Source organism: Lutjanus erythropterus, chromosome 8 (genome assembly GCF_056507025.1).
Source record: "Lutjanus erythropterus isolate fLutEry1 chromosome 8, fLutEry1.hap2, whole genome shotgun sequence".
NCBI classification, from domain to species: domain Eukaryota; kingdom Metazoa; phylum Chordata; class Actinopteri; order Lutjaniformes; family Lutjanidae; genus Lutjanus; species Lutjanus erythropterus.
Window position 1 is genome coordinate 25,646,966 of NC_139324.1, and position 265,535 is coordinate 25,912,500.

At 38.1% G+C, this 265,535-nt stretch overlaps 4 protein-coding genes across 4 annotated transcripts; 2 read left to right on the forward strand and 2 right to left on the reverse strand.

Annotated features, from left to right (window-relative positions):
- The first annotated feature begins 206 nt into the window (after nucleotides 1–206).
- On the forward strand, nucleotides 207–4,740 carry slitrk5b (SLIT and NTRK-like family, member 5b). Its single transcript, XM_084725044.1, has 2 exons — nucleotides 207–1,079; nucleotides 1,536–4,740. The coding sequence occupies exon 2, from the start codon at nucleotides 1,595–1,597 to the stop codon at nucleotides 4,196–4,198; it is 2,604 nt and encodes an 867-aa protein (XP_084581170.1). The 5' UTR covers nucleotides 207–1,079; nucleotides 1,536–1,594; the 3' UTR covers nucleotides 4,199–4,740.
- A 28,075-nt stretch (nucleotides 4,741–32,815) lies between these two features.
- fastkd5 (FAST kinase domains 5) lies at nucleotides 32,816–35,504 on the reverse strand. The gene has a single exon (XM_084725045.1). It carries the CDS (start codon nucleotides 35,498–35,500, stop codon nucleotides 33,074–33,076), a length of 2,427 nt encoding a protein of 808 aa, XP_084581171.1. The 5' UTR covers nucleotides 35,501–35,504; the 3' UTR covers nucleotides 32,816–33,073.
- A 57,748-nt stretch (nucleotides 35,505–93,252) lies between these two features.
- Nucleotides 93,253–233,758, forward strand: LOC146322916 (glypican-6-like). The gene is made up of 9 exons (XM_084725047.1): nucleotides 93,253–93,834; nucleotides 132,136–132,294; nucleotides 150,238–150,629; nucleotides 161,739–161,904; nucleotides 191,444–191,574; nucleotides 193,342–193,485; nucleotides 229,715–229,851; nucleotides 231,544–231,719; nucleotides 232,944–233,758. Exons 1-9 carry the CDS (start codon nucleotides 93,684–93,686, stop codon nucleotides 233,147–233,149), a joined length of 1,662 nt encoding a protein of 553 aa, XP_084581173.1. The 5' UTR covers nucleotides 93,253–93,683; the 3' UTR covers nucleotides 233,150–233,758.
- Nucleotides 233,759–236,709: 2,951 nt separating this feature from the next.
- On the reverse strand, nucleotides 236,710–243,223 carry dct (dopachrome tautomerase). The gene is made up of 8 exons (XM_084725048.1): nucleotides 242,713–243,223; nucleotides 242,313–242,612; nucleotides 241,837–241,937; nucleotides 240,767–240,933; nucleotides 240,471–240,650; nucleotides 239,388–239,523; nucleotides 239,093–239,294; nucleotides 236,710–237,627 (listed from the first exon to the last, which is right to left on the reverse strand). Exons 1-8 carry the CDS (start codon nucleotides 242,999–243,001, stop codon nucleotides 237,452–237,454), a joined length of 1,551 nt encoding a protein of 516 aa, XP_084581174.1. The 5' UTR covers nucleotides 243,002–243,223; the 3' UTR covers nucleotides 236,710–237,451.
- Between the last annotated feature and the right edge of the window lie 22,312 nt (nucleotides 243,224–265,535).

Sequence of the window (265,535 nt, forward strand, 5' to 3'; positions counted from 1 at the left end):
GAGTGAGAAGTGTGAATAGCAAACTTAACAAAGTACATTTAAATTAAGATAATTACTGCTACTAATCTAATCCTGCACCCAGACATATCAAAGTAAGAAATAGATAAAATGAACAATAAACATTACACAATATAATATATAATAATAATATATAATAGTGTAGCACATAATAGTAATCAAGTGATGTTATTTAATATTGTGATACTTGAATTAGGTTAGTGACTACATTTTTAAGAGGTAATTAACACATTTTTAAAGTAAACCTCCCAACCTTGGTTACAACTAACCAGGTGTTACAACACACCCCGGTCTCCCCTACACGGCTCCCTATGCACTGTTACTTGAGATGTCCTAAAAATAGCAGCTGGGGTGTAAATAAACTGCACTGTCAGTGTGATGTTGGGAAGACGTGAATAATCACTCACTGTCACCTGTGTTTTAGGACATCTCTCTCACTCACCGGTTACCCAACGTTACAGGACGTACAAAAACAGTTGATGTAATTTGTCATCCTGGTGAAGATTTTTTTTTTTTTTTTCTCAGGGTGAATAACATGATAAGCGGTTTAACAACCCGCTTGAGCGCAGGAGCGCGCCTTGCCCGGTGAATTATTGATATTTTTTGGGACATCTTTTCTGTAGGTAGGTCAACATCTTTTGGGGGGGGGGGGGTGTATCTCGGTATGATGCTCCAGTGAGCTGATTCTTTGTGCATGAAATGACTTGACATCCTCCCGACCACCGAGTGTGCGTGCGTGCGTACGTGCGTGGATGCGTGTGCGTCGACAGAGAGAGCGAAAAAGCGGAGGGGGAGGAAGGGAGACAGAGAGAGAGAGAGAGAGAATAAGCAACTTTGTTACCAGGCATAGCTGTGTCTCCTCCGGCACAGCGTGGTAAAAGAGAAGCATTTGGCAGTTATGGTTGATCAGCATTTCTTTCATCCTCTCCGGTGCATTAGAGGCGACGAACGCGTTGAATAGATCCTGTTCCCTGTTTCCTTTTTGGCGGATTAAAAAAAAAAAAAAAAAAAAGATGCGATGAAATACCTAACGAGCCTACATCTTCATCAATGTGCGTGAGGTACGTATTTCTACCAGGAGTTAGACAGAAATTATGCAGACTGTCTTATGTGTGACAAGGCGTGCACTGTGATGCAGAAATTCCAGCTAACCCTCTGTCATTTACATAGCTTTAAATTAAAAAAACCTAGTCTGTAATTGCTTTTTTTTTTTTTTTCATGTCTTAACAAGCAAATGCGTTATGGCTTATTCCCCTCACAGTGGATTTAGACCATTGTTTTGTGCTTATGTCTTGCTTTGACCTTGCTTTTTTTTTTGTTATTTACATAGCTTGAAGGAGTTGCTTTCTACCCCGCTTTTGTTTGAGCCATTTTAAATCAGCAGCCACACAACCAGAAGTTACCTCTGGGTAACAGCAAATGAAGCTTTGACTCATGCAGGCGGCAGCTTGTTGTGTTGGAAGTTGCTTCCATTGCAAGTCTGTTTCATATCACCTTCCTGTGTCTTTTATTTCTAGATGACATTGAGGATATCTTAGCAGGACTGTGAGCATCAGCGTCCGTCATTTGCAGGAAAATGCATCTGTGGATTTCATATGTTTTGCTAAGTGCAACGTCCATGTGCACTGTTGAGATGTTTGGCGGTTATGGAGAAATATGTCAGAGACTGTGTGCCTGCGAGGAGAGAGAGGGGATACTTACAGTGAGCTGTGAAAACAGAGGAATTGTAAGTCTCTCAGACATAAACCCAGTGTACTTCTCCCAGTATCATCTGCTGCTTACAGGGAATCTTTTGAAAAAGCTATCTGCCAATGATTTTGTTGAGTACAAAGGACTTACAATCTTACATCTGGGAAATAACGATATATCTGAGGTTGAAGCTGGAGCTTTTAACGGACTTCAGGGATTAAAACGATTGCATCTCAACAATAACAAAATCGATGCCTTGAAGGAAGAGTTTTTCTTTGGCCTTGAAAGTCTGGAGTATCTACAGATTGATTATAATTATATCACTCACGTGGCGCCAAACGCCTTCAGCAGACTTCGACATCTGGAGGTCCTGATTCTAAATGACAACTTAATATCTACTTTGCCTGTGAACATTTTCCAGTTTGTGCCATTGACACATTTGGACCTACGGGGGAATCAGCTCAAAGTGCTCCCCTACTCAGGTCTGCTGGAGCACATGAACAGTGTTGTGGAGTTACAGCTGGAGGAGAACCCGTGGAACTGTTCCTGCGAGCTCATTGCTCTCAAAACCTGGCTGGAGAGCATATCGTACACAGCTCTAGTTGGCGATGTTGTTTGCGAGTTCCCTTTCCGGCTTCATGGGAGAGATCTTGACGAGGTTTCAAAACAAGAGTTGTGCCCGAGGAGAGCCATCGCTGAATATGAAATGCCACCCCTGCCACATTTGAGCACCGATGCATACTATAGGACAACACCAGCTCTAGTCACGGCCTCCTTCACCTCATCTGGGATTGCGCGGTCCTCATCAAGACCCACCAAGGGACCTCGCCAGTCAGGCAAATTAAAATCAAGACCCACTTCTCGCATACCATCCAACAAACCGCAGAATTATGGCCAGATCATTTCATATCAAACCAAATCCCCGGTGCCTTTAGATTGCCCAACTGCCTGTACGTGCAATCTTCAAATTTCAGACCTTGGCCTGAATGTGAACTGCCAGGAGCGAAAGATTGAGCATATCTCAGACTTAAATCCCAAACCTTACAATCCCAAAAAGATGTATCTAACAGGGAATTACATCCCTGTGGTGCGTCGATCAGATTTCATAGAGGCGACTGGATTAGATTTGCTTCATCTTGGTAACAATCGAATAGCTCGCATACATGACAGAGCTTTTGGCGATTTGACACATCTGAGAAGACTATACCTCAATGGGAATTTGATTGACCACCTCAAGGCTGATATGTTTTATGGATTGGAGACCCTGCAGTTCTTATATTTAGAATACAACGTCATTAAAGAGGTTGCATCCGACACCTTTCAGCATGTCCCCAAACTTCAGCTCCTTTTCCTCAATAATAACCTCTTAAAAACTTTGCCAGTGGGAACATTTGAGGGCCTGACATTAGCCAGACTGAATCTTCGCAACAACCATCTGCGATATCTGCCAGTCAGCGGCGTGCTGGATCAGCTTACAGCACTGGTGCAAGTCGATTTGTTCGAGAATCCCTGGGATTGCTCTTGTAGCATACTGGAGCTGAAGATGTGGCTGGAGCAGCTTAGCACTGGCACAGTTGTAAACAATGTCATCTGTGGCTCGCCTAAGAGGCTAGCTGGGGAAGATATGAGATACATTAAGACAACTAATTTCTGCCCTAATAACTCTGATATACTTGCCTCCATGATCCCTCCCTCGGAAGAATCTTTCCCTGGCAGCACTATCACCATAGAAACATCCTTGGACTCTGACACACAATACAGCACCATTCCTTTATCTGTGATGATTCTTGCCCTCCTCCTCATGTTCATTTTGTCAGTGTTTGTAGCTGCAGGATTGTTCGTGGCAATGAAAAAGAGACGTCAGAAGAGTCAAAATAAGCAGAATAACTCCATGAATGCTTGCATTAGCTCTCTCAACATGGAATACGGCCTTTACAAAAAGGGATCCATTCCCAAAGTCAGAACATCCGCTGGACATGTGTACGAGTACATCCCACCTCCCACTGAGTCCACATGCAGAACTACAGCCCACACCCCGACGGACAGTAAATCAGTGGATGGATTTAGAGACTTTGATGAGTTGAGCGGCGCTTTTCTGGGTAACTCGGATGAAGAGGCAGCCAGTAATGTAATAAGCTCGGAATACAGTGCCACTACTCCAGAGCCGCTTAACAAGCCCTCCACCCCTCACCAAGATGATCTGTGCTACTACAGAGATGTGCTGGAGCCTGACAAGCACACACGCTACAGCAATACGCTACCATGCAAGCATACAGCGCATTCATCGACTCAGTATACCTCAGACTTTGATGCAAGGCATCAATACGTGCACCCAGAGAGGATACAACAGACAATACTTTATTGCACAGCACCAAGTACTGTTTATGTGGAGCCCAACAGGAGCGAGTACTGGGAACTGAAAGCAAAGCTTCATATTGATCCAGATTACCTTGAGGTTCTTGAAAAACGAACAACATTTACACAGTTTTAAAGAGCCTTGGCCCCTGGACAGATGCATTGATGCAATGTATCCATTTTAATCAGGAATGAGACCATGTTTAACAAACAGGCTTCATTATTTTATCACCTTTATTAGAACAATGCATTGTGAGCTACAGTATGCATTTCTGGGAATCATGCTTTACAGGATTGGATAATAAAGGGGAACACAACTCATTTTAAATGATCACTTAACACTTCATCCCCGCGGTGTTTAACAGTTTGGTTTAAATTTGTAAATATGAACAAGCAACCAGAGATTCAGGGCTCTTATGACTAATCCCATCATAAAATACATCCTGGAGGTGTTTCATTGACAATAATGTGTCACTGAGCTTTTACTCTCAAATTAGCTGCATTTCGTGAGTGTTAATGAGCCGTGCAGATGATATGTTCTTATCCCAAAATATAACAGGTTTTTGTTACACTTATACGTATGGCTCCCGGTCCTGTCTTTTCAAATATAATCAAACTCATACATGAGGCTAAATCAGATTTATTCTGCAAGTAAATCTATCTGTAACCATGAATTTGACCTGTAGTCACCTGTGTAGGTGTTGACAGAAGTCACATTGCCTACACATCTGGTAGGAAATTGTGCTCCAGTGAAAAAATGGATTCAGACACATTTAGCGAGGTAGTTTCTCCTCCGGTGTGCACGGCTCTGGAATGATAATACTAAATGCATGAGATCATAAAACAAATTCCAATGTAATATCTCAAAGCACAGATTATGAGGCCAAATCTCTGCCCTGTTGTTTACCAGATTTGGGAGAGAATAATTAATGTATCCTAAAAATATACTGAACTGACCTACAGCAGTGCATATACTGCAGGATAATCTGTCAAAGTCGGTGGCGTTCCCTCAGAGCCTCTCCATCTCCAAACCAACTGCACTTGTGGATTTTGGACACATGTTGCACTTGTATTGAGTTAAATATTAATGTATTGTAAGTGTACTCAGAAGTGTTGTAACTAAAAGATTATAATTGCAACTGTAATAAAATGTATTGCAACTGAAAGAAAACAAGCTTTAACTGTCAAAAAATATGTACAAATGCATTTTCTGGCATTTTTACATAAACATACAGGTTGAACATGCGATTGTCGAGACTGTAATGAGTCTCTTTTTTATTTGTACCAGAACCAAAGCACTTCACACAAAAATCAGCTCATGATATATGCAAAGTTTGACACTCAGTGGGTTACATCAAAGCACATACCTGTGTTTTATTGTATCCTTACAATCTTTTTTCTTAATAATATGTCTAGATACACCTACAAAAATGTCTTCCAGTTGCAATACATTTGAGTAGATTTGCAATACGATATGAGTCTAATAGTTCTCCATATAATTCTGCGTGAAAATCTTGAAAATCTGTTGGCCTCGGCCCATATAAAACATATTTTAAATTACTATTTTTATACAAACAAATATTTCTTTTCATTCTTTTGTTCTTTTACAGAAAAAAATGCACTATTGACTTCTACAAGTCAACAATGATGTCACTTTCTGAAATGCACACTATGGTAACACGTGCATATAGCCATAGAATAGGTTTGATAACAACATACATAAAAGTATTCATGTTAAAAAAAAAATCTTGCACTATGCATAGATATAGAGTATACTTCTAGACAATCTGTACAAAACGCAGCTCATCCCCTCAGTCACCAACCAACACTCATAAACATAACATTTAATAATATTATCACATCGCATAAATGCTTGTTTGAAATTTAACAGACATGAATATTCAGAGGTACTTTTGTACCACATTTTGGATAATTCATCTTTTCTAAAACTTCATATATTTTTAATTATGTGTGTTTTTATGGGAATACTGAGTGGATTTGTGTGTATTGCATTACAAAAAGAGGAAACACTGTCTCATTATTTGACATTGTTTGTTCCATCTGTTTGGTGCAGGGTCGTATGAAATCTGGCAATTTGACTGCAATTAGCTGTTTCTATTGCCCGCCTCTGAAGGAGGGATTGATTGGAAGTGTAACCAATGTGTAAAGCTTTAGCCATGAGATTGAAAAGCACAACAGATGAATGCAGTATAGTTGAATGGTCGTCTTTATGCATAAAATGTCCCATGGTCCTAAGCACATCATCCAGTCTTAATGCAGTCTAACCAATTTCTGGGTCAATAGTGTAAGATTTTCCCTGAGAGTTTAATACACAGAGTAAATTCACATCATTTGCAGTATTATGCACTGAACCTGTCATCTTAGCTCAGCTAATTAGAGGACGTGGTGTATCTGGACCCTGTTTGCACGTCACCATGTATTACACTGCAGCATTAGTCATGCTGTTTATCAAGTATACATTCTTGGTTTGTTGCTTTTCACATGTTCAGAGTCATTTTGTGATTATTTTGTCAGTCGACCTGTGTCTGCTCTTTGGAAATTCAAATGAAATCCACACAGTGAAGCATGATGTAAACCTGCACAGGTTTGTACTTTGTTACATGTAGGATTTTTTTAAAAATCAATATATTGCTGTGAAGTTAGTGGTGAAAACACTGTAAACCTGCAAACATACACAGACAGATCCACACAAACTGTGTTTATTGTGAACAGTGGCCAGCATTCTGTTTGTTTTAGTTCTCAGAATGATAATTATTTTTTAAATGTGTGGTAAATTTTGTACAGCCAAATACAACAGATGAGGAATGGCACACCACAAGCAGGCAAACAGTTGAGTTTGCCAATGTATTTAAAGGATAAACTACACTTTTAACATTTTATTTGTCATTTTCTTTCAGTTTGTAAGAATCTTGCAAATGTATCCGTGTAATGGGACACAGCATTTACTGTATATAACAGAAATTTATAAGGTGTTTTTTTCTCTTTCAGCATTTTGTAAACTGACCAAATGCAGATCTTTGTCACATGTGAGACTACAAATACTGATAATCCAAAAAAGTGTTAAACTGAAATGTGACTGTCCTGTGTATATGTGCAAATGTTTAATTTGCAAAGAAGACAAAGAGGTCCAGTCAGTGTCTTATTCTTATTCCAATTCTTGCGTTTGCTTTTGTTTGTTTTGTTTCATTTTCATATTGAAACAGTGATTTTCTATATATGTCAACCTCTGATTTGTAAATAGAACACTTCATCAGCATTTCCATGCAATCTCGCATCGGCTCTGAAAAGCAAAAACCTGGTCTCTTACTGCAAAAACACAGTGCAACTAGGAATATGTGGGGTAAATATATCTACAATGTGCTGTTTCTTTAGTTGTTAGCTGATGAATAAAAGATATGCATTCATTTGGTATACCCTTGTTTCTGTGTTGCCTTCTCCCTCTAACGCATGGAGTGTGCAGTAAATGTCATAGTGCACGGAGAGGACAGATGTTGAAATGTTGCACAAAACCCCATTGGCATTTTTCAGAACATTACTAAAATTACAATATCCAATTCAAATGCTCATATCAAGTCATTTTCAAGGTTTCAATTAGGCAAATGGGAAATAAAGAAATGTGTTTCATAATCAACATGGAGATGGTATAGTGAGTTCTTTATGATGCCTTAGTTTTACTCAGTATCACCCAAAGACATTTTGACTAAGACCTTAAATGATCAATTCTCTCATGTATAAATGAAATGATTATCTGCTGCCCAGAGCGTTCAAACAGCTGCGCAAACAGCAGAGCAGGCCTCGGGCAGAATGACAAAGTATACCCAGGCTATACCAAATGTGACTCTCGCGTACACGTTTGAATTCAAAAATGTTTGATCTGGTGCCTCGTTTGCTGTGTCAACTGTGATGTGCACAAAGCTGGAATAAGTTTGACCTTACTGTAACTGCAATATGATCACATCTGCATGCACATACAGACATTCACAGACAACCTATATTGGTAGCAGACATAGCTTTCTGGAAGCCCAGTATCCATGGAAACATCCAATTACCTGACACAGAAAAACAATTCTAGAGCGAGCAGCACAATGCTGACAAAGAGAGTGAACTCATTTGCAACTTGGCTTTTTGACATTTATCTGATTATTGTATGTCACGCGTCTCTAAACTGTACACATTGTCTCTGAAAGACTAAAGACGACTTGCGGGGAAATGTATCTCGCCGCACTGCATTTAGCCGTGACTGACGAGCACATGATCTCTGTCTGAAGAGTGTAAATCTGAATAAGACAACTAACCGCTGTGGATCATCTTTGACTCATCTGTTTGTCAGATTGATGGTGTTATGTTGCTTAGCAGCTTGAAGACCCCAATTTTGCGAGGGAGCGGGAAATTAGGGCAGATCTACATTATGTAAGCTTGAAAAGATGTGTCAGGCAGTGTGAAGACAGCATATGACTGCGAGCATCCACCAAAGGGAAAACCTTTACTATCTGCTTACATCAGGCAAGCAAACACAGTAGAAATACCACTGACTCAAACCTCCTTGATATGTCTCTCTTTCTTTCAAAATGGAGATGAGAATAGAATCTCACATCTGGCGACATATGTACGGCTTCCAGTTGTTAGTCTCAGACTACGTTTCTGTCCCCGAAGCTCTTTCAGTCTTCTGTTTCCCTGTGCAGCAGTGCTCCGTTTCGCTCTTTCTCACTTTGTGTGTGTATGTGTGCTTGAATGTGTGTGTCTGGATGCATAAATTATTGACTCTGAGTGTATTCATGCTTGCCTCGAGGACTTCAGCCAAGCAGTGTAGCAAGACCTTTATCCTCTCTTTTCGTCTTTCAACATTTTTGTCTCAATAAACCTTCACAGCAGCGAAGTAAAGGGCTTCACTAATAATTTATGCTGTACATCGTGTACATAAACTGTCATTTATCTGTGTCCAGTGTGCTTTTATATGCTCCATGCAGTAGGCAATATGAGGAGGGATGTCATCCCCCTTGTAAGAAAAATAACCTAAATGAATCCCCCTTGTTAACTTGCCATCCCCCCTCTCCAACCCCTCGTAGCAGAGAGTGCAGGGGCAGAGGGTTTGTTTAGTTTGAGTGTGTTAGTTTAGTCTGCCTGAGTCATTGATCCTTTATCTGACTGTTTGTGAAAGTTAGAATCTCTAACCATGACCATGACTGAAATATCAATAATCTCATGTGCATTGTGAATTGATTAATCCATGGCGCTGAAGTACCACATGGATTTGTACTTGAAACTGACCCTTCGCTCATCCCCTCCCGTGAACAGCAACTGTCCGATCAGTTAAGCAGCCATATTAGCTTTGTATTTCTCTACATGTTGAAACTGCTGCATGGGGTTGAAACTGCTGCAGAACGTGAGGAATGGATTAAACTAAACTGTTAAATCTGTGCTTTGTTAAAGTCTTTATCTGTCCTAAAATAAGCTGCAGAGTTAGCATGTCTAGCTAACTAGCACTATCTTACTACCTGCAGTAATGTTACCTTGAGCCAAACAAATACCACTGCATTTGCCAAGTGTAGGGCTTATTCCCAGGGGCTGAATTTGGATTAGTTATGTGGGGATTTGAGGAGGAAGATGTGGACCAATGAGGATGCATCTCTCTGGCTCGCTCTCTTACGTCTAAGCTGGGCTAGTTTAGCTCCTATCCTGGCTCTCTTCCTGTAATGACCATCTCAAGGTCCACTGCACTTAATCTAATCCCTGTGCTTCCTTTTTTCCATGTTAATAAGTGTATTTCTGTTGTCTATTCTATACATATACGTTTTATTTCACCATTCGACCAGTGTCAGTGATGAGATGTAAGCTAGCTTTAGCCTCAGTCTTTTAGCATTAATATTAATATCACACATGCACCAAATAACTAACTTTGCATACGTAATACAGTCTCACAGGGTTATCATTTTAAAATGTGTCAGAAATATTAAAAAGCCGGCTGGAGACGGATTTCTCAGCTGATGCACAAGGAGTTCAAACATCAACGCTGACTCACGTTAGCTAGCTACACTGATGAAATCTGCTAGCGAGACTCATTATAGCTGACAGAATCCACCGTCATCAGCTAGAAATGAGAAGCTGCTTTTGTTTGCTCCTCTGAGGAATCAAATACCTATTGCTTCAAATATTACTCCCAATTTTGATGTTAAGTCTGTGAAAATGGAAAGCCTGCCAAGCGTAGCAACAGTAACTAAGAAAGGCAGGGCTTAGTGAAGGATCATTTGCAGATGGTATTAAAAACTACACAGAACCTAAAGAGTCGTTTATGAGTTGGTTCTCTATAGTGAACAAAACAAACCAGGTCCACCCCCCTGTTTAAAATTAACAAATCACATGTCATGGTAATGTCCATTGTTTAACTGGATTTGAAGAGAAATTACATGCTGCAGGGGTAGAGTGGTATTTACAAACCCAGAGAGGGGGATTTGGATTTGGGATGTGCTAAACTTTGCCAGTATATTTGCAACAACTGGAAACAGTATGTGTGAGACACACTAATATTTATGAGGGCTTATCCAGGCTTATGACTGCCAACCTGAGAAAAGTGACAAAATCCTTCTTCATCCCCCCATTTAGTACTCTACACTAAACATGAGAATGATATTTCACATCAAGAAAAAAGAAAAGCTTTGGCAAAAGGCGAAATAAAATGTTGTGTTGTGAATAAAGTGAATTGATGTTTATAAGAGGCTTTATAGCTCTTGAGTGCTCTGTATTACAATGTCAGACTGTTGGCTGTATGCATAATGTCATTCTCTGAGATTTCCTGCCAATATTCATACAAATTAATAGTATTCCCCAATTCAACATTAGGCACACTGAATAGTGCATTTTCCCTCCTTCACTCACTGGCATACTGTGCATCTCTTATGCTGCTCGGCTGATTCGCTCATCTCACATTAACCTCTGTCCATGCCTGATATCCACCCTCTTTTTATCAGCCCCCTTTTCCTCATGGCTCTTCAGCACATCAAGGGCATGTCCTTCTCTGTATCCTGGCCTGAAGTGTCACTATAACAGCCTAGCAGGCTTTGGCCTGTAATTTATAGTGACAACAAACATGCCTCGATGGACAGCATACCACATTTGTGAATATGTTGTAAAATATGTATTTACAGCCAAACACTAAGACAGTTTTTTTTTTTTTCAGTCTCATGGTGGATTTATTTATAAATGCGACACACCAGCGTGATCCACTATAGAGCTGTCTCCTCCTGATTTGAAAAAGATGTGACCTGAAAGGGCCCTGTTTGTGTTTCCTCATTCAGTTGAGAGATGGGAGAGACACAAATCTCACAATGAAAAAGCAGCCCTGTCTGAACAATAATGGTACACTCAAGATCACAGACAGTTAAAAAGGGTAGGATTTTCTCCAGAAGCACTGGCTACTGACCGTGATGACCAAGATTATATATTTAAATGTAAAGTCAAGGATTACTTTAATACATTTCCACAGTGCTTTAATTAAAAACATATTTTCAGGGTTACATTTTGTATTATTTTGGACAATCTTTTCTTAGTAGGGACATAATTTCACACAGTGAGGTGAATCTGACTTGGCTGTGAAGCTTTTGAATCAAGTGCTATGATGTGTGAGTGGACTATTACAGATTGCCCATGTACTGTGGCAGCCTGAATTTAAATGCAGCCTCTGCTGCACTGTTGCACATTTCCTTCCTCTCTTTCCTGACCATCTCCTAAAACCAAACTGACAGCTGGAGGAGGGCGGCTAACCACTCGCCTTTGTTCAAATGTTCAGTTCGTTCTGACACGTAGCACTTCAATCTGATCAAACCTCTCCGCAGAGGGAGAAGCTAACTATAATAATCATTCTGCTAACATATTTCCTACGCCCATACTTACCAAAAAAGTGACAGCACAAATTGTACTAAACGGCCTAATTGAGTTCATGTAACATTACATCAGTCCTGCGCTCCTTGGTCCTGGGCTAACGTCCAATTCACTGTGGTTTAAAGCTTATAGTGGGTGATTTTTATATCAGATTAATGCTCAGTGGTAGTAGTGGCAGCTAAGTATAGACAAAGGTGTAGTGTAAAAAGTGTCATACTACACTAAACACACTACCATGATTTATTTTATGATTGATGATTTCTGAACCATTTTCATGAGTTAAGATTGTTATTGGATTCCTAAATCAGTTTTTGCTGTCTTTTGTTGTTACTGAAGTTCCTGGGGACAAATCGGAAAAGAGTTATCTGCAGTGCTGTGCATTTATATGGAAATGCTAGCTGAAAATCATAACCCTCTAAAAGGAGTTGAAGCGCATTGCAGAAAATACCGTCTGGGACCAAGGCTTCTTATTTCACTATTGTACTCAGAGGAACAGTATATGTGGTTGATCAAAAGCTAAAAAGGTCTGTAGGTTTGGTACAGCTTTACTCTGAGAGACTGGATTCACTTTCATCTTGTCTGTTATGTAAATTTTCCCTTTTAATTTCAAGTCGACAACATTTATGTTTTCTTTCTAATATAACCACTAGACCACAAATCATATGTGGGCAATATGAGTGAAAATTCTTTTTTTCTTTTTGGAAATGCAATATTTTCACTCCAGCACAGTGTCAGATAAATGATGCAACACCTACTGAGCCGATAAGGGCTCTTGGTCAAGGACAATGCAGTACAATGCAGTAATAGACACCATGTTTCCATCCAAAGTACCCAGAACTTTTTGTCCCAGGAACTAGTTTTCAACAGTGGTAGAAAGAGTACTGAAAATCTGTCCTCAAATAGAAGTACTGTTACATCACTGAATTTTTACTCATTTACAAGCAAAACTACTGGTGTTGAAAAATACTTAAGTAAAAGTACAAAGTGTTCTTCTAAAAAACTACTCAGCAGATTATTGTCTTTTTAATCAAAGATGTTTAATGCAATGTAGGAGGCATTCAATCTAAAGGGGTTTCTGTTTCTCTAAATCTTCAGTCTAAATTACGTCCAACTCCTGTTCTGTTTTTGGTCAGTGGTCACAGTCATCTCTCCAAACCTGCTAATGGTGCAGGTTTTTTATGTCTATATATCACGGTTGTCATTGGCTCAGTTGTGATCAGATAGCCTTATTGGCTACAAAAATATTGATGAAGGTTTTGGATATTAATTCAAATTGAACTCAGGACTCAATTTTGATTTTAAAGTAAGTAAATTACATAGTGCCATGCATACTTCAGTAGAGTAAATTTATAGACTTGAAAAAAAAAACTCCCCCCAAAAATGACTTAATTACAGTAATTTGTGTAGTTGTAGTTAGTTATTTTCATCCCTGCTTTTCAAGGAACTAAAAGGTTCCTTCAACCCGTTGGTGTCTGTGTTTCCAACATGGTCTAAAGACCCGCAAAGAATAGGCAAATTAGTCTGCTGACATCTGAAAAAATGTCAGCTGTTCTTACGTGCTATTTTTGCACATTCACTTTATCATTGTGGGTTGATATTTGCAATGACTGTTGGATTTTGATCTCAGCATATATGTTGAATAAGGCCTGGACTTTGTTGTCAGTCCTGTCATTGCTTTCTTCTGTAACTCCATGTGATGTGTCACAGCACAATGAACAAACTAAAAAAAATACTTTGTGGCTTTAAAAATAGTGGCTAAAATAAAATGTTGAGCCATGCATCCACCCCACTTCCTACAGGCAGGGACCCTCTCCCTCTTTGTACTACATCTCACACAGCTGTAGCTGGTTTACAACTTGAAAGCCTGATGTGTCTCTTTCAGCCACTAACTGGTACTGTGCCCTTCTGTATGAGTCGCTGAGAGGCAGTGACAAAACGTTGGTGTCTGACGAGTTGAGAATGAGACCAGCTCTACATTGCAAGTGCCACCCCCCAAAGTTCTGGTACCTTTGGTAAATACTATTCCCTGAGGAGAGACTTTTTTGGCGGGTACAATAATGCCCTGGGACCTCATTCAGATCCTGGTCCCTACAGTGGAAATGCACTGAGTTCCTCCAAGGTTCCTTGTCCCTGGGGAAAGTTCCTGTGGTGGAAAGGTGGCCCTCATCCCCACACATGCTTTGGCATCTGGTTCAGCAGCTTCACAGCACAGGACCTGGTTTATAAAACTGGAGCATGAACCCTAACAAGTCTTACACATTGATCTCTTTAAACCGTCTCATAGAAATATGTAAATACCTTCCAGTTATTCTCCTGTTCTTGAATTTTCTTATCTCTATTTTCTCATTCCTGTCTTGCCTCCCTTTGCCCACAATAACTCACAACATGCAATAGTTTCTTAGTACCAAATATAGAGTAACTCGTCTATAATAGCGGCTCTGTAAATTTACTTTAAGTGTGAATGCAGTTTCATTTGTTTTCCTATTTATGTATAACAACATGATTCAGTGCATCTCAGAATACTCAGCCGGAGATATTTATGTACACAGCATTGTCTACAAACACTACAAGAAAGACTTTCCTCTCGGTTTAGTTGGTGGGAACTCAGACACTATTTTATTTCAACTTGAAGATAACATTTTTAAGCAGTGTATAGTTCAAGGCATAGCAAGACTCTCATGTCATACTCAACTCTCGTGACAGGCTGAGGTTGTGCTGTGGTTCCTAAAAGCACTTTTCCGTGTTTCTGTCTCTCTTCGCTGCGAGTATCCTTGTGGGATTTCCAACAAGCTACAATGGATCCAGACAGATGGCAAGGTGGGGGTGTTGGGTAAGCATCTTCTGAACCCCAGGGAACCCTGCCATATACAAGCTGTCAGACAAATGTCTTCACCCAGCTTCTTATTTGTTATAATATAATGAGATCCTGACTCTGATGTTCATTTTCCCAATTGTTCAGCCACCCAAAAGAACTGAGAATTCAGTGTTAATGCCAAACACTTGGTTCTTGTTAAGAAGTTTATGCATACACTCCCCTTATTAATTATATTGTTGTTATGCCAACAGCATCTTCATATCCTTTATGAATGCACCAGGGCAACAAGGCCATCAGGAATCTACATAAAGTGAAGTAGCAAATAGGTCATGAATATCATTAATATTCAAAAAGCTGCACTTCAAAGAGTGGTAACTCAATGCCTCAGCATTAACTGCATTTGACCATTCATATCTTTCCTCATTAACCACACTAGGAAGCATTATTTGCTGAGGGCTGTGTACTGCAGGCTGGTGGCGAATGCATCAAAACAGTTCTTTTAAGTTGCTCCTTGTGTTACAGTAAGTATCGTGCAGCTACAACAACTCCTAACAAGCCAAAAGACTGAGAAGACCCGCTGCCAGTATGTGTCAGCTCTGGTAATGCTGATGAAGCTCACAGCAATTTATGTAAGACACTACTTCAGTTGTTCACTGTTGACTGGATAATTGACAGGCTATTGTTGGTTGGCTGCCAAGATTTCCCAGATTTCCCAAAAGACGTGTCAAATTTATCCAGCCAACCACTAAAACACTTCACAATTTTTTTTGACAAGGATTGTTTCATTCTGCAAACAAAAAGTTATGCCTTTAGAATAATTGGAAACATGCCATAATAAATAAACAAAAGTAAACAAATAAAAAAGCAGCTTTTGTGCTCCAAGTGCACCACGTTCTTTTAAATTCCAAACCCTCTTACTGTGCCCAGCCTGAACCTTACCTTGTTTTATCTACCAACAGTCAGGTGATTATGAATCTACTCTACAGGACCTCTTGAAAATAAATTTACATTCAGCTGACCTGAACTGATCATTTGTTGAACTCTTAATAATAGTAAACTGAAAACATCTATCAGATAATCTGATGAATCTGTGAATAAGATGTAGTACCTGTCCTGTTAGTTATTGATACCCTGTTGAAATTTGACAGGGGACTTAAAGTAACTCTGATCTTTTTATACATGTTTTGTATTTATCCACACTGAAATGTTCCCAATTACATTCAAGGCCAAAACATAACACAGTATATCTAAATTACAGTGGATTCATAGTGAATGAAACTTCATAATTGCCTCTTTTCATGAACATGATTTCAGCCTGAGTCATGTCAGATAGATTTTCCCCAGCTATGCTGACTTTTTAACGATGAAGACAACGATTCCCACGATCCCATGCTACTTCACTACATCATCAAACTACGTCTTTTGTGATTGCTTTAACGTGAGAGAAACCCCTAACTGCATAACTTACATATTGTTCATTTACATTTAAGACAATTAATAAACCACCATTTCTAGCCATGCTCTGCTGGCTCTGCTGATGCAGATGCCATGTCTCTCTGTCTGTCCATCCGTCCGTCCGTCCGTCTGTCCGTCCGTTTGTCTGTCTGTCTCTCTGTCAATCCACCACTTTGGTCCAGACTGAAATATCTCAAAAACTAGCCACTGGATGGATCACACATGAAATTTAGAGCAGACAAATTAATGGCTTTGGTGATCCCCTGACTTTTGCTTTAGCATTACCAGCAGGTCAGACTTTTCACTTACATCTGCATCTAACTTGAATCCTAATGATTTTTTTGATCTCTTGACTTTTCCCAATGATGTCGGCTTTACGTTGACATTTGTGGTTCTGTTGTGTAAAAGTGCCTTTAGCCAGTCTGTCTGTCAGAGGGTTTACAGTTTCAAACTACGTCAGACAACTTTAATGTGCTCTCGGCATATGTTCTGCTGTGATGGTACAGCCTGTACTCTGTGATTTCCTCTCTCGGAGGAAAACAGTTTATCAATCTATATATCTAAGCACTTACAGATTATTTAGTAAACAATTTAAACATTGGACTCAGCACTAAACTCTCGTTTTGTTGATGCTGTCTACATGTCCTGCTTGTTTGCAGTTCTTGTCTGCAAATGTTGTGCAATATGTGCTTATGTCACCACTGTTTTGTATGTGCATATATGTATTACGTGCATTGTATGATGTCCTGCTTGTCCTGCATATATGTCACTACTGTTTTGTATGTGATTGTATTATGTGCATTGTATGATGTCCTGCTTGTCCTGCATATATGTCACTTCTGCTTCTACTGTTTTTTTTTTAGAATTGTGTCCTTTTCTGTCTTCACACCGCATGTCCTGTTTTGCTTTTGCTTTGCTGTATTTTAGGAAGCCTTTAACACCTTGGCAAGTGACTGCAGAAGAGAAATAGCTTTTTGGCTAATCCTGGATTTTTTTTTTTACCATGCATATTTATTAATTTGGATTGTCCCTCTCTAAATAAACTAAACTAATGAGATGTGTTGACAACCCTCCAATAGTTCATTTGTAATTAAAATTTGCACAGACATTCTTGTTTCTCTCAGGATGAATTGTAATCATCCATTAACTGCTAAATATCAGCATTTTTATCCATATTTCACTCGAACACCACTGTGCCTGAGTGCAGCCTCACAGAATTCCTACTACAACTGTAGACCCTTAGTCTTCTTCTATTATGCATTCCTCAAAAATATGAATGCTTAATGATGGCCTATTGTTACCCATGATCAAAAAGAAGTCTTGTCACTGTCATGCTCAAGCACCGCACTACAAAAGCTTTCAAATATATATTTCAATACCATATCTCAAAACTAATTAAAGGATGTGAAATGCTGGCATATATCTAAGCTCACACACAAACAAAACAAACAAGCAAACAAATGTCATATAGCTGAGGATAGCAGAAAAATGGTTGAGAACACATCCAAAGAGAACACTGCCAATCCCTGATGAGTCTTGAACGCAGCTGGATCTGCTGCTGCAGCATCAGCTACACAGGCCAGAAACACTCCATACAGATCACTAAACACAATGTTCAGCCTTGACTGCATGGAAAAGAAAAGAAAATCCCCATTACATGTCAGCAAGGTGAAACATTACGACCGCGATGGCCTTAACTGAAAGATCAAATAATGTGTTCTTTTAATGTTATGTTCATGAAACCCACAATAAGCCAGTGTCCTCACTGTGTGTGTGTGTGTAGCAAAGGGAAAAGGATTTTCTTGGAATGGCCGAGAGGCAGTCTGGTCGCAGGTCTGTGTTTTTGTTTATTGTCACACATGAATGTGAGCTTACCACCACAGGCGCTGACTTGCTGCTCTACAAGGACCCTTGAAAATACAGTACATTCTTGTGGCGACACGCTCAGGTGTAAACTAAGGGATCGCCCTTCTGGAAAGCATGAAAAAAGATATTTGCATCTGCTTTGTAACACCAGAGTCACCTGCTGCAGCTGAGCTCACTGAGCATGTGAAGACGCTCCTCAGAGCGTTTCGATTTGACACTAAACACATGTCCTCTGAAACTAATTAAAACGTAATAGATTTAAAGTGATGTTAGAATTAATACAAATTCTTTAACAATGTGTGATAACAAATCAATCTCCACAGTGGTTTACAATATGAAACTCATAAGAATGTAAGATGAATTATTCAAAGGCACTATTTTAGATTTCACAATGTCTCTTAATAATTCATCACATATCCTGCATATTTGAAAATACCTGAGCTTGTGTGGAGGTTTACATGCATATTTATAGTATCTTTTAATTCAAAAATCCAGAATGCAGCACAGCAATCCTGCAAAAAAAATTGAACATATTTTAAAAACTAGAAGATAGATTTCCTTTTACTTATCTGTCCTTTTAAATGCCATGCAATAAAATACTCCAGACCTTTCAAAGACAGCAATCGATTCCTAGAAGATGATAAACTCATACAAACAGATTACAACAGATTCCCTCCCCGTTAATCCGAGTGCTGATTGTCATCTTGATGGGTTCTTTTTCCCACGGGGAGAATTCTCCCACCGGTTCTAACACAGTTAAACTCCTCACCTAGCCACTGGCTAACAGATCAAAGCAACATCCACTCACAGGAAAACAGTCAAGCATGGAAAAAGGTTGGTTGCTATAGCAACTTATATCACTCCTTGTATGGTCTCACACCACAATTTCATTATTAGGACAGCAGCATATTAACCACATTAATCAACCCGAGCCCTTGTTCTTACAGCAACAACACCTGCTGTGATAATTGCAGATGGCAGCAGCAGGTTGTGTTTATGGACTCTTATTTACACATATAGACAGTGCAATGAACTGTGCAGTAGCTATGAAATTGCTTTGTTTACATTGTAGACCAAAATATCTTTTAATTTTCATTCTGTATATGTAGTATAGTAGGTCACACTTTATTTTACAGTACGCTAATAAGACATAACAAGCTGTGCTTTCTTTTAAAGATTATTTTTAGGCTTTTTGCCGTTATTTGACGGACACAGCTGAAGAGCAGACAGAAAAGGAGGCTGCACCGCAGGCTGGAACCGGACCAGCGTCCGCCGCAGAGGGCTGACGGCCCCAGTACACAGGGCGCACGCTCCACCAACTGAGCCACAGGGGCACCCCAGCAACAAGCTGTGCTTTGTATCAAATTAGACACAAGAAATAGTATGTTATAATTATGTTATAATCTTTCTTAGAGGACAATTAGGGTCACCTTACAGTAGAAATGAATTGTAGACACACCATTTTTGGCTGGTCCCGTACAATTGGCAGAGTAACCAAGACTGATGCTTGTTTCTTTGATCAAATCACATTATCTGCCTACAGTATTACAACAAGCCTCTACAGTCACCCATAGAGAAAATATTCTTCTGCCTCTATAATTTTGGCTGTTACTTGGTAGATCGGGTTCACATATTGCTTTTAAATGGGGAAGTAGCAGAGCTGTGATTTCATTTCAGTTTACAGAACAGTTTTGCTGTAATGTGTCCCTAATTACCCTGTAATAAAGTCTAATAAGGGTCTAATAGTGGGTAATCACTCAATTTAGTTTATAGTACAGTTCTGATGTAATGTGTCCCTAATTGCTTCTAAAAAAGACTAATAAGGGTCTAATAAAGTGTCTACTACTGTCAAATAAAGAACATTATGTCTAGTTTTTGTCCAGTTTGATTCAGAGTATGACTTGTTAAATTACATTATTATCTTATCGCTGTACTGTAAAATAAAGTGCAACCGGGTAGTATAGTATATATAGGTTCAGTTGAAAGAATCAATCTTGAGCATGAGATTTCTTTCATGCATGTCCTGTACATCGCATTTACTCTGCATATACAGTATGTCCTTCTGCCCCTCCCAGGAGACTGAATTTCTATGACACAGGAGGACGACAACATCAAATATTCACACTTGGTTTTACCACACTCGGAATAAGAGCGTCCTTGGAAGTCTGACATCTCCTGTATAATTAAGTTGTCCGGATTAAAGCAGGAATGCAGCCTAATCAGCAGCGGGATACGTTGATAAGCATTAAGCCACGAAGACAGAAATTATTAAAAACTCCTACTGATCAGAAGGTCCCATAATGCATCAATCCTCAAGAATGAGGTCAACCACTTTGGGTTTCCATACAGTCGAATCCATTAAATATGTGGTTTTGACAGCTGTAGAAACCTGCACTGGCTTATAGAACAGTCCTTACACAGTACAGCGAGGGAGTGAATAAAAACGTCCTTCACATTCACAGTGTCATTGATTATACAGTAGTTTGTTATTTCTGGAAACGTAAAAGAATATGTCTGTGTAATACAAGGCAGCTTTGAAACTGCTTGACATTTCTGTGTATCTTAAAATAGCTCCTATTTTTCAATTTCTCTTCTGAATGTGAAGCTTCCTTACGATGTTTTTTGTTGCCGTGCCCTGACATTTGTCCTTTCCCTTTCGGTAGACCTTGTTATTTACAGTCCTCTTCGGCCTTTTGATAACTGAGCACCCATTTTAAATGTCCCTTTCAGCCCGATAGCAGCACTCTGGCACCTACTGTAGCACAGAAAAAGCTACTTCTTGCACAGCACTTGTATCAAAACGGCCATTAGTCATTATTTGTCATAAGCTAGGTGTGACTCAGAGAGGCAGAACTCCTGTTTCATTTATCTGAGTCTGCTCTGTAATAAAACCACAGATGCTACAATTCATGTCATCAGGGTTAGGTAGTAATGGATTGCATATAATCAAGATTATCTAATCATATTATAGAAGTTAATAATGATAATCTGCCCAGATCAGACCTGAAAAAGGTCTAATTAGATTTTAGTTACATTGTCAAGGATTTCTCAATCACATTTTTGATTAAATCTTCAAAATATGGCGATTTTAAAATGACAAACAATGCTCTATTAAAGGTGCAATCTGTAATGTATTCACTGTAATAAATCATAAAATGACCATCATTTGTCATTACAGATCAAGGAAACATGTTAAGCTGAGATACTCACTTCTCTGACAGCAGTGCTACAGCCACAGTGATCTCCCTTGAAGTTTCTATTCTGGGCCGGTACAACTGTTTTAGCTAGCCTGTGTCACATTAATTTCAGTTCAAATTAATGTCGGATGTTCGCCGAATGAGTAAGTGTCTGTTTATGGGTCAGATAGAATCATTAATAAGCGATGAGTGGATGATTTTAGACTTTAGTTAGACTGAACAATATGTTAATGTAGCCCGGCAAGCAGTGTTTTCAGGATAACAGGCTTAACTTTAAATTGACAGACAACTGACAGTTACAAACAGCTGATCAGCTCACAGTGTAGGACATTTCCTCGCTTGTTATTTTCAATTTACGATGTTGCACACATCTTTCAATCCTGCAGTGTTGTTGGCGCCTGCCTGAGTTTCTTTGAGTCTGAGGAAGAGGTCGGGGTAAAACAATGCGCTTCAGACACAGATGGTATATTGAATAGGGTTTCAACCCATTTAATATACCATCTATGGTACCAACTCCCTATTTGGACTGCTGTACATGTATAACTGCTACATATTACTCTTTTAACTCATAAAAAGTGCATCTGACATAGAGGGTTTCCTTGACAAATACTACACAAAAAAGAGCCCTATGTAAAAATACTTTTTATTTGCACTGAAAACACTCTGAGATGTATAAACAGAGTTATTTTACAATTTAGTGTCAGGTACATTATTTCATTGTTTCATTTTGAAGTAATCCAAAAGTAATTCAAGAGCATTTAGTTTAGGTTTACATTTTTTAGTAATTAAAGGATTATGTTACAAAGACTGCCATGTAATTTGTATTCAGTGGCTGACTACATTTCAAATGAATCTGACCGAACCCTGCATGGCACTATTTCCAGCTTCTTCTCCCTCTTTCGCCACGATCATGAAATGGAAATGTTCGACAATAATGTGCAGCAGAGCACAATGTTTTGCAATGTCAAGGCAATGTGAATGTACTGTAAAATTCATCAAATATTCATAAATGAAGGTTGGAACATTGGAAAGATTTTAAATTTCTCAAGCTCTTTCATCAGCTGTCTTCTTCAGCCTGCCCCAGCGTCGTAAGGACAGAATTCACTTACAAACAGCCCTGGCTTGTAGTGCTATCGGACATGTGTGCGCTTGTGCGTTTGTTAGCGTGTGGCTTGTGTGTCTGTCTCTTATTTACTCCCCCCGCACATCTCAATACCTGATCTCTGAGTGTTCGAGATAATGTAATTAATCATTACGCAATCGTTAACACATCACTTTAAATCTGTCTACTAGGCTTACCAGGGTCTAATTACAGACTAAAATATGAACTCCCATTAAGCAGAAGATGGTTTCCGTGCACTTAAAAGCAATCGATGTGGACAGGTTTAATTCATGCTCAGGGGTCGGCTGTGCATCACTCTGTGCTACCCCATTAAAGAATAATGCACTTCCTAATTCAATGAGACACATTCTGATTATGTTGTTGCGGTATTTTGTAATTCTATCTCACATTAAATACAACTTCGAGACCAAACAGCTGCAGCTGATTACGCCGAACAGAGAAACTGGTTTTACATCAGAGGCATGTAGAATTTAACTTTCATGGTTGGATGTTTGCTCCAGTTCCTGATGTTGCAATTGCTGCATCACCCCTTTGTGGCAATTTCTACTTCTATTTAGGATAGCGCTAAAAATTACAGTCATACATAACATAAATGCACCATAGATTTGTCATACGGAGGATCCGCATGTCCTAAAGTATAATTTAAACTGCCAACGTTAAATATAGTCACATATTGATATTAACCTGGAGGCTAAATGTCTGTTTGTTTGATGAGCTTTTCGTGAGGAAGAAGGCAGGATAAGCATGACAAGAAGAGCCTTTCAGTGTTCCATTTTTTAATGTGGTTAGCCATTATAATTTGTATTTCAGTCACCAGTCGAGATTTATTATAACTAAACCAAGAAATTTCAGTCACACTTTATTTTATAGTACACTGATAAGACATAACAAGCCATACTTCATATCAAATTAGACAAAAATGAGAAAAAAATGTTCTTTAGTCGACAGTGATAGACCCTTTATTAGACTCTTATTATAATTTATTCGAGGGTAATTACGGACAACTGTACTGTACACTAAAGTGCATTATTTACCACTGTTAAACCCTCATCAAACCTTTATAGTTTACAGTACAGCTCTGTTGTTATGCATCCCTAATTACCCTGTAATAAAGTCAAATAAGGGTCTAACAGTGGGAAATCATTCACTTTAGTTTATAGTACAGTTCTGTAGTAATGTGTCTGTAATTATTCTGTAAGAAAGCCTAATAAAGATCTAGTTATGCTGTCTGATAAATAACATATTATATATAATATGATACAAAGTGCGGCTTGCTGTGTCTTATTAGTGTGCTGTAAGTGCAAGCAAAATTCCCACAGTTGAACCTTGAAGATATCTTGAACAAACTGTTTATTTGTTTTATAGCAATCTGTAGGAGTGGAAAATTAGTTGGAGAATATGTATTGCAGATGCACTTCAAACTCTTCTACATGTCAAAACTATGTGTGGCATTTTGAAATACCCGATTAAACTAAATCAAACATGGAGAGGAGACTAAAATAATATTGCAGTGCTATCACCTTTGGAATAGTTTAAAATTAAAATGCCCAGTAAGCTCAAGAGATACAACATGAAATGGGAAACGTACAGTGTGGTGGTTCATGCGCTTGCAGCTGTTTTACTCGACGAGAAATTATCTAAATTTAATCTTGTTAATATTTTTCATGTTTAGACATCTTCTTTCCTTCACATTATTTCACCAAGCTGAGTTTTCCCTGGCAGGACATGCAGCATTATCAATAAACTGTCAAACAGTGCACTGTTTAATTAGGTCCTCAAGGACCATCGTGCCCTTGCTATCTTTTAGGTGATGGCCCGATGCTTTTGAATATACTTACAAATTAATCTGAAACCCTGCAAGCACACTGTGTCCTTATATATGCGCTTTTGGTGCACTGAGCTTTTGCTAAATGTGCCTAAAATAAGGATGTCATTGATCCATGCCCAAATTGCACCTTCTGGTCTGTCCATTGCAGTGGTTTCTCATTTTCACTCATCCTGCAGAGTAAGCATCCTGAATCCTGATATGTGTCAGACTGAAGTTTCACTACAGTGACTCAGCTGTTGTTGGAAGTTTTTAAGTCCAAGTAATTGAAAGAGAAGGCATGATAATATCAACGTAAAGACTAAATCTAGCCATCGAGCCACCTGAAACCCTCAAAGTAAGCTTGCAAGATGTTGCCAGCATTCTTGTGTATCCTGTGTTTCCACTGTTTAATGACACATGAAAATACTTAATGGTGTTTTTGTGGTGGTTGTTGCGTAAATGTCCTTTTTTCCTTTTTTAATTTCAGCAGTTTAATTAATAACAAATCGAGGGTCAAACACAGCCATGTGTCTCCACTTATGTGACTTAATTGTTAATTAATTGATCTTGAAAAATTGTACTTTCAAACTCGATTTAATCAATTTCAATGTATGTGTTATTTTTATATTATTTTATTTTAACAATAGAAAAATCATGCAATGCAACTTCTATCATGACAAACCAACAAATACTTGGCTTGGAGCAGTGTGGTGTCTTTCAGCTCGTTATCTGTGGCTTTAACTCCCAGCTGTCACCGCTCTGTTCAGCTGTGTTTCCAGCAGCAGCAGGTATCTGTATGCTACCTACCCAGCACCAAACAGCAGACAGACACCGTTCGCAACAAGCTGGTGAACATGGTGACGCATCAAGCAGCTGACGAGCCAGATATTTCCCTCAGGGGTAGGGGGAGACCAAAACAGAGTGCAAATAGGGTGAGTGAACACTGGATTTACATTCAGCAGGCGCATGGCCAAAAACACAACTCCAAATGCTGATGCTCCTCTTTGTTTGCTGGATGAGTGAGGCAGTAGTTGTTTTCTAAGGCATTACAAGTTGTTGTTCGACCTTCAGTTGGCAAAAAAAAGAATGAATTTAGATTTAAAGACATTTTTTTAGGATTTGACTTGGTGACACCTGTGGTTAGTGGCAAGTGCCTTTTAATTAAACAGGGTTCAACCACTGACTGCAAATAAAGATGGACAATGTGTCTCAACTTCCTCCCTCTAAAAAAAAACATGAAGCCAAAATATTCTGTGCAGCAATGATCAGGGTTGGAACTGCAATATCGAGGTCCCAGCAACACTCCCGGCCGACTCATGAGCAAAGGTCAGCTCTCAGTTATGACATGAAACCCCCCCTTTTTTATAGCATCAAATAACTTATTAAAATCAAACTTATCTGAAAAAAAAAAAAACACTTGAACAAACAGCAGCATGATTAGAACTACCTAAAATGGCAGAAACCATCTTTGGGAAAAAAAATCATGGAGGTGGGATTTATGACCTATACTGCAGCCAGCCTCCAGGGGGTGATGAAGATGTTTTAGCTTCACTTTTGGGAAGCTGTCACATTCTTCATCTCCATATATGTCAATGGTGCAACAGCTCAGTTTGAAATGACACATGCATCAACCACCAGGGGCAGCAAACACACCTTGAGTGGCAAGAAATGCTACAGAAGTTGTGCATCTGTGTGTCACTGTTTTAATAAAGAACAGTTACCAGTGCTGCCTGACACTGACTTTTATCGTCGGCATCATGTCCAAAATGTATATCCAAGCCCCTTGTGCATGTGGAGCAAATTTGAATCCCAAGCTGGGGCAGACTCCAGCAATGACAATGAAACTACAACACAAAGGTAACTACCACACACAAATACACAAATTTGGTTTTGCTGAAACAATACCAGCCATAAATAGCACCAAAAATGTGATTTAATGTAATGACAAACATTAAAACTTTTAGACATGTCGTAGCACTGTCATGCAGTGAAGCAAAACTGACCTTGAAGCACCTTGAGATCTGCCGGCCAGAATTTACATGATCGTCAAGTCTTATAATGGCATGACCGCCCTGCAAATGCCGTGTAGAACTGTATTGCTGTGACTCTGCTGTACACTTCCACTCTGTTTAGTGTGCTTGCATCAATCCCGCTTTGAGCTGTAATGATCTGTGTCACCGAACGATGAGTGTAGAGGGACGGCCACGTGGTTATGCAACACGATGCTGCTTGCACAAGTGTCATCTTGAACTTATCTCACACAGGGACCGGGACATATAATGTTAATTAGCTCAACAGCACAGAACTGTTTTGAATCCGATACCTTCGTCTTTTACAAGCCTGCTAAAAATAGTCACTGCAGTAAGATTGAGGGGATTTTAATTACAACAGCATATGCTTTAATTGCTTGAATTTCGTCTCTGCAAATGTTTATTTCTGTTGAACTTCTGAACTGAGTTTCCAAGGCTCATTTTATCATTATTACTGTTGTTTGTGTTCAGCCTCCTCTCTTTAATGCACCTTCTGGTCATGATGGATCTTTTCATGGGCCAGCTGCTAATGTTTCTACAGATACCTTGAATTAACAAAATCCATCATGAGAAGCAAGATTGGTACACAAATGGAAATCTTTAGCATCCCACTGCTACACCATGTCAAAGGCTTTCAGAGGCTACCAGTTGTCCTGGTTACATGGTAATGATATTATTTCTCTGTCTATGAGAGACAATAGCTTGAGTAAAACTGCATGACAGTCTTCCCAACATGTTTTATTAAATTTTTTTTAAGGGGACAAAAATAAAACACTAATAAGCCAAATCCACTATGTTCTTGAGGTGAAAGGGTTTATCTCCTAATAAACGAGGAGCCGAGCGAGCAAATCTTGAACTTGGTTAAGTTAATAAAGGTCTATCAATAGCAGCGAAGACAAGAGCTGAATGCAAACACTCCCTATCAGTCGCGTCCCTGCAGCAGTTGGTTTAGCAGAGTGTGTGTGTTTGGAATCTTAAAGGCAAGGATCCAGACACATTATTGAATGCCACTGAAGGGGTCAGAAAGGAGGTGGCACTGAGAGGGAGTGATACACAAACATTTGGTGCACTGGCAGTAGTCTGTGCCACCGTCGTGCAAAACTGGGATCGTTTGTCGTCACACATTTGAACATATTAAATCAATCCGCACCTGTTTCTCTAACTTGTGAATGTTTCGAGTCAAGCATCCAAGTCTGCGAAGTGGATTTCTCTGCGACAAACAGAAGTAGAGGTCTTGCATCAATGCTTTAACGAAAATGTGACACTAGGATTTGTCTGTTTCATACAATGAGCTAAATAAAAGAATTATGGCAGGCAGACAGTAGTATCTCTATGTTGAGATAACTTAAATGTTGATGCAAGTTTAGCCTACATTCAGACTGTGCTGGATTAGCTTCCAGGCTGAGAAAAGCAAAAGAATTGAAATGCAAATAAGACGGGGATTACTGAGAGAGCATTCACTCTCACAGAGCCTCTTCCATTAATGGGTGAAATACTGGTCACATTTGGAAACAGTGTCTAAGCCTCATGATTATTCCCTATTTACTATTTGCTTTTGTTTATAGCAAAGTTAATAACTAAATGCATTTCTTGTCATCAGTGAGACATGAACAAACACGAGAACGTTTAGCACCTTGCCTGGTAGATTACCCAGAATACAACATAATGACGGCATAATTATCCAATCTAAGCCGATAATCATTCCCATTACTCCACACACACTGATAAAACTAGTGTGGTGTGGCAGGTGGTCTCTATTCCCTAAACATGTTAGCCCTTGTTAGCATCAACCTGAAAACATAATAGAGCTGACACTACATCAGTGGGAGAGGTGACGTTTTCTCCCTATGTGGATACGGGATTTATTTGGCTATCCAGCGAGTTGCATTTGAATCCAAAGAAAATGGTGCTAAATGAGAAACTGAATCATCTCAACTTCAAAAGCACGATTCCTGCACCCCCAGAAGTGTGAAATTTGTAGCTGCAGGGATGGCACTGACTTGAAAGTGCTCAAATGCGAATTCCCTTTTATAGTTTTTCAGATCTGTGAAGAATAGAAAAGGTATTTATTGACTCTGCTCTATCTTATTAAAATGTGCTTACTGCCCGAGAATGTGTTTCTGTCTCTTTTGTTGGCTCTGCAAATTCATTGTATTGTTGAAAACATTATGTAATACTGACACATTTCCTTTTAATATTATTCCAAGCTTGTTTAAACAGTTTTCCCGCTATTTATCTGAATGCAGGGATGCACACCTTGCATTTCTATTAATGTGAATTACATGAAAATGCTCTATGAAAATACAAAGGAGTCATAGGACTGTTTCATCATTCTCAGTCAGACATGATATGTTGTTTCCTGAGTAGAGAGTGCCCTCTGCTGGTCAGTTGTAAGCACAGCACAACATCCATTCTAGTCTCAATCATTGTGATCAAAGAGAAATGGCAGCAGAGCAACCAAAATGTCCCTTTTCCCAGCAGCTTCCAGCAGCGGGAACATCCAGTGCCACCATGCATGCTGACAGATGTAGCTTTGATTGAATTTGTCTTTTGAACACATTATTTCCTCTCCTCCATTTATGCCACTCGTCTCCCATCAGGAAGCAAGCAAAGGAGACAGACAAAAGAGATCCACTTTTTTTTCAGTTCTGATCCATTTCAGATACATGAATTTGGATCTCTGCTCATATTTAGACCCTGCTGTGGTTTTTCATTTGCTTGTTTGTTTCAAAACTAAATTATCTCCAAAGTAAGGACATGTTGAGTTACTACCTCACTCAGTTACACTACTAAACTACTAGATATCTTTAAAGAACAGTTTAATTAATGATTGATTCATTAATTAATGCTTAAATCCTTTCTGATGGCTGTATGAGCAAGATAGTAAAAGTTCTAGATGCAATGTTATGATGAAGTCGCATGTCCCAGTTGTGTGAATACTGCAGTTTATGCTTCGTAAGGGCAGCTGCAGTACATAAAAAGAAAAAGTGCATAATCTGGAACGCAGGGACAGTTGCTGGTTGATTGTGGACAGCAGTGAACCGTTTGTGTGGACATGAGACAAGACAACATGCATAATTCAGTTTTTTAACATGGACGGCAATGGGAAAATATGTTATTAAGACTTCTGATATGCTATGAATGACATTTTTATGAGACTAGAAGGGATAAAAAGTTTTCTGTTGCAATTTATGTGGCGTTATGTCATATAAAGGCTGTAGTTTGACCTAAATCTTCAGTCCACTAACCAATTTTAAAATCAGATATTCCAAATTCAAAGTCATTTTGTACCTCCCACTGTCCCGAGTCAACAAACAGACACTAAGTGCATGCGGCAGAGCTTTACGCTGCAGGATTTTCTTTTTAATTCTCTGAGTGGGGAAAATGAATGCTAGTTGTGTCTGGGCATTAATGGGCATGCCATTAAAAACAATTCTCCCTGCAGGATTTTCTTGCCTTTCCTTCAGGAGACCTTGAAGCTGTTTTTGTCTCTCCGGTGCCGGGACAACATGCGAGATTGAAGCACTATAACCCCAGTTTCTGGGTCACAAAGGAAATGAGGAGGTAGGGAGGGAAAGAAAGAAAGAAAGAAAAATATTTTAAGGGGAACACAGCACACCTGTAGTCTCTCCAGTGTGTCCTCTGAGGTCTCATCCCAGCTTGTTCTTCAAGGAGTAACAAGGATATCCTGTTTACGGATGTTCCCGGACCTGGATGTAACAGTCACCGTGACACAAGCGACGCTTTCTTGTAAGTGTTGTCCAAATTCAATTCACTGTTATGCATCTGAAGGCCTGTGAATAAAATGTACATTGACTAAATACCTTGTTTGTTTTGCTTTTCTGAAAAGACCAAAGTTGTGGTTTTTCACATTCTACCTGAGCCTGTTTCTTGATTATATTGCATATATTGTCCTATTTTTATATTTCTTCCTGTCTATATTGTTCCTATTTTTTATGTCCTCATAGTTAAATAATTCCTATTTTTTATATTTTCTTTTGTTTTATTTATTTATTTTATTTCTTTCTATTTTGCCATCCACTTAGCTGCCATAACACTGCTCATTAGGGAACAAATAAAGGATTATGTCATAAACATATTTACATTACTTGTATGATTTTTTTCAGCATATAACAGTTCAGATTTCTTTAAATATTCTCTTCATCCCAGGCAGCAACTGATTTCCATTCACATCAACACACCATGAAAATCAACTTCAAACACAAACTGACTTACAACATCTTGAAACACGCCTGAGCTGGGCAATTCATCACAGTGAATACTAGCATGTCTAGTTGAAATTTTTGTCAAAGTTACTTTAACCTTGTGGGGTAATGCGTTTGAAATGGCCGACTCCTTTGAAAAATCTATGGCTGATTCATGGTGGGTTTTGATGGGAGGCATCTCAGACCTTGGGCTGTCAAACTGAATTGCCTTCACAAGTTATGTTGTCAGAAACATAAAACCCCAAAAAACTTTTTGTGAATTTGACAGCTCTCCACAATAAAAATGTTTCTGTTCAGCAGCTCACTTTTGTTGCTCTACTGTTCTCGCGCTACTTCATGTTTATACAAGGTGCACAACAAAAACATGTCAAAGGAGAAAGTCTGACAAATTCTTTCTATGTCAAAAATACAGATAAAAGTCCAACCAGTAACATCTGTGAACATCCCTAATCCTGCTGCAGCGGTGGAATGAGAGACAGACAGATGACCTCGGCAGCAAAGTCATCTTATAACAGCTTGGAGGAGTCAAACATGGGAACATCAATTCCATCCCAGTGTGAAAGGATTAATTTCCCAGAGTCAGTGGGGCTGTGACCAGTCTGTCACCTGGTATGCTCTGACAGTTTCAGAGGTGGTGTTTACAGTTTTGCACGACCTGCTGTATAAATCTTGTTTTGCATTAAGGGAAAAAAGTGACAGTGGAATGTACTTAATGTCATACATGCTGTTACAAATTCTATTTTTGTCCATGGAGCCGTTCAGAAGGTGTTAACTCAACACTACAAGCATTTTGGGGGTTCTAGTTAGTGGTAGTATTGCATTATGTACTGATAAATCCTGTGTTTTTGTCCAGCCTGTGAATAATTTAACATCTTTAAAAGGAATGCCATACCAGTGAGGTGTTTGTCTGATTGTAAATTAATTACTACTGCTTTAAAAGTTTATCTAATTCAGGGTTTCCTGATACTTTTTAGGCAATATTTCTTGTCAGTTGTCAGTCCACTTTAAGTCTTCCAGGACTCCTCATTGATCGTCCATTTTGTGAATGTATTAAGTAAATATTTCCAACTGTCTTTCACTATAACATGATTTGCACTGTGTCCTCAATCCCTCCAGGAAGTTGCAATGTTGCTCCACGACTGTGCAGTTTTGTCCCATCACTGCAACTTTTCCATCAATCTGACCAACAAGTGTGCACTTTTACATTCTCTAATTTTGTGCTGTTTTTGAGGTTGAGCTCAAGGTTTTGCTTGCTCGTTGAAGACGCCCCATTGGCACTTCTCAATTTACAAATAAAGCATATTTGAGTTACTCGGAGCACTCGGGACAGAGTGCAGTTTTATTCTCCCTGGAACAAGTTGCCTTTGATTCTTAATGAATTATACAAAACAGAACAGAACAAAACAAAACAAAACAAAACAAAACAAAAATCACAACTTTTTGCCATGAAATCAGGCATTTTAGGCTGCAACAATAAAAAAAAAAAATAGATGGGAAATCCTGGAGGAATTGACAAGAGCCATTCTTTAAAGGGACAGCCCCCCCCCAAAAAAAAAAACAAAATATAAAAACTTACAAAGTGGTAGTCATATATATATATATATATATATATATATATATACATATATATATTACATGTCCATGTTTATGTCCAGTCATAGTTAATAAAAAGCTGAGTACCTCCAGCAAAAAAGGGGCCAATTTTGCTAAAGACATGAAAAGAATGTTGATAAAAAAAAACTGTCAAATAAAACTAAAGGCAAAAAAAGTGTATTGTGAAATGAACCTTATTCGCCACAACTGGGGAATTTAGCTCCCTATTTCCAACCAAGCCTGCAAGAATAAAGCAGATATTTGTCTGAGCTTTGTGATAAACAGTCTGCCTTAGATACAGATGCTTCACTGAAACTGTGACCATTCTCCGTGCTGTGAATTATTTTGGCTCCCCTATTGTAATAAATTGTGAGGATTTTAATCCTTTCTTTCTCAAATTACATAACCGATTCCACTGTTGTGGAGCGGCCACAATACAAAAAAAACCAAAAAACAAAAACACACACACATAGAAATCTGTTTCAACATTCACATCAGCTGAAAAGATCAAGTTCGACCCCTGACGTGCAAAGCGGGATGTAATATAATAACACTAGGAACAGGCACACTGACCTCAGAGAAGACCATCATGCATGAATGAATATGATTATGTATGATGAAAGCTATTGTTTCTCTTTAGACTTCTACAGATGCTGGAAGGCATAAACAAATACTTGCAGGAAGATTAAAATTTAGTAAATTCACTGGATGTTATGTTAACATACCACAACATTGATCAGGACAGTGAGGAACTGAATGTTTTTAATTGCATTATTTTCACAAAGATGTCTTAAAATGTTGCATATTTTGACAGAAGATCTTCAGAAATATATTTTGAAATAAACGTACAAAAAGTTAATGGTGGTAGGGGATAAACCAACATTTTTCCATCTCCTTAACAGTCCTTTTTGTGTGCTTTGCACATAAAGTACATATAACAAACTGATTGCCTAGAAGCCAAAGTGCCCACATTGTGGTAGTAATTTCTTTTGGCTGTTGGAGGTCACAGACTATTGTAAACTTTGCAGTGCAGGTATGCCTGCTTCTCAGCCCTGCTTTTCCTCAGCATGGGAAACCACTGCTGATGGCTGAGCTCTACAACCCTGTAACCAGCCAGTTTCAACTGCCTCCTCTTCAGTGCATGAAGACCCAACAACTGCTGTGACTGGTAGCAATAGTGGTTCCTGCTGGAGACCTGGATAGCAAGTTTAACCGTGGCTTTGGCGTCCTGGGGAGGGGAGCTTACATTACTGGGTTTGGTGAGAGCTTCCGTAATGTCACTGGTCAGGTGTACCCCTGTATCAAACAGTCTCACACCTTCATCAGGTTGTACTCTGCGAAGAGGAGCAGGTTTAACTGTAGGAGATGATGTTGAAGGTGCTGTGGTATTTTTGGTATTTGTTAGCTGAGCCAAAAGTTCCTCAGTTATTGTTACTCCTATATCCATTCTCCCCCAACTGTGATGAGAGGGAAATGCGGATGAACTGTTCTCTGGAGATAATGTGGTGGCGTCAGACGCTGGGCTCACAGGTATAGGCTGTCCAGCGGAGTCGAGATGTACTTCCAGGTCAATGGAACGAGTGTGGGGCAGAATCATCCTCTTACATACAAACTTCTCCCCTCCAAGGAGATCTTGCAGGGCGGCTTCCGCCTCCTGAACCTCTGGTTTCTGGCACACATCTGATTGAGCAAACTTCCACAGCATGTCTGTCACCTCCTCTCTCAGTTCACAGCTTATCCGTGGGCCAGTCCACTGAGGCAGCTCCAGAGCCACGGTTCTATCTAATGTGAACAAGTCTTTTTTCAGCTCCAGCTGTGTGGATTTCAGTGCTAAGTTGACAAATTCAGGACTCAAGGCTAACGCAATTAGATCCTCTGGGAACTGAGAAACAAAGGCCAGGCCTAGGAGACCAGTGAGCAGATGCTCTGGGTACCGCTGGAATTCAACTTTCCTCTGTCTCAGGGCCTCTGTCAGGCTTGGATACAAGCTTGGGCTCTGATCTGGGAGGAACCCTAATGTGCCAAAGGCCCACAGCAGCTTGCATGAGTCTTTACTCCTGCAGTGAGGCACCAGCGAGGGAACTCTATCAGCAACTGCCATTAGGATTTTATCATTACGGTAATGCAGTGCAGAACACGCCAGTGCTACATGCATTAGCCCCTTGACACCCATCCTGTGGGCGCGTCGAGGAACTTCCTGTGCCATGGCCTCCAGCCACGCCCTGTGATAAAGGTAGCTGAAACGCAGATATTTCAGCACATTCACAATGGCAAAGTCACTCATTTCGTCTACAAAAGAGTGCGCCTTATCAACAATATGAGTCACAGCACCCTCAGATATTGAAGTCTGGGATTTAAAGAGCCCCAAGCATACAGTACCAACCTCCTCAGGGTGTAGTTGGTGTAAATGAAGCATGAGAAGCTGCTCAACAGGATGGATCAAGTCTGCTGGACAATGCCTACCCTCTCCCATGATATACAACAGTTGCACCAGCTCAGGGACGCCCATCTGTCCAAGATACAGCTGGACTGACTCATAGAGGTGCCGTAAGAACTGGGGGACCTGCCTCCCAATACAGCGCCACAAGTCAGCGGCTAATAACAACTGGTGTAGACTCATCTGGTCGACCCGGCGGCTCAGTTCGGCCTCATACAGCCCGAGTACAGTGTGGGCTGAGGGCATGTCGAGCCACACGAAGGACTGCAGCACTTCCAGGAGCTGGAGTGGAGTAAAAAGGCGAAGGTGTTCCACAGAATAGCGGAGGAGCATGATGAAGCGTTTGTCGCTCCTCACTAGTGAGATCTTGTCAGGGTGCAAATGGCTGAGCTCCACGAGAAACTGAGACACATCAGATGGTTTCATGCTGCCCTTTAAAACAGTCACCTTTTGCAGCAGGAGCACGGCCTTGTCCCATTCGATCGGGTGAGGCCGCTGGGTGAGGTCGAGAGTCATGGAGGCGTACTCTGAGCGGCATTTGAGGAAGGCACGTGTATCTACTTTAACATCTGGTGGTATGGGTTTTCTGTTATATGCCGACACTGATGGCGTCTCCGGCTCAGGGCCTTTGTTGAAAGCTAAGTCAAGAAGTGTGTTTTTGGAGCTACACAGATGCCGCGAGCAGCTCACACTGTAGCGATTGCTCTGTTGCCAGAAGGAGGGTGCGAGTGTGGAGAGACACTCATCCTCATCATTATCTGTTTGGCTCCGGGAGTTTGCGGAGTTCCACATATGATGATATGAGCTTGGGTTGTAATACAGCCGGTACCTTCCATAGAGAGATGCTTCCTGGTGCTCTCCTCTCTTTCTGTCTTGATCATCAGTCTCGTCCACTCGAGTCATGGGCACATGCTGAGCCTGGGTAAAATCCCTTCTCAAGCCTGGGAGGTGACGTAGCCTGGGCACCCGTCGACACAGCACACAGGCAGCCATCAATCTGCCGGACTGAAAGGACAAAGGCATGGTTTTAAAAAAAGTGCTACGTCAACCAAACCTGCAACTCCTAATATGATGAGTGTCAAGATACCAGAATTTTAAACTTTGATACTAGAATAAAAGACGATACTTCATACCTCTTGCTATACCACGACAAAAAAAAGTTCTACGCACACAAAGGTTTTTTTTTCTATTTTTTTCAATTAAGAGTGTGAGAGCTTTTCTGTTTTAAAGCTTTGGTACTTTCGATACTATCAAATGTTAATGTTGTATTGTGCATGTGGTATCAAAAAGTATTGGAGTATCAATACTTTTGACAAGCTTACATGACAGTAATGTACTACAAAATGCTATGTATGTTTTTTGTCATTTTATCTGTGGATAAATTTCATATAAATATGGTCTGGGATGTCAGAATCCAAGAAAATGGTGCTTTTAAAATATAGAAATGGAGATACTAAACAAGCCCAGCTTTATCCATTTAATTAAGAATACATCTGTTTACATTTATGTACAGGAATATTCAAATCAAGGCACATGCAAATAACTCACAGCAGCATTCAGAGGTTGTATCTGACTTTTATTGCACATTGCTCTCTAAAATCTTTGTATGACAAAGAGGATAAGTGTCATAAATACCTATTTAAATATCTATTTAAAATGACAAACAATTAGTTTAGAGCAAAAACAATCAGTTGATAAAACAATGAGTTGTCAACAATTAAATGAACTGTCAACTATTTTGAAAACTAATTAATCATTGAGTCATTTTTTTTAAAGAAAAAAATATCCAAATTCTCTGATTTAACTTCTCAAATATAGTTTCTTCAGCCCTGTATGACTGAATATCTAAGGAATTTTGGAGAAAGCAAGAAATTGGAAGATGTTGTGTTAGGCTTCAGGAAAAAGTGATTAACATTTTTACTATCTTCCAGCATTTCATGGACCAAACAACTAACCAATTAATCAAGAACATGTTCGACAGATTAAGTGAAGATTAAATTAATCATTAGTTGCAGCCCTAAATCAGTTCACAACTGTTTTCTGTCTGAAAGCCAGAATCCATATACATTAGTTTTCTCTCATTTTCATTCTTTTCTCATTTTAATTTATTTATTCAATACATGGTCCACCAGACAGAAATATGTACAATGAGGTGCAATTACTGTCATTGCTAGACTATTTTAACCCTAATATACATATATAACATGCTCTTACATCTGGAGAACAAGATGTGTAGGCCAGGGCATCTCTGCAGCACTAGAGTATTTTCATTATAATGCTGTTTTGTCACACATTCTTTGTTTTCCAAAAAGTTTGCAGCTTCTTATTTTTTTTAATTTAATTTATTTTTGTTTTTGCATATTACACTCTGTGATATATATCAACCAGGTTAAACAGATAAGGGCACTAACAGTTATCATATTGACACTTCAATCAACAGCTACACCATGTCCTTAAACATATTACTTGCTATCTTGGACACTGCAAATATTCTTTATATTTAAAACTATGAAGTGTTGCACATTCTGGCACAAAACTGTACAGGTGTTTCCTTTAAATGATAGTCACATTTTACTGTCAGTTTTCTGTTCTCTATTTATGCTTAACTTACAGTGCTAGTTTTTCATCTTTCATTATAATTTTTTTGTATATTATACGTATGGTTGCACACCAAAACACCGCGACAAATCCTAATATGTGAAAACTAACTTGGCAATAAACCTGATACTGATTTTGACAGGTAGAGCTAACAGTCACATTTTAGGAGGGCAGTGTGGTTTCAGACAGCAGATGAAGGGAATCTGGGCTCACGTTGCTGGGTTTCCGACTATTCGGCACAATAAAACCTAAACCAAATCACATTACACACATCTGTATGTCATATTCAACTCACCTTTCACTCTGCAGCATCGACACAGGATTGTTATTAACGGCTGGGCACGTAGAAATCATGAAGCCTCATGAAGTTACGAGGAGAGGAAGCGTGAAGTCCGCTGCCATGCGACAATGACACCGGAAGTCAAGTATTTCAACCTTCAAAATAAAAACACAACGACGTTTTTAATTATAAAATATGACTATCTACGCACTAAAACAAGTTAAATCATTCTGCTGCGATGTACTGATTGTAAGATTGTATCCTAGTATTCAGTGACACCGACAGTTTCAATAACAAATGACTGCAAATTATCGTGTCGGATTTGTGGTATTACATTATTATGACAGGCCGGCGTGGCTTCCGTGGAGGGCAGCCATAACTGAACACAGTGTGACCTATGGCAGCTGGTTAGGTTCAAACATCAAAAGGACGAAACGCAATTTAAAAAAACACTACGATAATTATGCTCACTTAGTGTAGATTACATTAATGATCCACCATATTATTGTGGTTAAATCTGTTTTGTTTGTGTATTTATTTTTGTAGACAGGCTACAGTTCAAGTTGTCTTTTTTCTTTCATAGCCTAAAAAAAGCACATTTAGAGAAGATTCTTACATTAAATGTTTTAACAGATTAAAACTTACTTTAAAAATACTAACAAATGTGTACCTGTTAAAACTAAAACATTATAAATGTTACAGAACTTAAACATATGATAACTTTATCAATTATTTTGTGGGTATACAAAATTACCTTTTTAGAAAGGCCAGATTTGGGCACCAAGGGCCCAGACATTTACATTTCCTATATCTAACCTGTAAAGTTCAGAACTGACATGTGTAAAACAATGCACTTTTTTTCTCTGCATAATTAGTTTTAACAATTAGAAAAAAAAACATTATGTACAAAAGTACTGGAAAAAACAATACAGTTTTGTAATCCTAGATTAAAACAATGTTGCATTTAAATGTATTTATTTTTTCATTCAGTTTGATTATCCTAAATTACCTGCGCTTAAACAACCTGATGTAAAACCTTGTAAAATTGTCTTTTAAAAATTGTCTTAACAACACAAATAACCAGTGAATGGACTACTCAGCCTTCTTATAACATGATGATCTAATAAACAATGTAAACCCTCATGTTATACAGGGCAGGAGTCAGCTCATGGACCACCAATTGAATATTAGACTGGTACACAATGATAACACCAAACCAGTATTTTTTTTTTACATACTATTCAATTACCAGCATAATTATTTAATTATGCTTATACACATTCTGTTACTGAAAAGTTTTTTGCCAAAATAAGAAAAACCTTTAAGAGAAAAACAGTAGGCTGGACAGTTGTTATTTAAGTTATTTTGCTCATTCTATTTTGCCTGATTGTCATTTGTTCCTTATGTATTTTCTGAAGCTGAATAATGTTAGAACATATTAACTTTAGAACACTTCAGTTTAACTAATTCCTTGACTTACCGTAGCACATATTGATTTTGAACTCACGTTTCCTTGCAAACACTTACAATTTAATGGATCTTTTTTTTTTTTAGCAAGATTTTAGATTTTAGTGAAACAGTTTTATTCCTCCTGTACAAAAATGATTAAAATTTCATTGAGTTATAACTGAAAGTAAACAGTTAAGAGATGACATACACTGCGATTTATCATAGATTTTAACTTCATTCTGTTATCAGTGGGCCGACACTGGAGACTCACTACCAGCTCTAACTGGCTCAAAGCACAGGTTGAAATAATTTTACTGTTGAATGATGGCTGAATTCCATTTTAGGTGCTTCTGTTGCAAGGTCCTTGTATTGTGCATGCTGGCTCACTGTCCCGTGGCTTAAAGGGACACTTGAATAGAAACACCTGTGCTTTGACAAGTGAAAATGTCTGCTGTGAAAAAGGCCTGTTTCTGGTTATTTAAGTGGTTTGGCAACAAGTTTAAGATAGGAAAGTTGTGGTTTGTCATGTGCGATGAGAAAATAATTTATTAAATGTTTTTTGTACGCTGCATATATGTCAGGATCTATGCAGGACATTAATAGTTTAGTTTTGGTACTTAATGTGAATTAATTCTGAGCAAAGTACACAATATCAACACTGATATTTTTACCTCAAAATTTACAGAGTCATCAACCCCAGTTAAATCTGAAGCAACAAACCTCACCTCTGACATAAACAGAAACATCATGCCTTATCAATTTGGTAATATACATTAATCAGTAAGCATTAATGAGCAAATACATGTTTTTATCTTCTCTGCACTGTTTTAAACCTACGTTTGCATCTTTTTTACTCTTCTCTTTTATTCCAAGTTGGTCAGAAATATTTACTTTTCTAAGTTGAGCTATGGCTTAAGTTGTCATGAAATGTTTGTGGGAAATTCTTGCCAAACAATTGTCTTTGCACTCATAATATTTCAAATCTGATTGATTTAACTGATTTAATCTTAGTGCTAACTCAGTCATTTTTTTTTTTTTTTTTTTTGATCATATAAAATCATACAAAACATAGATTACACGGTCTGCATAACTGACGAATTTAAAAAGATGCAGTTGTGTGTTTTTCAATTGATTTAAATGTACATTTAACACTATAGGCCTTACATATTCATATGCCCAATTCCTGTGCTTACAAAAATACTGAGGTAAACAGACGTTCACGGGCATCAGAAAACATTAATTGTTGCATAATCCCTGCCTCTTCAATACACTAACATTTTACATGGTTTGTATCCTCGCCTAAGTGAAGTAAGGCGTGACTGTATGTCATACAAATTCATCTAAACTGAATTAGAAACGTCACCTCTTTGGAATAACATGCTTAATGTTCTAGCCATATCTATTTACCGTTTCTTCTAATTTTGCAGTCACTTTGTCATATTCAAAGAAAAGACAAAAAAATAATACTAAAATTATAATAGTTTCTTTTAAGTTGCAGTACTTTTTTTTTTTTTTTTACATCCTTGCATTTTCCATCTGTGTGAGCAGGGGGGCAACTTCACATTCTGTGCCTCCATTGTGTGACTTCACACATGACTGAATCTAGAGGTGAAAGGTGAACAGACTGACCCATGGTCATGAGCAAGACAATTCCCCCGCATTTCTGCTTAAAGAAGGAACACTCCTCATAGCCTTTCAGTGGGAGGAGCCTTGGCAACAGACACTTTAAACTATGCTGGTATTCATTTTTAGTCAAGTCTTTGCTGAGCAGTTCTAACTATATGCGTGTCAAGATCTTGACTCAAATTAAGTTTTATGCTGATGCAAACACAGCTGCGTATTTCCTCAGAAAGAAATGACCAGGACACAAAACATGTGGTCTTGAGTGGAAGAGTAATTTGTGGCTTTAATGTAACACAAAAGCTGGCCACAGTAAACCTGCATTGCCTTTGCAGTTGTGTTTGACTTCATGCTGTGGAATAGGTTTTGTTTTGAAATGATGATACAAATTACAAAAATGATCCAGAATCACATCATTATAATTAAGAAATATATATCAACAGGGGGTGTGGCTCACTTTACATGTGTGCATGTGTTTGCCATTAAAATATTACATAAATATATGTATTAATTTTTTGTTTTCTTAGGAAAGTTAATGTTCTGGACAAATGAAATCAGGAAACGTAACTTTTTTCATTAATTCTTCTTTTAAGGCATATCATTAAATTCTGATCTTCTTACATTACTGGCAGTGTTAAGACTTTTGGTTTGTACTTTTAGTTTGTTGTGTTGGTGTTAATGAGAAAAAAATCAGCATCAGGTTGCATGAGGTTGTTTTTAATTATATCTAAAATGAATTACTAATTTCAGTTCAGGCAAATTAGGCCACAAATTCAGTTTAATTTATAACACATCTGTGTAACTTTATAAAATTATGTGGGGTTTGATTAATTTAATGATCAAGTTTAGTTTGCTATTATAATACAAATACCTTAGATATTTTGCAGTTACACCCAAATTGTCATTACGGAAACACCGAAAAGATTAATACAATTAGAAAAATTGATAGAACACTCGGAACTCTGAGCTCTTTCTGTTTGAACCAAACTTCACTCTGTTCTGCTGCTTCAATAACTTGTCATGATAGTTTGCACAAATTTGGACTTCATGTTTATTTTTCACTTATTTAAATGTAATTATTTTGCACATTTTCATACAGCTACACTATTTCATTACATTTTTATTTAAAACAAAACAGAAACCATTCAACTTTGCCACATATCTAAAGTATAATATAAAATATTTCATGTATATCTGTACTTTACAGTATATTATTTATGTGTATATAGACCTATATACCTTCTGTAGGTGTTTATCTTATTATCTGTGTGGTATGCTAGGGAGTTTTTCTACCATTTGCACTGAGCTATTTTAATTTGTTCTTGTTGCATGTGTTATTTTACTATTTCTATTATATTTATCATTCTGTCTATCTAAACAGAGTTAAGTACCAGCAATGTACCATATTTTCTGTTAGAATAACAGGATACATTTATTTCTAGTATTTATCCATATTTATAGGACATTTCTTTTCTTGATATTATGCAGAAAAACAAACAAAATCAGGCTGTAAAATTTTATGTGTGTTGTCTTGTGCAACTTTTGTGTAGATGTTGGTTGCAACAGACAGTTAACATTAATGTCTAAAATTTTAATTTGTTCCTCTCTTAAAGCATATCTTTTAAAACTCTGACTCTCATAAATTACTGGCAATTTTGAGATGTTTAGTTTGTTATGTTAGTGTTAATATATAAATTCAGCTAGTTATAACCTAATATTTCTCACAATTTAAAAAGGAAAAAAAATCTAAATTTATTTATATCCTAATTGCTTTGATTATAGTGCAACTAATAAATTCAGTTCAGGCACATCAAGCCAACAATTCTGTTTGATTCATGAGGCATCTGTGCAACTCTCTCTTTATGAAACCACACCAGTTTTGATTAAGACCATATAAATAAAACAACATGACTGAAGTATTAATGTAAATCAGTGTGCAATATTCCACTCAGGAAAATATCAGTGTTTACCATTTGTGAAATATATTTTACCCAGGTGCATTATTATCAAACTGTGCAATATCTACACTTCAACTTTGTGTAATAGTGTTACTTCAAAGTGTGTTTCCTGTTTATATTGTTCTCATATTTGTATTATATCTTGTTAATATTTTATCCATATCCTATTTATAGCTTGTCTCTATCTTTTTATATTTCCTAATATTTGTATTGCTTATTATTAACTTTTTTTATTGATGCTTCTTTATAATTTTCAAGCCACTTTGCTGCTGTACTGCAAATTTCCCCATTGTAGGACAATAAAAGATATTTTATCTTATTAATTAAAGGATTAAATTTCGTTTGTCATTACAATAAAAAAAGATTTCAAATATTTTGCAGTTTGTACACCTAAAATTATACCTGCCATTACAGAGAAAAAAAAACTACTGGAAAGATTAGCAGGATATGGTAAACAGAATTTCGTTAGAATAACAGGGTATATTTAATTTATCCGTACTATTTTTTTCTTAACATTGTGCAGGAGAACATTAACAAGGTTATAAAACTTTATGCGCGCTCGACCTGTGCAGCTCTCATGTTGATGTTGCCTTTAATAACAATTATTTGTTTCCTATTTTTTATTATGGGGGGGGGTTGCTTTTTCCCAAATGAAGAATAAGTTCGTACTTTATATATTCACTACCTCTAACATGTTTACCAACAGTCCAAATCAAGTGTTGAAACTTGAGAGTGGCACTTGGAGAGGAAGTAGTTGATTTATGCTAATGAAGGAGTTGGGGTTTAGCTACGCTGGCTGGCTGGGAGCCGCCCTTCATTCACCACATGGTTAAACCTCGAGTCTACTCGCGCCACTTTCGCAATCTTACTACGATTCCCAAACTCCTCGCAAATCATAATAGTAGCACATGGTTGTGTTTTTTGGATTATACGTCCTAGCTCTTACTCATTTTGTCAAGTCTTTTTCTTTTTTCAGTTTTGCGGAGACCCCCAGAAACAGTGTGAGTAAACGGTAAGTCTGTACAAGTGAGTGAAGATGGTGGATTTTTTAGAAGCTAGTGTCTTATTACGCGCATGTTATATTGCCAAGAAACCTGTTGTTAGCCTTTTCGGGAGATGCGGTAAACGGCAGGAAAGTGAAACGCTCGCCGCCGTATGCGACACCGGAGCCCCACTTTCACGTTTACACCAGGGAAAAACGTTTTAATCGTCAGTTTCCGCATTTGAAAACAATGTTGTAAGAGGCGCATGGCAACCTCTCCTCCATGGTTGGAGAATGAGGGAGATTTGAAAAGCATGTGTTGCTGCTGCTGCACCTCAAGTCGCTACCTCGGGGAAGTCGTACTCACTCGCGAAAAATTACGCGTTACATACTTCGGTGGTAGCTGCGAGTTATCGACTCTCGTGCTCCCGTTGTGGGACACATGTTGACGGGTTTTTAAGTTTTCGGTCGATTTGCACTGTGGTGTGCACTTAAAAGTGCCTCCAGAACAAAGCAGCAGCACATGGGGCTGCAGCAGGCCCCGCGCCTTCGGTGCTGAGTTAGCTAAGCTAGCGGCTAACGCTAACAAACCGACGAGAAGACGCCGTTAAGTTATTGACATCGGCTTGACTGGCCGTATTATGCGTGCTTAAGTGGAAATATCAGTGTTCACAAGCACTAGGGAACACACGTTGATATTTAGTTTGCGTTAGCCTGCATGAGAAGGCTACGTTAAACCAGCTAAGTTGGCTAAGATAAGAGAATGCAATGCTCTCAAGTGGATTGTAACATTAACCCACAGACTTAGTTTGTCTTTAAACCTGTTCGCCCAGATGCCATGTTTTAATAAAAACCCATCAGCGATATCATAAATCTTTATCGGTTAACGATCTTTTTTTGAAAGCTAACCGCACTCGCTGGCTACACGCGTTAGCCTGTTTGGCTAGCACATGCTCGGATTGGACTGTTTTGATGGAGCCCTCGGGTGCTACTAGCTTGTTGTGTGCTTGCTTTCTCACTTAAGTTTTGCAGTAGCTCGCATCATACGCTTGGTGCGCCTAAAACGTAATGAGCGCACACTTCACATGCACCTGATTTTTCAGTGTGAAGTGCACACGCGCGTTTTGACGGCGCCGATTTAGTTGTAAATGCGCTGTTATCAGTCGTTGGAAGTAGATTTTTAAAACGCTCAAAATGCGGACTCCTGGGCGCCATGTTAGCGCATGGGGGAGGGGTGCAGCAATGTGAATGGAGCGCAAGTGGTGCTATCCTCTAGCATTCCTGGTTCACACTCAGGTTTCCCATTGAACTTTGTTATTGAAGACATTTCGACATGTAGTCTTCTCGCGTGCGCTTTTAAGGACGTGCAAGTGTTAAGCAACAATAGGTTTTCTGTTTGACCCACAGCTTCTCCAAAACACACAGTTAATAGGCAAATTGGCGGGTTGGAGGGATCCTCAATCATGGGGACAGTAGGGCGTTGTGCAGGGATGGATGTGCAAAATTGTCCAAGAATCAGTCTCACGACTCCTGACATGATAATAGAACATTTTTTATGCTGCCATCGGACCACTTTTAAGTGAAATGTCAACAGATGTGGCTGGGCATCTAACAACTTGGTAGTGCTCCAGATCTAGTGAAGAAATCTAACAAAACTGAAAACAAAATGGCATATGAGGATAGATTCAAGTTAGTTTTCAGCAAGAATGTTATATTTTCCATAAATGTGCATACTTTCTTTTAAAGATCTTGCAAACTAACAAATAAGACGGCACTGTAAACTGCTCACAATCAATCATTCAGTTCTGTTACAATTTTAAATTATTAATTGACCATTTAATCCATAGTCTACAAATTGCAGTCACTGCACCTCATTTGACATCTTTTTGTATACTGAAGCCAATTATTGAATAAGTGTACCTAAAATGAAGGGGGGAAGAGCAGAAAAGAATAAAGAAACAGAATGTTGTAATTTATTAGTTATTAGGGCTCCATGATGTGGTTAAAAAGTCATATTTTGATTATTTGGTTGAGATTGTGATATGCGATACGATCAGAGGGAATGATCAGTTTGTATTGCAATTTTTATTTTTACTGAAAAAAAAAAAACTCAAATTGTAGTTATTTGATGTTTGTTGGGGTTTGTACCAAACAAACATTTTGTTTCATCTGGAGAGCAGCATTTGTAGGCCAGGGCATCTGTGCAGCACACAGTACTATAATTATAATGCTGTTTTCTCACACAGTTTTCTTTTTCAAAAAATTGCAATTTAAATATTGCTCTTGGCCATGTTGCAATTTTGATAATATTGCAAGTATCTTTGCAGGCCTTGCAGACCTGATTTTTAGTGCTTTCAACTATTGGTTAAGGAAAATGCGGCTGTGATGGAGGTTACACACCAAGTTTAACATGACATGGTTTCATTCTGGTTGGAGAAAAGTCTCTGTTGACTTAACAAAGTCACACACTGCACTCATTGCAAAGTCACTGGCAATTTGAAAGAGTACTACAGTAATTTATCACTTTAAATAACATGATTAATAAACATTTTTTAAAATAAATTCATTACAACTACAAAAGTTAGGTTAATCGATTGTTAAATTAATCGCCAACTGTTTTGAACATCAACCGTTTTGAGTGTTTTTATAGAAAAGGTCAAATTCTCTTACACCAGCTTCTTAAACGTGAACATCTTGTTTCTTTCATTTATGACATTAAACTGAATATCTTTAAGTCCAAGAGACATTTGAGGCCATCATCTTGAGCTCTGAGAAACAATGAATAACATTGTTTCACCTTTTTCTGGTACTTTATGGACTAAACTAACCAGTTAATCAAAATATTTGACTGGTTAATCAACAATGAAAATAATTCTTAGTTTTAGCCCTATTAATATTTTATTTTATGAAAATGCCTAACATTCTCTTGCTCCAGTCTGTCTAATGTGAATTGTCATGTTTGTCCTTGTTTTATATAATTGTAAATTGAATGCATGCAAAATTTGTATTGTCAGTTCAAGAAAACAAACATGATGTCACTTGGCCTTTGCAAACCTATAACCAGCAGTTTTCACAATTTCTTGATTATTATTTTTTTTTTTTTTTTGACTATAGGATAAATCAATAATCAAAGAAATGTATTTTAGTAGATAATTGAAAGAATTGATTTCAGCCTTGAACTGAAGTTGCTGACACACCTTTGATGCCATGTCTCATTTATGCTTGCAGACCCCCGTGCACACCCCTGGAAAGCCCGTCATTATGGATCGAAGGGCATCCTAGTTCTTTCTGTGAATGAAAACTCCCCATGAACATGTTGAAGTCACTGTAGTGTCAAAGTGCTTACAGTGCAGGTAGTTTTATTAAATCTACTGCAGTGAAGGCACTTTCAGCACTATTCTGATCATGGAAACTAAATGATCCAGCTTATCCACAGACACAACTGGCTCATGCCAGGCCAGGATAGACTGAATCCTGAATGCTCATGTGAATACACATCTGGCAGGACCTCATCTCCATCCTGCTGTGAGGTTCGGGTCCCCCCCCCGCTGTCCCGAGTGAAGCAACTTTGTCTGAAGCAAGGCCCTTCTTATCAAACATGATGGATATTTGTGAGGCATCCTGTCACTGTTCAGGACATTTGATATATCAGCAGTGCATGAAATCTGTGTGGCTTCTGAGTAAAGTTGTCAAAAGTATCAAAGTAACAAAGCTTTTAAAAGAAAAGATCTAAGTGTTCATTCAGGACCTTAGATCAACTTGGTCTTTATTGTTATGTGTGAAATTTGGCCTGCTACACAGCAAAATAAGGCAGTGCTCGGTGACTTTTTGTACCAGCACTGTGTGTAAATTAAGTTTGAAAAAGAACATTCTCCTACTTTTTGTGCCGAGGACTTTTTTTCCCCTGTTTGCTGTGATATCAAGAGGTATAGTGTGTAATTTTATTGTATTGTTTTCTTTCTTTTAATTTAGTAATTAACACTACAAAATACAGAACAAATTGTAGTTGAACTTTGTATAGTTTTGTTTTTATGCAAATGTGATGTTATGACAAATCATTGTTAAAAGGGTGTTCAGCGTAAATTGCACGCTTTCCACTAGTGCTTATGCTAAGGTGCATCTAGTGCAGATAGTGAAGTAGACTAGCACCTACTGCCCTAAGTGCTCCTTCTGGCATAAGGGGCTGGGATTCTCATCTGCTCTGCTTTGTGTCTCTTGTGTCCACACGCGCACTTTTAATTGAGGCAGTTCTCTGTTAGTTTTGCATAGTTGCGCTGCAAGAAGAAATTAGTTGTGCAAATCTATGCAAAACTGACAGTGGTCTGTGTGTCCATCTGAATCCACTTTGTGACAATTGTCTGTTCCTCCATGATGGTCTATCGGCTCTGTTATTAAGGTAAAGAGAGGTTTCAGTAGTATTAAAGTGCTTATAGTGCAGGTAGTTTTATGAAATTCTACTGCAGTGTGAGCACTTAAAGTACTTCTAGACGCGTGTTTCTTCTTGGAAAACTGCAGAGGTGATGTGAGCACATGGGTCTCTGGTTAGTTTTGCTGGTTTGCTTTCAGCTTTTCACTGCACTGCTGTGCAAATCCATGCAAAACTGATCATAGAACTAAAATGAATCCATCAGAAACGATCCCTTTCTGTGCAGGTTGGGAGAGGTCGCAATGCTCTGTGTTTTTCTTGGTATTGCACTTGTCCCGGCCTGTTGAGGAAATGGGGAATTGTCCTGCACCAAGTTCTCCTGTGAAGTGGCCCTCGAATGCATCTGGAACAGGTTTGTGTTGGACACATGGATTATCGTCTTTATGGTGCCATCTTTGTCTTGTCTCACATGCTATTTTCTGACAGTTAAACTTCTGTATGTCAGATACTTGATTTGCTTCACAGTGAAAGGAACCTCTTGTATGTGGCAATTTGATACAATGGTCAAGTAAGGAAATACATTTTTTTTTCTCAAGTCTGTAAATACAGTGATGTTAATGTGTTGAATGTTCAGTTTTGAAAATAAAATGTTTCAATTAGCTAGGTAGTAGTTGCTTTTTGACCACATATGTAAAACATTAATCAGCTGATTTAAAGAACAAAAGAGCTTTATTGTATAAGAGTTTAAAAAATAGTTCCTATACCCTGTTTTGTTTTTTATTTTACCTTTATTCCTTGTTTTTACTGATGTGAAAAATACATTATTTCATGGTAAATAAAAAGTGTTAAGTTGTGAAGGTATGTGCAAAATCACAGATCTCATTTTAAAGTTAAGCAACATTCTTAGTGCAATTTACTTTAGGCTGACAAGATACTTGCAGAACATTAGAATCTAAGTTTCTAATTGCTTTTTAATGCAATGACACCTTAAATGTGCTTTAATGTCTCTCAAAACTTTGTCACAAAATAACTTTTTAAGCTTTTGTAGAGCGCATTGTTGGTTGAGCTATGATGATGGAACAGCTTGTGGTCTTATGTCATACTCTGATTTGCAGAAGTTAGGATAATTTTTACGTTGTCCTTGAAGGAAAACCCCTTTTTAAATCCAACAGTGATGCTTACAGAAGAATATTAGTCAAGTTCACAACAAACATTTCACTTAATGTCACCAATATTAAATGTTATTTGCTGTAAAATGTAGTAGTTAAAAAGTTATTTAGAATACATAAGAAAAGTGGCGTTAAACTTTCAGATGGTAACTTAATGACTACCACTTTGTTCAGGTCATTTAACTTGTGCACTCCAGCAGGTGTTTTACAAAATGTAAAAAAGGAAACTAGAGCCAATTATGATTTTGACATAGCTGTTGACTTGTGTTACTTGTGCTATACGGTTGTGGCAAGATTCAGTCATGTGTTTTGGTTTTTTAAAATTTGAATTGTTCCTTTAATTTGAATTTGCTGGTTGAGGGATGCAGTTCTTCCTTCCTCCAGCAGAGAGAGGTATCTGTATACTTAATGATGTGTGCTGCTGTCAGGATAAGTGGGTTGTATTGGTTTTTGCCAGAGATCCCTGGAGTTTGGCTCATCAATTAACAGGCTTTGGTTTATATTTTTCAAGCAGATCCTCTGTGTGGTAGGACAAGAAACTGTTACAGTCATACTCTTGATGACATGATAGGAGGTTCAAGATCATTTGATGACATTACAACTGAATGTAATGTTGAGCAACTACAAGATAGAGGTTGAATTCTCAAAACATTTCACAAGGAGGGATTCAGGAACTTTGACATTAGATAGATTATAAAAAAAAAAGAGAAGTGTCACAATTCTGTGAATTTATTAGAAGTACATGACTGCCAAAATTGAATAGCCTAAAAATGAACCGGGAAAGGGACGTGGATCAGGAGATTCCAGAAGAGAACTGGACCTTTGCATCATATTTTTACAAGCAGGAAACACAGAGACTACTCATTTTTATGCAATATCAAATAGATCCTGCTGGACTCCTTCCAAATTAAACTTATAAACAGTGATATATGTTGGAGACGCAGCAGAAGGGTGGGGACTCCGGTGCATGTGTTATATGACTGTAATAAAACAGTCGGTATGAGGGATGAATTGATTTCCCTCTTGAATAAATTGTTGGGAATCCACTTGATCAAAAAAATCCCACAGTATGTCTCTTGCGTCTGCGCCGAAACAATGTTAAAATGTAAGAATGCCAGGAATCATGGTGCTGTTTGTTTCTGATGACAGGGTGTCGGATAGCTCTGCGGGTTCCTTGCTCGACTGCTCAGTACTTACCTGAGCCAAGTTTGTGTTTGGACCTGGTATGTATTATTTCTGTTTATGCTATGTGGACTCAATATGGTGTTATATTTTTTTTTTTCTAGATTTGAATTTTATTGCTGGACTATACTTTTTGTTTTGTTTTTATTTTTCTTGAGAAAGACCGGACAATATCTGTTTGAAGATATGTAATTTGTGTTATATTTATTGTAAATATCTGACCAAAACTATGAATTAAAAGATGAATGAAATGTTATTACAAATTAACTGAAGCAGCATGCAGCTTTACACAAATTTCAATGACTTTTTGTTGTGTAAAAGATAATGGCAGCTTGGGTTTTGTGCTGTAGCAAGAATTTTATGAGTCATAAATTGGGGGAGTAAATAACTGATGCAATTGAATTGTATAAGTTATATAATAATTGTACAAATTCAAGATTTTTTTTTTGTTTATTCTAAATATTATAGCCTCTGTGTTTTGAATTGCCCCACTATACAAACTAGATGGATGTTTTCTGTTCCTTTTCCCTAAATTCCTTTGTCACAAGCAGATATTAACAAGATGAATGCTCCACCTATCCCATACACTACACACACACACACACACACACACACACACACACACACACACACACACACACACACACACATCCAACATCCAGCCAACCTCTGGCCAATGAGCAGAGTTTTCATTATACGGCATTGTATGGTAGGCTGGCAGAGAGAGCCACTCACTGGAGTGTTCACCTTTCATTATCATGTCCTCTTTACTTGACAGTCAAGATAAATGGGAAGCATCCAGAAAGGACATGAACTCAAAGATGCATTTCTGCTTGTCAGCCCATGCCGATTGCTCTAGCAACCTCTATTTACTTTGATGACTAGAAACTCTCATGCCTTTATTAGACATAGAATGCTGCATGATTGCGGGTTGTCAGGTAGACGCCACACAGTGTTTTCAAGTTTTTGTGCTGTATGTGGGCAAAATGTGTCAAAGATCAACTAATACAGCATTCATCCTGATTTTTAAATACATATTTAAATAAAATACTTAAAGGGAAGCACACGGTAGGGAACTTTAATCGAGTTTGGAAGTGCATATTACAAATCTAAACTAGTTTTTGAATGGAAATGTCTTCGTTCCAGACTGATATATCTTAAACTACTAAATCTGCTAAAAGCGATGCACCCTAATTCAAATACGTCCTGTGGAAAAGCACAAATAATGTGATGGAAACAGATATTTCCTCTATCCAAAGGTGCTTGTCATCGTTATTCAGAAAAGTCAGTTCTGTGATTACCTCAGAATAGTTTTTAAAAAAATGGTGCATACCTTTATCAATCACTGATTTAGAATATCAAAAAGGAAAAAAACATACTTGTATATATTTATGCTAGAATTTATTTCCACTGTAAAACAGAATCTTTTGATTTGTAAAACATTTTATCAGTATCCCCCAGTTAAAGGGGCCATGGTCATCAGGCTTCAGACAGTTCATGATATTTAGTTTGGCTAAAAATAAAAAGCGAGATAGACCAAAAGTACAATAGGAGGATGTGGAAATATATTTAATAATTAATTATATGTCATATTAAATTATTTGAATGCTTTTAAGGCACAGCAGTTGCACTGCCAATGAATTTTAGGTCAACATTTTTAAAAAGCCAGTTTTAAGGTGATTCCCATACAAAACCATGTACACCTGGGTTTTAAAAATGTGTCAGATTTGTTTTTATGATTCCCACAGGATGAATCCTAACGTTGATCTGCTGACTTTTTCTCTACATTTGTGTGATATTTGTGGGTTTGTGCAAACTGTCAGAAAGAAACTACTGGGTCAAGTGTCTTGAAATTTCGGATGCTGCATACTTCCTTTGTTCTCCAGACTTTCCGCCATCATCTAATCAATTCCAATTTGTCATATATTTTAGTTTTTGACCAAATACCTGTGAAATTAATTCCTTTGAGTCTGAGCTACACTTCAGGTTGAGTGCTAATTGGCAAATGTTAGCATACTAACATGCTAGTCTGCTGTAAATATTATACCAGCTTAAAGTTGGAATATTCATGATTGTTTGTAAATGCACCATTCAAAGTTTCCCTTCATCCCGGGTCCAATGAATGAGGAAGCCAGAGTGAATGAGGTCAGTCAGAGAAATAACATGTTATTTTCTCAGAGAAATTACATGTTATTTTCCAATTGTTTCACAGTGGTTCTCTTCTATCACAGAAATGAACATATCCACACCTTTGAACAACATTGGATTTTGTGTGAATACTGCTAAAGTGAATTTTTATTCTGCTCTGTATCCTTGGTCCTGATCTTGCAACCTGCGTGCATTAATTGGCGTGTCGAACACAGCAAAATATGAGAAAATAAGAAAAAACAGGCAGAGGGCGGGGTCTGTGCAGATACAGACAACACCACACACTTCTAGTCATAAATCATAAGTGATAATTTAGAGATATTATTTAATTTGATGAGTCTATGCATTTATTTTTTAAGAAAATCCTGAAATCCTGCACACATAGCCATGCCTTTAACATGAGTGTGTTATCATTGTGACGCTGATGTGCTTGGCAAAACACCACCGTGTGTGCTGATCAGGGACGCTCAACTCGCTTTGACATTAATAATATTTATCAGATTAAATGAAAATAAATTAAAAGTCCTGTAAATCATCTTCCTTTTAAATTCTTTGTTTTCAAATCAACTGACTTAATTAATTTAAGATGGCTAAATTAACTGCAAGGACTGATGGATAAATCAGATTTTTTTTTCTGCATTTGATGGCTGCAAATGCATTTTAGTTGTAAATCCTTAGGCTACATTTGAAAGAGTTTATACAACATGAAGCATAGCTGAAACCTCTGCCATCATGCATTCCCTCAAACGTTGGATTTATTAACATAAACCATAAACATAAACCAGGGACAGAATGAATTGCATGTTTAAGCTCTTTTTTTTAAGCCAAGGAACATTATTGAACATTCACTAAATGGTATAAACAAACGAAAAAAGAATCTCAGTATATTTTCATTGTGAATTAGAAAATGATTGAAGGCCTACCCGGCACTTTATGGGAGCCAGATTTGGCCCACGGGCCGCGAGTTGAGTATGACTGCTATAGACTGTCAGTCTTGTTATATCAAGAGCATTATTTTCCCCCCAAAAGGAAGCTGAAAAGTCACCTCACTAATTTCAATAAATGTACAGTAACCGGTGAAATAGTCTTGTCCTAGTAAAGAACGGTCTCACTTGATTGCCTTTGTCAGCCATATTAGAATAGAAATCATAAGTGATTACTCCTGGAGGGGCCGTGCTGAACAGATGAGTGAAGATGATGAAACATCTGATGGCACGCTCACGTTATTAAATATTTCAATATGTTGTTTGGGACATGTCATCGTATTACATTTGCTATGAGATGGTGATAAGAGAATATCTGTTCATGAGCTATTAGATGTAGCCATGGGAAATGAACGCCTGTCTCTTTGCAGATGCCAGTTGTCTCAAGTCATTCAAAGGCAGACTCTAATTAAGACACAATCCTCTCAGCAGCACAAAATTGCTCTTTGCTTGATGTGTTGGGCTTTCTGCCTTTCTGCTTGATTGTGTTGTTCATCTCGCAGACCTATTCCTCCCTGATCTGTATTCAGAGTTCAGCCCGTCTCTGTCTCTCTCTCTCTTCATCCATGGATAGAAATGATAGAAATTTTTACTAGCCCCTTAACCCGTGACTGGTATTTTTCAGCCCGGGCTTATGCAAAACTGACCTTTTATTGTGAGCAGTTATTGCCGTTACTCTGCCTGGATTAGAGGAGATGATATAGGACACGACGGCCAAATTAACAGGACTCTTCATTCTTTGCCTGGATGAGATGTGCTCGCCTTTCCTCTGAGTAACAATCAAAATCCAACAGGAAACGAGGAAATCAATGCGCTGTGATTCTTTGATGATGGGACTGATGGGAGCGTGTTTGTGTACGCTTAAATTTGTTGGATTGCTTGGTGCAATTATTTTCCTGACTTTGTCAAGGACCACAAAGAAAGAGGATGTGTGAGTTTGACTATGAGTCACTCTTCACAGAGTTTTGCACTTCGTAAGCAGTCTTTTGTCTACTACATCACATGATGCTGTTTAGGATGTACTTGTACTGCAGCAGCTGTCTCTTCTTCGGGGGTTCTGTCCAAATTGCAGTATGGAGGAACATAATATCTTTTTATGGATTTAGAGAAGCTGGATGGCAGTGAAATTGGGTACTGCCTCTTGGGTTTGGGTTATCAAAAGGCCACATGGAACAAACGGTGGAGAAACGTGTGTGTGTGTGTGTATTCCATCAGTCTGACCCGTTCTTCATGGAGGTTTGGCTCAGTAGTAGCTGAAGTAATGTTTTGATTGAGTCTCAATCAGCTTCTTACATTAGTGATGGCAGTCTACTTTTGAAGATTATAACAACTTGAAATTAAACCCCGTTCCCTTAACCTGCTAATCTTAATTTATTAAAAGGGCATCAATCAGATTTCTCTTAGTATCCTGCATCTGAACTCATGACATCCATTACTTTTCCAGATTTTTCACCCCTGCACTTGAGTCACAGTTTTCTCTTGGTGACTTAGAAAGAAGAAGTGTAGTGCAGGAAAATTCTATTTTGTGATCAGATAATAATATGAAAGATATAAAATGGTCCACCTGACTTGGTTAAATTGTGTTGTTATTTTGTTAAGTCACTGAACCAAACCAGTTATAATTAAGTCAGGCTAACTTTACCAATTCATTAATTATTTTAACTTACACATTAACTAAAATAAAACACTAAGATTATAATAAAAAAAAACTACTTTTCCTGAAACCACACTGTTAGGTTGTTAAGGAACAGTATTTTACTTTTAAAGTAAATAGGTCAGTCAGAAAATGGTCTGAAAAAACAGAAGTAGGTGTGGTTTACAGCAAAAGTCACATTAAGTCATTTTAAATGCTTTGTTTTCTATCCTAATATTGCAGCCTGATTGCATTCCCAACTGGTCACATCACACAATGATTTGTCACCGCCCCCTGAGGTGCCTGTTAATGGATTAAAGCAGGCCACCAGACTGTCAAGTGATCTCAATGTAAACTCAGCTGCAGCTGTATGAGACGCACCAGGCTTTCAATGTACAGCTGTGGTATAATGGGAAGGAAAATTCACATCTGGAGGAGGTGGTTCAAACAAACACACAACTTTCACCCAGGAGACATGAGTTCGTTTCCCACCAAAACATTATTAACGTACATAACGTTACGTGCGTTAAATGTGTTTCATCTTGTAAGTCAGTTCAATGATGTCACATAATGTACATAATGTAGTTATTGTTACTCCACACATGGTCTTATCTAATACCCAAGTAGTTTTTGTGCCTAAACCTACTAAAACTGTACACAACATTAACCACGTGTTAAAAAGGCTTTCTGGCCACATCAGATACAGCTGCTAAATGGTACCTTGTGCTATCAGACACTGAAGGACTGTGACAAATCGTTCAGAAGAGAACAGGCTGAATATTCATTGGCAATGTGAGTGTTGTGCCTAAAAAGCATCAAGATGATTTAATGGTGGCATATAATTAACCATGAAATTTCTGTCTCTCTTTTCATTTTTGGCAAAACTTTTATGAATGGTATGAAGTTCACCACTACCTCCCCTTTAACTAGGGGATATTGGAAAAAATCAGACAGGAATGTTTTATAAATGAAAAGATTCTGTTTTGCATTCGAAGAAAAAAAAAAAACTACAATATTCAAGGTGTTGCAGTTCTCCAAATCCAAGATTTGATTTGACTTTCGATTTGACACAATTTGATCAGTTTTTCTTTTTTGTTTGTTTGTTTGTTTTTTGCACTTACAGTTTATGATATTGTTAGACTATCAGATTCCTAACATTTAAATTTTTAAATAATTCTTTAAAAAGATTGTCTATATGGTATCAAGTGTGGTCTAACCACACTTGATACCATATAGACTATCTATTTAAAGAATTATTTAAGCTACACTGTGTCGTCTCTGAAGTATTTTTTTTTCTTCAGACACACGCCAGGAGCTGCAAGTAGGCGGCGGTTGAGAGAATAAAAATACTTGAAGAATCACTGATTTTTGATTTTGATTTTTATCATTGAAACTGGAAGCTCATTTGATTGACTTTTGATTAAATGCTGAAATTGTGACACCCTTTGTAAAGCTATACAAGTATACAAGATATCCTTCAGTTGAAGGAAATAATACTGGTGTGTTAAAACAGTTGATGTGACCTTTGCCAACTATGCTATGGAGCTGAGTTTTACCAAATAATGAAAAGCAACTTCAGCCTGAAGAAATGTCTGTTTTCATGGCATTATTTGTGTTTTCCCAATAATGGATTTGGATTCAGGTGCATCCCAGTAATCTATAGAGCTCTATACTATCAGTTTCATGGTTATCAGGGTGTGACTTTTAGACAAACCTGGTTAGCTCCTCTTAGTACTTGTAGCACTAATTGAATATTCAGTAGGGACCTTGTGTGTGTTGATGTTATGTCTCGGGGGATTGTTTAATTCTGCTAACAGACACAAAAAAGCCCGTGTCAGCTGTGCTGCTGAGGCTGCAGTTCACTGCTGGCATTCGCTCTGATGGGGGTCTGTTCCTTCAGCTGACCTCTGTGAGTTAACCGTGGCTCTATCTCCGGGATCATGCCCGACCGGAGGATGAACTCACAGTTTTACGTATGCATATGGCACATCGCAGCTGTCAATTTATGCTAATGCACTTCTGAATTAGCCATGAAAAACAATTAATTTTCTGAGCAGGATGATGAGGAGTTTTCACAAGGAGCTTAATCACAATCTTTTGTGCTCGAACACTTGCTGACTGTGTGGCTTGTGAAGCGAGACATGGACAGAATTCAAAGAATGTCCATTCAAGTATAGGAAACAATCTCTTGCCTGCTTAATATACCGTGCACACACTTGATCTGTTGTGATGTCAAGATGGACACCGGTGATTTTTTTTTAGTTGGTAATAATCACACCAGCAATTCTAAACTGCTAATTCTTGCAGCAAAACCGACTTACACATACTCCACAACAAAGGATCTCAAGTTTGAAAACGTTTGACGGCAAGACTACATATTACGCTGAGCTAACGTAATATCCATCCATCCATTGTCTGTAAATGCTTATCCTGAAGGGTCGCGGGGGAGCTGAAGCCTATCCCAGCTGACACTGGTGAGAGACCTAACCTATTATGCTTCATGTCATTGGACTCCTGGAGGAAGCCGGAGTACCTGGAGACACACTCTGACATGAGGAGAACATGCAAATTCTGCACAGAAGCGTCCTGTCCAGGCCACAAACTCCCCAGCCCCACAGCCAGCTGGGGGATTTGAACTCAAAACCTTCTTGCTGTCAGGCAACAGTGCTAACCACTGCAACAACATTGTCGAGTTGGTTTGTAATGGAGTACATGTAATCATATTCAGATTACAAAAAATAAGTAGCTATAATCAGTCCAGATTACTTTAAAAAAAATGTGAAATTAGATTACAGTTACATTGTCAAAGATTACTTGATTACATTTTCTCTTACAAATATATTGTTTGTTTATGGTAGCTTAACTTCTTTTGCTCATTTTTAACGATGATTTATGAATAATGTAGTTTTTATTAATTTTTATTTACGTTTGTCATGCTCCCCTGAGAGATATTCATCACTGTGTATAAAGGAAAAGTCTTATTTTGATAAGTCTGGCTAATTTAAGTGAGACATCCGTTTCTTGAGGCCTATAGGAATCCCTGCTCAGTAACCATAGTAACTGATAACTCTGAACTAGCTGTAGCTGTGTGTCAAAGAATATCCAACACGTGGAAACAGAACTGCAAAAGACAGGTCCATCAGGTGTCTTTTCATGTTCTTGTATTATTAATTAAATACAAAGCAAAGAAAAGCATGTCTTACAGCTTTTGTCTTCAAAAGCCAACAACAGCTTTTTATTTACAAGTTTAGCATTTATAGGTTTTGAAAGAAAAGAAAAAAAGAATAAGAAAAAAAGTGTGCCCAAATTGTTCTGATGTTATTAATTCGGTAACTCGTTTTATTCTAGCTTTTAAGAAAAGAAAAAGACGTCCAAACAATGATCCTCTGCTGCCAATTTAAACTTAATTTTTATTTTTTTTTCTGTGACAGAGAAAATATTTGAAAGAGTGGCTGATTGTGTAATTCTCAATCATTTTTGTGGCTATTTGCCTTTTTTTTTTTTGTTACTTCATACGAAGTGGAGGACCGAGAGGGAGAGGAAGAGGACAATATACAGGTCAGCCTCATGTTGGAATCAAACCCATGCCACTGCTGAGGGTTCAGTACGTGGGACATCAAGTGAACTGTTAGGGTGGGATGAGCCACATTAGAATCATATGGACTTTGCAGACATTTAGTTGATGTTAATTCTAACCAGGCTTTTTCACTTAAGCTCAGATTTCATTATCAGCCTTAATGGAATACCTTCCTGGCCTGTTAAGTCATTCTGTTCGATTTTTTCCCCTGCAGCAGGTACCTGAGAGGAGGAGCATCCACCATAGTTGGATGCACCTGAGCCCACCGCGCTCCAACTATAGAGCCCCGCCTCCTGGCTGAGAGCTCTCTCTTCCCTTCCACCTCTCTTGAGCATGGTTCTTTGTTTGTTTTGCTGCCACACATCTCCTCTTTACCTCGCTACGCTCCACACTCACGCATACACACTCACACCAACTGACACTGCTGATGCACACGCCTCATTGTTTCTTCAGTTTATTTTGTGTTCCATTGTGAGGTTGAGCCAGGTCCAGGATTGGACCAGGATCGTCCAGGATTGACTTTCATGACACACTGAAAATGAAAGATGAACATTTTTAGTATTCCTCTTACTGTTTTTGTATGGGTAATTTAATTTGAAAATGTTAATTCAAAATGTTTTGAGATGTGAAAAAAAGAATATTTTTGCGGAGCTTAATTTTATTTGTGCCTGCTTTTTGGGGTACAATGCGCAATAATTTCAGTGTTTGACTTTGAAGTAAGTAATCCAAAAGTATTAAAATAGTTTTTTTTGTAATCCAATGTATATGTAGTTATAGAAAATACCATGTTATTTGTATTCAGGAACTGACTACATAATCTGACCCAACCATGATATTTTAGCAGAAACCAGACAGATGTTGTGACATGATTCCACCATAATTATGTTTTATGCACATTGTTGCGTTACTCTGTTTATCTATGCTTACAAGATGCACATAAACCTTAGAAGTTTATAAACATGTCATTTAACCTATTGGCAAGAAATACTATCAAAATATAATCACTCTTACAACATTTATCATGAAGGTATGATTTGGGCAATATACAATGGTTGTAGGTTATATGTGGATCTTGATGAATAACTCTCAAAAAATGTCCTTGTAAAATATAGGCCAGTTTGGGGATGATTGTGGCAAACTGCAGTCTCAAGTAGGGCCCCAAAGGCGCTGTGTGCAAGAAAGAGCACTGCTGTGGTTATATACTGGGCTGCTAAATCACACAAAATGTCTTTAACCACACTATTTCACAGCTACCAATCTGTGTCCTATTTTTCACTCAACCCTGCTGTCACCTGTCTCTCATTTCCTCTCCTTGGGGAGTCAAAGTTCCCTTTGGCTTGAAAACCTCCCCAATCTTTTTTCATCTGCTCAACTAATTTCCAGTAGGCCAGGCACTAAGATGGTACTGGCAGAGATTTCAGCACTGCAGATGTTGATGCACAAACTGCTTGACAGTTTTCTGGCCCTGCAATCTGAGAGACAATTTCAGGGTTGTTACTGAGGGGACAGCGGTATCTAGTCTGTACAACTACAGCATTTTACTGTGTTTGTCATTGTGTACTTCCTAAGCAGCCTTTTCAAATGTTGTTCGGGATAGTAGTGTAGCACCTATTTCCTCTAGGGTTTTCTGTCCAAATAGCGGTGTGGAGAACCATAATGTCTTTTTATGGATTTAGAGGTGTGGATTGTCGAAAGGCCACACAGGGCAAATGGTGGTGAAACATCTGTGTGTATTCCATCATTATTATTACGGTGTAAACTATCCAAAATGCACCATCTGGGCTTTTGGTCCCATTCATAAACAGTGGCACTATCTTGTGCAGTTTCCACATTTTATTTTTCTGGAGTGCAATAATCTTTATCAGTCAAATATCTTGATTTCATGGGTGTTAACCTATCAGAACTAACTTACATATGACCACTGGGATTCTGCTAACATAAAGGCAGGAGAGTAGCTTTTCTAAATTACAGTGGGTGTATTAAAACCTTTTCAGCACAAACAACTGCCTCCTGCTGTCAGAAACAGTTGGATGAGAGCAGTGAGACTGAACCAAAACAGTAAAGTTGTGGGCTGTAAAACTGAGCAGCAGTGAGCTGAAAGACACTAAAATGCTCCGTAGAGCTGAGGGGAAACTGCAGAGCCAGGTGATAAATCTCTGTGCACAAAATCAAGCCATTTTTTAAAACCTAAAACATGATCTTTTCCTTTCTTTAAACAAATGAAGTTTTATAACTAGATTCAGGGACAAAGACCATGCTTCATACAAAAAGTGCTTAAGCACACCTCATCTGTTTCCTTTCTGTTTGACACTGTTTTACACCCCTCACTACGACCTCCAACCCTCCTGCTCTCTCTTTGTTTGAATACAGGAACTGCAGGGGACTCTTAACATCAGAGCTCATGAAGAGACGGCATCCTTACTCAGAGTCTGGACTCCTCTTCTTCCCACATGTGCCGCCATCTCACCATCCTCCCATATATCCATGACCTTCACCCTATATCCCACATCCCCTCTCCCCTCAACCCTTTATCTCTCGACCTTCATCCCCTTCCCTGTTTCTCCTCATCCCACATTCCTCCTTCTGGACCCCTTCTCCATCCTTCCTACATCATCTCTGACTTCACCGATGTTAAATTATTATAAATGCATATCTTTATTGTTAGTCCATTAATTTGATGCACAACATAGTTCTTTTTTTCTGTGTCCTTTAAAGTTTTAATTCATTATTCATTATTCCAGATATCCCTAAATTAACTTGTCCTTAATCCTTATTTTCATTTTTACTTTCTCACTAACAATAATTTCCAAGAAATAGGTTGAAACATATTAGAATCACATGGACTTGGCATTTAGTTTGTCTGTATTTCTTTGCCATGACATCTACCTTTATTAATTGCAGCACCTTTTTTGTTATGAACCCTTTATATTCTTCATATGGTTCAATCTTCAGGGGTTTTTTTTCACTGCTGAGAAGAAAAACATTCTCGTTTTCTCTTCCTTTTGTGACATAGTATCCTCTGCTCAACAATCAACTGTTCGGGGCTGCGTATGTTCTCCCTGCATACTCACAATGCAAGCTTGTTTAAGCCTGGCTTGGCGTTGACCAGTGTTAGTGGAATGGCTTAAGCCTTGAGTGGAAGTCAAAGTTGATTCAAGCTGGGCTTTTCAGGTAAGCACTCATTTTATTATCAGCCTTGATGCCCCTCAGGACATCAAATACCAATGTTTTGGGTTAGTAAAGCATCCCGAGCACCGCGAAATAATGAAAAAATAAAAAGGTACGGGTGGGTCTCTGTGAATACAGGTGCCACCACACACCTCTGATGGGTCGTGGGTGATGATTTAGAGAGATTATTTATGAGTCTTTGCATTGTTTTTGTGGGAAAACCCTGCATAGTTTGCTTTTAAGTAGTGCGATAAATTGATTTTTTTACCCAGGAACAAAGCAACAAAGAGTGGCACAGCTGGTGGGTCACAGGTCACAGCCTTTATTGTGAAATTCAGCTATACATCGTTACACAGTAAAATAGCTATGATTTATTCTCTTTAGTAGTGGTCAGCTCGCAATGTATAACTGCAAGAAAATAGTCTTCACACACAACATTTTTACAGTATTTTGCCACCAGATTGGGTTTTGTGTGGGAAATCTTGTGGATTACTGTATGACACAAAACAGGAAGCATGCAGGCTGCTTCCAGAACGAAAACAGTGGATGTTTTCAGAAGGTTTCTGGATGGCAGATGGTGGATCAAGTGACAGCCAATACAGAAATCCTTTTGATGTATTTCCTCCTTAGAAAATAGAAAGAATACTTTGAAGTGAAGGGTCCTAATTAAAACTAAAAGCAAACCAGTTTATAGTAAATGTGTTGATGATGTGGACGCTATTTCATATTTATTTACAGTTGAAACAACAGCTTCATTTACGTATGATGACTACAGTATACATACATTTTTTTTTTCCTTTTTCTGTTTACTGGGTGAGCTGAAAGCATATTCACACTTTTACAGGAATAGCACCCAGGCTGACACATCCTCATGCATAGTGTCTCATGTTTCCATCACCTTACTCTTCGTCCTCAGTAGCACCACTAGCCGGGGCCAACAGCAACACTGAAATGTTAGATAAATGACAGAACACTGTGTGCCACTGTGGCAGCGTGTCTGTAAGACATGAAGTACATTTTTAGAGAAATATGTATTTATTTTCCAACAGACAAAGGAGAGGGAAGATTGCAGCTGTGTCTTTTCAGCCCATTCTTATGTTTTATAATGGCAACATGAAACATTGGCTTAGCCTTATCTCACTTAAGGCATTTCACTGCAAGAGTTATGTTCAATCGAAGAGAGGCAAAGCTTTCCTTTTACTTCTGAGCATAACTCATTTCCCCTCAAAGAAAATCTTCTTTCCAAACACGTACTGCATGACGTCTGCTTGAAGAAAAACTCTTTTTTGAGTTAAATCTAAGTTGTACATTCATAGACGATTACCTACGAGAATGTCAAGCTGACAACAGATCAACTCCACTGATTTTATTGTTGCGGTGATAAATAAACTGAGGAGATGTTAGGTGCTTTTATTTTAGTCTCCCTGTCTGGCTCTCGATGCTGAGGACTGCCAGGCGAGGGTTTGGAGGAGAGTCGTGAAGCCAGTTCACCTGAGGTAACACACACTGATCTATTCAAGTGTGAGCTGGCCTGACCCTCACAACCAGACTGGTCTGACTAAATTTTTTTTTAGGTTGCATTGTAAATCTGGAATATCCCTGATAGGCTGCCATAGTGGGCACCGAAAGATTTTGTATCGTGCACCGTTACCGTTGTTTGTACTATTAAAGGGGTAGTTCAGATAACTTAAAGTGGGGCTTTATGAGATACTTAGTGTATTATTTACAATATAGATGGCAGCCAGCACACCTCCAGTTTGGAGGAGCAGAGAAGAGTAGAGGGTCTGGAGAGGGTCAGCAACAAAAGGTATTTTAGCCACTTAAAAAGGTCAACCTGAGTATCAGTTTGAGTGTATGCTATACTTGGAATATTTTCATTGCTTAACCATGACCACAGACAACCATTTCCAAGAGGAAACTGCCATTATATAAGCCAAAATTCACTCTCTTTGTTGCTTGCCTGCCTCAGCCCTGGTCTGTTCATTAGCTTGTGTTTTTGTGTGATGTCGGTCTTTGAAAAGGACAGTTCAGATTCGCCAAAGTCACTCAATAACACAAACAAACCAACAAATCAAGGCAGACCAGCAACTCCTGCGATCTGTGAGGTAAAATTACTGATTTCGCCCATGGAGTCTGGTTGGTTTGGAGAGAGCAATATTTGGTTTATATGATGGCAGCTTCCCACTGGAAAAGGCTGTCTGACAGCGAAGTAAACAGGTGCTAAATGTAGTGTACACTAAAAGTGATATTGATTTTTTAGGTGGATCTTTTTTATGTGTATGAAATAGGTTTAGTTGTTGGCCCTGAGAGTTCTTTGACACATGTGATCTCAGACCATCTGCGTAAGGATGTTGTCTCATCGCCTGACATTTTCCTTTGTCTTTCTGTGCACCATATGAAGTGTTTGATACAGAGGTCTCTGGGAAATAAAGCCTGTGGCAGGAGGGATTTATTCGACAGCTCAAATGACACATTGATTTTTTTTCGAGGAAACCAACTGAGATGAGAAAGACACAAGCCTCTTAGCAGTGTCTCATTAATTAATAAAGTGTCTCAAAGGGGAAAAGAAGTGGTCTTGTAACACTGCATCTTATGTACTGTTGCAGGCACTGTGGGCGAGAGGCAGAAAACCTCAGTGATTTATAAAACCACTGACCGGTTGTCGACTATAATTAAGCAATGTTTTGATAATGGCACGGTGTCCTGACCATTTTTTTAGTCTTAGATGTAGTGATCAGTATTAGTCAAATGTATTTTTCAACATGCATTCTTATATTGTCTGGGTCACACTTCATTTTACTGTACATTAATAAGTGATAACAAGCTGTACTTTGTATTAGATTAGCCACACTAGAAAAAATATGTTCTTTATTACTCAGTCAGCAAACACAGTTATTCCCTAATTAGACACCATGCACCTAACAGCTGTTTAGACTTTATTACAGGGTATTAGGGACACATTACAACAGAACTGCACTGTGAACGAAGGTGAAATCACATATCTGCTACTTGTAGACTGGGAGAACAATACACTTTAGTTTACAGTACAGTACTGTTGCAATGTGTCCCTAATTATCCTCTAATAAAGTCTAATAAAGGGTCTTATACTGTCTAATAAAGAACATTATTTTTGTCTGATATTATTTGTCTAATTTGATACACATTCAGCTTATTACATCTTTTAAATGCAAACTGGCTCACCCCATGTAGTAAAGATTTTACGGTATTTAACCTCTCAAAATAACTGAAAACCGTCACTGATGTAAATGCGTATCGCCTAAGACAGGTATGAAAATGTGCGATACTCCTCCTCACTCAAAGCGAAAAGATGCATTTACAGATCCACTGTGGCCAATGAATCATATAATTTGTCATCACAGTGATTCCCCTCTGAGCTACTATTAGATTACTATGTCTCCTAATTGCTCTGTGTGAATTAGCATAATATTTCAGCTCCATCCTCTGAAAGTTTACAAAGTAAAGCTGCAAGCAATTATCTGTCACCATCTTCAGTCTGGAGAATTGACGGTTTGACCCCACTTGTCTGAAAATCACACTTGACACGCGTACTCCTGCAGGCAATGTCAAATGAGACAGCTGGGGCCAACTCTGGATGACACACATCACTGCCTGCTGCTAAAGATGTACCATTTGTCAGAAATAAACTAATATTTCCTTTCAGCAACAGCTCTCTGTCCCTTTACATTTCATAATTGCTGCAAGGCAGTTCTGACTGCAAGCTGGATGGGAAAGATCTCTTGTGGTGCAAAATGCAACTGTAGCGCTGGCATGCCCTTTGTCCTAGATGTAAGAGCCAGTCTTTCTGCTAATGTGATCCAAAGAGTGTTCATAAAGTCTGCTCGAGATTCACTGTTCGACAGTTTTGACAGGAAACTTGGTGATGCTGCCAGACTGAGTTCTGAGAGGACTTTGACTTGCACACCAGAGAGACAGGCATCACAAAGCATTGGGCCAGACATTGTGAAGACTACAGTAAAGTTTATCATAACCTGCCGCACTGGCACGATCCTGCAGTCTTTTCGCAGCATGCAATACAATATAGTGCACTCTTTACACAATAGACTCCCCCCATATATGATACATCAGTGTGGAGATTTGAGGCGCTGTATGCATGATAATAGTTCACAGTAGGGTGCACAAAAATTTGAGTAGTTACCAGGGAACGAATGAGGAATGATTCTATTCACTTTTGTCCTCTGTAGTGAACGTCACACCGACACCTTTATTCAACATCATGCATGTAGTTTGTTTGAGTCATATTGTCCTCTAAAATGTGCATCTAGTGAGGTAACACACATGTGGATGTGGCCAACAGAGCACATGTTCTGTCATTTCAAAATGGCAGGAATTTCAACACATACATTTTTTGGCTGTCAGGGACTTAAATGATCATATTTACAAAGATATATTGATCTTGTCTTCATAAGAATGTTTTTTTTTTATTTATGAGAGTCTGCACTATCCTGTATTTCTTTAATCTGGCTACTACAAAAGCTGGATCCAGTACAGGTCAGACCACCAGGCTTCTGGGAGACCTACAAACAATCAGTCACAGTATGCACTTGATGGTGCAGGAGACAAGGATGCAGTGTGAAGATGTGTGTGAAGTTTTTGAAGTGCAGCATATGTCTCATGCTGTGGAAAAAAAGATATTTACTTATTAGTTAACAAAGCACCAAGTGAAGAACGAATGAAGGAAGATGAAATTGATGAATCTTCAACAGGTACTTCCCTTATAATTCCTGATGGAGTATGATATAATAGACAATACTGAGTTAGAGAAGATCCTTTGATAATGAATTATTAGGTAATGACCAGTTGATGAATATCTGTGAATTGATCGGATCACTTTCTTTATCAATGGTTCCTGATTAACCCCAAACCAGCCTCTGAATCGCACAAAACTAATAACACCTCATAATTTTTTATTATTTATTATTTATTCGTTTTGTGTCCCCTTCGGTAAAGTGATACAAAATACAGAGTAGTTATTAGATAGTTTCTCAGTACTTCATCAGTATCTTATAGTTACTTGTGTCTTTGCCAAATGCTGTAGTATAGTAATGGTTATTAGTTAATGGACAGGTAACCATTAAGTAATGATGCAGTACTCGCCAACTACTAATTATAATGCATGACTTTACTCAAAGGAGCAGAGAATAACTAATGGATTGGTGACTCAGTATTATTTACCATTTTACTTTGGGGGACACAAAAAGAGTAAGTGATGTTTAATGATTAGTAATTAATGAGTTATCACTGGTTTTATGCTGTTTGCAGACAGTTTCAGGGTTAATTGGGAACCATTCATAAAGAAAGTGGTCAGTGTGATCGATTCACAGATATTCATCAACTAATCACTTAACAGTTCATTTATATAGGAATTTGTGGTGCGTTCTCTGGTAACTCATGATTATCTATCATTCATTCCTCAGTTGTTCTCCGGTAACTGCACAAATTTTTGTGTGCCGTATTGTAAAGTCTTACCCCTGCATTTTATTGTAAAAGGCCTGGAGAAATCAAAGCAGAATTCTCACTATAGCGATGCGTGGGATTACATGAAAACAGGAGGCTTGAAGAGTTATTGATGAATTAGTGGGTGGATTGTATTCCAGGCATCTAGACCTGCATAAGTGCATCTTTGATGTTTTGTTCCAGGGTGACTGTGTTTTTCCTTAAAAAACAAAGAGATGTCATCACATTAAAGGAAATTTTCACCCTAAGTAATTGCTGCTTATCAAACAGGTGAGCATTTAATGTACATTTGCCTTTAAAAACTGTACACTTTAATGGAATCGACCTTAAGCGTACAGCAGTTCTTACAAAGCCTTTCTATTGTTCTGCGAATGAAGAGCCTCTGTGTTAACCTCCATCATCCCAGTACAAGTAATACAGGCTTTGAATTAATGAGCCGTAACCTTTGCGGCAGCGCCATCGTGGTAATGAAGCGTGGACCCAGCAAGTTCACATCATTTCACTGTAACTGAATGCAAGACCCAGAGAAACCAGGTATGTTGGTCAATAAAGACTGATGTGGATTTTAGTTTTAGGATGGGCAAATGTATTCGTGCAGTGCAGGATGTAACAAGATCCTTAATTACAATTGTTAAAATGCTAGGCACCTTAAACAGTGGTGAACAAAATTTTCCTTTATTCCGGTTTAGTGTGCATACCCTGTGATTATACTACAAATACTGCAAAAAAATTATAAATGATTTAATTAAATCAACAGTGAAACTCAGTTTTTTCCAGTTTCCCTATTACCCTGTGATAACATTACTTTACTCCATAATTACTAATAGATCCACAGTTATTACTTCTACTTAATTATTTGTCCTGCTATAGGTAAACCAAATCCTACACAGAGAGAAAACAAATTAGTATTAGTCTGAGCTATTATTAGCCAACATAAAAAGCGTAAATAATCTTACAAAAACTATAAAATCCGGTGTGGATCTTGTGGTTACCTCCAACACCAACACCCAAACAACACACAGAGCTAAGCAAAAGAAAGTAAATGTGCTATCAGTTACAACCATATGCAAGGATGAGGAGTTTTTCCACTCAGCGACATTTGCTATCAACATCCTACAATGATGCCATAAAAAAAAGGACATAAATTCGACTGGACAACACAGACAGACAAAAGCGAAAACATCACCAAAAAAAGTCTGCATTCATTTGTCCATTTTCTTATTAAATACAATAGAAGGATAAAACAAGAAAATTAAAGGTAGAGTCAGTAGGATTTGTCTGGGCTCTTATAGTCAAATATGTTTTGGGTTGATGAAACGTCCCAGGCACAGCAAAACAATGAGGAAATACAGGCAGGGGGCAGCATCTCTGCAGATACAACCAACACCACACACTTCTGGTGGGTTATAAGTGATGACTGAAAGGGATTATGTAATATGAGTCTATACATATTTTTTTTAGGAAAATGAAAATGAAAGATTATACCTTTAAAACTAAAATATTCAAAATAAAACAAATTAAAAGGCTACAGGCAAAGTTGTAGTGGAAATGTCCTATAATAAGAATGGAATCTACTCCAAGTTAGTTATTAACTGATTATGAAACCATCTCAATTTGATACCGACGCCTCTATATGACCTACATTAGCCAACAGACCGTCCGTGAGAAGATTTTCTATTTTTATGTAGTTATTCTGAATGCACGCCACCAGGTAGGATTCTCCTTGAAATCAGATAAAATGAGTCCATGTATAACATTTTCAGTGAGTAGAACATTTTAAATGAAGCAGGAGGAGATTTTTACTTAGATAATTTTACATTTGACATTGTATTGTATGGTTTTGGCGATGGAACCGCCACAGCTCCTTGTGGTAACTTGAGGTCATGGGAGGCAAACACAAAAAGAGCCGAAGATTTTTAACCTCATCGCATTAAAGTAAGACTAGTGGTTATTGATGCGAGACTGCCGACTGTCAAACAAATGTTCAGACAAACATGACACGCAAAAGCATTGCAATTAAAAAAAAAAAAAACATTCAAGATACCTGTCATAAGTTGTTTGTCATATCTGAATGGTTAGAATTGTTTATCACCTGACACAGTAGATCAAAAAAGAACAAACCAAGTCATTTATAAGACGTAAAATAAAATCCAAACATGAAGATATAACTTCTTAGTGGCCGATAGCTGCCTGCCAAACCCCAGTGACTACATGAGAATGTGTCTCTCAGCTCTATTATATTATCAGAGTGCTCGGAGGTGAGGACCCAGACCACGGAGAACAAAGGAGGACTGCTGAGGGCTGAGTTCAAGAGCTTTAACCGAATTTTGTGCCACTAAGTAACATATATCCTCCCGTCTATGCTATAATTTAGAGACAACTGTATTTTCTAACAGTCACTCGACCAAACCTGTATCACAGCCTCAAGTTAAGGATGTGATTACACCTGCCTCATAGCACAAAATGAATTTTATAGGTGCTAATATGTATGGCTTCAAACCTCACTGGCAGGGCATGATATTGTTAGAATTTTTCATTAAGACGTACATGGCTTCTTCATTAGATCTCTGCTCTGATTCATTGATTCTCTTCTTTAATTAGCTGGTTTACTGGCTGGCTTATTTATTTCTATTACAGGCCCCTGTAAACTGCCAGAAATCTGTCGATTGCTGATGCAATTTCTTGGCTACAGATAGAAGTCGATTAATGTAGCATTTACTTTTTAATTTCATTATCTTCTCGCCCTTCAGTTACATCATTTTCTGTCTTTGACTGCACTAGGATTGATTTCACCTACCGTATGGAACGATCCAAAGCTTTTCTCCTGCCAGTTATGTTCATTTACATCTCCTTTACAATACCAGTGCTTTCATATTAATATAAGATAAAGTCACCTTTGACTTTTTTTAAAAAAAAAATCTAACCACACCCATGATGCCTTTACCAGGTTTATCTATCTAATTTTCACCATATGTTAATTGTATTGTTTTTTCCATAACCAACACAACACCATAGCCAACCATAAGATAACAACTTTGCATTTAGCAGCGCAATCCCCTTTAAGGAGTTTATTCTTGCCATCTTCCAGTCATTGAATATATATATTGTGATAGACATTGTGCATAAATGTATCTTTAAAAACAATGGCTGTCAACAGCTTGCAGATATTTGATATGGTTATATTTTTTGTCATTATTCAAAATTAGATATATAATCATAGTGTCATTATTTGAAGATTGCACCCAGTAGAGTACAGATCTTTGTCAGGCAACACAAAAAGAATTACAAAAAGATGTAACCCCTTTGTTATCACCAACATTTAACCTGTAATTTTTTCTGATGACAGATTATCAGTGGTGGAGAAAGTACTGAAAATGTGTTCTCAAGTAAAGTACTGTTACATGGCTGAAATAATTCTCAATTACAAGTAAAAGTACTGGTGTTAGAAATGTACTTAAGTGAAAGTACAAAGTATTCATCTCAAAAACCACTCAGAGTATTAGTTACTTTTAACCACTGATGTCACAGTCACCTCTCCAAACCAGGGTTGCAAATTTTTTTCATCATTTTTTCCTTGTTTTAGACTAAGTGTAATTTTCTTTATTCAACAAGTGGCTCTGCCAGACAAAACAATGTCAAATGAGGTGCAGTTACTGCCATGACTATTAATCAAATATCCATGTCCATGCGTTTGTAGTTTGTTACTTCCACACCTGTAGATTCCAATTATATTTATTTTGTAATGTAACCAGTAACACTATTAACATAATTCTTGTTTTAGCCTTGCAGGTGAGAGGTCCTTGAGTATACAGTCATAAATGTGCACAAAAAAAGTTTAGGCTAAGGTCCAGTCACAGACAAATAACATGGAGACACCACGTTGACTGCTTCAGCTTGTTGTTGTGATACGTCAACCTCGCTTGCATATTGGTTTGGAGAAGACTGGCTGGTAAGCTATATTTTATCTGGATACAAGGCACTATGATGTTTATATTTCCTAAAGGGAAAATTCACCACTTTTCATATGGATGTCCAGTCGGTGTTGATGGTAAATGTCATCAAGTGAAGCAAAAAGATTCTCAGTGTGCAATATTGAGCAATAAAACAGTTCCTCTGCTCATGGAGCCACATGGTGCCTAAATGTACAAGGATGGACTGCAGGTGAGCTTCTGATACCCACGGCCAGGTGACGTGTTATCACCACCCAAGCTTATCGCTGTTACTTCATAGCATAGGTGACAAAACTACTCATTTAGCACGCCCCCTGGCTACCCAGAGGTGGAAACTAGAAATCCAAGCTGAAACAGCCTGTAGTTCTTCCTGTACCCAGTGACATCACTGGATTTTAGATTTTCCAGCAGAAGAACTTGGCTTTCTTGGCCAATATAGCACACACTGAGGAATTTATTGCTTCAACTGACTTACATCCACATGAAAAGTAGCAAATTTCCCATTTGTAATTGTAATGACTCATCTTATATTCAAGGATCTTTGATCTGCATAAATAGGAGAAAAAGTTTCTTTTTCTATTTTACTCCACATAGATTATGAACCATTGAAAATGAAAATGGTTTATTGAAATCAGTTGAAAAAGGTGAATGTCTATGTATATGTGTCTACACACACACACACACGCACGCACACACATAACTCATCACAAGCAGATCTCAAGCACTAAAGTATATCTAATACAAAATAGTGTGTGAAAGTTGAGAGAGCTATAACTAGTAATTGTAGTAGTAGTAGTAGTAGCAGTATGTGAATGAAGTGTGGGGGGAAGGAAAAGCTTCAGTGATATTCACTGTATAATATATCATCATGTAATATGCAGAGGGAACATGAAAGGTGTAATTTATCTTAATGTAAATGTCATGCTTTATAACATATTCAGCTCATTCACTACATACTGAAACTTAGCTGTAACAGGGTTTAGCCAAAGGAACATGTGTCATGATGACAGACATATTTTTGAGCTCAGTCTCACCTTTTACTCAAAAACTGAAATGAAGAAATCTGATTATAAACTTTTTCTTTTTTCTACAATCTTAAATAAGTTTGTGACTTTGAGATGAAACATCATCTAATTAAGAATTATGGACCATACATGAGCTCCTAACACCGAGGCTGATAGTGTTTCAAACTTGTCAAGTACATCAAGGATTCCTTAAGGTTTTCCCTCAACTTTCATTCATTCAAAGGGGTTTTCATTTTTGGTTGCAAGCAGTTTGATGTTTGAAATTGAATGTATTCTTGATGAGGGAAGCTGGGAATTGGCTGGCTGTCAGATCAGCACTATTATCTGCCTTTTAGGTTTGAAGCAAATTGGACTTGGGGTCCCCAAGGTGCCTGGACCCTTGCATACTGGCGGTGTTGAATTCTCAGAGCGTGTCACTTCCTTGATGGAAATTCACTTTAATCAGAAGAAGAGTCACAGCCCCTCTGGACTTGTTCACAGCTTTTTGATTTGTTTTCAGGGCATGTCAGATAGCACATTTTCACCTGAAAGTAAGAAATGTTCAAGTGTATCAATTAAAGATCCTATGACATTTTTGGCCAGTTATTAATCCAGATCATTCACACACACAGAGGCTGGTTATTATTTATCTATCTCTCCAAATAAAACACACACGCAACCACAACACATGACAGGCCCGAGAGTGAAGAAGAAATACTTTGATGTTGCAACATGTACCAAGATTATGACAGAAAAGTGAAACTGAAATAAAACTAGAAGAATGCACTCAGTAGAGTGCAGATCTCTGCCAGGCAACAGATGGTGAAGCACCTACTGCAATGCCACCACAACTGACTGATGCAACCAGCGAGAGAACATTAACATTACCTTTGTCCCGAGAAACAAGATGTCAGACTGAAGCAGTTGTTGATCACTTGCAGCCCCTAGTGGCCAGTCAGGAAGAGTAAGACGCCCGTTGTCAATGGTCCTATTAAACAAAACAGTCAAAAAGTAGAATTACTGCCTGCAGTTGTGTGTCTCCACCAACCAACCATGTCTTTCCAGACTCATACAATATACTGAATGTAACGAGGACTTTGAATGGATTTAATGTGGAAGTTATCGATATATTGATCTGTAACTTTGAATGAATTTAACAAAAAGTATTAAGTGTATTTTGTAAAATAGAAGTTTTCAGTATACATGTATGATTCCAGTCAATAATTTTCAGTGATTCAACATGCCATCTTGATTTAGAGACTATTTTTTTTACAGGGGAATAGAGAGGACAGTGATAGAGAGCTGAACATTATGATGTCATAGTAAAGTCAACCTTTTGTGTTATCACCTCATCATTTCATCCTGTTACATATTTCAGTCAAGAAAGATTGTTTTGAGTGAACAAAATCTATTTATTTGACACAATAGAGAGAGGAATGTGAAAAGTCTCCATCATAACATCATTATGTATAAGGGGGTAGAGAAGCCTTGATTAGTAAAGGAAACCCCCTGATGGAGTCTAGACACTGGTGGTGGTGGTGAAGAGATGGCTGAAGATCTGGATGAGATGAGGACTGAACCTCTGATGAGCTCAAGCTGGGCACTGGATTAGAAGAACTGGAGGAGAAGTTGGTTAGGGATAAGTGAGGCATAAAGATAGTCTTCCTGATTGAACTTATGCTGAGCTTCATTTGTGTGTTCGCTGAAATCAATCAGTTCATCCTTGAGTCCAAGTAGAAGCTTGAACCAAGTTTGAAGAAATTTCCTCCAAGTGTTCCTGAGATATTGCCTTCTGAAGCTCGGGACATACATGAGGCCACAGTGACCTTTACTTTTGACCTTTAAGCATCAAAATCGAATCAGTTCATTCTTTAATCCAAGGGGTTTTTGTGCAAATTTTGAAGAAATTCCCTCAAGGAGTCCTTGGGATATTGCATTCTCAAGAATGGGAATACTCAAAAATATAACGCTTGTGGCCACGGCTGTTAGCGGCATGGTTTTCCCAAGTTTTTCAAAAATTGTGAGGCATAGAAGTCCTTCGGCATACAGTTATGAATGTGCACAAGAAAAATTTAACAAATCAGTCTGGTAGTATTCAAGATTAGCTGCGGACAAGCTCCGGGTCAGGCTTCCCTCCAGGGAGGGTAGGTATGCATAGTCTGCATTTGCCGCAAAAACAAATGAGCACCATTCGTACAGCCAAAGAAACTTTTCTTGCTACATAAATTGGGAACACAAAACAAACTTGACTGTATCCAAAATGTGCATTGAAACAGATTTGTTTTGATTTTGTTTATCTTGAGAAGTATGCCAAAATAGTTTGTGCCTGCGGGGGAAGAGTAGCTTTACAAAATTCTCTCGCTGGTGCATCTGTGAAATACACAATCAAATTTTCTGTGGTGGCCTTTGTTGAGGCACAGAAAGGCAGACAATATTTTTTTCTGACAGTTCTCGCAAAGGAAATGGAAATGTCGTCTGAGACAATACGTTGAGAATATCCCTAGTGAGAAGGCTTTGAAAATGTAAACATATCTTTGGAACTGAATTTTAATACTGAAGCACAGACTGATTCAAGTGCCTCGCTTAAAGATGCTTTCTCTCTGGCCGCTTGAATTGCATTATGTTTAAAGACAAGCTTTAAAGGTCCAGTGTGTAAGATTTCTGACGATATGTTTTCATTAGTGTATAATCACCTGAAAATAAGAATTGTTGTGTTTTTGTTATCTTAACATTAATTTCAAGGCTGCAACTAATGATCATTTCATTTCATTGTTGATGATGATTAATTGACTAGCTGTTTGGTATATAAATTTTCAGAAAATGGTGTAAAATGTTGATCTGTGTATTCCAAAGCTCAAGGTGACATCCTCAAGTGTTTTATTTTTTCCACAACCTAAAGTTCTTTGTCAAAGAGGAATAAAGAAACCAGAAAATATTCACATCTGAGAAGCTGGAATCAGAGAATTTTTACTTTTTCTTCTTAAAATGTTAAATTGATTGATCGATTATCAAAACGGACATGTCTAAGTTAACTTGCTGATTGGCAATTAATTTAATAATTGATTAACAATCAATTAATCATTCTAGCTCTAGTTTATATCTACACCACTTCTACTGTTGGGGTGTTTTTGCTTTTAATGCATAATTTTTATGTGCAGCAATGTGATTTTTGTTTTTGGAATCTTCCTCTTGGACACTGACAACAAGAATGAACCCCAACCCCCCTTAACACACACAAACACATGTTCACACAGTGACATGCACGCATGCCTTTTCACTTCATCCGTACCTCCGATTACTCAGAAACATGCATGTGCACACATCAACGCGAATGAAGCACACGCTATCAGCAGGCTAACTCAGACATGTCCGTAACATCACAGTTTGGATCTCTGTGCTCTTTCTCTGTTGCCATCCATCTTGTCTTATCTGTGTTTATAAGCCATCAGGTGTGTTGTTGCTCACTGATTCCCACAGGTAATTTGACTTGCAATATATTTTCAGAACATCTTCCAGGCGCCCAGAATAGTCCAAATCATTATGGTTGCTGGCAGATACAGAGCTAGCGAAGGATTAAACCAGAGTAGAGCCAAGGAGTGTCAGGATTTGGTTTGTTTGTCCCAGCTGTGTTGTTTACAGCCCCCTGTGCTATAGTCTGCTCAGCCCGGCACAACAGACAGCAAAGAGGCGTTGTACTCCGGGAGCTTTGTCAAGCCTATCTCCCCTCACGCTTATTTGCAGGCTGTGCGTGTCCGCCATTGGAGAGTGATTGACCACTAGCCTTAGATTGAAATTGATTGCATAAGGGCTATAACAATGAAAGACTGTTGATGTTCCGCCAGTGGCAGTGGAAGAGTGTCAAAGGATGGGATACTGCTGTCACTAGAACAACTAGGTTCTATATTAGCGTAATGTCTAGTAGTCAGATCCCTAAGATCGGAGTAGGCCTTTGATCCCGGAGATACTGTGTTTCTAATTGGGTTGTATTGATCCACGCTGCTGCTGTTCATGACGGCACAGTCATGATGAATGTCAGTCTGCTGTGCTGAATGAAAAACTGAAGCAACCGGCCAAATGTTGCCTGGAGTTCAGCCGGGTTGTCTGGGTGATGTGTGGTGCCAAGTTCCAGACGTTTAGAAGAGAACGAAACTTTAAACTGCTTTAAAGTTTAGGATCGCTGTTGTTTTGAAGACTTTAGACCAGTTCAGTTCAAGTGTCAGTTTGTTACCCATCCTCGTTATTTAATTGATTATGATTTAATTTATTACAATTACAAGCTTTTTACCAGATGAAACAGCATGGATGTCAAGATATTATTGGTTGAAAGTGGTTGGTCATATTTTGTTTTACAGGAAGATAACATGATTGAATTTTGATATAAGAAAACAAAGAAATGGATTCTTTTTGCCGTAATTTGGTGCATAACATGACCATTTTTCAGCTTGTTTTGACTTTTTAAATTTTATTTTTTTAAATTAAATTCTGCATTTTTTAAATTGATTGTTTTGTTTTGTTTTTTGGGGGGAAAAGCCAGATTTGTATTGCATATAGAATAGCCAGATCTTATACTGACTGACTGTTATGGAAACTTAAATATTATATTTATATTTAATGTTGTATGGTAGCATTACCACCTCTGACATGATGGGACTTAAGCACAGAGTCAATCTGATGAAGCAACATTTGAAACTGTTGTTAATAATAAAATAGTCTTAGTATCCTGGCTGCTTTGATTTTTTTTGGTTCAGGCTACTGTGGTGGACCCTGCGCCAGCTGGCACCCAGGAGAGAAGCACACTGCTGTGCACTGGGTAGCTTCAGCTTTGGGGTTGTTTTTATATAACTTTAAAGTGTGGTGAAAGTGAAAGTTTTTCCTCTAACTGATGCACAGCATTTTGAAGCACTTATTGTGTAATATAAAGCAATTATGCTCAAATGAACAAGTGTGAAGAGGGGAAATAAAGCATAAACCCAATGTTGCCCTGAGGCCATTGTTTTTATGTTACATTCATTATTCTGACATTTATGTATAACTGTAGACTATGGAGTAACATAACCATCATGTTTAGACATCTTGTTTGTAGCATTCATGTTAGTTGCTCTGAGCAATTGACATTAACTAATCAATCAGCTCAAAGCATGTCTACAACCGTGCCTGACATTTAGAACAAGCACCGCAGCCGTACACAAATGTACGATATGTTTTAGATCATTTATGAAGGTTTCGTAGATCCATACCATCGACGTTGACGCAAGCTCCATCTAAGAGTATCTGCCACTGATTCATTATGCTGCATTAGATGCCCCAGCAGGAGTGAAGGGGCAGAGCTTGAAGGATTGCACAGCATATTAAATCTGTCTTGCTGAACATCAGTAGAATGAAGAAATCCCATGAAGATCCAAATGCAGATATAAAATAACAAGTCGGTTGGTTCAAAAAAGGAAAAAAAAAAAAAAAAAAAAGCGTGACTTTTAACTCACATGCAATCCTGGGAAATGGAAGATAGCATAAATTACCGGCAGTGATATGGCAGATAAAACAAGCAGGTTAATATAATGTCACTTATTGTATGAATGAATGATTTTATTGGTGGATTTTTGTAGCCTGCCATGTTTTTAAAACACCTGTTCATGTAACTCTGTAGTGTCTGGGTGATCTTGCATGATCTTGAGTCAGTATCATGCATGTGAACATAATTAGCAAGTAACTGCAGAGAATAAACTTAGGTCGCACATTATTCTAAGATGTAAAAATGTTTACTTTGTATTCAATTAAACAAAAACTAGAAATAATATTTTCTTTACATGACATTATTACTACTTGAGAAACACCTCAAGAGTCGTGCTTACTTCTTTGATCAAATCATATTATCTGCCTGTGATATTATGATAAGTCTGCACAGTCACCCACAGACAAAATATTCCCATAATTATATAATTTTGGCCTTTACTGGGTAGGTCTGGTTCAAATATTGTTTTTGAATGGGTATTTAGCAGATTTCACTTTAGTTAATAGCGTAGGTATGTTGCATTTTGTCCCTAATTACCCTCTAATAAAGTCTAATAAAGGTCTCACAAAGGGTCTAATACTGTCTAAAAGAGAGTATAGTTTCTAGTTTTTGTATAATTTGTTACTTCTCATTAGTGTCCTGTAAAATAAAGTGTGACCTAAACTTATTTACTCATCATTAAATTCAATTATGAACACATGCCTCAGCAATCAGTCTTCTAATATTTTCTAATTCTACAGGGACATAATGAAAAGTCCTTAATTATGGCCAGCTAAAGTGTTTGTACTTGAAACAAACCACGGTCTTTAAACACCACTGCCATAAAAGAGCCCAGACTAGACTGGGGCGGCCAAGGCCATCAGACTAAAGATAAATCATTGAAATGGTCAGGTCTAATGACAGCACACTTATCTTTATGTGCTAATCTACCCAGCTTTATTGCTTTGCCCGGGCTGTTTGCTAGTGTTTGCAGGTTCTGTCAGGTGGAATTCCTCTCCTCACGGTGGTCCACATTCAGATTAGACTGCAATCCAATGTTACGAGAATGCTAATTAATTCTCTAAGTGAGCTCGGCCGGGGGAGGAAGGAGTAGGAGCTTTGCTTTGTGCGAGATTGGAAAGGATAATTATTTAAACCCGTAATTTTTTTGTAATTCTGTTCATTCCAAATGTTTTTATTTTTGCTTTTGAAACTGCAGTATCAAGGTACAAGGCACAAAGAATATTGTAGTTCCTTCATGCTCCATATATTTATTCAGAGAACAGATTCTTAATAAATAAATAAGATAAAATAATACATACAGTTATCTATATGCATATATACCCGTGAATTCAATCAGCAACAAGATGTTGAAGATAATATGTTTGACATTGTCGCATAAAAAGTTCAGCATATGTGAAACGCTGTCCATCAACTTTGACTGTATTTTAGTGCGAACCATCATTGATTCTAACTCCTCCTCTCCTCGTCCTGCTAGGTCTTGCATTTTGCATCCCGTCAGCCTGGAGTACGACCTGTCCATCAAGTGCAACACTTCAGTCTGGGATGCTGTGGTGGAGCAGGTTTCTCTGTGCGGGAGCAACGGTCTCTGATTTCCCATTGCTTGGACAGCCTGTGTTCTGTTTCGTCAGTTTCTTTTTCCTGACTGGACATTAGCCAGGAGGGGTTAGCATGACCCTTATCCCCGCTCCCTTCCTCTTTTTTTGGGGTGGTCACACGGTGCACACAGCTGGTCTGGCCAGGCGAATGAACGCTTTATTGTTTGTCTCTTCAATGTAAATGTAACACTTTCTTTTCCTGTGCCTATGAGCGTACTACTGTTATAGGTGATACATGTTTCCGCAATAAAGCAGAAAAAATAACAGCTATCGGCCACAGCATCTGTGTGTGCATCTGTTGCCATGAAAAATCCAGTATATTTTGGTTTGGGTGGTACTTTATAGGGCTATGCTACCGTGAATTACAGCAGACGCAGGATTTATCATGGAGAAAACTTGTTTTGTTGTTTGTGGTATTTGCATACTGTAACTGTTGATCGTTCTTCATTATATAATGGATTCATTTCTCATAGACAGCCCAAGACATGCCCCAAAGACATGTTTGTTTCCAGTGCAATGAACAATTGCTGCAGTGATGAAGAATGAGTAATGTAAATATATTCAGAGTCTTCCTTTGCCTCAGGCTTATGGGGAATGTGTGGGACCTCTCTGGACTGGCCATACTTTACGGACGTTTCATTGGTCAGGAGAGGAGTGCTGATGCTGTCATAGATGCACAGTTTTATCACACGTGTGGATTTTCAAACTTCTACATGTACCTGTAAGGTCCAGGTACAAATGTGATACTTAATTTGTGTCATAATCATTTCCATGAAGTGGAAACACCTTACAAGTATCTATTCTTGAACTAGACTGTGCAAGATAATGAGTAATACTTGAGATAATGTATAATACAATGGAGCTATAAAAGAACACAAGCAAGATCTTCCGAGCCATAAAGGTAATAAAAGATTTATGAAACATGAATTAATCTACTTTACTATTGACCTCATTGAAATATCTTTCCAGGAATATTAGCTAAGGTTCACCAGACTACCTTTGTATTAGCCTGGAAAGAGCCCTTTATATCTACAGAGGACGCAGCTCCTCTTCCATGGAGGTCACAATGTTGAACCACTATATTTACAGACATATCAGACACTCTAGATACGGCCTTTTGCATTCTTCACAACTTTCACCGAAAGCCATTGGTTGTCCTACATGCTGGGAGGGGAAGAGTGAGACGAGGTGCAATCTGCAAGCTCACCACTACATGCCACTAAATCCTACACACTTTCAAAGACCAGAGAACGGTGGCTGCAAAACTTTTGCAAAACGCAAAAGGGTTTGCAAAGAGCCAGTGTTTGGTGTGTCCGTTCTGGGCTACTGTAGAAACATGCAGTAGAACATGTTAGACTTTGTGGAAGAGGACCTGTGCTCTCTGTAGATGTAAACAGTTCATTATAAAGTACCAAAAACATAATGAGTCTTATTTTCAGGTGATTATGTATTAATGGAAACACACTGACTGACTATTATATTCCATTTTTACCAATAGATCGTCCTAAATATCTTACACAGCGTGCCATGTTCTTACATAATTATGACAAGAGAGGTTCATATTGTTACAAAACCCAAACAATGGAGACTACACATGAACTGGTCTACTCTAGCCGTATCAGAAGTGTGTTTAAGGTTGTTTTTATGTTCTCAGTGATACATTTCATCCTTGTACAGCCATCCATCATGGAGAAACATGAAATTATCAAGGGCCATGTGATTTCAGGTTTCATCTGATTTATTTGTGTTTTCTTTTTTTCTTCCCAGTGTATAATTAAGGTCTGTAAATGATCTTCTTCCTTGTCCTAATCTGAACCTTTTGGAAATTACATCTGAAACATCACAATGTTAATGCATGACAATAGCAGATTATTAGAGTTGCTCAGGTCTGCACAGTAAAATATGCAATAAAGAAACCCACAGAGTATTTGTAGTTAGAAATGATTTAATTAGATTCGCTTGACTTGATTTCAGGTGACGGCAATTAGCTTTGTGTCTGTCGCTGAATGTGATTAGTTTATTCTAAACATAATTACAGTCTGTGTACAAGTAAGGTGTTTTAGTTTTCAGTTTTTAATGAGTCATGTTATCACTGCAGGAATGTAGGAACTGTTTGAACTGGTGTTCTCCTATAATAATATAATATTATATAATATAATACAATATAATATAATATAATATAATATAATATAATACAATATAATATAATATACACAATCAATCGTCCCAGTAGGATACCTTGTTATTACGTCTACCACTTAGAATTGAGAATTATGAGCTATAAAAAATAAAATAAGCTGGAGGACTTATAAATCAATAAATAAATCATGAGACATAAATACATTTAAAAATGAGCTGGAGGAGTTCTACATCAATGGGAATTTGTAAGAGGAAAGTGAAGCTAATTCTGCTTAGTGTCAGTTTCGTGGTTGTCATGTGTTATATACAGTTGAAGAGCTTCACAAGAGTTTAAACTGCCTCATTAACTTAAACTTTACACTTTACATTTTACTCTATTTGCACTTTCAAACAATTTTGAAAATGGTAATATCTGCATATCTGCACATAAATATGCAAAATCTGTAAGGGGCAAGATTTTCTACTCGGAGTTCAAGCAGCATTGACCAATTACATTGACCAGTCTTTGGCTGAGTGCAGGTTTAACAGTCCGTGTCGAGGGAACTCCCTAAAAACTTGGTATTTCACTCGTATAGGCGTGGCTTTGTAAGACAGAACAGTGCACGCTTCAGTTAGCGGGTGACATACCAAGTTTTTAAGGAGTCCCCGATATTGAGAGCAAAAGAGGCAGAACATATTGGCAAAAATTCAATCTCAAAACCCATTAGCTATTGTCTGATGATGATGACTGAGCTTTTTATTCACTTTTTTAAATTGTATTTGCATTCATATGAAGATATCAGTTTATAGATTGGCCTCCTTTATTCTTGCATCTCGAGTTGCTAATCAGATAGCCGTTATCGATTATCTGGATATCTGCTGGCTACACTGGAAGCTCCAGAACAGGTCAAAAGCAGAAACATGCACAAGGAAATTTTCCTCAGAAGATGTAGCCTTTTCAAGTTCAACTCAGCATGGTCTCAGTATTCCTCTAAAAAAATACAATTGCTATAATTATGTTATTGTGAGTAATAACAATGTTTAACACTTTACTGATGACATTTTCCCCTTTTGTAGTTTTTGCAGTAAATTGGGTGGGTGGGAACAAGAATAAAAGTGGAAGCATTTTCCACCTGAAATTGCAGCATTATTATTGTAGAGCGGTTTGTGAGCCTCAGTAACCATGAGGTTGATTTGAGCCTCTTGCTCCTATAAGGACACCGGGGTTGAAGTGGTCTCAGGTGGGGGTTGAGGCAAAAAGCAATTCAAGAAGTTATTCAATAAAACCAAGTGAATCTCTGGTGCCCACTCCTGGCAGTCAAGGCTTTGGTGACTATAACCCATTAGGATCAAGAAAAGTCTAATTATTTAGATTACTAATTTGGCATTGGCGAAGCGGTGTTTGTTTATTCTTATGTCAGTGGCGCATCTGCATCCCTGCTCTGCTCAAACACAGCAGCTTGTTTCACTGGGAGTGGAGTCCCTGTCCTCTGAGCATCTGTTCAGTGCAGCAGGAGATGTTATGTCTCCCCGCAGCTCCAGACGACTCATGCAAAAATCAGTTTTCACATCTCAGAGAAACCTGAATGGGGGATACAGGTGCCGGATACAGGCTATTTCTCCCAGGAAGCATTTCAATTTTTCAGTGCCAGAAAATACAGCTAAGAAATAGACATCAATAAGATTTTTTTTTTAACAGACAAACACAAAAACATTTTCATATGCACTTTCTGCAGTTTGTAAATGTTCAGTCCCCCAGTGAGAGGTGGGTGGGTTTGGCACGATGAGGAGTTCACTGCATTAAAATATTTGAAAGTAGCTGATTTATAAGTGATTGTTCAGAGACTCTCAGTTTGAAGAGGCTTGGTTTGTGGTGAGATTCTTTCACTTGAAGTGGTTCAGAGCAAGAATAAGAAATAGATTTTAGTTTTTAAAAAGTATTTTTGTTTAAAATGCAGAGCTTATTGTACTCCAGAGGGGGTATTTAGGAAGTTTCTGCAATTACAATAGAATAAACTAATAAAAAGTTTAGGTTGGAGATTATTAATGTATATAATTGTTTATGGATACAGTTGTTTATTGCATAGCTCCCTCTTCCCCGTGTTGCTTTTTATCTTTTATGCATACTCTCTATGGGTCTGGGAATCTAAAGTTCATCAATAATACAATACTTCCACAATATTTTGTCCACAAAACTGAGTGTATCGTGACACAGGAAACTCTGTGGTGTGTGATATATTGCAAGAGAATCATCTGTACAGTTCAACATCAACATCTGTGATACTATACTGCTGAAATGAAAAGCAAAAATGTCAAAACACAGGAACCACCATGCATTATAAAAAGTTTCTGAATGTGAATCAAATTTGCCTGGAGGAGATCATGTGATGGGTTGTGTGTATTCCTTTGTGCGTGCGGAGTCTTGGGCTGCTAATCTCTCAGACTACTGGACCCATCAGCAGGAGGTTTTTGTGCAAATTTATGGCTGCACGCTCAAGAACATCTCGAGGTTGTGGTGATTGACAGTGATTAACAATTTTTGAAAAAAAAAAGAAACTTGAAAAACCAACATTAATCCTGAATATAACGTATACCAACTGCTGACTCTGTCCTCACTCCTTTTAACCAGTTGGTACGGAGCGCAATGCATCAACAACTGCTAGTCTAAAAACAAGGTTTACCTTCTGGCACTATTAGGGAGTAAATAGAAATTTAATCAGTGCAATTAAAAAAATGTAATTTGTTAGTTACTAATCAAAATGTTGATGAATATAAAGGAGTTACCTCTGAATATCCTTTTTGGGTTGCCTGGTGGAGATCTGCACTCTGAATGCACTGTCCTAGTTTAACCTGTCATCGACCAGGTTTTCCTTTGAGACAAATTATCCTTTTTATTTATCTTTGAAAAATGAAAGAAACTATTTGCCTTTCATACAACTCCATTCTTCATGAAACATTTTTTAGAAAGTGGTATGTGTATGCCTGATACTGTGGCATACAGTACAGTACATACAGTCTAAAATAAGTCGATCCAAGGCCACTGTGCGACGTATAAACAGACAGTTTTGCTGACTTCAGAATGTTCGGACTTGTAGAAACAGGAGAAAGTAATGGTTCTTGGTATATACAAAGCTATACAAACCATCCTTACAGCAGTTTTAGTGAGGTCAGTCTAGATAACATATGAATTAAAGTGATTATTCAATGTGCAAAATAAAACTGGAGAACAAAGACTGAATGGTAGACAGGGCCACTGAGCTATTGAGCATTTAACAAACCATGTCACCGTACACAGATTTTTAGGTCCCACCCTGTCGCTCTAAGCTACGAGCAAACTTCACGTGCTTCCAGCTACACTGCAGAGCTGTACTGTGTCTTCCTCTGGAAACCCTCCCTGCACACACTTTATGCAAATGCTTCTATTATCTCAATATTTGCAAAGGCATCGCCAAAAGCATACAGCCTACTGCAGCAGCACCATGACATGAAGATTACATGAAACTGAATGCTGAGGGGAAATTATGACTTTGAAATGTATTGTGAAGAGGGAGTATTCAGCCATTAATCAGTCTACGAACTATAACATGAATCCAGCATGACTAATAAAACAGCTTAATTTTACTAATGCTTCACTCTGATGACTGTTGATAATCGTATTATATGAGCATGTAAAGAAAACTACTGGCCTTTGAGGTAAACAACTGACTGGAGGTCATATGCCTTATTCGACTTCAAGGCAACCGGTCAAGTTGTTGTTTACATCCGTGTCTGACTCATACATGTGGTGAAGATTTTGAAGGAATTGAATAAAGGTTATTACATGTATTATATATATATATGTATATATATATATATATATAGTGTAGTGGACTGATAGCGAGCTTCAAGTGGTCTTGCAAAACATAATGATGTCATAGTGTACTGAGGTACAAATGGATGGATGGACAACCTGAAAACATAACGCAGGTCCAGTGTATAAGATTTCACCATAAAAAAATCACCTTAAAATAAGAATTGTTGTGTTAGCCCATAATAGACAAATCAGACGGTGGCTCTACCTACAGCCTTTCGAGTTTCATGTCAACCACAGAATCTCTCTCAGCATGAAAGGGTAGAGTGGGATGAAGTGTTTGCAATCTGCCAGGTTGGTCCCTGGCATCCTACACACTGGTCCTTTAACATATATATGAATATATAATGAACTACAAGAAGCTTATTACATAGTTATGTGTCTAGCATAGTTTCAAGCACACACACAATCTTACCACGCCTAAAAGAAAGATACAAAAGTCTTATGGCAACAAAGAGAAAAAAGAGGTGGTTTGAGCCAGAATCAATCAATGCACATCAAAACAGCCAACCAACAGCATAATCCTATTGGACAATCACAATCCATTCTGTAACAAATGGATATCTATATGGGTGTGACTCTTTTGTCTGACTCATTTTTAAGTTTTTTTTTTTTTTTTTAATTATAATCATCTCTGCGATGGGGATCATACAATCGGCTCTGTGTGAGCATGTGCATGTGAGTGCACACATCACCTGCGCCTTGTCTGGAACTAATCTGAATTACTACTGGACCAATCAGCACCTCTGTGATTCATAATTTTAGAAAAACCTTGAAAAACCTTTTTAATGGTTCCCCACTGGCGACAGCTGTGAGCACAGACATTATGTTTTCAGGCCATCCCATACTTGTGAACACAATATCTCAAGAATGAGTTGAATTTCTTCAACCTTGGCACAAATGTCCGCTTGGACTCAAGGATGAACTATATCCTTATACTATATATTAGATATATAAATATCTAATAGGACAAAATGACAAGGTGATGACATCTTACATCCAAAAGGTGAAAAGTCAGCTTTGCTGTGACATCATGATGTTCAGCTCTCTATCAGTCCTCTGTACTCCTCTGTAAAAATAGTCTCTATGTTTCTCACTGGAAATTATTCACTGTATAAATCCCATTAGCTAAAAACTAGACTAATACGTTTTATTAAATCCCTTCAAATTTACAAGTTAATATAGTGGTTTGTTCCATATTAAATTCCTTCAGCCTTGACTACATACATTATATGAGTCTGGACGGGCATGGAAACTGTAACTTGACGAGGCAGTAATTCTATTTTTTTGACTGCTCTCTTTCATAAGTGTTGACAGCTGACTTCCCACTCTTCTCAACTGGCCGCTGAAGCCACAAGTGATCAGCAATGATTTTCTGAAATCTTGTTTCAGGACAACATACAGTATGTATTGGATTTATTGAAGCTGAGGTATCAGCTAATCCGGTGGAGAGCTGAATCATATCACGGGAGTGTGAACACTTCACATGTGGTGATGAAGCTGTCATCACAGGGAAAATCAGCAGTGCTTATTTGTTTACATGTTTAGAGCTGTTAACAGACAACTCATTTATTCATTTCAGTCATTTATTAGAATAGCTCAGCTTTTTATATCCACAGATAATGTTGAAAATAAACATTTTCACATGTGTCTTCATTGTTCAAGAGATTTGGAAACAACAGGACTGGAAGACAAGAGGTGGATTAAAAAGTAATATCAGACTGCAGAACAATACACAGTGTTTCACTTGAAAAAGGGTTATGCTGACTTTCTACGCGTATTGAGGATTTGGTAAAGACACAAATTGTTGGAGTCTCCATACACTGAGAGAGAGAGAGAGCTGCGTTGCAGATGACATTATCCTTCTGGTTTCATTTGATCATGGCATCAGCTCCAGGATCACCACACCTCCAGGTCTCATAATCTGGTTATTGCCACAAAGAAGCACAAATTTTCTCGTCCATATGAGGAGCGAGCAGCTGCCCCAAGTACAGACATTCAGTGGGTTTAGGAGTGAAATCAAAGCCCATTAGGATGCCAGTCAGGTTTAATTTTCAGTCATTTTCTTGTTTCTGTTGTCATGACTCTAAGGAGGGGCAGAAATCAGATCCTCTGGGTTTGACAGATTCTCAACATTCTTCTTACAAGTTTCCCATTTTCATCCAAAAGCATGAATCCCTCTGAGCTGAAAACACTTGTCTATTTATCCGCCCTTACCAAACAGTCAAAACTTGTTCTTCACTAAATGATCATGAGACATTTTGCTCTTCTTATCTTGCTAACTTCACACGCACAGTAACCCAGACAACTAATAAAATACAGTAATATAAGTTGCTTATGAAATCACTAACCTCAACATTTTTGTCATAACATTAATATCTGTGTATACATGTTTATTTATTTGACACCTGACATTACTTTTTTTAATGTGAGCCCTTATCAAACATCTTCAAGTGATTGCATTACGCTGCAGAAACCGGCTGTTTTTCACTGAATCCAGTATTTTTTTTTATCATAGCAATTTAAAAAATTAAATGTATCTCATTTCACTTCCAGGTGTTCTTATTTTAGCTGATTCATTTTTGACTGTTTTTATTTTTTATTGAGATTTTTATTTGTTCTTAAGGTTTTATTGTAGGTTTTGTTGCTTATACTTTTTATTGCCACATTTGTGTAAGATTCTTATTGGTGTTTCTTTGTTTCTAAGTTTATTTATTTATTTTCTACTCAGCCCAAAGCTAAATGAGTTCTCTAACTCAATGAATTTCCAAGTTAAAATAAAGGCTGAATGAACTGAATGAATGTGATATTGTGTGCTTCATTTCTGTTGTTGTTTTTTTTCTCATGAAGTGCACAAAGACTCTGCGTAATGATAAATAAATTGAAGTTGAAATCGAATAACAAACAGAATCACTAACTTAAGTCAATTCACAGGCCTATGAGATACTAATATACACATAATAATAAAACTGAACTCAATTATTGTGGTTTTTTGGTTTTTACAGGTTGAGATCAAAAGGGCAACTTCGACCACATTGTCTCCAGGGGAGATTTGCCTTGCAGCCAGGTGAAACACTGCACATACAGACCTGAATATAAAACAAGATACATAAAGCGTATCACAAAGTAAAACATATGCTCAAAGCGTCGACAAATGCTTGTGTATGTTAGTATAACATATACCCTGGTGTATGTCTTGTGATCATCATCCATCAATATTATACGGAAGACTGATCATTTGCTGACTCATCCTGAGCAAATAACAGTCACACTCGACTTCAGTGATGCATGCTGAATCATGTGGAGATCAAACTGCTTTATTTAATGTTTTTTATCCTTCTTATGGCCCCACAGGCTTTGGCTGATGACCAAAAGAAAAAGGTTGCAAACAAAGACAAGCAGCCAAACAAGGACTCTCCACAGGTGGTGGTCGCACCCTGACAAGTTTCAACAATCTCAGATGATCTCAAAGCTGCACAATTGTCTTTCAACATTAGCCGGGGCCAGACGTGGCGATTCAGGTACCCGGTAAGGATGTGGTGCTCTCCGAGGTGCTAATTAAACCTTTTTCTCTCCCAACAAGTCAAGCCAACAATACATGCAACATAGAAGTGGTATACACCATCTATACATCATCTGAAAGCTTTGGAAATGAAGATTAATTTGAGGCATAGCTCTGCACTGTTTGCCAAGTTTTTCTGGTCATAAATCTGTAGTACTGTGTTTTCTTTAGGCACCTCGTCAATGTTTGAACATTTGAACATTATGATGGGAGTATTTGACAGTCACTCTCATACTCTCATGTCTTATAAGTCATTGCAGCAGCTTGTGGGTTGACACTATTTATTACACAGATTTAATGCACAATTTAACCATTTTTGGCCAGTCAAGAATTAATAAAAAAATAGTCAAAAATCCCTTTAAAATACAAAATCAAGACACCAAGACCTTGAGGGACACCACTGATAAATCTGTGCGGTCATTTTATACAGTAAAGAAGTCAAGTTTCAAAAAATGGCCTCACTACAATGAAATGGCTACTAGGTGGACTTACATCATCACACATAATTATAGCTGGGCTCATTGAATTAGCTTTCAAATCATACCCAATTTATGCTATTTCTATACTATTTAGGGACCCCAGTATGCAGAATTTTTCAAATAGAATAGATGAGAATTGTGCATTTATATTGCATGTCAAAAACATGCATCAGCATTAGAATAAAGTGGGCACGTCTGTGAAGGGGAGACTCTTGGGTACCCATACAACTCTTTTTAATTCAGATACCTTGAGGTGAGAGGTTAAGAGACCCCTTTTGAAATTGTTTGTGAGTTTTATCCTCTGCAAAGCTTTGCCTGACTTTGGCGCATTATTTATGGTGCGTTCCAGTCGAACTGTGAAGATAGATTTACCGAGTTCCCAGGTGGAAATTTCACCTTGAACACCTTGAAATCGGATTTCCTACTTGGAAGGTCGGCGGAACCTCGGCAACTCTGACCTCAACATCCATGATAGCTGCTCCGCACATTACAGTAGCGAAAGCTGTTTATTAGCAATTCTGTCTTTTGTGTTTTCTATTCTTTCAACTTGTGTTGCTTGATCATCATAGCATGTCATGCGTAGGTCTTCTAGTTTCTAACCACACTAGTATCTTCACTCTAGGTTTTAAGCTGAGCCCACTACAGCCTCTGAAAGAGCGTAATGTCAGCTGAGGATGTCCCCGCAGAGTTGAAGAGGTTGTCACCTGTACAGGAAGTGACAGGTACTCTCTCAGGGATGTTTTAGGTGAAGCTGAACTGAAGTGAAGCTGTTTAACTGTTGGATTTGTATCAACCTTTGTATGTGGTTATATGAGTTATTTCTCTTTTTTAGTAGGTTTGCAGTAACTTCCTGGTGTGCCTTCACCTGATAATGTGTTCTTCATAGGTACTAAATGGAGATGGCACACCAAAGCGTGACAGTTTGGAGTATAATTCTATCCTGTTTGTTGCTTCCTGCACTGTCAAGTGATTGCCAAAGTTATAGTTTAGTCACCTTCGTGGCTTCAGTGTGTGCTGTTTTGCCAAGCAGTGTTTGTGGTTTTGCCAAGATAATAAAACTCCATTTTTAGTGCATTCTCAGCCTCCTGCCTTTTAACTGCACTTGAGTTTTTGACTGACTATTTTTTACACCTTCCTTTGGAGGAGTACTGGGTATGACCAGCTGGAAGGAGACCCCATGATAAACTCAGTGCACACAGGGGGGGAAACGTGTCTAGCTGGTCTGGGAGTGCCTGGGAATCCCAAAAGAGCTGGAGGAAAACATGTCTTGGCAACTCAATGTATCTGAAATGGAAAATTCAGTGTGTAAGAAATGGTGTGCACAGGCAGAACTGCACAGACACCTCCATACAGACGTCCATCTTGCAGGACTTTACAGTCTACTTAGGCAATTTGACAGCTATCTCAGCTGAGAATTTTCCATGAAATTAATTTTTCATTGTGTTAAAAATTTTCATTTGGATGAAATCGTCCCTTGAGTTTCAAAGTCGGATGCATTAATTAACTGGGACGTGTCCAGGTCAAAAAGCCTCACTATAAATGTAGACTGGAGAATTCATGAAGAGCGCTGTAGGTTGGCTCAGATGAATCACTGTCAGTATCTGATACAGTACATGAACAGTAGTATTCAACAGGTTTATTTTTATTATTCGCAATGATACCACGACTCCAATCATTTGACACGGAGACACACAGGAGTGTAAATATGGTTTAAGAATTATGACTCAACTAAAAGCAAAACCAAAACTAATCTCCATTTAGAAAATCCAAGTTTACTGATGTAAACCGAAATTAGTTTAATCAATATGGACATACTAGCTTACCCACATGAAAATGAATAAATAAACTTGAGTGCTGTCGGGACCTCGTGAGTAGAGAAACGGGGGGGAGCATCAACTTTCAGCTGGTCTGTATTCCTTAACAAAACTTTACATTGTTTGCCAGATAGATTAAAAATTCTAAATTTGGCAGATGAAAAGTTAACAGAACGTCTGACTGATGTACGTCACTTTGGATGAACGCATCTGCTGAATGAAACTGTAAACTGCAAATTGTAAATGGTTGAATGTCCCATTGTTTGCTAGTTAGTTTTGAGAAGAACTTGTCGACCTAATTAACGGGGCAGTAAATAATATGAGATTAAAAAACAAACAGCGTAAGGAAAAAATAGACTGAAAGGGAGGTTTAGATTTAATCTTTTTTATTTTAAGCTAATTTTTGAAGTTTGGTGCAAAATAATTTAATGTTAAACCATGAGTTAATCGGGTTTAGAAAGTTATCCTTGTTTGTCTACCACCATCTATGTGTTTTCTGATTCAAACCCTGTTTTTTGTTTAAAGGGGAAGGTCACCCCAAAATAATGGAATTAAATGGGACTTGACTTGTGGTGCACAAAGTGCAAATAAATAAAATAATAAAGCAGCGTCTCTTTACTTTTTATTTATTTATTAATTTGAAGTGAATGAATGACCCGTTTACTCAAGATAATCCACAGACCTTTTTGTGAGCAGTGAACTGTCTCTTTAACTGTTGAAGATTAATGTCCTACAAGGCCTCTGAATATATTTTTGGTTTTGGGTCGAGAGGAGATAAAACACTGCTCCCATGAAAGATAAAGAGAGATGAAGACACATTAAGTATTCTAAATTCTTGGACGAGAAAACTTTATCTCACAAAGGAGAACCTGTCCCGCCATTTCCCCCCTTAACCTGCACCTGTGGATTTGGATATTTGATCCAAACTATTCCAGCCCAGCGTCACCCTCTGAAACAAGCCTTTCAAAATGTGGTATCCCATACCAATAGGAATCCTGTGCACAGTGATGGCAGCCATGTTAATCCACTGTTGATCTACCCTTGGATCAAGCTGTTCCAAAATCAATAAAGCCATGAAAGCTCGCCTTCTGGTCTTCATCACATCCTTTACATCCTCTAGTTAATACAGTTTGATACCGAGCCACTGGTGTTTTGCTTTGGTGTCAGATGAATGTGGAAAAAAAAAACAGTCAGCATTTACATTTTCTGAATTAAGTGAAATCCCCATCACTGGAACATAACCACAGCACAGGCCAAATAAAGGATGGTTAAGTGTTTCAAATCATATTTAGAAACAGAAACGCAAAGCCAAATAGAGCACATTTTGCATTTTATAAATATTCAAATTATGATATAGGGAGACTGGAGACAGTTGCAACAATTTTTGCGTTTCTCTCTGATTCTCAGAGATTATTTGAACTAGGCCAAACAAATCTTTATATATTAAACTTGCATCCGTCTTCTAATATCATTTAAAGATGATTACATGTGACATTTCAGTCACAATATTTATCCGAATGGAAAAAGTCAGACATTGCAACTAACCCCAACAAGACTCAAACTCAGTAGGTTTCAATTAATTAATTCCTGGTTCTGAGAGGGTCTAACTGAACATGTGCAGTATGAGTGTATAAGTGCTGTCTTTCCTACGTGGACGACAGTGAATAGAGCACATGCACTTGTGGTTATTTAATAAGCACCAGTAAAGTAAATTTCCACAGCAGCTGCTAGCACCAAGCGACGCAAAATGGTTGGGTGTTACTCGGAGATCTCAATATTTTCTTCAGTGGTATACGGTCTAAAAAGTTTGAGAAGCAATGACGTAAAGTAATATTTACATGAAAACAATTTCATTTGAAATAATGTCATAATGTAATTTTATAACTAATTTCACATATCTGAACATTGAGACCACAATTCTGGGAGACGTGAACAAAAAAAATGTTTTTGATGTTATTAAATCACATTATTTAGTAATTATTTTTTGTTAAGATGTTTAAAAACACTACTTATATATTTGTTAAGCTTTAAAGTGCCTGTGGTTGAAGAAATGCTATTGTTTGAATCTAATTTAAGTAAAACTGTCGTTTTTGTCGCATAAAATATGACTTAAAAACGATGCAATCAGAACAGTGAATATAGATAACACATGATAAAAAACTCTGATATTTATTTTCACTTCTCTGTGTTGGTAGGTGCCGACCTGCAGCCACCACTGAAATGGAAGAGGCTGGATTCCACTCCGTATTTTGCGTCCCGCTTTGCCTAGCCAGTATATCTAATGTGAACACAGAGCGCTCCCCTCCGCACAGCATTTCCACTTCAGCACAGCGACCAGGGGCTTCATCTGCGGAGCCAAGTTGAGCGAACGCGCCGGGGGGAAGTGAACGCACCGCCTGGATTCATGTGGCACCTCCACGCTCGCAGTCCTCTTCTCTGCGGCGCCGGGGGGGACTTTTAACCATTCTCGGCTGCGATAGAAACCTCCGGGGAATGTGTTTGTGTTTGTAGACACTAAGAGTTGAGTTGCGACCATTAAACGCCCAGTCATTAAGTACCTGCGGATCTGCTGCAGGGGACTTTTTTTTTTTTTTTTTTTCTTTTTTTTTTTTTTTGTTAACCAGCAAAGCGGGATACTGCAGAGAAGAACCCTAAACAATAAGGACCTTCTCAGAAGTGAACAATGCTCAGACTAGAGACTATCATTTGCACTTTTTCTGTGCTGTCTGTTGCAGCCAGAGCAGATTTTAGGGCGCGGAATTGCAGCGAGGTGAGGGAGGCTTGTATCGGGAAAGGCTTCAGCTTCGCACATGTTCCTCTTCAGGAGATCCCAGGTAAGGTTGGACCACCTGTCAAACAGCGGGACAAACGGCCTCGCGCTCGTGACACATCTGCATTTAAGGCGAAAACTCCGTGCGCAAAAGTTAAAAATATCCCATCGCAACTCATTTAGGATGCAAAGTCAGGTGTTGAAACGCGCGTGGAGGGAGTCGGTGGTGACCACCTGTCACTCACTAAGTTGCCGCGGGTCCTCCTGGGCAAAGTTTGAGACCAACAGACACTCAGTCAATAATCAGAATAATCCTAACAGAGATGAGTGAACGAGCAGCTCCTACAGCTCAGTGAAGTGACAGGCCTGCTGTTATCAGGGGGAAAAAAACCCTCATATACAACGCCTGAACACACAAACCCCGTGGCTATCAGTTTATGTGAGCTGCTTTGCTGATCATATATATTCATGCTGCGATAACAATATCCTATCAGTCAGCATCAATACCCTGCTGCATGCGAAAAAAAAAGAGACCCTCAAGGCAGGCAGCTGTGGCAGAGATGTGTCTGCGTGTGTCCGGTAGAGGTCTCCGACTGTGCTAACCAAGCAGAGATAATGAACGGTCAACTCTGCAGATTAACTCCTGTCCTGCGAAAATGAAGTGATAAGGTGAAGTGGAAGTGCTGGTTCCTGCAGAGCTTCAGCATCAGCAGCAGTCCGTAACCACCAATCACTCGTTCTGCATAAACTCAGCAATTACCCAGCAATTATTTAAAAAAAAAAAAAAAAAAAAAGCCTTATTGAAGGAATGACACGTTTAGGCTTGTTTGCATTTTAGGTCAAACAGGGCTGCAAATGAAGAGTATTTTCAAGATCCATTCATGCAGTTTATTTTTACGATTAATGGGTTAGTGTATGAAAATGCTCATCGCAATTTAACAGGGGCACACAGTGACATTTTAAAATTGCTTCTTTTGTCTAACTAACAAATCAAAACCTGAAGACTTTCCATTTACTGTCACAAGTGACAGAAAAACAGCAAATCCTCAGATTTGGGAAGCTGTAACCACAAGTATTTGAACATTTTAGCAACTAACTGACTAATCCTTGCAGCTCTGCACTACATCATATGTGAAATGGCTCATAGGTTTAATAATGTGTTGTTGGACTTTCTCCTGGCCCTGCAGCGCTTATTTTAAATATCTTATCGAAGGAATGAAATGTTTAGGTTTGTTTGCATTTGGGGTCCTGTGACACTTAAGTGAGGCTGCATGAAATGGTTTCACGGTTGATTAATCTACTGACTACTTTCACAAGTGATTGATTAACAGTTTAGTGTATAAAATGCCAAGAAATTATACTCCCCACAACAAAATTCAAAGACTCGTCCTTTGCTATCATAAATGATGATGAAAAACAGCAAATCATGTAGGCAGCTGGAACCAGCAGATGTTGCACAGTTTTGCTCGAAAAATGACTGAAACGGTTCATCGATTATCAAAATAGTTGGCAACTGATTTTTGTGTCTTGATTTTTTCAATCAACTAATCTATTAATCAACTAATTGTCACAGCTCTGCACCGTATATATAATTGATCAGTAATGTCTTTAGTAATGTGTAGTTAGACAATCTGCTTCTCGAGAAACTGAGATAACCATTTTGCATCTGTTTTAGCAATTCACATAAATAACTCCTGCAAAGTCAAAGTGTGAAAACGCTGTTTTGCTTCTATGGCCAAGAGTTCAATTCTGTGATTTCACATCAATAAAATAATGATAATATTGTCATATAGTTCTCTAGTTGTTCTGTTGTTCTCTAGTTTTTGACCGATGTGGGTTTTTCAGGAGCTGACGCCAATATTTCAGGAGCACGGTGGTCGATGGTCGATATATAATGCCGATATCAAAACAAAGAAAAGTGATATACATGCTTATCTTAGGCGGCAACATGTTTTTTAGATGGACTAAAAATTAATTAATGAAATATAGAAGATAAGATAATTCTTTATTAATCCCACAACAGGGAAATTTTGCACCGTTACAGCAGCTAAAGGCGATAGCATAAAAACAGATGCATCAATCAAAAAGTAGGATATTAAGTAAACAGGAAGATATAATAAACAAATTAACTAGTAAGATATAAACATGAGAGAATAAAACAATAAGAACAATATGAACATAAAACAGAGCCAGCAGTTGAAATAACACGTTTACACATAGTTTTGAAATGTAATATTGCACAGTATGCACTAATATTTCCCTGGGTAGAATATTGATATTGTAGATTAGTTTACATTAATATATCAGCCAGTCTGACTGAAATATTAATGTAAGCCAATGTGCAATATCTATATGCCACTCATATAAATATCAGAGTATAGGTGTATATATCATATGTACATGTCTGCATCTGAAGCAGAGTAATTACTGAGGAATAATAGGTGTGTTTTTTTTCATATTACCCCAGCTGAGTTGTCTCTCCAGGTCATTGTTATGCTTCAGGGCCAATGATTGTCTCTATAAAGCAGGAAATCTGGCACAAGTAAAAGGCTGCATATTTGATAACAGGCACACCTGTTCAGAGATGGGTTGAATAACCAACTGATTAAATCCTTTGGATCCATGTCTCTGACATCACAGCTAATCTCCCAAATGAGTGAAAAATTCAATCTCTCTCATCTGCGAATGATGTCACCCTGAATAAATGTCTTTTGATCTGGTCTTTGAATGAGCCATAACCTTACATGTCTGCTGGAGAGACAAGGCATTATCAACAGCTCAGCAAATTCACACAGTGATGATGGGCATGCCCTTCAGGCTGCAAAGTATTGCCCCTCACTCATGCAAGCAACAGTCGAGCTCAGCCAGGACTAGAGTAAAAGTGGAAATACATTATTTTAAATCTCTGATAAAAAAAAAAGTATTCCCAAAAAACTGTTTCTCATATCAGAGGCAGAACTACATCTTTACTGTTTAAATTATGGACATTAATTTCAAGCTAATTCTAGACTAATTGAATATTTCCATTGAGCCTGTTGAAAACAGATGAGTTGCTTGGGTTTAGGATTTTTGTTTCTGGATAAATCTAGCAGCACCTGCTTTGAATTATTTTCAAATTATCAGTGAGTATGTGTTTTTTTTTTCCATTAATCCTGTTGAGTACCCACAGACTCCAGAGGTAAATCTCAGGTGCTTTATTCCATCCTTCCAGTTTTTATGACTTTGTCAATCAGTTTGTTCCAAATGATGTCATTTTACTGTTTTCTGTTTCTGTTTTAATCAGTGCTTTTTAAACATACCAGTGTTTTGGGTTCCAGTCAAAAGCACCCAGTTCTGCCTATGCAGTTGTAAAAGATGGAACAATTTAGTGATTGAGTTTATGTTTGACATAATTTAAAGTATCACACACACTATCAGGGGAGTACTGGCACTCATGAGCTCTGTCTGTTTTAATTTTACACAATAATGCAAATCAACTGTAACTCTCCTAAAATAATAATATTTTTTTTCTTCCAATGTCTATTTTTTCACCAAAAAGAAATAAGTCAACATTTTGCTATGATGGTTATTTCTTAAAATAGTTAATTCTTAGAGTCCCACGTCGGTAGTCCTTGTAGATTTAATAAAAAGTGCAGTTAGTACTTAAAGGGTACTTAAGTGCATAAGCCAGATTATTGTATAGAGAAAGGGTCTATGAAGGACAGTAAAAGAGATAATGATATGTTATTTATACTTTTTTGGGATTGGGGCATTTTACTAATAGATTACTATAGGATTGTGCAATATTGAGAAAATGAAAAATCACAATCTTTTTAACCAAATACCTCAATATCATTATGTATCAATATTGTAGGGATGACTATTGGTGCTTTCACAAAATATGAACAGATCTGTGATAAATAATCATCTTGTCATGTGGATATAATCAGGAATACAAGATAAATATCGGAGCAAATGATTGGTCTATATCAGTATTGGTGTATATTAGCCAATAAATATCAGCTATAATAATATCTGATTTGACAGATTGTCAGAAGCATTTAATTTGAATTCTTAGGAATTTGCATTTTTAAAATGCTCTATAAAAGACAAAGTATATTTGTGAAGTTTTTTGATAAAAAAAAAAACTAACTGAACATATGAAGAGTCATAACTGTTCTTTGTGTATTTTGTAATAGTGATGCCAGTTTTGGTTCAGTCGGGGCTATGAAATATTGAATAATCCATCTTTGCTCGCTGCATCTGAGTCTTTCTTGCCCTCAGCCACAGGTTATATGAATTTCTTCTTAAAGTACAAAAACTGTGAAATTATCAGTTATCTGTATCGGACATGAGAAGCAAGTAAATATTGTCATTGGCTGAAAAAACTCAAATCATGGATCCCTGCATATAAGGATTATGTGTGCAAAGGCAAACAATAGAACAGCTAGAACAGGCTAATAAGTTCAGAAAATGTTTGAAGAAGGGTTTTCAGCCAAAATATCAAATGGTGGTATAGTAATAAATGTTCATGGGAACGTGGTCTAGTGTGCCGACTCTATTTTTCATTTTTTTTTCACATGTACTTCTGTTCAGCACCTAATATTTATCACATTTGGGCATGTATGTCCAAACACTGCACATGTAAAATTGTGTGCAGCCTTTATATTCATTACTTTCATGTGTCAGGTTTGTAATTTTAGCTGCGTAGGAGGCGGCACTGAAGGGGTTAAGAGCGTCCATGTGGCAGATGTGGAGCATCTTCAGTGATGACATTACTTTGGAGATAATATTCCTCTACTTGTTGATTAGATGGTCCTTGTGGGACTCGGTGTAGAGCGGCTCTTAAAGCTTCCCCCTATAGCTTATTGTTACTGTCAGCCTCACAGCTGCCATCACACTCTATTAACTCAGACGATTTGGCAAAAAATGTCAACCTCCATGTTTCTGGTCCACCTATGCAAATGATGCTTCCACATACTGTACATTCATGTTAGATTACTGCTCTTTGCTGTTGGATTTCTTGAAATCTCATGTCATTATCTGAAATGTGCGGAGACTTCAACATAAAATTGTAGTGACAGACGGATGTGTGTGCTCTCTCGCTGCTTTTGATGTGAGATGCCATCAGAAACCATGTTAGACATGAAAATCAAACAGAAATCATCTTATACATACATGCCAAATTTTGTGACTTACATTATCTGTTTAAAGTTAATCCCATTAGAGGACTGTTAAATTCTTTATGTTAGTTATTTGCCTTTCATGTTATGATCATGCTATATGCTTTTTAGCCAATGTAAGGCACTCATTACAGCTATTACAAATATAAAAGAGAAAATATCAGCAGGGTTGCAGGAGTTTTGTGTTCCACACCACTTGGAGAGCTCAACTACAGCTACAGTATGTTTTTCATGAGAAGCTTAGTATCCCAGATTTTCGCTGTTGTGTTTGGTCAAACAGAAGGAACGAGGTCAGGTGGAATGACAGCAGTGGAGTCAGTGTTATTGACAGAAATGCTGTTATGATCCAGAGCCTAAAGGCTCAGTTGGTACTGTAATTCCACTAGACTTAGGCGATGCTTCTGCCTGCTGACCGGGCCAGGCTGGAGGCTGTCAACAGCTATGTGGTGAAGGCGTTTTTAAACCACGGGTGCATGAACCTGAGGATTGCTCTAAAAGTCTTCTGAGTGTTCAGGCATTTAAAAGTGCCTGGAGCATCTCCCTCTCCACAGAAGACTTTATTTATATCAATTTAATTCAACAAATTCATGAAACTTTGGCCTTTTAATTCCACTTCTTCATTGCTGTGGTTGAAGATCAGACCTGCACTCCTCAGTCTTGCCCCTGCTGTCTCAGTTTCCACTCGACGTCTGAGACAAGATGGCAAGATATGGAAAGTGAGTCATGCAGCAGACTGCTGCATTCAATGGAACTTCTTAGCATGTCATTTTGACGTCCAGCTCTGTTTACTCCCAGCCAGGAGATGGAGATGGGACAGAAATAACGGTGCTGATATTTTATGTGATACTTGGCTGCCTGCACAACGAGGCAAATGATCTCTGCTGAAGCGTGTAATGTGCACAGGTTCTCCACTGTCATGTAATAGGTTGGGGAGGATTAAAAAGGGCTAAATGGGAGTGCCTTCACAGGGAATGGCCAGGTGACTTTGTTAGGCCCTGCAGTATACGCCAGCAATGCTGTGATGTATTGTCAGATCATTGTGACCTTCCTGTCAGTCACACATGTAGAGGTGGGTCTGGCAGCGAAGTCCTAAGAGCTTTTAGGTGGCTTCATGGTGCCTTTTACATTTCACTTTGCAAACATTAAATATCCATGATAAATTTGCAGATTATTGGACTTTTGGGATTGGCATGTATTGTTTGAGTTCGTACATGGTAGCGCCAGTATTTGAGGCTGCATTCAGCTATATAATGTAATGTGAACGTGTCCTACTGAGAGGCACAGTGGGGGCACTATCAGGGGAGAAGAATACAAACAATCATCATTTTTTCCCGCGGCAGAGGGGATTTCTCAAACTCTTCCTCCATCTCTGTGTCATCAATCATGCTCATGAATGCCAAAATGGCCTCATGATGGGCTCTCTCTGCGGGAGTTCCCTTGGAGAGCTGCAGGAAACATTGTGTCCTGCAAGTGTTATAGGGTTTCAGCATTGCAAGTGGAACAACACAACACTCAAAGCATATCAAAAAAGCTTAAGGAGGGCTATTTTTTTTATTTTTTGTGCATCATTTTAAATATATGGACAAAAAAATGTGTTTGTATATAAGTAATGATAAGTTTATGTGAAGTTTATGTGGAATGCAGAGGAATACACATGGAAGTAAAGACTTACAACTAGTATTTTTGGAGTACTTGTACTTCTATGAGTATTTTTTCAAGTGTAATTTTACTCTTATTTAAGAATGCATTTTGCTATGTAGTCTACTTCACTACTTTTAAAAAAAGCTGTTTGAATTAAGGTTTGTGGCCAGTAAGGCTATCTGACTGGAGAAGGGCCAATGAAATCCATGACATACGGACAAAAAAATTTGCAGCACGATAAATATAAGGGTAGATAAATTATCAACTGATATTGGCCTCTCACATCTATATTGGTCTATATTGTTTTTGGCCTATAAACATCTGATTTGACAGATTGTGTCAAAGTATTTTATTTGAATTCTTCTGCAAAATGTTCTTGAAAAGCCAAAGTATGTGTGAATTTTTTTTGATGAATTTTACCAAAAGAAAGGACTGTTCTTTGTGTTGTAATAGTAATGTCAGTTAGATTTGGTTCGGACAGACCTGTAAAATATTAAATCATCCATCTTTGCTCTCTACATCTGAGCCTTTCTTACCCTCAGGTGTGCATAAACTTCAGGTTCAACTGAACTTCTTTTTAAAAATGCAAAACTCTGAAATTACCGGTTATCGGCGTCAGCCATTACGAGCAGTTATCACATCAGCTGAAAAAATCCATATTGTGCATCCCTAGATATAATGACTAAAAATACGGATGGAGAAAAACAACAAAAAGCTGCAGGAGGCACAGGTTTGGGAAATGAGCATGACCACTGACAAGAACAGTGCAGGAGTGGGGAGTAATTTAGATCGAAGATTTGGAAAAAAACACAGACTATCGACAGTTTGCATAATCTGTTATTTAAGTGCTTGAAGACTGAAACATCACTCAAGTGTATGGCCTTGAGCAGACAGAGCGCAATTTTTGCAGTGAGAGGTGTCTTTCCCAGTTTTTTTATATTATTGATGAGAAAATGTGATACAGACTTACAGTCCCCAGAGAGACACACAAAGAGAGAGAGAGAGTGCTCATATGGACTGACTGCTGTGTAATATTCTCAACATAATGAAACTATTCATAAACTCAGTCAACATTTGATCGTGTAGCCAGTTATATATGTGAACGTGTCACATTGAGAACAGTGGTTACATGATCTGAAATGAGCCGCAACTTGCAGTGACGTGCAGATGGGCTCTGACTTCATCCGAGTCTGCAAGTCTGCATAAATCACCCGCCCGCTAACCGCCCGAACGTATTAGTTTCTCCAATTTAGAGACCGACACCTGCTCCTCTACCAATCCCTGTAGACTATGTTACACTTTAAATAATGTCCAGCAGCGCAAGCTTTTCAGGTGATTTCCTTATTATGTGTTGTATTGATGTCTGAATGAATTCTGAATTTACTAATAATTACAGAAGATTCTCTCAGTTTCTTTTCCGTGCACCTGTAATGTCCCTGCAGCAAATGTTGTGAGGCATTTACGCAGCAAAACTCAAATCTGTGATAACTTGAACATGTTTGAACTCTCCAGAAGAAACAGAATCAGATGCTGCACTGCTGTGCGTAAAAGCGCACACACAGTGTCTCTTTCACTGGGAAGACGCAAACTATTTACCACCTGCAACCCCTGTGAATATGAATTTTTATTAACTGCAGCGCCCACAGTTTTAACTGCAGTCCACGCCTCACTAGTGAGTGTGCATGCATCATAGGTGTGCTCTGGTATTTAAACAAGTGACTAATACGCTGAATAGTTTGTTGAGAAGAATGCTTTGTACTTCAGTACATTTTTAACATCAATAGTTTTACTTGTAGCTGACTAATATTTCAGTACTGTTAATAGTATGTCTACTTTAGTACATTTTTTTCTCATTGAGTTTCTCACTGTGAGCTGTGGGATCTTTGATGAGCACAAACTTATCTGCCCAAGTTTTAACAGTTTACTTTACATATAAGATTTGAGTGTATGTGGTTTTGCCCTCACCTTTTTCAGTAGTTTTAAGTGAACAAAAGAATTAGTCATAGATATTAGATGAGAGAGAGTTATTGCTTATTAATACTTAAGGATCAATGGATGTGCTAGATTAAAAAACTGCAACAGCAAATGTTCTATTCATGGAAATTGCACAGTTTTTATGTATCTTGTATGTCTTGCAACTGTTTTACAAACCCGTCCTGCAGAGCGTCCTGTCCTGTGGCCTGACTTGTGTTGTTGGTAACCTGTGCAACCGAGACAGGTTTCAGTACACGATCAAAATGGCGAGCAGGGTCACTGGGTGCGATCAGACGTCAGCTGCTCAGTTATGTAAAGATCTCATTCTAAGTAAGGCTGAGTGCATCTTCAGTGAACCGACTCACCCTCTACACAACAGGTTCCAACCAAGACATCAGGGCAAAGCAAGGTTTCTGTAAAAGAAAATAGCAACAGCCGGGTTTAGCAAGGCTTTTGTTTCTGTGGCAATGAGAGGGACAATACAAAAACGTAGGATAATGGTTATTTTGGTCTGGATGATGTGCAGCCATAATCCTTGTATAGTGTAATATTAATTGATCATAATGTTGATGTAGAGTTTGTTAATCAGGAGGGTAGCCAAGGTTTTATCCTTAAGTATTAGAAGTGATGTTTGTTGTCAGCTAGTTAGTGAAAAGACTAGTCTGTCCACATGTCTCGATGTATTTGATAGGGATGGGTCATGTTTTTGAATATTTGAATAGTCATTAAATGATAAGAAATCAAATAGTTCATGTTGTTTTGTCTTTAACTCTATTTTCCCTGGTTTGTTTCACTTGACTTACACCATGTCAGCGCAGTACAAACTGTTACATCAGCCTCCAGCCTCAAAGGACAGAAGAGTTGAGTGGACAAAAAGTTTGTTTTTGATGCCAACGTGTCTGTGGATTTTACTCCGTCTGACTGCTTTCATAATAAGCACCTGCCAGTATCGGTTCATGCTCAGTGATGGATAAATACCAGCTGTTGTGACTCGACTTGTAACTGGAAAGCTGTAAGTTTATTGTGTTCGTGTTGTTTTAGTTTTTGCTCCCAGAGGTTTGGTCGCTGTCGTACTCAATCGTGTAGTACGGGGCGACAGTTAAGAGACACAGTGTGAATGTTAAGTCTCGTTTGAAGCAACTATGCAATGAGAGCAGGTGCTCAGATGCTGTAGCTGTTTTTTTTTTCATGTTGCTTTTTGTGGAAGTGTGAGCTTTGTTTATGTACGGAAGCAGGTATGGCCATTTTCTCCGGCTTGTGAGTAATACATGTCTTGCTGCTGTGTGTAAATGGGTCTTTCTGTGGTTGTGTGTGTGTGTGTGCCAGGGTGGGGTCGTGTCTATTACTCAAGAGGTATGTTATTGCAACCTCCTCCAGCATTACTGTTTGTTTTTTTCAGAAACTTTTGACTCCTCTTCTTCTGTTTCTTTGGCGTAACCTTTGACTTTGAATGATGCACACTAGTGGATGTATTGAATCTTAGCATCCATGCCAACTCATTGTAAATAAAGATGGGCAATGTGTCTTCATTTCCTCCCACTGTACAAAACTGAAGCCAATCTACAAGCACTGCCATCCCAGCTGACTCAATCGCCAGGAGGCTCAGCTGTCAATCATAGCAATGAACCCTTTTATAGCATCAAATAACTAATAAATACCAAACTGATCAGAAAAATTAACACTTGAACAAACATCAGCATGATAAGAACTAACTAAAATGACAGAATCCATCTTTGGGAAAGATTTTCTCGATGTGTACTGACCCATGTCCCATCTATTAACATTGGGAAGGCAGGATTTATGACCTATACTGCAGCCAGCCACCAGGGGGCGATGCTTTGGCTTCACTTCTGAGGAGCTCTCATGTCATTCATTTCTATTTATTTCAATGATACCAATGTAAAGGATGCATGGAAGTATGTGGGCAATGATGGTTACATCGATTGAAACATTAAGTATCTATTTTCATACTTAAAGGGAGCAAAAATTAACCTTTTTGGGGATTCAAGGAGGACTGCACAATGTACATTATTTTCTGCTTTTATTACTGTATGACCACTCACATATCCTTATTTGGGATAATAAAGTTTACTTAAACTTGAGCTAGGACAGGGCTCAGCTGGATAAAGGTGACGGCAGGTATTTCTAAACCCCAACCAGAGTTACTATTATTCCCATAATTCCATCACATCAAGGGTTCATTGCATTGGTAAAATATAGTCTCAGTAAAAAAGTCCAGAATGGAAATCTGCTTCAAAAACAATCCAAAGCACGCTGTAGGGTTGTGCAAAACTGAAATGCCTTCATTTTACAACATGTATTTGAAATGACGAACACGTTGCGGCCAACACAGGTCTTCATCAGGGTCATTGTCAGCAGTTGCTCACACGCATATGGTGTGCTGCGCTAATGAGTTGAGTGGGCGGATAGTTCTCTGTCAATGTGCAAGTCTATTGGTCAATAACAAGTAAGCGATACATCATCGAAATAAGGGAGGAAGAGAGGGGAGGGAAGTGAAGGGGAGGGAAGGACGTTGGAAGGAATTGAAGGAGAGAGAGAGAGGGGATGAGAACAGGAGAAAACCTAAATGACTAAAAAGAAGATAGACATAATCTGGCTATCAAGTCAAGGTTGACATAATCTTTTCTATACACAAAATAAATTCCTCATAACTGCAAAGCACCTTAGCCATCAACAGTTCCAATGAAATACTTTTTTTAATATTGCTCCTGAAATCATATTTCACAGAATCTCATCACTGTGGCAGTGGTATTTTGTTGTTTTTAAGTTTTATAATCCAAAAGGTCTTAAGCTGGAGTAGTCTTTTTAGGCAGTCGTCTCTTCTGATGTTCTTTTGAATAACTTCTAACACCATGACCTTCAGTGTGTTTGGGGTTTCCATGTCTTGCTGGCACATGTAATGTCACAGGATAATCAACATTCCTTGTGCGGATTTCTATGTTCTGCGACTCATTTTTTCGTCTCCTTTTCCTTCAGCCCACAAAGAAACAACCACAGGGGCACTCCAGTCTATAAACAACATATATGGTGTCGCAGTTGGCAAAGTGCCTCATTTTAGTTATCTGAATTGTTTTAGTTTTAGCCAACTAAATATCACAAGACTTTAGATTTAGTTGACTAAAAACTGTTGGGTTTAGTGAAGTGTTATTTTAAGGTTTCTGTAGAATTTCCACACTCATACTCCTGGAGAAAACATATATCGACCTTGTTATTGACATTTACATTAAGTAGACTACATTTCTTCAAGCGTGCATTTCGTGCACTTCTTTCTGTTAAATTTTTTTTTTCACACGCATTCGGGCAAATTGCTAATCAATGGTTATATTTTTCTGGTCAAATGTTAATATATGATGTATTATTGACCTGCCCTGCACAGTGCCTGTAGCAATCTATGAATAGTTCCAAAATTACAAACCATAACTATAATCCTAATAATATTACACCAGCAACTTAGTCACTGTCACTGTCGTAGACAACTGGACTCGGTAGAGTTCTAGAAGACGTTTTGCCTCTTATCGAACGGAGAAACCTCTTTGGATGAGAGGCGAAACGTCCTTTAGAACGTTACCAAGTCCGGTTGCCTGCGTCAAGTTTTCTACGAGTAGCTTAATATTATCTTGCTGGTGACAAGTTGAAAATTCAGTGAAAAAGTTGCATTTATCTCGGGGCTTTACAGAGTGTGTGGTGAGACCTGGCGGAGCGGAGGGACAGAGCTGCCACTCACCCGCAGATTGCTGCTGAGCTCCGGGAAGCTTTGGAGGAGAGAGCCGGGGGCAGAGCTGGAGCTCCTGGTGGAATAAATACCCAGAGTCATATTGGATTCTGCATCTGATCCAATGTTCTTTACTTTGTGAACACGCTGAGATGCACAAAGAGGAGAGGGGAAAGAAGACATACTGGTGGGAAATAACCAGAATCTCTTGAGTGCACAGTTCAGTCAGAGGCTGAACTCAACACAAATACACACACTGTTGCTGCACTGGAGAACGGATCTCCACCATACTTGGCCCAACATTTTTGTTGTGTTTTTATTTGATGACAAATATATTTCTGCATAATTTTTGTCATCATTAATTCATTTCACAGATTTATTTTTTTTCCAGCACTGTCAATCAAATCTGATCAAACCACACCCACACAGTTCTGATGAAGTTTTATCCTTATTATGTAGTCATGAACATTTGATGTTATTGAGAAATTTTAAGTTTTCAGGGGCTTTAATATTTACTTCTATAACTGTGAAGCTAATGTGCAGTTTTTATTGACCTCTTATTGAGAACATGTGGGAACATGTATTTAATAAACTGTTGGTAATGTTTTCTTAATTTCCTTCTCTGCATAATATTTGTTCTTTCATTATATGTTGGTTTTAATTCATCATCAGCCACTATTCACAGCATGTCTGTCACCGTCAGTTGAATTCAGGGCATTGAATTAGTTCAAATGCAGTACTGAAGTGGACCCACGCTCATGATCACCTTCATAAAGCCGTTAGTTTACCAACAGTCCAAAATCCAAGTTGTTTCATTCTGTCAGTCTGGAGGCTTCAGTCTTTGCAGCAACGCTCTGTTTCAGCTTCCAGAGATAAGATATCTTCAAATCTGAATTTTGATTTGTTTGGGTCTCTTTAGAAAACTCATGTCTTCGGGGTTACTGTTTTTTTTAAACACCAGAAGTTTCTGGTTTCTATTTCTAAACCCTAATCCCGTCTGTGACCCAAGCTTTCTGTTTACTCTGTTTGTGGCCTTCAGCAGGGTTTATGTCCAACTTTCTGCTGCTTATAACCCCGGCTGCAGAAATGATAATACAGCCTACACATATTTTTTTTAATCAGAAGGGAAGGGATTTTAGCTGCCAGTTATTAATGAAGCTGTTTCTTTTGCTAATTTTCAGTGCATATTTTGTGAAAAGGGAAAGGAGGGGAAATCAGATACTTTAAGTGCAACAAAGCTTTACAAACACAAAATGCTGGGTTACTGAAGCTTGACCAAATACTGTAAGCCTGACATGCTTTGTTGATAAGCAGCTGCTGTCATATAGGTTTGTGTAGCAACGATGCTGCCAACACAACCATGAAGAATTAATGTTTGTCAAACTCATTTGAGATAAATCGACTGTGAAAAACAAGGAAATGGATTGAAGTGATTCTCCTGAGACGGCGTGGCAATAGCTGTTTAATGGTTTAAGAATCATTTGAAATGTGAAAGAATGAGTGCTCCTGCCGTCAACAAGAGATTGAATAGATCTTATTTTGATCTATTAGTTCCTGTCAACAACTGTCCAATTAAATTCTAACCTGGAGACATTGAGTAAGAGTTCTTTCATTCCTCATTTAAGAGGCTGGCGTAAACATATTTTCACTAGTCACTGATCCTATTTTCTTTTTTCCTTTAAAAAAAAATAACTTTTGACCAGTATAGACATACATGCCTGATTTGCAGCAAAAATAGAACTCCTTTTGGTGGGTTACATCTTATTAAAGTCTCTTTAAACCAAATTTAATTGATGGAGTGGACATCATTCTGTGCACACACTGAGCTCAAAATGGACTTTTTCATTTCCTCAAATTGAATTGGAAGGTAGTTGAGAGGTGTTACATTTGGATAAATTATGAGATTGACTGTCATATTTTGTTCTCGCCTGCCACGAATCACAAGACTGGTGTTGTTGTTCAGACATTTTCGGCACATATCTCATACTTGCCTACCTTGTGTGATTCTATTTATTTTTTTATTTTTTTTAGAATTGTTTACACGGTTTCCAGCAGTTGACAAAATTTCACTCTTTTTTTTCCAAGCTATCCATGGATCATCGCTGACTTTCAGAAAACAATCCTCGGGATCAGCGTGCATTTCTTCCTCGACACAGGGTTCAAATTTTGGCTCGTGGCGGCGACGTATAGCTTGTGCTTTTCCCCGACACCTCATCTGCCTGTCAGAAATGTAGCCACCGTGAAACAAAGCCCCCCTCAAATGCATCGTTGCTGTCGTTGGATCTATCTTTAGCTCCGTGTCTGCCACTCCTGTCTTGTTGACAACGTCTGACTAGACATGATGTGCAACTGGAGAGGATGTTTGCCTTTACACTGCTCCTGAGGACGGTTCAGTCAGTGCGGTGTGTTTGAGCGGGCCGCCGCAGTGAGCTGCATGTTGTGCAGTTTAGTTGTGTCCTCTCGGTTAAGCAGTCTGCTGACCGGAGGACACTGTAACAAGGCATCAAGGCTAATAATGGCCTGTGTCTGTAAACTAAGCTGTAAATGCTGAGTGAAAGGTAATGATCGGTGCAGGTCTCAAGGCCCTGCAGGTCTCCAAACAGCCACCAGCTGCTACCTGTAGTGCCGTCCTCTGCCATGCTCCACTTAGCAGGCTGACGCAGAAGAGAGTGGCTCGCTTGCTCTCGTCTCATTCTCAGGGGCTTCTAGGCGTGCTGCCCATGTGGATTGAATATCCACACCACTCTCCTCATGCCTCTGCTTAGGCTTTTTTATTACATACTCCTCAATAAATATCAAAGCCACGGCATAGCGCTATATGCTGATTATGCGGTGCTTGTCATTCCTAAAGGTGCTGCACATGGTGTTAGGGGAATCCATACATTAATCTCAGCTGTAATGATATTGGTGCACCTTGCAGAATGGCACATGAATATTCCACAGCTATTACCCTCCAGGTCAAACATATTGTACTTTTTGCTTATATATTTGTCTTCTTGGCAAAGATTTATGCAAGGATGGGTCTAGTCTTTGCTCTTACATGTAGGGGATTGTCTCAGTGAACAATATAATGTAGAGCTGAAACAACCTCTTTTTATTATCAGTTCATCTGCTGAATATGTTCTCCATTAATCGTTTGGTCTGTAAAAGGCAGTAAAAAAATGTACTGAACAATTTCTTAGAGCCCAAGGAAAATATTCAAGTCTGTCACACATGAGCAACAGCCCAGAGCTGAAAATAGTCACTTTGCTATCATTTATGACAAAGAAAAGAAACAAACCCTCGCATTAAACAAGTCTGAGGCAAGAAATGTTTGACATGTCAGCTTATTGAGTGAAACTGACTGAAACAGTTAACTACTAAAATATGTACCCCTTAATTATTTGCATGTCAAGTAAACAATGAATCAGCAACACTTTACAGTAATCATCATTAATAAATGGCACATAGTTAATTATTAAACTGTAAACAATTAAATTCTAATAAATTTTGTTTACTAATTATGTTACAATTTATGTTTAATCATTTGTGTTATATACACAGGGTTGGGCAGGAATTGATTACATGTAATTGGGATTACGTAATCAGAAATACAAAATAAGTAACTATAATTACTAATTACAAAAAAATGCCACATAAATTGTGTTCAGTAACTGACTATATTTCAAAGTAACTGACCAAACCCAGAATATACAATGATACACATTATTTAAAACATTTTAAAAACTTCAACTATTAAGTATTTGTTAAATTATTACATAGAGAGATGGACCAGATATTTACACTTTGTTAATGGTCAATAATTAGTTTGTAAACAGTCTAAAAACATTATTTCAATGCTATTATAAACAACTGAAGATTATAATACATTACCTACTTACATATGTAACTTACGTATGTTACGTGAACTTATGAAAATAAAATACTTACTTTAACCCAAAGCAAACATGTTTTCTATAAACACTATCTGCATGGTTACAGAAAAGTTACACATGTTTTGAAGAACTTTGTAAATGATAAATAAATCTGCTGTAGTGTATCTGGATGGCCATTATAAAGTTGCAACTGATTTTTTTTTTAATTTGACAATTACTTACTAAAAATGGTTCATAAAGTGTATGTAAATATTGTTTCAATATTTGTTCACAGTAAAATAACTCTGTTTATTTCATTTAAGAAGTGACAATGCACATTAATTAACTTGATCACTCAAGTCCATCATGTAAAAGTGCCAGGTTTAATTACAGGCTAATTTTCATCTGCAGTCCCTGGCAGGTTGAAAAAACATTAGAAAATAACATGCACAAGCACAGAAGCACAAACAAAAGCATGTTGTTGGCATGTAAAAAACGTGGATAACCACATACAGAAAGCACAACATCACAGACAAAAGCATATAAGCAAAATTAATAAACAATGACATAACCATGATACCAACAACATTAAAGAAAATATGCTACAGAAAAGCACAAAAACACAAACTAAAGCACATAAATACAGATAGTTAGTGACACAACCATACAACCAAAAAACATTTGAGAAGACCTTTACTCCTATTAACTTAAGTTTAATTAACCATCAATTTGCCATTTATTAATGAAGTTTGTTATAAAGTATTACTGATTGATTTGATAATGTGTTCAGCTCCAGTGGAATCACTTATCTCCTCTGTGCTGACTTTCTGTCTTTGAATCCAAAGCAGGAGGTATCAGCTGCAGCTTCAGAGACAGTTTTATGTTCAAATGTCACAGTGAAGCCCGGTTTTGGGAACGATGAACTTGAAAACAAAAAATAAATTGTTTGGAAAACCTATTCCTCCACAACAATTTCTTCAAAGCCTCTTAAAAATGTTTCTTCTGCTGTGACAGAGGGCAGTTATGCATTTTTATTTCTCTCCTCAAAGAGATTGTTTTTATCGTACATTTAACAGTATTTCAATATGAAACACTATACCGTTGAGTCAACACTTGGCTGTTTTATCATGCACACAGCCTCGCACATGGCATGTTGCAGTAGCATATTTTGACATATTCAAAAAAAAAAAAAAAAAAAAAGAAATACTGACACATTTGCTAGGAGTATGAAACTGTTCCAACATCTTTATTCCTGTCCTTTTTCCCTTCACGCTGGCTCTCCCGAGGATGAAGAATACCATCATACCATTGTACTGTGCTGCTTTTATTGTAGACTGTTTTATGTCAGTGAGAATTCATTTCCTCTTGAACCTGTCCTCATTCACCCAAGGACATATACTCCTCTGTATCAGCATCCCCAGTTATTTAAAACGCGAGCATGCCTTTCATTATGACTTCTGACATGACCCAAAATGTGATAGGAATAATGTCATTCACTTTTGATAGATGCGAGTTCTAACTTGAGCGAGAAACTTGGCTATTCTGTACACAAAACCCTCCTGAGACATTATTAAAAGTGTGAAGGGAAGACTGTGTGGAATACACAGATTTATAGATCCATGCTGTTGTTCCTATGCATTGCATTTCATCCTCGTGTACTGCAGTTCCTGAGGATATGATGTAGGTTTCTTGTCAAAGTCTGATATCCAGTAGTCAGGGAACATGTTTGAGTGTGCTCTATAGAGTGAGATGTAAAACAGAAGCAGTGGATGTTTACTCCATTCAAACTGTGTACATTAAAGGAACAGTTCGCCCGAAAATCAAATATATATATTTTATTGTCTTACCTGTAGTGATATTTATCTATATAGATAGTTTGGATGTGATTTGCTGAGTTTTGGAGATATCAGCCGTAGAGCATGGACATTTCTAGGAATCTTATTGGCCACCCCAAGTGCCACCCCTTTATCCTCACGTATGATTGGTTGTCTGTCCAGTGAGAGTCAGGACTTAGTGTGATCAAACTGTTTGATCAGTATTTTTAAATGCACATTGTTTTCTTTTGTATGTAGCCTACTTTGATTTTTTGAATCTTTCTACCAGAAAGAAAGTAGTTCTGGTAGATTCTGCTGCAGAAAGAAAGTAGTTCCTATGTTAAACTGCTCACAACAAGGTCTGTGGATTATTATCTGGGTCATGAGACACTGGTATTGATTTCTTTTCTTCAAAGGTACTTTTTGGGCACTTTGAGCACCACAAGCTGAGTGCCATTTAGTCCCATTATATTGGAGAGAAGACAGACTTCTCTATGGTGGATATCTCCAAAACTCTGCAACTCAGACCAAAACAATCTCAATAGATGAACAGCACTACCAGCCAAGGGAAAAATGTGTATTTTTGATTTTAGGTGAACTGTCCCTTTAAGAGCCTTGGATGTCTGAGAGTATTATGACATTGAGTGAATATGATGAGTGCTGGATAGAACTGTGGTTTACAGCAACCTCTGGCTAACCTCTCGATTTAGTTTTAACAAGGAGGTGAGACAAGTGAGCGTTCAGGGTCACATATAATGAGATCCTTACGCTGTATCGTTTCAAGATGCGATGCTCATGAAGCCAGAAAATAACTTGCATATTAATTTATTCATACAGTATATCTACCCACTTATTTCCTTGCAGTCAGACGTATTCATTAATTCGTTTGCTTGTGCATTTGTTCATGATAAGCCTGTTGATGCTTACGTCTTGAGTTATTATTATTAATTTGCTTCCTCTCTGCTGCAGAGGCTTTTTAATGTGTACACAGATTTGTGTTTGTGTCCAGGTTATGGATTAAATTATGTGTTGTGGTTAAAATGACCTCAGTTGCACATAGGCCAGCCTAAATCTCTTGAGCTCAGATCTCAATTTATCATGGGAATCCACTGAGAATCTGTTGAGCATCAGCTATAAGCTCGAAAGAAGTTGCATAGAAGTGGTCTGTATAATAGCAGAAATGAGCAGCACTGTATGTTTGATTTGAAATGAGTGCAGTATTTTGGGTGAACCTCTGTCTGTTTGAAGGCCAACCCTGTTACCTATCTGGCTCGACAGGGACCTAGATTAGCCTTGGACAGACATGGAAAGCCTTGTTCTTGGGTAAGGCTGACATAAATAAACTTAAAGTGAGCCATTTGAGACCACAGTGACCAAAGCAAAATGTAATAAAATTGGAATCAGATTGCTTCATTCCACTTGTCTTCATGCAGGTTTGCTTGTTTTTGAGAATTTTTCTTCAAACAAGTGCTGAGATGATGTGGAAAAATCTCAAATCACCATGACGATTGATGACAGGCAGAAACGCACTGAGTTATATAAATCAACTAGACAAATTGGCAGACACTTAGACTATCTTAACTTAAATGAGAAATTTGTAATACAGTTACTGTAATAAATAATAAAATGATCACGATACATCATCATGAGATTAAGGAAACATGTTAAGTTGAAATGCTCGCTTCCACTGCGGCCCTTGTGTACCCCTTTAAAATTTCTATTCTGGGCCAGAATAACTATTCGTGTTTGCCTGTTTAGTTTTATACAGAGTTTAAATTAAGGCTGAATGCTCGCTTAATGAGCAACTGTTTGTTTATGAGTCGTAAGAAGTCATTAATAATCTTGTTGAAGCTGTAGATGTTTATAATAATTAAATTGAGGAATATGTTAATGGGGTCTGGCAGGCAGTGAAACAACGTCAACTTCGGGCTGTGCATTTTCTGAGCAGTGGGCGTGTTTTCAGGCTTAACAGGCTTAACTTTACATTGACAGACAGATGACAGTTATAAATAGTAGGGATGCACCGATACCACTTTTTTTCAGACCAAGTACAAGTACTTACATTTGGGTACTTGCTGATACTGAGTACCAATACAAGTACTTAATAATGCCATTAAAGTTCTTGCAATAACTTTTAAAACGTTTTATTTTCATTAGATGGCCACTTTATAAATGTAACAAATCATTGTTGCTGTTTCCTGCTACAAGTGCAACCATAGTTAACTATACACATTACGTTTTTAGGTTATTTGTAGTAAGTTACTTTATTGATTTTGTGTTCCTTATTAAGCTGTGCAGTTTACTGTGTATATTTCAGTATAATAATTTCACAACATTATTATTGACTTGCAGAATTAAGTTTACAGCATTTTAACTAGTATTTTAATTTAACATTAACATGTGTAGTATTTCAGTTTCTTCTTCATGTCCCTCTTGTCTAAGAGCTAATTAGTTCCTACCTGTCATTGTTTAGGGGGGACAGGTATGAGTGTGGGGCCATGTGCGCAACTGTTTTGTTTCCCCTGCTGTGAAGCTCAGAGGGTGAAGTTGCGTGTCCTGAGCTGTCAGGCCGTTTTGGTGAAGATTAAATACACAAAAAGAAGTTGTAGCAGTTTATTACGAAGAAAGGAGCGGTGGTGTTTTTTCTTCGTCTTCGGATTAATTTGCCGAGACATTCAACTAGTTTACACCCGCCAGGACTGACTGGACAGCGGCTGGCTGCGGTCGACAGGTGCGCTCTGCATTTATTTCACTTTTACACGGACTTACATGGATTTTTACGGACAGTTTCCAAAGTCTCTGCGGTCATTAGCGGATGATGAGACGTCTAAAAAAAGAGGGTAAGCATCAGCAGACGTCTTGAACTCTGCGTCATGGCGGTTCTTTAGATGTTTGTGTCGAGCGGCTACTTTTCGTGACGTGGCGTCGGGTATCGGAGTAGTTTTATGAGTACGAGTAAGTGAGGACAGTATCGGACCGATACCCGATGCTGTACAGTGTAGGACTCGTCCTTGCTTGTTAATGTCAGTTTACAATGTTGCATGCGTTGATCCTCTTCAACCATAGATCATTTTTGCACACACATTTGCTACATATTGCTCCTTCAATTTTCTGGAAAGTGTTTCCTGATGACTAAAATGAGGCTATGAGAGTTGACTAATTCAACCAAAAAAAATGACTAAAACGCATTTTCTCTTAATCTAAGAAGTAAGTATAGAACTCAGTCTTTAAAAAAAAACTGCCAGAATTCAGATGACTTTGCAGTTGCCTTTTGGGTGATGAAGTGATGTAGTGATGTGACGAGGAAGAAAAAGAAACTGTACTGACACCAAGAATGTTGATCTCATTAGGACTGAGTGTGGCTTCAAGTGTGCATCCATTAAAAGTTTGTCAGGGGAAGCATGGGACACAGCAGATGGCAGAGCACATATGCTGTGGGTCTCTTTGGCCAGGTACACTGATGAATACTTCTGAGAGTTGGCCTACCTTTGCCGGTGTGCACAAGAACTTGGGCACTTCATTCTCGAAGCTGATTCATAAGTTCAGTTTGCAAAAGACGTACAAGCTGTAATGTCTTCATATAGACTGAAAAAACTGTTGCGCTTGACAACTTGAGTATTTCGAAAGTCATTAGTTATATTTAATTTAAAGAGACATGAGTATTTGGCGATTTTATCCTCCCTACAGTTGCCCTCCCTTCTAAATTTCACACGTTTTAGTACCTTTGTAGGCTTCTGGAAGAGTGATCATAAGAACCAAACAGACATTCAGTGCTGTTGTAAATTTTTCTGTCTGTGGTATCAAAAAGGGTTGAAATGCTTGCATGCAAAATTGACTTTTGTAACTTTAAAGCTGACTCTCAAAGGGCTGGGATTAGGTGTAAAGCTGTGACATCTGAAGGAAAACAGCCAAATGTGACAGACAAAGAACTTGAAACAATCGTGTTAATTATGCAGTTTTAAAATGGTTAATTGGCTAAAACACTTGTTCTTGATTGGAAAAGGGGAGCAAAGAAACTTTTGCTGTTCGGCTATTAACATCCGGTTAGACTGCTTCTTCACAGTGAGACAGAACGTATATAAAGATGACTCAGGATCAATTGCAAAAATAGAGTGGTTTTGAAGTAGGTAGAGGTGTTTATTGCAGTTACTAGTGGCAACAGATGCATGAAGGACATCACAAACTAAATGAAACATACAAGCAACAGAGAGTATGTCTGAAACAGATACATAAATGTAGGATTATTATCACATAAACAAATAAACTAATTCATAAGTAGTTCATTAAAAAATCTCTGAAATCTGTGAAGTGGCAGGTATGAATTGTAAAATGTGAGCATATTTCAGCAGGTTTAATTTAAATACAGAGCCTTGCATAAGTTTTCACACCCCTACACACATTTGAAGCCAACAAAATAATGACAGTAGCTGGTTGGGTGCAGGTAACTGCTTTTAATGTTGCTTTTTGTGTTTACACTGCAGCGCTACATTAGCTCAGCTAGCAGTAGCTGTGTTGTTATGTGGAAGCCAGCCAGTTCTGTTCTGTAATCCTCGCTGGTACGTGCCTGTATGTTTTTGTGTTGCTATATGCAAATTTACTTCATTCAGACATGCCCTAAAAGTAATGATATAGCTGCTTGTGAAAAAGAAATGGTCAAATTGCTCAGCAATTCTGTATAACTTTAATCAGCACAGATTTGAGCTGGCACGTAGAGCATACTTGCCATTCTTGAGACTTCAGAAATAAGGAGGGTTTTGAAACCAAAGCTGTCATCCAGGTTTCATAGACTTTATTTCTTGCATTCTGGTGATTTTTAAGAGTGAAAACAACAAAATAATATGTACACATTTTTGGCAAAACCTTTCTGCAGATGACTTATAACAGTGGTGTGTAGACCTTATCTTGACATGCCCACCCTCAGAAGCTGAAAAAATCCTGGGACACTCGGGACAATTGGCATGTATGAGGCAGAGGTAGCTAGTTTATCTAGAGATAATGTGCAGATTGTTTTTTCACTCATTCACCAATCAACTGGTTGAAGAGTGGGTGGAAATTCAGTCAACGAAGATTTTCTTGGGTTGACTACAGATCTAATATTCATCAGAATAGTAAAGTCTACTAAAATCAATTTGATTTCTAGATTGTAACATCGACAGATGAGTCTAAGGGGTTGAGTACTTATGCAAGGCAGTGTATATTTTCAGTGCTTCATCAGCAGTGATAATAAGCTTGTTTCACCTACTCCCCATTTGATTACAGACATGGAAGTGACATGAAGTTGATGACAGCTTATATAAGTGTTAATAAAACCCTGAGCGCATGCATAAACCTTTCTCATTAAAACTAAACCTTAGATTTTTCCAAGTGTCTGTGCATGTTATTAGTGACATGAAATTAGTATGTATTAAAATTTCTGCCAATTTTGTTATTAATGTGTTAATGTGAGAAGGATCTGCTGCTCTTTATGCATGATAAACATGATAAGATGCTATGGCTTCACGTAAACTGAAGCAATGCATCCTCCTGTAAAATCTTAGACAAATAAAGGCCAGGTAATGGGTTAGAACAGTAAAGTTAGGCTGGAACAAGTCTCCTTGTTTCACCCTCACTGTCCTCTTAATTCTGAATGACTTACTAAAGGCCAGCTTTGATACAAGGCTGTCTATTAGAGGGAAATAATTCCCCCCGTAGCTGCTAAAGTGTGACTTGCTCAGGACCACCGACAGCTTCAGGTTGAACTCATGCTTGGTACCGTAGCAGCAAAAAAATAAAAACCCCATCTGCATAAGACTTGGCTCAGCGAGGAGCCAATTAACTAAAAAAGCTACCCAAAAGCTGTGTGAAGACATTTACCTGAAAAACACAACGTGTTTCCTCAAACAAACCCTTTGCAAGTCTAATGGGTCACAGTCACATCGTTTAGTTCCTCTGTTTGACAGATGGGACCTGGTGATAACAAAACTGATAAAAGTCCTACAGCTTTGGTAAACTTGATCATAGAACATATTTTTAAACCTATTCAGTTTTCCAAGTAATGTGTCATTACAAAAAATAACTTGCACTGCACGTGTCTCTACATGTCTATGTGAGAGACAGAAACAGAGAGAAGAGCATTACTTTAACAGCTTCGTTCAATGTTTCACCTCGGCCCAAAGCTGTGGGTATAACAGTAGATTAGGTGTTTATGTGTTGTTGTACAGTATACTTAGACAGTAGAAAATTCAGCACTGTATCTGTGCCAATTTACAGTTTTATTTGGAAAAACCTGCTGAGTTTCATAGAAATGCTAACAATGGAACTGTACTCAGCCAATAGTGCCTGGCATTGGACTTGAGTGCAACACCAGCTGCTCCCTCCAGCTACTCAAGGTGCAGACTTGTTTTTTCTCCCCTTTCTCAAACCCACCATCCAGCAACATATATATGTCCACTGGTAATTGTCAGGAGCATACTGAGTATACAAATCAATGGCAGAGAAGTGGGTTATGCTGCAGGGCTGTTTTTTTTTTTTGTTTTTTTTTGTTCTGGTTCTATACTTTGATTCTTGAGGGTGATGCCAATATGAATGCAGCAAGAAGCAAATTACAGAGTTTGTGTCCATATTGCAGGCCTTTTCAACAACTTCCATTGTCACTTTTTTGGCTGCACTGAGTCAACCTGTGCCGTGCTGATTTGCATTTCCCTTACCGCTTTTAACGCCCTGAGCAGCGCCGAGTCACACCTGAGTTGGACCATCTCTGAAGTAGGGCCAGAATGAGCCCGACCCGCCTCCAAGCACTTTGCGGTGACGTTTTGTTGACCGCTGCCAACCACTGATAACCCCTTTTTCTGTGTTGCAAGAGACTACTCATGTCTGCCAGCTTGTGTTTCTGGAGAGCAGAGAGAAAGGCTATTGTAAAAGTGTCAGTGTGTCGGCTTTTACTTTTGTAACTTCTAACTGAATCTTTGTGGTTTGAAGTTTAATTTCTCTTCTATCTCTTCTTCTTTAATTTTCTCTTCTATGTTGCTGTTTGTACTTATCTGTTTATTTTATGTTTGCTTTCAGCTGATAGGAGTCATGTTAAGATACTGCTGGTGAAAACCCAACATTTCCTGATTTTGCTGCTTCACAGTAAAAGCATTTTGATAACAAAATAACAGGGTTTTTTTTTATAGAAAAGAATTCAGGGGAACTAAGATGTTTATCGACGGTTTTATTGCTCAACCCTTCAGTTAAAGACACACTTTCAAGCTGGTTGCCCTGCTTTAATGGAGATGCAAATGACACACCTAGTCAAACCGGGGGTACTAGTGGCCCCTTTTGGATTTTTCTATGGCCCTCAAAAGGCTACCTGCAAATCAGACTGGCACAAGTGTGATATGATAAATAAAACAAATGTGCGTATCTCTGCTTTCAGACATCAAACGACAGACTGTGTGATCTGAACCTATATGGTGGTGGTTACATAAAGCACCTATGTACTGTGGTTGGCTGCAACAGGATTACACCTGCTCCCCACCTACCTCTTTGTTCAGCCAAGCCTTATGTTGCACTCAGTACACTCAAACTGTAGTGAAATGGCAGTGTAATTTCACTGTAATTTCCTTTTCAGCAAATATGGATATAGACCTGCTATAAGCACCTTATGTTTGCTTGGAAGCGTTGCTGAGGAGATTATAAACAGGCCTATACAGTTCTTCAGATAAATATAGTTTTACTACTGTATATTCATCATTTTTTGTACATTTGTGGATATGGATCTGTAAAATAAACAGCTCATGTTTCCTTGGTTTTTCAGGTTGAGCTTTTTGCACTTGTGTATTAAGGCTGTAACCAAGGTTTTCCTATAGTGATACCATTAAAGTGAAATGGAAGGGGTGCGTATGACTATTCTATTAATATTATATTGCAAGAATAATTTGTGTCCATTAATTGACAAAGTGTGGCCCACAAACCCCTAGTTGATTTTCCCTGTTGGCCCACTGGCTATTGAAGTTGAATAGCCATAATGTATTAGTTGAGAGGAGGTGAGGTATCAGTCAAAATCTAGGTGCCGGCTTATACTAGAAAAGAAGTGGTTTGTACAATGTGTTGTCTCATCATGTGGGAAATCAGTAATGTTTATACCTTATCAGGGGCAGGACAGGGTTGAATATAATCTGTGATATGCCTTATAAACACTGAATAGAAATTGCCTAAAATAGGCCTAAAGTATAGAGCAATCTGAACACCAGTTCATCATTTTAAGTCTTGTATAATATTCTTATAATGTTCTATAATATCTCTACCAGACTTAAACGTGGTACAGTTCATATTACTTTAAAATATTTAGAAGTAGTGATTTTGCTGGTCTATTTACATTTTGTATATCTCACAGCAAACCCAACATTATCTTATTATTGATTTATCATATCATATAATAATGTACAATCTTTTATAGGTACTTAACAGTGAGGTTGTAATATTTTTCTCATGTAATATCTGTGTAATGTCTACAGTCTCTTCAGATAACAGGTTTAGGTTCAGATTTATCTGCCTGTCATTGGTGCTGCAGCAGCAGCCAAAGCTGAACAGAGTTGGCAGAATATTCACTAAACACCTACATCAAGATCACTACACACAGCCTTGTGTAACTGGCCTTTACTAGTAGTTTACTACATGGAAAGCTGGAGGCTATGTAAGGCAATAATCCACACTGTAATATGTCAAATGGCAATAACATCAAAATGGTACTAAGGAGAGTGCAAACCGTGGGTCTGACTTCATCAATAAAGAAGATTTTACTATTCAAAACTAGCACCAAATTATACAGCACTCATTTTCATTTCAGTATTCAAGAAAATTAGCTGTTTCATCCCTCATTCTAAGATTAGAAGAGTTTACAGCCACAAATCCACCTCACTAAACTAGTTTTTCTATTACTGTCACTCTCACAGACACAGAGAAACACACATACAAGAATATTTATTTTTACTTACCTATCTCTGTGTGTTTCTCAAAGAAGTCTGTTTGTTCTACTTCAAGATGATGAATTATTCAGTAAACACCAAACAGGAAACTAAATACAAGTTAAAATCCACTTTTAGATGTTGAAAACACACAAGATTCACAGACGGAAGACAAAACAAGTGACGACAAAATAAACAACAAACATCACAAACGCAGTTTAGTTTCAAGTTGGACTCTAAAAGGAGTTATAGATTTTGTTGTACTTGCAAGGGTCTTGTTTATGCAGAAAGTGAAGTGAATTTTTTGACACGGCAAGATTGCATACAAAGTCAATGCAAAGACACGAATAGACACAAAACTCTAATTCCAAAAAAAAAAAAGTTGGGGCATTGTGTAAAATGCAAATAAAAACAGAACATAATGATTTCCACATTTAGCACTGTGATACATCACTTTTTCTTTTAACAACACTCAGAAAGTTTTTGGGAACTGAGGACAATTGTTGAAGTTTTGAAAATGAAATTCTTTCTTAGGTGCTCAGCAGTCTGGAGGTCTCTGTTGTCTTAGTACCCAACATTTGTCAGTGGGAGACATGTCTGGACTACAGGTAGACCTGAACTCTTTTACTATGAAGCCACGCTGTTGTAACACAAGCAGAATGTGTCTTGGCATTGTCCATCTGAAATAAACTGGGACATCTCTGAAAAAGCATCATCTGGATGGCAGCATGTGTTGCTCCAAAACCTGTATGTGGTTTTTAGCATTAATGGGCCCTTCACAGATGTGACAGTGCCGTGATGCCGTGGGCACTAACACACCACCATACTATCACAGATGCTGGCTTTTGACTTTAGTGCCGGTAACCATTTGGATGGTCCTTCTCCTCTTTAACCCGAAGGTCACAACGTCCATGATTTCCAAAAACAATCTGAAATGTGGACTTGTCAGGACACTTTTCCACTTTGCGTCAGTCCGTCTCAGATAAACTCAGGCTCTACAGAAGTTAGCCTGCATTTCTGGATGTTCTTGATCTTTTGCTTGAATGGTAGAGTCTCAACTTGCATTTGTCAATGCAATGACAAACTGACAAAAAGGGTCCTTTATACATTTATGTGGATTTTTAATGCAGTGCCACCAGAGGGGTCAAAGGTCACAGATCTTCAAATGTTGGTTTATGGCCTTATGTTACATTGCTCCTAAACTCTTGGACCCTTTAGCCCACACAGTTTTTCAGCATACCAAATGATACTGTCACCTGTTAGCAACGAACCAGTGTACCTGTGAAATGTTCTGAATGTGTTTTATGATCATTCCACAACTTTCCCAGGCTTTTGTTATCTCTGTACCATTTTTTTTATATTTACAAAAAAAGCTTATTTGTTTGGACATTATATACCTTGTCTTTGTACAACTGAATTGAATATGTTTGTATTAACAATGTAACGTAGTAACTTTAACAGGGCAAATGGGAGTTGACCAAAACTTTCAATCTGTTACTTTGCTGTAATGACAAACTCTAGCTAGCTACCTACAAATAACAGATTCAGCTGCTCAGTGTTTGTAATTTTGTTGAGAAAACTCATGTTATCAACGTTCCCCAGTAATGTTATGTCCTCATAACAATAAGCCGACAGCTCAGTAGCAAGGCCAACATAAAATGTTATGTTATAAGAGTGTTATATTGCAAGGCTGTCTGCTGTGACCATCACACAAATTCAGAATCGGTTTTGAATCCTTTGAAATCCTGCAACTGTATCCGTCTGTTGAATGACCGACCAAGGTTGTCTCATATTTTTCACCCGCGCTCTATCAGTGTCCCTCTTTCTCTCTGCCATAATCATAAAATACAATGTCAAAAATAAAATTCTCTGGAGAAAAATATCCTTCTGCTTCCTTTTAAGTGGCTAACATGCGACTCACTGTGAAACTTTGCGTGGGAAAATGTAAACACAGGATCTGCATGCTGTATAAATCGTTGCATCTGATTTGGAGTGGAATCTGACCCAATCCCACCCGGTGGTATCCATTAAGAATAACTGTATAGAAACAGACAATCTTCTCGCTGATGGTCTTGTTTCCCTTTGTAGGTCATACAGAGGCAGCATTAAATTGAGACCGTTACATAACCACTTAAAAATTCCTTGTAGTACGTCTAAGATGTACAGTTTCTCTTTGCTGTAAGAGCAGTCTGGTCCACCCTCCATCCTGTCTGTTGCTAATGTGTGTTTTGTGCTCCATAGATTATCTGTGAGGCCACTGTTCTGTTTTAACCTTGGCAGGGAAGGTCGTGGCTCTTTGCTGAGTGGTGAAGTCCCTTGAAAGCACCGTCCCATATGTTGATGTACGACAGGCTTATTTTTAAGTGATGTTTTTCTCTGTTGAGACTGCAGGAGCACACAGTAGGTTTGTTGTGTCGAGATGGATTTTTTTTTCTCCTCTTGACATATCTGATGAAAAGACTGCACTCAAAATGTGTAGCCCAAGAGACTTGCCGGCAGCCAGTTCCTTCTTTTTTATAACTTTATTTTTAAACGTTGATTTAAAATACTAATTTTACCTGCAGTCAGTGCATCTTGGATTAGTTGAGGAAGGGTGTAGACAGTGGGGCTGTGATTGTGGAATTGTGAGATTCATCTGCTTTATTCAACAAAACATCTGCAATGGGAGGTCCAGTGAATGCTCCGATGACATTTGCGCTGGAATCTTTCTCTTTTCAAAGATCAAAGCCTTTTTGTGGAGGTGCATATTCGAAATCTCTCTGTGGATGTAATGTGTGGGATATTCATTTGATTGATTGAGCCTGCAGTTCCTCATTGATCTGCATTTTGATTATTATCCTCAGTGAATGTATTTTAGAAAAATAAATAAAATATTAATGGCACATTTTTATAAACAAATTTTCATAGTGAAAATTATGAAATACTTTTAACCTTTAAATGGGGAAGTGCATATACATATGTTGGAAAACTGTACCTGCATCTCCTGAGGTACATCGCCCATTTAGGATATAAATATGTGCCAACTTTTTAACATTTTATAAACAATTAACTTCTTTCTTTAATGTTGTGCATACAGAGTTATTAAAAAGCAAAAAACTGGACAGTAGTAAATTCTACATTCTATTATTATGTTCTATATTTAGAAAGTTGTAAACAGCTGTAATCTTTGAGTAAAAACAGGCTATTAACATTTTAAAACAAAACATCTTATTCCTGTTTTTATACTAATATCTTCCCTGTGTTTACCCAAAATCCTATCAGAGCATTTGTGCACTGGCAAATTAATTAAAAATATACATTTAAGTGTAAGATAAAGAGTAATCAATATATCACACTTCATATTATTAATTATCTGTAGAGTATGGGCCTCAAATCATAAGTATATCTGAGTGATTATCCCTGCTTTATATCCTTAATTGGGCAAGATACAGATATTTAATGTCTGATTTCAAAACTGTGAAAATGTAATTCATTGCTCTTTTTAACAAGAATATGTCAAATCATCCTTTAAAAAATTCAAGAAAAATTCTAGAAAAAAATCCCCCCAAAATATAATAACTATGAAGATAGGAACACCAAGTTCATGGCCAGTGTCTTTGACCACATATGCTGCTTTCTTAGATTTTGACAAATTATCCGTATATTTTTTTTAAACGTTGTGATGAAGTGACATTTCCTGAGTACTCGACCCATCCCCCCTTTAGTGTCTCTCACCCCGCAGACTGTCAAATGACTGCATCCCTCAGAACACAGGAACCATTTAATAGTTAATTCCACATTTGAATTCCATACAAATCTTTTTTTTTTTTTTTGATGGAAAACAAACACCCATGGTGAAAATGATGAAACATTTTGAAAGTCAAATTTCGTTCCATATAGAGCATATATAAGAATGATTTACCACCCTCTGTTTGATGCTTTGCCTTGCATACCAACACACGTTCCCTACATGCAGTTTTTATACAGTTAATCTGTTTGTTGAATAGTTAATGAAGGACAAACAAAAATCACGTTGTCCTGTTTGTATTGACAGACAACAGTTACTACTGCAAGGATGCCCTGCTAATCAAAAAGAAACTGTGACATTATCATACCAAAATCCACTTACAATACTTGCATAATTAAAATATATTTTTCATGCAAAAATACAATAACATAGTATGAAGTAGATAAAGACAAGAACAGTAGCAGATGTACAGAGAAGCAACATACTGTTTAGGGAACATATTCAACCTTGCACTGAATGAGGTAGTATACATCTGAATCATGTATTGTACTTGTGCATATGGCAAATGGCATTGTAAACATGACAGTCACAGAACAAGAAAATCAGCTATGTGGAGTGACAAGTAACAATATTTTGTGCCAGTGCTGCAGGTGTTTCGACAGGATATATTATCTAGCATAACCTAGGATTCTGCTCCCTGATGTACTCGATCCTTTGGTGTAATATTGCAACAGATAGATGGATAGAGAAAATATACACAACAACAAACTATACTAAAATATAAAAATATACAACAGTAATATACAAGGACACACTTTACCAAATATAAAGATATAAGTATATGGTATAGCGTGTCCTTGTATATTACTCATGTAATGGTGAGATTGCTGGGCTTTTTAGTTATTGATGATTTTTTTTTTCCTTGTTGAGGATAATGCTGTTATCTTGAGAACAGAAGTTTATTCTTATCCTTTGGATCACTATTTGTGACAAATCTCAAGTCAAGATCTACTTTTCAGAGCTTTTAACCACACCCCGTGACTGTGAGATGCGGTTGAAAGGACCTTCAGTTGATATTAGTGTGTCACACAGTGTAGTCGCCATTCTGCATGTGTTTCTTGATCCGCATCATCATGTAGTGCTTCCACTGCTGCAGGCTCAGTCATACCCGAGAAATGTAATAATGAATGCCGGCCTTATTAAACGTATACATTTGTCTAAAGTACCCCTGACACTGTAATCATTTTAATCTTTTCTTCTGTTGGAGTAACTGGCAATTTCTTCAGCTATAGAGTGAACTGCTGCAGCAATTATTGACACACAGACAAGGCTGCAGCATTCATACACAGTCATTCTGGTCTATACTGTGTTACCAAAATAATTTAACAATCACTTAGGTGCATGTTTTTCATTTAGGAATTGAATTATTCCCTGACATGACAGCTGTTGTGACCTGTTCCTCTTTGGTATTTTTTATTCGAAAGGTTGCTGAGTACAGTGCTTATGGCATATTTCATAGAATCTGTGGGTTTTTAAAATGTTAACCTCGTGTTATCGGTGTAGACACTATGTGCTCATATCATTATTTTTCACTCAGTGTGGTGTTCACTAAGTGAGATCCATTTCTTGTTCTGCTGCTGTTCAATCTGTTGCTGCATGCAGTGAGGGTTTTACAGTTACCATCTGCTTACAGCTGCTCGCCTGATTGGAAGCTCATGCTCATTCTAGATGATGCACATTAGATCTGCATTGTTTGAGGGGAAACGGAAAACTGGTTTCATTGTGCTTTGCGTGTAGAAGAGAAATCAGTACGTGATGTGTGTGTACGGGCCCCACGAGAAAACTGGAAGTGTCATACATGTAAGTCATATCACAGCATATGCAGATGCAGGAGGCGAGCTGATTTCAGTTGTGAAGGGAACTTTGGGTCTGGTTGAAATAAGCCACAGCTGACTACAACACACATGCAGTTTGCTCATCACATGACATCCTCTTTATAAAAGGCTACTGTAAGTCTTACAGGTGGCCCATTTGTCATGAGACCAGTGGAAATCACGCCAGTTCCGTTCATAGCTGGATTGAATTCCAAGAGACTTACAACAGGACACAAATATCATGGTCATGTCTTTTTAAAATATCCACAGGGAACAAAGTCAACTTTTGTCTATGTATCCTATCGTTTAGCTGACAATTAACGTATGGTCCTGCACTTAAAGTTGACCATCAGACAAATTCTGTGGCCTAGTTCCCAGTGAGCATTTTTCAGCTGAAAAGATGTGATGAAATTTAGCTGTCGATACCAAAACTAGTGAATTTCCAAGATTCCAAATACCTACTGTGATACCACAGAAAAAACGGGAATAAAATACAGTCATTGTTGCTTTTCTTGGCCACCTGAAATTAAAAACTCTTCTGAGGTTCTAGGACAAGGAATGAGAGGGAGATTTACTGAGTTTCCCACAAATGACTGTCAGGGGAGCATGTTGTCATGACTGGAAAGTAATGCAAAAATGATTTCTGCTCATACGTGATCTCTATTGCTTTTTTCTCTTGTTCTCTCCCTCTTCAACCTTTTACATTTTAATAGTTATTTTTAACAGAATATGAATGCAATATTAGGTCTATACTGTATATTTAGCCTGGCGTTTGGCTGCACAGTTTCAAGATGTAACCTATTTTGTTGTGGTTGAGCATTGATCAGCTGAGCTGACACAGCGCACTGGATGTACTGTTGTGTGCACTGCTGCAGCCAGTGTGTGTGTGTGTGTTTGACTGAGGGGGAGACAAAGAAGTTGAGAGAAATGGGGAATGAGGACTATGGGACGCAGTCTTTCTGGAAGTCAGTATTACTTATTCCGACTGCTGCTTTGTCATTTGACCTGCCTGTTGTAACCCCTGGTATTTTCTGGTATTTTCCAGAAAGTCGGTCTGAACTCGCCCACCCCGTGGGTTAACTGGGTCGATCCGCACATCACTGCTTTTTCTTTTGGATAGGTCAAAGCGGAGCTGCTGCTGCAGCTGGACATGTAACTATCTTGCATGTGTGGTTGTTCTCCTTCCTCTGGTATTTAACAGCAGACCACAGCACTTGTAAGCGTTTATGCTGCCCCCGTCATGTTCAGAAGAGTCACATCTCCTGTACCTCCGGTGCTCTGAAAAAACTGCCATGTTTTCAAAATTTTGGCATCGGCTTGGCAGCCGAGCGTTAGTTCTCGTGACATCCCTAGTAATCAGTGAAAAGATGTTCAGAAGTGGTTGAAAGGTGAAAGTTTTTTCACTGAATATTTAAAGATGGTGATTGAACGTTCACATGTGGACCATATTTCACCAGGATTCGCAGGAGTTACATTTTCCATCCTCTATAACGTGTAATTAAAAGTCTGCTGTCACGTCACTAAGAAACTACACCAACATTTATCAGTTGGAAACCAGAAAAAGAAAAGAATTGCCACTTACAGATCTCAAACCCCACTTGTTTTAATGAAACACCTGTGTTCACACCTGTGTTTGTCACCACATCTTCCTGTGGAATTTAGTGTCTTTGTTGCTGTTTATACTATGTTGTGGTGCACGTTTCCCGGAGCAGTCAAAGGTCTCCATGTCCTTGAAGCTTCTTGTTGGCAGCACACACCCTATATAGTCCTGTGTGACGTTTATATGAAAGGTTCATTAATAGGATTCAGCACAACACTTACCTGAGCGGGGTTATTCTTGGAGGTGACCACTATGTGAAGCTACCAGCACAACAAATCATCAGCTGTGGGCCTTGACTTTGTTGGGTGTTCCAGCCTTTTATCACTGCACACCCTCAGTCAAGGCAGGCTCGACCAAGGCTGATCAGACCTGGGTGTGTGTCTCGTGGTTGGTGTCCAGATGGTCACTTAGTAGCCCAGCCGGTATCTCTTCGATGTCGTGGTGAAGCATATTGCAGTGGAACAAATACCAAATAACAGGAACAAAGGTGTTTTATTCACAAACTTAAGGAGCAATTTGCAACTGAATACAATACTGATTACAATTTACATAGTACAATTTAAAAGTGCTTACTGTGACCTAACAGCTTGTTCTTTTTATGCAGGCTGTAAAATAATACTGTGCATCAGGACAAAAAATCACATCCAGGCATTTTCTGTTTGTGATTAACAGTAAATTCATAGAAATTACATTTTCATGTAGACTACATTTCACATACCAGTGAAATATGACTTTGGATAGATGCCTTCACACTAATCAGTATTGTCTCTTTTTCAACCTACAACTGAACAAATGACCAAACTGACTGAACAAATTTGTGTTTTGTGACATGGTGATGTTGTAACTGCATTTTAGCTGATTGAAAAGAGGGCAAAAGGAGTTCTTAGGCCAGAGATATATTTTCTTTTTAACCTTGGGACTGCATTCACAGAGCGTTCATTTCTGAAGAGGTACACAACCATCAGACGCAGGATGCGAGGCAGCCCTGATGCATATACAAACACGTAGTTAAATTACATATATCTCTGGCCTTAGACATTCAGACTGAATATCAACCAGTTTTCAACTTTATCAGAAATTTCTGTTAAAACTATTCATAAAAAAACTAAGAAAGTTCTACATCTAATTCAGAAAATAGAAAAACACAAGAAGAACACAAACCTACTTTTAAATTAATTTGATTCTCAAACTTACCAAGCTATAATGGCCTATAAACAAGATAATTAATAGAGACACCAAATGCTTCGTTCATCTGGTGGTTTAAAAATGGCTCAGCTTTTGTTCTGAAAGGGTCTAACAGGATGCCCCTTGACATCTAGGTCGAATTGGACAGATGATGTTCTGCTCTCAGTTTGAGTTTGCGTCGAGTAGACTCAGACTGCCAAGAGTGTGAGCAGCTTTGATTGTTACAGTCGTGAAAATCCCTGATGCTGGTGCAAACGCTGTTACTCCTGCATGCTCAGATCAACTGTTCGACTTTATTCTGATGATTCTGTCCTTCGTCATGCATGAATCTAATTCTGCTCTTACAGATCTGTGCCTCTCAAAGGTCGACTTGCAAATTTGTTCCATGCTTTCTTCAGATCTGTTGTTGTCAATAGACTTCCATAGCTGTTAGACTGTGAAATAAATGCAGAGACTGATTCTGCTTTATCTATGGATCTTTTAAAATGGCTGCTTGGGAGAACAGAATGATGTAGCTCATTAACTTTTGATTCACTTCAGTATTTCCCCAATGTCATCAATTATGTAATGTGCAAGAGAATATTTTCAAGGAATGTATTCTCTGTTCTCCCCACTGATTTAATTTTGATAACCCCTTGTCAATGATACTTCTTATTATCAGATAAGGCAAATGAGAAAAGAGAGCTATTGTTCTTCCTCTACACATAATCATGTTAAAGATCCTACAAGGTACAGGCTATTGGTTAACTATGTCCATTTCTGTAAAGAGACATTTACAGCGAAAATAAATATCTCATTTCCCTGACAAGGCTTTCGTGTTAAAAGTCAGTTGGTTTTTGAGCCACAGAGAAAGCAAGGCTCACGTAGAATAGCACTGGCATATATATGCCTCCTCGTTTGTTCTGTATATTTTGATGTTTAAAAGTGTTGAAATGTTTGAATGAGTTAGTCAAGCAAATTGAAATCTTCTACACGGGAACCTTTGACATCTCAAATCAAAGTCACAGTTTTGTTTGCTGCTGTGTTTCATTGCCTGCTCTTTTATGGTGCAAGGACTCAAAGGCAGGTTATTTAAGAAGTTAAATTATGTTTCAGGTAACAAAGCCAACTACAATTACCACCTCGCAGATGTATCTCCGTGCCAACCACTCAAGTAGTGCACCCATGTCTGTGCAGTGTGTATGATGTATGTTGTGAAGACTTTGAATGAATTGAGTTAAAGATGTTTTTGGTGAAATGGAAGGCGTTACTATCCTGTAGTAGTAGTGTACGAATACTAGTGTTTGTGAGGTCACAGTGATCTTGACCTTTGACCTTTGACCACCAAAATCAAATCAGTTAATCTTTAAGTCCAAATGGATTTTTGTACCAAATTTGGAGAGATTTCGTCAAGGTGTTCTTGAGATATTGTGCTCACAAGAACGGGAGAGACAGACAGGCAGATGAAATAATGGATGGATGGACAACCCAAAAACATAATGCCTCTTTTGTCTCAGCTGTTGCTTTCATGGAGGCATAAAAACACAAGAGCAAGTTTATGATCTAAACTGGTTTAAACCAGTGTTGCCAACTATCATCTGTGGAATGCAGCTAAAACCTGCCCAGAAAGACAATAGATGTCACTAGATTATGTCAAGATTTATTAATTATTGTACGGCACAGGGTTGTACCATGAAATGCAAGCTGTAGTACGTATATTCTAAACACACAACAAAAAAACAGTCATTTACTAATTTGCATATTAATTGTTATCCCGTAACTATGTTCAGAAAACAATATAAAGTTAAATTTAACTAACTGTCACTATCTCTGTGATCATTAAGATTAAAAACTCGGCTGGGTAAAGACTTTTTCAAACAAATCAAACTCAGCTGACCTTAAGATTAATTAACCAGGCAGCTGCAGTGGGTTGAATCTGCATTTGACAGCTGATGATTATCAGCCAGAAATCTGAAATCCACTGTCTGCAATCAAGACAAGGTGATAAATATTCTCAGGTTATCAATGTAAACTGCTTACAGTGCCATGTGAGAATGGAAAGCTTGACAATCAGCAGCAGCAGTAGCTCAGAGGGGTTGAGGCTTGAAACGGTCAGTTTGAACGTACTGCTGCTAATTTAAACCTGATGCTGAGATCAAGCAACTGCACACTTTTCTCGTAACATAGAAGGTACTAAGGGGGAACATAGAAGTTAAATACTGTTATCAGCTCAAATTAATATGCGCTCAGGATGAGACCTGTTGCTGTAAAAGTTGTTTTTAAATCATTGTGTTAATTTTGGGCACTCAGCATGCTGGAGCGAGAGCTGTGACAGTCACCACTTTTTATATAGAAATCACGATTTTATATCAATGCCAAAAGGTAAATTTAACTCACAGTAGGGACTGTGGTGTGGAAAGACATGATTTCCTGAATGTTTCAGATAATTTTGGAAATGTTTTGGAGTTGTTGTTTCTGCCTTACGTGGGTGTGTGTGTGACCAGTGGTCCTGGAGCTTATCTGCATCTTACATACTACTACTAATTATTATCATTATCATTATCATTATTATTACTGGATTCATCAGACAAATTTTTTCGTGCATAAAGTTGATTGATGACCAGCTGGACTAAAGACTGATGAAATTAAATTTCGGTGGTCAAAAGGTCATTTCGGCCCTCTGTCCATACTATTCTTTGGAATGCAAAAATCTCAGTAACGCCTTGTGGGAATTTCTTCAAACTTCTTCAAACACAAAGATCCACTTGAACTTGAGGATGAACTGTTTAGATTTTGGTGGTTAAAGGTCAAAGGTCACTGTGACTTCATGTGTAGTCAGGTCCCATTTGGTATGGATATAAAAACACTGTTTTTTTTTTTTTGTCTGTTTTGCAGGTGAACATCTTCGTGTATGTCCTCAGGGAAACACATGTTGCACCCAGGAAATGGAAGACAAATTCGGCCAACAGAGTAAACAAGACTTTGAGAATCTCGTTGATGAAATGAGTCACGAATTGAGAAGCACCTTTGTTTCCAGACATAAAAGATTTGACGGTAAGACTTTACGCTGATGAATTTTCCCATTTTGTCTTGTTGTTTTTTTTCCCCACAGTTTTAATGGTCAGTCACTGTAGAACAAAGTCCTGCACAAAGGAGAATCAAAGGATTGAGACTATGAGTTAATTTGAAAAGGTTCACTGTTTGTGGTCCTGTAGCTGTCCTCCCTCAAGAGGAGCCGAAATGTGAAAATCTCATTAATATGCCTTGGAGTGGAGAACCCTCTTGTTGGATTAGACAAACATGGCTTCTTGCACAGCAGATTGACAGCTTGAACAGCAGTACAGAGCCAAATTCTGCATTATTAAGGTTGTTTGGTGGTCTTGTGCTGCGTGTGTGATCTTGACTTAGCCCCATGGTGACTTGTCTTGACCACCGCACATCCACTGAGTTACAGCTATGTTTGGGAATGCACTCATTACTGAAGCAAGCCTCACTCTACCACCCCACTTCTCCCTCTTGGTATCTTTCTCCATGGAGTCAGCTCCTTCTAGTTACACTTTAATGAGAAATAATAATCCCTCCAGCTCCCGACATTACACTGTGTGGGAAGTCAGCAGCTTATCACTGTGGACAGTGTTGAAGGTGGTGGAGGTGAAAGTTGCCGAGCGTTGCCACCTGTCAGAATTGTCAAACAATTTATTAGTGAAGTAGGAGCGCAGCATTAAATCTTTCAATTAGGCCCAGTTCATCGCTCAGAAACATTTTAAAGATTACTGCGTTTGAATTCTCTCTCCGGCTGAATGGGAGGAAGGGTTGGCTCACCCCCCCTAATAACAAACACACGTTTTTCCTCCGGCTTGTACTGATATTTATCCATTTAGTTTGTTTTGGTGAGAGTTGCAAAGTTTTGGAGATATTATCCATGAAGATGTCTGCCTTCTCTCGAATGTAATGGGACAAAATGGCTCTCGGCTTGTGGTGCTCAAAGTGCCAAAAAATAAATTTGAAAAACTCAACAGCAATATCTCTCTCCAGAAATCATGACCTACTTTCTTTCTACGGTAGAATTTTTTTTTCTACCAGAAAGAAAGTACTTACTACATGAGACTGCTCACAACAAGGTCTGTGGATTATCTTGAGTAACGAGTTTCATCTTGTCCCATTATAATTGAGAGAAGGCAGACAACTCCATGGCTGATATCTCCAAAACTGTATGGATAAATAGCTCTACGGGCTGCAGGAAAATATGTGCTTTTCATTCTGAAGTAAACTTTCTTCTTAAGGTAACTGCCCTAATGATTCCCTTTTTAAAATAAAAATATTGGATTGTAAAATTCTCATCACAGAGACTGATGAGACACATAATATAAAAAAGATGCTACCTAATACTATTATTAGTACAGTGGAGACCACTCATAAAAATCATGTCTGCCTGGGTAATATCGATCATTATAAGAAGATTATTTAAACCTATTTTTTTTCTTTCTTTATGTATCATCCAGGTTATCCTCTAATTGACATTTGCATGTTTATTACATGATGAAATTAACAGCTTTGCCATTTACTGAATTTTATTAACAGTTTCAAAATACAATACAGCTGTTTTAAAAGCTTTTCAAATTACTGAACAAGTTAAATTACTGCACTGTGTATAATTCAAATACACTTAAATACAGTGCAGTACTCATCTCACCAAGGTGATCACGCATTATTATTGTCATTAGGGCTGCAACTAAGGATTATTTTCATTGTTTATTAATCTGTTGTTTATTTTCCCGATTAATTGATTAGTTGGTCCATAAAATGTCAGAAAATGATGAAAAATGCTGATCAGTGAAGTAGGCTTTGGTGGCTTTATACCCTCCTGACATTTTACTGAGGTGCACGGTATCATGACGCTATTTGTGTAAAACTTGTGTAAAAGTTCAACTAAACTGTACTCCACTGTGCTTAACACTCCCACAATATAAGCGGAGCTGATCGTCCTAGCGGCACCGTTCACACATCTGGAAAACAACGCGTCCACATGCAGGAGCTCCACCCTGGTCCTGAGAAGATGCAGCTTTATTTCACTGACAACTTCAAATCTAAATTGTCAATTTACAGCGCGGTCTCTGTACATGTTCTGCCACAATAACAACCTCACTGCTTACGTCTCTTACACCCGTCTAACACGCTCACAACAAAACACTACTCAGTCAGTAGTGTTTGTTATCTCACCTTTATAATCTTTTTAGTTAATTTGTCCTGTAACTTTATCACCAAGACAACATGTTTCTTCTTCCTGTGAAAGCTATGTTTGTCTCCTTGGCTGTGCTGCTGCTCAGAGACGGACCCCTGGCGTAAGCTGCACACTATAATATAGCATCTGCCCATCAGTTTAATCGAAAGAGGAGCATCTGTATTCATGACGATATTGAAAATCACACTGTCAGGATTTATTTTCACTGGAATCAGACATGTCAACATAATGTTTTATCAAAAAAACATTTTATCAAAAAAAATATACTGAATAACTTTAATTAAATTCCTTCATATTACCATAGTCTGGACACACATGGAGGCAAACAACAACTTAACTGGTTGGCAGACTCATACTACCTAAAGCACTCTCCAGAATAGTGGATACAAAGTGCTTTTCAGGAAGAAAGAAAAGGGAAAAATATAAACCACAAGTTATACAAACTAAAAAAAAATCACAAAGAAACAAGGGAGTTAAAAGTTTAAGGATGCTTTTTAAAAGTAATCTGAGACTTTTGCCGGAGGCTTTTCTACAGTCAAGGAGCAGCAACAGAAAAAGCTGACTGACCTGAATAAAAGGATATTTTTTGCCCAACACGTTGCTTTTTACAAGTCCTGTACCATTGTCGTTGATAGAAGTTTACATTTGATGATAAAATTAAGCTCATTATTCTGCCCTATATTAATCACATTCAGTATGATCAATGCATCTTTCTTTGAGAAAGTCTGCATATGGTCACATACAGAAACTGTACTCTACTTTCATTTAGGTTCACATGCTCATAAATGACATAAGATGCTTATTCAGCTCGTAACACTGAATACTAACTGTGATTTATAACTGTACCTCTGCTAGGCTTGGGTGATTGGACAAATATATCAGCAATTATCCGTAGCTGGTTGTGTGTCGACAGCCTGTACTGCCAGAATATCTTCGCATCTAACTCAGCAAATTGAGGATTCATTTCCACCAAACAGGGCAGCAACTAATGATTATTTTCATTGTTGATTAATCTGTAGATCGTTCTCTCGATTAATCAGTTAAATTAGTCCTGCACCGGAACAAACTGATTCATTATCAGTTTATCTGCTGTTCATTTTCTTGATTAATCAATTAGCTGTTCGGTTCAGAAAATGTCAGAAACCAGAAAGAAACCATAAAATATTCACATTTTTAAGAAGCTAGAATTAGACTTTTTTTGGACATTTTTTTTCTTAAAATGACTCAAACCAATTAATCGAGTATCAAAATAGTTATGGATTAATTTAATAATCTATTAAAAATAAATTATTTGTTTAATCATTGCAGCTCTACTGTTTTATGATGAGTTAACAAGGAAATTAAACTGTGTGTGTTTGTTTTATAAATGAAAGAAACTTGGATTCAGAAGGTGTGGGGTTGTATTTTTTCCATTTAACAAGGAAAAAAGGGTTTATTTTATTTATTTAAAGAGACAAACATAGCAAACCTGTGCAAATATATCTGCAATGACTGGTTGCTGGGCTGACAGAGGCTGGTTTGAAAACTTAAACATATCGCCCGACCCTAACCTCTGCTCACGTTTTTATGCCCTTTATTTTTTCAAATCTATTTTCTTGCTTGTCATCTGTAGAATTTAATGACTCAAATGGAGGACACTAGTTGCTGTGAATCTTGGACTACCTCTGAATTCAAAATTAATCGACAGAGCTGGAGCTGCTGAACTTAAGGAACACACCATCACATATATATATAATACAGAACTGAGCTGAATGTGTCAGCTTCTCTTTGTGCAGCCTTACATCTTTTCACCATTTAGGTCTTTTTGTGTAATCTGTTAACCTGCTGTCAATTCACATAAACGACGTAAGATAAATTATGTCAGCATGAATATAACTTCTTATTTTCTCTCAGGATTGAACAGCAGCACTCCCAAAGATTCAGTGAATCCAAAAGTAAGTAGGAGGTCGAGGCATCTATTTTCATATTGGGCTTTCTAAATATATCCAATGTCAACAACTGAATAATGTTTGAGTGATTAATAGCGCAATTTGATACTCACCAGTCAATGTCCTGTCTTTCCAGGCTCATTCTTTTCAAACAGTTCAACATATAATATGAAACGAATACTATTTAGTTACAGCATGCAACTCTCAGATGATTGCACGCTGCCCAGAAACCCAATGTCACAATGCCTGGGTGATGTCTGTCTGTTTTTTCCAGGAATATACACTTCTTTGGCTCACATGTGATTCCTGGAAGCGTGCATAAATAAATAAGTGTTATTTTGATCAGCCGCTGTCAGGATAGTGAATGTCAGGAGGAGGACTCCAGCGAGAGAGGAAATGGGGTTTGTCCAGCAGCACTTAGATGCATGACTCCAGGCACCCCCCCTCCTCCTCTTGGGGTTTGCTGCCACTCCCGATAATTTCATCAGTGTCAAGGCAGATGCCATGTGCAGGTTTCAGCTCTGTAGCCCTCTGCTGTCTGGAGACGCTGTGTCTGCTGAGGGTCTCGACTGACCACCCGCTCGGGGAAATCTGAAATATTGATTGCTAGATTTGAATTTCCCCCTTATCTTTATGTGTCATTAATTGAATCTGAGTGGTTAAAGTTTTGTGGTTATTAAATAGGATATATCAAATGAGATTTAACTGCAAGGAAAAGTTAGAAAAAATGCATTTTTTCTAAGTTTCTGCTCTGATCGCTCTCCTTCTCTTGCACACAGCACACACTTACCCCCTGCCCTATTCTTTAAAGGAGCTAAGCTACACTTACAATAGTATGCCAAGTCCAAAACGTAATTATTTCAAAAATGGTGGTATGGTTCCAGCCCTATTTCTTACATAACGAAAATCAGGACTGCACACTTTGGTAAGAAAGCCATATTGTATTTATTTTGACTGAAAATTGTGATTGCGGTATGCAGTATGATTAGTAGAAATGATCGGTTTTCTTTCATTTGGAGAACAGGATTTTTAGGCCAGGTCATCTATGCAGCACTACAGTACCTCATTATGATGCTGTTTTCTCATACATTTTTCCTTTTTCAAAAAATTGCAATGTGCATCTGGTTTTCCGATTTGGCCATATTGTGATTTTATTGTGATTAATTGTCACAACGAAAGCCCTAACGAAAACACAACAGTTCTTATTTACAGGTGATTATTCACTAAAGCTGTGGTTTCCAAATTTTTTTTTGGCAGGTCCCCGTTCAGAAGATGAAAAAAAAGTTCATTATATTAAATTTCTGCCATATACAGTGGCCCTGGATATTTTCTCTGGACAAAGCAGTTTTTCCACAGAATATCTGTATTGGCATTGATACTCAGTCTGAGCACATAGTTAGAGATCCAAACAATACAGAGCTGTTAGCTCATTTAGATGCTCTTTACCATCTATTTCACACCTTGACTATCAAGTCCCACCTACAGACTCTGTGTATGTTTATCTTTTCTTCTCTTTATGCAGAGTTTGTGATGAGTGTTACTGTAGCTGACAGTAGCTGGCCAGCCCACGCATACCTGACACCGTAGCCTGTGTCACAGTAAGAGGGCACAGTCTCGACTATGCCAAGACCATCCGAGCAGAAATACAGAAATATCCACAGCAACCTGTGTTACACAGTACAGTTGTGTGAATCAAGGAGATAAACAGCATCGTCTGATAATTCAATGCCAAACATAAAGCCAAAGTTACCACCATTTCTTAATAAAATGGTGTCTGAATATTCTCTTTTCTTCATAATACAGAGACCTCAGAAAAAAAAAAAACAGCACCAAGAAATTAAACAAACGGCTGGCACAGAGAATTCTTTTCCACTTGCTCATTAAGGACTAAGTCAGGGGTCTTAATTGCTAATCAATTGTTGGCCCTCCTCTGCCATGAACACCATGCTGCATAGCCAGACAGAATATTAATGTGGTTCAACCTCCACAATTGATCTTTTGGAATTACTGATTTGCACGCTGTTATCACTGGTCAAAAAATCTAGCAGTCTATTAGAACGTTTAGCATCTGGCACAAATTGCATCAGTTGTGTTGTTGCATGCTTAAAATCACAGGGTGCAAATAGATATGAGTGCAATCCTTAGTATTACCTAGTACACAGTATTATATATATATAATATATAAAACACAATGGATGTGATTTGTTACTGGTTGTTGATAACGTGTGTATCAGGGCTGTCATGATATCAGATTGTCACTACACCTTTTCTATAGAAAGTTTTGGGCAGGTGGAGAGCAAATTACACTTAATGGATAGGTAAAAAGCAATGAGATGAACCGATAAACAAAAGAAACAGAAAGGTTTTAAGACCATACGGCATGTAACTGCATGCATCGACAGATTATTTATATGACGTGTATTATTAGCACAGGGCTGCCAACTTTTCCAAAAACCTTGGAGTGAGATTTGGTGGAGCCAATCAAAAGCGTGAGTCTCTCGGCCAGTGCGTGAGAGTTGGCAGCTTGGGCACCTCTCTTGCCGCTCAGTCCACGCTGATTCAGTGAACTGGTCGTGAACCGTCTCGGTATTACGGGCGCGAGGCCATGGCGGACATGACGGCGTGAGCCAAAGACAGTTTAGTGCAGGGGTGTCAAACTCATTTTGGTTCAGCGGCCACATACAATTTGATCTCAAGTGGGCCAGACCAGTAAAATTAAAGCATAATCTATCGATTATCCTGGTGATTAATCAAGTAATCAGACAAGAAATATTTCATGTTCTGCATTTTTTTTCTATTACATTAGTTTTGCTTTATTTAAGAACAATGGTAATACACAAAAGAGAAGATAAGACAGGTCTATTAAAACTATAAATTGCTAAAGTAAAAATACTCAGTAAAGTAACTTAACTTTTACTGTAGATTTAAAGTAAAGGTAGTAATGTCTGCAGAAACCACAAACAGAAGATGGAACTAACTCTTTTAACTGAAACAGTCACCAGAATGTTTTGTTAACATGTTAAAATCACAATATTTTTCTTCTGGAGGAGGACAGACGCTCCCAGACCCCCAGAGGACAGAGGACTGGTTTACCAACATGCCACCTTTTTCTTGTCTTATGAGTTTACAGGTCTGTATTTAGTAATCAAAAAATACCAATAAGAATACCATTAAAGTACAACAAAAGCAAAAGGTTGATTTTTCAAAAATGGAAACAATAACATGCAAGTTTTTAAATTGCAACTAGGTATTTTTACAGTGTGGTATTAGTGCTTTTACTTAAGTAAAGAATCTGATTATATGCGCACCTTTTTCAGTCATGTCTAAAATGTGACTCTTTATTTGCACAACTCTCGCTAAAATCTCCACTAAAATAATCAAACTGGTGCGATATTTTGCGGGTCTAGGTACGGGTGGGTAAAAGTATCGAAAAATCGATGCATCGAAATTATCCGCCCCCTAATTCAATATCGATTAAGCAAACCCTCTGAATCGATTCACCTCCTGGCCATTGGGGGCGCTGTGCGCAACATCTTCGTGTGATTCGCGTTTTAAGGACGGAGGCTGCACGCGACCAAACAACAACAATATGTCTGCAAACTACCGCCAACCTCTGTCCGCGCACAGAAGATAACAGAGTCCGTGGCCGTCTTCATTTGCAAGGACCTTCGACCGTACAGTGTCGTGGAAAATGAAGGTTTTAAGAAGATGGTACACACACTTGAACCACGATACGCTATACCAACACGAAAACACATGACAGAGGTCGCCATCCCGAAGCTGTACACAGAGGTGAAGACAGAGGTTTATATGCACAAGTGAGCTATAATGGTGCTGCTAATGTTTTATTTTCAGATGTTTTATTGCCCAAAGATGTGAAGTAACGTACCACATGTGTTATGGGCATGAAAATAAATATTTAAAAATTGCCAACAGGTACTCTTAATTATTTGTGTATTTCTACTTCTTACTGAATCGATATTGAAGAATTTAAATCAATATCGAATCGAATCGAAATCGAATCGAAACCTAAAGAATCGAAATCGAATCGAATCGTGAGGTTCTTAACAATACCCAGCCCTAGGTCTAGGGTTCCCTTCTAGACACGACCCTCTCTGTCTTTGTCAAACTTTGCGCCATATACTTTGCGCGAGCTCAACCCCCTCACGGTCTCTGCAAGCGTAACTAATCGATCACGAGTGGCTTCTCTCAGGCTAGATGACAGATAAACTCAGCTCTCAGGTATATTCATAACCGTTTTTAACCTTAAACATGTAAAAAGGCTCTTGATGTGCATTTCAGTGTGAGAATCGGAGGTGTGGCGTGAGAGCGTGTGAAGCCAACCTCACGGCCAATGCGTGAGAGTTGGCACCTCTGATTAACATGATATAAGTATTTAATTTTCAAGATCATGATCGCAGTTATAGTAGGAATAGGAATTTTTGCAACTTGTCTGTACCAAAGTCTGTGTGTGTTCCAAACAAGCATGTTCCCGTACATGTGGAGAATATTGCTGGGGCATCTCAATGCTTCATTTATAATGATATTTTTTGATATATTTTTTGCAGCTCCTGCAATCTGATTGTTGCACTTGGCCATATCGTTCTTTTAATATTTTGATTAACTGTTCAGGAAAGGAAAGTGGCAAGTTTTTGTATCTTTATATAAAAGCATAAGAAGTTAAAAAGACATTCTGTCCTCCATCTAGAGCTGCAGCTAACAATTATTTTCATTGTCGATTAATGGATTGATTTTTTTCTTGATTAATCATTTAATAGCTGTTTGTTTTAAAATGTCAGAAAGTGGTGAAAATTATTCATCAGTGTTTCTGAAAGTCCACGCTGGTGTCCTGAAATATCTTGTTTTGCTCACAACCCAGAGATATTCTGTTTTCTGTCAGAGAGGACTGAAGAAACCAAAACATATTCACATTTAAGAAGCTTTTTTAAAAAAAATAAAAAATACTCAAACCAATTAATCAATTATCAGGATAGTTAATTTAGTAATTGATTAATCAATTAGTCATTGCAGCTATACCTCCATCCCTTTGAGCCAAGTACTTAACCCAGGATTACTCCTCGAAAGCTGCCAACCATAGAAGGCCGTACTGCGCTGGCCAGCTACCAGGTGTGGATGTGTGGGAATAGATGAATGTGAAGCTGGACGGTGCTGAAAAGGGCATGCTTCCTCAGCAAAACCCTTCTTCTGTTAGGAAGTCTTACTGGACAATCCAGTTGGAGCCTGGACAAGTAGGTAGGATTCACGTACCACAGCATCTCTGCACACAACAGGGTTTTAATGTGGAAACGCCTGTGACTGCAGCGATTTCTGATGGCTGTTTTTGGAAATACATCAGATTTTTTTTTTTCAAATTATATCTTTTTTTTTTTCTTTTTTTTTTTACAGGACTGAGGTATGATATAGGACACATTTCCTATTAACATTTATGAACCAGCACTTGGAAAAAAACAGGAATACTTTTGATAAAGAGTAGGATTTAGTAACTTTCAAATAGAAGGAAATGGAGTCTCATTAGATTAGATTGGATTGTGATTCAGTCTGGCTCTGTGGGATGTCTTTTTCTTCACTCGCCAGCATACCATTTACTTTTATATTTTCTTTTATATTACTTTTAACTGCCATTGTGTGACACACAATAGGCACGCCACGGAAATGGATACAAGAAAATGGAGGCATAAAATGTTCATGTTGTACAATAGCGTAGCACTCAGAGGAGCCCTCTGTAGACGGCCCGTCCTGCCAGACCAGTGAGTGACCCCGCTTATGATTGACATGTGGAATTAGAAGTGGTCTTTTTCGGCGGCAAAATTGCTCATTTCATGGGCAGGCTTGAAAGCTCATGGGGTTTGCATAGCAAGCCGTGTGCGTTACATTATGAAGTTTCAGTAATCACTCAGTGAGAGATGGGTTCCCACTGTGATTGGCTTGAGTCCTGTTGGAGAAGAATGAGTGGCTCTTCTGGAAATAACAGGCTGTTTACTCTGCCGCACGACGGTCAGACAAGTCATTTTATTTAGCAGTTTATTCAAGGAAGCTTCACTGAGAAATTGCAGATAACTGGAATCTGTTTTACACAGACAACATCTGACAAATCTTCTTGTGTTGAATTCATTAACTTTGTGTGAGTGCATTTGATTCTTCTGGCGTTTTTTATGGGCCTGTGGCCTTGGAAAAAAAAAATGCTGCACTCAAAATGAAATATTGTAAAAGACATTACTTAAAATGGTTGAACATTTTTAAATATGCAGCATTTTAGTTCCTCAAGGAACTGCTGACTTAATATACGCAGAAATTAATGCAAATTTTTGGTTTCTTGCATTTTTCAGCAACTCTACAATATTTCTCCAAAAAGGGTTCAAATTAGATTAATGCTTACTAACGCAGAAAATAATCCAAATCAGAGCAAACAAGCTCAGGTACAAGCTCAGGGTCAAACATTTTTTTTTCCTGGACCTCAACAAATCAGTCATTAAGTAGAGATGAAAAGGTATGAAAATTTCATATAATGATTAACAACTGAAAATATCACAGCTCTCAGTGCTGTTGTGCTGAAAATGGTCAAAAAATGCTGGTATACACCTCTCGATGTATTGAAATGGCATCATGACCTTTGTGATGTCAGTGCTTTCATTGCTGCAAAACGAACCCATGTTGCAGCGGCTCCTGTGTCTGGAAGACTGTTAATAACTTTGGTTGATGATGGACAGAAGTTACTGTGAGTTTTTTATAGCGTGGTAATCAAACACGGTTTTAAAGGTAATATAATAATAAACATTTGAATAATGATAATGATAATGAAAATAGCAAATAAATAATAAGAAAAAACTCCCTAGTCCCCAGTCCACCAAATGATCCTTCCTCCTCTCCATCAAAGTTGTATGAATTGCATCAACATTTTTGGTTTTACTGAAGACCCAGCTTTGATAAATGAAGATGAGCAAATGATCTATGTTTCCCAAGTATGTGCAGTAATTACATGACCTCATTGTATTGATTCTTAAATTGAATTCTGCATTCAGAAAGCATCTTTCCAATTTTAATCAGTTGCCCAAGATATAATTCTGCAAGTTAACTATGCTGTTATATGATCATTTTGTCAAATTTTAAGTGTATTAAGCCGTAGCCTATGATGTGAAGATCCATTTTAGGTGTTGATTGCAACCTGACTTGTGCTCTTGATTACTTTGTTTGGCTGCAAATATATATAGCTATAGATTAGTGCTGGCACAGATGTCGAATGTGCTGCACTTTCCTGACCATACTGGGGTTTTTTCATCATAGATTGTACTTAAATATATTACTTCAATTGAGAACACTGAAGTGTGGTGAAAAAAAACAACCCTTTCATCCCCCCTAAGTTATTGCTGGTCACAGTTCAAGGGGGCTTTGCAGTCATTAATTCTGCAGACCACTTTGCACAATGTTCCTCACAGTAGCTGTCATCCCATCCACAGCTACCCCTGTTGGTTGTGTGCTTACAACAAAATCAAGCTGACTCCAGAATCTCTGTTGTGTCCAAAAAAAAACCTGTGGTCTGCTTGTAAATGAAAAGCACACAACTTTGTCTCTTTCCATCATCAAGCTCATAGATTTAAAACAGGAATGCTCTGTTTCAAAATTGCCAAAATAGAGACTACTGACATCCCTGACATCTCTGAGCAACCGCCAGGAGGTTTCTGTGAGTGCAAGCATCTGTGGAAACACAGGCTTTCTCTTTATGACAAAGGGAATGGCTCTGTGTAACCTCTGCACAGCTCTGTGCGCACAGTGAGGAACTGGAGCCAAACTGAGCTTTATCAGCGAAATGTAATGAACTCTCTGCAAGTTGGGAGTATTAGAATAAACCCCTGTCCAGCATTTCAGCATCATTATCCTCCATTTGCAGCTCTTGCAGCCAGTCACTTGCACAGACCTCTTAATTACTAAGATGTTAAGGATTAATGTAAGCTTTCCTGATCATTTTTAGAGTCTGACATTTCACTAAATTTGCTATTGTAAAATATGATCCCTCTCATGAGTTTTCACTAATTAGATTAAGTTGTCTTTCTTAACTGAAAATTGTAGCCACTGAATTATGCCGAGGTCATCCGTTAATTATTCATCGTAATCACTCCAAACCAGAGCTTTGAATTATATCAAATATACAGTCCACATTAACAGTAAATTTAGCCTTAATTACGTTGGTTATATTCAATTAATAATTCAGCTGACGCACTGGGCTGAGAGCTTGACCACATTAAGATGTTTTGTTTTTTTTTTCTTGAATGCATATTTTTAAATGAAATTAGTTTTGAAGCTGTCATTAATCAGGGTGCATATCGCTCAGCACCACTGACTATTACAAATGAGATGCTGAAACACAAATCATGCTTTGAGTTTTGCATATTTTAATAGTGACTTAGTGTAGTCTTTCATTCACTGTTAGAACACTGAAAAATACCCCTACTTACCATACGAGTCCTACAGAGTGCATATGCTGCTAAAGAAGTCTATGTATATGTCTGAAAGTAAAGCTAATATTATCGAATTCTCAGAGGACGTCTTACAGTTTAACACTCACTGGTACCTGATAAGACGTGCTAATGAACAATAATTAATTGTGATAAGAACAGAGGAAGCAAGACTTTAACAAGCATGTAGCATGTGATAAATCAGAAGCAGTTTTGGACTGAGTAGAGTTATGCAGGATTAGAACTGAGCATTTCTTCTGTGGCAAATGTGACCTTTACCCTCCAAGCTAACATCAAGTGAGTTATAATAGCTGCTTGTTGCAGCTAAAAATACATTTGTCTCAATCCGGTATTAACATGAAATAAGATCCAGTGTGTTCTCCTGCTTTGCAGATGAGGCTTACATTTTTCTTTTTTTTTTTTTAATTTCCTGCTGGTGTAGCACAGGTGCAGCTCTTGATACAACTAATCAGATGTGTTTCTGTGGTAGCATCGAGAGTCATGCCATTTCGTTTCTCTGCTCTTGTAATATGTAATCTCACCTGCATTGCTGAGCCCTAATGACCACTTCAGATCCATTATAGTAATGTCAGCGCCGTTCTGATGGGTGACTGTAATGTGTGTGGCTCAGAGGGATTGATCTCATGTGCCCTAGCTACCGGTGGGGGGCTCATGGTCTTCGCTAAGGGCTATTGGAGGAAACTGGACATTGCTTGATGTTCTTGTTTCATCACTGAGAGACTGAGAACTGACTAACTGGATGTTCAAGGTATTTTTATTTTTATTTATTCATTCCCTCAACCATTATTTCATCTTGAGAAATCACTGAGGAAGCGCCCTCATTTATAATTATGTCAAGAGCACAGTTCGAACAGAAACATTCAACAAGAAAACAAAACAATAACATAATAAACAATTAATGCAATTAATAGAAGTTTGTAATCCCAGTGTGTATATATGACTCACTGACTCGTCATGTGATTAATGACTGATTGCATGACATTGAGGTTGGTTTAGGCAAAAAGGAAAAACCAAAAAGAAGACTTACAGTAGCAGTAGGCAGGTGGATGCTCTTTCTAATATGAGGAGTTCCAGGTATTTAACCTCCTGTGGGGCCATTAACACCTTGAGTCATGCGGATTGTTAAAGTCACCTGATTAAAGGTGTGGATCTGTGTTTAACTGCCTCTTTCAAACCAACTGTTACCTGATAGCTGAGTATTCGAAACATTTCATGGTTTCAGCTTCTAAAATGTAAGAAGTGCTGCTTTTCTTTGTCTTAAATTATGGTAAACTGAATCATTGTGAGTTTTAGACTGCTGGTCGGACAAAACGTGACATTTAAAGATGAGCTCAAGATAATTATGACTATAATAAGAATAAATCAGTTAATCAAGAAAATAATCAGCCTATCAATCCATAATGAAAATAATCATTTGTTGTCGTTCAGAATTATTCAAAATGAGCTTCACCTCATACCACTACAACAGTAAAATCCTGCTTTTACATTAATGCATGAGTATCTAGAAGGGCATTCAGTGAGACCTCCACCACGATATGCAAATCTGCAATCGCACCACTATTTATGTCTGAATATATTTCCAAAATTCGAATTAGGTCAAAATATGGTTGTATAGCCAAAGTCTCATCATCTCATCTGTGCATTTATTTTGTACTTTTTATTTTGGAAATACTTCACATACTTAAAAGCATAATATGCAACATTTTTGTAAAAAAATAAGAAAACAAAACAGTATATAGACTCAGAAACATAATCCCTTTCAGTTATCACTAATGAGCCACTATAGTGTGTAGTTGTGGCTATATCTGCAGAGATCCTGCCCTCTGCCTGTGTTTCTCATTATTCTGCTGCACTCAGGACACTTTAACAACCCAAAATTCATTGTTTAACATCCTGAGAATGAGACACAATAATAAACTATCTTTCTGGTGCATTTCTGTACAGCTCAGACAAATCTTAACTATTCTACCTTTAACTTACTTTTATGAAAACACTTTATTATCATGTATATATGTGCAAGTAACAATTTCTTACACAAAATAACATCAAATCCTGGTACAAATGAGTCACACGTAACTACATTCAGAAAGTTGAGCGAGAATTACACAATAACTGATGGTTTGTTAAGGATGTATTGCAACAAAACAGTGAACATGACCTGCGTTACAAGCTGAATGCAGGTATAGAGAAAGCGCACAACTGTTGTAACAGCATGTGTCATGAATGTAACAGCACTAAAATGGTGGATCCTGCAACATATTTTAAGATGAAACACCGGTGGCTCACATGAAGACAATCTGCATGCATGTTTAATCTACAACAAAGTCAGAATATATTATTTTTAAAGCTTTAGTATTATAAGAAATGGTTATAAATTGTGCACATGTCATGATAGGACTATTGAGGTTTATTGCTGAAAATCAGTAAAGATAATTTCGACATTGCTTATTCCTTACATATCTACTGCGCTTGTTTCTACAGTAGAGTGATGTTTGAGGAGGCTGTTCTATGTTTACCTGTAGCTGGTGAACATTTATATGTTTATGTCAGATATCCAAACAGAAGGAAAGTGAATGTTGAACCTGTTTGAACTGTTTGAGGTCAAGAAACATGGCCCCAAAGAAGTGATAATCTGTCTGATGGATGTGTGAATAGGCAACTGTTCTCACTAACATATTCACCATGTCAACGTGAAGAGGTGATAATATGTTAATAATATTGTGTGTAAAGCTCTTTCCATTGCCTCCACGTGGCAAAAAATCAATTAATGCTGCTTAAAAGCTTTGTATTGCACATATTATCCTTTAAAAAACAACAACTGAGGAATATAAAAGACTTAATGTAATCTCCACTACCCTGATGGGACTGGAGTCTCCCCTGACTGGTCTTGAACTATTTCACTTTGCAGTTAAATGTGCAGAGTTTTGAAACCTATTTAAATTTTAATCTCAGCCCTTGAAAGTCAGGACTATCATTATGGATAGCAGATGGTCAGAAATATTATCATCTGTCTCATCCCGATTTCTGGTGAGTCATAGAGGTCATGAGGCAGACAACAAGTTGTGCCTAGAAAGAAGTTTGCAGAATGGCTACAAACCACATACAAACTGTGTTGAGGAGTCATACTGAAGGAAAATGTATTGCTCTTCACCAGACAGCCTTATGCTTCCTGCATAAGAAATACTCCTGAGCAAATCTGAGTATAGGAAATCATTCAGCTATAAATAATTTATCTCAAGGGATACTGTAAAAATATTATTTAACTTTTTTTAAGTCATAGAAGTTAGTGTCTGAGCTTTTGTAATGATTCAGAACAAATGAACTTTTCTAGCCAAATAAACTGCATATTAATAAGATAAGATAAGATAAGATAAGATAAGATAAGATAAGATAAGATAAGATAAGATTTATGAATCCTAAAGAAAAATGTTGTGCCAGGGTCACTCCAAAGTAACAGTAACAGAATAAAACCAATGAAGAGTTAAATATAAAGTGAACTATAATATAAAAATATAAACACAAAAAACAGTGCCTATTAGAATAATAAAAGTAACATAAGTTAAGTAAAGAAGTAAGCTAAAACAAACTAAAATAGAAGTTTGGTATTGGCAATACCATTGAAAGTAATAGAGGCAGTGATATTAAAAAGTAATAAAAAGTAATATTGCCTATTATTAGACCTAATATTACACATGATAATAATAATGGATACTAATACTGCACATAATTGTGAACGTAATGTTGCACGAAATTAAACATTGTATTGTATACGATACATGATAATAAAAAGTAATATTGCATGTGATAATGAACATAATATATGATATTATAGGTGATATTGTACATGAAAAGTTGTAATGAAAGATAATATAGAGATACTGATATTTATATTGAGAAGTAATGAAAAAAGTAATACAGCAATAATACAGCATTCAGTAATACTGCATGGATTATTGTGTCCAAGCCTTCAGTTTTCCTTCCTGCAGAATGGTGAGGAGTTATACAATTTGGTGGCTACAGGTAGAAAAGACCGGCCCTGTTGCTCAGTTGGTAGCCCCATGTATGGAGGCTGTTAGTTCTCTGCAGCGAGCTCTGGTTGGACTCTTGCTTGTAGCCCTTTGCTGCATGTCATCCCCTCTCTCTTCATCCCCTTTCCTGTGTGCTCTTCAGCTGTCCTGTCTAATAAAGGGGAAAAAAGCCCAAAAACATAACTTAAAAAAAAAGAAGAAAAGACGGTTGAAGGTGCTCTGATGTGACTCCAGTGTGGCATACAGTGGATGAGAGGTGTTGTCCATATTCATTCAGTTGTACTTAAGAAAACATGTTCAATAAGCATAAGATCTTAAGTTGAACCAACAACTCTTCAGTCGTACTATTGAACATTACAAAAAAAAAAGATTTGCTTTTACTTTTTCTCAGTTTGAAAAGCCAGTTCTTCATTTCACACAAAGAACTCACAGCTGGAGCCGCTCCTGTCCAACACTGACGCAAAGACAACATTTGGAACTTCTCACAGTGAATTATTACATTTAAAGTGTAAGGGGGGTAGTGACTGAATTCAGTACCTTCATCATGGTTGAACTTATCTTAAACTGTATTTGAAACATGATTTTCATCATATATGTTTTCTTCAAAGTATAAAAAAGAAAGCCCTCAGGATAGTTTTATCTCTTAGACAATGCATGCTGGGAAGTCTGTAATATGCTGATCATGTTTGTTAGAAACTTAATTAAATTGATGAGTTGATGGAAGTTCTGTAAAGTGTCTTGTAAATAAATACTATAAACTTCAATTAACTTGAATAAAGAAAACATGTATATTTATGTTACGTTAATGAAAAAAGAGTAGTTGATTGCACTTTCTCTATGATGTCTTTTTTTACGGTCTACAGGAATGTATTTTGGGTTTACAGCTGAGATATGGGCAATACAGACTTCGTACACTGCAAACACAGAGCTTATTGCTTTCCAGAAATATATAAGGAAAGGCTCCCATTGCAATGTCAAACATGGTTTAGTGGAGATAAAAAACCAACAAAGCTGTGAAGTCTCTTCAAAATGAAATCAACATCAGAAGCCGTAAGTCGACATAGCAATCAAGCAGACTTCCTTTTTAAGCAGCGCTCTATCTTGCAATCAGACACGTTTAATGTAATTTTGCTGCATTTCTATTTTAATCTCAAATTTAGGCAGGGTTCCCAGTGCGTCTTATCAAGGCACATCTATGTATGTCATGTACAGTATAATCTACACCAACACAGTCACACATGAAAGAAGATCAGACTGATAAGTAAAGCTTTTTTTTTTTTTCTTTTTCTCTTTTCTTCTTAACCTAGAATTCTTCCTGGAGCTGCTGGAGAACACAGAGAGGTCCCTGAATGAGATGTTTGTGAGGACTTACGGCAAGCCTTACATGCAGAACTCGGAGGTCTTTGAGAACCTGTTTGCCGAGCTGAAGCGCTATTACACAGGAGGAAACGTTAACCTGGAGGAAATGCTTAATGACTTTTGGTCGCGGCTGCTGGAGCGCATGTTCACGCTGCTCAACTCCCAGTACGTCATCACCGAGGACTATCTGGAGTGTATCAGTAAGTACACCGACCAGCTCAAGCCCTTTGGAGACGTGCCCAGGAAGCTCAAGGCTCAGGTTACCCGAGCATTCATCGCCGCACGCACATTCGTCCAAGGGCTCTCTGTTGGCCGGGAGGTGGCACAGAGAGTGTCGAAGGTAAAAATGCTCACCACTTTAGTAAGAGTTTATCTGGGTTTTAAAACCTAAAACAAAACCATATTTTATTTAATTTCACTTGGAAAATATTCTGCATTTGACCTCAGCTGATATCAACACTTGCTGTGTATCCCACACAAATTTTTAACAAGCCCAAGGTCTTATTTGGTGTTTCTGCAGCAAGCACACATTTCCCCCCGGTTTTTCACTGCAAACAAGTTCCTCCCAGATACTTTTCTGACTAATGTGCTCTCTCTTGGTGCATGTCTTAAAGAAGTTTGAGGCTCAAGGCAGCGCCTTCAGGTGCTGTCTAGAAAAAAAAAACAGCATTGAAGGGTGTGTGGATTACTCAGGAGAAATGCCCAGACAATGAAAAAGGAGAGAAAAGAAATTCCTGCTATCACTGTTTTATTGCTCTATTGCCTAATATTTGTTCACCCACCATACAAGAGCCATTAATCATGCTGTAGCCTTAGTATTCTGTTTGATGCGATGTAATCTTAATGCAGCTTCTGTAGTATACCATACTGCCCTGGGAGTGTGTGTAGTTCTGATCCTGTACAAAGTAAGATTAAAGGAAAAGCACGAGGGCTAAGGCTTGGGTTTAGTCACACTCGACAACAACAGGCCTCTTTCTACACGCCTCCTTATGGGATGAGAGAAGCGCTGATAAACAGTACGCCGCAAATCCCCAGCCACCCTGCTTTCCTTTCACTACTGTATTGATATCAGATAGATTGGATTATCAACACCGTTATAAATATTTATAGATCTGCTGTACAGTGTATAAACAGAAGGCAATAAAAATATAGTAACCCTCAATCATCAGAGGCAGAGAGGGTGAAGACACTGCTGTTGTGTAGTCCCACCATGTACATCAGGCCTATTCAACCGCTGTTTTGAAAGACCAGATTTGGAGAAAAGTTAAGTGCCAAGGGGCCGAATGTTAACATTTCCTGTATCTAATGATGCACCTTTTTATTTTTTCCTCCAAAATTGGGAAAGAAACCTTGGGCCTCATGCAAGAAACCATTTACAAGCAAACAATTTTTTTTTTTTTAGCACCCATTGATTTCTGGGATTCACCAATGTTTTCTTATTTTAGCTCTTTTCTGGCTATTTTACGGGTGATCAACACCAGTCTTACAAAAGAACAACTTGTTTTCACAGTCCACTAATTGTTAGTCCAGGAAACACAAGTTTAAATATATTTAATTATTTCTAATTGTTATTTATAATAATAGTATTATTCATAAATAATTATTTGTTATAATTCTGTGTAAAAAAATGTTAAATAATATTAAAAACAACAAGTCTTCCCACATCTATTAAATCTATCAAATTTGCTGCTTTTAGTTATTTTACATCAAATTATGTACAATACCTTAGAGGTTTTTGACTGTTGGACATAATCTAATAAAGTCAAAAATATTACATTTAATTCTGTTTGTTAAATGTTTTAAATAAAAGTGTACACATAAATCCAAAATATTTCTTTTAGCTCCAAACAGTTGGTAAAAAATAAAGTATTTTTTTCTTTTCCTTTACCACCAACCATTTGTCAAAAAAAAAGCCAATACAAAAATGATTTAATTGTAAATCTTTTTTTATCTTTCATTCTCTTACTTTACTTTGCAGCTCTCTGCTGACACAACATCACAGTATGAGGTTTTCATCACTGCTGAACTTCTTTTTTTCAGCCTTTTGTCACGTCATTTCTCCAGTTCTTGGGCAGGAATGTTTGCACAGGACACAACACCTGCCCTTATTGAGCATTTAGGGTTAGGAGCAAATCTGGGGCGGTTAAGAATATTTGGTGCATCTGGAGCTGACTTTTCTTACAGTTTCTTTTAAGAGAAACTTAAGAGAAAATATCAGAGACAATTTAAGAGGATGTTGCTGAATGAAGCTTATTATGTATAAAAGGACATAAAGAAACGATGTACCTTTGTAGTCCTTGAAGTAGTTTGTTGTTTTATGTTGCATTAACATATTTTTTCATTCAGTTTAATTTCATCTGCTCAAACAGTAGTGCCTCTGTTTGTCCCTGTGCTTTACAGACGTAGACAATAAGGGCTAATTAGCCTATGAATAAAATGATGATCTTCTAATAAAAAAGATGTAAACACCCTTAAACTTGAATATTAGCGGGTTATTTAAATAAAACCACAGTAATATATTTTTTGTCCATATTTATAAATGATCAAATGGCCAGATTGAGGTTGTTAAAGGGCCGGTTTCAGCCCACGGGCCGTCAGTTGAACAGGCCTTATGTACGCCATGAACTCAGTGAACTTTAACCACGTTCCCTTCTCTGTGTGTGTGTCAGTCCCTCCCTCACCAGTAGTAACGGTGGGGCTCAGTCAGAAGCAGCCGCAGAGGATGTGTTGTTAGTATGCATTTACTGAGTTACACTTACAAGCTGGCATGTCCCAGCTTCACCTCTTGACATTTCAGTGAGACCTGAGATCCAGGTCATGTGTCTGGGACCGCAGCCCTTTGATCCTCAGGGTATAAACTCATCACGAGGGATTGGGTGTAAGCATAATGGAATAAGACACCCTGCTAGAGGTGACTGTTGCACGGCGCCTCGAAGATGTGACACCCATGTTTATTGCTGTTGGGATATATATTGAATTAAAGTAGATGATGTAGTGCTTTATTTCTTTTCACTGCTTAAGAGACACAGAAGAAAACCCTGCGGAGCTTTGAGGGAGCAGAAACTCATGACTAGAATCTACATCTGACAAACAAAGCTCATATTTATCCCAGATCATTACCCAAACAGAACAGCTGCTTCTGTTTATTTGAAGTGATTAAAATCTTATAATTATGTGGATATTCATACAAAGAATATTTTAATTTTTGAGAGAGGAACAAGAACATATTTTTGCTATCTAAACGCACTCCCTGTAGTAACATGGCAAAGGGTTTGACAGACGCCAGGACTCAATAATAATAAGGATTGCCCACTTGCCCAGGGAAAGTAAAATGCCACATCAGAAAGTAAATCTAGCAAATCGCTCACCTGTTCAGTCAAGTGATCAAAAATAATTAAACTATGCAAGTATTTTGATAATTGATTAATCATTAAAGTAGTTTTTAATGCAAAAAATGAAGAAAATGCTGTTTTCAGTCACTCAAATATGGAATTTTTCTGTTTTTCTTGGTTTATTATCCTATTAAACTGAATATCTTTGGTTTGTTGACTGACAAAATGAGACAGTTAAAGACATCACCTTGGATTTTGAGAAACTGGGACAGGACGTTTTTCACATTTTATGGACATTGCAGCCCTAGATTAAACATGACAGCTAACTTTAGTCTTTGTTGCTATTTGATAAGTAGTAATAAATAAAACAGATTGTACATTGGCAAGTAAAAATTGACTTTGGGCAAGTGCACTTCTGACCCACTCACCCGACTGGGCAAAGGTGAAAAAAAAGCATTAATGCTGAACTCTGGATGCAAACAATATTGCAACATTACACCGTAAAAATAAATTTTACAATGATTCAAACAAATAAACTTTTCTACTCAAATACACCTAATAATTCAGCTGTACTTAAGAAAACATGTTCAGTAAGCTCAAGATACAGTATTACGATGTACCAACTACTCTTCAGTCACACTGGCAGATCCTGCACACAAATTTGATTTTCTTTGACATTTTCTCGGTTTGAAAAGTCATTTCTTCATTTCACACAAAGAACTTCCAGCTGCAGCTGCTCCTGTTGAGCCACTTTGTTCCAGCATTGGCACAAAGACAACATATGAAACTGCTCCCAGTGAATTTATTTTATTTTAAGATTTCAATACTATCACGGCTTGCAGTGTTTCCATTATAATACTACTACTACTACTACAATAATAATAATGATAATAATAATAATAATAATAATACTAATAATAATAATAATAATAATAATATTGTCAAATCAACAAAATATCAGAGTTCCCTGTTGTAGCTTTAAGTTTTATCTTGAATGAATACAACGTGTATATTTCCTTTAGGTTAATGGGAAAACAGTTTATTCCACTGTATGTTTTTTTTTTTTTTTACAGTGTGTGCTGTTTTTGCATCATCTCTGTAAAATGAAAATGTTACAGTATTGCACAGAATGTTGCCAGTGTATATTCCTAAGTGAACCATTGCTGCAGGAGGAACCATTCATTCAGTCGCTTAATTGGATTTCTATTTTCATACATACAAAATATTCAAAATTATGAATTTGCATTTACTGTCATTAATGTTAGTTATAATTATTTGGGTGATTTTCACCGCTCGAAGACTGAAAAAAAACAGTATGCACATCCAAAAACGATAAGTACTGCGTGTTAGACAGAAGAGCACATACAAAAATACAAAAATAGGTCCGCACACCAGAAACTGCTCCTTTAGGACATTTAATAGAATCACCACATGTGACGTTTCGGACACCAGCCGTTCATCAGACATGGATAAGAGAAGGAGACACACCTCCATATATACAACCAATGGTGGTCACCCCACAGATCATGTGATCATACATGCAGATACACAAAGTACAACACACTACAGAAACAATACAAAATTGCACAATTACAAATGAATGTGCAAAATTAATTTGCACACAAAAAAGTGCATTTACAAGCAAATTGTATTTACAAAAAATATTTACAAAAAAAGGCCAGCAGTGCCTGGGGTATCATCTCATATCACTACTTTCTGTAGTATCAGAGGCGCCTCTGTTTTAAGAACATTTTTCCAAAATGTTTCACCTTGAATTTGCATGTCATTATCATTTATATTTCTAATTATGCAATTTTGTATTGTTTCTGTAGTGTGATGTACTTTGTATTTTTCTATTTTTGATTTTCACAGCTCAACATGTGAGGGAAGGTGGCACATATCTGTATTTGTATGAAGTTATTAAAGTGTGGATGGGTGAAAGAATTTCATTTAGAAAATATAATTGATATTATCACACATTTAAAAATGCAACATCACTAATTAATGAGATTCATGACAAAAGAAAAGTTTACAAAGTTGGAAATTACAAATTAGATTCTCTTTATTATGTTTCCATAAGAATAATTCTTTAATTGCTTCTACTTCAACACTCCTTAATTAACATTAATTGTGTTAACAATGATTTTTTCACCTCATGACCTCTAAATCTGTTGATATTAAATTCCTGTCTATTTTGAGTGTGGTGTGACAGATGTTGGCAGGAACACTTTAAGAATATTCAGTGGTAAGTCAGTATGTGAGAAATCCCGGCGGTATTCTGCAAGGTGGCGTTCGAGAGTTGTGTGTATTCGAGTCTTTCTTTGAGGCTGTGGCTCTGAAGGTACCTTCACTCCTCTGTCCCTGATATCAACACTGAGCTGAGATAGAGGTAGAGGCTTCAGACCAATCTAACATTAACACATAACACCAAGATCAGATCATTGCTCTAATTTGTAGACCTAGCGGCCATCCATTTCTTTGCCTGCTCCAGGACTGACTGCTGGAGTTCACTTTATTCCAGTCTTACAAGACAGAATACCCACAGACTACAGCTAAAGAGCAGACAGGAAGCGGGGTGAAGAGAGTCACGGTGACATGCAGCAGGGCCTCAGGCAGGAGTTGAACCAGCGGCTGCTTCAGAGGACCAACAGCCTCCATACATGGGGTGGACGCTCTACCAACTGAGCTGAGGGCTGCCCCTTATTGCTTGTTTTTAAAAAGGTTTTCTTGGTCAGGCTCCTGCTCTGTGATCAGCTAACTAGACCTTTTTGCATGGCTCTTTCAGCCTTTCAGTGGGTCCAAAATCTCTGTTTGTCTCAAAGAGTGGCTGGGACTGTGTTGTCCATGCCCCTCAGACACGTAAAATCATTGTCTAGGCCTAAATCTTAAAACTTACATTGTTGTTTAGGGAATTTCAATTGCCATCACTTTCTTTCTTCCTGTCTTTCTTTCTTTCTTTCTTTCTTTCTTTTCTGTCTGCACCACAATGCTTCATTTATAATGATACGTTGAGACAGATTTTACTTGAACAAAAAATTACTGCACCTTTGATTTGGATATTGCCCAACTTATGATTTTGATAATACTTTTATTAATTGCACATCCCTATTTTTTTTAGCCATTTTTGCAGTATTATTCTTGTTTTACTGCAAGTCTGTTTTGAAAAGTACTGAAGTATAAATAATCAATAACTTATTATAGTCAGATGCCACTCAGAGTGAAACTTTAAGCAAAGAGTAAATTTCATCTCACGTTATTTAGACTACGGTGACCAGATGTCTTGAAAATTTCAGGACAGTTCCAAATTACAAGCAGTTGTCCCAGATCATGAATCCTGTCCAATTAATCCTGAAAATTAACTGTTATAGAAATAGATAATATGGAAAATATATGAATCCCTGAAAATATTCTGATCAAATCACTTATGTAGGCTATAAATCCTGCTCTTAGTTATTAAAAATGTTCTGTTTTTTTTGGCCTTAGTACATGGTGCAGATGCTTTACCAGGTGAGCTTGCAGGGCGCCCCAAATAGTCCTGGCTTCTGATTTTGTGGCAGGTTACATACATTATTTCCAATAAGCTAATCACATTTCGTTAAGCCACAGCATACTGTGTATTTTGCTGTAGCTAAATTATATGAAGCTTATCTCAGCAGCAGAGAAGACAAGAATGTCAGTGGTCGAGCCAAACACCAAAGTCCCATATAATAACCACAGGACATTAATAACATTTTATATGACCGCTTATTTCTAAGCTCTGATTTATAAGTGGGGTGACCATTAACTCATTCTATGGTTGCTCAGCAACAACAGAACATTAGAAAGAATGGCAGCCTTCTTTTTGTGGATGATTGGGTTCATATGGTTTTCACTTATGACTCAAAAGATTGCATTCCTCACCTTGCTGAGATAATTCAGTTACTTTCAGTTTTCATTTTATACACTGGACTCACGGAATACTTTCGTGTGGTTTGAAGCATCTTAAGCCTAATATGAGTAAAGCAGCCCATTTGTGTGAGTTTTGCGTATTCACGTAAGGCATCGGGCAATAAAAAAATGACAGGAATTTCTCCTCTTAAGGGTCTTAACGTGACATTCATTTAACAGAAGCTTTTGTCCCAAGAAACGTAACAATAAGTGCATTCATCCTTTATAGAATGAGAGCTAGATGTCATCAAAAATTGTCCCTGCATTCCTTCTAAAAACAACTAAGAGTGTCCTCAGTGTCTGTGGTTCATTTTTGTTAAATGAGACATGAGTAAGTGCTTGTATGACGTGTCTGCTTGGCCTGGAAGTGTTCGTTTTCAGCCTGTAATAACATGCTTGTTGGTGCTTCATGGAAAGGCGGAATAAAATATCCATTAGCTGCGACCCAGGAGCTTTCACTTCAAACATCTTGACGGGGCTCCGGAGTGCAAGCGTTTGAGTGTTGAGGATAAGAATTTTGAGTGCAGCGCGCTCTTTAGAAATCATGTGTTAAAATCTGTGAAATTACTTGGTCACGCAGTCAGGTTTGTATCTGCTGTCTGAAATGTCACTGCACTAGCATACACATGGCAAAACAGACGATCACTGATAAGATGCTGCACTTTGGTTTGTACACAGTCTACATATGTTGATGTAATACAGCAAAGAACAGCTGATTCAGCAAACAGTTTCCTGTAGTTTGTGCCCTCACTATCACAATACCGCCTAAATGAGACACATTAAAGCATTTCTTTCCCTGCAAAGACAAGATAGTTAATGTTCAGACTTTATTGTTTTTTGTAAATATATACTTAGACTGAATTTGATGCCTGTAACATGTTCCAAAAATGTTGGGACAGGGGCATGTTTATTACTGTGATACATCACCTTTTCTTTTCACAACACTCGGTAAACGTTTGGGAACCAAGGACACTAATTATTAAAGTTTTGAAAGACAAATTATTCCCTATTCTTGTCTAATATATGACTACAGCACTCCAGGGTCTCCATTGTTGTATTTTGTGCTTCATAATGCACCACACATCTGGGCTGCTTGCAGGCCAGTCTAGTACCCAGATGTTTTGTACTACGATGCCACGCTGGTGTAACACACGCAGATTGTGTCTTGGTTTTGTCTTGCTGAAATAAGCAGGGACGTCTCTAAAAAAAGATGTGTAGATGACAGCATTTGTTGCTCCAAAACCTGCACATTTCTTTCTGCATTAATGGGGCCTTCACAAATTCTAATAATCTTTATTGTCCACAATTAGCTTTTGGCTCCACATGTTGGTTTTAAAAAACTTCACATTAAATTACAATACACACAATAATAACAGAACATGCACAGTGCAGACAACATCCTGGGGGCAGTTTTATGAATTCTTTAGAAGGGGGATTAACAGGATCAGACACAATTTGCTGGGCTTTTTGTTTCATCTGCGATTTACATACATATTCCAATTGTTTCTGCTTTTTGCCAATAATTTTACTGGCCATGATTCTGGATGATCTGTTTTTGTTCTTAGCCCCCAGGTGCCACACACACATGATAAAAGTGAGACTTCTGTTCACAGTCTTCAAAATGTTATTGCTTACATCGTATGACTTCAGTTTTCTGGTTAGATACAAGCGTTTAAAATGTATTCAGTGTTTTCTATAAAATTTAAAGTGCAATCAGAAAAGGTTCCTTAATACTTCAGTCCACTGCCTCAACAGGCTGGTCATTAATCACAACAGGTGGAAAATAGTGACAGGCATTGTGCTGAGTTGCAATAACCAGCTCCTCAGTCTTACTTTCATTAATATAGAGTGCACTGTCTTCACACCATTTATTAAGCTCACCAGTATGATGAAAATATGTAGACTGATTAATTGTGTCCCCTGTCTGCATAAGACCAACTAACCACTACTATGTCATCTGCATATCTATACAATTGGGATGTTGAATTCATAATTTACATTTCTTTAATGTATAAGGGAAACAAAATTGTGCCGTTGGCCACTGGCACTAACACACCTCCATACCATCACAGACGCTGGCTATTGAAGTCAGGGCTGGTAACAATCTGGATGAGCCTTTTCCTCTTTAGCCCTGACGACATATATTTCTATTATTCCTGAAAAAACAGTCTGAATTGTGGACTCGTCAGTCCGCAGCACACTTTTCTACTTTTGCGTCACGCCATCTCAGATGAGCCTTGGCCTCAGAGAATATGGCAGCGTTTCTGGATGTTGTTGATATATGGCTTTTGTATTGCATGGTAGGGTCTTTTTGTAGATCCAGCAACAAACTGAGTTGTTTTGATCATTCCACAACTTCCTCAGTCTTTTGTTGCCCGTGCCCCACCATTTTGGACCCTGTTGCAGGCATCAACTTCAGAATGAGTATATATTTACAACAAAATACTATACACATATACATACTATACTATACTCAATTGAATTTATGGATCCAAAAGAATTTGCGAGTCATTGCATTCTGTTTTTATTCACATTTTACATAGCATCCCAACTTTTTTAGAATTGGAGCTATACAATAAAGAGATAGGACAACATACATCACTCTCTATCTGTAGACACTCATCCATTGAAGAAAAGAGCCTGAATGAGCCAGATGCTTAATTTGGATCTGCTTCTTGGTACCATTAGGTCAATGTCCCACCGTGCTTCATTAGGCTGTGGATTCTAATTTGTCTTCTGCTTAAATGGACTTAAGTATCTCGAGATCTGCATGTCTTTCTCATTTTTATCAACCGGTCTGAAATGATCATTTGTCTTGGAAAACCTTTCTAAAGCAAGGTGTGGTATGGGGAGCTCATTTTTGGATTTAAATAGCAACATTCTGCAACTGCAAAAGGAATTTTAACTCTCAGTTAGCGCTAAAATTAATTGTTGAACCGACTCATTATTCATTGTTTTCCAGCCTCTACAAATATGCAATGAATTTAATTGTGGCTAATATATTCAGTTAAATTTCACCCACTAAAAATAATCCAGTGGTTCTGACCAAAACCGCTCAAATGTGAACAGAGAATCAAGACGTCTGTGATAGATCACATGTCCAGAGATAGAGTTTTGTTTCAGTATTCCTAAATCGATTTTTATGCGTGAGAGATTGCTGATTTATACACCTATAAGTGCCATTAAATTATTAACAGAATCCTGCTATAGAGGTGCTTTGAATATCTGTGGTAGATGTTTTTGGCAGAAAACAAATACAACAAAAAGAATTTCAGAGTTTTGAGATCTCAGTTGTCAGCAACTTGACACCAAAAGGTAGAATGAAGAGGAAGTGAACAGAGCTCTGTGTTTCTCGCTCATTTTATTACTTATCTACTTCATTATACATTCATCCAGTTACTACAACACACTGATTTATTCCTGTGTGCTGTTGTGCCAATTGCTTTTATGTGCTGTAGGATTTCTTACAAGTCAAAGCAATAGCTGGTGCTAAACATGATATCAATTTTCATTGCTGTGAAGTGACATGTGAAAACACACTTCAGAAATATTTTGATATGTAGTAAAATATCTGCTTATCTTTTGTGTGTTATTTTTTAATTGGGTCTTTGAATCTCCTGCTGCGTCCGTAACTTAATGACTGATTAAACTTTACCGCACTCTTCAAACTCCGCTTGTCACACAACAACATCATATCCTTTTTTTCTATGTGAAGTTGCGGAAATTAAAAACGGGGAAAGATGAATAACAGAAAAACAAGATGCTCGACAGTTCTGGCTGATGAGTGAGCAAATAAGTATTTTCCTTTATTTAACATTTGACATTTAAATGCAGGTCAGTTTGCCTGACAAAGATCACACACGCTGTGACTGACAGTTCTTACAGATGTTCAAAAGTGTTGGGTCAGCAGAACATCTCTCTGGTCCCGTCTGTTGTGCTGCAGCTTTTTTTTTTTCAAAACAATAAACTGATGATAGTTTTTTGATAAAGCTTCTTTCAGTATTTTATGAGCAAATCAGAATCCTCAATTGGCAGTGCATTCAGACAAATTACATTCAAATAGGTGAAAACAACAAACAAACAAAACATTTAAATCCTCTTAGAATTAATGCAGTCAATAAATGACAGAATGTGATTTAAATTTTTTGTCCAGGTGTTAATGACTGCTGTCCCTCTCTGTGCTCTTGCAGGTCAGCAGCACTCCATCATGTATCCGAGCACTGACCAAGATGCTGTACTGCCCCTTTTGTCAGGGCATGCCAGCAGTTAAATCGTGTAAGAACTACTGCCTGAATGTCATGAAAGGCTGTCTGGCCAATCAAGCTGATCTGGATCCCGAGTGGAACCTGTACATCGGTAAGTCTTTTCATGCGTTTCTCCTTCTCCTGGGTGCTGCTGCTCTGTTGTTTCCCACTGTACTAATTAAAAGCTTCTTCTGAAAACTTACACCTGGGTGTGATGCTCTACAGTATGGCTAAATGGGTCTAATTAATGTGGTGGATATGGGGAAAAACAGCCAAGAAAGCATTTTACATCATATTAGCTCTCACGTAATGAGACATTAATGGTTTCAGTTTTCAGGTTTATCATTGTATATCAGCTGCTAAGGCAATATCACACTCAAGGTTGTGCTGTTGTACTGAATATCATTTGATCGTAGATACTCACAACTGATATTTAATACAACTGCACAACATCAATTGTGATGTTGCTTTCATACAACAGTTCTGCAAGCACACTTTGTTAGTTCCAGTAATAAGCCAGAGGTTATGATTTGTTTGTTTGTTTGATAATTTATTTGGCTCCGCCAACGCAAACAGTTCCCGCAACTGGACTGTAACAACTTCAGCCAACTCGATGGTGAAGACAGTAACTCTCTGCTCAGTATGTTTTACCTCAGAATGCCGCTCTGCGTCTTGGACAGCAGTGGCTTTAGTCTGAGCTAACGGTGCAGCAGAGAGTCTGCTCTCCACTGCTGGAGACATAACAACACTAACAGCACACAGCGGAGCACTCCGCCTCCCCCTCGTTTTGTTATTCTCATAAGGACAGGAGTCTGTAAGATGTTTTCAAATTGATTAATTTGTTAATTAATGCAGTTGACTGTTTAAAATAAAAGGCTGCAGTCCCATGCTGTGTGTTATATGTATTCTGTTGTATGGCAATAGAAATGAAGCAGGGGGCAAAAAATTGCATCCCTGTTTTTATTGATTTAATCAAGAATCAAACTGGACAGAAATCTCTTCAAGATGCAGACGATGCATCAATAATCGTTTTATCATCACATCACCCTCTGAATCAGACGTGAATCGAATCGTAAGGTTCCCACCGCTGATGTAGTGAGTGTCATTGATAAGTTGCTCGGTGTGCAGCGCAGCCAGCCTGTGAATGTAACAGTAATGAAATGTAACGTTAATGTAGTGTAGGTTAGTAGAACACCTGTACACATCTGGATGAAACTAACTGTTGCATAACACTATCTGTTGCTTTTTTGTACAAGCCAGTTCTTCTATTAACAAGTAATGAAAAACAAGTAAAGAGTAATCAAAAGTAGTATGTTGAATAAGCTTTTAAACTGCTTGTTGTGGTCCAGCAAACGGCTGTATAACAATCAGCAGTTTGAAGCATAACCTCAGTGCCGCAGACTGGAGTGTTGATTGGGTCAGATCGACAATAGCTGCAAGCAAACCTTTTACATTCCAGGGAGAAACTGAATTCAATTTATTATCTCAAATATCGCTTAGTGTAGCTGTATACCCTTTTTCTGTCGTGCTCATGAAAGAGTAAACACCTTAGTATTGAAACATAAATGCTTTCGGCACTTTCAGGCTGATGTTTTATGGAGGCAAAGAAAGGCTGTAAAACTTTGAATGGTATATAATCTGAAAACCAAATGGTGAAACGTAACCAGTCCTGAATACTGAATGCTGGATTTAAATACCACTGAATTTATAGCAGTGAAGGTTTTTTGCTTTTAAGCCATCAAATTGAATTTATGTCGATCGAGTTTCTCTCTGAAATTTCCAGCATTTTACATTTCATAATTAGGTATTGAGTTGCTGATAGGATTCCAATGATTATGACCTTTCTTTGCTTCCTCCATGTTGAGTTTCTCTCAGCCAAAGAAAGCTGTGTTTATGCAACTCTATAGGGAGGCATTTTACATTTTACAGCTTAAAATTAACTGATATAATAAATAAAATGTAAAGAAAAAGGTTAAGGCTCAGGTCCAAATGATTACCCTGTACGTCTGCAGGATTACTGAAATAGGTGTGTTATGTTGTCAAGTTTGTCTCTCTATTTTAAGAGGTTACCGCTGGCGCTGTGTTGTTATCATGTTTTGACAACATCAGTTCCATTGACACACATTGGGCCCTCGGATAAGAGGACGCTTTATTTGTCATTCTTTTATCTCCCTTTTCCTGCATAAAAAAAAAGATTTTATTCATGGGTTTCTGCTCTCCTGCTGGGCTAAATGGGGACTTGTAATAGGGCAGAGGTGCACTGCGGGGAGTGTCAAGTTTTGTGAAGAGAAGTTCAATGGGAACTTGTTCAGCTCAGAGACAAGAAGTACAAACATGAATGTAATATTTATATATTTCTTTAATATTTCATAGAATGCCTTACACAGACAGCTCCTGCTGTCATTTAGATAGGCTCATCCTGTAGGATTGAACAAAGGCGGTGACAGTGAAAACGTGACGAGGCTGCTGTGAGAAAAAGACGAATCAGCTCTGGTTGTTTCTTGCTCGCAGCAGATAAAACATTGAAATCCCATTTTCTCAAAATTCAAATAGCATGTTTATAAAGAAAATATAATGCAGCTGTTTTTAATGACATTTTTTGGCAGAATTATCCAAATACTTACAGGTTCTGAACCTTTGTCCATGCATTAATTGTTTTGTTACTTCATGATCTGCCAAATATATGACCAAAAAAAGAAGCATTTTTGCACATTTATGTTAAGTCCCTGTCTTTTCTTTTATTAAAGTTATATTATGTAACACTTCTGCACTAAAAATGCCAGATATAAGTCATGTATTTTGTTAAGTTGTAACAATGTAACAATTTTCAAATGCAGAGCGAGAGCTGTTCCTAACTAGTTGCTAGTTGCTATACCTTCGAGGGAAACACGGGATATGTCGGAAATGTCATAGAGCAAGGAAGGAAGTCTGCAAATGTGACTAAACATAACATGAATAAAACTCAAATATGGGCATGATTTCTGCTGAGTCATGTCAGATAGCTTTCATCAGCTTTGATGGTTGTTTAAAGTGAAGGAAACAACTTCCATGTTGAACAAAGGTTGGGAACCTCTGAGTTGGACGTACAGGTGGAGCTTGGAGCTGGACAATGAACCTGCCAGAACACAGCATGAGACAATCTTCAGCCGAGTGAGCTACTAACAGTTGGCTAACTTAACATGTCCTAAATTTAGAGATATTTTAATTTTGAAACACAGAAAAAATACACCTAATAGCAAGACAGTAGCAACTTGTAATGTGTCGGTGTGGGTATTGGTATCAGGTATTGGAATTGAATTTGAACTGGAAAGAGGTGGATCAGTGCATCTACTAATATAACATGGTTGAATCTAGTTTATTATTTCCTCTCATCTCCTACTTTCTGCAATAACACTACACATTATCTCCAAAACCCGTCTCAAACTGCTGCTGCCCTCCCCTCTCCCTCTTTCCAGGCCACTACACAGTGTCAAAAATTTAATATAATCCGGCCCACCAAATTATTTATTTATTATTTATTCTAGTTGTTTCATACCAATTTAAACTTCTATGTCCAGCAAAGAAAGGCTTGTTCAACAATATTTCTCAATCAGCAAACACAGCGGCAGAGCGGATTAGCAAGTGACATTAATGGTGAGTTACATTTTTTGCTAAGTGGGATAAAAATGTGTTAGTAATGGAAACAAAGTAAATTTCAGACATATACGCTTTTTTTTTTTGCAGTACTTGAATGTTGAAGTGGCCCCCTATGAGATGAGAATACCATCAGTGGCCCCAAGCCAGCTTTAGTTTGAGACCGCTGTCTTAAGTCATGCTTGATCAAATCCCCCTGTCCATATACTCTTTCACTCTGAAATATGCAACATAACAGAAGATTTAAATCACTGAGATTTAAAGTAATAGTTGACCATTCTGGAGGAGAAAGACTTCCAGCGACAGAGCTTTCAGCTTGTCAAGTGTGTGTGAGCAAACAATTGCCTACTCATCTATTACTCATCCAGCAGAATCAGGGTACCTAGCACATGCACCTTCAGTATTCACTCCCCTTTTAAATCGATTTTCCTGAGAAAACTTTGGTTTTTGTTTTTGGCTTGCTTGAGTTTCAGTACTCCTCACCAGCCTCACGTTATCTTTGGCACCCGGCCATTTTTTACACTGGGTACGTAGTGTACAACCGGCTTGTGTAGGCTCGTGACCTTGGAGCGGCTGCACAAAGTTTTGTGCCAGTCTTTGTGAGAGCCACTGAGACTATACGGACCAGCGAACCAAAACAATGAGCAGCTCAAAGAGGGTGAAAGCTGCAAAGAGCTTCGGGGTGGAGGGTTGATTCTCAGTGGGATCAGCAGCACCAACATTTTCACAACACGTGGTCATTTGATTTAGTGTTAATATCAAGAATATTGCTAAATGGAGCTTCAAAAATAGATTTGATACACATTTGTACATGTGGACTTTGAGGAAAACAGTGAGGAATAGTGGTGCATAACAGAAAATAAAGCAAATCCTTTATTTTCTCAGTGGATATCAATGTCAGTATCAATATCACTATAAGTGTTCTTGTTTAAATCTTAATATTTTGTTGGTAATCAGTGATGTCAGGGGTAGTTTTGCTTGGAAACACCCGGTTTTAACAGATAATGCCGATGATATAACACACCATAGGTCATCCATGGAAAGCATACAAAATTTGTGGGTGTTTGCTGTGGATTCATGCGTTTGCTGAAGTCGATGTAGAAGCAGATCTGTTTCATGAATGATCCATGGTGGCCTGAATGTCTCTCTGTGTTCGACAAGCTCGGGGCAGAGCAGCTGCAGCCTGGAGGGAGAAAGAACAAGACTGACAGACGCCGGCATGTGTAATGTTGGGGAACTTTCCCCTAAAAGCAGGAACGTAGCAGAGTGCAAACACACATTAAAGAGGTTTGCCAACCCCTAAAAACCTAAAAAAGCACAGATTTGCGCACAATCTCTTGGACTTTTTCTTTTGTAATCTCTGGGGTCTGTCATTTTGGCAGCATTTCCCAAACTTAACATCATGACCTAAAAGGAGTCACAGATCTGTTATTATTGGGTCACCATTTGTCAAAGAAAAGTCTTCCTCCTTGTCTTTCTTTTGCTAGTTATCATCTGCTTACTTGCTCAACCTGGTATGGATCTGTATATTTGATTAAGAATAAGCTTTTTATGTTCTTCCAGATGCAACCCTCCCTATTTATCTGGACTAGGGGTCAACAGTTTGTCTATCCCCAGTGACTGGAGAAACCAGGGTACAGTGTCTTGCCCAGGGATACTAGGACATGTGGCCAGGGGGAGGTTGGGATTGAACCACCAATCCTGCGATCTGCAGACTGGCAGGGCAGAATCAGAGACAGAAAATAGCTTTCAGTTCCTTTAATGACAGTCAGCACAGGGGACGACGTGTATTTTGAAATATGAAACCGCAAACTTAACACACTGTTCAGTCCAGGCACGATGGGAAATGTGAGCCATCGCTACAATATTTTAGTATGAAGCCGTTTTGATCCACTCCCACTCCTATTTTTTTTTTCCCCAGGATTGCGAAGTCACGACCCACCCTACTCTGACTCTGACTAGCTAGTACTTATTCCCATCGTTGGCTTTGGTTAGTTAGGTTAAGGCATGAGGGGTGTGTTTGGGTGTGGACATGAGGGTAAGAATATCAGGTAAACCTGTTTGAGGCAGAGTAAGGCAGGTCATGCCTCCCATTAACTCTGGTCAAGTTACTGCATTATGCTGTTAATACAAATTCAAGACTTCCTGTATCCATTTCAAATTAAATGTCCTTCATTACAGTAAGCAGATCTGATTAATGAAATAAATACATTTCATTTTAAAGTCATAGTTTGTTGTGATCTTCATCAGTTTATAAATGTAGACATAATGGCGGTTCATGATGTATTTTTATAAGTTTAGATCCTGGAGAGAAAACAATTTCCTCTTTTGGGTCTCAGGTTGAAAATGTTTAAGAATCCCTCCATTAGGTCTGTCCCAGGAGATTTTTTTCAGTCAAATCAGATTTAGCCATTCAATACAAATCTTCACTGATTTTTTTTTCTTTTTTTTCAGTTCAGTGCATCACACTAAATTTCTCTTATTTCATTCTCCCAGTCTATATGAATATGTTTTACCAGTGAGTCTTGTGTTTTAATGGCTTTCATAAAACATCAGATTTTCACACGGTCATAGAAAGTTAAACGATGTGTTCTCCTGTAGTTCAGTTCTAAAATCGGCGCACAGTGGCACGTCTCTCCCCAGGCGGCGACAGCACAGACTGCCACTGTCCGGTGTCACCTCCCCTGTGCGCTCCGCACTCCTTCACGCCATGAATTAAGGATTCGTTTCGACCAAAAAAGAGTTGGCTGACAGCGAGTCACACTTCTCCGCTTGCATCACGTTTAGTGTTGTGGTTTGTGGTGATTTAGAGACTCAGTTTGTAAAATGCTGATGTATTGCTCTGTGTACATGGACACAGCTAAAAAACAAGAGCTGAAACTTGTTTACCAGCCATTCGTTTCACCTTCTCTTGGTTAACCATGAGCACATGTTGTCACAAGAATTTTTTAGTAAGTGTGGCAGCTAACATAAAAATACAGTTAATACAGTCAATACAGTTAATAATTTATGCTTCAGCTGATTTCCTCACTGAAACGCTCTCCATGTGCATTGTTGCGAGTTTCAGTCTGTTTTATCCTGTAACTATAATACACACTGACTGACAGGGAAAAAAAACAAATGCTCGACTGGAAGAATCTCAGTTGACTGAGAGGAATCTGACTAATGACTTGGATCTTCAGCTATCAGGGGACGGCCCTGCTCTGCATTCTCAAGTGCGTACGGAGCAAAGCGCCACGCACAAGTGGAAATGTAGACAATCTGAACGCGGCAAAAGCATTGACTCGTGCAGATTCCACGGGACACAGAACAGATAGTTCAGAGGAACATCTGATAATGTTTTTGAACGTTGTTTTCTGTTCTCAGTTTTCTAAAACTGTGAGATATTCTTGCGGTTTAAACAAAGTCGACAAACACTGAGAGAGATTAAACAGCTTTATGCAACTTTGTGTACTATAGTTTACTGCATATCCAAGTGATCATTATGAAAATTAACTACAACCATGATTACAGATTTCATTTGCTCACTCCCACACATCTGACATGATGTTTTTCTATAATTTTGATTAAAAATGCATTTGATATAATTTCTAGGACTGCTGTATTTATTAGGTTTACTGAGGCTTGTGGGGAGCAGAGTATAGAGACACAGTGCACACATACATGATTCATTCAGTGTAGGTTAGTTGGATTACACTTTTTGGGATCTTAGTTACGCCTCTTAATGACACTGTAACATGATTCATTAAAGACGTCTCTGTTGATCAAGTCTTTAAAAGAACCACAGGCTGCCGTATCAGATCTTTCCTGCCACCAGTGGGAATGCTGAAAATTTGTCTCGTGTCGACCTACATCATTTAACATTTGTTGTCTGTTTAAAATTCAAAAATATTGAGTCAGAAATTGATGAAACAGCATATAAGAGTGACTAAATACATGAGTTGGCCCACAGTAAGGACTCTAATGAAAAACCAACAGGATGAGTTATTTGAATTTGACAAAAAGATTCTCGATGTGTGTTCAGTTTGTGCACGCCTTAAGATTTTATTTGTTTAATTAATTTTTATTTCATTGTATTTCTTAATATATAAAGCACTGTATATTTTATGGTACATAATACCAACAAAAGTCAACCTCTTTTCATTTAGCTCACTCTGCATATAGCAGAGCAGTGTAGGTAGAGCATCTTAGAGGCTTGTGATGTGTTACTTTAAACAACAACACACAACCTTTCTTTCATTACAGCATTTGGTAGAAGTCAGGGAAAATAACCCTTCCTAAGCCCCGCCCCTTTTGGCTTTATGCTCCAAAGACGGTTGAGCGAGCTTCGTACCTCGGTCCAGTTTGTCCCCCTGTTTCCTGTACTTAGATATGCTGTGTGCTAGGCTCGTCTATGCCGAAATGAAAACCAGATTTTTGAAGATGGTTAACAGATGTTTCTGCACGACCTGTAAAAGTGACATATATTCACATCTCGAGGTACCTGATGTCAGCAAAATGCTAGCTAACTAGCTGTCTAATCTACATCAATCAATAGCAAAATAATTACCTAGGATTTCACCAACATTAGTTAACTTAAGATGTAACCCTATATTAAGGCTGGGTGATATGGCTTCTAAATAATACCTCTATATCCTACAATATACAATATGTGTTTTGATTTTGATTCCTTAGTCAGTCAGTGTGCATTACAGTTACAGGATAAAGCAGGTAGAAGCTCACAGGGAGAACATTTCAGTGAGAAATTCAAGAAAATCATAAATACATTTTTATATTAGCTGGTGCACTTATTAAAAAATACCAAGACCATGCACTGTGAGCTGACTGATGAGAGAAGGCGTAAGGAGTGGTTGGCAAACAAGTTTCAGCTCATGTTTTTTGTCTGCATCATTGCACACAGAGCAATGCAACAGCATGACAGGCTGTAAACTTTACAAACCGAGTCTCAAAATCACCACAAGCGGAGACCAAATTCACTCCAGGCTCCTTTTGTATCACTGTCAGCTTCATTCAAACTTCACAAAAACTAAATAAAACTCCCCAAAAACATCTTGGTTCAACTTTCCAATATCTCAAGAATCACTGACTCTGGTTTGGACCAAATAAATCCTTAATTCACGGTGTAAAGGAGAGCTCAACACACAGCTGGACAGGTGAACCAGGTGAGAGACTGCATGTCTGCTGATTTAATAACTGAACTACAGGAGGACACACACTTAATTTCTCTAACTGTGTGAAAATATTGATGTTTCACATCACAACTCGCAAAGAATTGAAAACCAAGTCTATCAAGTAAAACATACTCATGTCGGCTCATACAGGAATTGGGGAATACAGGATTTAGGCGCTGGATAAAAAAGGATGAATCGCTGAATATTTGAATAGGATGGCTAAATCTGATTCAACTGTGCAAAATCTTAGTCGGGAACAGCCCTAATCTTGACAAACACATTTCCTCTAAAATAGCATACTGTGAATTCTCAAATAGTGATGGTCTTATAAAATATGATTGCCATAGATTTATCCACCCAGGAGAAAATAGGTCCGGGTACCGGGGAGGATTAATGCACAGGCTGGCCTAGCCTGCAGCCGATTGGCCCCACATGTGCAAGGGCCCTGGATTGGCCAGACTATTTTGAATTATTTAAGTTTGGAAAAGAAAAAAAAATACATGACCCCTATTGACTCCTAAAAACATTTCAAAAATTAAGCAGCTGACTCAGCTGTTGGCCACATCACAAGGCCTGGTTTACAAGGTCAATTTGACTTTCAAATAGGAAGCTAAATGTTGTTACCAGCTTAGAGATGCACCGTGAAGGCCTTTTTTTTTTCTGTAACATCGCTGTGTATAGGCTGTCTCAGTGAGTGTGTGTAGGCCAGTGCACCCTGAATGTCTGAGTGAGAATAACCTGGGGGCAGATGACCACTTTATCACACCTTATCATATCACAATATTTTTGACCAAATACCTCTATCAATATCACAGCAATATTGTAGGTGCTTTTACAAAATATTAACTCAATGAGAATTTTGATAAGTAATCAGTAATGTGATAATAAATGTGGAAATAATAATTGAACAGGTAGAAAAGTCTGGTGAGTTCAGAAAATTAGATCTCTTTACTGTAATACAGCCTTTGAAACCAGGAAATGACACCGCTTATGCCAAACAACATCCACCATCTAGGACTCTATTCAGTCTCATATCACAATATCCATGTAATAGTGATGTATTTCCCAGACCTACCCTGTATGTTGCTTTTACAAGAAAAGGAGAAAGCTGACCAAAGAAAAACAGGCAGGGTCGAGGAAGAATTTTGACATTTTACTGACCTGACAAATTTAACAATTGAATGAAAACAACAATATAGGCATTAATCGATGATTAGAAGCATCATTAATCGCTCCATGTTTAGATTTTAAAAATGAATGAAAGAGTCTGATGCTGAATAAAAATGTAAAACAATCCATTGCAGGTCTGTTATTGCTGTTGCTCCTGCAGCAATTAAGTCCAGTAATGTACAAAATTGGTTGCTTAGAAACAACTCTGACAGTTTACCCCCAACAAAATAAGCATGACACTTGAAATGCTATAATAGCATTAATGAAAGCTCCATTAGGATAAACAGTATATTCATTGTAAATGTCAGTCTGTTTTTAAGTTTGTTTGCCTGTATTATAATGTTAATCTGCATCCGTCTCTATACAAACCACTTGTTCAGGGTCGTGCGGTTTGCCAGAGGGACACCCTTCAGTGAGACGACTTATAAACAGACGCATTCACACCTACAGACATTTAAGAGTCAGTGTTTCACCTTAGCTGCTTGTCTTTGGACTGCGAGAGAAAACCCACGCAGAAACGGGGAGATCACACAAACTCTCTCTACCTCTCAACTAATGCATTGCAATATGTATTATTACACTAGTGTAGGTAAGATTGCACAGACCGACCAAGTGTACTCAACTTAGAAATGTCTACATTTACTCCACTAACAAAGAATAAAATTCAGAAAAGGCTCCACTCGAATCTGGCAGCTTTGCATTTTCTGCCATTAATCCTGCAGCAGGGTTCATTCTGTCTTCATCAGGACTCTTGTCAGTGCGATTATTGTCCATCCGTGTAGATTAAATGCCAGTTCTATATCTTTTGGCTCTGACATTTCATGCTCATTATGTGATGAAAGATTTTCAATTAGCTTAAGGTCTAACCACAAAGACGGTATTGACTTGGCTCGGGGTGTTAAATTGTCAGGAAGGTTCTTTCATGTTCAGCACACGGGCAAGTTGTTATAATGTGTCACAGAGGAGGAAAGAAACTAAGTACAAATACTTTGTTTCTGTACTAAGTGGAGTTTTCAGGTACCTGTACTTTACTTAGGTATTTATTCTTCTGGGAACTTTTTACTTTTACTTCCTGCACTTAAACATAAATAAGTGTACATCTTGATTTGATCTTAATTTATACTTTGAGTACATTTCAGTCTGTACTTTTAAACTTTTATTTGAGTAAAGAAGTTGAATAAGTGCTTCTACTTTTACGATCAGTACGTCTGTTTGAGTAAAGAAAGTGTGTACTTTGACCACCTCTGATGTGTAATGTGATATAGATGAGTACTGTGCTGATATGAATCATGCTGCGCTCATGCTGGCTGTCAGCAGTCAGTGATTATTACTCAGACATGACAGGTAGTCGTTTTTGCAACTTAAACTGAGTTTTACACTATCAGCTGGCTGAAAAAGAATAAGGAGCTTTGGCTCGAGGGGCTCAGAGAGAAATTGTGAGAAACACCTGAGAGTACAGACCTAAAGCTGAGATATTCGTCCTGATTCGTGCTGCATCCATTCAGACCGGCATCATATACCTGCTCCACTGACCAGAGAAAACGAGATATTGGCGAGGTGAAAACTAATCCAACCAAAGAGTGAGAAATCCTTAAAACCTAGAGGCTGTGCGCCTGATAGCAACGATTTCCCCCTACAACACCTTCTCACTGAGCGACTCTGCTTGCAGGAAATAACACCCTCTGATTGAATAAATTCAACTCGTGACAGAGCTTGAACAAAAGAAAGTGCCACATTACATTAATCAAGGCCTCACCTTCAGTTATCCACGATGTGGGTGTGAGGCTGAAAGGGGCTCTTGTGGCATCACCACAGGCAACGTGAAATGTTCCAAAATGCCTCTGAATCCTTACACCCGAATTCTGCTGCTGCACTTTCACAGTGGAGGAACAATAACTGGCTAAAATTTCCAATTTCGGGGAAAATGGAATGGAATGGAATTCTAGTGATTATTCCAACGATTAATCAAGTAAACGGATAAGAAATGCTTTTTCTTTATTAAGGAGCAATATAAATAAATAAACAAGAGACACACACTAAACATACCATAGATATTTATGACTGATTTTTTTTTTTTTTTAAGATAAAGCCATTACATTTATATTATGTGTTATTCTTCATTTATCTGACATAGATTAACAGGTGCTGCACCGTATTTGGTGTCCAGTCACATTAAGACCAGAACATATCTTATATCTTGTCATCAGTGCAATTAGTCTTGTGTGTTGATCAGAGTTGAGATAAAAGGTACAAATTGGGCCGTGGCCTTCTTAAGTTTGAGAGTGGCTGTAATAGATTAAGATACACCGTACAGTACAACTCTGTGGTCTCTGTCTGTTTCCCGCCCACAGCACCGTCTGATTGGTTATGCTTCATGACTGACAGCCAATCAGCACTAAAGGCTGTGTTTCAGGGAGAGATACAGAGCTGCACCAGTGAGCAAGCCAAAGTTACAATAAACATCCCAATCTTATGATCTATTCCTCTGATGACAAGCATGCCAAGTTTCCAAGTTAGACCGCTGAAAACGCCCGAAGTCTCAGCCTGTGGGATTTCACTCAGTGGAGGTAAAAGCGAGGGTTTTTAAATCACTTCAGAGTGAAACAGTCCATTTCTGTCTGCTCTTTTCACTGCAATTTCACTGCAACAGTTAGGGAATTTTTACTTTAAAGAGTAATAGTGGCAGTAACTGTGACTGTGGCGTTCAATTGCACCATCACTACGCTATTTCTAGTTGTATGGATTAAACAAAGCCTCAGTGCAACTTGAGTAATTGTTTCAGCCCAGTATGGATGTGACATACAGGATACATATGCAGAATATCCCTTTAGTAACATCTCTGTACTCAAATCCGAATATGTTGTTCAGGAGAGCACAAATAACGCATTGGAAACAGATATTTCTTCAACTCGAAGTTGCTCATTGATTGATTGATTGCTCATTTTATTGAGGAAAAAATTTCCAAAATGTAACATTAAGAGTCTTACTTTTCACTTTTATCTTACTACATTTGTACACAAGTACATCATTTTAATATTATTATAATATATTGAACTGATACAGATCCAAATAATGATGTCTGTGCACGTTTACAAAAATCACTCATCTCCACTTAGATCAAATGTCCCCCGTGCATATGTTTGTTTTGGTCTCCCACTGAGCAAGAGATTAATTAGACAAGCAAATAAAATACAACCAAGAAATTTAATTTAAAACATGAGGTGACTGCAGACTCTTAAAGGCCAATGTCAATTACGCCGTTTCATATTGTCATTTCAGATTCATTTGAAGGTGCTGTTCCTGGAACTAATATAGCTTTAGCTCCAGAGGCATCATCTCATTATTTATATCGATATGAAACCCTTTCCCTCAGTAGTGTTACTGGCTATTTGCTTAATTTGCAGCAGCTAAAATGGCAGCTATAGTCTTGGGAAACATAGGCTAAGCAGAGCTAGAATGTCAGTGTGTAATCTGCATTTTACTTCCTTAATGTTACACTGAATAAATCACATCTGAATAAATCATACAGTAGATTAAATGGGCTCTGCTGAGTAGCCATCTCTAATCCATTTGTTCCCATTGGAGGACAAATCCTTGCTGACCTCTCCCCATTCTGCTCCTAGAGACAAGACTTGTTCATGGCATTAATTATGGAAACAGATGGTAATTATAGTATGTTTTTTAGCAGTATTTTAATACATTCTTGTAATAAATGCATTGCAAATATCAGAATTTGATTTAGAAGTGAATATGCAATAAATGCTACTTTGTTTATCGTTATTATAAACATGCGTTTTAAAAGCAGGCCATGTGCAATTTGATGAGATTAAGAGTGGGATTAGATTTTAATTACATGAATTAGTTGAAGCATGGAGCGACTGATGAGCAGCTGTCAGTCTGTTTACCACACCTGAGAACTCTGCAGCGAACGTAATCAGGACCCACACGCCAAGTCCTCAGGGATGTATGGAGCATTATGCTTTCTGCATAAATCACTGCATATCTGTTTTAAGATGATCACTGTGACAGTGTTTACTTGTCTCTGTGGTGTTTAAGAACTCGTCCGGTTGGGTTTTCTATTTGTTGCAGAACGTTCTGAGGCAGGCTGTTTTTAACCATTTTTGATGTTATTTATCAGGCTGTCTGCATGAACGTCTCCTTCCTCTCAGGTCGTTTGAATATCAGTCGCCTGCTGTGGTGATGAATATTGTCCACTGCAGTTTGCACCTCGCACATCATTATCTTTTTTTTTCTACCTTGACAGGTACACTCTTACAAATAAAGAAGCTAACAGGAACCATAAAGGGGTCTTCAGCTCGTCTGCATAGGAGAACCTTTTTGGTTCCTGGCAGAACCTTTTATAAAGATTTAGAGTTCTTCCCCTGAACCCAACATAAAAGGATATTCCTTTTATCTGTGAAAGGTTTTAAGAGAAACCTTCATAAAAGGTTCTGCCAGGAACCAGAAAGGGTTCTGCCTGAACCGCTTATGAGAGGTGCTACAGAGAATCCTTCCATGGTGTAATGGTTCCACCCAGAACCTTCCATGGGAGTTCCATCCAGAACCCTTCCATCTTCTAAGGGGGCTCTACGGAGAGACTTTTTATATTTCAATGATTTTATCTAGAACCCACCAAACAGTTTCTACTGACAACCTTTTAATATTCCAAGGGTTTTATCTAGAACACACTCAGGGGGGTTATACCTAGAACAATCTATGAAAGGTTCCACCCAGAACCCCCTATAGTGTAATGGTTCCACCCAGAACCTTCTCTGGGGGCTTCATCCAGAACCCTTCTACCTTTTAAGGGTGTTAAGGAGCCACCAAGAGGGTTATACTGAGAACATTTTTATTCTTATTCTAAGGGTTTTATCTAGAACACATTCAGGGGGTTCTCCTTTTTTCAATTTGTTTTTTTCCAGAGCACACTCACAGGGTTCTATAGAGAACCTTTTATATATTATATATATGTAAATAAATAATGTAACTAGAACCGGTAAGGGTTCTTCAGCTTGTCCATATCGGAGAACCTCTTTGGTTCGTTCCTGGCGAACCCTTTTGTAAAGGTTCCACTTGGAACACTATCAGAGAGTTCTATTTACAACCCAACATTAAGTGTTAAACTTAGAACCTTATAAGGGTGCAAACAAGAAAACCTTTTTGTAGTCCAAGTATTTTTTCTAGATCCAACCAAGAGGGTTCTACCAAAGACCTTTATATTCAAAGGGTTTTATCTATAACACACTCAAGGGTTCTACCAAGAACCTTTTTGTATTCCAAAGGTTTTATCTAGAGCACGCTCACAGTGTTCCACAGATAACCTTTTACATTATTGTACAAAGAGCGAAACAACTCTTTGATTGTTGTAGTTCTTGGGAGGGTTCTCTGGATGAAAAGGGTTCCTAATGGAGCTTTCAGTCTTACAGAGAACCCTTGACAAACCCTTGTTTCAGAAAAAGGGTTCTTAAGAAGCATATGTTTCCGCATAGAACCTCAGCCCTTCAGGAAGAACATTTTTGGAACCCTTATTTCTGAAAGTGTAATCAACACCTGTGCCGGAGCTCTTTCTCCCTGCACCTCCACAGTATTTGCAGTGAGACTGGTGCTTGGCTAAAAGTCATTCATAAGTGAAGTAGTCGACTCCGCCACAGCTTTATTTGCAATCTTGTTGCTTCGGTGTTTACAGGCTGTTGCTGTTCTCTCCGGGGAGACATGTCACCACATTGGAAGTGAACTGCATCGATTCTATCTGCTCATTTCTTTTTAATTAGGTGATTTGTTTCACTTGGTAACTGGAGCCAGCCACAACCTCACTGTTTATGAAAATTCAAGCCAGCAACATATCCTTTCCTTTGTGAAAAATTCCTCATGAATAAAATATTGAGCGGAAAAAAAAAAAAACCTTCTCTAACACATTGTGTGAGTGGACGGCCCATGGCTGAAGTCAGACCACACAAGCACACCAAAATACTATCTGCTCAAGCTGAAGGGTTTTAAATTTTGTGCGTTTGCCAGCGTGAATTTAAACGCTGGTATATCTCACATCTTTACACTTTAACATAATTAAGCCGAGCCGATAGTCGTTTCACACCTACACAGGGGCGCGGGTTAAACGTGCGTTGGCAGCCAACCTGAACGGGTCAGAGCGAATCATCCAAACTGGCTTAGTAACCCGCCTCCCCTTCCTCCCGACCAGGCCTGAATGTGGCTCAGCAGTACTCAGCTTTATTGACCAGGTGTTTCTATTAAGCACAATTTAATTCGGTGTTATAAATGATAAAATACATTCAACTAACTCTCCAACTGATCTGACAAAGGAAGAGAGAGACAGAGGGCACATGAGTGGGCGATCGGTGAAAGAGCTAAAGCACATTTCTATTTAGTACTTATGTAATGTAATAGCATATGGAACTACAGTTGCTGACTTGAGCGCCTGTGAACGGTGACAGCCACCAATTTTTCTGCAAGAGCAATCTCTTGTGAAATAATCAGCAGTGGAGGAAGTATTAGTCCTTTACATTTTATACAGTACAAATACCACACTGCAAAAGATGCTCCCTTACAATCCTGTATTGAAAATGTTACTTCAGTAACCATACCATCATTGGTGATTAATCACCTGAAAATAAGAATTATTGTGTTTTTTTTTTTTTTTACCTTAGCGTTCTCAGGCTGCAGGGGCCACAGGTCCTCTTCCATGGAGGTTTGCCATGTTGTACTGCCATGTTTCTACAGCAGCCCAGAATTAACAAACCTGGCTCTAGATACAGTCTTTTGCATTTTTCACAAGTTTTGTGCAAGTTCTCTTACACATTTGGAAGGGGAGCCTGAGGCGAGGTGTTTGCAGTCTTTAAGTTCATCACTACATGCCACTAAATATTACACACTGGTCTTTAGTATAAGTATAAAAAGTACTCAATCCAAAAAAGTCTCCCCTTTGAGGATTTAGCTATTATATATTACATCATTAATTATTATTACTCATGCATTAAGAAACACTTTGTTGATAAAGTTGCACTTCAATTTTGAAATAAACTAAAAAGACCAACCTATAATCTCTAGTTGAGATGATTTATTTTTCTTCTTTAAATAAACTTAAATCTTTAAGTTTTAAAAAACCTCCCATAAATTTGTAAAAATTGGTCACAGTGCACTGTGAACCTTATTTGTCAGTATTTGGTTACTTTAATGTCTTAATTAAAAGTATTAAATATTAACTATTATTCACGTTCACTTCAATGAGTTCACGCAACTATTTTTTGAAATACAATTGTTGGAGGTTTATAAAACTCAAACACTGAATTTTGTCGGAGAACCCTGGTGGCTCAGATCTGAGGCTTTGAGTCTTCAGCAGCAGCCGTGAATTCAGCTCCTGTCTTCAGCACTTTGCCTCTCACTCTCTCGCCTCCTTTCCTCACTTTAGCTGATTAATGTCATAAAAGCGCAAAAAAAAAAAAAAAAAAAAAAAGTGAAAAAAGCTTCAAGTTTATCTAAAGAAGAAAAGTAAATTATCTCAACAAAAGATTAGTAGTTGGCAAAATATTTTCAAAACTTAAAAGTTTGAGGTAAAAACTCAAATATCTATTTCTGTATGTTGCCTTGAAATTTTGAATTTTCTCAGCTTTATCGCTTTTACAGTGCAAAGGACTGCAGCCTATGATTATTTTTATTAAGGACTGCACTGATGATACTTTCACTGATAGACTGGCTGTTCAGTTTGTAAGAATTTAGCAAAAAAAAGCTTGTTTTGTCCAACAATAGTACATCATTGTGAAAGGTAGTTACCAGGTACCTTTCAATCAACTCAATCAATTAATTTATAAATATTTTCAGCACTAAATGTATAAACTGTTGGTTGGTTTAATTTGTAACAAAGCATCATATTCTATTGGAAAATTATTAATTTTATGAGGTACCTAGTTACACCAGTTGTCACTGGAGTCAAGTTAAAATGACAATGTTTAAAAGTATCATTTAAAAGTGTCATGAAAAGAAAATACTCAAGTAAAGTACAAGTACATCAAGTCAAACTTAACTACGGCAGCCTATTGAGTAAATGTACACTGCTGGAAATAAAGAGTTATATTGAAAACATTGTTAATTACTTTTTTCTTATTAGACAAAGACAACAGAGAGGATGGTGATGATAGCAGCTGAGTATCATGAAGTTCAAAAATATGGCCTTTACGGTTGAGTGTGTGAAATTTACAGGGATTTATTGGCAGAATATGGCAGAAACGGAATGTAATATTTTTAATTATTTATATGCTTTCATTAGTGTATAATCACCTGAAAATAAGGATCCTGCTTTTGTTACCTTAGAATGAGCCATTTTTATATCTACAGAGGGCAGAGGGATTTTTTTCCCCAGCAGTGCTGAATGATGTCATGGTTTGTTATGAATTGCTTAGACTTGATAACTTGAAATAACTATTGACTAGCACACAGTCGCTGATTTGTCTGATTTTCTACAGTTTTCTTGATGAGTTTCTGTGCTCTCTGCATTCTGTATCAGTGATTTATTAGATGACCTTCAAGAAAAAGGCAGACAGAAAGCCGGGTTGCATTTGAAGTGTGCCTAATAACACATCTGATTGTGCAATCAGAGCTACAGTGGATTTGAAATCAGGGAGCTTGAACTCGTGCAAGCGGTATAAAATGCAGCCACAGGTCTTTATATTTAGTTGGCATTTCATCTCCTAAAACTTGTAGCACCCACAGCTAAAGGAATGGAGTTTAATTGAAAATATAGAGTGCTTCTAAGTATACATCATTGTCTACAGCGTGTATGGGGTCTAATCTGTGAAGTTATGGCAAAAGAAAATTGGTGTCCATTTATGTTTTTTCCTTCCTGTGTGAGGTCTGATTTTCCATCCAGAGGATAGAGGCTTTTGAACAGCGGTGGTTTAGAACAGTGGTGCCTAAAAGCCATTTTCCCCACATCTTTGGAGTTAAATGGATTTATAATGGTTGTTTGCACTGTCTAATCCTTGTGGCTTGTTTCACCACCCATGGACAGAAATACAAAGCTGCTCTAATAAAATAACAAAGAATCCCCCTCTACAAACTAGAAAAAATGCATAGTATCAAACAAAAAATCTTGTTAAAAAAAAGATGTGTCCTTGAATCTTACAAAAACAAATTTGAAGCATCAGAATTTCAAGATAAAGGTTCGGTACATAATTTTGCTTCCTTTAATAAAAAACTTGTTGCACCAGGAGGGTGTGATGCACTTATCAGTAAACCTTAAACCATTAAATTATACAGAAGCTGTGTTCTCCTGATACGCCTTTAAATATGGCTTCAAAAGTAAGTGCAATTTTTCTTAACCCTCGTCCTGCCGACATAAATAACAGGCTCCTTTGGGAATCAAGAATAACCTAATGTAAAAAAAACAGCCATAGCAAAATATAATCTCTTCTGAAAACATGATTAGTTATGTGATTAATGTCATCTGAAAGAAAAAGATTATTATTATATGAGGAATGTTACAATCAATTTGAATATTGTGGAAAGCAAAAATAGACAGAGCACGGAGCAAGGAAATCTGAGTCTCCGCATTTAATCCATTCCAGTATTAGGAGCAGTGGGCAGCCGCTGTGCAGCACCAAGGGACCGACTCAAGATCTAAGACAGCACCCTGGCCATGAGTTCTGACAGGAGAACATGGCAAACATGAACTCGATCAATAAACTGTTCTATCTGTTAATTAAAATATAGGTGGAATTGGGTGCTTTCGACTGTGGCTGGTGGAGTTGGTCCCCAAGCACTGCTCAGCAGCTGCCCATTGCTTCTCATACAGATAACCCATCTGTATGAGAAGCAATGCAGAGACTCTTACTGTATAATTGTATCTGTGACAATGAAGTTGATTTTTACCTTTACCTTTAAAACAAATATGCTACCAATTCATTAATAAAAATGTGATTGACAAAGTCATCAAAATTTGGAATGATAGAATGAGGCACCTGTGACAAAACATACACCTCTGTGGTCTGTGGTAGGGTTTGTTACAGGGTTTAATCCCAGGAAAGAGAAATCTAATCAAGACCATTTGCCGTTTCCTGTGAAATACAATGACGGGAAATGGGAAACAAATGTTTTATCTATTTATCTTTTTAAACACAGACCATATTAAAATATATTCAGAAAAATGTAGGCCAACAGTTTACTGTCATAAAACATGCAGCAGATATGTGTGTGTGCATATTGTGCACCAATAAAACACGATACAGCCTATTAATTAACACAAAGCGCTATGATTAAAAAGCACATGCATGCTTTGAGTCCGACCTTGTGGGATTGCGCCTCTATTGTTGGTAGTACGGTAACACCTTTTGGCCTGTCAGATTCATTCTGTTGTGGGCTGACCTCTTGTGATTGCACCAGTACCGCAGTTAATACAGTTGGCTCAGTGAATTTGTCTGTTGCAATACAATACTTAGTTTAGGATAGCTTAGAAAACACCAAATGACTTGGTTTCACAAATTTAGTTAGTTTACATAATGAAGATTTGTTAAAATATCACTTTCATGAGGTTGTTATTGTCAGAAGACAAATCACAGACAATAAACTTGGCATTTAATAATTCTGACAGTCGCAGCAGCAGATATTCAATCTGGATGCAAAGCTTATTTTAATTCTAATGTTGATGGACAGAAATTGTGTTCTTTGATCCTAGTGAATATCAGATGAGCGTTGTTTTGATAATATTTCCCAAAATATCTGATTATTCCTTTAAGTTTACAAGCTAATATGAGTCTTCAGCACACTGAGTTAGTCAAGTAAAGCGTGGATGCAGCAACTATCAGACCATATTCCTCCACTACATTTCAGAAAGAAAACACAACAAGAGACTTTTGCACTATAAAACCAAAACTTTCGAAGCTACTCACTTGGTGTGGTCTGTAACTGTTGAATTATTAAGTCGACTTTAAATTAGATTTCTAACTTTATTATCATCCTGCTTATTTCGATATTTTATTTATGTATTCAAACTGCTTGTGTTGTTTTCTCCTGCCAGTTTGGCCCGATTGTTTGAATAAACCAAATAGATGTTCAGGATATAAAACTGTAAACTTGAAAATTGAGTGTTGAGGAAATTGCATTATATTATATACCTTCCACACCCGGGAGTTATATCTGGCAGAGCGCAGACCCAGCCTGTGTCACCCTTTTTACGTCATCTGTCTACAGAAGTCAAACAAATATTGTAGAACATATTGCGCTCCTCCAGCAGGCAGCACCGAGTGAACACTGTGCTCTCGCTCTGTTTTTACCTGCAAAGACATCTGTAGCAGCAACATTAATTTCAATTTTGTTGTATAGTTCTTTGCTTTCCTAATCAGTCACAGATACATGAAGATGTGGTTGAGTGGATCTAATTACAGATTCACTTCCCACCTGTGCAATTACAAATCTGCAGAAAGAGAGAAATTCTGTGAAAAGAGTTAGTCTCTCTGGAGTCCTTATGAGCAGCGAGGCCTAGCGTTGACTTTGCTCGGAGCTGCTCCGTTGTCTTTGCTGTCCAGATCGCATTTGAGTTGCGTGGCTGTGATGTGCGCCGCAACATGTTGCTTTTACAAAGTGCAAACAAGGATGTTCACTGGGGGGAAGGACTTCTTTAACACATCTGTGGGCAAAATAGCTGAAACACATTGAGCATCCATGACATCTCCAACCCCATTAGTAATGCAGTCTGCTTTTGATCGCCACACTATTGGACACTGTTATCACTCCAGTGCAAATCAGTGCCGCAATGATGGGAATGATAATTTGTGTGTCATGTTTAATTTAAACATTGTTGTGCTTCATGGTACCTCACAAAAGGGGCTCCACAAAATTCTGGGTTTTAATAATTTTAGCTGTCAGTAGTAATCAGTATAGATTTAATTTTCATTAAATCCTCCTCGAGGGCACCGCTCTTCAAAATACGAGAAATGATAGCCAATTAATAAAATATCAGTCTCAAGATATACTAAACTATCAATTTGGTACTCTGATCAATAATTATGTTAATAACTATAACTGCATTACCATATTAACAGCTAGTAAAGACTGAAGGATATGGACGTCTACATTAATCAGACCCGTAGGTTCATTCACAAAAGCATTTATTTACATAATTAGCAAAACAAAACAAAACCCACAATCAAAATAACTAAAAATACCTATGTGAGAATGATTGGAGGTGTGTGTGTGTGAGGGGGTGAGAGAGAGAGAGAGAGAGAGAGAGAGAAAGAGCATAGAGGTGTTAAAGCAAAGATGGCTGACTCAGTGACCATGCAGTGAGACCTGGTAATTTGAACAAAAGGGGAATGGCCGTGCGAGGGCTGTGTGGTCTGTTCATGTAAGATAACGGTGCCAAGTAAGCAGGGAGGATGCTTAGTTGCATGCAAGACCCCTGTGTCTGTGTGTAACGTAACTAACCTCACTCAGCTAAAGTACATTTAGAGAGTTAAGCTATGTACACTGTTACTATGTTGGGTCCAGTACGCTACCAGTCCTTGTGGAAAGAGTGGTTGCTTTGGGATGCTCGTGAGCTGGTGATCCATTTTGCAAAGGGGGAGCCAGGCTGGATAACCCAGTGTTGAAAGGAGGTCTGTCTTTACTGTGTGTAGTCCAGTTGCAGGTTTCTCGGCGTTGTAGAGTTAGCAGCCCTGGTGCTAACTTGGTTGCTCCTGTAAGGCTTTGGAGCTAGCTTAGCTTTGTTAAGGCAGTCTCTTGCAGCACTGCCTTGAAAAATAACATTTGGCGTGGCTGCTTCAGACAGGGACCGATGAGGAGACCTCAGGGAGAAGAAGGGTCTGTGCCTTGCCTTGTTGGCAGGCAGATGAGAAGAGAGCAAGCAATGGGGGTAGCTGGTCTTTGATCTGGCTGAAGATTGTGAGTCACCCCCTCCCTCAACCAATGGGAGCTGATTGTTGGGTCCAGAGGATTGTGGGAAACTGACTTCAGTGGCTCCTGTGTTAAGTTTTAACACAAAATGAACAAACTCATCTGCGGAAGTCTCAGTGGTCCCAACAACAAGACCAACTACCATGCTAACATGCTTGTGGTTACAATGCTAACATGCTGATGTTTAGCAGGTAATGTTCGCCATCATAGTTTAGCCTCTTAGCATGCTAGGTTTTAGCTGAGCAGGCATGGTGCCAGGAGTTCAGTATTGATGTGGGCCAAAGTAATTTTTGCTTGGCCTTTTAATTACAGTTCACAGCACTATTTGCCTTTCTTTCACGGTTTCCAACTGGTAGTCTCGTTAAACCAGAAATGACTGATATCACACTGTGGACGGTGACAATGTTTTCAAAACATTTTCAGTTACAAGATAGCATGTTATTTACTCCCAACAGTTTGTATTTATTACAAGCAGCACATGCAGGGATCTTGCTCAGAGGGAGTCAAAAGAAGTGTGCAGCCTATAGTTGCTCCCTGCCTGCAACTCCTCATCTCACAGCTTACTGTGGCTGCTCCCTCTCATTCTGTTACTCCCTTTCAAAATGATCCTCTGTCCAAAAATGCCAATAATCACAGTCTTTTTTTGTAAAGGCATTTTTGCTGAATGATTGGGGTAAAGCTGGGCTTACTGACAAAGATATTTTGGCAGTTAAATAATTTTAATGTGAAAATGCAGCAGTAGGAGTTGTTTAGTTTGCATTTTCAGTAACTTACTAGAGATTTTTTTTAAAGGTTTTTGCCACATACGCCCAGTTTGTAATGCTGCAAATATAAAAAGAGCATTTAAATGCATTAGCTTTCATTCTCTAGGCTCCTATAGGCAACACTTCTTCAAGATTCCCATCATTATCCAACATGCAGATTCTTGTAGATGTTATTGTTGTCATATAGTACAGTAGAGTGGGACGTCTTTAATGCTGATCTTTTAGTTCAATATTCATGGGCATGTTTGAGGCAAGGCGATTTCCCCAGCCATGCAGACAGTCTCTGTCAGGCAGAGGCTGACTCTCCTTGTTCAAGCTGGCAGTAGTTGCTGTCCATAGACGAGTGCAGATCTATATCATATTGTCTCCCAGACTTTAAGCCTCACATCTTATAGAAATACTCTTGTGTCTTTCTCCTTGTGTAGTGCCTTTGTATAGTCCTGACATCCTCTTTGTAAAACTCGTATCAGCAGAGGATACTGTTAAGATATGGTATTTTGACTTCCTCTTTCTCTTCTTTGGAGGTAGCCAAAGAAGATGAGCATTACCACCAGCTTGTCTGTGGTAGCTATGGGAAAATTCATTTTCTATATTTTTATAAGAACAAATTTTTTGAAAGAACAACTTGTCATTTTGAAAAAGCTTTTAAGGTTGTGTAGACAAAAATCTATTCTTCTCTCCTGATAGAGTGAGTGTGCCGTCTCTGTTTTATTGGTGTTAATACTTTAAAAGTAAAAGCTTTTTTAAAAATAATAAATGGAAATGTGTCTTTCTGCATACGTGTACAAATGTGTATGTGCGCATACTGTATGTGTATGTTCAAGGACCTTTTTGATCAGGACAAAGTATGACCAAGGTACACATGCATTTTTTTTTCTTTTCCATTTTTATACTGTTTCATACAGCACCATTTGTTGGTTGACTGAACCACAGATGAGCTATGCTTTACAGAATCCAAATTACACTTGGGCCATTTTTCATTCTGTGGAGCTCTTCACAGGCAAAGAGCCATAGATGGGCCTGTTCACTTTCCTTATTTGTCCTTGTCTGCTGGAGGTTGCCGCCGGCTGACATAGCCTGAATTTAAGTGGACATCAATCTCGATAAAGAGGCAGAGCCCAGGGTAATATTACCTCCTCAGATTTTTTTTAGCTGTTTAGCGAGACAGCACAAATAAGCATGTTTCACGTTGCAAACTGAAACATTAACCTGTGATATGAAACCAAATATTTGGATCTCGTTCGTTTCGTGGCATGGTGTGTTTTAGTTTTACATGTCTATATCCAGTGAGGCACAGTCTCAGTTGTTGATTTTAAAACTTGTCGGCTCAGAAGAGGACAAGATGCCTCTATTTGCATGGCTGTGTCGTGATGATAAAAAGGTTTCCTCCGGCTGGCCGGTGGCCTATCTCAATGCTGCAAAAGTGATGCAGGGAAAATTTGGCTCAGAGTGGCAGTCATGTCACAGCGGACTGGACTTCATGCACTCCTCATAAATGAGAGTCATTAATTCTCCATGTAGGTAGAATTTTTCCACACGCAGCGCAGGAGCCCTGCTTCCTCTGGGGAAAAAGCTGTACCCTGGCCTGACTCAACCCTATCAACACCACTTCCCGTCCTCTGTCTGTCTGCGCTCCCTCAGCTCTTTATGAAGACAAAGATCCCAGTTCCCCCTCTTTGTCAAGCCCATCTGATAAGTTGCAGATAAGTCACCACTGTTGGGAAAGATTGCCATCGTCTCTGATGCTAGAGGCACTCTTCTTTTCTGTTATTATGAAATATGAGTTGTTCCCAGTTGGTTCCCTTGACCTAAATATTCAGTAGTTGCACCTTTTTTTAAGGCTTACATTTGAATTTGAATTTTTTTTTTTTACGTGTGTGTGTTTGTCATACAGTAAGGAAACATACCTGAGGCAATTGAATGAATTTACATCATAAACAGATGAAACAAAATGCTGTATTGCAAAGCCACATTCAAATTATTTTCAATAAAAACAGTTAGAGAAATTGCAATTTATTGTCAATAAACACACTGTAACAACAGATCAGCATCAAAGCTAATAGACAAGAAGCATCTAATCTTTTTTGTTTATGCAGGTGTCATATACACTTGGACCATATGGTTGCACAGTGGTGCGATTGAAGTGTTACTCTTGAAAACCATTTGGCACTGATACAGTCTGTAGGCTATATTAAAATCTCAGCGAGCATCACACAGGCTATTTGCAATCCACAGTGTAAACAAACAGAAGAGCTCTTCAAAGGCTCAGACTTCAACATAATTGGAAAGGAAATGGAGCCAGCGCTGAGCTAATGTTTCTCGGCTCTTTTCCTCTGCCATTAGTGATCTCAGGTCCCAAAAGAATGAAGCACTGGACAGGCCTGCTATCAATGAAACTGAGTGTAATTTTGATTTAGTTTTTCTTTTCACATACAGTATTTCTCCTCTATTTTCCATTTAAGTCTTTGGCTACCTTTTACATAGAGTTTTAGTTTTTCTTATTTTTCATACATATATTGTTTTTACACAGTTTCAGTCACGGCTATTTGTTCTGTACTCAGGAATATTATCTGTGCCCTCTCTGATTTGAAATAAATTACCACTCTCATGTGATGGGTGGGGTAGTGGGAGCAGCAAGCCAAGATAAATATATAAAGTATTATTCGACTAAAAGAGGGCACTCAGTGGAGTGCACATCCCTGCCAGGCAACAGATAGTGAAGCACCTACTGCAATGCCACCACAGCTGTCAGATTTGTGAAGTTTGTAAATCAATATTAACATGACCTGGACATTGCTGGTGGTTTGGTTATTTGTTTAGTTATTCGTCTCTTTTGTTTATTCTAGGTTTAGCTTTTGTTTTAGGTAGTTTAGGGGGAGACACTGGGACTGATGCCCCACTGTGTGGTTGGCCCAGTGTCTTCCCTCCTTTTGTTCCTTTTGGCCAGGGTTTCCAGCCCCCTTTTGTTTCTCCTTGGTTATGTTTGTGTTTTGTTCACTGCTTTGGGTTTACAATAAAGCTTGTGGGTTAAACCGTCACCTTTTTGGTGTGGCATCCTCATTTATATTTTGCAGCCTCCTGCCCCCTAGCGAGCCATGATTTTCTTTTTATATGGAGGCCGTAACATCCACCACAATCTAATCAGTTCATCTTTGAGTCCAAATGGGTATTTGAACAAAGTTTGAAGAAATTCCTTCTTGAGATATTGCATTCACAAGAATGGGATCGCCTAAAATCACAATGCCTCTGTCACTGGTGTGGAGGAATTAAAAGAAAAAGGTTTTTCAAGGCTTTTTGAGGTTTTTCAAAAATTGAGAATCACAGAGATCCTTCTGCATACAGTCATGAAGGCACACAAAAAAGTAGACTGATTGATCCAGTAGTTTTTGAGAGTAGCTGTTGATCACTCAGGCACACTCTCACTCACACACAGAAACAATTGCACGATCCCCTGGTGAGGATTATAAAAAAAAAACAACGTGACGCTTACTGCATTTTAAATAAAGCGTTAAAGCAGTAACAAGCAGTAAGAAGCCATTGTTTCTATAGCCTCCAAATGACAGGATGACCTTGTTTCACAAGGAGGTAATTGAAGAGTCATTATGACAGCCTGCTGGTGAGGTCCTGTCCTGGGAGGTCTGTGGACAGAGAAACCTCTTCTGACAGACTGTCTAAGTACTGTCTCCAGTTCTGGGACTTGCTCAGTTATGAGTTAGTGGTTTGGTGATGTCCAACTCCCTGTGGCATGCCATTCAGACACAGAACTGCCATTACGGAGACACATTAGGGCTGAGAGCACTTAAGCGATGTTTCATGGCAATATCAATTACCTCACTTAGCCTCTAAAGGGCAACAGCTGTTGCCTAACTCGTCTGAGGCACAGTGAAATCTGCACCACCACAGTTAAATGTTTTGAATGCACCATCTTTATATAAAACGATCAGAGGTGTTAATTGAAAGTGATGAAAAGAGATGGACTCTAGAGGTGATAATGGTAAGTGTCATGTTCAACAAGGCCTTCTGGCTTGTGTCTGCACAAGGATATTAATGAGCCACTGACCTTATAGTATTCATTTCCTGCAGTGGATGTAAATAAATGCTTGGCTTTCAAAAGTTCTATTAAATCAATGACTCATCAGCGCTTTTTGTTGCATGCAGCATAACCAAATTTTGTTGACTTGATTGAGTTGATCTACATAAAAATTGAATTTGCCCCAAGAAGTATTGATGCCTCATAAGTATGTGTTGGTGGACTGTGATGAAGAGGCGGAGGTAATTGACAATACTGTGTGGTAATCAGAAGACAAGACGGACTAGTTTGCTGTTTAAAGCGAGGACTTTTGGTGAAACATTGCATAAGAAGCTAACAATTCATTATTGGTTTGTTTTATTGCAGGGGTTTTCAAAGTCTGAGTTGTGAACTGCATCCTCAGCCAAAGCTTGGAAAACAGCGTCCCTCCTTTAGTTAACTAGCTTGGTTTTATTCAATTCCTGGAAGTTTGTTATATCATGATAATGATGACATAATTTCGGACCACTCCAAATATATAAAAAAGGTCTGTTCAAAGGCATTTCCCACTCTTGAAAAGTGGGGAAAAAATGATAAAATGCTTTATCTCTGAACTGTCTCTTTAACCAAATCACACAGTTTTAGACTATTCTATGTGATCTCCTTTTGATAACTAATGTAATATTTTTTCCCTTTCATTCACTGAGACTCCCCTGAAACTGTTTGCAGCCCCCCTGTGGAGGCCCGACTCCCACTTCGAAGACCTCTGTTTTAATGTATTGATTACTGAGTCTTTTAAATTTCTGAAAACTGTGGAAAAAGCACAATTTCTCAGAGGCCAAAGTGACGTCTTCAAGTTGCTTGTTTTATCCTGCCAACAGTCAAAAGTATTCAGTTTACAGTGTTACAAAACAGAAACGAACAGCAAATCCTCAGTTTTGAGAACCTGGAACTAATTGGTATTTTTGTATGGAAATGACTGCAGGGCTGCACAATATAGAATAGAATAGAATAGAATAGAATAGAATAGAATAGAATAGAATAGAAATCACAATAGCACAATATGAAATTTCTAATGAGGGAAAAATGTGACAACACAGCATTGTAGTTGCTGTAGAGTTGCAGAGATGCCCTGACATACAAATCTTGTTCTCCAGATGTAAGAAAAAGTGTTTGTTTGGTACAAACCACAATAAATTTCACGTCACTCTGATTTTAATAGTTTTTTTTCAGTGAAAATGAATTCCCACTTATTGTAATCAGAATATCTGTCAAAATAATCTCAATATGATTTGATTTTTTTTTTTTACCATATTGTGCAGGTTTAAAAATTACTTAAACATTAACAAAATAGTTGGTGATTAAACTGTTTTTGGACAAGTAAGCATTGATGAAATTCTTTTTTATTCTCTTCTTCTTTCTGTGTGAACTGACAGAGCCTGACACACAGCAACTTAAGCAAACAGAAGCAACTTAAGAAAACAGAAACAAATCAGGAAAACATATTCACCAGCTTGACAACTTATGCATTATTGCATTTTTGAAAGCGCCTCAAATAAAGAAAACACAAGTAAATACAGAAAAGCCGCGTCAACAAAATGAAAGCAATTATGTATAACACTAGCAAATACAAACAAATTCAATCAAATATAGAAACGTTGCAAACGTGCACAACTGAACTGAGCTATAACACAATAGAAATGTATCAGTGGACATGAGTGGAACTTTTATTTCCTGTTTTCTGTGATTGTTTTGTGTATTTGAACAAGTGATCAAACGTGAATTCGTTTTCTTCAGTTGTCGTGTACTGGTTCTGTTACTATGGATTCTGTCACATCAGACATCACACGCATGTGAGCACAACCACGTAGCACATAATACTGACACTGATATTGAAAATATGGATGGTAACGGTTAAAAGTGTATTTTTCAACTAATTGTGGGTAGTTTTGCACCTCTGCTTGTTCTCGTTCCAACACCCCACCTTTTTTCCCTCTGTTATGACAGATGCCATGCTGCTGGTGGCACAGAGGCTGGAGGGACCTTTCAACATTGAATCTGTCATGGAGCCTATTGATGTGAAGATTTCAGAGGCCATCATGAATATGCAAGATAACAGCGCCCAGGTCTCCTACAGGGTATGTCCATTAGGTTTAGACCTAGAGAACAAAACTAACACCCCAGACAGGTTGTCTGACATGTTATTTTTACCAACTTTGGATGAACTGAAGGGAAAATTAACCACCTTTTACACAGCCTGTTTGAGGCGGGAACCCTGCATCGTTATTCCACCTCGCTGTTCTGTACAATCAGACAGAATCAGGCGTTGCAAAACACTACACTGTATCAACCTATGATCTTTCATTTAAATAATTTACTCTTTGGTAGTGAAGGCCACAAGGGATGTGGGGAAAAAATGGCAGAAAAGTTGAATCAGAGTCAACTTTTGAAGAAAGGCTTTTGAAGAAGGGGTGTCACGATTCTCCAGATCCACGGTTCGATATGACTTTTGATTTTAATTTCACAATTCAATTCAATTTTTTGATTTAAACGTTTTTTGTTTTATTTTGCATGGTTTTGCTTTTTTCAAGAGTGATATAACGGTTGCTAAGCTACACTGAGTCGTCTTGAAGGGTTATTTTCTTCAGATATGCGCCAGATGCAGTAGGCAGGGGTGGAGAGAACAAACACATACTGTGAGAATAACTATTCTTGCCTTTCGATTCTATTCTTGAACTCGAAAGCTATTTAACAAAGTGATTTAGTATTAAAATTGTGACACCCTTGTTCCCAGTTGTGCCGTCACGTTGCTTTTTCAAGTACCCATCTTTGATGTTTGGGTCCGGCTGAGTTTATGTTGCAAAATAGCGACAGCGAGAAGCTTCATTTGGTTTGTGTTAATTTTTTAAGAGACAGAGAGCATCTTGGGTCATGCAAGGTAAAGACTGGAGGAGGAGAGGGAGCACTGGTAGTGAGGAAGCCAGTGAATCAGAGAAATAAAAGGCTGTTTACTGATTGTTTCGCAGCGGTTATGGTCTAAGTACAAATAAACACCCCCTTACACAACCCCCAATGTGTAGCTAATGACTGCAACGCCTGATTTTTTTTCTGAATGTGGCCTAAAAGGTACAAATATGCAATGGGGGCATTGTTGTTCTGCCTTTAAGCTGGAACTGGAGGTAGTAAGAAGGGTAAATTAATGCCTGTCGTGCTACATCATGCCTTTTTTGCTTCCAGAATATGCATGCTATCCAAAAATTGCACACTGGGACAGCGAAAGCAAAGCTGGCGTAATGACGAGCCCTCTTTGTCTATATGAAGAGGGTCTAAGAGGGAACATTACTTTAAGTCATACTGGGCTTTGTCTAAGGTGTGTAGTGGAACACATTCTAATTATGTCCAAGTTTAGGTCTTGTATTTGAATTATATGTTTGAATTTGGTCAGATAATCTTAGTTCAACTAACAGTAGTTAATGTGTTTCCTGTGTTTTACTGCATTTTTCTTTTTCCACAAAATTGTAGTCAGAAAGAAAAAAAAATGTAGGTGGTTGTGAAGAATTTTTTCAGCCTACACAGATTCGGATGCCAGTTCTCATTCAAAGCTAAATGCTCTGTTGGCTTTCCCATGCAACAGATGCAGTTTTGTTTATGGTTTAAGTATATGTGGTATTTTCCCAAAAGCCCGTAAAAACGTAACTCTATCATCTTAAATAGCATTGGTCACAGCTCCTAGTTGAATCACCTATCAACGTGGTTACTTCAACTTGACACAGAGCACTGTCACGCTGGTAATGTGGGGGGAATGCCTCACAAGACCTTAACAAAACAGCATGTTTTGCCTATTTTCTGCATCCAAAGTAATTTAAACCCCTGACAATTGGGTGCCCATGTTTTTGTAATTGCAGGTTTTTCAAGGCTGTGGCCAGCCAAAACCCGCAGGAATGACTAGGTCTACCCGCGGTGTTTCGGATGTGTTCAACGCTCGCTTCAGGCCATACAGCCCAGAGGAGCGGCCTACCACTGCAGCTGGCACCAGCCTAGACAGACTGGTAAGGAGACAGAGCCAATGTTGCTGTTTTCAGGCGAGACACTGCTTCAGTGTAAACATCATTTGTCTTTCTGACTTGACACTGTTGATTAAAGCTGGTGATTTGCCATCGTAAGCCCCTGGAGCCGGAAATTAATTCTTTGTACTTGTCCTCCATTCAGGCCCCTCTATCGATTTGTGTTTGTTAACGAATCAACAGCTTTACCCCAAGAGGGCAGTGGGAAGGTGTGGTGCACTGCGTTCGGTGCCCTTCTCATCTCTGTGTGCTTGGCAAACAGAAAAGAGAGGGATGAAAGAATTGATGGATAGATTTTGTGAGGCTGACCATATCAATTGTTTGCTGTAAAGCGCACCTTTATTTTCCATCAGATTAGCTGCATGTTTGTTGGATTGGATCTTGATACATGGATTTCCATCTCAAACAACCTTGAAACCCAAAATGCTGCATCAGGGTAAAGGTTAACACGGAGCTGACAGACCAATTCAGCTGAGAGACAGTTCTCATCATGGATTACCTTTGCAGCCACTGTGCCCTTCCTCTCTCCCCTGTAGCCTTTTTCAAAGGAAATCTTTTCAAATTGTGTCTCAGATATGTTGGTGTTTAGAGCAGGGGTGGATCTAGAGAAACACATGCATAAGGGGGCAAGAGGGGTGTCAAAAATATACATAAATATAATGACAAGCCATCACATATATTATTATATATTTGGAAAAGCCCCCAAATTAAAATATTTTAATTCAGAAACATTACGTTATTGTAGCACATGCGTAAAGCATTGATTAGAAATATCGAAAGCGGGCACTGAAAAGCAATAAATTGTTTTATTTTCGAATCTTACAACAGTTTTCCAAATGCACGTCTTTATAAATAAGCCCATCATTTGCCTAAAAAGAAGCCAAACAGAGCATTAGATTATATGTGTCAGAGCACCATCTGGACTTAAGGAAATTTGTGGCTAGATTTACATCCAGCCACAAATTTCCACATATTTATACAGCACCAGCTAAAAGTTTGGACAGATTATTTTTCTTTATTTTTATTATTTTTCTGCTTTGCTGATTATTACTGGAGACATCAGATGTATCGGCAAAAAATGTGAAAGCAAGGCAAGGTCTGTTATATATTTAGATTCTTAAAAGCAAAAAGACTCCTGTACACTGTCCTCTGCACTGGCAATCCAATAATTAAAAATGTTGCAGAAGACAGTGTGTGAGTCTTTTTGCTTGTTATTGTTGACCCAGTGTCTTCTGTGGACCTACAGGTATGCAAAGGTTTTTTGCTCTTTGATATTTTAGATTCTTAAAAGTAGCCACCATTTGCTTTAATAAAAGCTTCGTACACTGTTGTAATAATCTAAACCACTTTTCATAAAAAATTAGGAAAAAACAAAAGTATCCAAAACTGGGGTAGCAGCTGGGGTGGCAGGGTGTCTTTTAGGGGTTGTAACTGCCACCCAACCCCAAAACCTCTAGATCCGCCCCTGATTTAGAGCTGTTTTTGTTAGAAGCAAAAGAAAAACTTTTTCTTTGCATTACTGACCTTTGAAAATGTACCAAATTTATTAAATGACGTTCATAAAACAGCAGCCTCACCCACAATGTTTAAAAAAAAAAAATGCTCAATCAAATGTCTCAGTGCCTTGTGTCAGGTTAATAATAGGTTATTTACTTAATGAAGACATAATTTGAATAGGAGCAGTTTCTTGCCATCTGGCTTTCAGAATCTCACAACAATAAATGACTTATTTGTTTTATTCAGTACTAATTATGGGTTTTGCACAATCTAATTAATTCTGCACACATTTTTGATGTTTTATATACAGCAGTTGCCTTTTTAGCTCTCTGTGTCCATCAACCATTTCTTCCACCTACACTGAATTAATTAAGACTTTCTGTTTCCCTGCCTTTATGCTGCAAACCAGAGGATTGTTTGGAATGCGATGCAACACAGTGTAAGGTTCAAGTTTTTATACTCATTTCAGTTGTTTTTTGCTGGGTTTATTGTCTGTAAGTGTTTAATGCATTGTGACTGGAAGCAGAAATTATGTTTTAATAATATGTGGCTGGGCGATGTGGAGGACTGTGTTCCCAGCATTGGAGATTTACAGTAAACAAGCATTATGACCTGTAAATCCCAGTGGTATTCAGCACTTGGTGCGCTAAATGTCAGTCATAATCTCATTTTCATCTCACATGGGAGTCAGTGTCACCTAGCCTCATTAATTTGCAATGAGGGAGCATTTTTCTTTAATTTATTTGGTTTTCTAATGGAGGAACTCTTAACACCTTGATAATGGCCATTGTGGTGTATTATAGCGTAAAAGTTTCAGCTGTTAAACACAATAATTTACAGTGGAGCGTCTTAACACCACAGGGATTGTTGAACACATGCCATGGCGGTCCTCAGCTTGTGAGGATTCCTCTCTGGAGATTCAGCACGAACGTACGTCATATCTATTCTAGACACATCGCGGTCCAAGACCCTCATTGCCTTAGCTAATAGAGTCAACTCCTCAAGGAAGCCAACCAATCAGCAGGTGACCTGCTCCGTCAGAGCTGGCAGAGGGGAGAGCTGTGAAGAGTTGGTGGGGGAGTGTTACAGCCAGCATCTGCTCCAACGGTACAGTGAAGTGGGGGCTCCAGACTGCTCATGAATAACTGGGCAATTAGCCTGCTTGGAGAATGTCATAAGATGGAGCTCAGTGACAGGAGCTTATTTTTGACATATAATAACTAGACCAATGTACCTGAGCAGAAAACTCCATTATCAATATCTGTGCGCTCCAGGAGTCGATGGTGATTCAGCATGTGTTCACCAAAATGCCGCGTGTCAAGCGGCTTTTTACAGCCCACATTTACGTTTATTGTTAGGCAGAGACCTTTAGTAGGCGTAGTAATTATGACGGAAGAAGAATAAAGAGCAAGAAAGTCCTCTTATGGAAGATGTGGGGTGGACGGGCAGCTCAGACAAAGCCTGGGGTTCGGGTCCTGCGTGAAATGTCAACATGGAGTTATTTAAAGTTTTCAGTTATTTAAGTATCATTGTGAATGTGACTTGCAGCACATCACTTCTGTCACGTGACATGTGAGACATACTTATTTTAACCACAACCACAATCTTTTACCAAAGCTGTGACCATCTTATAATGTTTTAATCACATCTGTAATGCTGTGTGACTTGTGTAACGTAATTAAGGACTTATACTGTCATGTAGGTGTAAGGATGTTTTGGGTGATCATAAGGCCCTTCTGCACTGGACAAAAGAAAATCCTAATACCCACTGGCTACATCTGGCTTTTGTCTGCAGTTGGAAAGGGTAAAATCAGTTATTATCAGTTATCATTTGTTATTTTGTTAAAGCGATATTAAACCAAAAAAAATAAAAAATACAAATATTTTCCAGAAACCCTCAAAGACACTGCATTTGGCATAAAAAATATGCTCATATAATAATATTACAAACCCAAGTCCATCAGGCACAGATGAGCATATTGACCCGCTCAGTTTCACATTAAGGCCAAAATGCACGAAACACTTCAATAGAAAAGTCGATTGAAGCATCTATGGCGCACTGCAGTCTTCAGACTTAAAATTCAAACTCTACAGAACCAGCAGTAACTTAGGAAAAGATTACTGTTATTATTAAACATAAACATAATTAAATAATAACAATAACAATAATTATTGTTAATAAAGTTTATTTTTTTAAATAAAATATTGTCCTCTGAGGAGAAAAATCCTCACCTTGATTCAGCTCAGTCTATATAATGATGATATTTATGTTTTTGTATTAAGGCAGCAGGATCATTTACATCAGTGTCACTCTGACAGTTTACATCACTGAGGATGTTTTAGACCACAGCAGACTGCAAACAGACACGCACCAAGAAGATGAGGAGGAGAGACAGAGTCTGGACTCCTCATCATGACTTACAATAATGCAGCGCAGTGACAAATGTTTCGTGGAGGAGACGTTCCTCCGTCAGCCTTTACAGAGACAGTCTAATCTCCACTGTTTAAACCACAGAAGTGTATGGCAACATTATGATTCATGATGATAAAAAGTTTTTTATATCAAGTTGACACATCTGTCCATATTCACACGCCCTCTCTCTCTCTCTGCTGTGAGTCAGCCTTAATTTTTTACTTTTACCTGGTTTCTTTCAATCATCACTCTCTCCTCTCCCTCCTCATATACTTCTGTTTATTTGCGTTGACTCAGTTGCCTAGACAGACAAGCCTGTTTACATTGTCGTTTGACAGAAGCTTGCGTCTTTGCGACTGGGAGCTGTTTTATTTCCAGCTGCTGATTCAAACTACAAGTCAGGCCAATATAACAAAAGGAGAGAAACTAAACTTTAAATCACAGAAAGTGTCAGCCGCCTATGTCACTGGGTTTACCTGCGTTTAAAAAAAAAACTGCATTTTTTTAATACAAAATGGAAACATGTTGCTGCTGCACCTGCATCTGAGAGACGGTGGCTAACTGATGCTGGACAGTATTTACCGAGAGTTTTGAAAACACAGTAATCAAACAGGGCTTAAATGATAATTAAAATTTGAAGCCATAATACTAATTGGCAGGAATTGTACCAGGGGTTATCGTGACACAAGTAATTGTTTCATCTCTATTAGCCGCTGCATTCAGTGATACAGGATGTGGCAGTGAGTCAACACAGCTGAATGTTGAAGCCACTGTGGAAAGAATACTGAGGCTGTAAAGTCAGTGATAACACCTCTCAACTTATCCCTCTTCTGGAGGTATGAGGTTTGACAACAAAGTCAGTAAGTTTGTACAAGGTGTGCATAAGACCTCTGATAATGAACTGTGAAAGGAAGTGCTAAATAAAAACAACAAAAGCAAAACAAAACAAAAAAACTTGCAGCATCTGTATTATCTTAGCACAACACAGGGTTGTACAATTAAATTAGAATTGTAGTTCCTTTATGCTGCACATAAAATACAACATACAGATGATTAATTAAATTCAGAATGGAAAAGGATTAAATATATATTAAAAAAAAATTAAATACATACATACATCTTTACACCCAGGAAATAATTCTTTAGTACATTTTTTAATTTGTGTCAGGTTGAATGTAAACAGCAGCAACAAGATGGTGATGAACTGAGTTTGTGTACAAAGCATCATCTATGTTAACACAAAGTCATCCTCCCGTCATCCTGCTGGAGTCTTGCATGTTGCGTCCTGTCAGCTTGAACAGTCCGACCGAGACGTGCAACAGCTTGATCTGTGATGCTGTGGAGCAAGTCTCTCTGTGTCTGTTGTTTCCTGTTGTTTGGGCAGCTGGAGTTCCTTTTTGTCAGATTATTTTCCTGACTGAACAGTCAAAATTCCCAGCTGTGGCATTGCTCTTATAGCCGCTCACCTTTTCTACTCCTGGGGTGTGTCCACAACGGTGCATCCAGCTGATCTGGCTGCACATTCAAAAGATGTTGACTGCATTGATTGAGATCTCAGGGTAGAGTCGGGCGACATGTTAAAATTTTCCAAATGATCCATCTGCGATTTGGTGATGTCATCCTCCCCCCTCCTCCCATCCTCTCCAGACTCACCTGGGAGATGTGTGCAAGTGGCGAATTCACTATGTTACATATGCTGCATATGTTCACTATGTCCAATAGACAAAATAAACTCACAAAGTGTCTAGAAATGACATGTTCTCATACTTATTTTCCATTTTAAACAGAGTAATACAACTGTACACTTTCTGCATTCAAGTTTCTCTCTTGCCGAACCAGAACAACCTTAATTGGCTCGTTAACGCCTCGGAAAACACACTTAATTCAGATTCAAACATAAAACTCACCAAAACCATCTTTGTTAGTCCTTCCACTCTTCCAACAATCACCGACTCTGGTTTGGTCAAAATAAATCCTTGATTCACTGCATGAAAAGAGCACAAAGAGTCTGACTCTGCAGGCTGTTTTCCTTTCACTCCTCGAACAGCTCAGCGCACTCAGGGTCGGCTGAGTGGGCGTGTACTGCGCCGCTGGATGAGAGCGCGGTGCAGAGCAGCGGCTGTCACGCTGCAGACTTACACATTAGCAAAATAAAATGACAAATATCGCCCCAAAAATTGGCCAAAAAAAGTAATCGGTGATAGATTCAGCCCGTCATCGATAGACGATATGTTTGTCCAATCGTCCAACCCTGTCTCAGGGTCTGCTCTTTAGTCCAGACCCCACGCTTCCATTTCCAGCGCCTACAAGTGTGTTTCTGTCATAGGGGACGAGTGTTTCAGCAATAAATCTATTCAGTTTAATATAATAATAAATGAAGAAAAGAAGGAAATCTCCGTATTTGAGTGTTTCAAAAGAGCATTTTCTGCCATTTTTGCATGAAGAATTACTTAAATGATTAATCAGTCAAAATAGTTTAATAATTTAATTACTTTTCACCACTTTCCCAGTTGGGCAAGCGAGTTGCCAGATTTTACATGCCTGGCATGGCATTTACTTGACCCAGGCAAGTGGGCAAGCCTCATTGTTGAGCCTTTAAGAAGCAGCGAAGATGAACCTCACTGGGCTGTAGGCCTGCTTGATGAAATAATTAGCTCAGGGGCATTTGGGTGGTTGAGTGGTCAAGACACAACTGCAACGTTCTGGGTTCTTGATTCAAGTCGTGAACCTTTGTTGCTTGTTATCTCGTCCTCTCTGTCCCTGAGTTCTCTGCCTTTCTCTATTGTCTCATAATGTCAAATAAAAGAAAAAAATCCTTTAGAACGTCTTTTTGTCACACGACAATAAGTCCCATTAATAACGCCACACTAAAAGCATACACTGTATGAATTTTAAGTCTTTAACAGCTGCTGACTCCTGTGCACATTGTTTGATACAACTTAAAGGCTTAATTGAAAGAATCAGGCTGCAGTTTTGCCAGTCAGAGCAGGTTAAAGTACTTTAGGAGTACTGTAACAGTAGCACTCAGTTGCTTAATCTCATGAATAAAAACTAACTACACAACAGTTTTGATTACAGTAAATGAAACAGCCACAGTGGGAGAGTATTAGTCAGCATTGAGAATCGTTTTCAAGATGGTAAAAGTTAAATTCAGTAAAACATAACCTTCATGAGAGAGAGAGAGAGTGATGAGTCATTTTTAATGGTGACAGTGGTTTGTACAGCTAACATTTAATTACGTTGAGGTATGTTGAGGTCATATGTTTTAGATACCACACACGTCTGCTGTGAACTCACTCCTGCAGCTGTCAAACATCTAACAGTATAACACTGGTTGGTAACGTATACCAGACAAGCAAAGGCCTGACAGAAGGAGTAAAAAAACTGTTCTGTGGCTTATAGCCGTACTCAACTTGCTTTGCCCAGGTGCCACCTGTGCAAAGTGACAGGATGCCATGAGCCACTTAACAAACAAACATTATTTATAACTTTAAAAGGCCCATAACTCATCTTTCTTTCAAGTTCTTTATTTTTAATTTTCCTGCCTTATTAGCTTATTATCTAAATTGCATGGTGTAAGGATTGACAGATAAATCAGATATTTTACTGCATTTAATAACTGCAACTGCATTTTAACTGCAACATTTGGTAACATTTGAAAGAGTTCATACAACATTAATCATAGCTGCAGCTTCTTCCACCATGAAATCTCAGTGGAATGATTCAGAAACATAAACCATAAACATAAACTGCTCCTACCAGGGACAGAATGAATAGCTTTTTTACTATGAAATATGCATTTATGTGAGCAGAATATCCTCATTTCTGCAAAAGTTTTTCTCCTTTTCAGCTACAAATTGTCTTCCCCTGAGTAACTCACTGTCTGATCCTACTGCACTTTGCACTGCATGAAAGGCCGTGACGCAAAGATCAGCCTTCTCTGTTACTAACATCCCATTATGCAAAACTGGCATATCTACCCCTACTTCCTGTGGAAAACAGCATGAATCGGTTTATTTTCATTGTGAATTAGAAAACGGTCAGAGGGCCACCCAGCACCGTATCAGGGGCCAGATTTTGAAAGTTGAGTGTCACTAACTCACAACTTTGATGTATTTCTATTGAGGTTCTGCAGTTGACATCATAGCCTTGAACAGCCAGTGTACAGACAGTAATAAAAGATGTTATTCTCAGTCTTGCAGCACACAGCTGCATCTGCACTGAATGCTGAGGTAACCAGTTCACATGAGACAATCTTACCAAAGGACATTTTGAAAATGAAAAAAATCATTTGAAAATGATGGCCCTCTCGATTCCAAAAGTTAAACTAAATATAAAAGCTGCAAACTTTCTTTCTTTGAAGGGACAGAACACCCCAATATCAACTATACATTTTTTCCTCTTACTTGCATAGCTATTCATCTGTTGAGTTTTGAGATATCGGCCGTAGAGATGTCTGCCTTCTCTTGAATATAATGGGACTAACTAGCACTCTTGTAGTGATCAAAGAGTCAAAATGAAAACAGGTGTGCCTTGAAATTCTAGTTGATTTTAGTAGTGGAAACCACTGACTTAAGCCATGCTATGGTCAAATGAAGCCTGGACCAGGATGTGATCTTCACAGAGCTAAAGAGAAAGCACAATGGTGTGGGCTAACAAATATATATTGTTATTTATGATTTACGTCTTATTTCCTCTGCAGTGTCTAGCATCTGATTGCTAGATGCAAATATTGAGGCTGCATAAAAATACATAGTATTTGTTTGGTACATAATAAACTGAATAGCGGCAGCAGGAATCGTATGTATTTCCTCTCACCACTGTATCTCTGTGGCTCCTCAGAGCTAAAGCTGGACAGGTGGTCAGTGGGTGGCTTTTATGAAAAAGCAATTTATTAGCTGTTGTCTGTATATGAGCTCAGTTCCTGCTTCTTCCCTTCAATATGGCAGCACAGCAGGACCCCGATAGGTTGTTAGTAAGCTTCTCAAAAGGGTATCACAGATACTTCACGAATATTTTGTTAGATTTGTGAAGACAGAGGTGTCACTGTGCAACTGTTGCAGTTCTTTTCATACCTAGCCTTCAACAAAATACAGAAGTTCACATGCAGCAGCTCGTTGGGGGCCTGATACACCTGAGAAATATCACAAAATACTGTAAAGAATAGAGCAACTCAAACCTCAAGCTTCTGTCATTGCGCGTCTTAATTGAAACCGTTGTTTAGCTTTTCTTGCCTCTGTGCCGTACACGAGGAGTAGATGTAAAGGTGTTAGTCTCGTCTAGCAGCCGCCTCACGCTGTCATCGCTGTGGCAGCACTTATGTGTTTATTTTGCAGCGGAGACATGACTGGGTTCCCTGTGAGAGTGCATCTTTGTTGTCCCACACACTGTCCTCCTTTACGTTCTGGCACGGGATAATTACCCACGACAATGACACTGCTCAGCCTTGTGAAAGATGACAGTAGTTTAAAGTGTCCTTTGATAAGACCTTCTTGTCTGGATTCATCGCTAGGTTTGCGAGTCAAAGAATGTGCGAGGGATGGCGTGGAGTGCCGGCGTTCATTTCTTCTGTTGCCTACAGAGGAGCCTGGAGGAGCGGGCCCACCTCCAGCTCAATGAGCCATGACTGTTTAATTGCCTGACATTCTGTCAGAGCACACACCCTCAAAGCTCGGAGAGAAATGGAGATTTGAAAGTCCAAAGAGGGGATAAAGGCACAACAGACTGTCAGGCTCAGAGCCGCATTATAGATAAGAGGTGGAGCTTTTAATTTGACATTTGTAACAAGTTTGGTGCAGTTCAATTTGGTGTTGCTTTATTGGTCCTTTTTGTCTCCCTTGTGTAATACAAGGTTCACATATTATCAGTATGGCTTTGTAAACACTAAGAGCAAGACTAGACTGTAGAAAGCAATTTTTTTTTTTACCAAAAATGAATCTTTTCATCCACATCTTAGGCACAATTTGTTTTCCAGCACACTAATAAAACGTAACTAGCTGTACTTTGTATTAAATTAGACAAAACCAAGAAATAATGGTCTGTATTAGACCCTTTTTAGAGTATATTAGAAGGTAATAAGGGACACATTACAACAGAACTGTACTGTACTTGAGACAGGTCTGATAAAATCTCAGAGAACCTTGGACTTAAGTCGGAGAATCTGGTTAAAATATTGTTTTCAAAAGGACAAGTAGCAGATATGTAATTTCACTTTAGTTTGCTGTACAGTTCTGTGATAATGTGTCTTCAGTTACCCTCTAACAAAGTCTTATAAGGGTCTAATACTGTCTAATTATGAACATATTATTTCTTGTTTTTGTTTAATTTGATACAGAGTGCAGCTTGTTATGTCTTATTAGTGTATACTGTAAAATAAAGTGCAACTCATAAATGTATATCCATAAATAGTACTGGACCTTTTTTATATGCACCCTTCAGAGGATATGTACCCTTCAGTCAGACGTGTTATATATTTTTGTTTATTTATGACTGCTCTCTTCCATGAAATCGAAGTGATGGCCAGCTCCATTCGTTAATGTTTCTGTCTAAGTCTTGTTGAGCTGGTTGATTTTTATGTATTGTTATTTATGTATGCTGCAGAAAAATCACTGGTTTCAATTCACATTAACCAGGGTGTTTTGTGTAACAAGTACTTGCTGCTAATAATAGAAGAGACAAAACAGGATAGAATACACAAGATTCTGATCATTGATTAAGTTCCTTTTTTCCATTACAAATGTTTTTCATAAAATCAGATTTTCAACAAAATGGTTTCATTTTCTTAAATCCAATTTTCACCTGCTCTTCTTATTATTCATATTTAATATTTTTGTTTTTCTTTGCACCCAAATACGATAGAAGCCTAATGACTGTGACTGCACATTAAATGGGAAAGCTATAATTGTAAACAAATTGTAGCTCCCCTTTCATCTGTTCAGACATAATTTACTCCTGCTGTTCTCCTTTCTCCGTCTCTTTGCCTGTCTCATCCTGTCAGACATTTTTTTTTGTACTGCTGGATAAAGTAAACATTTTTCAAAAACCCAAGTCAACAATCAACAGTGGCTATCCAGAATGCATTCAGGAATACACCCCAAGGTTAGTCTAAACTCGCCACAGCAATTCCCAACTCCTTCACCAAACAGAAAGAAAACTCTGTACAAAATATTTTAGAAAATACTCTCCATGGAAACCACTAGACACTCAGAGTGGTTTCCAACCTGAGGTCACAGAATAAATATGAGGGGTCGCATGAGGATCAGCAAGATAAACAGAACATTCTGAGTTTATTTTTCCAAGCTTTTGTTTGAACTTAGTTTTTTTTTTCCTGGGAAATACTGAATTTAACTTCTGATAGTCAACTGATAATTATTCATATATAAACATTAGTCCTAGTCACTTACTCAGTCACATTTTAGTCTTTGTATTTGTTTTGCATTAGTCAAGACTTAGTGAAGCTCAGTTTTAATTTTAGTCAGAACCGTAGTCATAGTTTTAGTTTTAGCCTGTAGTTTTAGTCATGTTTTAGTCGTAATCTTTTGCAGTCAATTTAAATTGTTCACTTTATGCAAAACTGTTCATTCTTTATCCTTAAATAAAGTTCTTTCATAAACTGGATTGTGTGGATCTTAAATCTGCAAATTACCTGTCATTGTTACACGTATCCCCAGCTGGTGTTACAACTCACCTCACTGTCCTGTGTTAGTTTGACCCGTTCATCCACCGCACCTCATCCAGACATGGACTTTTTCACTCTTTATATAAAGCCACTTGATTTTGACTGCACATAAAAATCTAATGATGGAGAGGCGCCTCCAGAAGTGATGCTTCAGGGGCAACGGTGCAGATCTCATTGCAACTTAAGGGAGGCAGTGTTGAAGTTTCACCCTGGATTTGTCTGCTCAGAGTGAGGGTCGGGGCACAAAGTGGAGTGCTTATTACTACAAGCTGAGAGAAGTAGAAACCGGGTCAGTTTTAGTTCCGCTTCTTATGTTAGTTTATGCTATTTACAAGGTTTGTTATTGGGAGATAGGTCAACTCAGTTTATGTGAATTATTCACATTAATATACCCTCTGCTCCTGGCTTCAAGTAGACGCACTGTTAAACCAAACTCCATTCTAAAATCAGGTGTTTTATGGTAGGGCCATATTTTTTCACAGGAAAACTTACACCATCACAAAGACTCACGTCAATCTGCAGGCAAAATCGCCACACATGTCATTTACTCAGTGACATCATTAACTGACCTGTGATGAAGTGTTTGCTGCAGACATACACGTACTGACCGGTCCGGCACTACAGCGTTATTTTCAGCCCACGGCAGGAAAATGACATACGAGGTTCGTACCACTGAGCCAGAGAGGTCACAATGACGTGTACAAAACCTTGAAAAAGTGTTGTGAATTGTTTCAAAAGTGAGGTCGAAGTGAAGCCAAGTTTATGAGTTTTGGAAGTTGGCCCTTCCCGTCCCTCCCGAGATCTGCACCAAAGTTCAAGGGTGTCTACAGCATCATAGTTTAAAGCATAGAGGCCCTGCTGCTGTTTTTGACACACTGGGAGTGAAAATGGACTGCTTATACACACTCCTTAAACTTAGATTTAAGGTGAGCCCAGAGAAACTTCCCCTCTTTTGCTGATGACTGTAAAAACTAGTGTCAAACTCTGCACATACATCACTGTGTAAAGTGAAGGTCAAACATCCAACTGAGCAAAACATTTCTGGAGTGGAGTGGGACTTTACAGAAAATAACCAAAAGCCACCACTGTTATTGTGACATTAGACTGGGACCAGTTTGTTGAGCGTGACATCCTCGGGTCTGCTGTACGCCTTATCGTGCCAATGTGCATTCCAGTAGTTAAAAGACAATCATTCTTGTCCTCTTGGCTAGCTCTCTCAGTAAGAAAAGGTGGCAGCATGGTGAATCAATGCTCAGAATTGCTGCCTCTCAGCAAGAAAGTTTTGCACTCGAATCTCGGTTTGCTTTTTTCTCTCAAGGTAAAACCATGCCATGCAGGTCAATAAGCTGCTGTTAGTTGTGACTGCGTGATTGTCTGTCTGTGTTTGTTAAGCAGTGTGAAAGACCAGTGATCTGCCCAGGGTTTTTTCTTCCCCTTGCTTTTAGCCAATACATGGGCTTCAGCCATCCATGACTCTGATTGGGAGTAAGTGTGTGCAGAGTGTGACTGTGAATGAATAAGAAGTGCAAAAGGGTAGTTTTTCAGCTACCTCTGAACAGTCTATCAAGCTGCATACTGAATGTTTTTTTAAGTACACTCTGGAAACTATAATATCACTTTTATTCTCTGCTCACTTTCATGTTCAGATGAATTATCCATTTATACAGTAGGTACATGGATAGCTTCTATAACATTATGTGAAACTGAATATTCATGCTCACAATCTTTTTTTTTTTGTCCCGGTCTCTCTCATTCTCTGCCATGTTCGGTAGGAAACACTGAGTAAAACATCCGCATGTGGTTTGTGAAGTCAGTTGTCAGGAAAAAAGCACAACCACTCCTTTCCCAAAATCTTGACCCAGGCATTATATTTGTGCAGTCCAGGAACATGTCAAGCCACTGAAACATTCTTGTTTTGGATACAGCTTAATGGAAGTAAAGTGGGCCTGTCCACAGCTCCATTCTCCGAGTTGTTGTATCTACAGACTCCTGCCCGAGCCGTGCAATTATCTAGATTCCACAGATTCTAACATAACTCTCGAAGACCACACAAAAATAAATAGTCTAGAAGTGCATATGTGGCATCATAGTTTGGGGCATTGTTTGACTGTAAATTAAGCAATTCTCTCTGTAAGGAGTGGCACTCAAGTGTAAATATTTGTTCTATAACAGTAAACTGACAAATGCCAAATATACCTTAAAATCAAACCAGCACTGGACATGGGAGTTTGTTTTTGTGTGTAACCCAAATAGTTTAGATGATTTATTACAATATTTTTCTTGCACATTATTGTGGAAAACAAGCATGAATCAAAAAGGTTCATTAGTGACTGTATGAAGGGGGTTGTGTAGGGTGTATGGTTTCTGTATCCTGGCAGATGCAGTCATTTGGCAGGCTGTGGGGGGCATTAAGCGCTTTAACTGTACATCATGACAAACACACACACAAATACTTGTGTCATTGGACTTTATAGCAACATTAAAAAAAATATACACATCATTTGTATCAAAAATCCAGAAGGCAGCACACATGGACAAAGAACCTGGCCAAGTATTCTTTATATGTTTTTGCTGAAAGATAATGAATTACATTTTCACAACTATGATAACCAGACATTATCCTGGACATAGATCGTCCAAAACAGGGATGTCCACTCATGGATATACTTATGTTTTGGGGTCTGTTCTCTAGAGATAATCAGTCATGTTAAGGTGTGATTTTTTTATAACTCTTGATTTTATACTTAAATGTGTAATATTGATTAATTCACTGGTGTATACATTTTTATTTTTTTTTGCATTGTCACTGGTCAAAATGCTCGCAACTTTTTATTGTCAGTGTAGGGGTAAGATGGAATAAGATGTTTTACTCATTAGTGTAGCTTATTATTTATTCCAATATTAGATTTGTTTCTAGTGTTTTTTAAAAAAGGGAAAATGTTAAAGTATACCCAAAGTAAGTGTACATTGAAAGATAAAGGTCATATTAAAATATATAAATATACTTTTTTGTTATTTTTAGCCTAGATACATAAGAAAATGGCAATGTTTCAGGACACTTCCTGCAATGGGTTTTGTGTGAATGGGATCAGGGCTTGATGTTAAGGGACGTCTGTACCTCAAATTTTCTACCTCGAGACCAGGTAACATTTCAGGGAAAATGCCTATATGGCTGCGCTGGGATTGAAAGGGGTAACATAGCAGGGACAAGCACTTGAATGGTTACATTCATCTGACAGTGGAGAATAAGGCGAGACAGAAAGAGACCAGAGGAATACATGCATTATGTACAGGCAGAATTTTATCTGTCTGTCATTGCAGAAAGTACAGAGCAGAATAAAAAACCTTATTTTTCATATGTAATGGTGCAATATAATATAACCTGACCCATCTGTCAAAGAGCAGCTTCATTGGTCATACACGAAGGCATCATATTCCAGGACTTGGCACTTTTTAATAAAATTAAAATTTAGCCATGCCTCCCCTCTCCTGTCAGTAAGCCAGCACCCCCACTTTTAACTATAACATATCACCCAAGATTATTGTCATCTGACAGACTTTTAATTGCCCCGTCTTTTCCAGCACTGCCGTGACATGTGTGAAAAGGCAAGACTGACATGAATTACAACTACTCAAATTACTGTAAATAAGTCATTTTGGGGCGGGCGCTTGTACTTAAATGAGTTTTTTTTTTTCAACTCTGTACTTGCAGTCTTGCTTACGTATGCATTACACTATATAATATTAGTTATTTTTAAAAATCGGAATTAGTTGCTCAGTAGTCCTACATAGAGATGTACAGGACCACTTTTTTTCAGTTCCAGTTCAACTGATATCTGAATTTGGATATCTCCTGATACCAATACTGTAGTAGTAGTAGTCATAGTAGTAGATTACATGAGGCTGAAACAGAACTTCAGCCTAGAAAGCTTGTTCAGTTTGTGTAATGTAACTACCATGATGGCGTCCTTCAGCCATTGTGAGCCGCTGTGGCATTCTGACTGATAGAGAGACACCCCTCATTTGCATTTCTATTTCCAATCATGCATTTCTACAAATTTAAGTTGGCTATTTTATGTTTCAAAAAGCAGACATTATTGTTTGTGTTTGTAATAAGTTTGTTATGTGTTTGAAATGTATTTGTTCAGAACGTGGTGGTTTATGGTGGCTTATGTTGGTATTTGTCATTTCACCCAAATGTCTCGTTTCACTGTAATTTGTAATGTTATTCCCTCATATTACCCATACACATGCTTATGTTACATGCAGAGTAGAGGTGGACAGTGCTACTCTCCTTAATATTAGGGGTACTGATAATTTTTCATTTTAATTTTATTTTGATCGAAAAACATGTTAAAACTATGGTGGTTTGTTTGTTTGTTTGTTTGAGGAATCTGTACCAAATGAAGATGTTCTTTTTTAAGTCTGTAGAATCTGATCTGTAGGACAGGATATTTCTGCCTCATGACATTCATCAATAATTTTTGACTCATATTTTGCCTTTAACAAATATTGCACCTACTGCGATTTGAAAAGTGCAGAAAGCCCTCTTACAGTTTGGATAACATTTCAATTAATTGTGCACCCCTACGCTACACAGCTCCGGAGTGGCACTACTTAGTGTAATGTTTACACATAGAGAACACGTGGCAAACAGGTACATGTGGCGTTGTGGAATTTAGAACCAGATTGCGGACCAGTTTTGCAAGTCGGGTACCTGATATTAATATTGGAACGAAGCCGTCCCATCCCCAGTCCTGCAACATGAATCAATATCCAAAAGTTTCATCTGCACTTTTGGTGCCAAAAAAGCTATAGGATCACAAATGACATATAGACACGAATATTTCAGTAATATAACAGAACTTCTTCTCAGTGCATTTTCCACCACTGGTGAATAATGAAAATCAGTATTGCCTAAAAAGTTGTCCCAATAATTCATTGGGAACTGTGTCTGAAAAGGCTTTAGTGGTGTGTGTGATGCAGTTTAAACATAACATATAACACATAACATAAAGGCCTGAACAAAGCAGACGTCATATCCAGGCACTATTTCCTTTGTCAAACAGCTTTGTTAGCCGTTGATGATCTAAGAGAGACAATAACTTCCATTTCTTATCATGACGCCCGCTCTGATTGCAAACATGAATAGCTGTGGCCTTACATGACATGCAGATATTGTATATTTCACAATGGGCAGACTATATACATCTGTTTGTTTGTCCCCACACAGCTGTGATAGCACTGTACAGTCTGTTCTTCTTTTTTTTTTTTTTTCAGGCGTTAACAACAGTGCCTCTAAAGAGCCAACGTGCAGAGGCATTATCTACTTATACCTACTGACTCAGTGTCCATCACCCACAGCTCTTTAAACATTAGGTCAACTGCTCATTGCCAGTTGGAGAAACAGGGGAGTTTGGGTGGAGCTGATGTGGGATAGATTTAAATGCCAGGAAATGAGATCCCAGGGATTTCCCAGGATTGGGAAATTAGGATTTCTGGCATTTAGTGTATCGTTAACTTCATAGTTATTTCAGTATTTTAACACTATGACAGAATCAAGTCAGGATATAATAGTACTTGATGTTCTGTTATTCCCAGTTTAAAAATAAAATATATTTGGGAATATGTTTATTGTAAGAATAGACTCTCTTTGACATGAAAAATACAACAGATCTCTTGATGTTCTGCTTAAAATTAATTGCTGTTCTGCTAACACATTAATTAATAAATATAGAAGAAAATCATCAGAAAATTAGAATAAACATCATTATATTATTCATTTTCTGCTGATCTGTGGTTTACACCAAATCTCAATCTGTGGCAAGAAGCCTAAGAAAAAGAGTGATATATCCCCAGGAAATAATACATTTAAAATTATATTTTAAAGATTAATGGCTGAAAGTGACTGACATATCTATGAACATGCAGCAAGCACTTCTTATGCCATGTACTTGCTGTTAAACCACACATTTGTGTTTGCATCTATATCTGAGGATGCGGACAGCCATCACTCCCAATGGATGCAGGATAGGAATTAAAAAAGTATTTATTTATTATTATTAATTAAAAGGAAGTATAAGTCCAGCTTGAAATGTGCAGTAAGTGATTCAGGAGAAAGATAATTGATTGTTGAGTCCCATTCCTAGTTTGTCAAATAGTTAGGTTTTTATTGGCTTATTATTTCCTGCCAACACATCCTCATATGTACAAGGCAGAATAGGTCGATTGCCAATGACTAACAAATCAACAGAAATTTCCAGTGCATGCAGTGTCAGTCTTACTGGACTTTGCATGCATGAGTCATGTAAAATATATCATCATATACACACATTGTTTATGTTGTAAAACGGTTGCAGTTTCATTAGGTTTAGCCATAAAAACTACTTTGGTAATTTTAGAAAAAAGATGCATAGTTAAATGCTCTAGTTTCTTTTTTGTCTGTTTTTATGATTGCAGGTCTGCACAGGGTCTTTTATTTTGAAAATTGAACAGATTTCTATGCTGTTTCTGTGTCTTACTTCCTGCTCGGTCGCACCCCTCAAAAATAGACTCAGCGTGTGTTTAAAGTGGAGCAGAGATGTTTCTGTGACGTGCTACAGCGCTGCTGGTGGAACCATAAGCACTGTTTAAATTTGCAGCGATCAGCTCCAGCAGACTTGGCGCAGCTGTAATGCAATGCAGCCGTGCTTGGCGAAATCAAGCGGTATTGGACGGACTTACTGTCAGACTTTCTATACCCACTAGAGGTCACCGCCTAACAAGTCGGAATAAGTTGCTTGTACATTCAGTCTAGACACTTGTTTTTCTGGTGAGAAGAAGCAGGAGCAGAAGTCTAGTTTTCTTTCAGATCACTTGAATTACATATTTATTATGGAACTTTTGACCAATAACATAAAAAAACAGCCTAAATGTCAATAGTTTTTTAACGTAATTATTTTAAAATTAACAGCACATTAGGCTAAGTGAAACTACTTGTTGAGCTTAGCCTCAGAGATGTTCAGCCCCCCAGGCAGCCAGAGCATGTGTCGAGGACACTACAGGAAACTTAAAGCACCTCTGCCACAGCTTCAGCTTTGAGTCATGGTGCTTATCATAAACCTGTCTGAAAATTGCAAAAGTAAACAGATCTTTAATTGGACAGATTGGATTTGGGGCAGAGGAGTTTGGACTATATTCTGTGAATACTAATTATGCACACAAGACACAGTGGTAATGTGTAGTAGACCTTTAGGTTCCCACTCAGAGGAGCATCCTGCATTATTTATATCTATTAACGATCTGAATTCAGATTGCTGTTTGGTCTGTATGTGTCAGCCTGTGCTTGCCAGTAAAAATATCCTTACTATCGTGTAAATCAGTCAAACGTGCAATATTCTTGTCCTTAATTCATAATTATACCAATCATTGCAATGCAACACTGCTGTGAACTTTACACCATTCATCGTGTAACAGTGTTATTCTGCCACTTTGTACTTTCGGTTCACTTTATCAGCTACATATGAGACAAAAATGGCAAAAAAGACTGTCTGTAATTCATTTCAGTTGGCAGAAAAATGACAAAAAAGCATTTTCTTTGGCCGACACTGATGAAAAATACATTGCCAGTGATCGTCTTACCTGCGTATGACTCCAATGATGTCATACGTGTCACATGTCATTACCAGTTTAGGTTTTAAGTCAAAATACTGATCGTCCAGTTCAGTCAAGGGTTGACAGTGATTAATGATTAAATTAATATGCATCACAGCCCCTTTTGAATTTGAGGCCCAATATTTTCTGATCAGGCATTCAACATGGAGTCTATTAATTAGGGTGGAAATGAGACATTTTTAGAATATGTCACTGTTATCATTATCATTTTCTTGCTGCCATCGTTTAACATTCATTGATTTCAGTGCCTGAGGTGCACAGGTATGTGCTGTAGAGGAAATACTGAAGATGCACAGGAGATGCATGTGCATGTGGAGAACTGCTGGCTATTAATGGCTCTCAATAACAGCACCATTGCATGTTTATTTCAAAATAAATTACTCATGAGCACATGTCAGTTTGATCCCCAAAAGATGCATTTCCTACCCTGTTAACTCAGTCAGCACCACTGTTGGCACCTGTAACCCCCAAACCCCTGCAGTGGAGCTGTCCAGTGGCCAACAGATCAGATTGTAATTGTACTGGACAGCTTCCAGTTGTCAGCATATGTAACAGTGGAGCACGGCATTCCATGAAAAGAGCATCCTCCTCACTGAACCTACATAAAAAGGTCAGTTTGTGTGGGTGTGTAACCATGCAGATGAGTCTCTTTTCATGCTCACTACAAGGCGTATTGTTGTACTGTCAAGACTGCACACTTTTTGTTGTGAATGGGCCAGTGGGATCTGTACCATATTAAAACCCATTTACACTGAGCAGCAACCACAGTAACCACCGATCACCACATCCACCAAAGCAGATGAATTGTGGCTGTGAGGTGGTTCTTTGATTCATGAGTGAAGAGCCTCACCTTCTGAGAGAGAGAAAGGAGCTGTGCATGTAGATGAATGAGAAGCAGAGCCTTCCCTCATTACACTCCCATCAATTTATGTCAGGTTGAAGGGCATAATTAAATAAATGTGTCTGACGAGCATGCAAGGCGACACATCCCATAGCGACACACCTCACTCAGGCTTTCAGAGGACTGGGGTTACAACCACACAGTACAGCAAAGCGTCCTGACCTTGGTTTTGTCATGAGATAAAGACATCACAACATGGTGTATTGAGCCAAAAGGTGCAACAACAATAGAATACTTATCAGCCACTGTTGACTATTGTCATTCACAAGGTAACACGAATAATGTCAGGGAGTCATGCAGAATTAGACCACTGTGGCCCGCGATTAAAACAATACAACCTTCTCAAATGTATCAAAAATGATAAAAGATGAGTTATAGAAGAAAGAAAATATCACCAGTTAGATTTAGTCTCTGAGACAAATCCAGATATATTTCTAGCTCGTGCATACTTGGTCATGTGGTATAAAACCAAGGATAACAAAAGTCGGAGGTGGAACAAAAGTAAACTCCACAAAGGAGACCTGGGGTCTGTATCACAAAGCGAGTTCTTGGTCCCGTATTTATCAAAGTTATGTAAAGTACTTTTAAGAAAGAGAGCCAGCTTTGAAAAAAAAAGTCCTCCTGCAAAAGTGAAGAAAAAGACAGATTTGTCAAGCAAGTCAGTCCTACTTACAGCAAAGTGTAGCAGCAACTCACAATAATATGATTTATTATATAAATGGATAGTCAATAGCATTTATCATTAATCATGACTGTTTATTCTTTCAAAAACTCCTTTTCTTAGTGGTCTGCAAATTGTTATTTATGTGTATTTAAAGCAGAAATGTATATTTGCTGTGCTAAATCCTAAAATGGCCATAATATGTCATCAGAGATTAAGGAAACATGCTATTTTGAAATACCGGCTCCTCATACATCAATGATACAGCAAGCATGTTCTCCCTTTGAAATTTCTATTCAGGGCCAGAACAACTGTTATTATTTGTCCGTTTCACATTAATTAGAGTTTAAATAATTGCTGAATGTTCACCAAATGTCTGTATACGAGTTGTAATAAATCATTAATAATCTTTTACAAGGAGCAGATGTTTTAAATAGTTAAAGCGACCAAAATGTTAATGGAGTCTGGCAGGCAGTAAGACAGGCAGTCGCTGAAATGCAAGTGTGTGTATGATCAGAGCAGTGGGCTTTTGTTTTCGGGTTAGTGTGCCTTAGCTTCAACTCCAATCATAGACTGTGTATTAAAAAGGGCTTCATGCTATTTTATATACGAATCTCATACCAACAATAAAAATAGGGATGAAATTACAAGACACAGGCCAAAACGGAAACAAAAGGAAAAGCTGGACACCTGCCTCTGTCACTGTTCCACAGTTTTATAAATCTGTGTTTCAAACTCCAGTGCAGTGAAAAGGTGGACTCTGCATTGACCACATCTCTCATCCTGGTGGGAATAAAAGAAATTCAGAGCATTTAACTATAAATGGCATTCATTTATAGTCAGACATAATAAACTATGATCCTGCTAGAAGCCTCGTTAGTGGACAAATGGTTGTGCAGTAATATATAACAGAATGGAAACATTGATAGTGTCATATGTGAAATTTTTTTCATCAACATATGAATAGACATCTATTGAGTCTGTGTAATACTTATGCTGCTTCTAATATACCATTTATACTTCATTTCCACCTGATATTAAAATGTGATGTGTATCTGGATATTGTACCCAGAAAAGAAAAACAGCTTATTATAAATGTGTGCAGAAGGCATTGCATGGAAGGTTAGCGGATCTGCCAAGCCACGTCCGGAAGTGTATCTGAGCCAGATTCGAACCCACAGTTTGGGACAAATTCGTAAAAGAAATATCCTCTAACAAGTTAAAAGGTCATCTAACGCTGCCTCCTCTTGTAATCTCAAGTAAGCTGGTGAAAAGCCACAGATGACTCACCCTCCAGATTGGAGTAGGGCTTAAGACGGATACAATCACCTTTATGATTGGAGTTATGAAGGCACATATATTTGTGTCTTATGTGACCAACCTACAGGTCTTATGTGACTGCTTGTTGCTAACAGCTGAGTTTCCATTTGACAAACCTTGAAAAGAATGCAGATGGAGTCGCCCTTTAAAATTGCGTCCGGATTTTATTCGGACAGATATGAGACATTTGAAATGTGTAAATGTGCTCTAAGTCTCTGGAGTTGGAGATCAATGGTTCTCAACCTTTCCCAACCCCCCCAGAATAATCAGGTCAGTGTTCGTGACCCCCACCCCTCCAGTCTGCCCAAGACTGTTCAAGTATTACTGTATGGCATATAAAAGATACCAAACATTCTCAATAAAATCTGTCCTGAAGCATATTTCATCACTTGTGCAGGCTCTGTAATGTAGAAACTATTACCAGTACAAAATGCAGCCATCATGTTTGCTGGGTGAGTTTAGTTGTTTTAGCGTGCTCTTTTATGTTCCAAAATGCAGCTGTTTTGTTAGTGTTTGTTTCTATTCAGAACATGGCAGTTCATGTAGGTAATTGTCATTTTTGTTCTGGTTTATAGTTTTAACCATCAGTGAGGTGGCTGTTACATTTCTCGAGCCCAGCTGCATAATTTTGCGTTGATATGTTGAATGTTTTTAAGGGGTGACGATGCGTCCTGGCTCTCATTCTGTGCTGTTTGCCACAATATGTTGTTTTATTTTACTCAGCACTATCATCTGGTGACCCCTGGAATTATCTTGCACCTCTCATGGAGGTCACTACCTCTAGCTTTAAGCTGAAGGTGCTATTGTGCCAAGAACATAATTTTTCAAAAGAAAAGGTGATTTTATTAAAAATCACTCCATACATCGTCCCTTCTTTCTTATGCCGGGTCCATAAAGGCTCTGCCACTTTTCATATCTGTCAATACATTAATGAGACACATTGGCCCCATTGCACTCTGGGCTGCCTGCCTCTCTGGGGAACAAGAGCAGCAGGGAGAGAGCAGGCCTGCCGACGATTGCTCTGTTCTCCACTGTGCATAGCTTCCCTTTAATCATCTCCCTTTTTCAAACTTCTCCTGTCATGGCCTCGGGCAAATCGCACGCACAAACTCACTACTGTTTCATCAATATTCTGTCATATTTTCTCACTGTGGGATCATTGTGTAATAAATTTTGCTCACCATGATACACCATATTGGCTAACTGGGTGGATGCCATGGGACCGAGCAAATGGTTGGAGGCGATACTGTGTAAAATGGGCCAATGAACATGTCCTTTTGCACACTGACAGTATGTAAATACAACATGAGCTACAACAACATACAGCGATTTCTCATTTATGACTAATGGGGCATCATTTCAACCACTGGAGTACCACAAATGTCCCTAAAATCACAAAGGATGGTGGCATTACTTTTTAAAATTTAAGATATCATTAGATTTTTATGAAAAGGAATATATTTTAGGGCAATTATTATTCAACAGAGTGATCAAACTAGTCTAAAGAAACCAAAGTGGTCGCAGATTTGTAATAACGTGTCTCATGTCACAACACAGCTTCTGCTATTTTTGGAACCAGCTTTTTTTTTTTTTTTCTTTTTAGTGTTTTTTTTTTTCAAGGTACACAGAGATTCACCGTCACATTAAATTAAAGGCATGATGAATTATTTCTCCTACAACAGTTACTGAAGTTAAAAAATAAAGTTACACCTCCGGGGTGTCACAGAACTGAGCGATTCAAGTCAGTACTCACCTTTTTCATATTGTAGTATGGAATCAAAACTAAATTTGAGAACATAGTCAGACACTATGGGAGAAAATCCAATATAATGTCCTGGCATCAACACACCATACAGAATTTCTTAGGTAGTTTTTAAATCTTAAATACATAAATAGGCAACATTTTTCTTTAAAAAACAAGGTATAGATTCATATAAACATAATCCCATTCAGTAGTCACTAACAGTGTATGGTTATGTCTGTATCTGCAGAGATCCTGCCCTCTGACTGTATTTCCTTATTTTCTCTTTATTTTGCTCTATCTATCAACCCAAGATGATGTTTTTTGACATCCTTGGAAAAAGACTCAACAATCAACTATCTTTCTGGCACCTTTACAAACGGCTCTGACAATTCCTACTGATTTCTACTTTACAGATATGTGATAAATATTCACTACTTTTGTCTATTGCCTCAGTGATATCTGTATCCTTTCCTCAGTTTTTGTCAGATATACCATTAAGATGGATCTCACGACATTTCCGCTACAGCAAAATCAAAACAAATGCAAAATAATAGCAGGTTTTGAATAACAATAGAGTTTCACTGTATGTCAAGTATCCATTCCCTGGAAGCAGCATAATAACAACCTCACAGTGCTGTCGGTGACAGCGCTGTCACCAGGAGATTTAAGAAAGATATCCGCGCTGCCCCTGCCACTGCTTCGTTGAGATGTCCATATTAAATCATGTTGTATTTTTTCGCCGTGGCAGATTTATGCTCGGACATAATCAGTTGTAATCAAGGGAAACGGGGAGGGCGGCTCCAGCTGAGGGTTGAAAAAGTGTGATGGCCCGCAGAATGATGCTAAAAATGGGTTTATCATGGACACATGGCGTGTAGCCCGGCAGCGGAGGACAGAAACCGCTGCTGCACTGTCATATCAAAGCACATTTTAGTTTGCGAGTGGTTGTGCTGCTTTCTAACCATGGTTTGCTCTGGTTTACCATTCCCATCTGTGTGTGTATACTGCAAGATAAACAGCTGGGCGATGTCATTCTAGTCTCATCTGCTGTGAAGTCACAGAGGGGAAACATATTGGCGTTGGCCCTCGTTGATGGATATTGATTGGATGAAAACAGCCTACATCTATATGCACTCAGGTAGTTACCTGCTTGAAGCAACACCGCCAGTCACCTTTTGAGGTAAATGTTTCCAGACAAGGACAAAGGGGAGACAACTGCTACTCAAAACATTATCACAGAGGTCGTTTACTTGGTATGCATCGAGACAGACAATATTATTTCTACTCTGCTGACTTTTTAATGCGCTAAAAATGCTTTGGAGCCAGATGGCAAGTCTTGGTTGAGAGAATCTGTTGTTTATGGGTAGACCTGAACCAATGAGGAGGACTTTATGACGTGCTAGACAGCAGATTAAATAGCCGTGTCCGGGGACACACACCCACGGGGCCTCAGCACCCTGATACTCGACACTGTAGCATTTGATCTCTTGGCTACATTAACACATAGTGCCAGACTTAGAGAGCAGCGTGTATTAATTTTTAGGATTTGGCTCTGTCAACAATATGACTTTGATGAAGAATGTGATGAAGAGGCAGAGTTATTCTTACTGCGGCCTTCGTCCTTGTGAGAAACTATTCGGCCTGTCCTCAAAAGTGGTCACTGGTCAGGGAGAGACTCAAGGCACGGCCAAGGTCTCGGTATGAGCCGAACCGACTCCCTGACCTCTGTAATTGAGATGCAGGAAGAAAACTGCATTCGTATCAAATGAAAAACTATTTTAACGCAGACAGGAGGAGCAGTTGCCAGGGAAAATAAGTTGATCGAGGAGTTGTCTGCCCCTTGTGGTTTAGTGGTGAGACCTGCTGCCGAGTCTATGATTAGATTGAACATGCACTAATTTAGCTCAGACTTGCAGCAGAGGGATATGCTCTGTGTCAAGCTGCGATGACATCCCCAGATAGTTGCATGAAGGAGGAAAATTGTTAATTTAACACGATAGAGGTGTTGTAACTAGCACAAGGCAGAATGTTTGATAAGCTGTTTTTTTGTTAGTAAGAGAAGGGGAGATTTAGCAGCTGACAGAACAGCCAGAGGAGACACTGAACACTGTAGGTCAGCGCTGTGAGTATGATTTGTTTGGAGAGTAAAAGTTAGAGCCTGACCACATATTTCTGTTGTTTTTTTTTTTATTATTTTATTGAAAGGCAGATAGCACGTCCGGGCATTGTCCCACAGCCAGATAAGAGCTTAGGCCCCTGACATTGTGCTGTTGCCAGGAGTGTGACTGCGGCTTCAAAGCCAGTGACACGTCAGCTTTTGATCGGAGGATAGGCAAGGGCATCTGAAAACCACTGGTCAAAGTACAGTTCACTCGCATTTCTGTGCTGAGCGGAAAGGTGGCACGCAGCTGCCAACCCGTTAAAGGGATGGCTCAGATATTTATAAGAAGCAGCAGGAGTACCAATGCAAGAAACTAAGCAACATACTGCAGTGGACAGGGTCAGCAACAAAACTTATTTTCGCCAACAAAAAAATCCATTTAAGTGTACACGATATTTAGATTTTCACCACTTTACCTTGCTGTCAGACGGCCTTTTTTGAATAGGAATCTGCCATTAATATTGCTCAAAGCAACCAGGCTTCTTTGGCAAAAAACGTAATTTTACCTGGCAGAACATGAAAGTTGCTTTTTCTACTGCTGCATCTGCATGTTTGTGTTATTGCATGATTCTGGTGAAACTAAACTGACACTGGAAAATACTGAAGTCACACAGTAACACAAACTACCTGATTGAGGCAGCAGCAGACCAGCAACTCCCATGATCTGTGAGGTAAATTTAGTGTTTTTTGCCAAAAGGAGTTTTACTTACTTTTCAAAGACTTTTTAGTGGCTGTGTGAGACGCTGCCAGAAAGCTGTTTTACTCTGTGAAACAGTCGCAATTTTGCTTGGGTTAAGGACAAAACTACTTGAGTAAGTTTAGGATAAGACCATGTTTGGCATGATGATATTTATTTATTTATTTGAAAAGGGACAATATACATTAATCAACATTCAAGTGAATGTAAATGCACCAGAGTACCTTTGACAGGAGTTGTTAGGAACCCTATAATGATAAAAATAATATAATACATGCAGTGTTTACAATAGTTTAAAATGTGTTTTACAGAGCAGCTAAACTTTTTTTGAGCATTCAAGACATACTACATTGTGGTCCGACAAAACAAAGTAGTTAAACAATATGATAGATAAAATACATTACCGGATGATTCAGCTACTGTACAAGTGTTGATATCGTTGGTTTTCACTAAACTACTTTTTATAGTTATACTTAATAAATGATATGATGGGGACTTTCCAATTGATTGTGGTACTGATTTCCGTTGATGTCATGCTCTGAAGGAAAAGATGGCTTTGCTAAATGCAGTTTTCCTCGGCAGGATTGTGCAACTGCCCAAATCTGCACCTCTAGTTTTAAGTACGTTGCGTTACCTTACATACGTTCCTGAAGCGACTCGCAACACGAAAGGGTTAGTCACATGATGTACATAATGTTATGTACCTTAAAACTTTTAATAACCTTTTGGTTTTCACGTGGGACACAAACCCCAGTCTCCAGGGTGAAAGTCTGTGTTTGTTTGAGGCGTCCATCCACACCACTTCCTCCAGACATGGACTTCACCCTCTTTGTGCTATGCCAAAACACCAGTGCATCTCATACAGCCGTCATTGTGTTTACATTGAGGTCATTTGAAAAAATCCGGCGCCCGTATGGTGCACATCTGTACGAGTCGTCGAGGGGCAGTGACAAAATGTCAGTGTGAATCGGGAAGAAGAGCGAGTCGAACCCTGTCTGCAGTACTAGATAGCTTAGCTTCCTCCACTGGTGCTCCTGCTTCTTACTGACTGCCATCTACTGTAGGTAATACACACCTACTATAGATAAGTACCTCTTACAACCCTACTTCAAAAAAAACGAACCAACAAAAACAATCCCTTTAATGTGCATACAGGAAAAACTCATGACCTGCTTGTGTGCACACTTGGCTGCATGCACACAAAAACAAGACTGATGAAATACTTGGAGTATCTGTAAACACACAGACTTTAAGCCTGCTAACACCATTATCTCATTGGCTCATACTGTTGGGTTTGGAAATAATTATTATCTGCCAACATTTCCTCATGTTTGTCCATTCAAGCTAGCCAATTACTTTTTACAGCGAGTAAACATTGTACTGTATATCTAGTATGTTTGGTTTGATTTTATTTGTGGTGAGGGAAAAAAGGCCACTTGAAAGGTGAGGTTATGTTTGGATCATGGCACACTAAGCCTTGTGAGCTGGAATATATTACAGGCTACTTCTCAGTGCTGTTTACTGCTGAATTAATCTTCTTTAATGTGGTTTAAATTCCTGTTTTCCTGTTCCTGAAGAGACAGAAATAGCAGGAACAGAGAGAGAGGAAAATTATTAATGATTGATTTGATTACATTCGTGATTGAATTCAAATTTGTTAAAAGATAAATCATATAGTAACTACAGAAATATTAAGAGTAATTGCACTCATGCTTTGCAGCTCATTTCCATTATGGTGCTCGAGATGTTTCAAATGAAGACGAAGAGAGGAGAAAAGGTGGAAGAGGGCAGATGCTATACAGTCGAGAGATGACTGAGCATACAGTGTTATATCACAGTTGAGAGAGAAACCAGGGGCTTTATTCACAAAGCTCCTTATAGAACAGGAGTCTGGTTTATGACCAGGGGTAAGCTAGCCATGAAACCTTCACTTTTACTTAGGACTGTGGTAACAGAGAAAAAGACCAAAGAGAGAAGAGACCAAAATCATAGCGAGGGGGGGAAAGAGGGAGAAACACAATGGAGTAATATATGGTTCACGACAGGAAGCAGGGAGAGAGAGGGCGAAGGAGAAAAAGGAAAGGAGAGAGCGGGCAGAACTACACCTTACCGCAGCACTTCATCCTCAAGGTTTAAATTGATGCTTAATCATGAATAATTTCTCTTCTTGATTTAGCTAAACACAAGCACTTTTAAAGGATAAGTCTGGAGATGTTTTGTAGGTTTGGCATCATTATCAGATCCCATGAAAAGATAAAACCAACAGTGAATCTATGCTTTGATTGGCTGTGTAGCCACAGCCTCTTGTACAGCGTTAGGGCCAATATATTGATTTTATATCAATATTGTGACATGAGACTCGTCGTTGAATATTGCCATATTGTGATATGGCATAAATGTTTTTCCTGGTTTTGAAGGCCGCCTTACGGTAAAGTGATGTAATTTTCTGTTGTAGTTGTTCTGTTATTTGCCTTTAGTTAGTTATACCTACATTACTGATGATTATTTAGCAAAAATCTCATTGTGTTACTATCTCAATATTGTCACAATATTGATGAATATCAAAGTATTAAGTCAAAAATATTGTGACTAAGGTTGCAACTAACAGTTATTGTCATTGTCGATAATTTTCTCGATTAATTGAGTAATTGTTTGGGCCATAAAGTGTCACAGAAAATGGTGAAAAATGTTCACTGTTTCTCAAAGTTAATGTCTTCAAACACACACAAAGATATTAAGTTTACTGTCATAGATGATGAAAAAAAAACAGAAATATTAACATTTGAAAAGCTGAAATCAGAGAATTTTGTTTTGTCTCTTAAAAAAATACTAAAATCGATCAATCCGTTACCAAAACAGTTGGTGATTAATTTACTTGTTGATATCCAATAGCTTAACTGATTAGTCATTGCAGCTCTAATTGTACTATTTCATTTTGTCTCTATTGCCCAGCTCTATTGTATACTCTTGAGAAAATTGACAGTAATGCATCATATTCTATAAGATCATCACATTTGCACTATTAGAGAATTTGCAGTATGTTGTTTTGGACAAAAATTGTATATCGAGATACATGTTGTATATCATGGTATAACCTAACAATGTAGAGATATTATTCATAAGACATATCGCCCAAACAAAATCAGTGGAATAGTGGTGCCTGTAGAAGTGGGTACACTCTTATTATAATTTATGCCCCTGTTTTTTGTGACATGTGATAAGTCACTTCTGTTTGAATTCAGGGAGTAATGTGGATCATTATGAAATTAAAATTAGCCACAAGAGAGGTGCAGATTTTCTAATCAATACTGGCCACACACTACAGGGCAAAACAACAACATAATCATGCATTTTGAGTGAACTATTCCTTAGTCCATCCACATATGAAAATTGGACTGTTCTCTCACATTGCAAGTAGTCAATGGGCCAGAAGTGTCACTTGGAACAGCTGTTTTGCTGCAGAGAGTGTAGGCAGGAGTGTGCCACCATTATAAAATTAACATTATTTGCCCAGGGCGAGTTTGCAGAGATTACTGGTCCCACACAGCCTAAAGATGAGGCAAACACGGTGCTTCAGTCAGTGATTAGTTTATTAATCAGGCAATATTTTTTTTTCTCCTAGGATGGCAAAGTGAGGGCATGAATAGTAACAGTATATATTATGGTAAATTTGTTTATATAAATGCTTCTGAAGGGGAAAGCACTCTGAACTGTGTCACTATCATATATTTCACATTTACTGACACATTTTAAGAATATTTAATGTACAAAATTGGAATAATACAAAAACATACAAAACCTAGTCCGTGTAACGGAAGATGCGCCGGTGTTTTTACCAACTCCTCCTCCTCTTCATTGTGTGCAACGTAGCAAACTGTACAGCATGTTAGCTTGACTATGCAGCACTTTGTTTCAAAACAAAGAAAGATGGGCTCTCACGTTTAGCAGACAATTAGCTGATGGAGGCTGATGAGGATGAATGCTGGGCTGAAGTTGGGGACTTTTTTTGTTTTGTTTTCTTGGTCAAGCAAAGGGAGGGCTCTATCAGTCAGCATGATGTGGTCAAAATTCATACCGCAGGGCCCTGTGATGCCTCTGATTGGCTCACTCTCATATCATTATCCTAACACTAATGTATCACCACTCCTCATGCCCAAACCTAACCAACCCAACAACAAAGGCAACAAGTACTAGTATGGCAGGTCATGCCTTCATCATCCTAGCAAAAAAAAAACTTTGGTTTGCAACACATTACTGATTCAGAGGAGATTTATAAGATAAAAAAAAACAATACTTTACAATAACCATGACCACTGTGCCATCCTGCTGCCATAAATACTCAGTAGGGCACCAAATGTGTGTTTGTCCGTTGCAGAAAATAGTCCCTGTTTGAGTAACATTTGCCAAAGACTCCAGTGACCAGCTGTGTTAGAAAATTAACAATGAATGTATATATGACTAACCCATTTTTAAAAATGTAGGTCTTCAGTGAGAACCAATGGGCTTCGGACTGAGTCCCACAGATGGTATTGAAACAGAGACTAAAGCACTGTTGGCTTTGGTCTTTCAGTGGGATTTGAGAAATGAAATAAAACCAGACTCATCCTTTGAATTTTCTTTTTTTCCACACCTTTTGTGCAATGTGTGAGACAAATATCGAAATTGTCCAGCTGAACCATGGAAACCTCTAACACCTCCAAACCTGAAACAACTTTAGACTTGCTAATATTTGCCATGTTTATTTTAATCCCTAATGTGAGTATCTGGCACTGCTACTGTAAATTGCAGGCAACTCGATTTTCTGTTTTATAACAAATAAAAATTAAATAAGAACATTAATACTAAAATGGTGAACTTTTGAATATCCTACTACAGTACCTGGATGACTGAGAACCTTCATAGTCCTTAATGTGAATCAGAATATTCTATTACTGTCCTTTCTTGAAACATCTCTTGACATGCATTTTCACAAAATTGGTGGGAACATTATATATCATGCCTTTAAGACACATAGAATATAGATGATGTGATGCATAAAACAGAACGAGAGCAAGGCCATGTATCCCTGTAGGATGAGTCCTCCTCCTGAAGACCTTGGAAAAGTAGAAAATATATTCAATTCTTCTGTTCTTTCTTTTGGTGCAGTATGAGATAGAAACTGATGTATTTAACTGTGACTATACAAAAAAAAAATTAGAAAGCAGTAAGAATATAACTACATTTTTAAAAAGAGAAAAAAAGATGAAAAGAAAGAAGAAATAAAGAAATCAGGATACATAACAGAAAAAACAGCCAAATCACAACTTCTCTCTCTCTCTCTCTCTCTCTCAGAGTGTAAAGGGAACTGATAATGAGTCAAGAATGTAAATCTATCTTATAGGGTTAGGAGACAAAGGATGTTGGGAAAGGATGGACCTGAAGTGCTTATTGGGAGGGTCAGGATGTGATTGTGTTATCAGAAGTTGTTGTACCAAAGGAAGAACAGCTATGTGTTCAAGGACAGGTAACCAGTTAGTGCCTGTATATGTATATTTTTTTTATGCAGCACTTTACTTTAAGACTCCATATTTAGCACTCATGAGAATTAAATGAATATTTAATTTATTATATTATAATATATATCATATATATCACATGTTCAAACCCAGAGAAATCTGTATTTTATTTAAGGAATCACAGTGGTTGATTTGCAAATGTGACTAAATGTAATAAGAATAAAACTTGAGTACATTACCTCGTCCGTGATTAGGATTCCTGCCTTAGTCACATCAGGTAGATTTTCAGCGCCTACGGTGGTTTTTTAGCCATGAAGACAACAACTCCCATGATGCTACACTACTTTACAACATCATCAGTCCATATTTTGTCGTCATTTTGATGCAAGACACCCTTAGCAGCAGAAATTACATACTGCACCTTTAAGTGTTACCCTTTTTTCAAGTTTGCAACAATACATTTGTTTATTATTATAACTTAAAGGCATACTATGCAGGATTTTCCTGGCAAAAAACAATCCATACATCCTCATATAAAAATAATCAGTCTCAATTATCACCCACAACACATCATAACTGTCTGGCGACACCTGCATCTGCATCTCCCACTCTCCACATGTTCTTATTTCTCATTATTTTGCTGTGATCAGGACACCTTACCAACCAAAAACCTTGCCATCTGACATCCTTTGAATGAGACTCAGCAATCAACCATCTAACAAACAACAACTGACAAATCCTACCAATTCTACCTTCAAAAAATGTAAACTTTTTATCAGCTCGGTTTATCTGAAAAATTCTAAACGACCAAATTCGCAGATATTCGACTTTTACTGGACCACGATGAGCACATTCATATGTAAGTGTTTGTGGCAATAAATTGAAGACAATATTCTGAGTCAGTATATGTGCATTTAATACATGTAGAAGTCGTGCTTGTCATCTCCCATCACTTCTAATATGTTGAGACGAATGTGTTTGTTTATGTTTAATGTTTTGCTGAAGATCCTGAAGTCATGTGAAGGGAAACAGATCTAAGATAAATGATCATGGTTTGGCATCCAGTGAGTAAACGCTTCTATCGACTGCCTTGTCAGCCCTTATTACAGAAGCGTAGGTATCACACACTTAGAACACTGTAAATGTCACCAGGAATTGAAACAGCAGAGAATCATGATAACGGTCTTTAATAATATTTTAGTATGTCACTGTGTCAAACAAATACAATTTAATATCCTAATGGGAGGCGAGGGGGAGGTGTTCTGCCTGTGATCTTCATTGTGATTTTTAATGAGAATATCAACCCTGTCAGTCATAGTGTAGGCAGCAGATTATAATGAGGATCTCCACACACACACACACACTTCTTTTCTCCATCCTCACAAACCATCACCATACCGGGCTGATAACATGGACATGTTTTCCTGTTTATACTGTCTTGATTTTGTGCACTTTTTAGTCTGTCTACTCACTTGCATCTGTTTCCATGGCAAATATAGCCTCTGCCGGGAACATGGAGCGAAAGGAACATCATTAGTAAACATAATTGGTATTTTCTTACTTTCATTTCCTCTCTGTAGGCTATTTTCTCTCTGGTAGCTTTCATCTCCACGTTTCTCAAAGACATAGTGCCATCTAGTGTGCATTGCAGCTGGTTGCATGCCAGGGCAGCTTGTTGCAGTCGTGTTATTTATTCATGGGCAATGCGCAATGAAGTGAGTGGCAGACTTTTCCCAGAGGCATATTTATTATTGTGAAAAACTGCTTAACCTTTCCTCCTCTTTTAAAACTTTTCTCCCTTAAGCATCAGGCATTTGAGGTATTTTTTACTTTTATTTAGTTCGCAGCGGATCTTTTAGTTATCTGTCTCAATAGGGAGTTTATATAACTGCTAAGACTGTGTGTTTGTTGAAACAGGAAACATTTCACGTTGATTCACTCTGCATAATTGATAAAAGCTTAATGTGTCTATACTGCATATTAGTGACTATTATAAAATAAACATTAACAGGTTGTCAGTCCTCTCAGCTGAAGTTGGAAGAAATGAAATGTTGTGAATCTAATTTTAAGCTACGTGAAACATGGCAGTTCGGTGTGTAGAGCTGAAGGTAATTAAATATTTGCATTGCTAAAACAGTAGAATGTCATTTCCAGTCTAATTCACACTTTTTACCAGCCTGGATTTGTGAGCTGAATCTGAGAAAAACTGAGAATCTCTCAGTTGTTAAAGTAAACTTAATATGTGAGGTTTTAGTCAAACATTGCCAGTCAATCTCTTGCATTGAGTGCAGCCTTGACCCTCTGGGCAGTATCACAGCTGCTGAAGTGCTTTGGCATCAGTGTGACAGGATTAACACATCAAAAGCAGAGTCGGGGCCTACAGCAGCGTCACACAGTCAGTACAGCACCTTTCATGTTCTGCTCAGGTTCCCCACAATTTCACGTAAGCCAACAGCAAGTCAGACGGAAAAAGATAATGGGGCCAACCTGCTGCTATCAGGCTTTCCCTCAGCTTCAGTGAAATATGTCAAATTCTGTGTTTGATGAAAGATTGGAGTTCAACAGGCTCAAGTCAGGAAACGATATCTGGCTGTGTCACATGGCCAGGATGCAAAGGAGCATTTAAGTCTGACATTCAAGCTGAAATTATTGCTGCAAGCCTCCATGGTCTTACTTTCCATGATGCAAACATTCGATAGTCAACATGGAAGGAAAATTAAACCCAAATCTTTTTGGGGGGAAGTTAAGATGTCTTAGGGTTAAATCCCAAGATTTATAATCCCTGTGATAAAATGTGGTAATAAGTGAAGGCAGGGCAGATTTATAATGAGTTTACAGATGAGATGTATCATGACTAACAGTGTTTTAAAAAAAAGACTAAAGCACAGTTTGGACATCTCGACACACCATTTTTCATTTATATCAAAAACTTCAAGGATATCTTTCAGTGTCTTTTCTCTCAGATGCTTCTTCACAAATATATGGTAATTAGTAATATTTTTGTGAGGCATCAAGGGCTGCAGCATAAATAAAACATTGGGAGGGCTGTCGTTGACAACACTCGGTGGTCTCTTTTGTGCTTGTGAGAAATAATGTCCCATTAAATAAACTGTAACTAAACTGGTTACAAATGTGCATCTAATTAATGTTTACCCCCCAAAATCATTTTCATTTTTAGTGGCCATATTTCCTGTGCTATGTTCTGTGTATAATTTGCAAAACAAATAATCATTCTTAAATCTCATAAACCAGTTTGATTGATATTCTCCAGAATTCTCCAGAATTCTCTGAGATATCTTATCAAAACTACACGAATTTGATTAATATTCCTTGGAGTGCACAAAAACATGATTTAGGAAAATATTTAAAACAGAGATATCTAGATTTTCAAATGAGCTCCTCGTGTACATTGGCACCTTGGTAGAGTGCAAGATTAGTAACAGACAAGTGGAGGTATTTTGTGTAGTAATAGTGACAAAATGTTAAAAAATATACACATTAGTAGTTTGAATTAAACCAAAGCTCCCTGCGCTGTCCTGGAAAAACATTAGGCCAAACTCCCTGTAAGAAATCTGACATATTAACAATTCCTTGCATGTCTGCAAAAACACATAACTCTAGAAACACAAAATAAAGGGCCTCATATGTTGTCAGTCTTCCTGCCAGTTTGGCATTAATGTAATCCATAAAGATAAACTGTATTTTTGTGCAACCTTTCATTTTGTCACCTCACTATTTTGATCCATACTGGTTCAAATATTTAAAAACAGCAAAGTTGTATGATCTCAAGTACAAATTTGTGCCCCCAAGTCTCATCGTGGGGGTGCTGCTGCTCCACTTGCTCCATTGCTCAGGCGTCTATATATGTCCATGTATATATTTATCATCACTTTCAGTTGTAGGTCTGCGACTGCTATATTGGACCACAGGCTTGATTTGTTTATATATATTTTTTTTTTTGCCTCCCCTCTAACAACCCCTGTCTTTGCTTAAGGTGGTTGACATAAAAGAGAAACTGAAGCTGTCGAAGAAATTTTGGTCCAACCTACCCGAGGCGATGTGCGTGGAGGACAGAGTGACCGCTGGAAATGCCAGTGATGACGACTGCTGGAATGGACACACTAAGGGCAGGTAAGTGCACCAGTGCCCTGGGCTAATGCAAGCTAACACAGACGGTTACTAAGAAGTCCAAAGTCTGCTCAACTTGACTAATCAGTCTAATCCTAGAATTAAGGGCCAGATTATTTGCTTTTGCTGACCTAAACTCAGATGTATAAGAGTTTGGCATATACTTTGACTGTTAATAGTTAACTAGGAGTTGATCATTCTGTTGTAGATTTGTAGCTTTGATTCTTTTTATATTTTTGCCAGCATTATTTTATGGAATTGTATTTCCATTTGCCTGTAAAATGTAAAACCAGCATGTTGTGTTCCCCTTAATCTGATTTCATTTTCAGGGAAAATATTTGCTTGAGCACTCAAAATGCTCACAGCCATGGCTGAAGTCACAGTTAATTGATTTGTGCTGTTTTTATTCATAATTTTATTCACAACAACTGCATGATGAAAAGATGCTCAGCATTCATGTTTTAAATTCTTTAAATACCACTTAGACTGGGTCGCACCAACAAAGATGAATTTAATCTAAGATTGTTTCAAATCAGAATTAAACAAAGCTGCATTTGAAATGAGAAAATCCATATTATCATAAAATAAGCATAGCTCTGTTCAGGTTTATTGATTAACAACAGAAATTAAAGTTTAATCAAAATAGAGATGCTTGCTTACCCAAATTAAATAAAGAGATTAAAAGAATAGATTTGAATATTGTTTAAATTAGGGGGGAAACTTTTAAAATTTCACGGCTTTGTATTCCTTAACAAAATATTACATTGTTTGCTAGCTAGCTAAAATGTTAACAAAATGCTACATAGTTTGCTAGCAAGCTAAAATGTTAACAAAATGTTACATTGTTTGCTGGCTAGCTAAAAAGTTAATAAAACATTAGTGTTAGCTAGCTAGCTAGAAGATTAAGAAAACATTACATGTTTGTTAGCTAGCTAAAAAAAAAATTAAAAAATGGAAGCCTACATTATTGCTAACTAGCTAAAAAGGCAACAAAATGTTACGGTGTTTACTAGCTAGCTATAAAGTTACAAACCACCCACCATCTGGAAATATCCAATGACATACATGCTTGGAAGCGGAGGGAGAGACAAAGTGCCATTAAATCCTGCACACTGACCGTTTAATTTTATACAAGTTTGGTGCAACACAATTTATTTAAACCAGGATTTAATAAGGTTTAGAAATCCTAATCTTTGATTGTGCATCCCAGCCTTAAAGGTGATCATTTTTTCCTGGATGTGGAAGTCGCTACCCGTTTTTTGTAACCAAAAACACCAGTCAAATGTTACCTCCTCTGACTCACTGAGATTTCTGAGGTGTGACCTGGACTTATGGGAAACAAACCCTGTTGTGTGAGACTGTTTGTGGAAAGCCCTCACATGATGGTCTGCTGCTTAATTATGAAGCAGGAATGCAGGCAGCTGACATTTTTTCCCTGGAGAAATATCTCACAAGTATGTCAGAACCCTACACAACATGAGGAGGTCAAATGCTGATTTTGTCAACACTGTTGTAACCTGTAAGAGCTAATCTCAAGTGTCTTTTTTATTATGAGAGATTCTGAGGCTATAATAAATTTGTCTAGTGTCACAGATGTTCTTTTTCATTGACTAATGAGCACTTGTCTTTTAAACAATCACCCTGTCAAAAATAATACATCAAGTTTATTTTATGTGTTGTATTTTTAACTGAAAGGTACTTCCCTGAAGTTCAAAAGGACGGACTGACCAACCAGATGAATAACCCTGAGGTGGGTGTGGACATCACCCGCCCAGACACCTTCATCCGCCAGCAGATCATGGCTCTGAGGGTGATGACCAACAAGTTGAAAAATGCCTACAACGGCAATGATATCTACTTTCAAGACTCAAGTAAGCAATTTGATGCTTTTCCTATGCACATGTGCCAATATGTGACTTAGGGCAGGAAATGTATTTTTAGTCTTGCCCAAGCTGCCCTGGTTGATCAAGTTCATGCTCCTCCTTGTCACTCATCTTGATAGGCTGTCTTGAAATACTGCCTAACCTTGAGGCAGAGGTAATTAACATCAGTGACACCACAAGAGGCACTGATGGAGCAAATGCAGCAGAATGCAATAAAAACAATGCCAACAGTTCCTGTCTTTATTAAAGGGATAGTTCATCCAAAAATGATTCTGTCAATTTAGCATTTTAGTCCACAAAACAGTGCTGGGGTTTCACAGGAAATCAGTGTTGCAGAATCTCCAAAACAGTGTAAGTGAATGGTAACCATTTTTCAAAATTTTGACATATGGTATTATCACCTCGGAAGTTGATATAGTGAACTTGTTAGCAAACAGAGGCTTATTTACTGACCCAGCGGATACAAAGCATTATTAGCTCTGTTCTGGGTCTCCTCCAACTCTTGAGAAAAATATCTGCCCGGTCAAACAGTGCCACGCTGATTTGCATTTCCATCACCGGTTTTAACAGGCAAAGTCGTGCCAAGTCACCCTCTAGGTGGACCTTCTCTGGAGTAGAGTCAAAGCAAGCCTAACCTGCCTCCAAGCGGGTTGCAGTGATGTCTTGCCAACTGTGGCCAACTCATGACAACCCCCCTTTTTCTCCCTCAAAAAAGTGTTTATTGTGACTCCACTCATGTCTATCAACTCGTGTCTCTGGAGAGCAGAGAGAAAGCCGTTGTGTTCAGCTCCTATTACTTTTGCAGCCTCTAACTGAATCTCTGTGGTTTAAAGTTAAGTTTCTCTCCTACGTCACTGTTTGTACTTTCAAGTACCTGCTTTATTTTCATGTTTGCTTTCAGCCGTATCAGTCATTTTAAGTTCCTTCCAATGAAAACCTCATATATCTCTGATCTTGCTGCTTCGTAATAAAACTTTAAGATAACAAAATAACTTTTATTGTAAAGAATTTGTAGGAAATTAAGTATGTGATGACATGAATACACTTGATCCACTATTAATAGGTAATTAAAGCAGCTGTAACTTAATGTGAAAATGTTGCATAGCGTTGCTTTAAAGCAGCAGTTCAGGGTTTACTTGGTTTACTTGTTGCCTAATGTTACATTTTGAGCGATGTACTCACTCTGGCTTGTGTTTTGTTATGGTGCTGCAGGCGATGAAGGCAGCGGCTCAGGCAGTGGCAGCGGCTGCACAGAGGTCTGCCCCACAGACATGGACGGTGCTGCCACTGAAGCCCCTGTGGTGGAAGCCGACCGGAGTGGGCCTGTGGATGACTCTGCCCCGCTCCATGCGCCTTCTGTAGCCCTGCCAACCATGCTGGCCCTCTCAGCCCTGGCACTCCACCGACAATGGAGATAATGCTGGAGGAACTGGCTAAACATGGACAGCAGGGTTTTTTTTTTTTCTTTTTTTTTTGTTTTTTTTTGCAGTTTTTGTATTCAGGCAGATTGGAGCTACAGTCAAGCAGACAGTATTCAGGCTGCCAGCCTCGAGGCTAGAGGAGTCTGCTCTGAAAAAGAGAGCAGTCATGCATCGTGATTTCCCACTTTCCCAAAGATCGTGCAGTGCCATCCTTTGACTTGATATTCTGTGGCATCACTTCACCACCTAACACTGATGCCGACCCAACAAACTCTGCTTCAGAGATTTCTTGCACATATGGCAGGTATTAATGTAGGTCTCCATGTGGAAAAATATAACACGCACTTTGATTGTTTTGATTTTTTAAATGCAAAAATTGTTTGTGTGTTGAAAAAATGTTGAGAATGTGGTTATTTGAAGAGGCACAACAAGTTTAATATGTTTAACATTATATTTTGAAAGAAATACAAAGGATAATGATGAAATTCAGGAACATGTGGTTTCCACCTAAAATTTTAATTGAATCCTTGTTCCATTGTCATTTACTACAGCGTATTGCTGCTGTGCCAGAAAAAGATAAATGGATCATCATCACTTTATAACGTGAAAGGGATATGTTCACATTATAATGACATACAGATTTATCATGTTATAACAATGCAAGTTTATCTTGTTTTTGTAATGGCATGTTATAACAGTATATGTTATGTAAGGGATAATATGCAGTCGGGAGGTCATTATGGCAAAATAAACCCTGAAGGAATTTATTTCAAAATAATGACCCCACTTATTACATGGTTACTTACAAAAAAAACCACAAAATATTAACTTTTAAATGATTTTATGGATTTAAAATTGATTGTATTTCTCCTCCAGAGTCTATAGTCAGAACTGTGTCCATAGCAACAGTGTTTTCTTCATAACAACTGTCTGTTATGCATAGCAACAGTCTCCTGTAAAGAAATAACAGACCTTAGCATGCTGTAATTGGCCAGTCAGAATCAGTATAACAAAACCATGTAATGACATGTTATAACATGAAATGTTTTATTTTATAATAATAAGTTATCATATTATAACATGGGATGCTTGATGTTCTGACCAGATAAATAGTATAGTGTTATAACAAGAAAAGTTTTTTGTCGTAACAATAAGATATCATGTTAGAACATGATACTTATATTATATTATATTATATTATATTATATTATATTATATTATATTATATTATATTATATAGAACATTGTTGTAACATGACAATATCTTGTTATAACATGAAAACCATCTTGTTATAACAAACTTTTAATTTTATAACATGATACTGATCCATTTTTCTGGCGTGGCAGCAGTGTGCTTCGATAGTCATTAAATCATGTGCCAGTTATTCAGTTCAATTTGATTTGAAGCAGTCAAATATTCATCGAAGGTGTCATAAATGTATACATCTTTTGAAATCAGATACAGCCCCTGAATCATGTTGCTTCATCTAATGTTTCATTTCAACCATGAAGAGTATATAAGTGTATCATGGGTCAGTCCTGGATCTGCTCTGCTCTTAGCTATCCACTGAAACTGTTCAACAGCCGCCTTGTGCTAAATCTCACATTTTGTTAAAAGGGATAAGGTTGGCATTTTTTTATATACTCATTTGCCTTGCAACAAATTTATTATCTGCAAAATAATCTCGTATCATGCTGGTTTCTCAGGCTTGGCTTCATGAGTGGACAGCCTGGACAGAATTCATATGGAGCATTTATTGACACACAGATAAAGTGCCACAAATATACAGTAATGCCATCATGGTGATGCTGGTTTTATATTGCTGTGAGGTGCACGTCCTAGTGAGTAATCAATTCATTCATGTCAGACAGGGCTAAACAAATTCACACTTTATTTTAGAGTACACAACTGTTTAGAGGGTAATGAGGGACACATTACAACAGAACTGCACTGTAAACCAAAGTCAAATCACATATTTGCTATTTCACCATCTGAAAAAAATATGTGAACCAGATCTATCGATTGTAGAGGTAGCTGAATATTCTCAGTTTATTCGTGACTAACTTGTAGCCTAATACAGCAGGAAAATAATGTCATTTGATCAAAGTAGTAAGCATCAGTCTTAGCTACTCTACCAGTTTTGTGACACCTGCCAAAGACAGTGTGTCTCAAATAGCAAAAATATGATGTACACTTTAGTTTACAGTGCAGTTCTGCTGTAATGTGTCTCTAATTACCCTCTAATGAAGTCTAATAAGGGTCCAACAGTGGGAAATGAGCAACAGTTTAGTTTACAGTTCTGCTGTAATGTGTCCACAATTACAATTATAAGTCTAATAAAGGGTCTAATACTGTCTAATAAAGAACATATTATTTCTAATTTTGTTTAATTTAATACAAAATACTGCTTGTTACATCTTGTTAGTGTACTGCAAAATAAAGTTACCACAAATTCTAATCCTCACTAATATGTAATGATTGACTGATAATATATTTCAGTTCTTTTTACTAGAAGGGGTTTTGATCTAACTACTGTATAGCATGCAAAGGCATGCACAGCTAACAGAGACACACAAAAGACCTATCTCTAAAATTTATATATTTTTTTAAACATTTTAAACTCTTCTGACATTATAAAGGCTTATAAAGGAGGTCCTACACATTAGTTGAGAATTATGACCTTTAAATGGACGTGCACATCACAGTGAGAAAGGCGCACTTGTTCAATACAGAATCACCATAAATCATCAGGTCTTGTGCTGCTGTAATCTTTATATTAATTCACAGTACTCTGGGCCTATAAAGTTTTCTTCCGCATCGTCAGACCATAAATATTAAACATTTTTAGAAGTTCCAGGAATTCTGTGTTTGCAAACAGGAGCAACAGGAACAAAAAAAAAGTGTGTCTGTGCCACTTTTGCGTATGTGATTGCATAGCCAAAGCTTATCCTGTAACTGCTTTCACAGTCTGGATAAAATAGTCGTTAAAATGTGCATTGTAGTGTTTGAAAAGCCGCAAAACGGAAATACTGACAGTTAAAAAGTCGAGTTAGATGTTCCTATTTCTGAAATTTTTATTACCGCAGTTATGTAAAAGGTGAAGGATTTATTAAGAGAAGAAGTAGCAAACAGCACACGGCGGTTACTGGAAATGCAAAGAAAGGGTCCCTAAATTTATCTGTAAAGCTTGAATGGTTATGTCTGCAGCACAGACAGGCTTGAAGCCGACCACAGTCACCTGTGAAATGAGAATCTGTGGAGACTGGACAGGGCTGAATGCTCCGGTGAAGCTCCTCAGTAGAGCGTACTTACAGAGAATGTGAGAGGCCTGGCAGTGCTGAGGGGGGCGGACAAAACCAGCCTGTATGTACGTCCACTGTTCTCTGAGAGCCCGTCAGCTCCATAACCACCAGGCCAGCTAAGCTTACATATCCAAGGAATTAACCAGTGTTAGCAGTATATCAATGAATATTTGTTGAGCTTTTCATTATTGCATTTAAGTCAGCGTTTGCATCCACATTGCAAGAAGAAAAACATCAAGAAAATATGTCAGATGTGTCATTTAAAAAGGATTCTTTATTAAGAATAGTGATCTTACAGGATGCCCTTTTTATGTTTTGTATCATTGAACTTTTAATGGTAATATTTTTGCAATAAAATATTGAAAATGGATGTCTGGTCAGACAAATTATCTGACAAATAGAATTAGCAGGAAACACTATAAGTCAACATTTTTTTACAATCAATGCATTGCTGTATGACGTCGGATCCTAATGAGGTAACGTTTGTTTGGAGTTTGAATCCAATTTCAAACTGAGATGGGTGTAGAACAAGTGTGAGCGAAAATGCCTTATTGTTTTTCAGTGCAATTAAGATGATTGCATTTGTGTTTTGTTACTGTTCTTGAGAATAAATATTTATTAAAAACATTCCAATAGATTTGTATTTGTGCTGGCCTTGTAAGGAAATTGTAGAAGATACATAATCATGAAAGACGGTGATGGGAATGTGTTGTCACTTTTTTAAGCTCACTAAAAGTTAAAGTATACATTAATTTTGATTGGTCTCACTTGAAACTCATATTGAGTTATGATTAATAGTTTTCAGTGGATACTACATGATTCACATCGCTGTTCTTTTATGAAATTAGATTTAATATCTATGAAGTAAAAGTGTGGCTGGTTTGCAGGGGTAATATTTTCCTCTTGCTTCACAGTAGGGCCCACAGAACACTGAAGATTGGCATGCTCCATCTCTCTTAGGTATGTATAAGTGTGTTTCCGAACAACAGGTGAACTCTATGCTTCCTCTGTGTACTTCCTATTTGTGAAGTCTGCTTTTATCAGAGGTTCAAAGCCTCTGTTTCTCCGTTGACGCAGGTAGAGCACAAAGATAAGAAGAAGCACCAGGAGACCGATGAAGACTCCCCCCAGAGTGGATCCCAGCACAAACACAGCCGTCCCTCCATCTGTGTCTGTAGAGATGAAGCACAGGTGAAGATAGTCATAAAGCTTTTAGCAGCAGGAAAAAATATATGTAAATTTAATTCATTATGTTAAAACAAGATCTGCCCCATGAGACTTTAATTAAACGTACTAAATACCATGTACTGTAGTCCCCAGTGAGAGACAAATCATTTGTGTTCCCATTTTAATTGTGTCACAAATTACACACATAGTGTTTGTCCATTTAAAGTCAAGAAAGTCATAGTCAAACTTTTAGTTTTTCTTTCGTCTCACACAATATACGTCATCAACACCAGCATGTCTGTCCCATGTAACATTATCTCACCTGCTGTGTTTTTACCCAGCGACTCCTGGTCCGTTTATCAGACCCGCTGCTTGTGTGACTATGTCCCAGTATGAAAACACAGCAATCATAGCTTCAGCGACTACCGTTAGCTTCTGGAGGGAGAAAGTCACCTTCATGACTTCTGGGTGCGTAGTCATTCCAATTACAGTACATATCTTCACAGTCTTATACTTAATTTTACAACAAACTTTGGCTTTTTTGTCTTGTAAAATTACCTTTTAAATTGACAAGGATCATATGTGTAATTTGTGGCACAATTCACACAGGATCAAAAAATTATCTGCCTCTCGCCATTGACTACAGGTCATTTTTTCCTAAGTTACATCCCATTGTGGTCCAGTGGAAGGGGTGTGACTTTGCCTCTCTATTACTAGCTAGTACTTCTGACTGACTTTCTTACTGTCGTTTCCAACTAAAACTCCTCACCGACTGCAACACTGAACTTCACAGCAATAGAGGAGGGAAACCAAGATTTTTGTCACCACCCCTTGGCATCTCATACAGGCACACGAGGTACCCTTTAGCACCTGTATGAGGCGCTGTTAGAAGAGCTGTTGTGAAGCTCAGAGTGGTGGCTTTGTCTGACTAACTTAGCCTGACTTGGCTAAGTCCAGGCTTACCCAGAAATTACTAACTAGATGGAGATGAGCTCCCCGAATGAAGCAGTTACCTTGGAGCTAGCCTTCTGTGATGGTATCCACCTGTCAATCAAAGTAGGCACGCCCATAATTTTACATAGCTTTAGGGCTTAATATAATTTAAACGGGTGAGTTATATGAAAATTCGTCATGAATGGGGGAGATTAGCCATAGAGACCAAAACCATTTTTGTACCAGACAGTAAACATGTTTATCTCTGCTAATAAGTTGGGCGTTTTAATATTGGGTGTCTCTGTTTTTGGAGCCAACCTCAAGAGGCCATTCAAGGAACTGCCGTCTTTGGCACTCGCTCATTAGCTCTACTTCTCAGCCGCAGAGGTTGCCGCTTGCTGTAGCTTCATATGTACTTGACAGATTCAACAATGGAATCAATCTTCTCATCTAACTCTCAGCAAGAAAGCGAATAAATGTATTTCCCAAAATGTCCAACTATCCCTTTGAACTCATTCTTTTTTAAGACTTGCTCACCATCCAGGGCAACGGCATAGGAATATCCCAGCTGCTCAGATGGAATATATATATCCTCATTAGTGATTGGAGGGAAGAAGGGAACCATGTTGTAGTCTCTGTTGTGACCAATGGGGGCCATCTCGTCTGGGAAGGTGGCGTTGGATGGGACAAACCGTCTCATCCACTCATCAAAAATGGCATCAGTGAAAGCGTGGAGCACCTGTAAGATAAACAACCAGAGGCACCATGGTTACTTCAGTGACACTAATTCCACCGTGTTGTTTCAGAGTAAACCATGAAATCAGGCTCTGACCAGAAAGATGGGGTCGTTGGCTGCAGAGTGGGACAAAGCACTGGTTCCATTGAGCATGGAGTGGACGAGGTTGTGAAGGTTATTGACCGACTCATCCAGTTCTCCGTCTGGTTTGTCGTAGCCTTCAAGAGCATTTCTGTTAATTACAAAGCACAGTGACTCTGTTAAACAGTAGTTTTCCAAAGCCTCTTAAATCAAAAGTTTAAAAAGCATGGTCCATTTTCTAATTAATCTAATCAACATCAGTTAGCTAGGTAGTTAGCTAGTGTTTTGCTCTGTAGCAAAACTCTGGCTAACTAGCTGCACAATCTACAACAATTAGCTAGCTAGCTACTTATGTCTGATAGTCCATGTTAGTAAAACATTGGCCAACAAGCTAGCTAATCAATATCAATAGTTAGCAAGCAAGTTAGTTAGCTAATTAGCTAGCATTTTGCTAACATTAACTAACTGATAATGTGAATATGTATCACTTTTACAGCTCCCCCAGCAACATCTTTTGATCAAATCAAAATGTGGTTTTCTTTTCAACACAGACAAGCGTAGCACATAGCATATCGAAGTACAGGAAACAATATTTTTTTCCCAGCATGTCAAAGGCATGACCCACCCTGCTCTGCCTCTGATTGGCTTACCCTGACATTCTTATCCTAACTCTACTCAATGTCACTCTTCATGCCTAAAGGCCCGTTCACACGCGCAAATTCACATCCTTTTGTGACAAGTTCAACTTTGGTGAACTTTGAGAGAGTGGAGTCGGCCTCAACGAAGAGCAAGGATGTTTGTGTGTTGTTTGCCTCAGCAGGAGATGGCCACCCCACTGCATTAGCATATGTGTGACCACAGCCTTAATTTACCCAACACACACCAACTAAGTCAATGAGTACTATCCAATCAGAAGCAAAGAACAAATCTTTGCTATCCTGGAGATAAAAAAAAAAAAAAAAAGCACACAGGAAATAGGAAAGGCAAAAGTTGACCAAGGTCCCAAAAGGAGCAGAACTTAGGAAGGATCCATTTCTGTGTGTGAAATAGCAGGTGTACATTTAAAATTATTATTGATGCTAAACAGTAGAATTGTACCTAAAACTAAAGGAGGAGTTGGTGAAGTATGGAGGGCTGTCAAAATCTCTGATTCCAAGGCAGCTTCTGACGTCATTCATGGTGGGCAGAGTCATGCTATTTCCCCCGATCATCCCTCTCTGAATGGAGCCCTCATTGGTGCCATTACAAAGGGTCACCAGGCGATTGTAGTCATCCAAACTGGAGGAGAAAACAATTCAAATATTAAAAGGTTTCACTGATTTCTAGTAATCTAGTAATATTAATTTGCCCCACATCATGAGTTTTTTTCCCTCCCATCAATATTTTGTGCTGACCTGTTGCACACCACCCCCCATCTGGAAAATCTGGACTGGTTGCTGATGAGTGACGGGTTGTCTGGGTTTCGGCCTCCCAGCAGACGGTCGGTACACACATCACACTCACTTTGACCCGTGGCAAAGTTCCAGTAAGGGATCGCAAAGTTCTCATTGCCAGTCAGTCTCTGCAGGAAACAAAACAATTGTGTTAATATTAGTTTACATCAGTATAAAAGTGTAAAAATGTAATGTGTATTTTTTCATCATAAACATGGTATTTTGGTGGCTCATAGTTGTGTCCTGATTGTTACACTGTAACTGTGACTTCGCTAGTTTGGATACAGTCTAGGAACTGTGTATTTGAAAACCTTATTTCTCAATTTTTGGTCTTTCATTTTATAAATCAATGCTATTGGTCAACCTTTATGTCTGTCTGTGACTTTTAGAAATGTTTAATTGATGAAACATTAAAAGAGAGCTTGTGAGTAACTGTTGGCAAAACAAAACATCCTGAATGAAGTTAGGCTTCAGGGCAGAAATGAGAACAGCTTTCTGGCAGAAACCTTTCTGTCTTAATTATTTTAAACATTTGTGACAGCTAATACATCCTCTAAATTGCTTTACTAAACTTTCCCTTAAAAATTCTAAATATCCGATTTTTGTTTGTGGAAAGACAGCATATGACATTAAAAACCTTCATATGTGGAGCAAAAAACAACGTATTTTCGGTAGGTAGCCCTTAGAGCAGAGAGGTTCACTTCAGCACTTCAGTGCAAGTCTCTGATATGTACTTGCCCATTTAAAAATGTTTGTAACGTGAAGGAAAATAACAATTTGTAGAAGGTGTTTATGTAGGTGAGGTGAGGAAAAAAAACTCCCAAGATATCAGGAGACATCAGACACTGATGTACCAATAATTAGTATGAACCAAGTTAGGATTTTAAATTAGTTTCAAAGCAACTATTGAAAGGGTGATCACAAATGCAAAATATTCATTTTCACAGTGACAGCTGTTTAGTTTTCAAATAACATATCCAGTCATGCCAAAATTAATTAATTTAACAATATGTTCTCCGAAGATTACACACCTGTAGCTCTCGTTCCAAGCTGAGGAGGTGATACCTGTGCCAGGTGATGAATGCTGGTCCTTTGTGTGAGAAATCAATGGCTTTGAATGGACGACCAGGACCTACAGGGAAAAGAAGTGTCCAATGAGCTCATCTGGTCACAAGATCAGAAGCCTTAAATGACTTGTAGACAAGGACTAAATCTCTAGTTTGTGGTTTCTAAATTTTGAATGCTAATGTTGATCTAGACTGTATTAAGTATAATCAGATTTTTTTTAAAAGTGGAGTTTGATTTTTCTTTTAGTTAAAATTATACCTCAAAGGTATGTGGTCAAAAATGGCTCATGCCTGGAACAAGCTTAAAAAGGTCATTAAACATATAATTCTGTCATTATATTGTGAATATTTTTTAAATCTTATTTCTATTTCTTAGTCCACCACATGAACTAACCAGCTCCAACAGTTTTATGTCAAGAACTGTGAGCATGTTCATTTACCAAGAAGGGTGTCTCGGACAGAGTAGTAATGTTGCCAGACAAAGAAGTCATAGATGGAGATGTTGGCGACCTGAGGCTCAGTTCCGTTTGGTCCCAGGAGTCCCAGCCAGTGCTGGGTGGCAATGACATAGTCTGGGTGGGTGGTGGTCTTAGCCAGCTCCAGAGCATCGAGGAACTCCTGGAGCTCTTCGGGGGTAAGGGAATGGATGTTCTTACGCACCACAGGGGCTTTCCTCTGGTCACAGTTTGGTCCGGTCCAGCCAAATTTACACTGACCGCAGTCATGACCCGCAAAGTTACCTGCAACACAGACAACAAACTAAACCTGTCAAAGGACGTTGATGATTTTCCAGGCTCAAAATGCTCAACGAAACAGCATCTCAATAAACCGGTGACTCACCAGTACATCTGCAGGTCTGGTTGAAGAATTTGGTAGGCCACCTCTCTCTGTCGTCAACATTTCTCAGCCTGTACGGTCCTCCCCAGGGTTTGGTGTCGACTCGAACGGTCGAGCAGCTTCCTCTCCCTGACAGAGAGCCGCACATGTTGGCAGGATCTGAGCCCAGAGAGGGGCAACACTGCTTGGACAGAATCCCCTCCACTGTGCAGCACACTCGGGGAAACTGAGCATCTGCAGGCTCAGCCCAGAGGAGCAAACAAAGAAGGCCGAGACCCAGCGCCTTCATCATATTTCACCTGTTTGTTTCCTCCAGTCGGTGGTGACAAATCAACTTTCTGCAGTAAAATTGTCAATTAGTTCCCCCAGAAGAGTGTAGAATCTCAGTCTGCTACGGTCCCCAGTTGTGTATCTTCAAATTAGATTCAGTGATAGTTTTAACATCTGTGGAAACAACACTTAAAGCAAAATCATGTTGTGTTCCAGTTGGTTTCATGCACATTAAGAAAGCCTCTAATTTCTGTTCTTGCTTTTGTAGAGCAGGGAAGGATTAAGCCACTGGTCTTGTGATGATCACCTGACAGCAGTGAGCTGGACTAAGATCTGGATGAATACCAAGAAACTGCCCAAGGGGGCTATTAAATGTTGTATAGCCACTTTGTACCAAAACAGTCGTGTCTGATTTAATCAGAAAAAAAGATAACAAAACAGGCAAATACATCAGATTTGCCTCAGACAGAGTTTATTGTGTGCAGCCACCTGTACAGATATTTGGTCAAATGCAAAATTAATTATGCAGTAAAGAGTGAATAAATACCATCTACAGGATCATTCTGATAAGAAATTAGAAATAGAAACATTGTCTCGAAACAAATTAATTTTTTGAGTCACTCTCAGCTATAAAAGTAAAAAACTGAAGAAAAAAAAAACAGCTTTCAAGCCGAGGCCAGACAGGATCTGTTGTGTAAATCTTAATGGGAGACTAATCATTTTAATCCAGCCAGAAGATACAGTTTTCAGAAGCATTTTGGAGCTTATTATTCTAGCGGGTCTTTTCTCAGTGCTTTTTTTTCCCCCCCATTGATCAAACTTTTCACCCCAGGTCTCAGCTGACACCGTTTGCTGTGCATGTGAGCTGAGGAAAGAGAAACTGTAGGGAACTGTAGGACTCCACACTCCAGTGTAAAAAAATGTCATGTGTCTGTCTTATCCATACTGGTATACACAGTGGTCAAAGTAATTAAGTGCAAGAGTATTTCCATTTAATGTGACATTATTTCTACTCTACTACATTTGAGAGTTTATGTCCTTATTCCAGTACATTTACCTGACAGCTGTACTTTCAATGCTGAAAAAAGGCTGCATCTAGTTGAGGTTTCTTGCTGCACTTCAAATGTTTATGTATTATTTCCACCAAAGAGACATTTCCTCTCTAAACTTGTCAAATTGTTTCATTTACATAATTGTTCAAGGATCAAAGAGGTAAAACAGTAGCAATATTTATACAAAAAATTAAAAAAAATACACATTTTTGTGGCAAAACATTTTTCATACATTACTCATAATCATCTGACAACCCCCTAAATTTATCTTGTGACCTTTTAGAGGGGCCCCGGCCCCTAGGTTAGGAACCACCGACCTAAAGTATCTGACTGTAATAGCACAATGCTGTTTACACTTTGATGCATTAATATTAACTAATAATGTCAGATATTACCGTTCATTGCAGAACAAGTAGTTTTACTTTTGATGATTTAAGTATATTTAGCTGATAATACTTACTGTACTTTTACTTAATAAGTATTTTGAATGCAGAACTTTTACTTGCTTTTGATTATTTTCACAGCTACTACAAGAAATCCCCTGTGGACAAAAGCAGTAGTCTTTCCACCATCATAACCACAAAATATAACATCAAAAATAAAGTTATCTAAAGAAATGATAGAAATGATCTCCTAATGCTTCTTTTTAACTGGCTAATGTAACTTTGCCTGGAAAAATGTAAACATAGGCTCCTCCGGTCTGCATGCCAACCCAGTGTCAGGCATCAAGAATATAGAAAATGCCTTTTTGCTAATTGTCTTGTAGATCATATAGAAACATCAACATCGTAAACTGACACTGTTTCATTAGTTAAAAACTCTTTGTAGTATGTTTGAGTACTTCTTCCATTGAGTATGTCAGTGAAATTCACAAAAGTAAACAATACACAACCACATTAAAAGACCAGTCTGTAATATTTTTGGCAGTATATGTCAGAAATCTAATCTAATATTCATAAGTATATTTTAATGAATGTATAATCACCTGAAGTCACCTTATAGTTACCTTGAAATTAGCCGTTTATATTCACGGGGTGGATATAAACGGCTACAGAGGGTGCGGGTTCTCTTCAATGAAGTCTGCAATGTTGAACCGCCATGTTTGTACAGTAGCCCAGAATGGACAAACCAAACACTGGCTCTCAATATAGCGTGAGTTACGTGACCACTGTGGGTTCTCCTACGCATTTTGAAGCAGAGAGTGAGATGAGGTGTTTGCAGTCTGAAAACTTACCCCCATGCCACTAAAAACTACACACTGGTCCTTTAATCGAGTCTCTAAAAACTAAGTTTTAAAACACTATTGGAAAATTGTTGCTTATTGTGATATGGAATAGCTTTTTGTTCCAAAGAACTGCAGTGCAGAGTTTAATTAAAAGGAAAATGTATTACAGTGTCTGTATAATTGAACTTTGACAGTTCAACAACAGTTCAAGCAGACAGTGTTCATTGTGCCTTTAGAGATGGTTCGCAGTAATGTGAAGATTATGCAATTTGTGCTCTAAAAGGAATAAAACAGACGTTAACACCATTGTCCTTGAAGAACAAGGAGCTCAAAGTTCAATTTCATTCAAAGAGTCGGAACCACAAAAACTTCCTGCAGTCCTCGTGTCCTCCTCCTCCTCCTCCTCCTCCTCCTCCTCCTCCTCCTCCTCCTCCTCCTCCTCCTCCTCCTCCTCCTCCTCCCCTTCCTCCTCTTCCTCTGTCAATGACTGATAGAAAACTAACTACGTCAAAGGGATCTTTAAATAATGGAGTGGATGATGCTGTGGATACGTGACTGGATTTCATGTGACTCATTCAACACTCACACGGTTGAAACTGAGCACGTAGGACACACAAGGTTTTTTATGGATTGTCTTTGTTGTATCTGACGTGTCTGTCAGTAGTTTGTATTGTCTTTGTATATGTTTTTGTTTTCATGTAGTTTGCCCCCATCCAAATAAATGTTCTTTTTGAATAAAGTATTTTTATTTATTTATTTTTTTTACAATCACTAGTATCCTTTTGTCCAATCTGTAGCACAATTACAAAACTCTCAACACAGTTAGCACAACATACCACTTACTCAATTCATGTTGTATATGCACATTGTAAAAAAAAGTTAAAAAAAAAAAAAAAAAACCTCACAGCTACCTTTACTAGATTTTTGACCTCTGAAACTCAAACTCAAAGATTAAACTTTATTTAAAGACAAAAACAAATTATCTCAAAAGTAGTTCCAACATGAAACTGCTCATAACAAGGTCAGTGGTCACGACATCTGGAAAGATACATTGCTGTTGAGTTTTTCAATTATTTATTTGGTTCTTTGAGGTCCACAAGCTGAGGGCCATCTAGTTCCATCATACTGATGAGAAGGCACACATCTCTATGGCCAATATTTTCAAAACTCTGCTGCTCGCACCAAAACCAAAAGTGTCAAGATGAATAAATAACACAGCATGTAAAAGGAAATATATATACACTTGATTTTGGGGTGAGCTGACCCTTTAAATATAGTATAAAGTCTCTACTTCTGCAACAATAGCAGCTCAAGAGCTACACCGAAAACGATTTTACAAAGCGTTCAGAACCTTGTGTAATAATAAGTATTAAACTTCGCCCCATTCTTGCTTGTGAACGACTGAGCCTCTCAAGGATGCTCCTTTCATACCCATTCATTATACTATCACCTGTTACCAGTTAACCTGTTTACCTGTGAAATCTTCCAGAGGTGTTTTTGAGCCTTCCACAACTTTCCTAGTCTTTTATTGCACCCTTCAGAGGAAGCGTATATTTACAAAAATCGGTGAAGTTGATGAGGTGAAACGTTGCAGTAAAAACCCGAACCTGGCTTGAATTGTAGCCAGGGTGAGGAGTAAATTGATAAAAAAAAAACACAATCTAACTTCTTTCTCATTTCTTTCTTTTAAAACTTGAGCCATAAAGGTCAAAACCAACACTACCCAGAAGTCTGCACTTCCGTGAGGTTGTACTTGTGACTAGAAACAAGACGATCACCTGCTCCGTGTTTTTCGTCAGGAGTCATTGCAGACGTTGGCGTGGGATGATCTTATCATATGGACATCATTGGTTTCTCGCTGGCCTCTATAAATAAATATGACTTAGCTAGAGTTTCCTTTAAGCAGCCTTTGTTCGGGAGCAGGAGCTCCACTCCCGTCAAAGAAGCTTTATAATGAGAGAAAACTCCTGATGCTAAAATGTGTGTCTTTGAACCACACTCCTGATGCATTCCAGTGGTCTGGCATGTGACTGCTGACAGTATAAGCACAAGTAGTATTTGGAGTTAAGGGGAGTCTTTTATTCTGCCACACCACAGAGAAAGTTACAGAGTTTTGACCAACATTTTTGACTTATTGCTGTTGTTATGAAGGCAATAAATTGATGGGATGTGTGCATATTGTATCTGAAAAAAGATGAAAATGCCGTCTTACATCCTATATATCATATTACTGTTTCAAAGTGTACTAAAGTTCTCAATGTCAATACTGATTCTATTTCACATATCTGACATATGATTGCACTATTATAATTTATAACTCAGCTTTGTTGAATACTTGATTCTAATTGGTCAATTATAGCAGTCTAGGATCTGTTATTTCTGAATAATGGATTGCTGCAACAAATAACAAACTGTTGCTTTGAGTAAAAGCCCATTTTATACAAACACAATCCCAATCATAGACTCAGAGTGGAAGCAATAAAATCCCCTATTGGGGCTTTATTTCCCATTAATGACTCACTTCATGTACATTATCCCTAACATAAATTCCTGGGGTCTGAATCTAAATTAAGCAACATGTAAATATCACATTAATCTTCTTACTTCTTACAAGCCGTACTTTGTATCAAACAATAGAAATAATATGATCTTTATCAGGCGGCATTAGGCCCTTTTTTGGACTCTTATTAGACTTTATTAGAGGGTAATTAGGGACACATTACAACAGAGCTGTACTGTAAATTTAAGTGTATTGTTTCCCATACACCTTACCCTCCAATAAAGTCTAACAAGGGTCCAATAAAGGGTCTAATACTCTCTAATAAAGACGCATTATTTCTAGTTTCTGTCTAATTTGATACAAAGAGCAGTTTGATTTGTCTTATTAGTCTACTGTAAAATATGGTGCAACCACTTTTTGGGCGGTCATTATTGTACTGAAGAATAATAGTCCAAATAGTCTAAAATATATTTAAAGTGTTAAAGTATCATATGAACATTAGAGTCTGTACATAGAACAGACATGGACGTAGCCCCATGAGAAAACTCATGTGTGACCACTGAGACTTTTACACAACAGGTCCTGTGAGGTTCACTGCACTCAACAGGATTAGTGAGCAGAATTCTTGGAGGGAATCAGCTGGAATGTCTCTATAGAAATTATTTCACATTTATTACAGCAAACAAGTCTGTGAGCGTGTAAGTGAGAGGAAAACGAACGATCGGGCCCCGGCTGTATGTGATTCTAATGAATTTACCGATCACTTTATTGTTGTTTATCACAGTCATGGCTCGTCATGTGAGGGAAAATTTGATGTTTTGCATCCAAAACAGCAGAATCCGTTTCAATGTAGCATACAAACTTAAATTAAAGTTAAGATAAAATCAAAATGTTGTCAGATGAAAAAGGTTTTGCGAACTAATTTAGGGAAGTGAAAATGTTATCCAAGCCAGATCATATCCTGCTGTGCTGTACCAGACTGTGAAGTGTTTTCGTGTCATTAGATTAATCTGCGTTGTACCCGAATAAAATCCAGCTGTTCTATCTGTCTTTTTTGATATTTTTTTTTCTCCTGTTTATGTTAGGGATGTAGGTAAGATGCCTGCCTTTTCTTTTGCTTTCTTTTGTGTATTAGATAAGTTTGTTGGTAAAATTATGAAGATTGTTTTTTGCTGTTGTTTGTTTGTTCTGGCCGTCCTGTCCTTAAGGCCAGTTCTGCTCTGATTAATTAAAAACTTAGTTGTGCTTAGACTGCTTCTCAGGGCATAAATCTAGAAAAGATTGGGTCAGATTATTTTGACATGTAGTCAGTTATTGAATAAAAAATGATCACAACTTTTGTAATGTTGCAAAAAACTTTTGTAACTTTTGTAATTTTGTCATGCAATAAAAGCTGTTGTCATCCAAACCCCATAAATTAGATGAACTTTTGAAAGTTAATAGAGCATCGCTTATCATGAAAAACAAGTGTCAGAATTTTAATTGCTATATTTTAAAGATATAATAAGTATTGCCAGATGATTTATCTATAATCTAATTACACATTTTCAAATGTAATCTGGGCTGATGGGCTCTTGCAAGGTTTTCATATTGTTACACTCTGTGTTCAAAGAAGAGTTCATGTTTATTTTAAAGGGGTATCATTTGCTATTTATGCCCTCGAAAAGGCAAACACATCTCCATCATGGATTCTCTTTTTTGGGGGGCATTAAAATAGCCAACAGCAAGGCAGGTTTATTTATATGCTACATTTCAGACACAAAGGCAATTGTGCTTTACAGAAGCGTAAACATAGAAGAAAAAAGAGATTCATAAAAGAAAAAGTAGAGGACTAAAACAAAGATCAATCAAGAACAAAAAACAATAGAAACGCAGTTCACTGACTAATAACAAAATGGGATGCTTATTCTGTATAAATTATTAAAATAAACTGTTCTAAAAATTCTTGAATTACAGGAGAAATCTGAGACTTATTTATAGTAAAACATCATAAAATAACAATGATATATCATCAGAGAATAAGGAAACATGCGAGATTGATCTACTCGCTGTGTATTAGTGTTCCTGCAACCTGCCTGAGCTTCCTTGAGTCTGGGGGAGGAGGGGCAGGGAAACAACTCAAGTCGACCATAAATCGTATATTCAACAGGATTTCAATCTATTTAATATAACGTCTATGGCTCCAATTCCTTATTTGGATTGCAGTGCTCTATGTTGCTCGTTTAAATAAATCATTTCCTATTTTCTATCATATTTAGTCATGATGTTTTCTGATTAATACATGTGTTGATGTTGTCAAGTGTCAAATCTGCATTTGATCATGGTGTGTGTGTGTGTGTGTGTGTGTGTCACTCATTAATAGCCTGCACCGGGGCCGATCATAACTTACCCCACTGCTGCATCTGCTGTGACACTGGTCATCTCTGGGATGTGCTGCTCAGGTTTAAATATACATTGGCATGAATGAGCACCTTCAGCACAAACTGCACAGTTGGATAAACAAAAAGGCCAGAAGTCATTGAATTTAACATTTATTCCTTGAATTTGACTAATGCTTAAAGGTATAATATGCAGCATTTTCCTAAAAAAAATGTATCGACTCACATGAAACATTATCCCTTTCAGTCGTCACTTATGAGCCACTGGAAGTTTGTGATGGTGTCTGTGTCTGCAGAGACCCTGCCCTCTGCCTGCACTTCCTTATTTTCTCATTATTTTGCTGTGCTCGGGGTGTTTTACCAATCCAGAATGGTATTTGGTGTTTGACGTCCTGGAAATGGGACTCAAAAAAAAAAAAAAAAAAAAAAATTCTGGTGTATTTACGAACAGCTCAGACAAATCCTACAAATCCTAACAAAGAGATCTTTGCAGCTAAAGTTATTTGTCATTCATGCCCATGCAGAATTTTAAGTAAAGATGCTTTAATAATTGTAATTAATATACTAACACACATCGAATTAGTATTTAAAGATATGCAACCTGAAATTGTTTTTTAATTGCTTGTTTATTTTCATATTGTTTTCTTTTTTACTCTTTTTATCCAGTTATTTTAACTGATACGTCTGCAGTTTATCCAAAATGGCAAGAATTCCAGTAACTCTGAATTGAACCAGTTATCTGACCTTTAATGAAACTGCTGTATGTGTCGTACTGCTGAAAAAAAACAAAAAACGTTTTCTTAAATATCACTGTAATATTAAATTCTCTGAACATTTTTTTTTTCTTTTAGATATTTTGTTTCCATGTCAGCCTCCTGCTGGAAACGTCCTCTACTCAAAAACTGACTTCTTGAAATTGTGTAAATAGACTGAATCCATTATTCCCACTGAAACACAGGATGGTGCCAGAGAGCCGTGGAGAAACAAGCTACCATACGTATAATGAAGGGGATGCAAGACACAACCGTGTGAGTGAAAAATATTTTTAATAAAAGGATGGTGGCTCTGTAGAAATGTGGCACCATATTTTTAAGATTATCTAAGGATAGTTTGAGGTGAGATCAGGGAAAGATATTTAAACAGAAAACAAAGGAACAGAAAGGACTTTTAATTTCATATCGCTCAATAAACTCTTGTCCTTCTTAGGTTCAACACGAGGATGTGTGTAATAGTCCATAATGCATCTTTGGAGCAGGACAAATGAAACCATTCTGTTAATGGTCTTTCAAACAGAATGAATCACAGCCGGAGGTGATTATTCATTTGTACTCTATCTACATGTTACCATGTGGATGGAGAAATGCATCCATTTTCTTGACAGCTTTGTGAATATTGCACTTAACACCTAACCTGCTCTGCATATGTTTTATAGGAATATGTGTTGGCTGAATAATAGAAGGCCTTTTAAAATCTGAATTGAGGCCACTTCAGCTACATTTATAGCGAGCAGAGCTCAGTGTTCTACAAATGGGTGAAAAGCAAGTGATTCAAATGTTTTTGCTTGTTTTTCATTTCATTAATGATGTGTGTAATGTGAGGAGCCACTCAACAGCCCCTGCTATCCTTTTGGGTGTCTTCTTCATATTCATATGAGTTTCCTTTGAATGAGCTCAGTACAAATATTAAGTATTTTTAATCTTGTAAATATGCACATGAACTTAGGTTTTTAAAAATGAAGGTGGACACGGGTCATTTGAATGTTGTTGTGGTTCACTCATTTTTAGCATGAAAATTCATATAGACTACACAAAATAAATCATTAGAAAAAAAGAATACAAAAATTATGCATATTAAATTCCAAAATAAAAGTTGTTGGAAATCTAAGTTTAAAATCACAGCACAAAGCATGTGATCACCTGCAAATTACATAAAGGACTAACTAATTAATTAAGACATGGGACATGGGAGAGTGGATATGGGTCATGTAAATGTTGCTGTAGTTCACTCATTTCTGCATGAAAGCTCACATATGCAAAATTAAATTATTATAAAGGACAAAACAAAAAAGACACATTTTAATTTTCAAAATAAAAGCAGTCTTAAGTTAATTATAAGATTGAAAACGAAGCAAAAGGCATGTGATCATCTGTTAATTACATACTGTCTCATACTATTAACTAATTAATTAACAAAATATGTCTAACTAATCAAGGTTTTTCCAATATTGAGATAAGTTGCATTGAGTTTATATTGAATTTATTTGACTATAAACGCAGCTCACCTCACTATATATGTATGCATACGTGTGTGTGTGTGTGTGTGTGTGTGTGTGTGTGTGTGTGTGTGTGTGTGTGTGTTATATCGGTCTACACAGGTATCAGCACGTATGTTATAAGGCTGTAGAATTTAATAGGGACAGTATGGACATCTCACTACCAATATGCAGCAACTATTGAAATTTCTCTATTAGTAACTTTGATCAAAAATTGGAATATAACCACTGTTGTCCTTCAGTGTATTGTAAATGTATTTGCAACACAAACAGTTAATAGAGGTCTGACATGTTAGTAGTGAGATTCAGTATTGTGACAGATGTCAGTCTGATGGTGTACTTAGATTTGTTTAGATGTTCTATAATTAAATACAAAAAGTTAAACTGGAATTTTGTTAGGTTACAGAACAAAATTGTACATTTTTTTTGTCTCAGGAACATATTGTAAAAAAAATGACTATACATATATTTTGCTCTATTTGTGTTTTTCTATTCATAGTTATTCAAAGTTATTAAAAATTCTGGTGAATGTTTGCTGTTTCAGTGCCCTGATATCATTTTAGATGATAAAATTTATTGTTAAACTGTAAAATATCTTGCACCTTACATAAAATCTTTGTCACAACCACTTCTGAGAGATCATTGCACAAAATGTGTTTATGTATATATTCTATATTCTGTATATTATATCCTGTATATATAATATCGGCTGATATATTGGTGTCTGAATTTTTTTACTCGGTATTATCAGTATCGGCCTCCATCCCAAAAATCCAGTATCTGTTGGGCTCCAATTAAAATTCCATAAAACATCAATATAAAGCACAAGAACACATATATACAGGAAAAACAACCCCCAAAAGCAGTTATCAATCTTTTCTGCTGCTAAAAAACTTGTCCAAATCCACATCCCTCTCCACAACTGAAAATTATTATATTCTATTTGAAAACATCACTACTTTGTTTAATTAATTTACCTTTTTTTTCTTACATTTGCGGCACACTTCCTCTGATTAATAATATTCCACTTTAAACACTTTAAATCCCCTGCAGAAGCCTCATATCAGTTATTTTTTTCATTTTAATCTGATATTATGTGGCTATTTCTAATTGCATTTAAGAATGACCTTCTGTCCTTCTCTTGCGTGTAAAAAACACTAATGTCAAAAAGCAGGTCTTAAAAATAAAATAAAATAAAGGTGCTATGCAAATATTAAGAGTAGTTGTGGTAGCTGTATGGCTCCTTTATATTCACTTTGACAGTTTATTCTAGTGTGTCACCATTCAGACAGGAGAGGGAGATGCAGTATCTGCAGACAATAGCAGGGGGGCAGTGTTGCCGTTCTTGGTGGCCCAGGTTCACTGGAATGACTGGCCCCTAACAGTTTGCATTTCCTTCAGGATGCTCCAAGAAATATGCCATGAAATAGTCTAGGATTGGACATCTTTGTACTTTAACTGTCACCATTTCAAATCTCAACCATGCCAAGCAGTGACTGACAGCATATACAGTGGACTGGGTGGTATGCAGTCGTATGAAATGACTACCCTGCATAGAGTTTTAATCCTCTTTAAGACTCCTATCCATCTCCAAATTAATATCTAGGGGCCACATATCCGTCTGCACTAGTTTGTACTCTGTATAACCCACTTCTCTTGCAAACGGATCAAATTATTCACTGGAAAATAAGATTAATAGTTATGCTGCAAAACATGCTTGAGGTCAATTATTTGGGAGATGCCGATGATATACTCATTACACTATAATGCCGATTCAAGGACAAGCTGCATGAAGAGCCGCGTCGTAGATTAATCACCATTAAAGGTCAACATGCGTTCAAATTGATGAAGATGCTATCCATTTTCATCAGTATGAAGTGCACAGTATATGGGAAACCTATAATGCTCATTACAAGCATTTTAAATGAGTCTGTCCTAATTACTAATCAGTCTCTTGTACCATTAGAGATGGAAATTAGAAATACAAAACAGACCCCTGGGCATCATTCACTCAGAATATATTAGAGTTTCCTTTTATACTAGTGTTGGCATTTTGAAAATGAAAACCCTGGAAAACTTTATCAAATATTATAATATTTCAAGAGTCTCACTTTTTTTATTGCTTATAGCTAAAATCTCTGCAATGTGTGACAGTAAAGAACTCTTATTTGTGAATTAAACAGAGTAGTGTGATGTATTTTTGTTCAACTGGCTTCTAAAAAACAAAACTATAGCCTACTGTTTATTTTGCTATGCCCCAATCAGAATATTGGCTAGACCCTTCAGTGATTCTTTCTTCAGTGATTCCCGCCCACCTCTCTGGCAGCTTACCGATTTACATTTGAGCATAATGCAAGCATTAGAGGAGGCACAAGGCAGCCCTGATAAGTTACAAAGTGCTCCAGGGGTAAACCTCGTAAGAGAGGGTTTGGAGTTATTTACAGCGTTCAAATCCTTCAAAAATTCATGTCTGGAGGATGAGATTGGTTTTGCAGTTGATGCTTTGCACACAAAGCAAACACAATGCATATGGAGGGTGTTTAGCTGTAAATGACCAGATGACATTAATTCTAATTGACTGATCTCATCCCATGCTTAGGACCAGTGTGTGTGATACTACTCAGGACACAAGGGTCCTGTCAAGGCACAATGTTGCACACAAAAGCAACAAAACAGGAACACTAAGATTGGCTTAAGAAATACAGAACACAGAGGGACTAAAAATGATTTTTAAATGCAATTTAATTTTCAATGAAGCAATACTTAAGTTGTGTGGCATTTTCTATTCAAAGATATGTTTTGATTGTGCAGTTCTCATAATAAGAGTGCTCAAAAATTGCAAAGCCATTACAAAGGAGGTTAAAGGCAATGGAATTCCTTCTTATCAGAAATGCTCTCTGTACAGTTGTTCCATTTGAAATGCATTTAATTGCAAATAGAAAAGAAGAGAGAGGAAGCCAACAATGCAAGGGTCTGAAGCATTTTTCTCGTCTGCTTTGAGTGAGCGTATTCAAATCTAAGCGGGCAGACAATGAAGGAAAGGAATCGTGCTCTGAATAGCCTCTCTCTCCCTCTCCTTTTCATTCCCAGGCCAATTCACAGCCTTCCTCTTCTCTGCTGTTAGGGGCGGGCTCTCCACTCGCAGCTCAAACTTCCTCGCCACTGTAGAACAACACATCCACCTGATAGCACAGCAGCAGCAGCACGCATGTAGCCACTATTCATCATGTCACTGAGAGAGGCCTGCCTGTGTGGGATCCTCTGTGAAGATCGCCTATGACAATCTTCATGACACACTTGGAGTCCATGTTGTGCTTTCTTTCACAGAGCTGTTCACCCACTTGTTTGACAAGGATGCTGCTCCTCGCTTGTGTCAGGCTCTGCCAGGCCCTTCCTCTAAAGCCATAGCCAAGCCTTGACCCGGGGATCCCTCTCCCCGCTCGCTCCACCGAGGGGAGGAGTATCTGGGGATCATGGGGCACAAAGTGCTTGAAGCCTGTGCCTTTGTTGGGGCAAGCTGGGAGAGAACACCCCCAGCAGATATGCTGACAGTCTCACGGGAGCAAGAGAAGAAGTTGAAGCAAGAAAGTGCACCCTTCAAACTTTCCAGTGCAGTGCTAGGAATTCTATTTTTTCTCAACAAAGATTTATACATATTTATACAAGCCCAAATACTGATAGGAAGGTGCTAGAAAAAAAAATCTTGGAATTGCAGAGGTAAACTATATGTAAATGCCATAAAGTAATAGACTTGTAGTGCAAATCACACCATTTTATCTTTAATTTTGCTTTCGTACCCTCCCCACTCCCCCCCCATCCTCTTTCCTCTGGCTTAAAGGTGCATCAGAGATATGCATTTAAGCATATTCAGAACACGGGGCGTGAAATTAAATGTGTGGCAGAGTGAGAAAAATATACAGACGCTGGAGATGCCTTAAAAATAGTCATTTATGCAGATGGAGAGGAGTGAAATCATTTGCAATGGGATGACCCTCTCTCCAAGCATTTCTCCCCTCACTGTTCTTCCCTAATCTTGCACTGTATCTTCATTTTTCATTGAACTCGCCAGTTTGCTGCTAAGCAGCCTTGTAGATAAGGCAAAGTGCTAAAAGGAGACGACAGAAGGAGCTCAGTGGGCCCGTTTCTATTGCACTTTCACCCAAGGCAATGGGCAGAATTTAACGGATTCCTTCCAACATATGTTTTTGCCAGATAAGTAAACAGTGTGTGTCGGAAATGAAAAAAAAGCATTTGCAATTTAATGACATTACAGCTCCCAGCTTAGCCCGCCGTGCTGCGAGGCGAGGAGCAGAGAAAGGGGAGAGCGGAAGAATGGAACCGGGTGTCATCAATGTTTTTTTTTTCTTTTCCCTTGCAAGAAGCAGCCCTGAATTCTTCTTATTCTTTTCAAACCCCTTCCCTTCTCCATCCCTTCCTGCTATTTTGTTCTCTTGCCCATAGTTTCCTCGCCTTTGTCGGAATGAAATTATCTATTATTTTATTCAGAAAACTTGCCATCCCCTGCCATTCTACCCTCTCCAGCATCTGATTCTCTCAGATTTTCTGAGCTAAAAACACATCTACCCTGGCCATGGGTGCTGTCTCTCCCTCTCTGTCTCCCTCACCCCACCCCCGCGTACCCTCCTTTGTCTGGCTTCATCAAAGTGCAATAGATGCTTGGCACAATAAAGAGGAGCAAGCCTCCATGTTGTCATAACGTTCAGACCTAATGTGAGGACCAGCAGTAGGTGATGAGCTGGAGAGAGTCTATATTTCAGCGGCAGCGAACGATCCATCCATTCTATGTGAAACTCAGTGATTTTCCTCTTTTCTCCCTGCCGGCTGTCAGGCAGCTGCCTTATTATAGAAGGCTAATTGTGCAGGAAAGCAGATTATGAGAGTGGTAGGATGTACTCCTTGACCATGTGCTAATGTGATGACAAGTTTGGGGACCCTCTAAGCAAAAGGCGTCGCACGCCAGGGCACTTTTGGCACTGGCTATAATCTGCCTTTGGTATTAACTCAGCAAACCGGCTTGTTTGAGTATGGATCAATCGCTCGCTCATTATTTTTACAAGAAAGCTTTATATTCAAGGCGCTTTCCTGGTGTTGATCTCTCATTAACCATGCTATGTAAATGCACTGGCAATCCCTCTGTAAGGGATACGTCACCCCAGGGCCCGGGCTTGCAGAAGCATGTTAAGGAGAAGAAGGGGCAGGAAATTTGGGTCAGTTGCCTTCGCCAAAACTTGAATTTCAGGTTTTGCTTAAAGCCCCCCTGCTCAGCTTTTCTCTTTTAATGTGTTTTTGTTTGGTGATGTTATGTTTTAAATGTCAGCCCTGGAGCTGTCCAGCAATTTAGGGAGGCACAAAAAGCCCTGTCTCAGTATCGCTCGCAAGTGTTCATGTTACCTCTGTAATCGCTGCTGGCTGCAACATTACACACACTCCATTCACTCATGGTCTTTTATCACCTCTGAGTGTATTGACTGTACAGGTAAAAGGTTAGATAGGGTCAGAGCAAGGTGATAATATTACAGGACAAACAGAAACGCCTGATTCGCCATGTTATTAGCCGCCTGCTACTAAACTAACTTATTTATCTGAGCAGAAAGGACCTGACATGTGACACTGGGTCTTGAATCTGCATGAGATGAATTGGCTGTCAGGATGCATTGTGCATCAAATTAAGGGGGAAATATTTCAACTTGTTTACTCATTTCTTACAAACATCCAACAATTCATGGTGCTCAGACATCTGTTTGCCTGACAAGAGATCATGATGCACGTGGTATGAGAAATAGAGGATTCTGCCATATTTGGCTTCACTGTGCGCTGGCATGGTGAATGACGCAACAGGAAAACGAACCTGACAGCAGCAGGCAACGGCTCTGCATTTCTTTTGCGCCCTACATACATAAATCTCTTATTATTGCTCTGTGTTAGCTATATATATTTTTACACCTGTCTGCACTAATATCAAAGTGTAGAGGTTTGTTTTTAGACATTCAAGTTCATTTGTGTCTCCTGTGAGAGTTTGTATGGGTGCCATCTCTTTGAGGTAGAAAAAAAAATACCTCCATTCCCCGGTTTCATTCCATTTTGAAAAGGACTGTCAAAGGGCACTGTTCCACTTGACCCATTTTATTTTTCATACAAACAATTTCAGCAGGCTTGAATTAAAACGCTGAAAGTTCCAGACTTCGCCATGGATCGGTTCAATGTAATATACTTCTGTGCTTTATACATGCCATACTTTTAATTGCTATTGGTAACTTATACAGCAATTCACTTTACAGCAGAAGAGGCTGAATAAAACCCTGTATCCTACATGTGGGATAATAAAGAAAAACATTTAGAGAGGAGGACCTCTCAGTGGCTCAAAAGAGGGAGACAGAAATCTCTTTCTGTCTGGAGGTACTTCAGCAGCTCCTAGCCTTGTAACATTTTTGTTAGCAGCACATTGAGAGTGAAGGCCAGACTTCTGATTGCTTTCCCTGTTTCACATCCTTTTATAGATCCCCTTTCTTCCCACACACAGGCAAACAAAGCAAGTGTAAATACAATGTTTAAAAGCCATTACCTTCAATGCAACCCTTTTTGTAGTAACAAAGCACGTGGAAAATTTCCACAACACAATGCGACTAGACACAGCATGATGATGTGGCTGGAGAGTACAGGGCTGTCAGAGGGACCCCTGCATGTGATGTCTGGTAGGACCATTCATAATAGATTTGTTCTGAGGACCTTCGCATTACTTCCCAATTAAGGTATGAAGTCATGCTCCTTCATCAGTATAACTAATGGCACGTTTCAGGAAGCAGCCACGTTTTGAGATTAAAGACGTGTTTTGCAAGTGTTGGATTTTCTGCTGAATACGATAAGGTGCCCGTATGAATTATTGCTTTGCTGTCATCAAGGTACATACACCTGCATTCTTTATATCACCATTGCCAAGGCATCTATATGGTTGTTCCAGTGCATTACACCATAACTGTGTAGGGAAACAAGTCTGACAGCTACAGACATGACATCAATGTCAGCTCTATTAAACATCACTACACCTGATACCATAGAATTCAATAATGCAAACAGATGAAGGAATCACCTTTTGCAATTTGAACTGGCGTCTTTTTAACAGAAAACCAGTGCAAGCAGAATGACAAACTAGTCTCCACTTTTTATACTCTTTATTCATTGACTTATTCCCAGTGATGGAAAGAGTACTGGAAATCTGTACACGAGTGCAAGTACTGTCACATAACTAAAACATTAGTTAATTACAAGTAAATCAACAGCTGTTAAAAAATACTCAAGTACAAGTACAAAGTGTCCTTTTCAAAAAGTATTTTTAACTATTGATGTTTAATGCATTATGTCTATTACTCACAACCCCTGTTCTGTTCTGTTCTGTTCTGTTCTGTTCAGTGGTCTCAGTCATCTGTCCAATCCTGTGTCTGCTGCAGTATTTTGGGGTGTTTTTCATCCATATGTCATGTTTTTCACTGGTCCATTTGTCTTCAGATAGCCATATAGCTGCATAGATGTAGATGAAAGGTTTGGATATTAATACAAATTGCTCTCAGTAATAGATTTATGCATACTTAAAGGGGCAGTTCCCTCCAAAATGAAAAACACATATTTTCCCCCCTGGTCTGGCATGCTATTTATCCATCTAGATGTTTTTTGGTGTGAGTTGCTTGTGGTCCTCAAAGCACCAAAAACATACATTTAAAATACTCAAAACCAGTGTCTCTTTGCAGAAGTCATGACCCGTTTACTCAAGATAATCTACAGACCTTGTGGTGAGCAGTTTCATGTAGGAACTATTTTTTTTTCTGCAGTAGTATCATTTAGTCCCATTGTATTAGAAAGAAGGCAAACATCTCGACAGTCAATATCTCAAAACTCTGCAACTCATATGAAAAAAAATCCTAGATGGATAAACAGTACTACGAGGCAGGGAAACATTTTTTTTTTTTTTATTTTGGCTTGAACTGTGCCTTAAAGTACAAGTACAGAACAGACTCGAGAACATGTCCATGAATGTACAAGTACCCAAAAACTACTTAATTACAATAATTTCACTTTTTGTAATTAGTTACCTCCACCCCTGCTTATTTCAACCATGCATGTACTTTGTTCACTACGCTGCTAACTCATATCACAGTGCAATATCAGATATAGCAAGACACATAATGTAACACAGACATCTTATATACATCCAATATCAATATTTTAAATGAAAACAAATCTAATAATAAAAAGAAAATTAATAAAAAATAAATATTACAATAAATTAAATGCATACTAATTAGAAGATAAATACAAGCTGATTGTAAAACAGTCATAGAAAGTAGGGACTTTACAGCATAGCATTCTAATGTTTGCCTTTACTCAACTTTATAAACAGATCTACTCACCCTAGGACAACCATCAGTTGTGTGTCTGGTATATATGTTCCTCTCTCATATTTGATTGATCAGATTTGATTGATCCCTCCATGTCTGTATTTGTGGCTTGTTTGTTTGACACCAGTTGCGTGTGATTGCTTTCAGTGCAGTGGTTCTAAAGATTTTTGCTAGTTATTTTTCCTGTTCATCTGCTATATGTAGCAGGCTCACACTGAGAAGATAGAGTTGAAAATAATATTTTACTTTCATAATTATCTGAGCTTGATTATGCATTACCTCCTAAAATTATTCTAATAGTTGGCAAGCCTATAATATATGAAGGATTAGCATTGTAGTCACTACAGTTGGTCTAGCACTTTGAAGTAATCTTATTATCATACTGTATTTAGCCTGTTGAATTAGTGTTGCAGTGATTCTACGTTTTCAAGTTATGATACCCATAAAATAATAAGGATGGTGATTGTAACTTGCACCCCTGCCTGTCTGACAAACTCAGAGACCATTGTTTTGACTCTCAAAAATAAATTCAATAAAATCTATTCTGAGGCAAATTGTATCAATACTACAGGCAGTACAACTTAAAAGTCATTCCCAGTCTAAAATACATATGCTTGACTGAGTAATTTGCTAGTAGTTTGATTGTTTATACTACAAATTTCAAACTCTTTCACTACAAAGCCACACTGTTGTGACACGTGCATGTGTCTGGCTGAAATAAGCAGGGACGTCCCTTGAAAAGACGTCATCTTGATGGCATCACATGTTGCTCCAACATGATGGTTTATGTTCGTCATCATTTCTTTGCTGGTTCATAGTTTTATCTGTTAGTGAGGTGGCTGTTAAATTCCATATTTTTTAGCGCTTGTCTCTCATGTTGAATGTATTTAAGCGGCTGACATCACTGAGAGCTGCTTCCTGAATCTCATTCCGCGCTGCTCGCCACAATATTTTTTTTCTCCACAGTCATCTGGTGACCCCCAGAATTTATCTTGCAAACCCCCTGGGGGTCCTAAACCCCAAGTTTAGAACCACCGTTAGAAAATAGTGGAGTTGAATCTTCCATGCATACCCCCCCCCCCAAAAAAAGTCAATTTGTTGTTTTGTGAGTATTGATATTCATTTCCCTCCACTGATAGAGACAAGCTCCAAGTTTCCACCCGCTCAATTCACTCCTCAGTATTCCAGCATTTCAGTACACAAAGATTAGCCATGGAGCGACATATCATTTGGCAATGATCTATTTTGCCACTGTTAATTACGACAAGACTGCAGAATTTGACTGCTAAACCACGATATCACAATACAGGGTGTGAATCCCAAATCAAGCTTTGCACCCCATAATCCTGTTAAAATGTAATAAATAATCCCTGTGAATTAATGTTGGCAATATTTCATTTTAATAAGTTCTTGTAAAATCGAGAGAGAGGGGGAGAGGGAGGGAAATTGATGGCATTACAGCTCACTCACTTCAAGTGTGGTTGTGAGTGTGCAGGAGGAAATCATTCCTTCTCATTAAAGGTGCAATCTTCGAGCCCCCCAGATCTTTGTTGTAATAACTGGGGAAAATAATCTCTTTTATTGATAGGCACATGTAGCAGAAAGTATGCCAACTGACAGGTACTTATCTTTTGCCTGTGTCCTGTGTTATAGAAAGATATAATTCTTTGTGACTGCTCCTCGGGGCATCAGCTCTTCAACTTCATTATTTCTACTTATGATAGATATATTTTTCCTTGAAAACCTGAGAATTAATAGGAGAGCCAGCAATCTCTGCCAGCGGTCATTTGGAAATGGAACAAAAAATGTCATGTCAGTTTAAAGAACATTTTTTAAGGCTGCTCGCTGACATTATTCTAATTTATTGATGGATTCATAGAGTAATCCTATGCCTCATGTTTTAGGTTATTAACGTAATGATTTCAGTGACTACCTAGCAGCTATAGGATCTTTTGAAAAAGTCTAATCTTGTCAGAAATTCAATTGTGTCACCCCACAACATCTTCACCCCTTTTTTCCCCCTCAAGTATAAATACATGTGCTTACGTGTAGATTTCTTATATTAAATTGTATATGTTCAAAGCAGCCTTTGTAGTGTATCAGCATGGCTTATAAAATAATGCTCCTTTTTATGATACTGAATATGAACATGAAGTTATTAGTGCAGTGAGTTGCTTTAGACAGCAGTGGGAGCTTTAGAGTCAAACAGCCCGCTGAGAGCAGAGGTCCTTCTGTTTTAAAACTCACTCAGATATACAACACCGTCATCATGGTGGTCTTTATAGCACCCCTGAAAACTGCTGTGTTCAGAAAAATGAGCAGAAGAGAAGAAATGAGCATTAGCTTCCTACTAACATGTTTAACACACAAGGACTACAGACTGTGGTCCCTGGGGACCCCGAGATTAAACTACTGTAAGAAACAATCATCAGAGCAAAAATGTTACCTCATTTCCTCTCAAAACATTATTAGTTATGTAATTAATGTCATCTGAAGAAAAAAAAAACGGATAATTATTATTTTAGGAGCTAAAGTTCATTTGCATATTGTGTGAAATGAGAGTAGACAGAGCAGATGAGGAAATGTGTCTGCTTCAAAATGACCAACACAGTGCCCTCTGATAGTATGCTTTAAACTGAGATCAATGACAAACATGAACTCAATAAACATATAGTCCCGTCTCTTAAAGCTCTATGGATGAAATTAGGTGCTTTTGACTGGGATAGTTTTTAAAACAAAACATTGATATACAATCATTAGGATGAATATGGATATCCAGTGTTTATTTATTTTAGTTAAACATCATACTGATGAGTAAAATGAGCCCCTACTTCCTTATTTTTTATTTATTTTTATTTTTTTTTTGCGGGGGGAATGTTACAAAATCAACCTTTTTTTTAATCCTGTCAAATATTTTATCCTGTTCTTCTGCTCTTATTAAAAAAAATCTGTTGAAAAATATCTTAGTGGCATCTGTTTACTTTGCCAAAAATTGACAGAAATGACCATAAAGCAAACAATAGTATTATACAGCATTTGTTACGTATGAAGAAATACATGTTTCCTTTATCTGCAAAAAGTTCATTAACAAAGAAATGTACAGTATAGTACAGTACATCCTACAGAGTTACAGTAGTTATTTTGTTTGTCAGTTATGGGGCTGGACAATATGGATTGTAATTCATATCTATATATTTTAGCGGGTTTCCGGTGTCAATACACACATTTTCTCTAGAATCAGAAATTCCACACAGTTGCTAGGCAATATAGACAAAATCAAATATCATGATATTATTTAACCAAATACTTCCAATATATGATATTGTTATTGCAACAATATCGTAGAGATGAGTATTGGTGCTCTCACAAAATTGTAGCACAGTAAGATTTTTTTGATAAATGACATAATCAAAGTGGGTAACGGCAAATAAGAGAACCATTACAACAGTCTGGTGAGTTCAAATAATTAAATTTTCACTTTACTGTAATGCAGCCTTTAACAGAAAAAGACAACACTTATGCCACATATATAAATAGAGCTAAGATGATATTTGGTCTCATATCATTCTATTGATATAATATCAGTATATTGCCCAGCTCTTCTCAGTCAGATCCCAGAGAGGTTTAAGTTAACTCTTTGTTAGAACTTTTATAAACAAACTGTTATAAAACTCCAATACCAGAAATCCAAATAGCCTGTAGTGTAAACGCTTATTTAGGGAAGGGAGGGGGGGTTGCACAATAAGTACAGACAGTCCACTCGAAAATCCATTTTTATTTAACGATATTTTACAGCTGACCCCGAAGAGAATTAACATCTCATTTTCTGTTGCAGATGTCTGAAACATCACAAAAAAATATTCTCATTAAATGAGGGTGAAAAAAGTGAATACCAAGCCGATAAAAACAATGTTATTTGAGTTTTTGAGTTGTATCCTATGAAGGGCTCGTGGTCTCTGTGACCCCAAACATCAGTACCAGCAAAATTCAGATCAGGGTATAAAAATTAAAGAAATATTCAACTAATGTGTCTTGTGTTTCTAAACGTATTCAACATACAGTGATAAAAAACAGTACAGAGCTTTGATATTCTTGCTGATGTTCTTGGATGCCAGACAGTCTGGTAGACAGTATGAGTTCAGCTCGCTCGTCTCACCTGCAAAACTCATGATTACCTCAACTGCCCCCCCAACCCATCAACCCCCCCCCCCCCCGCCCCACATCCACCCGCCTGCCCCAAACCTAATTCAAGCGTTGACTCTCTGAACTCCGGCAGGGGTCCATCGGCTTATTGCATTATGTACTATTAAACAAACTTGGACTTCTTAAAAGCAGAGTCAGACTTCAGAGGCTGTGTGGCATGTTTATAGGGATGGACTGTACAGTACACAGAGATTTCTCATTTCTCTCGGTGACCTTGGGCACAGTGACATGTACGGTTTTGAGGCTTTGATTTGCCACGTTGGGGTGTTGCGGAAAAGGTGCAATGCAAGATAATTTTGGCATTTTTTCCCTCCTGGGAGCATAGAGAAGTAAGAAATACAGCAGTTCATACTCTGGAGATTACAGGTAATATGGCACACAGCCTTCATAAACATTCTTGACCCAACCTGATGATGGAGATATTGCTTCAGGAGAGACTTTTCACACTTTGATTTGCCTAAAATGAGATGGAGAAGTCAGTGATCAGACTCTTTGAGGTTCCTCACAGAGGGGCC

What these genes read in the sequence shown, in the direction of transcription:
- LOC146322916 (XM_084725047.1), top strand. Translation starts at nt 93,684, where the DNA reads ATGCTCAGACTAGAGACTATCATTTGCACTTTTTCTGTGCTGTCTGTT. An exon ending in TCCTCTTCAGGAGATCCCAG is followed by an intron (nt 93,835 to 132,135) that starts GTAAGGTTGGAC and finishes TCTGTTTTGCAG; the next exon opens with GTGAACATCTTCGTGTATGT. An exon ending in GCACCAGCCTAGACAGACTG is followed by an intron (nt 193,486 to 229,714) that starts GTAAGGAGACAG and finishes TCTTTGCTTAAG; the next exon opens with GTGGTTGACATAAAAGAGAA.
- dct (XM_084725048.1), bottom strand. Translation starts at nt 243,001, where the DNA reads ATGATGAAGGCGCTGGGTCTCGGCCTTCTTTGTTTGCTCCTCTGGGCT. An exon ending in TGTCCGAGACACCCTTCTTG is followed by an intron (nt 241,938 to 242,312) that starts GTAAATGAACAT and finishes TTTTCCCTGTAG; the next exon opens with GTCCTGGTCGTCCATTCAAA. An exon ending in CCAACGACCCCATCTTTCTG is followed by an intron (nt 239,295 to 239,387) that starts GTCAGAGCCTGA and finishes TTTATCTTACAG; the next exon opens with GTGCTCCACGCTTTCACTGA.
- slitrk5b (XM_084725044.1), top strand. Translation starts at nt 1,595, where the DNA reads ATGCATCTGTGGATTTCATATGTTTTGCTAAGTGCAACGTCCATGTGC.
- fastkd5 (XM_084725045.1), bottom strand. Translation starts at nt 35,500, where the DNA reads ATGGCTGCCTGTGTGCTGTGTCGACGGGTGCCCAGGCTACGTCACCTC.